This window comes from Chlamydotis macqueenii, chromosome 26, assembly GCF_036417535.1.
Source record: "Chlamydotis macqueenii isolate bChlMac1 chromosome 26, bChlMac1.mat, whole genome shotgun sequence".
In the NCBI taxonomy this organism is placed as follows: domain Eukaryota; kingdom Metazoa; phylum Chordata; class Aves; order Otidiformes; family Otididae; genus Chlamydotis; species Chlamydotis macqueenii.
This window is the reverse complement of record NC_141581.1, coordinates 2,861,166-3,135,018: the sequence shown is the minus strand read 5'-3', so window position 1 is coordinate 3,135,018 and position 273,853 is coordinate 2,861,166. Positions and strand designations below refer to the sequence as shown.

Below are 273,853 nucleotides of genomic sequence, written 5' to 3'. Positions count from 1 at the left end.
TTTGCAGCCCTTAAGTCCCTGCATCAGCAACTCCTCGCGAGCTGCTCTTTCGAGCTGTATCTTATGTTCCATGAGCACCTCCTCTCTCCATCTTCCCACAGACTCAGGACTCTATTACAGGCTCACAAAATACGGGAAGTCCTCAGACTTGTAGCCTATGAGGGACCTGCCAGAAGCTGCAAAGCTTCGAGGGACAACATGGCACACTCTGAGTGGACACACACAGACCCTGCAGTGCACACCGGCAGTCTGGCCAGCACAAAGAGGGATTCTTCCTCACCCAGAGAGGCAGGCTCTCTCTCACCAGCTGTGGGAGGCAGCTGCCGGCCAGATGGCCTTTGGTTTCTTCATCCTTACCTTTCTCTGCCCTCTCCAGCTTCAGCAGCTGCTATCCACAAGGCAGTACGTACTCTGCCCATCCATTTTTGCCCCCACACCGCAAGGACAGTGAGGCCGGGCAGAGACAGCCCACGCAAGCCCACGCAAGTGCAGTCAACAGCATTCCCAGGGAGGAACAGACAGCCACATCCTCGGCATGGCCTCTGGGAGAGAGAAAGAAAGAGCAGCGACCATGTTGTAGTTCAGCCCCGATCACGACCAGACTACGCAGTCTCCCTCTCGCTCCCCTCACCCTCCAAGAGAATAGAGGGAGATGATATAAGAAAAACGGCTCGAGGTTTGAGATAAGGACAGGGAGAGATCCTTAAAGTTACTGTTAAGGCAAAACAGACTCGACTTGGGCAAAAATACTCATTTATTTCTAAAACTAGACAGGGACCAAGATAACCTCCCCCCACCTTAATGTTAAGCCTCTTCCCAAGCTTAACATTATCTCTGCCTCCTTCCCTGCCCCGAGCAGCACAGGGGGCAAGAGGGAATGGGGGTCATGGTCAGTTCATCACGCGTTGTTTTACGTCGCTGCTTCATCATCGGGGGAAGAACTCCTCGCATTCCTCCTCTGCTCCAGCGTGGGGTCCCTCCCACGGGCCACAGTCCTTTGTGAAACTGCTCCGGCGTGGGTCATCTCTTCCACGGGGTGCAGCCCCTCCAGAACGGCTGCCCCAGCGGGGCCTCCACAGGCCACAGCCTCCTTCAGGCCTCCACCTGCCCCGGTACGGGGTCCTTCACGGGCTCCAAGTGGATCTCTGCCCCTCCGTGGACCTCCACGGGCTGCAGGTGGATCTCTGCCCCTCCGTGGACCTCCACGGGCTGCAGGGGGACAACCTGCTCCACCATGGCCATCACCACAGGCTGCAGGGGAACCTCAGCCAGGAGCTGCATTACTGCTCCCCCTCCTTCTGCACTGCCCTTGGCGTCTGCAGACGTTCCTCTCAATAAATTCTTCACACCAGGCTGGCAGACGCCTCTCAGGATCTTTTTTACATCTTATTCACTTCTCATCTCTCCACTTCTCTCAGCCGGGCCGAGTCGGGCCCAGTCACCACCCGGCGGGAGGCCAGAGGGTGAGGGGTGCAAGGCCCACAAGGCTCGCGCCTCCCCGTCTCTGACCCCGCTCACCTGCATCACATCTTCTCTCTTTTTCTTTCGGTTTTCCCCTTCTTAAATACGTTATCGCAGAGGCGTTATCAGGGAACATTCTGCTACCAATCGGCTCGGCCTTGGCCAGCAGCAGGTTCACCCTAGGCCTGGCCGAGTCCCCTGAACAAAGGGGAAACAACTCCCAGCAGTTTCCTACAGAAGCTGCCACCACAGCCCCCCTCGCTAAATAAACCCAGAACATTTCACACCTCGCCTCTGTGAATAATATATTTTAAGTATTATAAGTAAAATACACAGACATCAACAGAAAAAAACAGATAATTCCTCGCACCAAAATCAAAATAATACCCTCAGGACACCAGCAGTGGGCAGACAACTTACGAACAATTCACCACTTACCCCTTCACCACAATCAGAACACAAATTCCCCATAATCATTTTGCTGTTTTATGGAGTTCAATCCCTGTCTGGCCCGTTATGGCTCCCAATTAATATCCATCCTTATCTCAAATTCCTCGGGTCCCACGTTGGGCACCAAAATAACTGTCGTAGTTCAGCCCTCATCGGGACCGGACTATGCAGGCTCATTCTCACTCCCCGCACCCTCCGAGAGAACAGGGAGAGACGGCATAAGGAAAAACGGCTCGAGGTTTGAGACAAGGACCGGGAGGGAAAAATACGGAACTCTTCACGAATTTGCGTGTCATCCTTACACAGGGGCCATGCTGATCTCGCTAAACAACACCAGAACAGACCGTTATTACCACATGCGGTCCCTGGCCAGAGCCTCTCCTGCCGCAGGGGATTCTCGAGATACACTGAGATCCCACCTCGCAGCCTTCAGGGCAGGGCGTGCCGGGGGGGCTGGGCTAGACGGGACAGGCTTCAGGGGAGGCGCCGGAGCTGGGGGCAGCCGCACGGGCCCGGGGGAGGCTCGGGGGCAGCGCTGGCGAGTAGGGGAGGAGCGCGGCGTCTGTGACACGGGGGGGTGTCCCCCTCCTTCCCCTCTCCCCTCCTCTCAGCTCTCGGGTCTCTCCCCGGGGCCGCCCTCGCCCGGCTCGGCTCCAGCACACCGGGAGCCCGCCGCAGCGGGCGGTCCGCAGCTCCCCGTCCCGCTACCAGCGGGCAGGAGGCAGCCCCGCACCCGCCGAAGGAGGTCGCTCACCCCACCGGTGCCCTCGGCACTCACTCGCCGCCGCGGCCGGGACCCGCGCCCCGCACGCCGCCGTCTCGCTCCCGGCCACCGCGCATGCGCGGCCGCGGACGGCGCGCCGGAGGGGCCAGAGCGGGCGCGCGCACGCCGGGCTGCGGTACCGCGCTCCGGCCACGGGGCGGCGGCAGCAGCGAGCACCCGGCGGGCGGCGCGGGCAGCGGGGAGGCACCGGCGCCGCGGTTCCGCGCTCTGCGCGCCGAGAGCTCGCCGGCACCGCGCACCTGGGGCGGCAGCGGCGGGTCCGTGCCCGGAGCCGGCAACGAGCGCGGCGGCGCCGCCCCGCAGCACCGCATTGCTGTCGGCGGCGGACGGCGGCGTGGAGAAAAGGACAGCACTGCGCAGGCGCGAGTCCCGGGCTGCAGCGCCCGCTCTTGGGCACCGGGCGGCAGCAGCGAGCACGGCAGCGTGCGGGCACTGCGCATGCGCGAGTCCCGAGCTGCAGCGCCCGCTCTTGGGCACCGGGCGGCAGCAGCGAGCACGGCAGCGTGCGGGCACTGCGCATGCGCGAGTCCCGGGCTGCAGCGCCCGCTCTTGGGCACCGGGCGGCAGCAGCGAGCACGGCAACGTGCGGGCACTGCGCATGCGCGAGTCCCGGTCTGCAGTTCCCGCTCTTGGGCACCGGGCGGCAGCAGCGAGCACGGCAACGTGCGGGCACTGCGCATGCGCGAGTCCCGAGCTGCAGCGCCCGCTCTTGGGCACCGGGCGGCAGCAGCCCCGTACTGGTCCCGTCCCCGGTGTTCAGCCGGGCGAGCCGCGGCCGATTCCTCAGCCCCGCCCGATTCCTCAGCCCCGCCCGCCCCATCCACAGCCGGTCACCGCTTCCTCGGGGCGCTGGGCTCGCATTGCTCTGCCCTGTTCCCCCTCGCAGCCCGGGCCTCTGTACCATTCGTGGCCTCCGTACCAAAAAGCGTCCCCGTGGCTCGAGTGCCGCGGGACGGCACCTCCCTGCCCTCCCGCGCGCGAAGTGAACTTGAAGCAGGGACAGCACACAGCGCCGGTGCGCCCGGTGGCCTCAGCAGACGACCGCAGAGCCCCGGAGGTTCCATCTGAGCTCCGCACAGGAGCTCTGCGCTCCTTGCCGCTGCTGCCAGCACGCGTGGCAGTGCCGCTGAGCTGCCCGCCGCACACGGGACGGCGGGGGCTGGAGGGGCCGTTCTGCCACCGCACGGCGAGCGGCTCGGGCCCTTCGGCTGAACTGCTGCGGGTTGCGCTGAGGCCGTTTTGTTCTGTGTCCTGGGCAGAGTTACTTCCCCGAGGCAGGGAGGCGGGTAGGTTTGCACGGCGCAAGTACTGCTGCTTACGGAGCAAAAGGTACTGTAAAGCAGGAACGAGGAACAAGGAGGGCTGTCAAGACGTTGAGAAGAACACGGAAAGCCTAAAGCACCAGCCAGGCAGGGCTGGCAACCAACCTCGCGTTGAGGTTTAACCCCAGCCGGCAACCACGCACCACACAGCCGCTCGCTCACTGCCTCTGCCCTTGTGGGATGGGGGAAGAATCAGAAGGGCCGGTGAGAAAACTCTCGTGTTGAGATAAAAACACTTTAATCATTCAAAAGAAACAAGCAACAACCACCACCACTTGTGAGGAAAAGAAGAAAAAAAAATAACAATGAGAGAACAAAAAATCCCCAGAAAGACAAGTGCTAAAAAGAAAAAAAAAAAGAATTGCAAATTACAAATTGAAACAATTGAGGTGGAAGTGGGGTGCAGGGAAGCAGGTGGGGGTGTCACTTTGGGGGTGATAAGCATCACCCCAGGAGTCTGCAGGCAGAGAGGCTATGGGGGAGGGGGTGAGCTCGACTACGGTTGGGCAGAGCAGGGCTGGAGAGGAATTTGAGATAAGGATGGATATTAATTGGGAGCCATAACGGGCCAGACAGGGATTGAACTCCATAAAACAGCAAAATGATTATGGGGAATTTGTGTTCTGATTGTGGTGAAGGGGTAAGTGGTGAATTGTTTGTAAGTTGTCTGCCCACTGCTGGTGTCCTGAGGGTATTATTTTGATTTTGGTGCGAGGAATTATCTGTTTTTTTCTGTTGATGTCTGTGTATTTTACTTACAATACTTAAAATATGTTATTCGCAGAGGCGAGGTGTGAAATGTTCTGGGTTTATTTAGCGAGGGGGGCTAGGGGGCTGTGGTGGCAGCTTCTGTAGGAAACTGTTGGAAGTTGTTTCCCCTGTGTCCAGTGGACTCGGCCGGGCCTAGGGCGGACCTGCTGCTGGCCAAGGCCGAGCCGATTGGTAGCAGAATGTTCCGTGATAACGCCCCTGCGATAACGTATTTAAGAAGGGGAAAACCGAAAGAAAAAGAGAGAAGATGTGATGCAGGTGAGTGGGGGCAGAGAGGGGGAGGCGCGAGCCTTGTGGGCCTTGCACCCCTCACCCTCTGGCCTCCCGCCGGGCGGTGACTGGGCCCGACTCAGCCCGGCCCGGCTGCAAGAAGTGGAGAGGAGATGAGATGTGAAGAGACCCTGAGAGGTGTCTGCCAGCCTGCTGTGAAGGATTTGTTGGGAGAGGAACGGCTGCAGACGCCAAGGGCAGTGCAGAAGGAGGGGGAGCAGTAATGCAGCTCCTGGCTGAGGTTCCCCTGCAGCCCGTGGTGATGGCCATGGTGGAGCAGGTTGTCCCCCTGCAGCCCGTGGAGGACCCCACACTGGGGCAGCTGGTCCAGAGGGACTCCACCCCCGGGCAGTTCACGAACAACTGTAGCCCATGGGAGGGACCCCACGCCGGAGCAGGGGAGGAATGTGAGGAGTTCTTCCCCCGATGATGAAGCAGCGACGTAAAACAACGCGTGATGAACTGACCGCGACCCCCATTCCCTCTTCCCCCCTGTGCTGCTCAGGGGGGGAAAGGAGGCAGAGATAATGTTAGCCCCGGGAAGAGGGAGGGGTGGGGGGAAGTCACCTTGTTCTCTGTCTTGTTATACTGCTTTGTTTTTAATAATAAACAAAATAGTTTTCCCCCAGTTGAGTCTGTTCTGCCCATGACGGTAACTTTAAGGATCTCTCCCTGTCCTTATCTCAGACCTCGAGCTGTTTTTCCTTATATTATCTCTCGCTATCCCCTTGGGGCGGGGGGAGAGGGGAAGTGAAAGAGAGAGACTGTGCAGTCTGGTTCCAAGTGGGGCTGAACTACGACACTACTTTTTTCCTGCAGCTCCATCCTGCTCTCTGTCCTGCTTTGTTCATCTCTGTCCTGGTCCCTCTCTCTCTTTCTGCTGTCTCTTCCTCTCTCCCTGCTGCTTCTCTGCCCATCTCTCTCACACCCCTGTCCCCGTACATCTTTCACCACCATTCCCTGCCCCCTGCTTTCTTGTTACACACCCCCTGTCCTGCTGGCTGCCACTTCTGCTCTTCTCTTCTGTTATCCTGCTCTTCATTTTCGTCATCCTCCACCCAGCAGCACAGCACTCCAGGAGCCAGCAGACTGACTATCCATTCCCCCACCAAACCAACAAGCGTGGCTCCAGGAACGACTGCCAAGGTGTCCCAGGGTCAGAGGCCGGGCCGGAGGCCCTGAGCTCCAGAGCGGACTTGCTCATGGGACTTACTTATGTGCATGACTGAATAAACACGCGCTGTCTCCTTTGCCCTCATGGCTGCTGCATTTGCAGAGTGCAAGGGGCTGTGATGGAGCCTTCAAATATGTAAAAGGGAAAGAATTACTGGGCTTGTTATTACAGGAGAGGAGGGAATTTCATTTTTCCAAACATGTAAACTGAAGTTACGCACAGAAACAGACCACATACAGGGACTCTGAAGTCTCCCTCAATGGCGTTTTTAAAGAGGAGCGGATCCTGCTGTGGGGATTGAGAAGGTGACTTCTTAAATGTCCACTGAACCTCAAGCTCAGGGTAACAGTGATTAGAAAATCAGCTTTCACTGACAGCTGATGCAGCAACAGCTTGCATTACTGTTCTAGGACTGCATGAAATGTTTGGGTAGAAACTGTCTCTTGAGTCCAAGGGAAAATATTCCAGTGTTCCTTCATCAATGCTACCGAGGTACAGAGGATAAGGTATTCACAGGTATTGCCACCAGCTGAAAGTGTAATCAGCTGCCAGAGAGTCCCTGTTGTTCCAGGACTAGCAGAAAATCCAAAAATCACCAAAATGAGTTGTTACCAGCCATGCAAGCAAGCAACAGGCTATCCTGATAGAAAGAAAAGAAAAAAAAAAAAATCAACAACCACAAAAACCCTCTTCCATTTAGCTCTGCAGGTAACTGTAGCTGAAAGCTTTCTGCTCTGCAGCCAAATAACCCTAGACCCAACAGAGGAGCTGATTCCCGACCAGGATCTGCCAGGGGGCAGCCAACCTGCCAGCCCCTGCAGAGCAGCAAAACCTGAGGTTGGTCCAGGAGGCGAGCACGGGAGAAGAGACCAACAGCGGCTGAGCGTAGCAGACTAACAGTGCTGAGGTGGTTGCAGTAACATCTCACACCTTTCACGGTGACAGTGAAGTGGAGCTACCAGCACGGACAGACGCTCAGAAGAGGAAGGCAGGATGCAAGCCTTCCTTTTCCTAGAGGCAGTTCTGAAGCAACATCATTAACCCAGAGCTGAAGGTGCTTTCTGTAGACCCAAAGCCCCGTGAGCTTGGCCACCACTGTGGCCTCTAGTGGAACACCCAGGTTTTGAAGGGGAAGCTTTTCCTCTTCTGTCAGATCATTGTCTTCTAATTAATTTGTTTGTACAGTGTATGTGACATTTGGTTAGCTCATTCTGAAAAAATAATTAACTGTTAGAAAAGAGGCAGTACTAGAATATTAAAAATAAAAAAAGATTACTCATGACACTTGAGCAGTTATTATTTTGAACTTTAACAGAAATTTGCCTAAGAACATAGAAGATATTTCTAATAGAATATTTCTGAAGAGTGCTTGCTGTTGAGGAAGGAGAAATACTAGAAATTAAATCAGTTATATACTAATCCTAGGGTTAATTGGAGACAAAGCTATCATTTGAAACACAAGCAGCTAAACAATCACCAAAGGGCAAGCAAATCCAAAGTCGGTTCATTTCTTGCAGAACCTGTCGTTGGTATTTTTAGTACATTTTTCTCTTTTAAATAATACAATCATAGAATAGTTAGGGTTGGAAAGGACCTTTAAAGGTCATCTAGTGCAACCCCCCTGCAAGGAGCAGGGACATCTCCAACCAGATCAGGTTGCTCAGAGCCTCATCCAGCCTGGCCTGGAACGTTTCCAGGGATGGGGCATCCACCGCCTCTCTGGGCAACCTGGGCCAGTGCTCCACCACCCTCAGCGTAAAAAACTTTTTCCTAATATCTAATCTGAATCTCCCTCCCTCTGTTTTAAAAATATCACCCCTCGTCCTGTCCCAGCAGGCCCTGCTGAAGAGTCTCTCCCCACCTTCCCTGCAGCCCCCTTTGGGCACTGGGAGCCGCTCTCAGCTCTCCCCGGAGCCTCCTCTTCTCCAGGCTGAACAGCCCCAGCTCTCTCAGAAGTATCTTCTAAATCTCATCTCCCATGCACAATGCTATCCCTAGGGCTTTGCTGAAGGTAACTCTCACTAATGAGAACTGCAGACTGAGAACTCAGGGAGACCAGGGTCCTCAGAGGAAAGGGCAACACAGACAGACCCTCAGTTCAAGGCCTTCTGAAGAACTCGCTCAGCCATGGGAGCAGAGGCTCGCCCAACCAGGGGAGCAAGCCAAAACTCTGTCATTTCTAAAGTCGGCAGCAGCGTATTATGCCTATCCAGTCTACAAGTATTAAAGAGGTAACAGCAGAGACTTTAACTGTTTGAGTCCAAGCTTACAATCCTGATGACATGCGAGTACAAGCTAATGTCTACTTTCAAGGCATACTTTCGAGGAAAATGGATCAATATCCCTCTTATAGTCAAACCTACATTCTCAGCATTTCAAGGTACATTGGCTTTCACCTTTTGGGAGTCAGAGAGGAGTTCAGGAGCACTGCTGGAGCAGAGGAGTGGGACAGACTGTGGAAACAGCGCTGTTATCCTAGTACACCGTAAGCTTCTGTACCATCTTATTGGACATAGCAGGGCAGCAAAGTGAGTTTTGCGTGTGAAAATTATATTCCTTGCCCCCTCCGATTAATTATGCTGCTGAAGCAATGCTAAAGCAATTATTCTGTTAAATAAGTAGTTCAAGCATCCTGCACAGGGCCACCTGTGAGGCAGGTTTTACAACAGTTTTCCATAAAAACATCATTCGGAAGCCTTCAGCCCTGAAAGTGACACCCAACCAGCACAGCTACTACAATAAAGATTTTTCCATAAAGAGATTCAAACCTCTCATTACAGCCAAAAATTCTAACAAGGTGAAATTTGGCACTAAACAGAAAGAAAATGGTGATCCTCTCCTCATATGGAGGTAGGTTCATTTGCAAATTCTGGTCTTCGCGGCAAGTGATGAAGTTCCCCCCCTAAGTCTGAGTTGTCTGCTGTGGCTTAGTGGCAGAGATCAGATCAAGAATAATCCTTGTACTTCCTTTTTCTAACAGCTAAAAACTTTTTAACCTAAAGGGCTGTGGCAACGAGTTGTTTCATCACCAATTTATGTTGACAAATATAACTGAAGTACAGATACATATTCTTTTCCTACTCAAAAGCCACATTAAGAATGTAACCAAGCAGCTCTCTAAACCACTGGTTTTCACCCTGGTACACAGAAAGGCTCCCCAGGTTTGCGGACTGCCTACCTGGAGCCCCTAGCTTAAGCCAGAAAAGCTGGCCAGTTTTCAAACAGCACACACTGCCTTAAAAAGGTCTGTGCCCAATCAGACAGTTTAAGGCGTCCACGAATTTATGTTAAAAAGAAAAAAAATCTTGCTTTAAACTAAATGCCAGGAATCTGTGTTACCATGAAACACTGGAATATTGGCTATGAAAAGTTAACTGCATGCAGGAGTCCAGAGTTGCTGCTGATCTAGGAATAATCATTAAAATCAACACATAGCTGAGAATAGTTCAAGAAGTAAAGCAATATTAAGAGTAATGAGTAATAGCTACTCAGGGACAAACAAAAGGCTCATCAAAGCCAGCATCCCGACTGAGAAACCTGCACAGAGGGAGAGGCGAATGCACAGCAGAGCTTCCTTAGGACACACATTCAAACAAGGTGACCCAAAGCAGGAGTCTGGTGTAAAGAAGGTGGACTAAGAAGGTAACACACACAAAAAAACCCAGAAGTATCATTCACTTGGTTTATTTTGTACATCAGGTTTATAAATCACTCCCATTAGAAGAAGATCTGCTGTGAAAGTGATCAGAGGAAGAGCATTAGACAGGCTGGTCAGTGAAGTTAAATTTGTTCACAGCCAAGCAGTCACAACTGTTGAAGGGAGAGAGGGGGACACCACAACCTGTTGCAGAATCTGTATTGGGCATTGCAAGTTCACCTCAAAGCAAGGTCTCAGTGGACGGAAAACTCCAGAACAGTCTATCCAGCAATAAATTTCCTACAATAAACACAAAGCAGTCATTAGGCAGTGCTTCCTGCAAAGTGCTACAGCAGCCAACACTACAGACAGATTTCAAAAGCCTCCACACACCAAGTTTCTGTTACAGAAACTAACAGAGACACAGCAGAACGCAGGCAGGCCTACAGCCTCTTCGGAAGGCATCACGGGCCACCACAGAAACATCCTCTCTGTTCCTGTAGAGGAATATGCTCTTTCCAGATGATTTATGCACAATGACACATCAAAGCTCTTGCTTCAAAACAGGGAACAGAGCATGTGCTCAGGAAGGTAGCCACGTTCCTACCACTGCTAAGACAATTTTTAAGTAAAGAAAGCCCTTCCTAGGCAATTCAGTTGCCTCTACGTGACTCGAGAGCTTTTCCACTGACTTGTCCTAAAACATCTACAGTCACTTGAGACGCTGCAAGCGCACCTGATGTTCATGAAAAGTTTCTCCCACTCTTTGGTTACACCAAGGATCTGCGAGACACATATTTTGAAATCAAACACAGTAAATTGTTTAAACTGCAAGAAGTATCTCTGGACTTACAAAAGTACTAATGATTTTCTCTGTGCCTCCCAGACTCACTGATTTCACTATGAAATACTGTGTAGCTTGAAGGCAAGTATCTTGCTTTCATTTAGAAAGCTGTTATTCTGTCTGGAAGAAACAAAATATTGAGATGTGCATAGTTTCCTTTGGAGCTTTTCCATCAGCATCCTTTAATGCAAGGCAAAAATCGTCCTAACTCCCTTCTATCTGCGGCAAGGAATAAAAGAGTTCTATACCTGCCTACTGCACAAGCGTGCAGATAGATGCCTAACAGAAGGTATCGCCTAACTGCTGCTCTGGCTTTGTGGATACTCAGTCTGATAGAAGATTCAGAACGGCATATATTATATGCAACTAAAGAAGAAAAAAAAAAAAAATCAGAAAGCCAATTTTCCAATGAATTTGCGATACAGAGTAACCAGCTCTGAACACTCAACTAACTTTTAATAACAGTTACAAAGAACAGAAAGGAGTCTGAATTTGCCTAGCAACAAAACTAGTCATGACCTTGAAGCCATTCTACTTAGAATTAGAAGTAAACAGATCTGCCAAAAGGTCCAAATTACCACAGAACACTTGATTTGATTTCTCAAGAACCACATTAGACTGTGAAAAATCCACTCTTTGCAAAATAATAACTTGAAAAATGTATTCTTATTAATATTTCATCCTTCTGGCACTCTGTGAAGCGCTGTAATTAACAAAAAAAAAAAAAATACCCAACCCTGAACAATCCAGCTGAGCAGTTCTGGTTTGGACCAACAATACGATTGTGCACTGCACAAAGAGGACACATCAACGCTTACATCAACACAACACTGCTACTTAAGCTAAGAGATGGACAAACAAAACTTACCATTAGAGGGAAGCTTACTCTTCAGTTTTAAACTTGCCACGGACGTAGGGAACATACTGAAGGACCAGCCTCCAGTCTGTGAACCATATTAAGCCAGTACCGCCTACAGCACCCCACGTAACAAGGGTGGGAATCCTAAAGAAGAGACACACACACGTGCAGGTAAACAACATTAATTCACCACTGTGAAAGGTGTGGCAAACACTCATTGCTAAGCTACCTGGGAAAGTTACTTCGACCAAGAGAAAAAAAAAGCTTGGCAGAAATCTTGAAAGAACCTCACCTACACAGAAAAGTATTCGTCTCCATGGCAGTGGAGATATTTTATAAGAAGGGTTTGATATGCTTTCATTTAAGAGGACATTACCAAGGTAAGACAAGACACACTTATTTGTTTAACCATTCTACTGCTACAGCTCGCATCCCCTGTAGCCTGGCCCACAGGCTGCTTCATGACCTCGCGCAACCCTGCAAAGCGGCACCCGCTGGCACTGCGGCAAACGCTTGTAACTCTGAAATACTTCGGAGGTACATTTATAGCGCCGAAACACTTCGGAAACAGCCGGAGCGATCCGGAGGTCAGACCATGCCAGCCATGCGCCTCCCCGACACTTCCCCCGCCAAATTCGCCCCTCTCAGCTCTTCACACCCAGCTCCAGCGCGGCTCCGCACCCGTGCGGCCGGCCCCAGCGGGGTCAGCCGACCTCAGACGGAACACAGAGCCGCGGAACGCAGCGGAGGGCGACGGGAAGCGCCTGGGGAACCCTTCAGGCTCCTCGAGTGCGCGGTGCGGGCCGCGGCCGGGCCCCAGGTCCACGCCGAGGGGCACTGGAGCAGGCCGCGCACCCTTCACCCACGACCCCGGCAGCGGCAGCGGCGGCACCCAGGGCCCCGCCGTGAAGGAGCCCCCGGGCTGAGCAAGCGGCCCTGGCTCGAACCTCACCAGTTCTGGAAGAGCTGGACGTAACGCGGCCCCACCAGCTTGCTCAGCATCTCGCCGCCAAAGTCACCCCCACTGCGCATGCGCCACCGGGCCGGGCACCACCGAGGTCCCCGCGTGGGCATCTGGCAGGGCTGCCCGTGGCGCTGCCTGAGTCAAGCGGCGTTGTCATGGTAACAGTCACCCCCATTCGGTCGTCGTCCCTCATGGCGCCGTGGTGCTGTTCCTGCCGCAAACCCGCGTCTGGAGAGAGGACACGAGGCCCGAGGGGGTGGGCCTGTCCTCGCACTGAGGTGGGGCGGCTTTTCATCCTCAGGAACATGGTCCCTTTCCAGAGCCGTTTCCCCAGTGCTCGCCAGTGCCTCTGCAAACCCCCTTCCGTCGCTGGCACTCAGCCTCTCCCAACAGGAGAGGGAGTTTCAAGCCTGGTTTTTTTTTCAGCAGAGGGTCCTAAACACACCAACAATTCCATAACGTTCCCCAGGCTCGGCTCCAGGCCAGCTCAGCCCCTTGTGAACCTGCAGAAAGTCCTGGGGGACACTGGAGGCCGGAGCGCTCGTCTGCCCGAGGCCTGCGGCTGGACTGCCAAAGCTGCAGGGCTGCAAACGCTTCCAGTGCTTCCCTGCGGAAGCCTACAGCCGTCTTCCCGACACCCCGCACTCGCTGAGGTGCAGAGCGAAGCCTGTTGCAAAAAAATCTGGCTCCCGTTTTTTTTTCTGCCCAAGACAAAGAACTATTTTATCAGTCCTTTGCCACATTTCATACCGATGGTTCAAGAGTTTCCCCGCCTAGGTGCCAGCAAGATGACGTGGGTTACTGAACCTTGCAGACTTTTGTGGTCATTTCCGTTTCCCCACTGCCCACACACCAGCTGGTGCACGACAAAATAGACAGGAGCTTTGTGGTATGCATTCCCGCAGGAAACCAGTGCCTTTGCCACAGCCACGGCGTTACCAAGGGTATGGCGGGGCAAGCGAGCCTGGTGAGCAGGCTCCGTGCGGGTTTTGCTTTTTCAGTCTGTTTAGCAATGTGGAGTCATGCACATGAAGGAGAGTCTCACTTTGCATTGAAAGTTTCCTAGATGCAAAAAAAAAAAAAAAAAAAAAAAAAAAGGAAAATATTAATAACAAAGGCAAAACAACTCAAAACTCAAAAGGCAATGGAAAACAGCTCAAAGTTTATCTTCAGAAAAGCCTTAGGGTTTTGAAGGCAGTTTGGTGGGCGGTGGTGTATCCTATTGCTTTACCCCAGTCAAAGCAAACAGGGAAAAACCCAGTAATACTACCAATTTCCCTGTTAAAACAAAACAACATCAATACTAGCGACTCATCCTTTCAATATATTTTGCTGTCATCTACACTTCAACCACTGTGCAAAGGGATTTGCGGTCTGCTCTGGACACCATGCTGCAATGCCATGCTTGCTTTTTCCCTGCAGAAACTCCTTTTAGCTGTTGCGAGAATGTTCGCACCACAGCAGGGACAGCTATACCTCCAAAGCATGACTTCTGAAGGTGAGCTGCCACCGAACGTGAGGGTCACTTTCTTCTCTTGATGACTTCTGTGGCACCGGTGTCATTTTTGATTCTGAAGCAGAAAAGAAAGGCCAGTGAGCTTGTTTGTCCAGAGCTGCTTTAGGGACACCACATTCAACCATGCTGTGTTCAACCATGAGGCCAGCCGGTCGAGGGAGGGGATTCTGCCCCTCTCCTCTGCTTTGGTGAGACACGCCCCCCCCCCCCCCCCCCCCCCCGCAGCACTGCCTCCAGCTCTGGAGACCCCAACACAAGAAGGACATGGACCAGCTGGAGAGGGTCCAGAGGAGGCCACGCAGATGCTGAGAGGGCTGGAGCAGCTCTGCTGTGAGGCCAGGCTGAGAGGGTTGGGGCTGTTCAGCCTGGAGAAGAGGAGGCTCCGGGGAGACCTGAGAGCGGCTCCCAGTGCCCAAAGGGGGCTGCAGGGAAGGTGGGGAGAGACTCTTCAGCAGGGCCTGGTGTGACAGGACGAGGGGTAATGGTTTTAAAATAGAGGGAGGTAGATTCAGATCAGATATTAGGAAAAATATTTTTACCCTGAGGGTGGTAGAACAGGTTGCCCAGAGAGGCGGTGGGTGCCCCATCCCTGGAAACGTTCAAGGCCAGGCTGGATGAGGCTCTGAGCAACCTGATCTGGTTGGGGATGTCCCTGCTCCTGGCAGGGGGGTTGGACTAGATGACCTTTGAAGGTCCCTTCCAATCCTAACCATTCTATGAGTCTACGACAACAGGCGATGTGCATCTCTCAGGCCACCAGATGGGGGGATGTCTCTGTTGATCAAGAAAAATCCCTCCCTGTCTAAAACAGTGAGGTGGGGTGTTTTGCTCCGGGAGAGCAGACAGCTCTGCGATAGTTTGTCTTTGCTTTGAGGACAGTTCATGGTCATGTCTGACAGTGCCACCATGACATGGCATTTGCCCACAGGATCTGATAGTCCCAGCCCACCTCTTGACTCATCTCCAGGGAGAAAATACTCCTGAGTATTCACCCAGGAACCTGCAGTTCTGCGTTGGTTGGTGGCCACTGCTTGGCTCTTGGGCAAACCATTTCCTTTCAGCCACTCAGTAGCAACTCCCGTGTGTTTCTCCTTGCTCCTGCCCCTACCTCATCTCCCGGCCCAAGCCTCCTCTGGCTCCAGCACTTGCCAGCTTTACCTTCAGCTTTGTGCATCTCTAAGCATCCATCTTCCAAGCTGCAGCCTGGCTCCCAAGCACACATTTCTCCCTTGCCTGAATCTGGTACAAGCTCGGTTTCTTGGTCTTCCACCCTTTCTTGTCCTGATGGGGCGGATGGTTTCCCTTCTCACTCGGAGAATGTCCCTCACCCCCTGGCCTGCCAGATCACATCTCAAATTTTGCAATAATTAAGGTTTTTGGTGTCTTTAAACAGTTTGGCTTATCTGGGCCTGCCCTGGCTTTGAACCAGCTCAAGGGAGAAGAGCAAATAGGCCCAGCACAGGATCTGGCCACACGGCAGCCCAGCCCTCAAGGCTGACTAGCTCTTCTGCATGACAGCGTGTGGTAAACAAGGCTTGTGAGGAGGGAGTGAAGACAAAGAGGATGAGGCAAGGGACATAAGTCCAGATAAGGTGACATGGAATTAAAAGGACTGTAGTTTGATGCACTTGGTGCATCTCAGGAAGGGCAGCGCATTACCTACTGCTGACAGAAGGGCAGCCAGAGCTCATTGAGATTTAACGAACTACTGGAAGAGCCACTGCTCAGTTTATTCGGACTGGTTTTCCTGCTTTGCCCTACATGGACAAGCCATGAGCTGGAGCAGCAGAGCAGAAACACAGGCAGCAAAACAGAGAAAGGAGGGCTGCTTTCAGGCACCATCCCGTTTTTGGAACAGGCGTCTGGGGGAGGGTCTGTGAGGGCTCTGTGCTCCTGGATGCAGCTGCTGCCGGCTCTGTTTCCACCAAAAGGCAGTTGCTACTGTGCCGAGCGAGCTGCTGGTGGATGATTAACCCAACCGCTGAAACCACAAGGGTTGAAGCTATGACAATTTGGGGAATTACCTGCTGATTGGAGTGGCAACACATGGGGCACCTGCCCAGCAAAGCCGGGAGGGCAGGGAGCGCCTGGCTGGGCAGTGCAGCAGTGGGTTTGAGGATGCTGGGGCTGGGCCCTTGGCAGAAGGTGACGCAGGGAGATCCCATGATTCAGCCTGGCCAGGACATAGCCTCACTCCTCACTTTAGGGGTACCCTCCTGGTATTGGCTTTAGCCCATTCTTGCAGGGTTTAAGCCTTCTTAAACACTGGCACATTGCCTCCTCCATTACCAGCTCCTGGTATGGGCTGGGTGCATTTGACCCGATTTTCAGCTTGCACCCTGCCGGTACCACCCTCACTGGGTGCTCCCCAGGGCAGAGCAAAGGCAAAGAAACAACAGCTATGCCGCGGCATCCCCTCCTTCCAGCTAGGGGCTGCATTGCCAACGCAAATCTTTCCAGCAATAAAAATGAAGATCAGATTCCATGGTGATGGGCAGTGCTGGAAACCTTCACTGGAGGCTGCGTGTGTGTGAGCTCAGGCGGTGCCACAGCGCCGATTTGGGTGGGTTGGACCTGTGCCCGCAGCACAGGAACAGAGAGCGATAGTGGCTGAAAACCTGTCTTGTCTTTTCTTTCTTTTTTTTTTTTTTTTCATTCATAGGTATACAACATCTGAAAAACAGATATGAGGAAAAAATGTAATAGTTATAAAATGTCACATTTATTGCTACATTACTGTTATATACAGGACAGTTCTCAAAATCGACTTTAAAAAAGTTAGGATTATTTAAAAATTCCAAATAATCCAGCCAGCTGTTTTGACACTTGTATAAAATTATTTAAAAAAATGAAAACAATTCATATCTTGAGGCACTCAGAAACACAATTTTATCCCCCAATTGTGATTCATTTCAAAGAACAATGCATTTCCCCACCCTCAAATACTTTTTTTTTTCCTGGGTTAGGCATATATATATATATTTACTATATATATAGTTCAAAACTATAATGTGTATCTGATTTAAGAACAAGGATTTCAGCCACTTAAGTACATCTGGATTTACAGGTAGGCAGCATAAACATCAAAAGCAAGGACCATTTTTTTAAAGGCCAAAAACAACCCAAAACTTTATACGGGGTTAAGAATAAACAACTTCCGCAGGCATTTCTCATCTGCTCTCCCACCCCACCCTACCCCCCAACCTCATCCTACAAAAATATATAGAAAGAGCAACCCAGTAATGCTTCATTTCCCCAACAAGCAGGAGCCCTCCATAGAAACTGGGTAGTTTCCTGCAGACCATGAGGTCCAAGCACGTGGTTGGGGTTATCCCTGCCCTGCTTCACCAGGTGCCTCTTTCTCCTCTCCCCTCTCCCAGCACATGAACCACCGCTGGCAGGAGGGTGCACAGCTTCCCACGGCTCCTTCCCCGCCATGTTACAAGGTTTGCTCAAAAGCTGGTGGGTTTCAGGTGATTTGGGAAGACATGGCACCAGGTAAGAGCAGAGCTCCCCAGGGCACACCCAGGGATGCAGGGCACAGGGCTGCTCTTCGGCAAAAGGGCCTCAGCATGCAGCACACCCCATTTTGAAGCACAAACCCCTTTGCTCTCATGTACTGCTGCCCGCAGCTGCAGGGTGCCAAGATGTAACAGTGCATGAGTCTGCAAGATTTGAGGAGCAAGAAGCGTACAAAAGCAGAGAAACAGAAATGCCAGTGTGGAGACCCATGGCAGGGCTGTTTCTTGCCCCTTGAGGGTGGGATGCAAGATGGACAGAGAGGTTTTGGCAGAAAGGACGCCTGCTGCCTGCACCGCCCTCCTAACCAGAGACCTCCTCCAAGCTCGGCTCACGCAGGAGTCCCGCACGCAAAGGCACTGCAGGTGCCAGCTCTCCAGAAGGGGTGAATTGCCCTGAAGATCAAACCCCTCCACCAGGTCCCCCCACACCTGCCCCAAGGGCAGCAGGGCAGGGAGAGGCAGCTGTGCCATGGGACTGACCTACAGCACCCACCTCCCAAATCCTTCCACCTCTGCCCCAGCTGGTGGCATGGTTCTGCCCCACCGCAAAGAAACCCAGGGTGGCTGCACATGAAGGGAAACAGCTTGGAGGTGCTGGCTGTAGAGACTGGGGAGCGCAGGAGGAAGGAAACACACCTTCAGGCTTGATGCAGTTGAAGGAAGACCAGCTAAGCCAAGCCTGAGGCTCAGTCCATAGAGCTGGGCAGCCAACGAGGTGGGACACAGCTTCTCCATTCAGGGGTACTAGAAGAGATGGTGTGAGGTGAAGGATGCTGGCAGTCAGCTGCCAAGCATTGAGCAGAAGGCACAAGAGGGTGAAGAGTGTATGGAGGAGCCCTAGGACCGGGCCTTGCCCCCTCAAATTCAGCGCTCGGCTCCAGCAGCAAGAGTTGGAAGGGGGATTCCTGTGGTTTCACCCCTTGTCTACCCGCTACCAGCTCCAGGGCACAGGGCTTGAAATGCTTTTGGAGCTGCTAGAAATGAACCTGGACGCCGAGAGCAGCAGGAAGCAGAAACTCAGCAGTCATGGACAAGAGCAGAGAGAATGGGCTAGCAGAGAGCCCTAGGGGAGAGGAGAGGGGGTTGCACAGGATTTAACAGGGTAAAGACCTTGTACCAAAGCTTGTGGTATGGAAAACAGGTCTTGCTATTGCTGGTGTTGAGCAGGAACGGGGGAATCCAGTGGCCACAGCTTGCTCCAGGTTAGCCAGCACTGCACCTCGCGGGCTGATGGCTGGTCCTGGTCCAACTCCAGTTGGACTGGCTTTGCTTCCTTCATCTCCCCATTCTCAGGTCTTTTCTAAATCCAGGGGCTCGCCGAAACTGGAGCTGGCCCAGAGTCACCAGCATGGCCCAGAGCAGAGACCACAGGCTCCACTGGCGCCAAGGCTGACAGCCTCCCCATGGGAGCAAAGCTCAAGGATGCAGGGGATGGGGGTTTCCAGAGCCTCCTGTTCTCAAGGGCCCCGCCACTTGCCGAGAGGGAGGAAGAGCCGAATTGCCCAGCAATGGGCCAGGCCCAAAGGCTTCAGCGGGTACACGCGTGAGACACAAAGGACCTTTGAGAGCAGCTTCTGCACTGAACCCGAAATTGCAGACTCCTGGGGAAATCCCAGCCCGATTCTGTCTTTCCTGTTCAATCACTGCTGGGCAGCGAGTACAAAACCTCTAGGAAACTGGCTCATCGCTGACACACGGGCTAGCGGAAAAAGCCATTCACTGAAGTGACAGCTGGGGAGGTTTCATATCGCACTTCTGCATTTCTCCACTGGGGAGGGCAAAAACCCCAAATGCAAAGCAGCCAGACCCCCGACCCCAGAGTGATGGCACACAGGGAAGGGGCAGCAAGTTCACCCCACAGTGTGGGGCTGGCGTGGACCTGCTCCTGACAGCCAGATGTGGGACCCTGGGGTACCAAGCTAACTCGACTGCCCTGATTCCTGCAAACCATCTCCCCAGGCACTGCTGCACCCCTTGCTTCCAGGCTGAAGCTCAGTGCAGACAGGAGGGGCACAGACTGGGATCCAGATGTCCCTCCCACCACCACACCTCCACAGGATACCAGCGCAAGCTGTAAAAGCAGGGAAGCAGAGAGCCCGAGTAGACGTTGGCAAAGAGCTGGAGCTGAACTCAAGCCAGGCAGTTGCTTGGCTGTGACTAGGTCTGGCTGGAGGGTTACAGGCAGGGGAGTAGTGCCAAACCAGGGGTGAGGTGGAATTTTGCTCCCTGGGGCATGCTGGCAGCGGCTGCAGGGTTGCGAGCAGGAGCAGGCAGACTGCCACCACCCTCCCATCAATGCCGAGCTCTGTCGGTAGGAGACCATAAAGGTGCAGTCTCTGGGAGGCTGCAGCTGTTTTGCTCTGGGGCAAAAACAGGTGAAGAGGGAGAAAGAACAAAAATCTGCAATTTTTACTGTTAATAAACTGGATTCCAGACACTCCCCAGCACCTGGTGGCATGCACAGCTCTCAATCAGGATGTGGAGGGAGGCAGGGGGCTGCTTGAGGGGGAGGAAAGAGGAGGTCACTTGGGCTAGGGACCCAAGGACTGCACCCCAGTGACTGGCCCTGTCACACGACAAGCGTCCCGTGGTAGCTGTGCGCCTGGAACGCCAGTTCTGCTGTTTTAACGGCAATGCAGCTCAGCTACTGCGCTGGGAAAAGAGAAACTAGAAAATGCAGAGGGGAAGGCAGCCTCTCTCCTGATTCCCTGACAAAGGAAGCTTTGTGGGAGCTCTGTGACCCTCAACACTGAGGGGCATGCAGCCCAGGAGAACCCATGCAGGCAAGGCTGAAAGAGGAAGCAGAAGACTAAATGCCGTCCTGCAGCACGTCACCCATCTATGACATCTCTCTGTGCAGGACCACTGGCATGAGGGACACGTAGACAGGCAGAGAAGCAAGTCTGGGGAGGAAAGTGATCTGTAAGATCACACAGTTGAATGCCAGCAGAACCATGGGCTAGGGAAGGTGCAGACCATGGCCTTCCCTAACCATGACACCTAAAGATGAGAGTTTAATTGCAACAGGCTGGTATTTCAGGGATGGCCTAGTGGTATTTTGGGGACAGCACCTGACAGTACTTATTTTTAGAAAAGCCACTTTCCCTGGCAGATTACAGTCACTGCATTCACACTGAGCCAAACACACTGGGAAGCCAAAGTAATTTTTCCTTGCTGCACTCCACACCTTGCTGCCCTAAGCACCTGGAGAGCTGAGACAGCACCGAGGCTGCGCTGGGCTGGCCTAAGCAGCAAACATGATGGCACACAAAGCACCCTGCGCCATCGAGGCAGCCCCCCGGGCACAGCACCACCAGCCCTCGACATTACACTTTCCTGCTGGAGGAACCAAGATCTCCAGACCCTGGCACTGGGGGTTTATGCTCAAGGACCTTCATCCAAGCCTTGACAAGGAAATCAGTTGGTATTGCTGTCAAGAAAATCGCATCTAAACCACTTAAATGCAAATGAAAAGCCCCATCTCTGTTGCAACGTCTGGTGGTTTGGGGGTGATGGGAAAGGCTCTGTCTCATCAGCAGTTTCCCCTGGCCTGCAGAGCATCAGCCAGGACTCAGAAGGGATGAAGGAGTTCAGCAAAATTTTTAACAAATCGTAAATCCTCTGAAATTTCCACTTCTGTTGAGTTTCTGGATTTTTCTTGACTACAATCTCTTTTCTTTAAATCCCGTTGTACATGACTGCCATTTGAAATTCTTGTTGCAAAATCAAAGTGTTTGGGAAGCACTTTTTATTTTTTTTTTGTATGGTTTCAAGCTTGCTAGGGCTGGGACATTGCTGCATCCCTCTTGGTCCTGAGGCAGTAGCACTGAGCCAGCAGAAAACCCTAAGCAGCCCCAACCTTGTTAGCCCTAGCGCCAACAGGGCAGAAATGCTCGTGGAATGAAACAAGCTGCAGAAGGCAGTCGATGCATCCCAAAGTCCTACCCCAGAGCACGAATAGGGCTTGTTTTAGCCTCCAGAACTGGCTGGCGGGCTACAGAAGGGCACTGCCCCCTCCCTGCCTGTTTTACCATCCCCAAACTGAACCTGCTCCAGCATCTGAAGCACAACCCAACCCAGCATGATGCTTCAGGAAGACATGGCTTTTGCTGCCAGAGAGCTGCTCCCACAGGGGCAAAGCTGTCACACATGGGGGAAAATCTCATCCATCTCATGCTGCCTGGTACTTAAGCAGGCAGAAGGACCCCAGGGAGGGAGGAGTGTCATAATCTGTGAGCTAATTAGGCTGAAACATGTCTGTTGACACAGGTGAGAAGAATGCATGTTCCTGGGCTGCAGGAACCACAGCCACTGGCCTTTCTTGAGGACAGAGCTGCAGGCTGCTGTGGTCTCAGATCTCACCACACAGAAAGCAATAGTGGGAGCAGTGGGCTGTGAGCAGGAAAGCCAGGAGCACCCAAAAGCCTCAGAGCTATGGTTGGACCTTGCAGAGCCCTGGGGCAGTGCTAGTGCCAGGGGCAGCTGGGAGAGATGGTCCCATACTGCTCTGGCACTTTTCAGTGGCTCCCCTCTGAGATGCTACAGGGGCTGAACCCATGGTACCCAGGTGTAGGCTGGAGATGAGTAATGTCCTGAGCATTTCCAGCAGGAAATTGTTTCTTCCAGCTCTTTGCTGGAGCACAAAGCATAGCCATGAGCGCAGAGGAGCACCAGGACATTATGCCAAAGCCTAGGATTGCTAGGAAGTGCCACAGGACCTGATCTTTTTCACCAGCACTTCCTTCTCCTGTGCCAAAGCAATACAGCTTTCCCAGGAGCACAGGCCAGAGAAGCAGAGGGGAGAGATGGACCCTGCTGCCAGTGGTCCTACTGCACTCGCTGTCCCCATGTGCCCCCTAGACCAGCACCCATGTCCCGTGACCTGTCCTGCCTAATTGGGCTCTGCCAGGCAGATGTGGGCAGCAGTGGGCCCCAGTCCGAGAGCATTATAGACACTGCTGAGATGGGATTTAACATCCCCCTGAGGAGCTGACCCTGTCTGCCTGCAGAGCTGGGAAGAACCGGACACAAAATGTTTCAGAAAGAAAAGGAGAGGGAAGAAACAAGAATAAGTTCCCGGTGGGGAATGGGGAACAGTTAGCTATTCCATTGCTAACTTCACAACAGCTGCTCCAGCTCAGCACACCACTGAGCACCTCTTCATTTGCTCCTGCACCTCTGAGGCACTCTGCCACGCAGTGGGGCTGCCAGGGATCATCCTCCCACTGAGCACACTGGAGCAGTCTGGAGCGACACTGGGAAGTCCTTGGAGCAAAGGGATCGTTGGCCCAGCTTAGCTGCTGGAGCACCTGGTGCAGGATGGGCACTCGCTGCTCCTTTCCTTTCCAGCATGGAGAGATGAGCCCACGTGCAGGTTACAGCAGCCACCCTGCACCCCCATGGCAAGCTGGGCGGCACGCTGAGCCGAGTTTGCCTCCAAGGATGCTTTAAAGAAACGATGCTTTAAAGAAATGACCCTGGTGAAGCTGGGGTGTGCAACCACACCTCTCGCCAAGCCTGCAGCATTGTGCACTTTTGATGACGGTGGCTTTGGTGTAGGGAGAAGCTGCGCAGAGATAGGGATCCTGCTGCCAGTCACAGCTTGCTGAGGGCTGGAGCAAGCACACATGCTGGGTAGCTGTTCCCCTTCCTGCCACACCTTGTGCTCTGCTGCCTGCTGCCAGCAGGTCTGTCTACTGCCAGGTTGCCAAACACAGTGTCCCACTGCTGCCTTTGCTCCATCCACCTCTGCCTCTTCCCAGTTCTCCAGCTTTGTTCAGTTTATCTTTGTTCAGTGCTGCCCCTGGAAGCACCTCTAACAGTAGGCGTTTGCTCAGACACGTGGACAAGAGATGCTTTCCTGCACCCTGGGCTTTCGTCTTACATCTCCGTCGCTTCTTTGCTTACTTTGAAATCGCCCCAGTCCCTCAGTTCTCTTCCACCCCTCATGGCCTGCTCTCTCCTGACAGCTCGTCTTCCCCATCGCAATGCTCCAGGACCGCTGCAGGGCACCTCCTCTCCCAGGCAGGGCAACAGCCTCTGGGATCCTCCAGGAGTAAAGCAAATCTTGCAGAGACCCTTGATGGAACTCGGTCACCTTCCAAGAAGAGCAGGAGCACTCCTGAGGGATCCTGCTGCAACTTGCTTTGCTGTTTAACTTCCTTTTCCCAAATCAGAAGTGGGCAAAGCAAAGAAATGGTGAATTCAGCTCGAGTTTTGTTTTTTTTTTTTTTTTGTAATGGAAGGTACAAGCCAGGCAAGGAAGAACATCCTCTCGCTGTGGCTACATTCGCTTTTAGTGGCTTTCAGAGCCGAATCTGAGAATTCCTCTCTTTATATCCAGTCTCTCTTAATACAATTTTAATATTCTGGTTGATCCTAATGATGCAACGTTAACTACAGAAACAGCAGCAGAAAAGCGTGGGGTACAAGACTTTTTTTTTTATAAAAAAAAAAAAATTCTTTTTGTTGCTTACAAAACATATGCAAAAGAAGCTAAAAAAAAAACCCAAAAGGCATTGCTATTTCTTCTACATAAAAAATCTCATAACTAATGTTCTTTTTTAAAAAAAAGAATTATCAAGCTTAGGCACAATTTTGCTGCTGGCTGCTTGTGAACAAGCCAAGAGAACACGCCACCCCCTCCTAACTGAGTGATATGTATTGACTGTTCTGCACTTTATACTTAAGGCAATTTTTTTTGTTTTCGTTTTGTTTTTGACAAAGTGTTTTTTCCACCCCTTACGTCATGCCAGGATCCGTCCCTGTGTGTCAGTATTAGCAGTACTAAAGTTTATGGTTCGAGAAGGTTGCAGGTCACACCGAGGGTTTTCTTCCTACAGATCTCTCTATCCAGAGGAACAAAAAGATCTACAAATGAAAAAAAACAAAACAAAACAAAAACCTGAAGTGATAGAAACTCAAATGAGAATAAAACTTGGCTCCTTGTGTGGAGGGGTCCGCAGAGCAGCATGCATTGGCAGTGGGTTGGACCCACAGTGGGGCGCCGAGATCACAGGGCAGGGTATGATACCTTTACATGTGTCCAACAGGGTTGTGACCATCTCCTAGACCAGGATGTGAAGCTGCAAGTGTCATCTGGGGATCTCCCACTACTCCGGACACTTTCTCCTCTTCCCGACGCTTCAAGCAGGCTGCTTTAGGGTTCAGATTGCGCTCTATGCCAAAAACAGCAAGGGAAGGAGGGAAGCAACCTCAGTTTAGGCAACAGCATCGCACACAGCAGCAGCATCCGAAAGAGAGAGCAAGGACAGAGTCCCACAACAGACACACGGGACCATGCGAGGAAACAACCTCAGTGCAATCTGCTCTTTGCCTGCCACTCCTTGCAGTGGCTGCAGTAACTTGGCTGGACTCCCGCTAGAGCAAAACCCCATGTCTCGCTGAAACATCATGCCAATTTAAACATGTGCTTGCTTACAGAAAACCCCAAGTGCCTCGGCCAGCTCTTGGAATTGAGGACTGAGTTCTCCAAAGCTGCTTAATGGGATCCAGGTGCCAAATTCCCATTAAGCATGAGGGGAGATGGACAGAGTGGCCTTGAATCCACCCCAGGCCGGGGCTTTGGAAAGCTCAGCCTGCCGCACGGTGCACCTGAGGATGCTGCCAGCGATGCAAACACACAACCTTGCATAGAAAGCAGGAGTCACAACAGAGATGCACACGCACACAGAATTGTAGGGGGAGAGAAAGGCCCCGAAATGCACCTGCCAGCTGTTACCATACCTCGTACTTGCTGCTCCAGGCCCAGAATGACCTGCACCGCTTGCTGTAGGATGATCAGTTTGGTCTGTGCTTTGTCCGTTTTTAAGTGCATCTGACACATGCGTCCCAGTTCTTTAAAGGCCTCGTTAATGTCCCGCACACGCACCCTTTCCCTGGCGTTATTGGCCATTCTCCTCTCCCGGTCCCTCAGATCTTTGTCCTCCAGTGACAAGGCCTCGTCTGTACTGCTGGGTTCATAGCACCACAGGGATTAGTCAGGGGGGTGGTACCAAGGAAGGGGGCTATACGTTGCCGTGCTGGTAGTGCTTTTGTTGTCCACTGGAAATGGCTCAAACAGCCTCACTTTGCAAAGCCAATTTGACTTGGGTGCTTCCTGGAGTGGCCCAGGATATTTGGGCTGTGCGTCACCTCTGCGAACCACGTGAAGGTGCTGCCAGCACGGGGCCGGGCTCCCATGGGGGTGGAGGGTGCTGCCAGGGGCGAGGGTGGGCAGTGGATGCAGTATCAACACAGACACCTTCTCCCCTCTGCAAAATTTTCCCTTCCTGTTTGTTTTCAGTGGAAAACTAAGAGTTCGTGGGTGGCGGGGGCGGGGAGGGCGGCCCCCCAGCCAAAAACATTGCGTTCATCCCCCAAGGAGAGACTTTCTGGTGGAAATCAAATCCCTCTTTGTAAGATTTCCTTCAAAAAACCCATCTGCAGCAAAATCCTCCCAGTGACGCGTTTCGGGCAGCCATGTTGCAAGCAGTGCGAGGCACCCTGGCCTGGCACCCCGCTTACGGGTGGTGGACAGCACCGGGGGCAGTAGCCAAATGCCCCTGGTTGCTGCTGAGGGTCAGTCGCAGATGCAGACACTGAATCCAGGTCTTCCAACACAGCCAAAATGACTCTGGATTGGGGTGATTTTCTTATTCGGGCACAGTCAGGAGCTCTGGAAGAGCCTCCACCACTGGCAGCACCCTGGGGGGGCCCAAAACAGGCAGGGACAGGGGGGAAGGCGGAGTTGTGCTGGCAGCATCTTAAACTGTGGCCTTGCCCACAGCCCGTCCCTTCCAAACCCCCAATTTACTGTACAGACGACCTTCTACCCCAGAGCAAAAATTCTTGCAGGAAAGACACCTATCTGAGGAGGGTCCTTGGGTGAGACCTGGCAGTGGAACAGACTGCGGCCTTCAGCTCCAGGGGAGCCATATGGGGAGGAGCCTTCACCAAAGAGGGGTCACAGAGTCAGAGCCTTCCTGGGTGCACTGGGGGGTCTGGAGAGCTTCTAGACGGTGCCCAATTGTGAGGAGGGGGAGCAAGGGCTCTCCAGGCAAGTGTTTGCCTGTGTGGGACAGAGGGTTGCCCACTGTCTCTCCCTGCATCCCCTCCTCACTGCCTTGGTGTCCCAGCCAACACCGTCGCCTTCTCTCCAGCACGTCCATGATGGCCAAGGGGAGTGAAGCCACCAGCCGCCCCGGCACTTGAGCCCACTCAGCAGGAACGCAGCTCATTCCTCTGAACACACGTTGGCAGCTGTTATTCCTGGCTGGTGGCTACTCTCAGCAGGGACATGGCTCCAGCAGTGCCTTGAACACCACAGCTGGGCAGGATGGAGCCGTCTGTGCCACTGGTGGTTTGTGTGGCCATGCGGGCTCCTCTGGGTTATAAGGACGTGCGGTGCCTTGGCTATCTTCTCTTTTCCCTGCCCTGTTAGCTGCTGATGGCAGCAGGAGGATCCTGTCAGGGATCCAACAGGTCCATTCCCATGGCAGCCGTGCAGAAGGGGATGCTGGGGTTGGCTTCTCACCTGCAAAGCAGTCCGAAGGCCAAACCCACCAGAGAAGGGACACCCTTGCTGCCTGGGCTAACATCTGCTGACAGCAGCATGTGGGGCTCGGCTTGCTTCCCCGGCTGTGTCCAAGAAGGGTTTAAAAAGGGACAAGCGTGGGAGACCAAAGTGAACACGGTGCCAACTCTGTCTAGCCCCAGCCCCCCACCGCCCCTTGGCTCCTGCCTCGATCTGCAAGCAGCAAGTACAAGGTAGAGAGTGGGACCACCGAGAGGTCACGGCTGGGGACTGTCTGTAGGAGATCGGAAAGAACAGAATCAAAAAATAAAAACTCAAAATAAAAAAGGAAAGGGAAATTAAAAAAGAGACGGGAAAAAATATACATGTTATGAAAGGCAAAAAATTACAAACTGAAGAGAGGCACAAAGGACTCCAACATCCATGCAACAGCAGAGGCCAGCAGAGGAGCACAGCCAGGCACAAACCACCAATGCGTGTTACAACAGCCTCTGTAGAGAGAAAGTGAGTTAACCTGCCGGAGCACCCAGCGCAGCGAGGCTGGGGAGCAGGAGCATGCACTGCAGGATGCAGGAACAAAGCAGCAAAGTCCTCTGGAGCAGGAAGCCAAGCCCTCCACTTCCCCTCCCACTGGGACGCAGCACCCAGGGCAAGCATGGGCGGCAGAGATGGGTGCACATGCACGTGGTAAGGAAGTGAGGGTGCCGTGGTGAGGGGGAGAGCCCGTGTGCACCTGCCTGCAGCTTTGCTAGGAACGCGCAGTGCTCCCAGCTTGCATCAGAGACCAGTTTGTACGGGCAGTGAGGGCTGCCCAACCCTGGGCTCAGCATCTCCATCCTGCTGCACCTCGCACAGCTCCAGCGATCCCCAGGGGTCTGCTGGGTGCCCACAAACCCAGGGGCGCAGTGGTGGGGACAGGAGAGCAGAACCCCGCGCCAGGCAGGCAGGGAGGACAGGGAATCACTCCCTGCTGCTGTGGGCAGAGACTGGCTCTGTGCTTGGAGCAGCCTTCAGAGAGACATCAGATCTGAGCCCCCTCTGGGAGATTTGCTGATTTTGGGTTTTTGGTTTTTTGTGAGTTTTGTTTTGTTTTTTAATTTTTTTTTATTTAATTTTTTTTTTTATTTTGCTGGCCAAGCAGCTGAGCAAAACACCTGGCTGCAGGAAAGCAAGGATGACGCAAGTGTCCCCTTGGGGACTGGCATGCAGCACAGGCAGTCGCAGTGGGGAACACAAGACAGAACAGCAGGGATGCAAAAAAGGAAAAAAAAAAAAAGAGAGAGAGACAGAGAGAGAAAAAAAAAAAAAGGAAAAAAAAAAAAGACATCAACAGCCTTGGGAACCTAAGGCCACAGGGGACAGAGACAGTGCGAGGCACCACAGCACACGTCACAGGAGATAGACAGACAGACAGCCCCGTGCCGATCAGATACGTAAAATATCACCACTCCGGGACCCTCACTGACCTCTAACTTGTTGCTCCAGGTTCAGTATGACTGTTACGGCCTGGTGTAGGATTAGCAGTTTGGTCTGCGGTTTTTCGCTGTTTAGGTGGAGTTGGCACATGCGTCCGAGCTCTTTAAAGGCCTCGTTGATGTCACGGACCCGCAGGCGCTCACGGGCATTATTGGCGACCCTCCTTTCTCTCTCTCTCTCGGCTTTTTGCTCTGGGGGAAGAAGATCGTCCTCCTCATCCTCATCTTGACTAATGATTTAAAATAAGAACGAGACAGGGACATTCCTCGCGTGCACTCTCAGCACTGGTCAACTCACAGAAAAAAAACACACGTGGAGGCACCCAGACGCCAAGCCCCCGGCGTGGTTCCGTATGTCGGGGTGCTGCAACCCACGTGCCCCCGCCGGGACGTGCCAGCCTGGTGCCCCGCGCTTAGACACGGGGACATACAGTGACTTCAGAGAGAAGCAATTAAGGCTCCTCTTCTGCTTCTTTTTTTTTGTTTGCTTGTTTGTTTTGTTAATGAACAATAAAGAAACCACAACAATGCAATTAAGGCCTGAGCTTGTTGCCAGGAGGTTGCAGGGTGGCCTGGAGATGATGTGGGGCGCAATACTGGTGTCCCAAGCTGGCATTTTTGGAAGATGCAGCCCTCTGCCTTCAGAGCAGGAGGTGGCTGCAGTCTGGCAGGAGTAGGGCTGGCGCTGCCCCTCTGGGCAGCATCACCCTGGTGAGGTCTCCGAGCCGATGGCGAGACTGCAGACAAGCCAGCATGCTGGAAGGACTCTACCTGATCTGCTGCCACATATCTGGCTGGACGTGACAGAGGATACAGGAGCTTGAAGCAGACAGCAGAGATGACCTGAAGTAGGGAGTAGGTCAAAACCTTCCCTGCCCCTGGTTGAGGGGAGCTGAGTGCTTGGTCTTTTCCGTGCATGGCCAAAAGCAATGCCCTGAGCAACAACGCAGGCAGCTGCAGCTCGTGTGGACGAGGTGCGAGCCCTCTGCTTTATGAGCATGAGGAAGCCCTGTGACCACGGGGACAGGAGCCAGCAGGAAAGGGTGGCAGGGACCTTTCCCTGGCTTGGCCCAAAGTGGCTGGCCGCGGGAAAGAAGTGGGAGCCCAGGCTGTGCTGCCTCTGTGTGAGGACACACAAGGCTCCTGCGGTGGGGAGGGGCTGGTGGGTCTGTGCTGCAAGATGACCCCGGGCTGAGCTGAGTGCCTGGTGGGTCACTGCAGCCATACTCCAGCCCAAACGTCCCCAGCCTGGTAACAGAATAAGTAAAGGGAGAGACCTGTTCAAAGAGCACCTTGTTCTGTTCCGGGAGGGTTTCAGCTCCTTCTTCTCCTCTTCTGAGTTATCTGCCACCGACGTGTTCTCTTCGTCCTCCTTCTCTTCCCTCTTTATTTCACTGGTTCCCGAGGAGACATTGCTTCGCCCCAGCCCCCCCGACAAGCCTGCTGAAGAAGCAGAGCCACACATGGAGATTGGAGGGGCCTGACCCACACAGAGGGCTGGGGAGTCCCCAGGCCCCGCTCCTGCAGCACCTGCATTGCCAATGTGTGGCATCCCGGACTCATCCTGCATCACTGGTCCATAGTAACAAGAGCTGGCCTTCCAGCTGTGCCAGTTCTGCCCTGCCACCACTCCCCGTTCTTCTCCCCCAGCCTTCCAGGCCCAGAGTCAGAGCCCAATGTCCCCCAGCAGAGCAGGACCTGGAGGCACTGTGCACCCACAGCTAGCAAGAGGGACAGGAACATGTAGGTCAAACCTCTAGAAAAGGCTCAAGGTAGAAACTGCCCTGCAGGTGTTGCAAGGAAGCATTGGCCTTGCAAGAGCACCCATCTCCGCCCAGGCTGCTGCTGCTGCACAGGGCTGGACCTAACGGGTGACCCGAATCACCTCCACTGCAGGTGAGTGTGAAAGCGTGCATGCGTGCAGAGCTGCCTTACCACTGTACGCGTCTTGCTGCCTGTTGAGGTCAGGGAGTGAGCTGGGCTGTGACGGAAGTGTGACATGGTTGTGGAGCATGCTGGGGTTGCTGGACAACCCATCTTCGGGGTGACCTCCTCCCACCTACAGCAGAACAAGCAGAGCAAGCCTTGAGGGGGCGAAGTGTCACGGACAGCGGGCACGGGCATAGCCACCTTGAGCCCAGCTGCGGGGCTCTGCGGCCACGCTGAGGTGCAGCGGCATGCCCTCCTTGTTCACTCCCACCACTGAGAGCATGGGCACACAGGAGGGAAAAGCCAACCTGCTGCAGCAGTAGTTCTCCTCCAGGGACCACGACAAGGGCACTGCACAAAGCAGCTCTGTGCCCTGCACATCAGGTGCACCAAGCAGAAAGCCCCCATTAGCGCTGCCTCCCCTTGCCGTGGAAAAGCCTCTCTCTGCCTTGATGCAAGGCTGGCACACTGGAGAGGACACCCTGCCTGGGCTGCACGTGTCCTGTCTCCATCAAGAACCAACGTTTCTGCCACCTCCCCAGTACCACCAGAGAAAGGGACAGCCCAGCAGCATACTTCGTTCAGAACAGCCTGGACACAACGGGTGAGGGTCAGGGAGCCTTTCTGAGCCCACACACCCTGAGGCTGCTCTACACCGGCCAGGGGCCAGCAGGACAGAACCAGCCCTGCTGCAAACACTCTCATTTCTGCAACTGGCAGCACTTTGCAACAGAACCCACACATACGATTTACCACTTAGTAGCAGAGTATGGGGAGCTTGAAAGGGAAGCATATCTAGATCTCTAGAGAGACTGGAGATGTGTTACTCTTCACCGCAGCAGGCAACTAGCTCTGCCAAAAACATGCTCATGTGGTCACCAGCCTCTGGACAAGGGAGGACCCTGGTGACCCAGCATGTGACCCCGGTATCCATGTGCTCAGGGCACCCGGGACCTGTCGCGCTCCCTGGAGCCTGAATGAGCCATCACACACCAGTGCTCCCCATGTGCACAGAAGAACACCGTGCCTGCCTGTATGGTTCAAAGCAGAGAAGTCCTGGCTACACCTGGCTCTATATACTCGCAGTCCTGCCTTGGACTGGATCCCTCTCCTCCTTCTCCTTGCATCCCCTGAGGACTGCTTGAAGCTGTTTTGAGGGATTTCCATTCACACTGCAGGGAAAGAAGAGTTTTCACTACCTCTGCCTGCCCTAAAAAGGGGCATGAGCCCTCTGCATGCGGGGATTGTGCCTGAGAGCCACCACTGTGCTGAGTGTGGATTTCCTCCCTGCACAAACAAGACAAGCCACTGCACTCCCGTGCAAGTCACCCGTTCAACACTGCCAACAGCTGACCCAAGCTGGACCACACCGAGCTATTCTTACACCAAAGGCAACATTGCAGTGGATGTTAGAGGACCCTGCGACTGAGTCCCCAGCATGTCCCCACCAGCTGCTGTGATGCTTCCACACTTACCAGACTTGGGTGCCTGTTCCCCAGGGACATGACCGAGGCAGGGAAGGCCTGGCCCAGGTTGCCCACGGTGGCACTGTGGGCTGGTGCTGAGCCCAGGAGCCCGTGCATGTCCCCGTGGTTGCTCGGCATGGCGGCTGTCTGGCCCACAGCGTGATTCCTCAGCACGTGGATGGCTTCGTCCAACCTATCTTCCATTTTGTTTTGCTTGAAGGACAGGAGAGAGAAATAGATCTGTGTTAACACATGTACAGCCAGCAGCCTGCTGCAGCTATTTACATTAAAAATGGCTGGCAGCAATCACGCACTCAGCAGATAAGGAGCGAAATAACCCCCCAACCCAGTGAGTGTTGTCCATTAAAGACACAAGGGGTCATACAAGCAGAACTGCTCAGTAAAGAGAGGCAGAAACCAGCCAAAAATCTGTTTGGCTGGGTAAGACGCACAGGGAGGTGCATGGGCTGTAAACAAAGGCAAGGTACAAGGCTGCACCTCTGTCAGCAAGGCGCTGGGCTCAGGGAAGCAGCACTCAGTTCTGCTCAGCTGCTTCCAACCAAACGTCCTTCTATTGACTGATCATCTTCCTTCAGGCCCCTTTACCGCCAGGCGCACAAGGGATGGAAGAGAAAAGGAGAAGGCAGATCTTTTGGTGCCACTTACTAAAGTATGGAGGCTCCCTTCGTAGCTGGGAGATAAGGCACCCTGTCCGCTCGCTCGCGACCACTGGGATGTGCCTGCGAATAAACGAGGAGAGCTGGGGACCGGGCACGGCTGCCGCTAGATGGGGCTCGAAGCTGGGCCACCACGGCACAGCACGGGCCACCACGGCACCGCACGGGCCACCATGGCACAGCATGGGCCACCACGGCACCGCACGGGCCACCACGGCACCGCACGGCACTATGGTCTTGCCTCTGCTCCGCCTGAGGAGGGAACTGAGCTCAGGCGTTCAGACCTTGAGAGGTTTTTTAATTTCTGTCACCTCGGTTAGTGGGCAGCCAGCATACAAGCTGTGCTCGCTCTGACCTCAGAGAAGCAGCAGGCTGGTGCGTGTATGTTGCTCTGCACCCTGGGCAGAAACAGGACCTCTCTCACTAGACAGGAGCAGAGACAGGCTTTGACTGGGTGCTGAAAATGATTTTTAACTAGCTGGCCACTTCCCAGTTCCCACTGCACTCCTCCCACAGGATACAAAACCAGGAGCAAATTCTCCCAGCCTCACCGAGGAAGGACACTCAGGGACAGAGTCTGTCTGAACGGCAGGAGCGGGTCCCCGGGGGTGGCAGCGATGGTTTAACTCAAGCATGCAGCAGTGCTACCATGTGGGCCAGGCTTGCGCCTCCGGCAGAGCCGCCTCCTAAAACTCCTCTGCAGGGACAAAGCCAGGTGCAGGCAGAGCTGTTGTCCTCACGCGTGGAGGATTTGCCACACTCAGGCACTGCTCAGCTCCAAACGAGGGAAAAGCTACAACCGATTAAAGCTGCAACTTCATGCAACTTCACAGCAGACATTGAAAAAGTATCTTCGCTTGTACTTCCTCTTCGTTCCCCGCTTTTAAAAATAAATGGGATTTGGTGAGATTGCCAAAAGTGCCTTTAATTAGGGTTTGGGGCTGATCTGGGAAGTGCACTGCCTTGAACCTCCTGAAAGCAAACCTGACACCTCCCTTTACACAAAGAGCAAAGTTTTTCACCTACCTGCAAGCCCCTGAGGGGAGCCGACCGGTGTAGAGGGGTTTGACGAGAAGTTATTGCTAGAGTGATCAGGGGAATAAATCTGGAGCAAGAGAAGCAGGGCACAGTCAGCAGCGCCCCAGCCCTGCCATAGTGAGGACCACCCAACCGCACCTCCCTTCCCATACCAACACCAGCTACCAGCCAGCATGGCAGGCCAGCCTGCTAGTTCCCTCACAACTCTCCCATTAATGCCGGGGTCCTCCTCTGTCCCCACTGCCACCATCCCTGCAGCTACAGCCTCCGTTGTTGAGGTCTCACCTCGGAGGGAAGCGATAGCCCCAAGAAATGATTGCAAGGTGCAGTCCTGAGCACCCCTCTGCCACCACACAGAAGCAAAGGTCCCGAACAGTACAGAGGCAACCTCAACCTCTGACAGCCCAGTGGGACCAGTGTCCTCCAGCTGGAGTCGGTACATGCAGGGCCAGGACTACTGGGACCTGGAAGTGCTGCTCTAACGGCTGCATAGGGTTGTCCTGCCAGACCACTACCAGGCTGGGCGGCTGCAGGGTTGGCTCATGGACATGAGTCTGTGGGGCTACCATTATGTCCAGTGTCTCGGTTTCCCCATCTGCCAAAAGCTGTGCCAGGACTCATGATGGCAGCACACAGAGGAGGGGGAAACCCTCCCCTCAGAGGCTACTGTGTTTTTCGGGTGCATTCAGCTGAACCATGGTCAATGACCAATGTGACCATCTCCCCTGCTGCCTAGAGGGTCCCTATTATAGAGAGGAGGTCCAGCACTGTGACAGGACAGGGACCAGTCAAGGATCTGCAGAAACTTACTGAAGCTAGTGCCTTCCCGAGCGCGTCTCCTGAGCTCCCAGCTGTGGTTCCTCTGTTAGCTGCCAAGAGAGGACACAGATGTCACTGCCAGGGTGCCAGAAAGCCAGCAGGAGAAGGCACTCGTACAAGACCTTCTCTGAGGTCACCTGCTCCGAGATTGAAATTTCTCACTTTTACTGCTTTGCTTGAGAATTAAGTGGATGTCCTGCTGGGAGCAGCCTGGACGAGGGTATGCATGCCCCGACAGCTTTCACGGGGCTGCAGGAATGTCTTCGTAAGATGCTGGGTCAAAGGTGTCATGCCATAAACAGCAATCAAATGTCTCTGCTGCAGCTCAGGCCATTTTTATGGGCATCTTTATGGGGCATCTTAAACGCCTACAATCCCAAACTTGCTTCCCCTCTTCTAAACAAGAATTTTTCTACAAATCAAGATCAGGATCCTCATTTCCTGGGGAACATGAGCTCACTCCAGTAACAGGTTTTGTAACAGGTTCAGCAGGGTTAGAGATTAAAGCACTCGGGGGTTTAATGTGGTATTCAGAAGCAACACAAACATTCCTATTCTGGATTTAGACAAATGGCTTCACACATACCCCTGCCTTCCCCCAACACAGGTGCAAATCCGTTCCATAGTTCATTTAAGCTACATCACCTCCAAAAGACAATGCCACAGATCCTGGTCTCCTCCCAGATCCACCAAAGTGTTAACCCCCAAGCCAGACCCTGTGCCCCTGCTACAGCACGCCCAGCAGCAATAACCTTGCTGCGCCTCTTCCTCATGCAGTAATTCCATGCACAGGTGACACAGAAGGGATAAATAGCGTCTGGGTACATCGGACACATATCACAGCCTCGATCATCAGAGGTTTGCACAAGACTTATTTTCCAGTTAAGCTTCTGCATGGCGGTGGAGCGAGGTGGGTCATGCTAGGGACCACTGTGTGCCTGGGGGCTGTACGTACCCATCATGCTGTCCGTCCCGCTGATCGGGGGCGTGTGACTGGAGACACCGTACGGTGTGGAGGCAGAGGAAAAGCCAGACACAGAGGGGAGTCCGCTGTTAACCTCTCCTGAATGAAGCTGGTAGTTCTGGCAGATAGGGGGAGAAGGGTGAGAGGTGCCCTCAAAAGGTTGCCGGGCTTTGGCATCCAGGCCAGGACCCAGGCCCTCCCTGTCGGCAGCCACCCCGAGCTGACAGCTATGGAGCAAGGTGACGTGTTGCCACCGGCCAGCCGAGCAGAGCCCCCCAGGCAGCGCGGGGACGCATTACCATGCGTTCGTGCTGATGTAAACTGTTGAAGCTGCTGGACTGTGGGAGCGGGGAGGAGGAGCTGCCCAGCATGGCACCGTAACTCGACTGGCTCATGGCACCCGGTGAACTCCACAGGTCTGGCGAGTTATGGAGCCCATCTGGAAGGAAAACCAGAGCTGAGTGGGACAGAGATGCTGGCATGCATCCCACAGTCCACATGGTGACAAGTCAGCCCTCGCTGAGAGACTGCCTCTGTCCCTATCGCATCCCACCTACGCCAAGCATGACCTCCTGAGCAAACTGGAGCCATTTCAGGGCTGTTTCGTGTCTCATGCACTCCCCCCCCAAGCTCCATCCATCTCACATGCCGTGCAATTCCTCCCACCATCCATAACAGGCCAGGAAGCCCCTGCTCTGACTGGCTTGCAGGATTCTAGGGCTGTTAATAACTCACCTGCCATATAAAAGGCTCCGGGATACACCGTGCTGGGAGGTTTTGAGGGAGTATATCCAGCTGGATCCCTGCTGTAGTCATCACCTGAGTTGGATGGATACACCTGCGGGGCAGGAAAGCAGTTGAATAGAAGTGCTTGGTCACTCCATGGCCGCACATCTTCCCCATGGGTCATCCCACCCTGCACAGCTTTGCTTTTATTCATCTCAAGAGTTGGTTCCACAGCAAAGCCGGAACTGGGGGGAACCAAAGCAGTTCAGTCAAAGTCACGGCAGTGACACCAAACAGTGTAGCTCTGCTGGGGAGTGGTGTAAGGGACAGGGATGTCATGCAGACACGTCCCGTCTGCCTTCCCGTAACAGCGTGGATCCCTGCAGCTGCCTCTTGCAGAAGACACCGGCACCAGCAGAAGTTTCAACGCTCCGCTCTAGTTCCTTTTTCGGTGGTTATAACTTTTTATGGGTAACCACAAAAGCAATCATTTCTGCGTGCTAACCCCGCACCCAAGGGCATAGGCTGGGTGGTGGCAACGAGGACCAGTTGGGGGATCTGCTCACCCTGCGCTGATCCCACCATACGCTGGGCTGCAGCACCATGACGGTAGCAGCTGCTCCTGAGCACGGCCCCTACTCAAACCTTCCACGGAAATCAGCCCGTCAGGAGATACTGAGGCATGGGGGAAGCTGAGGACTGAGCAGTCCCTCAACAGGGACATTATATGGAAGGGAATGGCTCTCAAATATCTTTTGCCCAGATTTCTGCAGCATCATTCAGCTATGTCATTTAACAGTATATTAAGCAAAAGAAAAGGCTTTTTTTTCTCTTCTAAATTAACAAAACTCATCCTAGAAAGTGCTTAGAAAAAATAATCTTGTGCCAGTGCAAAAATATACTTTTCTTTTTTTTTAACCAGAAATTCAACACGAAAAGAAACTGAAATGCCACACAAAATTACGTGAGAACTTTTGTTACAGCTTATTTTCATCCCCATTGATTCATTCTGAAACTGCTAATTTTTTTTTTTTTTAAATACATACGAAAGCAGAGGCAGGTACAGGGGCTGCCAGGCATGCTCAGCCAGCTCTGCCTGGAAGACACAGCTTTCTTTGGAAAGGAAACCTGCCCTCAGTTTCTCTTTCCCCACACCCAGCCAGCTCCCTCTGAGCACTTGTCCTCACCCAGGAAGAAGGGGCAAAATAGTTCTCTATTTCTGTAACTGCTCAGAACACCAAGAATTTATTATTTTTTTGGTTGGGGGGTAATAGAAAATAGGAGTCTTTTTGATTAAAAAAAAGCTCTGAAAAGCACCAGCGATTGCACTTAAATGTATTACTTCATTTTCCCCTGGCAGCCCAGGTTCCTGCTTCTCAGAGCAACTTTCCTCAAAGCTGGGGGGGTTAAGAGTCCTGGGGTAGCCCTGGCCCCCTTCCCATGGATTGGCTCTTGGGCAGTGGGCGGCAACGGGGAGCTGAAAGCAACTTGTGGGCATTGGTGCTACAGATTGAGACTGGGAAACGTGTAAAATAAAGAAAAAAAAAATTAAAATAAAGAGAGGGGGAAGGGAAAAACCTGACAGATGATAGCAGCTGCCCTTTGTCTCATGCTCAAAAAAGAAAATTCATGGCATTTTGCCTTTGTGTGGCATCGCAGGACGGCCCTGAAGTGAAACAGGCACACGGAGTTGTGCGTGGGCAGCACGTGTGGCCAGGGAGAGCTGGGGAATGGAGGAGGCTGCAAAGAACAAGAATCCAGTAAATTGACTTCTCCTATAATTTGATTAAATAGCGGGAGCTGGGACAGGGAATCGAATGAAGCATGTCTAATAGCCCCAGACCATCTGCCAGGGGCTGGCACCTGGCCAGCGCGTGAGGCAGCTGTGTGGCAGCAGAGCGGGCACAGGGGGTGCTGTGGTGAGCTGCAACATCCATTTCATAAATCCAGAGCACAAAGACGAAAAATAAAATAGTAGGGACGAGCCGACCAGGGCTGCAAAGCAGGGAGAAGTTCACCTTGCTGTATACCTGCCCTGCTCTGCCATCTCTGACCCCCTCCATCTCCTGTTGGATCCCTGGGGGCCAGGTTTCTCCCTAGGAGTGGCCCTGGCCCCTCCAAATCTTTCACTTCCCTGCTCAGCACAGGAGAGGCTGTGAAAAGCCAACTCCACTCTTCCCCGCACCAGCCAAGCGAGGAGCATCCCAGTCCTGCGGTGCACGGGGGAGCCAGCCGAGCCTGCGGCTGCCAGCCAAGCATGGCAGGAAATGGTAAATCAGTGCCAGGTTTCTGCTCCCCACGCCGCAGCCCCAGCCCTCGCACCGGCAGCTCCAGTGGCAGCCTTGGGGACCTCCAGGTGAGGTAATTTCCTCCGGTTAAAATTGCCAGCGCAGCAAGAGAGCCACTTGAAAAGCCACAGTGCTGCGATGCGCAGGGCTTTGTGGTGGTGTTTTTTTTTTTCCTTTCTCCGTCCTTGTTTTTCCTGCTTAAATGCATGAACTGGGGTGGGACTTCAGGCAGACTAAAGCTAAACAGAGTGGTGACCAGACTGCAAATTCACAGGCTGAAACAGCTCCCAGTCACCACACTCGCGGCAACAAAATCCTGCAGGAACCAACTTGCACAAAATCCCTCCCCGGCTTTCTCCGGCAAAGCCAGCCAATGCGCGGCAGGGGCTTGGGGGCCTCATCCAGCCCTGAGTCCTGCGCCTGGACACGCCAGCCCACAGGGGAGCCCGGCCACGAGCACTAACTCTGCTTTCTGGCTTCATGTCACAGCGGGGCCCGAAGGGGCTATGTGCCCGAGAGGCAGCCCCAGCACATGCCACTGCCCCAGCCCACCTCCTCTTTCACAAGAACTAACCCCAGAAGGCCACGGGTTACAAGCACAGGTACCTCTTCACCCATTCACAATCAGAGCCACTCAGTCCCTGCCCAGCATCACCTTTCACATCTCTCTAACCACTCACATCACCAGCGACTCTCAGTGCCTCTGGCAGAATCACTCCCCCATCCAGCCATTCTTAACTATTTCAGCCACTGACCTCTCTGAGTTTTCAAAGCAGCTAGGGAATTACAGATTAAAGCATTTTACTTTAATAAGATGCTGATTAACCTATTTATTTTGCGCGGGGTCCAGTGATAACACAGGGCAGGCTGCTGTGCAGGCAAGTCAGACAAGAAAGAGCCTTTGATCAGCTGCCTTTGAGGTCGGCAACTCCTTTTGCTCCATGCTTCTCTTGCCGCCTCGGTGCTGATTTCTCTCTCCAGGTGCGGAAGTTCAAAAACAAACCAAGAAGTCGGAGGTCACAGCAAAGGGCAGTGGAAAGAGGCAGCACTGGCCCATACACCAAAAACTGGAGCTTTGCAGTCAAAGGGCAGCCAAGGCAAAAAGCCTGCGTGCAAGTGTTGGCTCAGACACAGGGAAGGGGCTGAGTTTCGACAAACGTGGAGTGGCTCTTCCTGTGGGAATAGGGGCCCTTTAGGGCACCGTCAACACAAAAGGCAGTGAGCCCCATCACCTTTGAAATCTGAGGCCAACAAAGGGCCATTTGTTGGGAGCGATGTTTTCCCCACATGTCGACCGGGATTTAAAAGCTACGAATTTCACACAGAAACTCGACGCAGCAATTCAGATTCTGCTTTGGGCAGGTTTTCCCTGTCTGTTAAAACACAGACCCTTGGAGCAACTCAGCACTGCTGATGGGAGCCGGTTTCTGCGTGATGCTGGTCTGCAGGAACCCTCCAGCACCCTCTGGCCTGTGAGCCCACACCGGCAAGCCATAGGTGCCTTCCTCTCCCTCCATCCTCCCAACGTTAGGACCTCAAGGTCCATTTCCAAAAGGCAGAGCCTGTGGTGGAGGTTACAGACTGAACTTTGCGCTAGCAGTGAGGAAACGCCACAGCATGAGATTTCTCCCACGAGTGGATGTTACAGGTGCTCCCTGGGGAATGGGGGAGGGGTGCTTGCTTCACATCACATCAGCGTCAGCTTTGTCAGTGAGTGTCACGACACGCTCAGGCAAGGGCACGTCTACAGTGCAACGGCAGGCTGAGCTCCAGCACGGCCCCAGTCTGAGCTCCAGCTTGCCTGCGGGACAGAGCCTGCCTGTCCCCCTGCAAACGTGCAAATGCTCCAGCAAGGAATGCAGCTTCGGCCACCGCACAGCCAGACAGCTCCCGTACTCCTGTAGGAACCCTCCAGCCCGCTCCAGTTAGCTTTCCTGGAGATCCCGTTACTTCTAGTCACAAAGACATTGTTCAGTTTGTTCCCGCCCTGTAACAGCCGCGGGAGCATGGCTAACATATTCCTACAGGCTGCTCAGCTTTCTTATAAAACAGCCCAGGCAGTGCACACACCTGGAGCAGCCCCAGCTGCCTGCCCACATTACAACTGGTTTGGTTTCCCTTCTGGAGTGAAATCTGATCACAATGACTATTACATTTCACTCAGGCACTCACGACATAACGTCAAACAGACAAGAGCTAGCAAGGGCAGGAGTTGGTGGGTTCAGGTTCTGGACGGGGAGATGCCACCACCGGTTGCTTCATGCGGGGAGTGCTGTAGCTCCTTCTCCCTCATTAGTGCCGCAGTATCACAGTCTCACAGCGCTTCCCCATTTCTCCTACGGAGGAAGCTGTAGCTGGGAAAATCCTTTCCTGTCCTGCTGAAGTCCAAGCACTCAATGTTTGGAGTAGCTGGACCTGTTGGGTTGGCACCTCTTGAGGCAGAGGGAGCAGGGACACCCAGGGGATGGAGAAATGGGGAGGGGATACCTGCAGGGAAAACGCTCCTGCCACTTACCGAGGAGGGGAGTCCAGGAGGCACCTTCCGAACCTTTTTGGGCTGTCCATCTGTTTTAAAGAAAAAAAAGAGAGGATCTAACTTTTGAAGGAGGTTAGCAGGAGTGAAAAAACAAGCTACAGCTAAAAGTCTCTGAGGATGAAAGATGCAGGTACAAATAGGGCTGAGATCCCAAATGCCCTGTAGCCAAAGAATTGTCAACAGTAAAAATATCTGAAGATGAACCTCTCCTCCTCGTCTTGTCCGCACCCTTTGACAGCAGGCTTCAATCACAGAGTTCACGGGGCAATCTCTCTCCCAAAACACCATGATAAGAGGTGCTCACCACACAGAGAAGGGCTGCGCTTGCTCTTTGGAAGAGACTGAGTCTGCAAATAACCCTCATTGTTGGCTTTTTTTTTTTTTGAAACAATTTAACTTCAAGTGGGTTTGCAGAGAGAGGATGCAGAAAGAGAACAAATGCAGGGATGGGGCTGTATTTTCAAGTAGTATACTTGGGAAGGCTTAACTACTGCAGGAAGGCAGGGACGCTGCTTGCCCCCAGCTGGTCCCTCCCCAGCCCATCTCTCCAGGTCCAACTCAGGGGGGAGGACGCAGCGTCCTGAAGGAAGGGAGACAATTCAGTCAGGTGGTGGGGGAAATGTCCAGAGTAGTGGCTCAAGGGGAAGCACTGATTAAAAATTTGTGGGTTTTTTTTAGTTCATAACGAAGGAAAGCCCCAGCTGGGGGGGGTGCAGGATGCTAACACAGCAAGTCTGCCAAGCCAAGGACTCTGCCAGGAGGAATTCAGAGAATGATCTGGTGCAAAAGAATAATTTTGCGGGCTGAAAACATAAACCACCAACGTTTTGAAGTGGCAATATCAAAGTGGATGTCTTTTTCTGAAAAGGACTGGAAACAATGCATGTAACACTGGGTCGCTTCTGATTTCGTTTGTTGGGGAAAGCCCAAAATAGCAGCAAGAAAGTGACTTTGGAGGGTGCAGAGGGGAACTACTACAGGAAACACAAGTTCTGGAGAATGGGGGCTTGTCTTCACTCAAAGTTGAATTCACACCTGACCTTAGCTTTTGTTAAAAGCAAAATGACTTATTTCCAGGTAGATCCAGGCATGGGCAACTCCAGCTCTGGAATGCTGAAGCATGCAGGTGGGCAGGGAGAGGCCCAGAGCAAACACTGCCTGTGTCCCAGGGCACAGCTCTCACACCCTGGCAGAGCGCCTGGACCTCATGCTGCTCCTTAACAACTTGTTCCTGACAGTCCTGTTTGCTTGCAGCAGGACAAGGGCTCCAAGGAGGGTCATGGGTCACAGAAACAGCCTTGAAGGTGGCCCAAGGTTTTCCAGGAGCGACTACTGATGTGTAGTATGGCTGGAGGCATTTTTAGAAGAACCTCAAGCCATTTGCTGCTTTCACCTAATCCAACATTTTCCAGAAAGGAGGAAATTCCACATGACTCCGAGCCCAAACCTCCCTTTCCTTAAAATCTGGTGTGTGTGTATGTGTGTGTATAAATATACAGATTTCCCCATCCCCTTAAAAAAAAGCAAATGCTCAATTCACACCTATGTGCACACATGGCAGCATCAGTGCTTTCATTCCTGAAGGCAGATCCAATGCAGGTGCCCACCCAGTCGACAGCCCCTGCAATTCAGAGAATGATCTGGTGCAAAAGAATAATTTTGCAGGCTGAAAACATAAACCACCAACGTTTTGAAATGGCAATGTCAAAGTGGATGTCTTTTTCTGAAAAGGACTGGAAACAATGCATGTAACACTGGGTCGCTTCTGGTTTCGTTTGTTGGGGAAAGCCCAAAATAGCAGCAAGAAAGTGACTTTGGAGGGTGCAGAGCGGTGCAAGCTGTGACCAAGCTGTGGTGCAAACCGGAGCGGTGGCACCCGAGAGTGACACAAAGCGACTTACCTATGTTGCTCTCAGCACCTCTCCTGCGAGGATTGTTGGGGTAAGAAAAATACTGAGACCCCCCTTTCACTCCAGTGGGAGAAAGTGTGCTTGGGCTCGCAATTCCCATTTCGCTGGGCAGGAAACCAGTCTGCGAACAAGGAGACAGAAAAGCCCTTCCATGTAATTACACTGGAAAGCCACCACATTTGCTGGGAGAGAACAGTCCCACCTTCAGCTGCCTTTGCACAAATGAAGACAAGGGGAATGAAAAAAAAGAAAAGAAAAGAAAAAAAAGAAAGAAAAGTGAGCCAAGCCAAGCCAAAGGACCAGAAGGAAAAAACAAACATGTAAATATGAGAGTAGCTATAGGGGAATATATGTGCAATTATATTGTGCATATAATGTGCAAAAATGGTGTTTCAAGCTACGTTTTCTCACTGGATCCCAGCAAGGAAGTTCTCTACAAACCAAGGATGTGAATTGGCAAGTGCCACTGTGGGGAGCATCACAGTCCCACGCTCACCTCACTGCCCACGAGGGCAGGATGAGACCCTGCTGATGGTTTTATCAGCCCAGCCTGCTGAAGGCAATGAGGAGGCAACAGTCAGGCTGAGGGGCTCGTTATGCCTGCCTCATGGACTTAGGACAAAACCCTTCCTGAGGTTTTACGGCAAGGAGTTACAGTTTCTGATGCAACCAGTGCTTCGGTGCCTATAGGAGACGCACCTGATGGGTGCAGCATGTCCACCCATCCTCAAAAGGCACATCCGACTGAATGGCCCCATGCTGCCCCTTGCCCCCGTGACATTGTCAGAGGCCTGGCCAGGGCAGAGAACAGGTACAGCACTCACCCACCGGCAAGCCCAGAAGCCCCAGGCTGTTGCATATCTCCACCATGCCGAAGCCAACCACAACTGGCAGGAGAGGTTACACAGCTGGTGGCACATCTGACCCTGCCAGGCCCCTCTCAGGCTGCAAAAGCCAGCCCAGAGTGCCGACACTGACAGTTTCTCTCCCATCCCCAGTGCTGCACAGCCAGAACCATGGTGGACAATACAACCAAGCTGCAACGCCTCTGCTGGGACTGGTTTTCTCTTTCATTTTATCAGGGAAAATCAAATCTCTCTTCCTAGAAAGAGGACACTCCTCTGTTGTGTTTATCCCAGCTGACCTTGGGCACACTGGGAAGCAGCGCAGAGCTAGAGCCCAGGGTGCTCACTGGCTCCTGGGATGGAGCAAGCGTGCCTTTCCTCCAGGAGCATGCCCGCTTGCACCTCAGAATAAAGTTAAATGTATTTATGTAGAAATTAAGAGGGCTGTCAAAGGGCCTTTAAGTAACAAAAGCTTAGCTTTGACCCATCTTCTGAGGGCAACACATTGAAATAAAGGAAGATTTCAGGCTTTTGAGAAACTGGAAAGAAAAGCCCACTGCTTTAAAAATCTATCTCCTCCAGAAAGGGGTCGGGGAGGGAAAGAGGAGCTCGTGTATTCACAGCTGGCGAAATTCCTGCAATCTGTTCCACTGGTCATATTACCTTTGCACCAAAACCGCTACGCACCACGGAGCAGCGTGGCCAGGAAAAGCAAGCGACACAGCACCCTGGAGGAGATCACTGAGGGATGGGTTGCTGCTGCCCGGCTCCTCCAGCGGGTATCTCTGGAGATGCACCGAGATTCTAAGGCAATTTCCCAGAGAAAGGGATCTTCTTCCCCTTCCCTCTCCCTAGGGATGTCTGCAGAGATGGTTCAGTGTTAAACGACGGGGAAGCCGCAGGGTGTTTTGAGGAGGACCATGCTCCCCATCCAGAGCATCAGACAATTTTCCACCTCTTTTCAAAAAGAAAAAAAACCAAGTCAACTCCCCCTCCCAAAACTGGAGCCAGAAGCAACAACAGTTCTGGGGGCCACAGCGAGCATGCAGACGGCCCTGTTTGCCTCCCATCGCCCCACATAAGAGGGGGTTTGTCTCCTCCTCCACATCAAGCAGGCTCTGTCTCCCACTCTGCCACCCGATCCAGATCTGTGCGCCTGCGCCAGGGCCTCTCCTGGCCTGCAGCACCATTTGCCCACCCCGTTTCTGTTACCTTATATCCCCCCCTCCTCCATGAAAGCCTGGCAAAACCTTAAGATTAAAAAGCAAGGCTTGGCATCTGTCCCATTTTTATTTTAGCAGCTTCAGTGGTAAATTAAATCCACTCTGGCACAGACAGGCAGCACAGCTGTTTCAGCAAAGGACACATCCTCAGTTCAGAGAAGAGGAAATTATGACAAATTTGTGTAAAATTAAGACGTGTAATATGTGTGTGTGTACATGTATAAAATAAAAAGCTGTCCAGTCAAGAGCTGCTCCCTTGAATAAAATGGTGGGACTGTTTCCCCGGGCCATGCTCAGGCACTGACTGGGCAATTGCAGCAACACATCAAAGCGGAGCTGCTCGCTCCTTCCCAAAAAGCTATTTCTGGATGCCAGTGGCAGCAGACTAGATTATCTCAGGGCTGGTCAACTGCCTTCCTGGGCTCTGATTTACACCTGTGGTATTCCCCATGGGAAGCAATTTTTTCCCCCACAGCACAGCCCTGGTCCTGCCATGGGGTGACCCAACAGGGCAGGACTGTTGCTGCAAGACACACCTCTCCTATCCTGCATCCCTCCCGGATTGCGGAGGTGAGCATCGGCTGCAGCTCCTGCATCGACAGAACCACCATAAAACCAAAACATCGCCTGATATCCATCAAAATGATGCTGCAACAGCACAGAAACCATCTCACGGACTCTCCTCCCTCCCCTTAATTGGCAAGCATGCTGGCTGGGGAGAGAGAGCACACGGCACCAGGCACGGTGCCTGCGGGCAGAGTGAGAGCCCAAAGGCAGGCAGCTGCAGGGAGAAGGTGCCTCCCAAAGTGCTCCTCTGCCTGCGGCCACCCAGTCACAGGGAAAGGTGTTGCCTGGATCCGACTCAGTGAAACTCCCTCTGAGGGCACCACTGGCTAGGTCATATCTGATTAAATACAAATCAGCTAGAAGCAGGATTAATAATGATAAAATAAGTGAGCCTGAAGAGGTTTTGAAAATAACTGAGAAGCTGCTACAATCCCATTTTCTAAACTCTGACAATGCTTCTGAGCCAGCAACATGTACACCCATATAAACCCCCGACACTCAACAGGCACTTCTGAGCAGAGCAGAGACTTTCCAGGAGCCCGTGCAGACAGGCGAGATGCAAACCGCCAGGTTCCTTTCCATTCCCAGGCTCTCACTCCTAGCAGCCTAGCCAGTAAATGAAGCAAAAAAATCTCAATGCATTTTATCATTACCTGGTTTAGTCCTGGCATCCCTGTGTCTCTTCCGAACGTGGAGTATGAGGCTCTTTCACTGCTCTTCCCTACAATGGAGAAAAGAAAAGACAAGGTTTTGTGTAAGAGGAGAGGTTTTGTGTGCATCTGCACCTGCCCACCCTCCTGGGGCATCCCACCAAGGTGCAAAGCCTGCTCTCTCATAATGCAGCTTCCTCTGCCCGGCTGCAGAGGTGACTGCCTCCCGTAATAGCTCGTTACTAAAACAGGAGCTCTTTTAAGTTCACGTACAGCAGGGCTCGGGTGGTCCATAAACAGCAAAACCCCAAAACTGCAACGATGCAGGGAAGCGCTTGTGGCCCTGGAAACCGGCAGTGTCAGACCAGAGGCAAAAAAACCCCTCAAGACATTTTAAAAAAAGCCAGCCAAATTTGGCAGAGGCAGTGACAGAGCAAACTGAAAGCCAGGCATGAGTGACCAGACAATGTGGGCACTTTCCATAGAGTAGGAAATACAATTTTAGCACATGCTGAGCAGCACTGCGTGGAACTGAGCTCCTGTTCCTTATGGAGCAGGGATTACCTTCTTCCCCTTTCCTGGTGGAGATTCAACTTTCCAAACCCCATCCAGATCTAAAGAGCAGGTATTCAATAGAAAAGTGTTTCCTTCTTTCCCAAGCACCCTCTGTTAGGTCGGGTTGCACCAGGCAGGCTTGTCCTGGACCGTGGGGCTCCTTGCAGCCGCAGCATCCCTGCTGATCAGGATTCTTTGCAGAAGCAGCCCCATGCGAGCCAAGCCCACGTGCCCCAGCGCTGCCGAGTGAACTTTAGCACTCGGCAACGGCTTTTATCAAACATGCTCAACCTCACCCTGCCCACACGCTGCTGAAAATAGTGTTTTCATAGAGGGGGTGGGGTGGGGAAAGAAACCCAACACGCATGGTTAAATGTTTCCATTCCGAAATGTCCTTGCAGTCTCTTCCCTCATGTTCACTGCCCTGGAGCACATTGTGGCCCCTGGCAAGCAGCAGCCGTGGGTGCCAGGGCTGTGTCGCAGCCCCAAGGAAGGACCCCAGGTCAGAGAGAAAGTGAATAGTTCTACACTGAGCCTGGGGGCAGCCAGAAGCACAATAGTCTGCTTTGGGGTTTTCCCCTCACCCACAGCAAAATTAGACAATTTTCTAGTGGGAAAGAGGCACTTTTCATTAAAAAAAAAAAATCCCAAAAACGACTGAAAATCTATGAAGAATTTTTTCCCTATTGTTAATTAATGATGCCATCTGGGAAAAGGGGGAGGGAAGAGGGAAATGGGAGATGATGACCAAAAGGGCTTTGAATCCAGGGCAGGATGGCCCTGCTTGGGCAGTTGCCTCGCCGACGCAGTGGACTCTCCACAATGCGGCTGGGCGACATGGGGGTCTGCCAGTCTGCTCCCCCTGCAAAAGCCCTTCCCCAAAAAGGGGCGATCGCATCCTGCCTCCAGTCTGGCTTAGTAAACAAAAATTGGGAGGGGGAGGATTTTGCCAATCTGCTTAACCTAAAGACATCACCGAAGCCTGCTAAGATGTGGGTTAATGCACTAGGGTGACGTTTGGGCTGGCAGGCAGCTCCACACCTGCTTAAGAGGTTTTGGGGTGCAGGCAAAGAGGGGAGGGGGAGCAAATTTGCCCAAACCAGCCCCCCTGAAGCAAAAGGCAGAGAGATGGGAAGAGATAGAAGGCTGCTCAGTTTTGCAACATTAGCGTATGGGCCTTTAGCTCAATCCAAAATGTCAGAAGTGGGTTTCCCCATTACAACCCCCAAATCTGAGACCCCTGCTTCCTGACAGTGCAATGGGTCACGGTGCGACACGCCTGCATCCCGCTGCCCCTCACCTCCAACAACAGCCGGACGCTGGGCCCTGCTGCTGCTTCATTTCAGAAGCTTAAACGTTAAGTAAACAAAGGTCAAAATGTCAGAGAACAGATCTCCTAAATGACCTAATTTTTAAAAGAGCTTAGCAACTCTATTTGCCACAGCACTGGCAATGTTACACAAATAACTCCACAGGTTGTGGCATCGGGAGGATCGTAATTACTCCTAAACCGGAGAAAAAACAGGGTAATGTCACGCTAGTTTATCTGGTCAGCGACGACCAGGCTTTCCACGTGATAATATACTGCCGCTTCCACACATGGCTTGAATGGTGAAGCGCAGAGCCAAACGCCTCTGCCATCACCAGATAACCTCAGAGACTAAACCGTAGGGCACTTGGCGCAAACGCAGGAAGATGAAGGACTGCAACCCAGGGCCAACTCTACACCAAGTTACCCCAAAGTCCACTACCTTCACTGGACGGCTGGTCTTTCATGCTTTGTTTGGCTCACGTGGGAAAGCAAGCGTGCCTGGAACCAGCATCTACTGCATACTTGGATCAGCGGGTGTCTCACAGGATGGGGGGTGCCCTCCCTTTCCCAATTTCCCCCTGCCCCCCAGCCAGCCCCAGCACTCTCCTTCATCATCACATATAAAGGAGAAAAAATAGCAAAAACCTCAGCAGTAGAAATTTTACATTTAATTGTCTAGGAAAACAAAGCAAAAGGAGGAACAGCAAACTTTTCTGGATCAGAATTATAAGAGCCTGCAAGCTGGGCAAGTAAAAGCTGAACTGGCCAGCAGAAGGTGCTGTTTGTGCTGCCAGGGAGATGCCAGCTGGCAAACCAGGCTACACTGGGACTCCCAGGAATCACCCCTTCAAAGCCACAGCCCAGGAGAACCAACCAGAAAAAGTGGCAAAACCCCAGGACCATGGCAAGGACTGGGATGGAGGCAAGTCTCAGCAGAAAATGCCAGGAATCTCCCCAAACGCCATCCTGCTCCCAACCAAATTACTGAAATCCTGCAGATGCGTGTTATGAGAGCCTCAGTGGGTCGAGGGGGGAAATCAGAAGATACTGGGAATAAATCCCTTGAGTGGGAAAGGGGCTTCCCTTTGAAATCCTCATCTGTCGGATTTACCTCTGCATATCTTAACACGCAAAGGTGAAGCACAATGGAGGGCACCTTGAGCAAGGTGCATCCAGAAACTGGCTGGGAGCATTTAGTATTTCCAGCTCTTCTTGCTTCCCTGTGAGTCCTGGCATCCCCCTCCTGCATTTAATCCTGCTTCATAAGCGATTTCCCAACCTCTCCCCAGCGTGTTCTCTCTTGCAGGATCCGGCTGCGCTGGCCTCAAACAAAGCCTCCCCCGGGCTTGCCTTCACCCGGGGCTTTTGCAGAGAAAAACCCATGCGCTGTTTGCACTCTCTCCTCCCAAATGCAAATTTGCTCCCAGGCTCAGAGACGAGGTGGCAGAATAAAAACTCCTTTTCCCCCAAGGTTGCCGCCAGCTCTGGCAGCATCAGGGTTTGGCCTCAGCACCCACGACCGAGGCAGCATCTCGCCTCCACCAGAGCAAACAGCGCTTTTAAGTAAAGTTGCCGTTTTGCTGTTTCTTTCCTCAAGACAAGCCCCACTTGCAGATGTATACAAATAAGACAAGAAAAGGCAATTCAGCACTGCCTGTGAGTTTTGCTAACGCCTGCCAGGATGAAGGCAGGTGCTTTGCTGAGGCACAGAGCCCCACAGTCCTGCCAGCCCACAGGAAGTTAACACCACGCACTGCCCCTGCATCACCCTGTCCCCACACTCCGAAACGGAGCCCCGGTGCAGCCCTGGGCACCCACTGCCCAAGCCATGGCACAGTCACCCACTGCGCACCCGCCCCCAGCCCCACGCACCGGTAATTCCATTAGAGTTACGGCCTGGGGAAAAAGGGGAGGAAAAATGCAGCCAGGGATTAAAAGGGGGAAGGGGAAAAAAACAAAACAAAACCAAAAACGTTAAGAACCAGGAGCAGTGACAAACCCCATCAATGGGCAGATTAAACCATTGTCCAGGAAGAACTCAATCCACAACAGCTCACAATACACACAAGATTAGAAACACTCCTCTGAAAATAAGCTAATTACTAGAAATAATTACTAGAAAGAAATCTGTTAGGGCTTATCAGTTTCCTTGCTGTTCAAGCAATCACTCCCCGCCTGGCCCCACTAAAGATGAACGGTCCAAGAGTGGCAGATTTTGGAAAGTGGTGATTTAAAACAAACAGAGCTGCCAGAGATGGTCCCCATCACCTCTCCTCATCCAAGGCTGGGATGCTCAGACCTCACTAGGACGTCACCCGTCCTCAGGGGAGCAGCACCAAGGGCTCAAAGCTTGAAAGCTTGGAGGAGGCAGCAATGGAGCTCACGGGCATTGCTACTGCACCCTGCTCGTCAGATTCATTGATGCCCGTGCCTGGCAGCCCAGGCTGATTTTTATTCCGAGCACCGATGGTATTTTAATTCAGGGACTTTTTTTTTTTTTTTTTTAAACTTAGGTTATCCCATCCAGTGCAACAGAGGCTGGAGCTCATCCCCACAGTTAGCCTTGCAGACAGCTCTAGTTTTCCCCATCACCTTGTGGAGCTGAAGCTGTGGCAAGAGAGGGAACCTGGGCTTTAGAAAGCATCTGACTGAAGATTGCCCTCACATTGTCCCCTTCAAAAAGTGTATGAGTGGTGTCACCCGCAGCTCTTGGGAAGCTGAGGGCAGGGGAAGGCCAGTTCTGAAAGCAGCAAGCACAGGTCTCACCATCAGTGCAGCCCTTCTGCTCTGCGCTCAAGATGCCTCCCAAAGCCAAGCTCCCATTGTATTGGATGCTGTACGCCCATCTAAAGAACTTCTGTAAGCCCCAAATACGCTATCTGTGTATCCCAGCTAATAGAATGGAACTAAATGATCTTTAAGGTCTCTTCCAACCCAAACCAACCACCCTGCCATGGGACACCTTCCAGTAGACTAGGGTGCTCAAAGCCCTGTCCAACCTGGCCTTGAACACTTCCAGGGATGAAGCATCTACAGCGGCTCTGGGCAATCTATGCCAGTGTCTCACCACTCTCACAGTAAAGAATTTCTTCCTTACATCTAATCTAAACCTGCCCTCTTTCAGTTTAAAGTCATTACCCCCTGTCTGGTAGCTACATGCCCTTGTCAAAAGTCCCTCTCCAGCTCCCCCTTTAGGCACTGGAAGGCTGCTATCAGGTATCCCTGGAGCCTTCTCCAGGCTGAACAGCCCCAACCATCTCACGAACAATCCCAAATCGGTACTTTTCCTTTCAAAGCACACTACATGAATTTAAATAGGATTTGGACTAGGCATACACTCCGTAATCTGCAGGGCCATCATCCCAAGGTTGGGTTGGACTGGGGCTGCCCACAGATGAGCAGGCAGGCAACTGTCCCTTCAGTCTCCAGCACCGGTGTCTCCTGCTGCCGGGACTGCTGCCTGCTTACAGGAAACGACAGGCACACTGTCCTTCTGAGATTAAATCTGTCTGGCACTTTGCACTAGAGCTTTGTTCTCCCCCAGCGTGGGCTGTTGAAGCATTTTCCTCCTCCCCAGGAGCTGAGTAGCCCCCTCTACACTGCACTTGGGAGGGGGATGAGGGTGTGGGCTAGGTGATGGCACAAGGGACTTGCTTGGATAGGCAGGCAGGAAAAAGAAGCAGGGATTCAGTCTCGCGGGGGTCTGGGGGATGTGCTGATGCCCCCTGAACTCAGACTCGCTTTCCTTCCCTCCTGGGCCATGCAAATCCCTCCAGCTCTACTCCTCTCCTGGAATTTGCTGCCCTGGCACTGTTCTCCATTTTCCCCCTCCCTAACTAAATATACCTGAAACCAATGCTCTGTGCTGCTTCTGTGCGCGATCGCGGTTGCTCACAAGCCAGACCCACTGCAGCCAGAGCATCCCCGGCCAGCTCTGCAAAGCCAGCTGCCAGTGCAGGGACATGCCAGGAAGAAACTTGGACGAATGAACTTGCATGCTCCACTGCTCCTTTATCCAAAGCGCCACTACACCCTGTAGTTCCCAAATCTCTCTCCTCACATCCCTGCTCACATCAGATCAGTTTAAGAGTGGGAAAGTAGCTCATGCAGAAAGGGGAGCACCCGGTTGCACCCCTGCTCCTCCTCCTGTGCACCACAGCCCCAAAATGCCCTCAGCCTTCAGGGACGGCTGACGTCTCCTCAAAAGGATGCAAGCACTGTTTCAAAGCTCAGGCTGGCAGGAGTTCCCCAGCCCACCAAAGGCTGGTGAAAGTGGAGTCTCCTGTTTGCCGGACGCATGTGTAAAATAGAGCCAAAAAAGCCACAGTTTAGCTCCCTTTCTCCAACAAGTGCTGCCTAGCCAGCAGCATCCCTTCACTGCGGGAAAGCTGCTCATTGTCCCTAACGCACACTGTTAAGAGGATGGCTGGCTGCAGCCTGCCTCTGGGACGCTGCACTGACTCAAGAAACACAAAAGCTGGAGGACACAGGTTCCTGGAGGAGGCCAGTACCACCCCAACCAAGCAGCAGCTGGCAGAGAGCTGCGCTCAGAGCCTGCACCAACGGAACATGCCAACATGCATGTTTTCTCTGGGGGGCCCTTTCAGCTCAGCCATCCTCTCTAGCTGGCCAAGCCCACCATTTCTAAAACAGATCATGTTCCTCTTGAAATGTTTCTTCCAGCAGTTTCTGATCCTCCTTGAAGATACAGAGGTCAAGTGGGAAACAGATATAAATTCTCACTTTGGGGAAGGGCTTAGACAATAGTCTCACACACCTTTTGTCCACCCAGTAGCACTGGATGTGTCCATCCTAATCTGCTCCTTCCGTCTCCTCATGTTTTAAAATTCATCGGTTCTACTCAATTGCCACATTAACATGAGCTTGCCCAGCGCACGGCACCAGGAGGGGACCTTGCTGGAAACCAGGGACTTGCAGCTGAAGTGACATCTCCAAAACTCACCTTTCCCTCCCACTTTGCCACTGTCTTTACACTATCACATACAAAAGCATTATTTTTTATTTTGCCACTTGAAAAGTTTTCAGAAGCAGCTTGGTAAAGAGGAAGAGAAAACCCCACCCGTGGCCTTCCTCTGGTCCATCCTCCTCAGCACACGAGCTCAGAGGCAAAACAAAACTTATTTATGTATTTTGGAACCTGCTCCAGGAATTTATGTTTTCTACTTCAACCACATCCAATTTTAGGAACAGAAGTGACTTTGAAATGTGAGGAGCCCCCTGCTCCTCCTGGCCACTCTCTCCTTGTCTACCCAGCTCCTGTTTTGGTGGTGGAGCTCCTGGTGCTGCACCTGACCGCCCAGGTCAGTGGCCCATGTGCCGGCGCAGGGAGCCACAGCCTCGGCAGGCGCTTGAGCCTCGACCACGGTGTGGCTGCTGTCTTGCCCACCAGGACAGGTCACAGCTCACCCTCCACTGTGGAGATAGCTGGTGAAAATCACCCACCGGGGCAGAAGAGGCTCCAGCTCCATGTGCTGGGCTCGTAGTCTTGCTGGAGAGTGCTGTGGTGCTTGCCAAAGACGAGGAGCCCTGTCTCTGAGAGGAAGCCAAATGCATCCTCCCTGCACACATCAAAGGGGAAACCTCCGTGTTCCTCCCCAGGCAGCTTCTTCTTGCCTGTAAACTCTGAAGGCTGCCTTGGCCTCAGGCGTAGGATGGGTTAGTATAGGTTCCCCCCCATGCACACTCCCAAGAAACCCTGCTGAACTGCATCAAGGCTCCCCCGTCTTATTAAGAAACATCTCTTCTGCTTTGCTTACAACCTCCTGGGGCATAAAATGAGAAGGAACAAACACCCTTGCAAAGGGACGGGGTAGCGGGGGCCCTGCTTGGAAATGCTCTTCCATACCTGCACAGGACTCCTGAGGGGCAATCAAACATTGTTCCCCTGACAGCAAGAGGGGCGAAAGCACGTCAAAAGGCTCATCCCAGACCTGAGACAGGAGGGGCAAATGCGTGGCTGCTTGCTTCCCAGCATGACCCCGCTCTTCTCTTCCCCTTTCCTGCCAGCTCTGCAGAAGGAACCTATCGTGGTGGGGATTTTCCGTTTCAAACGCAATTCCCTCTTCTAACCCCACACTTCAAACCAGGAGTAAATGCCACTAGCTGCAAGGCCCTGCCCAAACACCGCTCCTTCCACACTCACTGGAGGGTTTTAACCACCACTGCGCAGGCAAAGGTGGGGAGGACTAACCCCAATTCCTGACCTAACGTCATTACAGCTCTCTAAGCCCTTCAGGATGGATATTTTCTGCTCTTAATCTCTCCTCCCACTCCCAAGCTGGGAGAGGTAACTGGCTAAACTGTCGCACGCATCTGGTCACGCATGATCACTGTCTCTGGCACAGCAGGTGAGGGCTGCACGGCACTCGCCAGTCCCCGTGAGCTCCTCATGCTGCCTGGTTGCAGCAGGGGATGGAGGAGTCGGACAGGGCTGCTGGAGCCTTGCAGGACAAAAGAAGGCGGCCTTCAAACCACACTGCAGCAAGGGGGAGCACCTCCAGCTCTCTGCAGAGATTGCACTGCCCCAGGGCTGCGAGGCTGGAAAGCAAAGCAGCCATGAGCCTGTTGAAAGATCTTAATGATGAGCTGTGTCTTTTCTCCCCCTCTATTCCTGGTGCTTTTCCACCTTTGATTACCAGCTCCCAAGAGCAAACTCAGCCCATCCTGTGCCAGGATGGCGGGCATCAATCTCCGCTATTGTCTCTGGGTGCTACTATAAAGCAAGGGAAAATAACAATGCACATAAAATAGTGCTGCCATGCATGTCAGGCACTGATGAGACCCTCTGGACAGCAGTTCCTTTAACCACAGCTTTGAGAACACCTTCAAAAGTAGGTCTGACACGGGGAACAGCAACATCAGCCAGTGCAAATGCTCCCACCACCACGTGCCATTCTGCATTAGATTTCCCCTGCTTTGACCACACATGCGCCAGGCAGCTGAAAGGCACTTACCCACTAGTCCGGCTCCCAGGAATGGCGCTGAAGATATGCTGTTGTGAGAGGGCAGGTCTCTGTGCTCACCGTAGTGCGGGCCTTCGCCATAGCTCTGCTGAAGCAACAGAGGAGAGTTACCACCCGGCACGTGACGATGGCAAGTCAAATGCCAAAACGCAAGGCTGTCGGAGCTCAGTCTCTCCTACGGCAGGAAGAGTCCAAGTAAAAGGCTCCTTGTAAAAAGGGCACGGAAATGATCTTATGCTCACGGCAGGGGAGAGCAGGGTAGTGTAGCCGTGAGGCCGTGGCACCGGGAAGAGTTATGGCACCAAAGCACGGACATACGACAGGGTCTGCCCCATGCTGGCAGCTCTCAGGCTGTTTCTGCCTTCACCCAGTGGCTGGCACCCACCAGGTAAGGGCCAGGCAGTCCCCTCCCCAAGGCGGGGGGGCAAAGGGGTGAGGAGAAAGCCTATAAAAATGAGAAATGACACCACAGCGCCTGCTTGACTACTGAACTAAGGGAAGGGAAAGGTCCCATTTAAAAAAATGAATCGCACAAACCCATTAAAACACGAACATCTGCCAAAGTAAGACCATTTCAGTTAAGTTAATTTTACTCTTCCCCTCCTCAAGCCCCAGTTAAGCACTGTTGCAGCCTTGACTCCTTCCCTGCAAAACCCTCCCTGGGGTCTCCATCCCTGTCGATGGTGCCTTGGCTGGCCGCTGTGGTCAATTCATCCCAAAGTAAGCCCCAGTTGGCCCCTTGGGCCCCCAAAGCTGTGCACTCTGGTTCCCAGCAAGTTTTGCTGAAGGCACAGCCCATCAGGTGAGATCCCTCAACCACTTGGCCGTGACTCCATTTGGGGACCTGTCCCACCCTGCAGCCAGGAGCCCCCCTTTTCCCAGGCCAAATACAAGCACAGGGAGGGGAGAGGCGTGAGCAGCCGCAGGGAGTCCACACAGGTCTGGGGGAGCTTTTTGGAAGAGAAGCCTTCTCCAGGGGGACCTCAAGGCAGCAAAGCCTGGGGAGATAGGGATGGGAGCACCCCTCTCCCCACGACAGCTCCTGCAGGGTTAACAGAACCCATATCCAAAATGGAGCAAGAAAAGTTGGTCCAAGGTTATATCCGATCTGGGCACAAATGCACGCGCTGAGAAGCCATGCTAAAGTCCCCGTTTATTTTCGTTGGAGCTTGGTATTTGTGCTTCATCCTTACCCTTCCTTGGTCAAATGTGGAGCTGTTTTGATCTCCTGTTCCCCAGGAACCTGATCCTGGTCTTTCATCCAAACCTACCGAAAAACAGGAAGAACAAAGGTTACTCTTGCTTTATCAGCAAAGTCTCAAAGGTGTTCTCACAAAATTAACTCTTCCTTCTACAAACAAAATAATATTTTCATTAATAAACCACTTTCTCTTGCCATGACTAATCCTCCCCTCTCCCTCCTCATCCTCCCACTCCAGCTGGGAGTTTATTCCACAAACTTCAAAGCAAATTCCACCACAACCTGGAAACGCTTCAAAACATGGGACAGTGGGAAGAGGAGAAACAACTATTTTAACTTGCTTTATTCCAGAGAGCGCCCGTGAACCTCTTCTTCCCAGAAACTGATGGTGAAAAGGAGTATGAATTAAAAACTCATTACACCCATCCTGATTTTTGCCCATGATGCTGCCAAGTAATGGACCAAACTCTGTTCCTTATTGCTTCTGAGCAAATTAAAAGAGTGCCCAGACCTGAAAGCCTCAGATGGGAATTGCTGGGGGTACAATGTTACCTGTGGCTTAGTCACACTCACTATTTAAGCCCCCTGTGATCCCACAGAGCAAGGTGCACTGTCAACACGGGGCCAATCAGAGCACACTCCCGTCCATCTCATTTTTAGCCCTCCCAATCGCATCCCTGGCAAAGGAGATTTGACCCAAAAGGGCAAGGGACCAAACAGGAGGGTTTTGTAACACGCCTTGCACACAGACTGAGGTAGGAAATCTCCTTTCGTTGTCTGCCAGGTCCACCCAGGCTGCATCTCTTGGCCTACCAGCACGAGGCAGCCAGAGAAGATGGCAAACGTCCACCAGGACAAAAAAAAAAAAAAAAAAAAAAGCCCAGGGATTCACATCAGGAAAGCTCTCACAGTTCAAGCTGCCACCACAACTGCACAAAAGAAACCTTTCCGGCAAATGAGCTTCAACTCAACGGCAGGACTTCTGGTCCTTCTCCTCCTCTCCCGTGGGTGACCGTGGGTTGGGAGCAGCAGTCAGCATCTCCCCATTCAAAGGCTTGTGGGGTAAGACTGGGATTTGAGAGGGTGTCGGGCAGGGTGGGGGCATCGTTCTGCCCTGCGGCCAGGCTTTGGAGATGCTATGCGGATACGGTGAGCTCAGTTGCGGCAGACGGGGAGAAATATCAGACCTGCAGGAGGCAGATGGATGGCATTGGCTAGAGCCATCTCTCTGCCTTGTCCTATGGAAACCCCAATTCCACTGCGGAGGGTATAATGCCACACGTGTCACGGGGTGGCACAGGAAACCTCTTGCAGCGGCTCACAGTAGCATTCAGTATCACCCTGTGCTGGCCTCAGGGGCTCTCTGGGGATCCCTCCACTCACACTGGCTCATCCAACAATAGCGAAGCGCCAACTGCTGAGCTGCCAGCAGGGCCTTACAGGAGATTTTTTTTTTTTTTTTTAGCAGAGACACGCTGGCAGCAGAGCAGTGGCAGGGCCGGGGTGCAGGCGGGAGCAAGGACACGGAGAGGGGCAGGGCTGCAGGGTACACTCCAATTTCGTCTCAGCAAAGCTGATTATTATGGCAAACACACTGTGTATTTGTCTCCTCCACTCCTCTTACTGTTCATTTAACTAGAAACTTCTTTCAAATTATATCCTTCTATTTCTGTGCCTTTGTGTTAATAATTTCCCCAGAGAACTGGTGTTTAATTGTTGTCTAATTTGCATAATTATGCATATTAATCTCAACACCTAATGAATATTCATAATTCTCATTTAGATTTTGTTTTCTAATCAAAAATTTCCAATGTGATTACTGTGCAGAGCAGGGATAAGCGTCTAATAATACCTTGGATACTAGGGAGAATTACTGCCAATTCTCCTACCTCCTACTTGCTAGAATAAACTTTTGCTTTGCTAATGTGTTTTTCTAAAGCAATTTATCTGCACACCCTGCAAAGACCATCACAGATGAGGAGTCAGAAATGCTCCTTCTGTTCTTTCTGCCTTCACGGGTATTTTTAAAGCTCCCCAACGGTCAGAGCAAAGACGTGAGCCGCAGCCATCCTTGGCAAATTCACCTCTTTGCGCTGGAAGGATCAGCACCGTGGCCCCAACCAGGCTTTGGCTGTGGCTGGTGCCCTCACGAGGTGTCTCAGAAGCCCCAGAGCCAGAGGGAAAGCTGAGGCATGGGGATCCTGATCCCCACGGCCACCTCCTACACCGTGAAGGATGGGCATTCGTGTGTCCTGGATCACCCTGCCGTCCCACAGAGCCACCCAGACCTGTCTCTAACCCAACTCAACGGCAGAGGATCCTCAGGCCCTTCCAAAAACAACACTGCCAGGCCTCCCCAAGGAAAGGGGGAAGAGGAGATGGTGGCCGGTACAGGTGACAAAAACTGAGGCCAAGAGGCTCACACGTGCCCTAGACACAGAGAAACCCTCTGAACGAGCTAATTCCACACTGCGGTGCCACCAGTGTGCCTCAAGGAGGGGTCAAAACCACACTGGGTTCTCTGATAGCATGCACGCACTGCAGCAGGCTGTGGAAGACAACTTGCTCTCCCCCTACACTGTTCTTGAGGAGACAGAATCATAGAATCATAGAATGGTTAGGGTTGAAACGGACCTTCAAAGGTCATCTAGTCCAACCCCCCTGCAAGGAGCAGGGACATCTTCAACCAGATCAGGTTGCTCAGAGCCTCATCCAGCCTGGCCTTGAACATTTCCAGGGATGGGGCGTCCACCACCTCTCTGGGCAACCTGTTCCCAGTGTTCTATAACCCTCATTGTAAAAAATTTTTTCCTAATATCCAATCTAAATCTACCCCCCTCTATTTTAAAACCATTACTCCTTGTCCTATCGCAACAGGCCCTACTAAACAGCCTCTCCCCATCTTTCTTGTAGGCCCCCTTGAGGTACTGGAAGACCACTCTACGGTCTCCCCAGAGCCTTCTCTTGTCCAGGCTGAACAGCCCCAACTCTCTCAGCCTGGCCTCGTAAGAGAGGCAGCCCTCCTATCATCTTCGTGGCCCTCCTCTGGACCTTCTCCAACTGGTCCATGTCCTTCTTGTGTTGGGGGCTCCAGAGCTGGATGCAGTGCTGCAGGTGGGGTCTCACCAGGGCAGAGCAGAGGGCAGAATCACCTCCCTCGACCTGCTGGCCACGCTCCTCTTGATGCAGCCCAGGATGCGGTTGGCTTTCTGGGCCGCAAGGGCGCATTGCCGGCTCATGTTGAGCTTCTCATCCACCATCACTCCCAAGTCCTCAGGGCTGCTCTCAATCCATTCCCCGCCCAGCCTGGATTTGTGCCTGGGATTGCCATGACCCAGGTGCAGGACCTTGCACTTGGCCTGGTTGAACTCCATGAGGTTGGCACGGGCCCACCTCTCCAGCCTGTCAAGGTCCCTCTGGATGGCATCCCTCCCTTCCAGCGTGTCGACGGCACCACACAGCTTGGTGTCATCGGTGAACTTGCTGAGGGTGCACTCTATCCCACTGTCCATGTCGCCGACAAAGATGTTGAACAGGGCCGGGCCCAACAGGGACCCCGAGGGTCGTCACTTGTGACCGGTCTCCACATGGACACTGAGCCGTTGACCACCACTCTCTGAGTGCGGCCATCCAGCCAACTCCTTATCCACCCAGTGGTCCGTCCATCAAACCCATGCCTCTCTAGTTTAGAGAGAAGGATGTCGTGCGGGACAGTGTCAAAAGCTTTGCACAAGTCCAGGTAGATGATGTCAGTTGCTCGTCCCTTGTCCACCGATGCCGTCACCCCGTCATAGAAGGCCACCACATTGGTCAGGCACGACCTGTCCTTGGTGAAGCCATGTTGGCTGTCACCAACCACCTCCTTGCTCTCCATGTGCCTTAGCATGGTTTCCAGGAGGATCCGCTCCATGACCTTGCCAGGCACAGAGGTGAGGCTGACCGGCCTGTAGTTGCCCGGGTCTTCCTTACTCCCCTTTTTAAAAATTGGGGTTATGTTCCCTCTCTTCCAGTCATCGGGGACCTCATCAGACCGCCACGACTTCTCAAATACGATAGCCAGTCCGCCAGTTCCCTCAGGATCTGCGGGTGGATCTCATCAGGTCCCATGGACTTGTGCACCTTTAGGTTCCTCAGATGGTCCCGAACCTGCTCTTCGAGTACAATGGGTGGTTCTTCATCCTCGCAGTCCCTGCTTGCGCCTTCTACAGCTTGGGTGGTGGGACAAGAGCTCTTATCGGTGAAGACTGAGGCAAAAAAGTCATTGAGATCCTCAGCCTTCTCCATGTTCTGGGTAACCAGGACACCAGTTCCCTTCCGGAGGGGGCCTACATTTTCCCTGGACTTTCTTTTGTCCCCTGCATACCTACAGAAGCTCTTCTTGTTCCATTTTATATCCCTGGCCAGATTCAGTTCTGTCAGGGCTTTGGCCTTCCTTACCTTACCCCTGGCCACTCGTGCAGCCTCTTTGTAGACCTCCCAGGCTACCTGTCTCCGTTTTCACCCTCTATAGGCCTCCTTCTTTACTTTCAGTTGGTCCAGGAGTTCCTTGCTCATCCACGCGGCCCTCCTGGCCTTTTTGCCCGACTTGTTCTTCGTCAGGATGCACCTCTGCATCCCGATGCAGAGTTGAGGGCAAGCAGCCCCCACCACCCTGCCTGCACCAGCTGAGCGGGAGCCAGGAGGAAAACCCTGACCTCCTGATGGCATCAGCTCTGCAGCACACGAGGCTGCAGGTGCAGCAGTGGCCAGGTCCTGCAATAGCAAACCAACCCCCAGAAAAACCCAAAAAGTCATCTTTTCTCTCCAGGCACCGGTGTTCATGTGGTCACACAGCCAACCAAGGTGAAGTGAGGCTATCGCTCTCCACCCAAGCAGCAATGAAAGCGGCACAAGGCTCTGGAAGCGGCCCCAAAGGCTCAGCCACCTCTGAATGTGCCCATGTCGGCATGCCACTGCAAGGCCAGCCTGCTGTTTGATGCCTGCTGGAAAAAAAGTCCTAATGCTTTCCCCAAGCTGCAGTCACCAGCATAAAAGGTGTCAGCAAAAATCTCCCATTTTCAGCCTGCAGGTGTTTAAAGGATTTAGGGATTTCTGGGATGAAGCCAGGAAAAACAGACTGCCCACTTTTGACTTCTGGCATCTGTCCTACATTCAATGCCAACCTGCTCTTCCCTCCCTTTGTATTGGAGTAAGGATCTAAAATGTGGTACCAAATGCCCTCTGCCTATCCTGTGAACACTCAAGTTTGGCCAAAGGCAGGTGCTTCCAGAAAAGCCCCCAAAAACGAGCAAGTTTTTGCACCATAAAACCCCCAAAGACAGTGCCACCACCAAACGCGGTCACATTTTCCTCAGCCCGTGGCGCTCACTGGCAGTGCCCTTGAGCTCAGCCTGTCAGGCATCGCCTGGCACCGAGCGGGCTTGACCTGAATGGAGGAAGAGAAAGGAACAGAAGACGGGGAAAAGCCTGGAGTGAGAAGGACACGACTCAGGCAGCCCCATGCTGGTGTCCCTGGGGCTCTCCCCAAAAGCTCACCCAAGGGCACTCGAGTATCCCATCCGGACCCTTTAGTCCCGGCCGCTCAGGAGGCGAGGCCATGCGCCTAGGGGATGGTGAGAAGCACCTTGGGACACCTGGCGATGTGTTTCCTGCCTACGGGCATTGCCGAGGTGCTGCCAGGCTCCCTGAGTGGGACAGAGATCCCACACGCATCATCCCCCAACTCTGCCTCGTCCCCAGGCACAGATTTCCTGCATTAAAGCACACACAGTCCTGGACAAAAAGCATAAATCCAAGTCACCAACTGAGATCATGTCAAAACTCACGTGGCACAGAGCTGAACTATGTTTGCACAAGTGAGTTTAATCCTGGCATATCCCAGCTTTTCAGTGCCTGGCTTTGCAACACTTAGAACGCTCTTCCAGTGCAGGGAGTGTGTGCAGTTTTAGAGATGCTCACGTGCGCACGCAGCTGTCGGGAGCCAACTTCATTTTAAAATAAACCTATTTGCCAGCTAACCAAGTTAAGGCACACTTTCCAATTCAGAAAAGACAAAAATAGAACTACCTCCTCTCTCCATTAATACAGTTATTAAAAAGCATACAGATTAATTGTGCATTTTAATAACTCTGATCATGAATATTCATAACATTTCTTGCTCACGTTCTAATTAGAACATACTAACAGAATAAGATGTAGCTGTCAGACAGTAATTTTTTTTCCCCTTAAAATTTCTGTGCCGCAGCTAAGAAGAGCTGATAGACAAGAGCCATCCTGAGCTCTCAACATGGATAAAAATAATTTGTTCACATTTAATCTCAGCAAAAAAGCCCCTTTGCCTGATAACGAGCCATAGCAAAGGCTACACACAAGTGATGGGCGACACAAGGCACCAGGAGCCATTCTCCACCCAGGAGGAAAAAAAAAAAATCACTTTAAATACACAACCCTTAAACAAGAAAGAGCATTAAGGTAGGTGCAGGGTTTTCTGCCCCATCCTCACATCCCAGCAGCCACTTACAGTCTCTCCTGCTCAGTTCCTGCTCTGTGGCTTCCAGCCCCCACCCATGGGGTCCCCAGAGCCAAAACTGTCACACCAAGAGATGCTGCTCTGGTTTCAATAACCCGAGTCATGAAAGGTACCTGGGCACATATACTGGCCCTTGAGCCAGCTGTGAGCCCCGAGGTGTTCTGTCGCTCTGAAAACCCCTCATACAGGCACAGCACAGAGACACAGCTTAGGAGGGAGCAGGGCTTTGCTGCCAGTCCCTGCTCTGCACACCCTGAGGTGGCCAAGAAGGACACCCCAATGTACGGCCTTTGCATTCAGGCCAAGGTCTTTCAAAACAAGCTCAATCCCTAACGACTCCTTGATGAGGAAAGCTCAAGGGGTGGGCAGCTGTCCCTCTAGACCCAGAGGTCATGCAGGGATGCAGAGTAGGACACTTAGCTCCTAAGGTCTCTCATTTGTGCACCAAGATCCAGAGTTTTTGCTCTCAAATCCTGCACCAATGGCCACCTGGAAGAGAATACACACTGCTGCAAAGCTGTGGTTCAGCAGGCTCAAACGACTCAAAGGCGCCTAGTTTTCAGTGTCAGGAGGAAGATGAAAGGGGACTGTCAGGGCAGCCCCACAGGTGACAGTGGTGGACACAGCCATGGATGACGCGCTGCTCAAGCTGCGGCTGAGCGCTTCCCTCCCCGAGGCCGTCCCTGCCTCTGCAATCTGCCAGCATCGAAGTACCCTCCCTAATCTGATTCCCATCAAAATGACTAGGCTAAGCTTTTTTTTAGGCCAAGCCCCTCATGTGGCTGGACAAGGCTCAGGAGCAGCCGCAGCTGCCACAAAGATTGCATCTTCCATCTTCAAGGATCTACTGACCAAGGCTTTGAAAGCCAGGCAGCAAATTCTGCTCCCGCCCACACTGCCCACAGGCCGGGGCAGGACAGGGATGTGGTGGCAGCTAGGAATAAAAACTCTGCAGTCAGCAGCTCATCGTGCTTATGTTAAGAATACACTTAACCTCGTCTAGCCCCTAAGCTACCCCAGGAGAAGCGCAAGGGACCCCACTCCCCCTCTGCCTCCGTCGGAGGTGGGATGGCATGAGCCACCACAGATAGAGTTACCCGTGCCACTGTAATTTGATTTGAAACAGAGGTGACAGAAGGCTGCTTGATAAACACTTCCAAATTAAGCTGCTTTGTGTACTAATCGCTCTGGCGATCAGCCTCACAGCGAAATCTCTGCTAAAAGGGATTTGAAATCAATAAAATTAGTCGACTAGTAATTAGCTTTAGTCCCAGTCGAACTAGCAAAGTTGTTTTTCCCGGCAAGAATCGGTTCTCAGACCCACGCACCACTGCTCAGCGAGGGAAAACCCACTGACCCATCTCGGCACCCAGGCATCCTTCGGGAAAGGGCCCTGGGTGCAGGCAGAGCCCCTGCAATGGGAAAAGTGGACACTTGGAGCGGCCACCAGCTCTGCCTGTTTATTTACCAGCCTTACCCACCCCCAAATAGGAAAAAACAGCTGTGAATAGAAGGCAGCCGGTAGCTGTTTACAGGACGTCAATTGTGGATGGGACTATACAATTTGTTCACTTCCTTTTCCCAGTGCATGACAAAGTAATTAAAAAAAAAAAAAAAAAAAGCCAAAGAAAATCCCCAAAAGCAAGCAGTGTCCAACACCTGGAGGGCAGCACAGGGTCCACAGCAATGCCACCTTGGTGATCCCCGCTCATGGGGCAGACTGGGAGTCCTCACTGCAGGTAGGGTAGCTCCACTTCATCCTCTCCACTGCCTTGAAATTTGAGGTTGGACCAAAGCTGGTTGGCCGAGACAGCAAGGCTCAGCTTTTCCGCTGCCTGAGGAGAAAGAGTGTTGCTGGATCTCACGTGAGAGTGGGCCCATGCTGCCCTGCAGGGAGCTGCAGCCCATCAGGTCCTGGGGGAAGGATGCAGCATGGCTGGATACAGGATGGGATGGCTCCAACGAAGACAGTCGCTTGTCAGGATGTGGTCCCCCAAGCCCACAATTTAAGGGGTGTGGGGGTTATCCTTGAGGATGAGCACCACTGCTTAACTGGCCCCCAGAAAGCAAGGTGCCAGCCCTGACTAGAGGGATCTGAAGTTACTGCCTCATGCCCCAAAGAAGGGGATGGAGCCCCACTGCTCAAGAAGCTAACAGCTCCCCACGACCCAGCTCAGTCCTGCCCTCTTCCCTCCGTGCTGCCAGCTTCCTGACCCATCCAGGAAGAGCAAGTGTGCCAGGAGGCACAAGCGGATGCTCCGGACCACGATAATCTGGTGAAGCGGAGGGGAGCAATACCATTCTCCAGATCAGGCACCCGAAGCAGGGACACATACAACTGTTCAGACACATTAAACCAACAGCTCATCTCAGAGCCCATGGGGCAGACTCTGCCCATTTATCTTTGTGATGATGAAGGTACCAAGAACTCAAAGCCAAGACACACACATCCGCCCCACACAGGCTATTGTGTCCCTATCTCCAGGGAAGCACCCGCTGCTGCCTTCCCCTCCCCAAAAGTGCACTCAGGGATAATTTCTTACTTAAAAAAAGCTGATGCCTCCACTTCAGTGATCACTAATTCCTCCACTTAGCATCTGCTCTGGCATCTCCCGTATCGTATTCTGGTTCAGCAGTTTCTGCATGGTCCACAATGTGAGCTGTGTTTTAGGAAATATTTGGGGCTGGGGAAAGACGGAAGCGGTACCAGGCAGAGAGCGGGGAAAAATTAAGCATTCCCCATTGGCTTTGAATGAGGGGTGAGTATGAAGAGAAGTTAAATCTACAGCCAACACCAAAACAAGCCAGAAAGAGAGGAAAAAGAGCAAAAGGAGTACTTTAGTCATTCCTGGTCTTTTGCAAGACGGTCTGGGAGATGATGCACGTGGCATTTCAAAATGAAGCTGCATTCACCGCTTCTGCTGTGGGTCAGGACACTGCTTCACTCAACTGTCACAGTCCACAGGTGGCTGCAACTGCTCTCTGGTTTTGGAGGTGCTAGGGTGACACCCCAGAAATGCCCCAGAAGAAAAAAAAAAAAATAAAGCATACAAAACAGTGCTCAGAACAGGGCAAGTGTTATTTGCAGACCCTACAGGAAGGTCCCCACTGTGTTTTGGGGGGTGGCTTTTCGGTAAGAAAAATGAGACTTTGCCCGCTTAAAGTCATTATTAAGGAAATAAGTCTCCCCAACCACTCCAAACCTCATCAAGGCCCTGCAAAACAACTGCATCCAGTGCCAGTGGCGGGACAACACTGCACTGTGGCACTGCCACCACCACCGGTGTCTGCAGCGTGGCCAAGGACTCGACCTTGAGTCCTGTGGCTCATATCAGCGCCAAATTGCTGGGCTAACCTCTCCCTGAAGGATAGGCCAAACTGGACAGAATTTATTAAACTAAAAAAAAGCTAGCAAGATCAAGTGAAGGCAGCAAGGTCATCAGGTCTCCTGAGCGCAGGGAAGAAGCCCACTCCCTCCAGCAGAAAGGCATGGAGAGTAGAGACTGTCCTACCTCCCAGCGCCTAGGAAAGCCAGCAAGATGCCACAGGGAGAAAGAAAACAACCCTGTGATGACAACCAGAGGGAAGACAATAAACTTTAAAGCTCAAAACACTTCCCCCAGCTGTAAAAACAAAGGCACAGCAATGACCAAACAAGAGCACAAAGGAGCAGCATGAAAAGGGGATGGAAGATAATATCGGGCTCTACCAGTCAGGTGCTCTGAAAAGGTAGGCAGCCTGAGGGACGAGCCCATGGCATTCCTTGTCCTCAGCCTCTCTGTGATGAGCCTATCAATGTCCCTCATCCTCAGCTTCCATCCAAGCCCAACAGACCATCCACGCTCTGCAAGAAGCAGGATATCAAGGAGAGTTTAAGGGACAAAAGTGCAGGGAAATGGGCCAAGAATAACATTGGTCTGAGTCAGACCAGTAACAGGTGTCAGAGAATTCGCTTTTTCTTTGCTAGCACCTTGGATCGACATGTATTTCGGAGGAGCAGCTCCGCTACCCTCCTTGCGAATTGAAACAGACTCAACATGAGGCAACGCAGGAACCCCACGGCCACTGGACAAATGGCCCCTGCGGTCCTACTGCACCATGACACCGCAAAGCAGGGCTGCAGGGACCACAGAGGGTGGAAGAAGCACGAGGGGCCGCTCCAAGCCCTGGGGATGAGCCCACGCCTGGAGACAAGCCACCCACAGCTGCCGGCAGCAGCTCACAATAAAACCAACCCTGCAGAAGAGCAAGGAGGTAGCTCAGACCTGACCCCACAGGATGCCCTTACCAGGAGCGTGACACAAAGCAACCCAGCCCTCCCCAAATGGCTTTTTTGACGGGAGGCTGGGGAACACACCCACGCATCAAAAGCGGGCTCCGACGCAGGGCTGCTAAGTCTCAGCGCAGAGAAATGCAGCACTGGACACCAGCAGTGCCACCCCACCACCTCTCCAGCAATCATTCAACCCAAGCTTACTGAACGCTGCCAACACACTGCTCCGTGCTATTTCCAGGCATGCAACTTGAAAAAAATGTTTAATTCTGTTCACTAAATATTAAAACAAGGAGTTACATCCCTGACCTGAACACCAGACTCATGCTAGTCAGGAGCCCCGAGTTTGACACGGGAACCTCTGAGTGCTCCGGGGAACGGCAACGCTGCGAGCAAACTGGAAACGCAAAGACAGCCCTGTAGAGAACTTTTACTTGCGTTCTGCATTGCATGCATTCAACAACATCAACATGTTCGCTAACACAAAACACTTTAAATCCAGTAGATACAGGCTTATTCACAAAGGGTTATATTCCATTAAACAGAAAGCTTTGGGGAGAAGAGCGAGAGTAAATCCACATCCTGTTTTTTCCAGCTCATTTATTTTACCACAAAGTTGCACACTTATGAAAGATGCAGACACTTGACACTAATGCAAGTATTGTTGTCCAAAGAAAGAATTCATTTTGCACAGCAGCCCAGTGCCAGCAAGGAATGAAATACGACAGCTGCGAGTCTCCTGGGACCCTAGGTATTGACCGTTCATATTTCGCAGGCAATTGTGTATTTTGTACATATGCACAGAATACACGCATACACCCCCACTCCTTTCCTTAGAAGCATATACCTCTATTTCTGCTCTGATTTGCATCTTTCCAAGCATTGTTTAATTTGCAACCTAAAATAAAATTACAGTATCAGAGATGCAACCAGAACACCGTCCTTCTGCTGGAGAATAGAAATCTTTTCCTACTTGGTTTCCACGACTCATCAAGCAAGAAAATAGGGTACAAAAGCCTGTTTACTTATACCAGACCAAAAAAAAAAAAACAAACCAAAAAAACACCGGAAGTTTGCAAAAGAGATGTTTCAGATCAAACAAAAAGTCTTCCCTTGGCGGTGTCCCCAGGCTGCGTCCAGAGAGCAGTGCCAGCCACGCAAACGTGAGCCCTCCCAGCCCACCGTCACTGCCACGCTCCGACACCAGCACGCAGGGAGGCCAGAGACAGTTAAAAATTAGACAAATTAAAGACTGTTTCCAAATAATGTGGAAATTACATGGAGAAACGGCCAAACACACACGCAGTCGCAGTGGCCTTGGTAGTTTATTTGTGAGTATTCCCTTACCAGAGGGATCTTGGTTAATGATGCGTATGCTTCATTGCTAACAAGCCAGCATTTACCCTGCAAACTTCCCTGGAGCAAAGGGGAAAAACAGATCCCAAAGGGGAGAGGAAGGCTGAAGCAAACACACACGCAGAAGTGTTTATTGTAATCCAAAACACAATCCTGCGGGGCGCTGGGCAGCCCGGCACCCTCCGGTTCCGCTGGCAGCACAGGATGCTTTGGACCGCACAGGATGCGGCCGCAGGCCTGTCTAGGACAGCTAACGTGTTCCCCGAGATGATGATTCAGCCCACAGGAAGGATCATCTAAGAAGAATTGTTCGACACAATGAGACAAACTTTCCCAAACAAAGTGTTCTCAACACCACCTGCCTGTCTGCCTCCCTCTACGAGGCTGGGGCAAGCCCTCAGCTCCAGGTTTTTTTTGCAAATAGCTTCAAGACTACGGTCACCTCAAGAAAGGTTTGTCTTTTTGCCTTCTCCTTTCCCAATGGAAGCATCGCCAAGCGTGTGGCGGGCTCACGGCCGCCGTCCTGTCCCGTGAGAACAAGCTGGTGGGCAACTCGGAAGCCACCAACACGTGTCTGATGCCGAAACCCCTCGCCAGGCCCAGTTACGGTGCTGTAACTGCAGGACTGCAAACTTCAGTAGCTGAATATGCCCAAAATACACAAGCTAGGCTTAGTACAGCATCCCTAAAGCAAAACCAAACGCCAGTAGTATACATGGCACAGTGCTGGGGATAACTGCATGTACAGCCAAGGGGTTTTCCCTCCCAAGCACCAGTTCTTACAGAATTTGGTCAATGCAACACAGCATGGTGAGATATCTACCTTAAGAACAGTTTAAGGACAGATGTGACCTATTCAAAATGCTACCAAATATTTCTGTAATTGAATATCTCATAAATTATTTAAATTGCATTAAAAAGGGTTGTATTTGATCTACTTGCTACTAAGAAGCACCATTTCCAAGAACCATGACTCTTTTTTTCTCCTTTTTAAACACTTCAAGATGTTGTCCCTTCCCCTGCAAAGAATCCACGTCTTTGCATAACCATACTCCATGCCCCACATTCCCCTTGTACCCCTAAAGCCAAAAGGACAAGTCATAGGAACAGCTTACCTTCACCCCCACGCAAAAAAACCAAAACCAAACCAAAAACAACCAAAACAACTCAGAAAATCACCAGCTTTGTTTTAAGGTCTACAGAGGCCTGTGGTGCAGATGGCACGGAGTCTGTCGGGCAAGGTCTCAACCAGCCTCTTGACCTCAGTAGAAATCACCGATGTGCTGCACCATGGGTTTAGGCTGTCAACCAGCCTCTGAGACCCTGTTTCTAATCACACATCAGCCAAGGAACACCAAAAAGTTGCTCCTTGTGCCCTGGTTCCCTTTGTCCATAAAACCAGATCACAACACCCTCTCCAAGCAGCACATTAGCCCTAGCGCTAGTAAAAAGACTAAGGGATTGAGCTGGTGGTGGTAGGTTGGTTTTTAAAAAAAAAATCTAGATCTGTCACCTGGTCTGGTTCAGCACCTAGACAAATATCTGCAGCCAGCTTAAAGGAAAGGACAGGAATGGAGGGTGGCATGGCTTCTTCCAACAGCAGCATGGATGCATCCCATGTTCAGTCAGTCATGGAGGTATGGTACGAAGCGTCCAGCTCAGCCTGCGATGTATCAGCCTCAGCAGATATCTGCTTCTGGGCTCCTCCTGCACTTGGCGGGACCACAACTTGCTTGGACAACGAGGACATCGCTGAACGAGCGGAGGGGAAGCCCATCTTTACCATCCCTTCATCAACAGGCTGGGCACACCGAGCCCTCCCTCTGTAGGCCCCACAGCAGGTCCCACGCTGCTGACCTTTGACAGCTCTCCCTCTCCCTGGGCACATGTCAATACCATGGACAAGGTGCCAGTAGATGGCACTCAATGTGTAGCACGGCTCCTCTGTTTCCTAGGACTAATTAACACTTTCTTCCTGAGTGTGCATTTCAAACTATGGCCTTGGTGCAACTTCAGCATCACTTAACAACGGCCAGCAGGAGCTGGTCCTCCTTAATCTGACCCCTCATGCTGAGCAACAAAAAAAAAAAAAGCCCTGAGAAAAATCCACTGCACAGTTCCTAGGAAGCCCATGAAGATCTCATGAAAGTGGGTTTTATTCTTCTGACTATTACAACACTAAGGAGCAACATTTCACCTAATTTACATCTTTCATATTACCCGGGGTACACAGCGACCCATCACGAGGGTTGCAGATGGGTGATGCAGCACGGCCGGGAAGGGTGGGAGTCCGTTTTCTCCCCCTGCTCTGCAACCAGCGTGGTGAACCGCACAAGCATCCAGCCTGGCTTCATACACTGCACTCAAGCCCTTTAAATGTTCTTCACATCAGTGCTGCATGCTATTCAGCAGAACAAGCTGGAGACAAAGAGAGACCTATTAGATTATCTTGTCTATCTCTCCTCTACATGACGTTTTGTTTTCTAGTGCTTTTGTCTAGACAAACAGTAACACTTCTTATCAGGAACATCACTATAACTGTCTAGTAAAATTGACTATTAAGAAGTTTCTCTGATATTTTGCCTAAAGCTTGCTTTCTACAAGAAGCTCAGAGGAATTTTTTCCTCTCTGAACAAAAAGAGCTGCATCAGTGCCCAACCCGTAAGTGCAGAAGCTCTGGTTGTCTGAAGGGGGTTACAAACCTTGGGCTCCACAGTTTGTCGGGTTGGTGAGAGTCGAGTTACGTGGCTCCCGGCAGGCTGGGGTGAAACGCCACTGTGTGCTCAGGATGAGAAGCTGCTGTCCTGCAGAACAGTGACTGCATTTTCAAATGCAACTTTGGAAATAATATATATGTAGAAAAATTAGGAGGGAAAAATAAAGCGCCACTGCAAGCAAAGCGTGAAGGACCAAAGGGCCGGACTGCCTCCAGCACGCAAGCTTTGCTGGCAGCTTCCACCTCCGCTCCTGGGGAGACCCTGGGCCACCCTGGCTGCGGACCAAGCTCCCTCTGGTTCCTCATTGCAACAGTTTCATGAGGTGATTTCAAGGCACTGCAGCATTTGCTGCTCTGGAAGGAAAGGGCCCTTCTCGCCCTGCATTTATCTTGAGCAAGTTCTGGGGGTCACCGGACTTTCCAGGGGCTGCTGAACATGTAAGACAGCAGGAAACCCAACGAAAATCAGTTCCCCATTTGGAGCACAAAGTGCACCAGAAGCCCCCAAGACGGGGCAGGCCAGGACAGACGGGAAGAGGAAGATCTCAGCCAGCAGCAAGCAACTGTCAGCTCAGCTGTTTGCAAAACCACAGCTCCACACCTCTCGCCTTTCAGGCGACGTGAGAGTCCCATTTGTTTCTGCCACCGCAGCAGAGGGAACAGGTCAGAGGCTGGAGGCAACAACTACCTTTGTGCAAGCTGCCTCAGCTGCCCACCGGACCCCCTTCAACTCCAGGTAGAATCGAGGGGCAAACAAGCCGGTTGTAAACCTCCCTGGTGTCCAGGATCCATCGCACTTCAAAGGTTTGGCTGTCCAGCTCCTGGCCACACTGCTCTGATCAGGACAAGGAGCACACATCTACCTCCAGTGATCCCAGGCATAGAGGTTTAACTCTCTTGTGGGAAGATAATTCTAGGCTTGCACAGTTTTGTCCATCCTACCTGTTCCCCCTTGTCTCAGAAGCATCCCAAAGCCTCAGCTTCTCCCTGGCAGCTCGGGGGGAACCCTGTCCGCTATGAAGCACACAGCACACTTCCTCATTTCAACACAAGCTCACGTTTATTTAAGACTAAGAGGTGTAGGTTTCCCAGCCCGAGCAAGAGCCCGTGAAGCACACTTCATTTCAAAGCGGGTACCATTTGTAGCGATTCAGGTAAAGGCGTTTCTCTCAAGTTAAAACTAGGTACTCATGAGCCACTCAAATTAAAGCAAGATCATCTCCAGACAGCTAGGCATCAGTTTGATTTGTTTCTAAAACCATATTAAATGAAAACCATCACACAAGCCCCTTGCAGGAGAAGGAAATGCTGTATTCAGGTCATGTTACCGCCCAGCTACAGCAGTTACCCATGCCAACTACCGGCTCGCAGCATGGGGACCAGGGGTCACCACCTCACTCAAGAAACCCTCGGCTAGCAACTAACTTTGTCGTGTGCTGGAGCCAGCCTCCAGCTACTTATCCTTCTCCTTGTCTTGCCATGCCACCTGTCACAGCTTGCTTCGATCGGTTTTAAGAGACTTACATATATGTTATGCGGGAAAGCAGGGAAGCAACAGAAAAAGATGAGCTATTCTTGCAGAGTTACGCATCTTGCTCCCAAAGCAAGATCATGTGTACTCAAGCAGCATTAACACACGCCGCTCCTGCTCAAAAGCGGAACAGTACTGAAAAGCAGGTACTCAAGAGCGTGGGAGAGAGGAGAGAAGGACCCCTGAAGACTTGGAGCCTGACACTCCAGCCCACCTGCCTCCAAAACCCTCGAGAGCAGAACTCCCAACTGAACCATGAAAAAAATCATTCCTTTGCACTCCATCCTCCCACCCTCTGCCAAAAAATCCCAGTGTCACCAGATGTCTGGCAGGAAGACCTACCCCAAATCAGCTTGTCCTGGGATGCCATGTCTATTGAGTAGCTGGCAGTTGAAGAGCCCAGCACCCCTGTGCTGAGCGGTCTCAGCGCCAGCACGCTCCTCTCACCCGTCCGGGAGTGCTGGGGAGGAGCGCGGCTCCCGGTCCCTCCATCCCTGCCCGCTCATGTCTGCCTTTGTTTGCGGGACTGTAAAGGAGTTCACTCTAAGGACAGGCAAAGGCAGTTAAAAGAAAGTTAATGAGGTTTATGGAGTAGATTAAGTTTACCAGGGGATTTTATGATGCACTGCCCACAGAGCAAAGAGCAACTCGGCAGCAGCTCTTCCAGACCAGGTACGCTCCCAGGGATCCCTGGGACAGCCTGAGAGCACCCTGGGCAACGTGAAGCACTGGGAAAAACTCACCTACATGGCTCAATCATGCTCTTATCCACTGACGATACCTCCTTAAGGCGAGCCCTTTTAGAGAACAGGGTCGGGGCTTAGCTGTACCACTCCTGCTAGCACAGCTCCCAGCTGAGTCTGCAGCAGTGGCTTCTGGAGCAGTTGTTTGCCCTCTAACAAAAGCCATCTCCACCCAATCCTGCGTGGCTCTGTTGTGGCGATACAGGGTATTTCTCTGGCACAGCCTTGGTCACCATTTATTGTCTTCCTTTCCTTTATCTGCAGATCTCAAAGCATTTTATAAATGTTAAACCTCAAAGCCTCTCTAGGGAACAAAACTGTTTCTAGCTATTGTACACATGGAGAGACTTGCCCAAAAATTAGGGCAGAGCTGGAAATGCAGTAGCAGAGACCAGATTTGAGACAGCTTCTCTTGGCACAACAGAAAGCGACATAGATTATCCTTTAAATACCTGTGTGGACAGACATTATCTCCAGCTATTAACCCACATGTCAAGCCGCGCCTTGGAACGAGTACTTGTGCTCACCAGGTCAGAAAGCCCCTCATGCCGGAGCGCGCAAGATTCTTTACAATTGGCAATCCAAACCACAACATCTCACTTATCTTTCAGTTTTCTTCTTTGGGTAAAAAAGCACCAGTCCTACAGTTTCAACTCTTTAGAAAATCATTTAAAGAAAACAGAACAAAAAACCACAATGCTTTTAAAAATACAAAGCAAGCTAGGGGAGAAATGCTGTTCTCTGTCTTTGAGCTGACCCAGAAGGGCTGGAAGAGGCAGAATATTGTAGTAGACGCTCATGTCTGTCTCTCCTTGCCCTGTGGCACATGTCCTGCTTGTCAGAGGTCTTAAGCTGCCATCGTTTCACAGTGTGGAGCATGAGTCGCAGCTCCCCATCTTTTTACTCTGCTTTATTTCCCGCGCACTTCAGTTGAAAGGAACCTGCGGAGCGGCAGGAAGCAGGAATTCAGTGCCATCCAAGCTTGGCTTTTCCCATCACTCCAGGGACGTGCTGCGGCGAGTTAGACGGTACAGGAATCATACCAGTGCTTTACTTGGGAGATCACTGCGTGTAGACTCCAGACAGGGGAGAAAACCAAAATAACCAAGCATCTGGGATGGGAAGGAGGTAGCACATGGGTGCCCTAGCTAGGGGAACAGCAGCTTGAAAACCTTATAGGAATGAGAACAAGCAGCAGCGATAGGCAGTCTAGCAGCCAGCACAAGCATCCTCTTGTATGCACGAGCTCCTGTGTAACCTGAAACTTCTCTGCCTGGTCTATAAAGGCTTCAGGACCAGCTATTACAAGAAGCGAGCTCAGTGTCCAGCCCAAAGCACCTCCAATTCTGACTGCAACAAGCAATCTAGAGGAGCCCATAAGCCTGCTGTGAGCTCATGGCTCCAGACATCAGCCCTCTGAGATGCCTCAACTCCCAGGCCCTTCTTGGAGCATCATCTCTCCCCCAAGCCCAGGAACTCAGGTGACCCATACATAGCACTCTACAACACAAGAAACCTGGAAAAGCAAAACCGAGTATGAAGAGTATGTAAAAAAAACCCACAAGACAGAATTCAAGACTCACATTCCACTCCGAGCTGCTGACATCTGAGTGGCATTTCCAGCACTGCAGAGCTCCATTTGGATCAACTTCATGCTTCCCTGTGGAGCTGGGCAGTTCCTGGAAAGTCAGTGCAGGGAGAGCAACACATCTGTGCTACTAGCCCTGAAAAGGGGGAGAACTGGAGATAGATAAGGCAAACACCAACCCCTTTCCACTGCTTCCCTGTAGCCCCGCTTGGGAAGGGTCCAGAGCCAGAGGGGGCTACAAGGCAGCTTTTACCAATGGGGAGAGGACAAGCAAGGGCTTGCAGACACCTCAGGTAGAAACAGCAGCTTAAAAATAAACGAGCCCTAAGTTTTGAGTTCTCAAGTAATAGAAACCGAGAGGACTTCTGCAGGACCTCTGCTGACCACAAGGCAGCAAGAGACTTCTTCCTCTTCAGCTGTTTCATCCCCAGGTTGCTTTTGTAGGTTGTGGCTGCAGCCGCTGTAACCTCAGGGGCTGCTCATTACATCATGGCTGAGAAGAAGCTAACGAAGGAAACGCAGCCGGGGCAGGCACCACTGACGTTCAGCCTCAGAACATGCCACTTGGCCAGAAGGAGAATTCAACTAAACCAAACCAAAAGCGGGAGTCTTATGCCTCAATTTCAAGCAAGAAGGTCCAAAGTGGACCTGGGCTATTCGGGCAAGGAACAGTTGCAGCCAGCAGCCATTGAGGCCCTGGGTGTTGCCCCCCAAGGAAGCTCAACCTGCAGGTCCCTCCCAAAGGTTCAGATAGGCTGAGTTCACCAAATCACCCACCCTCTCCCTTCTCTCCATTTTGCACACCTTTCGTACTCACTAATTTCCAGGGAAGGGCTTAACTAAAACCGTGATGACTGGTGGGTCTTGCAGTATCGACAGTGCGTTAACTGCAGGCAGATGGATAAAGAGGAGTAGGACAAGAACCAGGAGAGCTCCAGGATTTAGGGCAAGCACTGCTCAGATGGGACCAATGCGAGTGGCCACACACACAAGGACAGGAGCTCAGGACCTGCTTCTTCCATGCTTACCACTGCCATGTCCCCAAGGCTGGATGCACTGCTTTAGCCAGCATGGAAAATGGCTTTCGCCCCGTGCAGTCCCAGGCTCAGGTGAGACCTTTGGATTGTCCCCATTAACACCTTCAGAGCAGCAGCGACAAAAGAAGCTGAACTGGAGCACAAAGGTGCAATCCTGTGCTGGTGGCCTGGACTGGACCAACCCTGCACCTGGGGCGCACAGCATCCTGAGGCGCACAGCATCCTGAGGCGTCCGTCCACGGCACAAGGCAACTCCTGCAAGTGCCCTGGCCCTCACCCACCTGTTAACCACACTGCTGAAGCCTCGTGGCTTGGTCCTCAGCACCTGTGAGGATGGCTCCGGGTCCAATGCTGCTTGTGCCATTCGAAGGTGCCCCAGCCCTCCCCGGGCAGAGACCCTGGCTTTTCCTGGGAGAGTTTTGGAGTTAAAGTAACACCGGTAGTGGGATTGTCAGCAGCACAAATGCACAATCAGGAGGGGAAGATATGGGGGGAAAGCATCCAACTGGCAAATATAATACTTGGAAGGAAAAGCAGACTTAAAAAAAAATAAAAAAAATGAGGGGGTGGTAAAAAAAAAATCTCAGGAAGTCATCTAGTCATTCCTGCTCTTTGCTGAAACAATAGACTCGGGATGCTGGCTAAGTTATAAATAATCCTGCTGGCTACACAACACAAATACAAGACAGGAGCAGGGTAACTATCAGCTCAGTGGAAAAGTGACTCACGACCTTCTTACAACTATACCCAAAGAAGGGCAAACGCTGCGCTCCCACTCCCGCTCAGCAAGGCTGTGCTGCTGCAGGGGCTCCACTGGCTGGTACCCCCCATCCTGGGAGGGGAGAAGCAGCTCGGTGCTCTGAGAAGCCAAAGCTCACATGGCTCTGAGACACGGGCACCTTACGCCACGACGTGCTTTTGCAGTGGTGAGGCTGTTTCCAAACCAAAGCAGACCGCACAGCCTGACACTGGGGAATTGATGTCAAGAAAGTGCTCAAATTGGGGAAAATAATGGGAAGCCACTAACTCCGCAACATCCTTCTCTTTTTAGAAAGGAAGTTGCCATTGCGAGACGATATGGCTGAGCTGTTTTCCAGATTGCTCCTCCGAAATCTGAAAGTACGCACAGAGACAGGCAAAGCCAACGCACCTTGAGATGCTGGTGAAACTGCCCCAGAGAAGGGCATGCATGCAACGTTCTCTGCCCCAAATGCAGCACTCGGGGGGGCAAACATGAGCCCTTCAGCCTGGCATGTCTCATGAGGAAGGGAAGACCCATCTTTTTGGGCACGCAGGGTGCAACCATGGTTGCCCCGGGTCTGTGGCCAACCACAGCACAAAGTGCAGCAGCCCTTACACCAGGACCAGGGTGCTGCGCACATGGCCATGGTAGCAAGGAGCCCCTGTGCCAAGAGTAACTGAGAAAGGGGAAGATCTTCCCGACTGCACACTTGGATAATTTGGAAGGGACATAAATTCCTTTTTTTTTTTTTAAAAAAAAAAAAAAAAAGGGAAAAAGTGCTTCCTGACTTATTACTCCATTACCCAAATCTGGAAATGTAATCATATTAGTTCAGCTGCATTAACACAACAAAAAAAAAAACAACAAAAAATGTCTTAAAGATTGAACTGATCTCCAAGAGGCCAAGAGAAAGGAGAACAAAAGTCAGAAACCTGTGGCAACCAGCTCCCTCTGCGAACACCATGGCCAGCCCGGCATCCAAGAGATTCTCCAAAGACAGATCCGCAGAGGCAGAGGACGTGAAATAATCAGGATATGAAGTAATTTTTAAGGTTGGTTTTTTTTTTGCCAGGTAAGTGAGGTAAAAGGTCACTAAAAGATGTGTGAGCCCACCCAGCTCAGCAACATAAAGCTGACCTCATCACAGAGCTTAACTCAGTTTAAGCATACCTCAAATGAGGAGAAAAATCCAGCCTCCAGCCAAGAGGAAAGTCCAGGCAGCTGTAAGTGACCGTGGGGATGCACTGCCATGGACTCAGCTACTGTACAGCTCCTAAAACATTCTTCCAGCAGTCCAAGCAGCAGCAAGATGCCACCACTTCTGTTTTGCAGTGGCCAGTGAACGCTGCCCTGTGCTGCCGGAGAAGTGACATCCACAGAGAAACCATGGCCCCATCTGGGAATGGGCTTGGAGCTGCCACCACTCCAACAAACTTAAAAATAAAAAGCCAAAAGCTTCAGCCCCCAGCCGGAAAGCTGGAGCTGGTGCACTTTTAGCAAAGCCCTACATGCCAGGAGACAAGTTGAGGTGCATGTGCACAAACCTCATCCAACAGCAGGGTGGGAAAATGAATCCTCACCACGCTCCTGCTGTGGGGGCAAAGGCACAGCCAGGCCATTGATTCACTTTTTGAAAGAAAAGGCACCTGTCGATATCAGTGTCTTTTTTTAAGTCAGCAAAGGATATTACAAACCTACGAGGATGGAGTAGCCGCAGCTGAAACCCGGAATTGTGGGGAGGCTCAGCAGCAGGCTCATCTCCTTGGCCATGAGCGGACTGGCCACTGAAAACACATTGCTTAAGAGTAAATCTAATCCTTCTCCTTCGGGGGTCTGGAGCCTCTGTACCTCAGAGAATGCAGGAATGACCACCCAGCAAAATAAGGTCACTTAAAGCTTTAGAGGAAAGGTGTGAACAGTTTGAACCATGGTACAAGAAATGAAGGAACCTTGCTTTAAAATTTTTTCTTTAAAAAGGAAAAAAAGAAAACCAAACCCAACCACATGCAATAGGGAGGCACATCCACCTTCCCACAGCCTCTCAGGCCATTCATCATTTGGATAAAATCCAGTTTCACATTGAAATTCAGCTGGACTTTCAAATGCAAATATGATGAGAAGAGCAACATATGGTAGAGGTTAGTACGTATTTTTCCTAATTAAGTGGTATACTGCTGTTTTGTATAACAATGTTAACGGGGCATTAAGAAGCCTTTGGAAGAGAGACCACCTCACTTTGAAAAAGTAAAAATGCCTCAGAAAGCAGAAGGCGCCCAGGACCTCCCCATACTCAGTGGAGTGGTCATGCGTGCACCACCACAGGACAAGTTTTGTCACTTGTCACAACCATGCCACCCGTCCCCCCTGGGGTTGTGCAGGACGAGGTGGAAAGGTAAGAGAGGTGATTGGCAACACATGTCCTCCAAGGCTTGTCCTGCAGGAGTTTGGCAGGGTCTCCTCCCAGGTCAGGGGCCCAACAGGTTGTCCCTGGGGCACTCCTGGATACCACCACATCTGTGATCAAAGAACACCATGACAAACTCAGAAGGGCTTTCGGAGGGAGAAAAACCTTGCTGATTTCTCATCCCCGGGGGTCAGGGATGAAGGATGGGCAGAAGATGCTTCAAAACTCTTTGAGAAGGAGAGGAACAGCTCTGCATGGAGTGGTAGTCAGTGAGGTTCCAACAGCGGCCACCAAACCTGTTGTCCACTGGTTCCCCAGAGAGGCGAGTGCTGTCACTGAAGGAGACCTCATGGCTCACTGGCGGTCCTCAGTGCCTCACAGACAGGACACTGGGAGTGTCACCTGCTTTTCTGGAAGGTTCCTTCCATTTAGGATGGAACAAGGTTTTGTAGATGACCGTCCTTTGCCCTGCTTAGCATGGAAAAAAAAAAAAAACGTACCAGGGTTCTGGAGTCTGCCCTTCCTCTCAGTCTCGTCCACAGATGCTCTGAAATGAGGCTCATTTATTTATTTTTGGTCCCTGACTAACCATGAAGACTGCCCTGCTAGGAAAAGCTTATGCCACATTAACTTCACCTCCCGCTTGCTCATGACGCCATCTCCAGTTTAAATTTAGAGGGAGATGTTGCCTTAGGTCACTTTGGAGGTGGGGATGTGCTCCTCAGGGTGAACAGGCAGATGGACAGTATTTTTAAAATTTTTTCTCCGTGCTGGCTTCGGAGTTGGGCTACCTAGAGAGTTAACTGAAAAATTAAAGATTAAAAAAAAGGAGGCAGATATTCTGGACTGCCTCTTTCTCTCCTTTAGTGGGGGGGCAAAGCGCTGTGAAGACATCCTCCCTCCAGAAACCTTAATCACAGCAATGAGAAGAGCATCAAAACAGCCATTACAAAAATTCTCAAAAGCTGAATAAAAAAAATCTTCACTCACTGTTCAGCTTTTTCCTCTTCTGGTATTTCTTCATATGTATTTCCATGCTGCAAGACCATCCAGGATAGACAAACCCAGAACCTCTCTAACCAGACAGCAAAATGCCTCATCCTAACCCAAACCCAGGTCTAATCAGTTTCAAGACAGCGAAGATGCAAAGGCCGTTGTAGCTGCTCCTGCTGCATTCCGGAGAGGACAGACCCCGGGGAGCTGCAGGCACAAGTCATGTCTGGCTGTTTGGCTCCACGGTTGAATCTTCCAGAAAAAAAACCCAGTGACAAACCCTTAGGTGTGACAGCACCTTCGGACCTCGCTTCCACTTTGAGTGGGGAGGTTGGCCAGGTCCTAACTCCCCCAGGGAGCACTGCTCTGGCACGTGTCTCCCGGAATCAGCTCACTGCTGCCAGCTGAAAGCCCAGCTACGCCGCCGTTGCCAGATGCGCACGTTTCGGTGCCAAGAGAGCTTGGTGCCCCAGCTTGCCTGATGTGATCCCCTATCCTCAGCGCTCACTGTGCTCCCAGTCCCCCATACAATTACGCATTCAACGTCACAATATATTTCACACTGTATTTCATGCCTCATTTGGCAACAAAATTAATTAAACTTTAAGTCAACACTGAAGGAATGCAGTACCTTTCTTCCCTTTGTGGCATACATAACTCAATTTGTTTAAGCTAATGCGCTAATCAAGACTTGCAAAGTACTTGGGAACCTTCTGGCAGAAGGGCCTCTGAAGCGTGCAGCAAGACACTGCGCTGGCTGCTTTCCGATTGGAGGTCCAGCAGAAGCACAGGCGTCGTCTGACTGACTATAGGCTGTCTGCAACCATGCTGTGGAAAAATCTCACTTCCTTAAAACGCAGCCGGCGCCTGCATTCAGGCCAGTACATCATCTTAGGGTTTTTTGCAGTCTCCAAGCTGCCTGCAAGCTGGGAAGCATGACATCAAGCCTGTCACTGCCCATCCTCACCTCCCAAGTTGATCAAGTTTTGATCAGGGTAATGGTTTTAAATTAGAAGGAGGCAGATGTAGATTAGACACAAGGAAAAAAATTTCTACAATGAGGGTGGTGAAATACAGGCCCAGGTTGCCCAGAGAGGTGGTGGATGCCCCATCCCTGGAAACGTTCCAGGCCAGGTTGGCCGGGGCTCTGAGCAACCTGATCTGGTTGGAGATGTCCCTGCTCCTTGCAGGGGGGTTGGACTGGATGGGCTTTAAAGGTCCCTTCCCACCTAAACCATTCTACGACTCTATGGGTCAGGCAACTGCACGTATCCAGTCTAGGATGCACTGGGGAAACCCCAGCACCCAATCCTGACACTGCCCAGGTCCCTTGTCCTTGCTACATAGGGACAGGCAAGCAAGCCAGTGCTCCTCCCCGCCACTCCTTTGCTGTGCTCCCGGGATTTCTCGTCTATTTGGAGGCACTGGGAGAGGGCAGGATAATCCAAATCCATGTGGCTGGGAATCCGAGAGGCAGATGTGGGCAGACTTTTTGGCATAACTGAGACAGCTGCATCGGCTGCACGTCCACCACTGGCCCACTGCTCAGCAGCCCTGCACGCAACGGAGAGGGCACTGGGCAGCCACCAGCACGCGGGCAAACCACCATGCTCATGAGCCTGGAGCAAGTAAAACAGGCTGAGCAAAAGCAGAGAGGAGCCTCGCTGGGGAGCGAGCACCAAGACAAAAGAGAAACAACAGCCAGCAATCCGTGACCTGGGTTTTACCTGCACCAGGATCCCTGCATCATGGGGGAGAGGTACCAAATGCACTCTGGAGCACAGCGTGTTTTTCAGGCATGGCCTGTCTCACGCTGCTCCCGGGGCAGGTTTCCAGCTGATGCAGCCAGATCACCCTGCTCCCCAGTTAGCTAATAGTGCCACACTGCTGCCAATGAGCAGATCAGCCCAGTTTAGACAATCATCTCGCATCAGCCTCCTCTCTGAGGGGACATGGCGTTTCCTGAAAGGGCTTCACCTGACTGTCAAGTGTAGTAAACTGTCTCTTCTTACGCTTTCAGGTCTGCAGCTCAAAGCTCTCAGGAAACAGAGACACTCATGACTTCACTCTGATGACCACAGGGAAGCTTGTGTCAACATTTCCTTCTTCCAGCTAAAGTGGTAAATCACCATCATCTTTCTATTTATGAAAATGTTGCTTGCAAGTAACATCGTTATCCAGTTGGGTTCAGAGGATGCTCTTGTGTTAGAAGAGCATTGAAAATATCACCTTTACCAGTGATTTTGGGCGGTAGTGAGCAGAGAAAATGCATTTATAGCATCCTTCAGCTGTGTTAACACCAGAGAATGGAGTGCCAGGTTAGAGATGAGGCCATCCAGAGTAACAAAATAGCACTATGCATTAAATCCATCCCCTTAAGACATTTGCTGTCTCAAAGTAAAAAAAAAAAAAAAGAAAAATTAAAAAAAAAAATTCCTATTTGAGTTTCACTCCATATAAATATTAACAACGGAGATGCAATAGGCAGAGTGACTGGTCACACACGGCACATGTGCTGGAGCAGGGCACCCTACAGACCATGCAGAATTTGAAATTAGCAGCAGTAAGGTCCAGCAGAAATGCTTGCCAGACCTGCTGGGCCCCTTCCAAAGCCATCTCTCCCCTTTGGAAAGGGCACAAGCGTGCAAGGCCTCAAGCCGGGATGCTGAGCCAAAGGCAAACAATTCAAATCTCAGCTCTACACCAACACGTGCCACTTGGACAGTCCCGTGTGAGCAGGATTTGAGATAGGCTGAGGCAGAGCTGTTGCATCCCAGTGCCAAACCCCAAGCATGCTGCCCTCCAGAAGATCATTTATAAAAAAAGACCCTGACCCTTATGATTGAGAAGACAGAGTGTTAACAAAGCAATGACATTAGCCATACAATTGATACGCAACCAGCTCCTCTTATTAGAGGGAAAGCAGGTGTTTGAGCTTGTACACGGATCTTTTGAAACATAGAAGGTTCACTCCTAGCCCAGCTTCACATCAGCCTTAATCCAGGGAAGGCATGTGATTTTTATGTAAGATACACTCGTCTTGTCATAACCTCTCAAGCAGACACAGTTACACTAGTACTGAATTGCCTCATCTAGGGAAGGAAAAAAGCTCTGCCAAGAGGAGATAGCTGTACTGCTTTAGTGCTTCTGGCAAAGTTAAAACTGTGTGCTTAAACAAGGTCTGTGTCAAATCTGCAGTTTCTAAACAAAAGCTGTCACTTATCTCAGTAGAGCTTCAGCTCTCTGGCATCCTCAACATTCACCATGCTCTTCCCTAGTTCAAAACCTCAAATCCAGACAGGAGGACTCTTCCCTGAGTGGGAGAAGAAGAGGAGGAAAAAAACCCAAAAGGCAAAAACCCCCTCCCCTGAAAATACGCACCCTGAAGTTAAACACACACCAAGACAGGTATCAGGTTATATTTGCCTCTCCCCAACTGCTGGAGAAACACCAAGCTGCTGTCAGAGCATCTCCACTGCCCCGACAGCACGGTCGCCCTTTTCCTGCTCTTCCCAGGCTCACTCCTCACGTGCCCATTAGAAACCAGCTGTGCCTCTGGCAGGACACCCTCGGTGTCAGCCTTGCCTGAAAATTCAAGGGAAAAAAAATAAAATTGAAGAGAGGTAACAGAGAGAGTGGGGGAGGAAGGCCTTCATGTCTCAGCCTCACTGCAAAGGCACATGAGAAACAGCTGTCCAAGTGGAGAAGCCCTAGGAGCAGGAACATGCACCCCAGGACACGAGGATCAGAGATGCAGCTGGGGTGTGACATTGGATTAAGGGAGACAGGTGTGAAGATCTTCCCCTGACATTTGTTCCCCACTCTTGCTATTTCCTCCCAAACCATGCTCCCTGCCCTCCAGGTTTTGGGCCCTCCAAGTCTTTTCTTCCAAACTTTGCTTCTTCAATCCTGGTTAACAGGACCCACCCCACAGAGAAAAAAACAGAGAGCAGAAAGGGAAGAGGCAGGAGAACAGGAGCTTCCTGAAGACAGAGACAAAAACAAAGCAGAAAGTCGTTTAACATACCTGACTAGCACGTGGGAGATGAACTTCACTGAAAGTCCTCCAGGCTTTGTTACTGGAAAGGCTGGGACTGCACACCCTGGGTGTTTCCCTACAATACCCTCAGCATGCTGGCAGCATCCTCCTACACTCCAGGAGTGTCAGGAATGGAAATGCTCCAGAGGTGCAGAGAGCAGCAGAGGGCTGCAGGGGTTGTTTCTTTCCAGGCTAACAAGACCTTATAGCTTTGCAAGGCTGACTTGTCCAAGACAAGGCTTTTTTAACCTTTGATAATGGCTAAAAAAGTAATTTTTATCTCAAAAAAAATGGTCATGCCAGTAGGCAGGCAAGTCAATTTTTCGGCTCTGACTTTTTTGTTGTGCTGGCTTTGTTTAGTGACAGTTTTGCAAGCCTGCTGTATGGGCACGGACACAACTGCAACACAAACAAGCAGCCCGAAGTACGTACTTTAATGGAAAGTGCCAGTTTTAAATATCAAGTCACATATTGCGCACCTCATGTCTGCCTTTCATCATCTATCAAAATAGCAAGCGAAGCCCATCACTCCCACTTCAGCACAAGCAAAACACGTGGGAACTAGAGGCAGTTAGTAGGAAAACAGGATACGTCCTTACTAATAAAAGCTCCTGTTTTCCTCACTATGGTAAATAGTTGCGAATGCTATTCTGCATCCTGAAACTCAATTGCTGACAGCATGGCAACAGAAACGCTGTGCTTAGCTCTTCGTAACTCTCTAATTTAGATGCTTTTACTGCAAACTCCCCAGTCGGCTGCTCCGCAAGCGCATTTGCACAGCTGCCAGGGCAGGCACCACGCCACCAGCCAGTGCACCAGACCCTCCCCTGCCCACCTTGGAGCTTCCTGATACAGGGCTGCGTGCACGCACAAAATAATCAAATCTTCAAACAGCTCACCCATAGCACCAATTAAAGAGACAACCTCACCTTTCATAGAATTTATTACTGTCAGTACTGTTGCCACAGGTATCCAAGTTTCAATGTCCTTTAAAGCAGGCTTTCAAAGGGGATACAGACTCACCTGCCTCCAGGGAAAATGTATTTACTTTGTTCAGTAGACTATAACTTAAAATCTGTTACATGCACCAGCTTGTAACTCTTTGAAAAACTCCCCAGTTAGCCAGCTTCAAACATATTTTATGAACTTGCCCCGATCAAAGCAACTCCTTCAACAATGAGCCTCATCTCGCCATCTCACTAGCAAAAAAAGCACCAAACAAATTTTGGGAGTGGAAATCACAGCACGGACCAGGAGGAGACTCTCCCTTCCAAACCCACCTAAGAGATTCCAAGCACAGGAGCTCCCTTCAGCACAAAGCAAGAAGGAAAAGACATTTATTAGTTAATTCACTTACTCAAAAGGAAAGTTTAAAAAAAAAAAAACCCACAACTTTTATTTTTATTTTATTTTTTTTAGCAAAGCTTTTGCAAGCAGAATAACCTGTCAGCAGGAGACTACCCTAGGCTCCTGTTTCAATGCCAGGACACAAACCTGGTATTGCATTCCATTTCCGATGCAAAGGGGAGATGGTTGCACACTCTACTTATTAACTACGGACGCTAAGCGCTGCTCTGGGAGATGCGTTACCTCACACAACCATTTGCCTTGATTTCCCTGCTCTGTAGAGCCCCAGCTCATTTGCTGAAGCAAAGGAGCAGCTAGCACGCACTGATCTTGCTGAAAACTCAACAGCCGCAAAGCGACAGCCCCACGCCACAATGACAATGCCATGGCCCAGGCTGGGAACAGACAATTAAACTTCTTTGCCTCCCGCTACTCCTACTTTCTTAATATCAATTAAAAATTGTTATTTCCATGTGAAATTTAGTACGAGCGGTTTCCTGCTAGAGGCACGGTTTAATTAAGTGTGCTTGGAGGGAGCTCGTTTCTGATCAGATTAGTCATTTATGAACTATGACATAGGGGGGAGGCAGAGGACACAGTTTTAAATATTTTGCTACTACAAATAATAAACAAACAGTTTGGCAAGGGGATGACAAAACTGCAGCCTTCTAGGACAAGGACAACAGGCGTACACTGAGCGTCCCAGCTAAAATAAAATACCCGCAGCAAATGACACAGCTTGTGCTGGATACACTAGTTGCAGCTCAAAGTCCCAGGAAGACCAACTTCCCCGTGGTGACCTATATGTGCTATAAATGCTGCAGACACAGTCTGCATGACATCAGCTCCATTCTAGTGGCAATTGTTGGCTTTCGCCCTGCCAAGAAAATGCAAAGTGGAGGTGCTGAATTGTCCATGCGGCGGGGTAGCTAAACCAGTTTCTCCCTGGTGCATTTAAGGACAGAAATGAGGGAAACAGTGGCAGAGCTTAAAATAAAACCAGGAGACAAATATAAAAGCAAAGCAATCTCAAAGCTGGAGGGCTTGCATTAACACTTCAAATTTTCCTGGCCTGGGAGAGGAGAAATAGGTTCCTCTTCATGAAGGGGCCACCCGCACAAGCACCAGCAGCTTAGCCAGGGCAATTACTAATTGGGATTTGAAAAGGATTTGAATTTGGGGCAATTTTATCACTGTGATTTTCTAGCAGCACCGTTTCAAATGACTGTGCTACCTTATTTACCAGCTGGACTTTGGAAGTAAGAACCTCATCTTGGCAAGTCATTTTGGCCAGGAGTCAGAGTCAGCCTTACTCCCTTCACTCCTAATTTCCCCTGAGGAGGAAATAGACTGAGGAGTTAATAGCTCCTCTGAAGGGGAAAAAAATAAAAGCCACATACTGCCCTAGAAGTTCTGCAAGGAAGCGGGAGATAAAAAGTTAGGCGGCCACGAATTCACACATCCATGGGTGGGCAGAAGCATGAAACACCAATTTCTCTGTCACATAAGACGGCATCAGTTTATTATCTTGGAGTTACTACAATAAACCCAATCAATAAGATCCTGGCACTTTGTTGCATGCTACCAAGCTAAGACTTCAGCAAATCAGAGTTTGCTTCTCCCTTCCTGGCAGAGGGATGGCAACAGAGGGGAAACGCTCTGCTATCTTTATCAGGGGTATGGGATACTGATTGAACAGGAGCGTTTGAAAAACATCAGGCACATTAAAGATGAAGCCTAGGCCTTCCTGCAAGGCAAGAAGATTTAGGGAGCTGATCTCCTGGTCCAGATTACGGTGTGGCTGCAAGGTGCTCTGCTCCCTCAGCAAGTCCAGGTCCCAGATCCAAGGACCATCTGCTCTTCACCCTCTGACCACATCAAGGCTGGTGACGATTTGACTTCAAATCAAAATTTGAGCGGGATGGCTGGCTATGCCTTTGGGGATGAACCAGTATCTGATTGTACCTTGCTGTCATTTAGTGAATTAAGCTAAATCAACATCAACAAACAATGAAAACAACCACTTGCCACTATTTAGGACCTAGTTTAGACACCTTGGATCCTTCTAACAGATACAGTGCACCCCTGTGCAAGGCTCATCTCATTAATATCTTACTGCAGTCATTCACCCCACCAGTAAAAATCAATCATCGAACATACAGGACCAGAGAGAAGTCACGAAGCCAACACACAAATGACACATGCTCCCCACTCTCCAAAGGTGAGGTCAAGCATGAGTGGCCAAAGGATGACTCGGCTACTGGAGTAAAAGGTTTCCCCTAAATCCTAAGCTGTGTTTCAAACCTGGGATGTCCATGGCAGAACCAAAATGCTGTCCCAGAGCCCCGAGACCTGGACAGCAGCGATTGTGCAACTGCCTCCAGTGTGGCTGTATGACACCAGTTCTCTGTTTTCATGAACTGCTCATAGCCAGACTCACAAAGCAGCAGCCCAGAGGAAGGGTGGTGTCAACGTTACCTTTCACTCACCCAAAAGAAAAGAAGCAAGGGCGGATGGGGAATAAAAGATTTTGTGTCATTTCAGCTGCTGCGCAGCCAAGTTGAGGGGAGTCCGGTTGCTGTGCCGGCTGTACCACAGAGCCCCGCTCGCAGAATCTCCTTACTGGTCAGTACTATAAACCCAGCAGCCAAGCCAGTCTGAGCAGGAAGTGAACTAATGCGAGCTTGCTCCATTACTATTCTCTCACTAGCGTGTGGATTATTTTAACAGCAAAATTAACACACAACACTTGCCGGAGAAATCATCTTCCATCTGGGTTAACCCAGGAGTTTTCTCCCCTCAAGTTTCCTCCAGCACCCACCCAACAGCTTCCCTGTCTGTAAAAATGTTTATTCAAAACCCTCTCGATGTGCAGATGAACAGTTCAATCTGAAAGCATCAAATTTCCCTGCCCAAAAATGGCAGGAGCATGGCAAGGCAGAGAACACCACTCCCATCCTGCTTCTGTAGGTTTTCCCAAGAGCTGCCGCACAGCGTGCTGCAGCATCAAAACCGCTACCCAGAAATCCCACCCTAGTCTCTGGGATGCCACCCGATGTTGGGGCACAAACATTCCACATGGCCAGGAGTTTCCCTGGACAGCTCAAGTTGGCCTAGGGTAGAGAAGGTCAAGTTTTAACCATCCACAAAGCAACAGCATGTTCCAGCAAGAAGGACAAATTCACTGAACTATCTGAACACCAGGGGCCACAGGGAGTCCTGCACACAGGACGCTTCCACAAGCATCAAAAGTCTGGCCCAGCACTGTGCCATCCCCCCGGCAGGAGAATTCTCTGCTTCAGCCTCAAATGAACCAGCACCACATTTCCCAATTAGACATCTGAAGCTACACATGCTTCACAGTCTCCTATTGCAGCTGGATCGCCAGCCCACTCCTCCTTACAGACACCCAGCTCCTAAAGCCCTTTGATGTTGGCACCCCTGGCCCCTCCTCGGCAGCCGAGCTGGCGTGGATGAGCCCACTCAGCAGTTCTGGGGAGCTGGGCAAGTTGCTTGCTTCAGGGGCACTGCAAAAAGGCGGGACAGGTGAGGTTCCGGTCAACAGTGCCCCAAAACCACAGCGGCGTCGAGCTCAGAGGCTCCAGCCACCCTTGCTGCCCGCTTCCCCGGGCTATGTGTGCTGCCTGAGGCATCCGGCCAGGAGGGCTTTGCAAAGGTCCCTTTGGGAACGCCGAGATCACACCCAACAACAGGGAGCTGCTGGAGGGGCTGAATGGAGAAGACACCCAAACTGCACCAGTCTCTCCCTTTGGGCAGCTGAGCCCCAGGAATTAATCACCACCACCGTGTCTTCTTGGTGACGTACAGCAAAAGTCTTTTAGGCCATGCATCCGCAGACACAAAGCAGCTTCAGAGAACAGCATTGATTGTCTCCTCTCAGGCTGCTTCAATCGGAGCAGAGAGACAGCAACCTTCAGCTCAGGTAGTGACTTCTTAATTGGAGACAGATTGGCAAGAGCAGCTTTGCCCTCCCAGAGATATAAGAAAACCATCCAGAGAAATAGTAGCAGACTATCACCAGAAAAATCCGTAACACAAAACTACAGAAACCTCTCCTTTTGGGTCTCTGGAAGTAAATAAAATTATTGCAAGAAACATTACGGCGTTAAGAAAAAAAAAAAAATTTAAGATGACAGTACCTGATCCTCCAAACTGAGTGCTCGCTAGGGTTGTGGGTCTGTTTTTTCCATTAGCCACTGGCAGGGGAAACATCTAGAAAAACAAGAACATGAGAGAGAAGGGAAAAGAGATTTCAGTATGTTAGTTTTACTGTGCCGCTCCAAAAGGGGTCAGATTGGGCAGGCTGGGGGGAGGAAAGGGGGAAGAGAAGCACTTCATTGATGCAAAAAAAACCTTTCCTCTCCTTTTGCCCCTGCTACATAGATCAGCTGCAGGAGGGACAGGAGAGCAGTGCAGCTGTGCGCCGATACACACACACATTCCTACGTGCATAAACTTCTTCTGTGTACACAGCGTGTCTGGTTCCTTAGGTGTAACTGAAAACCATCCAAGAAGCATCATTGCTGTGGTCAAAACCAAGCTTCTTCCCTAACTTTTTCACCAAGGCCCAGACCTAGAGAGTGTCCTTGGGGCCATGGAGAAAGGCTGACTCAATTTATAAAAAGCTAACTGGAAAATGACAGCACCCCACCAAGACCGCAGCAACCAGCAAAGCTCATTTTACCCCTCAAAACCCCAGCACCCACAGTGGTTGGGGTCTCATCCCACGTCTGCCAGGCTCCCAGGCCCACCTCTGCAACACGTGCTGCCTTGGGAGGACGCAGGCTGCCCGCGGGCTCTGGCTGACATGGGCAGAGATGACTAAGCCACATGCTTGAGCGATGCTGGATGGAGCACAGGAAGCCTCATGCCAGCTCTCAGAGGGAAGAGCCCTCCAGCCTCGTGGAGCAGCTCCCATCCCTGGCCCTTCATGGGCACCGTGAACTAACACAGCCCTGGGATCCGGAGGGAGAAGCTGCACCAAGGGCAAAGGTTTTTAGCTCATGATCAGAAAGATCAACATCTTGTACTGTAATGGTCATTCTGGCTACTTGTTTGCTATACTGCTGCAGCTTCAGTATCACAGCTGATCTTCTCATGCCAGGGAGCTTCCTCAAAAATACTCCATACTTTGTCAGCTAACCTGCATAAATATAAGTTGGGAGGGTTTCAGAAGCTGTTACTTAAAAATGTATATGCACCTGCGTGCAGCAGCAAAGAAAACTAATTCTTCTCCACACAAATGGAACTCCAGCCAATAAAATAACTGGTTGGAAAACATTTAGCAAATTGACATTTTAATATCCTTTTACTACTCAACTCATGATACTTTCACCACCAACTCATTTGAATTTTTATTATTTTTAGCTTTGCAATGTCTGAGTAACTCAAAAGTTTAATGCTTTGAAGATTAAACAATGTAATGGCACAAAAGCCTGCAGAAATGCAGCATTTCATGCCCTGACATAGCTGATGTTTGGCTGTGGTCAGAAACATTCCTTTGTACAAGACTGCCCAGCTTTGTTTTCACAAATGCTGGGGAGGAAAAAAAAAAAAAAAACAACCCAACAGTTAAATGAGGTAGAGATGCAAAGAGAGCAGCTAAGAAACCAACTACCATTCAGAAAAAAAAAAAAAGAACACAAATTTGGGATCATATATATGTATGTACACACGCACATCATGTATGTGTTATATATATGTATATAAATAAAGGCATACAGTGTTTAAGTACGTAGCCCACATGGGGACAACCCCTCCTGCCAGCAGCCAGTCTGCAGACACCTGCCTTCCTTCAGCTTCACCTCCGACTGTAACCCTGCTCTCCCTACACCCTCCTACGCACAGCCTCGCAGCGAGAGCTGCTGGACATGCACTGCTGAGGGGGCTTCTGCTGCAGCCCCCCCAGGCAGCTGCTGCCCACCCCGACTGGGCTGGCAGCCTCACCATCGAATATACCTTGTTTCCTCAGGAAGTCAGGCTAGAAAACAAAAACCCTAACACCAAAGACTTGCAGCCTACCTTCCTATGCAATGCTACATGTTTTTTCTGCCCCCTCTTCCCACAGGGCAGCGTTGTTTTCTGCAAAGATCTCCAAAATTACTAAAAATGGAATTTACATGTCTGATCCCACCCAGTCTGTGCTCACTCACTCCTCTTAAGGTAGGGAAGAGGATTAAGTGAAGTTAGAAAGCCCCTTCCCAAATGGCAAGAGGCAGTTCTGCATGTGAGGGCACGGGATGCATGAAAATAATGGTACCGAGCAGCAAAAAGCAACAAACACAATAATAAAAGCAGCACTGCTGGCTCTTTTTCATGAGCATTTCTGCTTAATACTTGCTGATACTGAAAAACCCAAGCAGCAAACATAAGTGGAGAAAATGAACAGCCTTGTTCCATTGTGCAACAAGTGCTTTCTACTTCTGCAAAAGAGGTGATCCCCCCCGCCACCGCACTCGGCAATCCCCAGTGCACCCCCGCACCCAGTCCCGCGGGGGGATGCTCTCCCCACCTCTCCCCTTCACCCGCCTCCACCTGGCCTCCGCCTGCTTCGAGAGATATTTCAAGACTGACGCAACACCTTCCTACTCTCTCTCCACAAGGGATTAAGTTGCAGACCCCTTTCCATGCCGAGGTGAGTGAGGATGCTAAAGCGGGGTGATGCCACAAAGGCGGAAACCCTGGGTTACCCCTCACCTCAATACAAGCTTCAAACACACTTATTGCTTGCCGACTCCAGGAAGTATTTTCAGTTGTTTGGTTTTTTTTTTTTCTTGCTGCCAGCTTGTTTTTCCATTGTGGTGCAGGCTGAAGCCAACCAGGTACACTGCCTCAAGGAGCCCGGTGCAAGTCATACATGAAGTGCCAGCTGCCTTCACTGGTGTACATCACTCACAGGCAAAGTTCACCCACCCACTGCAAATTTCCTTTCTGCTTTTAAAATGATGCTTTAAAAATAAACAGGGGGAGGGAGGAGACAAACCGGAGCTGGCACTTAGTGGAGGGACCCAGGCATGAGGGTCTGAGGAGCCATAATTGGGTCACTACTTGGCCTTTGTTGGATTTGAATAATGTAGATTTAAATGTTGTATTTGGTTTGTCAAGTCCTATCTCCAGCCTCCCTGACAGCTGATGATGACTTCTGCATAGCTCAATTTCCACCCCTCTCAAAGAATTTCTTTTCCCTCCATTTCTCCCGAGTTATAAGATGCAAATCCAGCACACAAGAAGATCCAAATGCCCGCAGCTGTCACCAGGGAGGTTACAGCTAAGAGATCTCACACTTTCAACAGCAAACTTGTAAGCAAGAAAGGAAATTTGCCAGACACAAGCAACAATATTGAGCACCATTTCATTTATTGTGTAATTCTACCAGTGCATCAATGTTTTCAAATTAAATAGCTGTTTTCACTTCCTGTGCTCTTCCACTTTATGAACTCCAGGCTGAACCAACCTCAGGCCTGAACTCAAAACCTGAAATCTGTTTTGCAGGGTGGAAAGTATCCAGTTGTTAATTCAGAGAGAAGAGGGAATTTGACTCAATAAACATTGCCAGCACGATGTTTTATACATGTTCATTTAACACAGACCTTCCTGCCTACAGCCCCAAACATCCACTGCAGCATAAAGTCAAACTTTATGACTGCTTCACTCTAAACAAAAGTGAGAGTTTTTATCATGGAAGTACAGGTGCTATGCCTCGGATCGAGCGCAGAGCATGGCTTCAGCATTCTCCGGCACATCAGAAGCAGCAGCAGCAAGGGCAGAAGGAGCTTGCTTGAGCCCTGCTTGCTGGTAATGGTTTGGCTTTCACCCTCAGTCTGATGGCTGGAGCCATGAGGGCTGGCACACAGCGAGAGCAGTCACTTGTGGAGAAATCAGACAGCAGGTCCTATGTGACTGCTCAAGCCGCTGCCCACCCTGCAACACCTCACCAAGCTAGAAAACCACCCTGACAACTAGCATCCCCACAGCATATGGTTAATACTCTGCTAATAATCATGGCTGTTAACAGCATTTCACTTCTGCCAGAGACCTAGGCTGGCACACAGCCGCCTGGCTCTATCCAGCTTGGCAGGCATGCTCTGCATCACGGACAGGCCCCCAGCCCCGTCCACACGCCCGCCCAAGCTGCTCCGTTCTGGCTCTCCTCGTGCCGTGGGGTGCCCCTGCCCTCCAAGCGTCCCAGCCCAGCTTGGATACCTGTCCCCATCTTCCCACAACGCATCAACTCCAGCAGCACAGCATGGCCAAGACACTGCCTGGGATAACCATGGTGAGTCCTTGTAGCCGAGTATCTCCCAACAGCGCAGAGCGAGGGCAGCTTCTGCTCTATTCAGCCTGTGCCCATCAGGCCGAACTGCAAAGCCTGGCAACCACAGGCCAAATGGTAACGCACCAAAATCCAAGCCTAATAAATAGATTAGGCTGGCAACTCGAATCTATAGGCAGGATGCTTTCTCGAAAGCTCTCCTCCAGATTTGCAAGCCCATCCTGGACTAGTGCCAGGGAGCAGTGGTGAAGGAAAGCTTACAGATTACACGTACTTTGGGGCAATTACAAAAAGACAATTTGTTCAGAGGTAGAGGTATGCACGCTGCCGTGCACACCCCAAAGCAGTGATCAGACTCCACAGCCGGGTGTTTGGCTCTGGCTCACTCAGATACATGCTACATATTCCTTTGATTTTCACCCTTATTGGCAAATTACACTGGCAAAAAGCTTTGGGCTCAATAACTACACAATGTGTTTATTTATTAAAGAAGGCACAAATCTTTCTATTCAGGACCATAGGCCCAGTTTATAGGGCACACAACTTACTGACCCCACAAACTCCCATCTCACTATGCAACCCCATTCAGGCCAGACCTTAAAACTGACTCACTGCACAACAAAACACAGAACAGCGCCGGACCACAGACTGCTGGGGTCAAACGTATTTTCCTAGAAAAATAAAATCAATCTGAAGCAAATGGTCCCAGCTGCTCTGAATCTCTCTTCCTAGTGCTCCCTCCCATCTACTCTCCTGGAGAGGATTAGCAGACTGATGCTCCACTCCTGCTTATTCAAAGAAAAATATAAATATACTTGAAATAGCAAGCTTTGTGGTGAAAACATCTGCATCCCAACAACACAGGGAGAGCAAACCATTGAGCAGCCTCTTCCACGGACCCACAATGTGCACAAGCTCACAATGCCAGGGTGAAGACAGTTGACTAGCTAGGAAGCTTTCCATCCTTCAGGAGAGACGTTAATATTTGCTTTATGCAAACTCAGGAGAATAGTGTATGGAGATAAGGGTTTGTGAAACAGATCTGGCTCCAATCCAGACTGCGTTGGAGCCAATCGGCCAACTCATCCTGGAGGGGATGTCTTAGAATAATTTGCTGGCAAATGACATTTGCAGGTCCTGATCCCACAATCAGCCACCCCTGGTGCCGCTGCTGAACACAGGAGACTCACACAAACACAGAACAAGTTCTGGTTGTTCCCAGGTTTACACCACCATAAGAGCATTGGAATGGAACCCAAATTCAATTGTTAGGTGTAGATTAATTTCCAAGGACAGAAACATTTGTGTAGAGAGGGAACAGGTCCGGATCCCTCCAGGGAATACAGCTCTGAGCATGCAAATGAGGATGGTTCGTTAAATTTGAAAATAAGGTCTTGGTTTTTTTTTATTTTTTTTAAAGCTCTAAACAGTGAGTGGGATTTGATTTTTTTTTTTTCCAAGGGAGAAGAAAAAGCAAAGCAGGAAGCACTGCAGCCCCAGCCAGGGAACAGATTATAGGTTTTGGACCCAGACTGCAGTTCAAAACCTGGCACACTCCGGTGCAGGAGACCGAAAGCTCCAGGGCTCCTGCCAACCTGCAGGACCTCTGAGATGAGAGAGGGACAAATAACCACACGCTGCTCCCAACCGAGCCCTGAACATATTCCTGTTTTCAAACGCACACCGTCACTGCAGCCCCGCTACCAAGTGTAAAACTACTGTGAAAATACATTGCTGGCAATTTAATGAAACCAGCCTCCCAACAGAAGCATGAAACTGGGAGAACCGGGCCCCTCCTCCTGGAGGACTGCTCTTTGTGGGGACTGAGAGCACCACTGATCCCTGCTCCAGTGCAGAGCCCTGCCAGGACAGGTACAAGCCCCAGCTGAACAAAAAGTTTTATTTCCCATTGCTAAACCTCAACGCACGGGTGCAGAAAAGCGGATGAGCCTCAGCACTTCCCACAGGCATACCAGGTACCACGACAGCAGGTGCCCTTAGCTCTGCCACTGCTTTTCCCTCCTTTATTCCCTTTTTCTCCAAGAGGCAAGAAAATAAGGGCAGCGGAGCTGTGGGCTGGGTGACCCAGGACCACCCAGAGCCACAGCAGTGACACTCGCGGTTATTCCTCCTCACAGAGTTGTTTTTTCTATCTTCGCAGCACATTTGCTTATCTAAAAGGCAAGGCGCACGCTGCGAGTGCCATGAGAGTGCAGCACACAACAGAAGAACCCAACAGAAAGCAATTTTCTTTTGAACGCAAGCTCTCCTCTCCACAAGTCACCTGCCAACGACCGCCAGCACCAGTGCGGCCAGTGCACAGCGTACACTGTGTGGCACATTGCCGACCCCAGACAGATGGACACGCTGAGGTCTAACCCTCACGCTGCTATGACTAGAAGGGATTTCTCCCTCCGAGCTGCGCACACTCTTCAGGGGAAACTTTTAGGTCCTGTTTTTTTGAAAATAAACAGCTCCTAAATGCAACTAAAGTTTTCCAGGATACAGAAGAGCAGAGCATGGCAAAAAACAAGTGTCCAACTCCTGCAAAAATAATGCGCTGAAGAGCTTGGACACATTTCAAACTGTGACAAAATAACCTGTGGGAGCAAAAGTTTAATAGTCTGGATCTGAAGAGAGGAAAAAAGCCTGCTTAATCAGCTACTGAAGTTACATCTTTGCACAGCTTCAGAAATAGTTACCCAGCCCACTTCGCAGTGAGCACTTAAACAGAGAACACATAACTCTCTTACATTTCCCCAGAATTTCCCATCCAAAAAAAACCCCAACCCACCTCTCCGTGTTCCCTGCGAGGAAACAATAAACGTTTGAGGAGAAGCAGGGGAGAGAGGAGAGGAGGGGCAGAGGCTTTGCTTTAACTTGAAAATAAACAAGTTGCAGCACATGTGCACACACACAAACACGGCACATCTGAAATCCATCATGTCCAATTTACAGGCTTCCTCCCTTCTGCAGCTCCAAAACACTGCACACAAGCAAAGCCCCGTGCCTTTAAAGCCCCCCAGCCGCGCTCGCTTACCATACTGAAGTCCAGCAGGTCACTGAGCTCTTTGTCTGTCCCAACTGCAGCCATTCTCTGCTGCTGCTGATTCATACTCCCACAGGCTCACCAGTGGCAGTCCTAGGGAAAGCGAGGGGGAGGGGAAAGAGATATTTTAATGACTAGAACAAACTACCCACCCCACTGATGAATATTTTAAAAAGACAGAGCGAGAGATAAAGGCGTAAGAAAAGGAAAATCATTTGCATGTCTCCAGCATCCAACTCCTCTGCCGAGAGCACAGTCAGAGTCCTCACATAGCACCCAGAGGCAGGAACAAGCATTCTATTGACCAGACACACTCGTATGTTAGTTTTTTGCTGCCAATTCCACTACTTCAGGCCAGTTCTGTTCCTGGCATGTGGCAAATGAAAGGGGGGGGGAGGAGGGGGGGGGAAGTCAACTCATTTATCAAAGAGTTCAGGCAAGTTATCACTCAGGCTCTTGTCTGGCTCAGCTCACCCCCTCTTCTTCCCACACACTCGCTCCCGGCAGGAGGCTCTCTCTTGTCCTTGCCTAGTTTTGTTTTGGTTGGGTTTTTTTTGGTTTTGGTTTTTTTATTTTGGTTCTTTTTTTTTTTTTAAGAGGTCTGATCTTACACCTCTTTCCTTCAGGTTGCCGAACAACTGCAGCTGCTCTCTCAGGGGCTGAGTTTGGGGATGCCCAGCCAGGCTATATTGAATGAGACCTGAACCTCTCCACTCCGAAAAGGGATTAGAAAAAAAATAAAATAAAATAAAATAAATTCTGGTTTCGGAGGGTTTTGCAAAAATAAAGCCCTCCAGGCAACCTTGCAAGACAGGTAAATAGTATTCTTCCTTTAAAGGGAGATTGATCGTTTTGGCCAGCTCACTATGATAGAAAAATATTTCTTTGGGAAGGAGGAAGAGAAGCCTGAGATAAAAGATTCTCTTTTTTTGGGGCCCTTTTTTTTTTTTTTTTTTAGGAACTCATTCATGGTTACAAAGGGCAGCTGGTCAATAAATTTAACTCATTAATTAAAAAAAAGAAAACTCCATGCAATCCAAAGTGCTTGTAGGCTGTGCCTCCTCGGCCACCACATTTCAATTAAGTTTTTCAGAAAAAAAAAAAAAAAACAAACACGCTGAAATCAGCCCAGCATGTAAAAACTCTTTGCCACTATAAAAAACAGCCAGGGGATTTTTATTTTCTTTAAAAAGCCTTTTCTTTAAGTACCATCAATGAAGCTGGTCAGTAGTTTTAAAGCAACTTTACCAACTTATTGCCCCAGTGCCTCGACCGCTTCAGCGGGGTCGGGGGGCAGATGAGACCCCGGGGAAACCCCCACAGCCCCGGGGAAAGGGAGCGGGCAGATGCGTTCACCTCCGCAGCCCCTCCTCAAACCCCACATCGCCCGAGGGCATCTGCAGCCCTCGCCAAGACCCCAGACAACAATACGCGTTTACCACCGCAAAACTCAGTTCGGGTTTTTATTCTTACACACACGCACGCACCCACCCACCCCTCTCCTTCTAATTTTAACTAACTCCAGCGCCCTGCCCGGCCCCGGGAAGGGCTTTACCCGTCCCAGAACCATAAAGGCTCCAGCAAAACCTGGTCCCCACGGGAACGAGGGGCAGCAGGGCCGGGCTAACGCCCCCCGGGCGCCCGTCCCAGCCCCCTGCCCAGCGGCACCTTCTCTCGCCTGGGACAAAGGCTGGGCAGCCCCGAGCTGATCCCTTCTCCCTCTTCCTCAAGTCCCGGCGCGGCCTGTGCAGCCCGGCTACTTCGGGACACGCGTGGGGCCCAGCCAGGCAGGACAGGGCCTCGCTGTCCCCTTCCCCACCCAGGGGTCCCGCCGTGGAGAGGGAGGGGCGGGGTAAGCGGGCAGCCCCCCCCCCCGCACATACACAGTGCGGAGAGGAGGGCGAAGTAAGTCACTACCCCTACTCGTGTCTGCCCCGTGCCGTGGGGAGGGGGTCACGGCCACCCCGGAGCGGAGGGAGGAGACCGAAGCGGGCTCCCCCCCCCCCCCCCCCCGCCTCCCACCCTGCCGCGAGTGGAAGCGGTCTGCCCCCCACGGCACCCCCACATCGGGTCCCCTTAACTTTCGCAGCGCCTCGACCCGGAGCTGTGTGTCCCCTCCACCCGGGACGGGGGACAGGGAGCGCCCGAGGGCGGTGAAGGAGGGCCGGGGGCGGCCCGGCTGAAGTTCGCGGCAAGACCGGGGACCAGTCCCCACTCTCCGACGGCGGGGAAGGGGGAACCCCTCCCTTCAAGGCTCCCTCTCCCCACGCGTGGGTTCCCCATGCTGCCCCCCCCCCCATTCCCCCGGCAAAACTTTCCCGAGAGCCGGCGGCGCGGACAATGGAGCCGAGACCAGTCCGTCTCGGCGCCCCCAGTCCCTCAGCGGCTCCGGGCGCGGGGACGCTGCGGAGGGACCTCCAAAAGCACCGGTGGAAACGCCTCCGTATTTTCTTATTTTATTTTAATTTCTGTAATTTAAAAAAAAAAAAAAAAAAATTAGTTTTACCTGTTCCGGGGCAGGCGCGCGCACACCGGGTGCGTGCGCGGGGGAGGTGAAGCGCATGAAGGCCCCGCGGGCGCAGCGGGCGGGCGGCAGCCGCAGCGCCCAAGGCCGGCGGGCGGCGGCGGCGGCTCCTATTGTTCTGGCCCCGCCGGCGGATACAATGTAAGACCCAAACGGCGCGATCGGGCCCGCACCGGGCGGCGCGTGCGCCCCGTGCCCGGCCCAGCCCCACGCCGCGCCTCCTCCGCCCCGCCCCGGGTCCTAACGCTGCGGTTGCTGTCGGGGCCGCTCCGCCTCCTGCCGCTGCGCCTGCAGGCCCCGCAGCCTCCGCATGATCCCCCCCCCCCCCCCCCCCCCGCGGTGGCAGCAAAGCCAGACGCAGCGCCTCCCCCGCCCCTACCCCGCACACGCACCGCCTCTCCCCACCACCTCCCTGCCTCACGCCCCGCCCTCCCCCGCGCCGTATCCCTCCGCCGTCTGCACGGGCAGTAAGGTGAGGCGGAGAAGCGCTGCTTCCCCACGCGCGCTCTGCCGCGGGGCGGTTGCGGTGGGGCACGCTCTTCCCGCTCCGCGCCGCGCCCCCCACCTCCCCTAGATGTGGAACTATGTTTCCTGGCGGAGGGGGACGGGACGGGTAGGGAGAGCCGTGACCACACGGGAGCTTTGCGAGATGGACTGATGAAGCCGCGGGGCGCCCTCCAACGGGAGGGTCCTGCCGCTCCGAGTGGCAGGCGGCGCGGCGAACCAGGACGCGGCACGCTGCCTCGGACCCCGCCCACCGAGGGTGGGAGGCGGAGCGGGGGCGCGGAGGCGGGGCCTGGTTCACGTAGCAGGTCGCAGCTGCTTCCTTGTTTCTTCGGTGGGGGCCTCCGCGGAGGTCTGGCGGGTAGGGTCGCGCAGGCCGCGGGTCCGCCCTGGGGTGGGGGTCCCGCCGCGGGCTCGGCGGCGCTCCGGGAGCCCGTGCCCGGCAGCAGCTGCCTCCCAGCTGGATGCCCACTCGGTGCCCCGCTGCGGGGCAGCCTCCCCCGGGGCATCCCCGCGGGACACACCCTGGCGCTTGCACGGGGGCTGCGGCCTGGCCCTGGGCACCCTCCGCGGTGCTGGAGTCGCCGCCCTCCCCCGCCACAGGACCGCCCCTGGGCTGGGCCCACGAACGCGAGCTCCCCCCCCGGGCCGGCGCGGCCCTGCCCGCACTCCTGCCCGCCAGCAGCTGCCTCAGCTGGTCCTTCGCAGGTGTTGCGATGTAAATCCGTATTTTAGGTATCCACATTTACATCTTTCCACACGGTTTAACTCTGGGGCTGGGTGCCAGCACTTAGAAGCCGGTCGGTGGGTGCTTTGTATCAAAAGTGCCGACCATCCAGCCTTGGCGCCGCGTATCCTCCTGGTTCATCGGGAACGAGGGAGGCTGCCGCTTGGCGGGGCCTCTCCCTGGCTCCCTGGGAGCCACTTCACCCACGAGGGCTGCTTGCTCGTTGGGTGGCTTTTTGAAATGGCACTGGGGGGAAGAAGGGAGCCGGGTTTGGGGAGGAGTGGGAGCTCTCCTCAGCCCGACATCGTTTCCCTGCTCTGGGTCACGCTGCAGTGGAGAGTCAGCGCTTTGCCCACTGGTTCCATTCGTTATCTTGGGCAGGTGCAAAAGCAGAAGCACGTGGGTGTGGGGAGAGAGTTCCCTCCTCTCATCTGGGCCACACCGGCATCCAGTAGAGGGAACGAGCAGGAGCTGGGCTGCTGCCTGCCTGGGAGCAGGCGCTCTCCCTGGTGAAGGCCTGCTGCTCCTGTCCTGCCTGCTTGGCTTCAAAGCCATCGGTCAGCAAAGCTGCTTTCGTTTTCACGCTGCCTGACTGCCTCTGTAGCTGGCGTCCTGGGCCAGCTGTCACCTGGACTTTTGGACCATTTGGCTTTTGAAAAATATTTTTTTTTTTAAAGCAGAAAGAAATGCCTGCATTTAAATGGGGTTGATGACCAAAGTCATCTCCTGTCGTCAGGGATGGATCTTCCTAGGTGTCCAAGTGGCCCCCACTCTGACTCAGTGAAGATGGGGATGTGTCTGGGCTGGCAGCGGTGGTTGCGGTGATGGTCCGAGACGTGTGAAGAGGGAACCGCTAGCAGCCACGCTCATACACAGCTGTCAGCACCCCTCCAAGAGGAGCGTACTCCCCACAGAGCAGTGGGATCCAGTCGCCCTGGGCACATGCCGCATCAATCCCACTGGGCATCGCCCTCGGCCCTGCCATTTCCCCACAGGCAGCCAGCCCTGGGCTAAGAGCCTGGCTGGGGCAAACACTGCCTGGGCTCGGAGTGGAAAGGCATGTGGGGCGCAGATGGGGCCAGCTGTTGTGTCACTGCTTTTGGGAATCAGTGTGGAGCTGAGCCCTGGGCTAATGGGCTGGCAGAGATGCGGCCCCCCTCCCCCTGCTCCCAAAAGAAGGAGAGCGCTACTTTGAGTGCTGCCGATCTGTGAAAGGAGCCCATTCACCTTTTTCTCCTGCATTTTCCCCATGCCTGGTGGCTCCTTGGATGGCTGTCAGCCCACAGCACCCGAGCCCGACTGCTCGCCCCCACTGCGAGGCGCAGGGCCAGCATCTCCTGCCAGCATCACCCCTCTTCCTCCACTCCCCCTCTGCCTTCCGTTCCTAAGGATGACAAGGAGAAGATGAAACATCTCCCTAACACAATTATATTCTAATTTTGCCCATGTGGCCATAATTTCCCTGTCAACAATTGTAATTAAACCTTAGACCCTAGCTGTCCTGCCACTGGTGGCTGTGCAAAGCCACGTGATGGAGAGCCGAGGTAGGCAGCAGTCAGCATGATTCTTGCTGGCTTTCCCCAGCCATCCGCTGCTGGGCAATAAGAGGTGAAAGCGGTGGGGAGATTTTCCTGCTCTGAGCTGTTTTGGTCACTGTGCATCTTTGCGTATGTTGAAAACAGAATTTGCCTTTGAAGGCTCCTCCTTCCTGGTGGCAGCATCATGGCAAGAAGCGTGTCCCCAGGCCTGCCCATGGGGAACTGGGGAGGCTTAAAACTCCTCCAGTATCATGTTTTTTTCCTTGAAGCTGAGAAGTTTCCCCTTCCAGTTCACAGCGCGGCCCCCTCACTTTCCTATTTTGGGCTATTTCGGCGTAGGACAGGAGGAAGCAGAAGGGATGGTGGGATATGGAGAGGGGTACATTTCTGTCAGACCCCTCCACCCAGGGCAGTGGAGAGGCTCTGGTGACATTCCCTGCCTGGAGATGTGCTGGAGCCTGCAGGCTCAGGAGCAACCTCGACATCCCTTGAACACTTTGTGGTGGGAGATACAGGCCAAGCCCAGCACAATGGCATAAAACACGGCAGTGTTGCATGGGCAACATCTCAAGTTCTGCTTGTTTCCATCCCCTGAACCTTTGGGATGGGGGTAGAAATTTTAATCACCTTCACAACTGTTAGCGTTAGTAATGTACAGCCAATAAGTAAGTAAATAGAGCTGAGATTGTATCTTAGTCCTATGACACCAAGAGCCGTGTCTTAAATAACACACAGCTTCACAATGACTCTTGTAATACTCAGAGCTGGCGATGCTACGGGAAAAAACCACTGCATGGCAAAGGCTCCAGGCTGAAGGAGGGCACAGCCCTCAGGCAAGGGGCTGAAGGAGGGCGCAGAGACCTTCCCCTGCAGGCGGCTGAGCTCCCAGCTGAGCCTTGCTGGAAGGGGAAGAGCCTATCCATGCAATGCTCCCTCTTTGGGAGAACAGCAGCCATTGTTTCAAAAGCATTTGGTACCTAAGAGAAGGGCTTTGCAGCCCTGGAAGCCAGAGGTGAACCTGGCAGCATTACCAGCCCAGTCCAGGCATCCAGCATGGACCCGCAACAAAGAGCCTCCGGCTCTACCCATGCTGGGTTTGCCATCGTGCTGCTGACTCCCGTGGAAATGAGTCCCTTGGTTTGCTGCATGTAGTACAGCCAACATCCTTCAGCTTTGCTCCCAGGGCTGCTTACTGTCTCCTTCCCAGCATCCCTTCCCAGCTCCTGGCGCCTGAGCTCCAGCAGCTCCAGCAGAGCAGGGCATCGACAGCCCTGGAAAGTGCAGGTGAGTTAATAATTCTGCAGGAATCAAACAAATCCCACTGGAGCCAAATGCAGGTTCATCATTTGTGTCCCCCCCCCCCACCAACGCAATGCCCTGTTTGCAGCGCTGCATCGGGAGAAACAAAAAGCGAGAAAATCTCAATAAGCAACAGTGCTGCTGGCAGCCGGAGTGGTGGTGCCCTCGCTAGCCTGCACAGCAGTAGCTTTTCTGCTTCCCACTCCAGGGATTCCCCTGCACTACAAATTTTACCGAGGAATAACATCGCTTTATAGCCCTTGACTGAGGTCCAGGGGTTCCAGCCAGCTCTGAGCTCCAGCCATGATGAACTCCCTGCCCTGGGTCTTGCTTCCCATGTGCAAAGCAGAGCCATTGCGGCGACCGGCTGTAGGTGTGCAGCTCCTGGTGCAGCCGCCTCCTCCTCGCTGCTGAGGCCTGGGCAGGCTGTTACATGCCATAAGGCAGAAGTCAGCAGAGAGAAGCCACAAGCTCCGACAGCCGGCAGAGCCGCACATTGTTTCCATAGGAAGATGAGTAGTTACTCTGTTCAGGTCTTTATCTGTGGCCCTGGTCCCTGTGCCTCAGTTTCCCCTCCATGAGGTTACATCAGGGCTGAACCCTGCTGGTGTGAAACCCTTGGAGACCTTTGCAGGTGCTGTTGGGGGCACAGCAGTGGTGTGTCACCATCCCCGTGTCACATCCTGGCAGTTCGAGAGGGTCTGGGAAAGGGCCGCTGTGGTCCTTGGCCAGGAGAGCTTGTGAGTGCTAGGCTGGTCCAGACCATGGATTGTGGCAGTGTCCAGGGGAGGCTGCGGCCCCAGCAGGGGCTGTGGGATGCTGGCCGCTGCTGCTTTCCTCAGAGCCTCCTGCTCCCCTCATTAAAAAAAAACCTGAAAATGAATTAAAATTTGGGTCAGTAATGGGCAACAAAACAGGCTTAGAAAAAAAAAAAAAAGATGCTGGAGCAAAATCCCCATTTCCCTGGAATTTCCTTAAAGCGAAGCTGTTTTTTCCAGGACGTGATGTGATTCCCTGGGTACGGCTGACTACAGCGCTGCTTGCTAAGACCTGCCCTGCATTTGAGACCCAGAATATAGCCCCATCTGTTAAAGACTGGGGACACTGCATGACAGCCACCCGCACTGCCAGGGACCTGACCTCCGGTGCAGAGGAGGCGGATGGCCTGGGACCACCCAGTGAGGCCGGCGGCTGCGCAAAGTCCCTGCGCAAGCCCCCCTGCCCCTAAAAATCAAGGTGGCCCAAAGAGGTCCCCTCGGCATGGGGGACAGTGAAGGGTAGGACCAGGTGAGCATCTCCCACCCAGAGCCAAGGTCTGGGGGTACCATCCTGCCCACCCAGCTTCCCCTTCGTTCCAGTTTCAGGGAGGTAAAACAAGGTGTGGAGGTGCGGAGCATCGCTTGTCGATGTCACTGTGGAGGATGCTCCCGGAGATGCCTGTCACCAGAGCCACGGAGATGTTGGCCAGCGTGTGGCTGGGCTTGGGCCACCATGCCGGGAGTCCCGGGGCAAGGGGTGCAGTGGGAGTTCAGGACTTTGCACTGGATCCTGACGACTTTAAGGAGCAAGTTTGAGTTCATATTTGCATTTAGTCACAGTGTGAGTCAGACATTCCAGCCTCGGCTGCCGAAATGCCTCAGCTCTGACTTCTGATTTCCCACTGCAACCTCGGGGTTTTTTTTCTTTTCTCCCCCCCCGCCCCGCCCCCCCGCCTTCTCTTTCCCTTTCTCCTCTTTTTCTTCCCTTTCTTGCCTGTCCTTTCTGGCCAGCCCCATTTCAATGGCAGGTCAGGCTGCCATGGGAGCACGTTCGGCACTGGGCACGGGGCAGCCGAGATGCTATGGGGGGGACAAGGCAGAAGGACGATCGTGGGTGTCCCGGAGAGTTTATTTTTCCCTGCAGCAATGGGGACCTGAGGGGGCGTTAAACCCCACCAGAGTCCAGCCATGGAGGGGGTTGAGCCAGGGACTCCCTACATTCCTCCAACAACACTGGGGGGGGAGTTGTGGGTGGCAGGAGCCACCAGCAGCTTTTGGCTACCCCAGCCATCACAGCAAGGCCCCAGAGCAGGGCAAATCTAGGGGGAAGAGGGGGAGGAAATAGGGGAACCCCCCCAGGAAAAGCCCACCAGACCCTCCACTCTGCATCAGGATACGTGCCAAGCTTGTGCAGGTTTATTTGGCCTCAACAAAGCACCAATACTTGAGTTGTAATGTTTTTAATTTAAAAAGACCTGGAGCTCAGCTGGCACAGACCAGGGAGCTGCCTCCCCGCTGTGCCCCCCCTGGAGCCAGGACCCACAGGGGCATCGGGGATGCCCAGCCCAGACCTGGGGGCTGCTGGGCCCCCCTGAGCCAGGGGCTGGAGGAAGGAGATAGGTCGAGTATTTAGACAAGAAAGGCAGTTTTGTTTTCGGTTTCCCGAATGATGCATTCCACATGGCATTGCATCACGCACAGCTGTTACATCACTTTAGCCAGGAAATTTAAAACAAGTGGCCTCGGCTGGAAATGGTGGTTTAATTATTATTTATGGACAACAACAACAACGGAGAGAGAAAAAAGGCCTCAAAACCCTTTTTAATTTTTTTTTTAACCCACCCATCCCTCACACTATAACAACTTTGTCGCCAGCTCCCTCCCAGCCTGTGTGATGGTGCAGCAGCCGGGCTGCCAAGGGGATGGGCTCTTGGCGAGGGCAGGCTTCCATCAATCCAAGCAGCTCAGACAGTCCTTACAGACCCTTTGGCCACACTGTCCACCTCTCCTCCAAGGATGCCCCCTCTTTCCTGGCTGCCCCTGTGGCATCCACAGCAGAGCAGGGCACCCGCTGGCTCCCGGCCACCCCGCAGGGATGCTGCTCATCCCCGTGCATGGATGCTTCCTCCACCAAAGCATGAGCGCATGCCACCAGCAGCTCCCCCAAAAACATCGTTGACTTCGCTCACCATCCTCCCTTTGGGTGCCGTTTGTTGGCCCTGGAAGCCCCGCAACACGTGCTGCTGTTATAATTCTAACAACAGCTGCGTTATGACAGTGAATATCTTCAGCGGGACAGCCTGGAGTCGCACGATAGATCTGAGTTCATCCTTGCCTGCTACGGCTGCCCATCAGCATGGGATGGCTGCATGTACCATGGGGACCAGCCCTTGGCACAGCCGCGGGGGACATGGGTGGCAGTGACAGGTCCCCTTCTCCGACCTATTTTGCTCCTTTTCTTCCAGCGATGGGGACATAAGTGAAGTCAAGAGCATCATCGTCCTCCCTGCCTTTGCATGGAGGCATCAGGGACCCTCTTCCTCTCCTCCTTCGCCCTCTCTTTCAGGCATAGCATGGAGCAAGGATGTTAGTGGCCCTGGTTACCCCACTTCCAGCACCCCAGGGATCCCCATCACTGGCCAGGGACACATGGACGGGCAGAGGGTGGCCCTGGCATGAACTGTCCAGCTGCTCCTCCAGACCCTCGCCCAGGAGTTTCGCACAGTCCCCAGTCCCCTTTGCAGCTGAGGAAACTGAGGCAAAGGGAAGGGCAACGACTTTTCTGCCGGAGCACAGACTTCAACAGCATAGAGTGTCTCCACAGTCACCTGCCGAGCAGGGCCACGTCCTCCAGCAGGATGGAGGGGAGGCAGCAAGGGGAACGGGGCATGGCCCACCCCTTGCTCAGGACCTGCCGGAGAGCCGGGTGCTGACAGGGCCAGCCGGATCCAGCCCTGCGGAGGATGCATGGCCGCAGCACCTGCCTCTGCTTGCCTCCTAGCCCAGGCAGAGCCAGTGTGGAAACTTCTCGACCATGCATTGAAAAGCTTCATGGCAGCTTGCTGGAAAATTCAGTGGGGAATTCTGCGTGCAAAACCCCTCGCTTTGTGCAAGGGTTGAAAAATGCATAAACGCTCCATCAAAATGCTGCCCCGGTGCATCGGTGGAAACAAACACTCTGGCCACCACCTTACCACTTCTCTCTCCGATTACTCCTCGAATAATGTTTTCCAGCCCATTGTCCACAGACTACTGGGTGCTGATGGGACCTCTGGGAAACACGAGGTTGTACCACGATGGGGTGCACCCCAGCCCCGTGGGCTGTCCTGGGGCTCAGGAGAAAGTGATTCCCGAATTGTAACGTTTAGACGACATGGTTGTAAAAAAATCCCACCTGGGTGCCCCAGGTCCCTGCGGCACAGCAGAGCCTGGAGATGCTCATATCTGCCTGAGGGGGTTTGAAAAAGCTGCTTTAAAATCAACAAGAAATGAAGTGAGGTCATGAAACAGCCCTCAACATGGTGTGTTGGAGGAGTCAACACGGCGTGCCTGGTCCCAAGATGGAGTCCCTTGCCTCATCACTGCATCCGCCTATGAACAGGAAACCTCCGTGTGTGTTTACCAGGCGGGCCCCAGCATGGGCCAGGGGGCCCAGGGAATCTCCTCTGAATGGAGAGGAAAGGCACTCCCACACCCAAGAGACAGTCTCAGCGCCTCTTCCGAGGAGGGCAGTGGAGGGAGATGTCCAGGGGTGCCCATGCTGGGATGCCCTGGGAGGGGCTGGTGGGGATGCTCTTTCCTGTGAGGATACAGGAGTGAAGGTTGCCGCTGGCTGAGACAGCTGGTGGGTGGGAGAAGGTTAATGGGGGGAGAGAGAGAAAGGCTGGGGAGAGGCGGAGAGGAAGAGAGAGATGGAGGGAAGGAAATAGCTGTTGCGGGAGTTGGGTGCAGAGCAGGGGACCGGGACAGGAGTCTTGCCTGTGGGTACTGGCCAGGATGAGAAATGCCTCCTCCAGCACCCCTTCAGGATGAAAGCAGCAGGAGCTGAGCCTTCAAACCTGAGGGTAAATATTCCCCATGGGCAAGGAGCATGAGCAGCATCCATCTAAAGGACTATCAATGCACCCTCTGGCACCGGGAAATGTCCCCTCCACCCACCCCAAAAGCCCCGGCGGGGAAGGGGCAGGGGGAGATGACAGGTGTTTGCCTGGGCTTGAGTGCCACTGGGATGTAAATGCATCACTCACGGGATGCCTTTCCAGCTTCTTCAAGCTAAGCAGCTAAATAAATACATCAGCACAGTGGTTCAATTTGCAAACATGCCCCAAAGTGGAGCTGCTCTGAGCACTGGGATGCTGGGGACCACGGTGGCCTCGTGCCTTTGCTGTGAGGGAAGGAGAGGCCACGAGCAGTGCCTCTTTGAAACTGGCCAGGGGATTTCCCTTCCCTACCCAGATTTCTTCCCTTAGAGGGTTTCACGATATAATGTCAAGTTTCAGCATCATTTGAGGAGTAATGGTGACCAGTAACCACCGTGGTGAGATGAGTCCCTGCTCCAGGCTCCTTCCCCCTCGCCATGGGGCACGGACATAGGAAAGAATGACCAGATCCCGACAACAACTCTCCCTGTGGCAGGATCGGGCTCAAGCCTCCTCTGCAACAAAGTGAGTGTTTGCGGTGGGTCCCGTCTCAGCCCCATTTTCCATCCTCCCTCCTCATGGTCTCAGCCCAGGGGGTGATTTGGGGACCACCTGTCCCCTCTGGCCGCCTGCCCGCTGCCAGATCCAGCCCCACCAGCATGGGGAAGATCCAGTCTGGCTCTGTCCTCTTCTACATTGCCCCAGTCCCTGGACTCTGTGTCTGCGCTGTGACCTCATCCCACCACACGTGGCTCTGGCACAGGTCAAAGATGCTGAAAACTCTCTCAAAACTTGAGCTTGGGCACAGGAGCGAAGACCAACACCGCCGGCTTTTGCCCATCCTTCACTGCAGCTGCAGGTGCATCTTCACTGTTTTGTCCCACCCGGCCTGGCCCGTGGCACCACTTCTCTTTCGCTTCCCTGAGGCCAATGCGGCGCGTAGGTGGGGGACCCAACCGCACCGGCGCAGTGGTATAATTAGATGCTGGCAACCCTGGGAGCTCACGTCACTTCGGCTGAGAGGAAGGAGAAGCAGAAACTCCTGGCAGGGCTGAGCCACCAGCCGGGGGCTGTGGAGGGGTGCTGCACTTCAGTGGCCTGGGGACACGGCAAAGGGTAACTGAGGGGACCAGAGCATCATTCCCCACATGTATGGCCGGGGCAGAGGCTGCTGCTGTGGGGGGAATCAGTGGGTCCCTGCATGAGGAGCAGCCAAAAATCCTGCAGTCTGGTTCTGCAGCTGAAGCTGTTGGACCCCTCCCTGGCATTTTGCAGGGTGCTCCCCCCACCTACATCCACAGCTTTGGGGAACAGGAGGGCGCGGAGGGGAGAGGGGATGAAACCAAAAGGCAGGTTAAGGGAGATCGGATGAGGAGGAGAAGGCTGAAGAGATGCTCAGTCCTGGGCATGTGAAAGGACATGGCAGTGTCGTAGTTCAGCCAAACCCATGTCCTCTTGGCCATGGCCAGCAGACTGCAGAGGGGTTTGCCAGCAGGAGGGGGGACCAGAGGGGATGTGGGTACCCCGAGGCTGCGTTTTGGGCTGTGCCCGAGTGATGGGACGTTTAAGTCAGAGCAGGGTTCTGTGGCTCTGGCGGTGGGCCGGTGGGCTCCCAGCAGCCCCAACAAGGGTTGGGGACACCTGATGACCCCCCGCTTGCGCCATGGCCCCTACCCCATGTCTGGAGCCCGGGTGCAGCCCCAAGCCAGGAGGGGATGGGCTGGGGTGGGGGGCAGGGCACAGGAAGTCAGATTAACAGCAGCCACTCATGAAATCTAGGGCAGACTCGTCTGTCAGGCATCTCCCATTCCAATTTGTCTGCGATGCCTTCTCCCCATCTCCCGTATCCCCTCTCCACCCTGTTCCCTGCAAACTCACATCTAGGGGGTGCTGTGGGGAGCATCCTTGGGTGGGGAGAGAGAAGGCCTTGGGGTGGCAAAGGGGCTTTTTACCCTTATTAAACCCTGGGTGTTCCTTTTGGTCCCATGGACAGCCTCTGGCCTGGGCTCTTGGCTCTCCTCCGATCCAATTTTCAGACTCTCAGGAGCTTTCTTTTCTTTTGAGGCCTCTGGAAAACTCCGGGTCAGGGTGTCGGGGGGGCAGGGAGGTCGTGATAGTTTTATTTAAAATCAGGAGCTTAAGAGGGAAAAAAACCCCCACATTTGGAGAGGGAAGGGCAGAAAGGTGACTCTGGCTGCGTCAAAGGCTCTGATCCACCCCTGTGTGCGGCCGAGCCCTGGTTCTGCGGTTCCTGGACAGCCTGTCTTTTGAAGCTGCTTTCAAAGCTTTCCGTCACTGGCAGCGTCGAAGCCCCCCTGGGAGCTGCTGGGGAGGGGGCGCAGGGTGCCAGCTCCACCAGCCCCTGGAGGTGGCAGGGGTGCCACCAGCCGGACCAAGGGGGAATCAGGGCAGCAAGAGGAGGTTGGGAGCTGGCGGTGTCGTGCCCCACACCGGCCCTGTCTTCACACCAGGAGGGGAAACCCCTGACACCTTGCTTGAACTCTGAAACAGAAAAAAAAACAGTCTGCCCAAGAAGCCGCCCCTCTGCCGCAGAGCATCCTGCTCAGATTTTGAGCAAAACCGGGCAAAAAATGGCTTGGAAGCCCCCAGCTCTGCCATCAGCTCTGCTCAGTGCTTGGTGCTGTGTGAAACAGTGCCTTTTTATGAAAGCAGGCAGGAGAGCCGGGTGGAAGGACACAAATCTGCCTGAAATTAAAATAGACATCTGGAGGTGTGTGTATGTAACCTGGGACTGTGGGGGCATGTTCACCCACCTGGGTTTGCAGTGACCTCAGTTTAACTTGGCAGCCATCAGACGCTTTATCTTATCTCTGCATCGCGCTGTGCGCTCACGCTGTACACTTGCAGCTAAACGAGTGCCAAGCGCCTCGGCTTCCCCTGCTCCTGCCTGCATGGGACACCCGCATCGCGCTGGCACAGCACCCGTTTCCTCATCACTGGGGGAAGCTGCTGCTCCCCACATGACATTCGGAGCCAGCACTGCAGCTTTCCCCCTGGGGTTTAATTTGGGGGAACAGAGAGTGCTCCCATCCCTGCATCCCTCCTCCATTCCCCAGCATCCCAGGAAGGGGAGGTTGAGGTGACAGATATCATCCCTGTCTCTATTTTCACCAGTGGTAAAGCTAAAACCGGCTGTGGTCATGGTGCAGAGGTGCCCAGGGTACGTGGGTGCCATAGCATGGACAGACGGATGCTCATGGCTGGGCGATGTGGCTGCAGGGCAGAGCCCAGGGTTTATCTCTAATCTTGCCTCCGTGCACGCACTCCCAAAATAAAGCACTGATGCAAAATGTTTCACCTGCTCCAACCTACTGCTCGGTAGGAGGATGCCACCCTGATTTATAGCTCACTATTTTCCTTTCCTGGTAGCTTATAAATCCAAATATTGGCATTTTTTTTTTCCCCAGAACACGGGAAGGAGACAGGGATGGGGAGCTCAGGAAAGGAACCTGTGAGCTCCTTGCCCCATAAGCCGTGTGAGGAGGATGAGAGGGGCAGTCATTGGACTTTACTCATCTCTGGTGTAGATAGTTGCCATTTTTTGGGTGCAACAGGAGCTGGACAGGGAGCTGCCCCCCCCTCCACTGCCTCTGCGGTTTCCCTATGTGCTCCAGAGGCCCCCCGGGCTGGGGTGACAGCGAGATGCAGAAGGCAGGATGTCACCTCAAACCTCAAGAGGAGCTGCTGCCAAGGGGGAGGGCAGCTGGGACGCTGAGGCGCGGGACGGGGGGAGATTTGCAAGTCACCCCATGTAAACACAACTGTCCTCTTCCACAGCCTCCCAGCCTCACCGGGGGCCGTGGGGCTCTTGTGTCCCATCGGGGATGGGGAATGGCCTCAGTGCACCATGAGACCCCAGGGCGGGGTGGGGACACAACGCTTTGCAGGCACCCTGATGATGACTGAAGAAAATGCCCTGATGCCCTCAGGGGTCCTTTTTGGGGACATGGCATGAGGGTGTCCCCTTCTCTGGGGGTCAGTGTAGCACCCCAACCCCCCAGCCCCTGTCCCATGCTGTGAGATGGATTTGGTAGCTTTGGGGCAATGGTTGGGGACCTGTGACCCTCTAAGCTCATGGGGGAAGAGGGGAATCTCTCTTCAGGGCTGGGGGGGGGGGGGTAAAGTTGGGATTCTGCCCTCAGCCCGCTCCGTTTCTGGGGTCCTCAAGAGCCGGTTTGATTTCAGTTTGTGAACCATCACCAAAACCTTTTTTGCTCATCCATCACCCACATAACCCTTCAAATACCCCTGCAGCATGCATAGGACACAAGCCACCTGAAAGCTGGAAAGCTTGGGACCCCCGACCAGATCAAGCTGTGCAACCCTGGGCGTGGGGTTGGGATACAGCAAAGAGGGTGCTGCATGTCGTTCCTACAGCACCCTGTGTTGCCCAGAGCCCTGCCAGCACCCACTGGTCATAACGGGGCACAGAAGGATGCTGAGGACAGGGACGCTCAGGTATGACAGCGCCCAGCATGGCTCCTCAATGCCAATGCTGCTTGGTGGAGGCGTCACACGGGGAGAGCACCCACCTGAGCATGCACCCAGAGGGAGCCCAACGCACCCGCGTGTGCAGGCACCCACGAGGTGCCTCAGCTCCCCAGGGAGGGGAACAGAGGCAGTCCTCCACCTGCGCCTTCTCCCCACCCCCCCGGCAGCCCAGCTCTGGGCTCCACCAAGAAGATGAAGATTTCCGGCTTTGCAGGTGCACGTTGGGGTTGAGCATGGCAGCGGGGAGGATGGGGGGCCGCAGTGGGTGGGGGCGATGGGGGAAACGCTGGGTTGTGTCTCAGTCTGGCTGCCACGCACCTGTGTACCACCCTGGGCATGGGTACCCAGCCCTCGGCTGTGCTGAGGATAAAGATGGTCCTGCTGGGGACGGTGGGTCCCTTTCCACACACCCGACGTCCCCTGCCGGCTTCCAACCCCATTGTCCCCTGGGCAGGGAGGACCTTTCCCTCTGAGTGAGCCAAGGGGATGTCCTGGCATGGGGACAAACTCAGCTCCGGCTCCCCAGGCCCTCGGATGGCAAGTGTGGCTTTGACTGCTGGCCACCAGCAGTCTGGCCAGCATGGCGTGGGGCAGGAGGTGGCTCCCAAGCCTGTGAGCAAGAACTTGTGTGGCTTTAAAAGAAAGAAAAAAGTCCTGCATCTCTGGGGAGCAGCTGCTCCTGTTTGCCCATCTCTTTTCCTCCTTTTTTTTTAAATATCTTTTTTTTTTTTTTTTTTTAATCTTCTTCTCTTGCCTCGACCACAGTGACACTAAGATGGAGCCGGTTCCCTCTCATCTAACCCGTAACTCCCTCCGCCTCCTCCAACCTACCACCTCCACCACAAAGATGACAATGACAGCTGCAGGGGGTTGCGGGTGTCCCTTCCCCCTCTTCCGTACCCCTTCCTGTCCTCGTCCTCCTCAGCCCCCCTCCTGCCCCTGTCAGCCAGGCTGCCTGACTGCCCCACAGCCTTTCGCCTTGACATTTGAAAAATGCCAGGCTGAGCTGGGAGATGGCAGCTGCAGAGTGGCACCCAGCCAATTATTCCGTTTTGGGTGGGTTTCAGTTTGTTTTCCACAGCAGACACCGCTGGCGGGAATGAAAGGGGAAGGCTGCACCCAGGCTCTCAGCCTCCAGTTTGGGGGCTGCCAGGAGGACGTGGCACCCACAGGCAGGTGGGTGGCGGGGTTTGACCTGGCAGATGGGATTGACCCCACGCCCAAGGACTGGTGGCCCTTTGGCTGGAGTGTCACTCACACGGCTCAGCGGTTCGGCTGCCCCTGCCACCCCAAACCCTGGGGTTATGTCACCCCCTCTGCTTTGGGGTCCTTGTCATCCCAGTGGCTGGGATGCGCAGGCCTTGGCTGGGTCCTGGTCACCAGTGCACTCCCAAGGTAGGAAGATACAGCCAGAAAAAGTGTTATTGAGCATCCAGCTCTCCTGGGAGTTTGGCCGGGAGTGGGACGAGAGGATCCCAATGGGTTCAGACACCGGTCCCTGCAGTGCCGCTGGAGGAGCCTGATCATGCAGGACCGTGCAGGGAAGAGCCACTCCCTTGGCCTGAGTGTCCCTCTTTGGCCCCTGGAGAGGTGGAGAGCCCTGGCGCCACAGGAGATGCCACAAAAGTGTGACACTGGTGTCACACCTCTCCCTGTGACACCTCTACCAGTGCCGGTTGGTTGGAGGTTTGCCAGGGACGTGGCACAGAAGGAGGGGGACAGGAGAGGCTATTTTTTCACCATGATGCAGGTACTCAAGTCCCCTGGCTACTGCCTTGCCTTGGCTGTGGGGCTGGCGCAGGGGACAGGGACATTGTGCCTCCTGACCTCCTCTGTCTGGGGCAGGGGACTGCAGCAGGCAGCAAGGTCAACTCTTTGATACTCATATTTTATACTCATGTAAGCAACATAAATCCACCTGGATTCCCTGACAATAGAATTCATTATGATGGAAATATCCTCCGGAGGACTGCAGCTTAATTACATCCTGATTTGCATTTTTGCATATTAATGACTGCAGAGCTGCTAATTTTGTTGCATTATTTTAAAGGCAAAGCACCCCACTCCTGTTGTCTCGCCTGCCTTTTTCTTTTCCTCTCGTTTTCTCTCCGTTAGGACCAGAGCTCATCGGGTGCCTCTGGCCATGACTCCAGTGCGACACCCCGCTCTATCCTGGTGCCACCCTCCGAAATGTCAGGCCTTCTTCACAAGCACAGTGGCCTCATCAGCCGCTTGGTCCACCCAGGGCTGTGGGACGCCCCAGGCTGGGTGCCCTTGCAAGGTGTCCTGGGAACGCACCCAGTCCCTTGGTGACTGTTGAGGGCAGCGTGGCCACCTGCATCCTCCACGCTTCCGGCTATTCTTCTCGCGGCGGCTTTTTGAGCAATGTCCTGGTTTTGGCAGGGATGGAGTTAATTTTTCTCTCAGTAGCCGGTGTGTTTTGGATTTCATATATGAAGAATGTTGACAAAACACCCTGATGACAGGAGTTGTTGTTAATGAGACCAGGGACACCGTCCTGCTTTCCAAATCTCGCTGATGTGCAGATGCAGGAAGCTGGGAGAAGGACAGACAGAATCATTGACCCAAACTGGCCAAAGAGAGTGTTCCACGCCATAAACGTCATGCTCAGTACATAAGTGGGGGTTGCCTGCAAGAAAGGGCGTCCATTTTTCCATCTTGTCTCTTTCTCTCCGTTACTGGCATCGCTCCCTCTCCCTTGCTGGCTCGCTTTCACTCCTTTGCTTGCTGCTCCGTTCTGTTTCCATGATCGCTGCTCGGGATGGGCTGTATCGGTCATTCGGACATCAGATGGCGAAAAATCGTGCATTGTTCATTTTGTATATCTTAATATACAATTTATATATTTTAATAGACTTCTATTTTGTTATTACTGTAGTTTTCCTTTGCTATTCTAGTAAACTGTGTTCATTTCAACCCACGAGTTTTCCTTTCTTCCCATTTCTCTCCCCCATCCCACTGGGGGAAGCGTGAGTGACCAACTGCGTGGTGACCAGGGCTCAACCACCGCAGCGGGCCCGCACGGCGCGGAGCAGCGAGAGCGGGAACTGCAGCTCGGGACTCGCGCATGCGCAGTGCCCGCACGCTGCCGTGCTCGCTGCTGCCGCCCGGTGCCCAAGAGCGGGAACTGCAGCTCGGGACTCGCGCATGCGCAGTGCCCGCACGTTGCCGTGCTCGCTGCTGCCGCCCGGTGCCCAAGAGCGGGCGCTGCAGCTCGGGACTCGCGCCTGCGCAGTGCCCGCACGCTGCCGTGCTCGCTGCTGCCGCCCGGTGCCCAAGAGCGGGAACTGCAGCCCGGGACTCGCGCCTGCGCAGTGCTGTCCTTTTCTCCACGCCGCCGTCCGCCGCCGACAGCAATGCGGTGCTGCGGGGCGGCGCCGCCGCGCTCGTTGCCGGCTCCTGGCACGGACCCGCCGCTGCCGCCCCAGGTGCGCGGTGCCGCCGAGCTCTCGGCGCGCAGAGCGCGGAACTGCGGCGCCGGTGCCTCCCCGCTGCCCGCGCCGCCCGCCGGGTGCTCGCTGCTGCCGCCGCCCCGTGGCCGGAGCGCGGTACCGCAGCCCGGCGTGCGCGCGCCCGCTCTGGCCCCTCCGGCGCGCCGTCCGCGGCCGCGCATGCGCGGTGGCCGGGAGCAACATGGCGGCGTGCGGGGAGCGGGTGCATGCGGAAATGGCGGCGGGTGATGGCCGAGAGCACCAGTGAGACAAATGAGCCCCTTCTCAGGATGCAGGGATGTGTACTGCCCGCTGGTAGCGGGACGGGGAGCTGCGGACCGCCCGCTGCGGCGGGCTCCCGGTGTGCTGGAGCCGAGCCGGGCGAGGGCGGCCCCGGGGAGATACCCGAGAGCTGAGAGGAGGGGAGAGGGGGACATCCTCCCACGCCCAGACGCCGGGCACCTCCACAACTCTCCAGAGCTCTCCACTAGGCTTTCTGGCTTCCGCTGGCCCCGTGCAGCTGCCCCCGGCTCCAGCGCCTTCCCTGAAGCCTGTCCCGTAGCCCCAGGCTGCCCTCAAGCCCTGTCGTGCAGGCCAGAAGCTGGCCTTCGATGTGCCACAGGCCCCTGTGGAAGGAGGGACTGGCCAAGGGCGAGCTACCTTAATAATGGTCGCTGCTTCGTTCCCTCTCTCAGAGACCATGCTGAAGATCCAATTGTCCATTCCTGCCCTGGGGATGCTGTTGACTGCACCTGCCTCAGAGTGGCATAGGTTGTTTCTGCTTTGCCTCGTTCTCCTTGTGGCATGGGGGAGAAAAGGGCAGAGCACTGGCTGTGGTCGGTGGACAGGAGCTGCTGAGGCTGAAGCTGGAGAGGTCGGAGAACAGTAAAGAAGAGGAGATTGAAGGCCATCTGACCTGCAGCTGCCTCCCACTGCAGGCAAGAGAGAACCTGCCTCTCTGGGTGAGGAAGGATCCCGCTTCAAAGGCTGCAGCAGGCCCGATCGCCAGAGCACACCGCAGGGTCTGTATGCGTTATCTGAATCGCAGTGCGGCCAAGTAGTGTGTCAGCGAGGTCTCATAAGACCTGTAACGTGTCCTCCTGTTCTCTGAGGAGGGGGACAGCCAAGCAACTGGAGTTACAGAGGAGGAACGGAAGACAGGAGGAGAAAGAAGCATCTGAACTGCAAACTCTCCCTGGAGTACTGAGAGCGAGAGCTGTGGTGAGTCCCCGGGGCCCCTCCCCTAGCCCTCTCTCTTTTCCTTTTTTGTTCTCATGCTGCTGTGATTTTTCTTTGCTTCCCTGTATCTTTCCTTCTGGTTTTCTACTTTTCTGTCCTGCTCCCTCTTCCTCTTCTCTTTTTTCTCTCTTCTTGTACTACTCTCTTTTCCTTTTCTATCGACACTTTTGTCCTCCTCGCTCTCCTTCCTTTTTCATCCTCTGTCGTTGTCCTGCAGCCCACTGCTGTTTTTTTTTCCTGTTCTATCCATTTGTCCTGGTCTGCATCCATCTCTTTTTTTTTTTTTTCCCCCACGATTTCTCTGGTCTGTTCTCTGGCATTCTCCTCTTCTCTGTGCCTGTATGTGCTGCATCGAGTCCATGCCTTCCTGTCTCTCTCCTTCCTTCCTTCCTTCCCTTTATCTCTTTATCTCTTTGTCTTGCTTGCTGTTGCTGATTTTTCTTCCATTCTGTATCTCACTGTCCTTTTCATCTCTTACTGTCTCTGAGCCTTCATGCTGTTCCCTGGCCCTTTTTATTAAGTCGACATGTCTTTGTAGGCCTCTTAATATCTATCTTTATTTCCCCAGCTCCTGTGCTTCTCGCAATCTTAGTCTTTCTCTCTCTCTTGATGTTTTTTTGCTTTGTCTGTCAGTCTGTCTTGCTTCCTGTCCTGTCGTTTCTCACTATATCCCTTTGTCCCAATCCCTGCTCATACTCAAATTCCTCTCTGTCCTGCTGACCATCCCAGGTTTTTTTTCCCATCTCCATCCTGCTGCTGCTCTTTTGGTTTTGGTTTGGTTTTTTTTTTTTTCCTCTACCCTCTTTCTGTCTCTTTTCGTTGATCAGTGCTATTTTTTTCTCCGTCTCTGACCAGATCCCACTCCCTCTTTTTTCTCTTTTTGTCCTTCTGCCTTGCTTCCTCTCACGTTCTTTTCTGTCTTTCTCTCTCTGTCCCGTTTCCTCTCCCATTCATTCTAACTGTATTCCCCTGTTCAGCTGGCTATCCCTTCTTTCCCTTCTCTCTTCCTCACTGTTTTTATTTTTTTTAATTTCTTGATATCTTTCTCCCACTGACCGTCACAGTTGGTTTTTCCTCTAGAGCTGTCCTGCTCTCTGTCCCTTTTTTTTCTCTCTCTGTCATTCTGTGATGCTCCCCATGGGTTTTTTCGATTTCTCCATCTTGGTCCTGCAGCCCATCACTATTTTTGTTTTCTCTTGCATTCCCGTGTCCTGCTTCCTGTCCTTGTTTCTCTTTCCCTTTGTTTTCCCTCCTGTCATTTTTTCCTTTCTTGTTCCATCTCTCCGTCCTGCTCCCTGTCTGTCTTGTTGTCTCAAATCTGGGTTTGTTTACTTGGTGTGCAGTATGTCAGTCTTATGCACAGAGCAGAGATATTTATTTCTTTCATTTCTCTGCAGAGATTGGTGGTAGGGGCTAAATCCACAAAGTTAGCACACCTGGTTGCAGTAGTATTACATATTTATACAGTTCAGAATAACGGTTCCACCTCTTGGTCACACCTACATAAGTACAGTCGGTTAGTTTTTTTACTTAGGTTAGTTTAAACATAAGATAATTATAAAATTTATTACATGTGCTTGGTAAGTAGGTGTCTTTATCTGAAGAGAGATTGATTTTAGCACTAGAAGTGTGATTTTCTTCTTATAATGAGAGAGTTCACTTTGAGGACGCTAATTAGTGGACTTTTGTTGACCATTCGCGGCCTTTATCGACGTTACGCACCCACAAGGATATACATTCCCGTAGTTTTATAAATGTTTTCATGCTCTGGATCCCTCGTTATCCATTTGGGCTTCTTCCGCAGGTTTGCTCTTGAGCTTATCTTGGTGTTTCTTTGTTCCTGCAGATTAACAGCATCATCCTGCTCTTTGAGGGCTACAGCTGCCATGGTGCTCTTTGCTTATCTCATTTCTCCCTTTCCCGTGCAGATCCTGGCTTACTTCCTGCTCCTTTGACTATCGTCCAGCTTTCAGCACCATCTGAGACAAGATGTTTCTTCTTATCAGTTTCTTAGTTTCTCTTCAAGGGTGTAATCATTGGTGGGGTATGTGTTGTTTATACACAGTAACTTGGCTTGCTCGTGTAAGATTCTTTTTCACAAAATATTCATTGGCCTTGCCTACTGGAAAATTTCATAAAACCTCATTCATGTAAATGTCATAAAAATGTCATTCATGGCTATCACTCTCACTCGCTTTGATTCTCTGTCCTTTTTCTTGTCTTTTCCCAATTTGTCTGCCCTATTCCCTCTTTTTTTTAAATTTTATGTCTCTCTCTCCTGCTCCCTGTCACTGTTTTTTCTTGCTCCATCTCTGTCCTGCGGCCCAGTGCTGGTTTTTTTTCTTCTTCATTCGTCTGTCCTGCTACCTAGCTATCCTAGGCTTTTTCTGCTCCATTTCTGTGATGCTCCGTCTCTTGTTTTTGCCTGTCTTTCACCTTGTCCGACCTTCTTGTCCCTTTTTTCTGTCTTTGTATCACCTCGTCTTGCTCCCTGTCTTTCTCTACCAATCTGTGCCCTGCTCTTTGTCCTTCTTCCCCTCTGTCCTCTATGTCCCCTCATTCTTTCTGTCTCTTTTTTTCTCTTCCTGTCCTTCTGCCTCAATTTCCATCTCTGTCCTCCTCCCTGCCCCTTGTTTCTTCTGGCTGTCCCTATGTCCTGCTTCCTGTCCCATCTTTTCAGTCTTTATTTTTCTGTCCCGCTGCCTCTCTAGTCATTTCTTGGTATACCTCCTTGCCTAGTTGGCTCTCCCTTCTTCCCTTTCCTCTCGTTCCTGCTCCCTGGCCCTTTTTTCTCTTTCTCTGTCTTTGTCCTCTAGCCTGTTGCTGTTTGTTCAATTTTCCTTCTTGCTCTCTCTGTACAGATCTGACCCTTTCTTTATTTCTTATTTTTGTCTTTTAGTCCTTTGTCCTGCTCCCCATCACTGTATTTTCTTTCTCCACTTTTCTGCTCCACTCCCCATCTCTCTCTTTCTTTCTCCATCCCGCAGTTCTGCTCCATGTATCTCCCCACTCCCCTTAATCCTTGTGTCCCTCGTTGTCTCTCCACCCCTTTGTCCTGCTCCCCATCCCTAATCTTCCTTTACCGTTTCTCTGTCCTGCTTTTGGTCTCTGTCCTCTAGCTCCATCTCCCTGTCATTCTCTCTGCTGTTCTTGCTGCTCTCGCTTGCGCTCTATCCCGATGTCCGACTCCTCGGCCCTCTCTTTTTCTTGCTCCCTGTTCCTCCCTTGATTTCTGTGTGCACTGCTCCCTCCTGTCCTTCCTTCCCCCTCCCTGCTCTCTCTGGCCTGTTGCTCATCACTGGTTTTTCTTTCTCCTGCTGCCAGTCTGATATCCGTCGCTGTCTTTGTCTTATCTGCGTCTGTTGTTCCCTCCCCTGCCCTATCCTCCTCCTAACCTGTATTCTCCTCTCTCTATGCCTCTGTGTCTTTAATACTTCTTTCTCTGTCTCTCAGTCCTGCTCTCTGTCCCTTTTTTTCTCTTGCTGTCTGTCTGTCTTGCTTTCTCTCTCTGGTTATTTTGTCTTTATTCCTGTGTCCCACTGCCTGTGTCGTTGTTTCTAGTTATATCCCTGTGTCTAGCCAGCTGTCCCTTTTTTCCTTTCTTTTTTCCCTTGTCTGGCCCTACTTTTTCTTAGAATAACAGAATCACAGAATCTTTATGGTTGGAAAAGACCTCTGAGATTATCAAGTCCAACCGTCAACCCAACACCACCATGCTTACTAAACCATGTCCTGGAGCGCCACGACTACACGTTCTTTGAACACCTCCAGGGATGGTGACTCCACCACTTCTGTGGGCAGCCTGTTCCAGTGCCTGATCACTTCGGTAAATAAATGTTTCCTAATATCCAACCTAAACCTGCCCTGCCGCAACTTGAGGCCATTTCTTCTTGTCCTGTCACAAGTTTTTTTGGGAGAAGAGACCAACACTTGCTTCCCTACAGCCTCCTTTCAGGCAGTTGTAGAGAGTGATGAGGTGTCCCCTCAGCCTTCTCTTCTCCAGACTGAACAATCCCAGCTCCCTCAGCCGCTCCTCATCAGACCCCTCACCAGCTTTGCTGAGTTTCTGTGGATGCACTCCAGCTACTCCAGGGGCGCACAACTGAGCACTGAAGGTACCCCATCCCAAGGGACCGTGCCCCTGTCTGGGGGGGGGCCGTGTTGATGTCCCAGGGCTGTGTGTCTGACGGCAGCCCCTCTGCGCCCCAGGCTGTGGCAGGCTCTGCCCTGGGCTCACCCTGCGCAGCCCAGAGTCCCCAAGGACACCGGTACCAGCATCCCCTTGGTGGTGGCCACAATCCTCTGCGCGTTGCTAGGCTCTGTGATGTGCTGTACGGCATGGAGCGGGTGCTGGGTGCATCCCAGCCCTGCCCCTGGGCAAGATGCAGGCGAGCAAGAGACCCCAGAATGCTGCTGGAGGCCAGGACCCCCAGCATCCCCTCTCTAGGCCCGCTTCCACTGCAGTGGATGGGGCTGTGCAGGGGCCATCTTCTTGAACTTGATGCCATTTCCGGTGACACCAGGAGCTGAGCCATGGCCTTGGTGCAGAAGTGGATGAATGCCCAGCTCCAGCACATCCTGCACAAGGTGAGAGCCGCCAGTTTGCAGTGCTGGGGCAGGGGTGGGTCTCCACTGTGCCCGGGACCCCTGTACCCATGGTCCAATTCCTCCTGCAGGTGGAGGCCGTGCAGCAAAGCTTGGTGAAGCCGCTCCGCACCAACCAGGAGATGTTGACGTGCAGGAACCAGATGCAGGGACCCCCCTGCCTCCGTGCTGCCTGTCTTAGCACCCAGGCACAGCAGGCCAAGGGGTGCGAGACCCCCACGATGCTGCCAGGACAGGTACTGGCTGGAGGACAGATGGTGGTGTGGCGGTTGCAGGATACCTTTGTCCAGCCGCAGGCTCAGGTCGGGCAGCTGCTCTATGGTGCCTTCGGCTGAGCCAGGTCCCTGTGGGAGCTGCTGGGGACAGTGGCGGTCTGAGGACAGGGTGTGGTGGCCCAGGTCCGGGAGGCGCTGGTGGTGTTCTTGCTCCAGCATCCAAGAGTGCCAAGGCTGGAGGCTGCCAGCAGGGCGGCAGCACCCATCATCCCGCCGCACCCCCAAACTTAGGGTTCCCCTCTCCCCAAACCCCCAGTTCAACCAGCCACGGCCACCATCTCTGCGCCCTGCGAGGGTCTGAAACCCTGCTGCATCCTCCGTGGCACCAACGTGGCTCTGCTGACGTGCACGTCCGTATCTTGGCGTTATTCTGTCTCCCACTGTGACGATGGGGGCAATTGGGGGCAGGGTTTGGTGGGGAGATGGACGGACAGACCTCCTATCTGCCTTTAGATCCACCCCCCTGACCCTGGGTGATGTCCCAAGCAGGGGTCATACGTGCCCCTTGCTGGGACAGTGCAGGGCTCAAACAGCCGCTCTGGTCCACGTGTCCATGTCCACATTCCCCGCTGTCAGGGTCCAGGTTGCACCCATGTCTCCCCAGCCCGAGGACGGGCCTGAGCCCCTGGCCCCACGCCGGGCAGCAGCATCCATGTCACCCCAGCTCCTTCCCCCTTCCCCACAGCTGGGCAAGAGGCACACTGGGCTCTTCTTTTTTTGGAGGGGAGTTTATTTGGGTTTTGTTTACAGAGGACTGGAGCATGAAAGCAGCTTTGGGGGGAAAAAAAAAAAAAAAAAACCACACAAACAAACACCAAACACAAAAAATCCCCACCAACAACCCTCTCCCCAGGGCAGAGTTACAGCGACAGCAGCCTCGGAGCGGGGTCAGAGCATCCTCCCTCTGCCCTAGCAGAAACAGGACTCGAGGATGCAGCGTCCAGTTGAGCCGGGAACATCTTTATTTTACATGTACAAAAGCTTCAGATCTTTGCAAAAGAACAGACAGGCAGACAGACAAAGATACTGCCCAGCACGAGGCAGGATGCTGCCATGGTTCAGTCCCTCCCTGGCCGAGACAGGAGAGAGAATACACAATTTTTACTGTGTTCTTAACCCGAAAGCTGGTGCCCAGCCATGCTGCCTCCCCTGGAACAGAGGGCCCCAGCTCTGGCAGCTGCCTCCCGCCAGAAAGAAGATAATAGTGGGGAACAGGGCTCAGAGAAGCCACCATGCCCAAGAGAGACCCCTGGGTGCCTGGTCCTGGCTCATAGGGAAGGGGCAGGACCCATGCCCCAGGCAGGGGTGTGCTTCTGCCCTCCTCTCATCACAGTCGGCAATCTCTCAAGAAACAGACACTAGGGCTCCTTGTGTTTTCATTAAAAAACCCTTTATAGTCATTTCATGTCACTGGAAATCACAAGAAATTAAGTGGGAGGGGAAAAAAAAGAAAAAACAAAAACAGAAACAAAAAAAAAAGAAGGGACAAATACAGACAACCAGCAACAGCCCCCTTGGCGGTCAGTGCTTCTGTGGGGCTGGGGGCACAGGACAAGACCTAGGACATCAGCTACTGCGTGAAGTAACTCAAGCAGGGGATGAGGCAGAGGCTGGTCTCCCTTCACAGTCCCTCTACCTCCTCCTCTGGGCAGGAGCCGCTTCCTCAGCTCTCCTCCACGTCATCCACAGCCTCTGACTCCCCATGAGCCCTCTCCCGCTCTGGCCCAGCTCGCTCGGCCTTGGGATAGTCCTGCATGCTGCTGGGGAAGAGCACAGGCATCTCAGTGAGCCTCTCCCCTGCCCATCTGCCTTCCCCTGTCCACGGCAGCCCCTCTCCTGCACCCCAGGCTCCTTCCCAAGCTGGGAAATGCCTGACGCAACCCACGAGAGCCCCCCCCTCCCCCACCAAATCATCCATGTACGAGAGCCCTGCTTGGACAAGTATCTAATCCAGGGGAGCTCCCGAACCCCCCAGCTTGGCCCCTCGCATATGCTCACTTGTGGGTCTCCTCAGTGGACACCTCCACCTCTCCGGCTCCTGGCCCTTGGCTTTTGTCCTTCTCCTCTGTGCCCTCTGCTTTTTGGGACAGGGATTCACCATTCACAGGACCCAACAAATCTAAAGGGAAGAGAGAGGCTCATTCGGGTCCCCACAACGGACCTTGTCCATCGCGACCCATGAGGGGCTGTATAAGCCAAGGACCCACAGCCACAGATTGTCCCTGTCCAGGTAGGGGACACCCAGCTGAGACCAAGGGGACCCCAGGCCTAGCCTGACTCCGATAATTTTAAGAAGGGCCTGAAGGACTCCATCCCTGAGCCAGAGACAGGCCTCAGAGTGGATTTTCCCCATCAGCTTGCAGCACCACCAGACTGTCCCCAGGCAGGGACCTGGCCACGAGGGTGGAAGATCCCAGTCACCAGCTGCCTATGCAAGAGCCAGAGCTGGCGTCCAAGGGTGTCTCCACATTCCTCCCTCTCCCCTGTGCCTCAGCCCAGCCCTCAAGCTGGCATCGAGGAGCAGTCCTAGCCCCAAAATCAGCTCAGAGGCACGCAAAGCCAGAGTGTGGGCAGTGAGGTTTGCCCTCTGCTCTCACTGCCGTGAGTGTGCAATACTCGGTCCCTTCCCACTCCTGGCCCTCCAGCGAACAAGGGACTGGAGATGCCATGCATGGCTGCTGATCCCCTCCACCACCGAGGCCAAGAGCCACCCCTGTTCATGTCCCACGTCTGCAGCAGGACATGCTGGGTCCTTGTTCGTGTCCCCAGTCCCCAGCGGGATGTGTCATGCTCTGAGAAGGGCCCCAGGATTGCTAAGTACTCAGACAGAGCAGGGAACTGCCCCGAGAGGTGCAGGAAGCGTTACCAGCATTTGTCTCCTCTTCCCGTGTCTCCCCTCCTGGTAGCTTCTCCTGGCCCTTCTCCACCTCCCCCTTGTCCTTCTCAGGCCCAGCTTTGTTGGCTTTCTGGATCGCCTCCATCTTTGGTCCCAGGACACGTGATTTCAACCGGGTGTACACTTCGGCAGCTTTCTCCATCACGTCCTTGTTTGCTTTATAGCGACGGATCTGCACCAGAAAGAGGGAGGAGGGACACTTTTAGAGCAGAGGTGGCCAAAGCAGGCTCCTCACTCCCTCCAGGCAGGGACTCAGCCCTCTCTCTGCCCTACCTTTTTCAGTGTCGCCACCACATCGGTGTGCTTCTGGAGAATGTGAGAGGTGACCTGGAGCGTGCCCAGTTCCTCTAGCGCGTTCAGACACCGCTTGATGTCCTGCAAGGGTGGCACCAAGATCAGAAGCTGCCTGGAAGTCTCCCTTGGAGCACGTAAGGCAGCGCTGTGTGGAGCACAGTCCCCCAGTGCCACCCAGCAACCAGAAAAGGAAGAGGAAGCTCAGCCAGGCTGAGCACTCCTGGGTACTGCAGTGGGGCAAGGCTCAGATGGTGGCTGAGAACATGATGAGCAGGGACCTCCGAGGCCAGACCAACACTCTCACAGACACTCACCGGGTTATCCACCTTCAGGGCAAACTTGATCTCGCTGTGAAGTTTCTGAAGTTTCTCTTCAACTGTGGGCTCTGGAGCAGCAAGAGAGACAGCCAAGGCATCAGGGCCTCCGGAGGAGGGCACGGCACTGCCCAGGGCCCGAGACCTCTCCCCCACCAAGGGTTTGGTTTCCTCCTGCATCTCCAAGGTCAAACAGCTCCAGGTGCCTCTCTGAAGATGATGAGTTGGAGCGTGCCAAGATTGGGAGCGGATGCATATAGGGAAGCTCACTGTCTCTGCACACCCTGTAAATACTTTCCAGCACAACGCCGAGACCACAACAGTCCTGGGAAGGGCCCCGTGGGAAAGATCTCTCCCCTTTCTAGGGATGGGAGGACCATCCCTAGAAACCCTGGATCCCTTCTCTCTCTCTCCTCCCCTCTGGGACAGCAAGCAATGGCTCCCTCACCCTTTTTCTTCTCCATCCTCCTTTCAGGGATCAAGTCAGATTTCTTCCGGCCTCGTTCCACTTTCAAAGGTCTGTGGGAGGAGAAGGAAAGGGGTAAGATCATTTAGGTGAAATCCCTTGCTTGCTGCTGGGCTAACAAGAAGGGTGACAACACACGTCAGCCCATCCCCTCCGCCTGCCCGACAGCACAAGCCAGCCAGCAGAGCCCTGGCACACTCCGCCCATGCTTCCACATGCATCTCCCAGCTCAAAGGCAGGAGCCCTGAGACAGCAGCCCCGCTATGCCCCAGCTTCCTGGGACTGCGGAAAGGCAAAGCCCTAAAGCAATACCCCAAGGATCTTCCCCTGCAAGATGGAAAACACCAGGGAAGCTCAGCCTAGGGCTCCCTGATACTTCCTCCAGCCCCTTCAGCTCTAGGAGACGTGGGGAACCAACATTCACGGGCACTGCTGGTGCACCCTCCCCACCCTGGGGTGTCAGCCAGGGAGGGCTGAGCAGCAGCAGAATAACGGCCCTGTCCCCAGAATAAAGTGCCAATGCGAGGAGGGGAGATGCTGACTTGTTCCGTGGTTTCTCTTCTCCTCTGCCCCTCTTCTCCTTCTGATTCAGTTTCCTTGACAACTCCGATGGTTGCTTCTTCACTGGCTTCTTTACCTTGGAGGAGAGAACAATGCAGGCAAGAGCAGCAGAGCCCTCCCTGCTGCAGGAGGCAGACAGAGCCACAGCCCCGGCTGGACACGATCCAGCAGCCACCACACCACTGCAGTCAGTCAGTATGGGTGCAGGGGCATCTCCCACATGGGATAAAAAAGGACTCAGGTTGCAGCGCAGTGGTGTGCTGCTCCAAAAGTAAATATTCTGGTACCTAAAGCAGCCCACCCAGCCTGCAGTACCCGCATGGCAGACCTTCCAGACCTCAAGATCTTCGTGCTGCTTTCCCAAACCCCTACACAGGGAGAGACTCACCAGGCTAAAGGGCAACCTTGCCTCTGACTGCGGGCAGTGTGGTTCCTAAAAGCCCTCTGCAACCCTTCCCGGCGCTTCAGCCAAATCCAGCTGATGCTCCCCCAGGCTCCAGGAAGGACAGTGGAGCAAATCCAGCGACTGTGGTGGGAGTGAGAGCATCACAGAGGTGAGACCCACAGCTGGTTGAAGCGTCCTGGGCCAGGGGAAGAGCTCCCATTTATGAAGCACAGATGTGCCTATGGAAACAATCCTTCCCAGTGCTGCATGGGCCATCCCAGGGTAATGCCAGGACCAAGACAGCAGGTCCCTGCCACTCTTGGAGGTCCTGCTGGCCTGACAGGGAGATGATGGCCTGTCTATCTGTCCCCAGCTCCCCACAGCTCTGCACTCACCTCTTTCTCCAGCTCCAGTTCAGAGTCTGACGAGGATGGGGCTTTGGCCCGACCTTTCCGGCCCTTTTTGGCTACTTCATCCTCTGCACTGCTGTCTGAGTCCAAGTGCATCTCCTCCCCCTTCTCCACTTTCTCCCTCCTCTTCTCTTTCTCCTCCTTCTCCTGCTCCCGGAGTCGACGTATCTCTTCCTCTTGCTCCCTCTTCCTCTTCTCCTCCAGCTCCCGCCGTCGTTCTTCATCCCGTCTCTTCCACTCGCTGATGCGGTCCACATCGCTATCACTATCACTGCAAAGGATAGAGCATGCTTGGACCCCTTGTGCAGAGGGGAGGTGGGTGACCCTCCAACTCAGCCCCAGCGTCGCAGCTGATCTCACCTGTCACTGCTGGAGCTGGTCGGGACACGCTCGGGCTTTGGTTTCCTGCCACGGGGCTTGGGAGGGGCTTTCTCTGCTGCAAGACAACAGGGAGATGTTCAGCAGGAGCCCTGGTTGTCCCTCTGTTAAAACAGCCCCAAATCAGGGGGGGCTGAGGGCTGTTCAGGTATGGGCTGGAAGATGTCCATAACAGGAGACCCCAGGACCTCAGAAGCCCCCATCCTCACATGCTCTCCAGTCCCCTGAGGAAGCCAGCAGTGGCCCAGCGGCGGTAGAAGAAGTTTCCTTGGTGTTACCTGGCTTCCTGCCCCGTGGAGCCTTCTTCACAGACACATCTGAATCTGAATTGGAGTTGGAGTCCGACTTGGTCATGTCCACAGTTGCGTTTCCCATTTCCGAATCTGAGTCTGCTTTGGAGTCTGAGTCAGAGCCGGACTCCACTTTCTGCAGGCACAGAGTGAGGTTGGACCAGGGAGGTGACAGCAGTTCAGCAGAGTGCCCCAAAACACAGCAGCACAGGGCCCAACTGGGTCCTGAGGCATCAACGAGGCCCCTCCTAGCACTGAACCTACACCCAGCCCATGGCAGAGCCCTGCCACTCCCCAAGTCTTTTACCTTCTTCTTCCTCCCTGCTGCTGGCGTCCTCCGGGGAGCCCTGGCCACTGACTTCTTCTCGGGAGTGAAGTCCTGGAGGAAAACACAGATAGGAAGAAATCAGGAACAGTCTCATGATAGTTTCAGAAGCCAGTCAGGTCCCCCAAGCCACTTCCCCCTGAGATGGTGACGCTATTCCTCCAGCCCTTTCCCCACCACCCCGCCAGCCTCCATGCAAGTGTATCCCAAACCCCCCTCACCTGATCACTATTTTTTTCTGACTCAGAAGACGTTTCTGAGTTCTCCTCTTCTGTCAGGAAGGGGCTGCCCTGATCCAGGTCACTGGAGGATTTCCGAGGCCGTTTTGCCACTGGCATCTGACATGTGAGAAGTGAGAACGTGAGAGAAGCCCACTGTCCCTCCACCCACAACAGAAAGCCAGCGCTTGCTTGGAAGGGGCTTTGCCCAACTCTTCCCAACTGGCCCTGCCAGAGCAGCCACATGCACTCAGAAGAGCTGTGCAGCTCCTGGCTGCAAACCACATCAGGACTCAGCCATCCCACCACCTCAAGGACCACGAGACAGCTGCAAGACCCCAAAACATGCACTGAACCCCATTTCCCACCAGAGGGAGTTGGTTTCTTCACCACCGCCTGCCATAGCGGATTTGACATGCTGCATGGTGGATGAAAGCTGCAGCTCAGCAGTGGACCCAAGGACCACAGCAGTGACCTGCTGATGAAGGCACCTTCCCGTCCCTGCTGTGTGGAACTGCCTCAGCGCACACTCACTTTCATAGCCAGTGATTTTCGCTTGAGGCCACTGTGGTCGCTGCCTCGATCTGAGTCCTCATCGCTTTCCATTTTCTCTGTGGCGACTGCAGCCACGGCAGCGTCTTCCTCATCGTCACCTGCATCACTTCCCCCCATCGGGTCATTCTCAGGAACGTCACTGTCCGAGGAGCTCACCGGCTAAGGACAGTGGAGATGAGAGTTGCATTATTGCCCCGAGGGGCCTGTGGCGCATCAGGGGGGAGAGAGGAAGGGGCACAAAAGGGTGACAAGCGATGGACAGCAGCGCTGAGCAGAGGTGTGCGTGCAGAGGAGCATGGGGCAGCCTCCCCTCCCAGCACAGAACCCTTAAGCACGGCTCTGGGGCAAGGGGACAACCAGCCCTTCAATGAGGACACTCAGTCAACTCCCTTCTAATTCCCCTAGACCCCCTTCCCAAGGCCCCTCACACACCGCCCTGAGACCACCAGCGACAGTTCCCTCTGAATCCCCCAGCTTGGCTCCCACCCACGGCTGCTGCCTCACTTGCCTCTCACCATCATCCTCACACTCTGCCAAAGACCCCCAGAGAAGCCTAGACCTGACAGCCCCTCCTGGGTGAGTGGACCCCAAGCCTCCTCTGCCCTAACAGTGCCAGACAAACGGGGCTGGCTGCCTCAGTTCAGCCTCTCCTCCAGCATCGGGGAGCAGCCGTTCTCCTCCGGTGGGCTGGCCACCAGCCCTCGGCTCAGGTCAGGCCTCTTCCTTCTCACGTGGCTTCACCCCACAATACATCACACGCCTTCCCCACAGGAAAGGTCCACATGAGGTCCAGTGTGGCGGCCACCACTCATCCCAGGTGGAATGTCCTGCTTCCTCACTCCCACGTAGGGAAGGTCTCCTGGCTTGTCACTAGCCCGTTATGAGGTTCCTCATGCAAGGACATCACATCCAAGGGGTTTCCTAGAGCTGAGATTCTTCCAGTGCTGCAGCCTTCCTGCTGGAAAGCCTCTCCTCGTCCTTGATTGTTCCTGGCACCTCCTTCATTTTGATCTCAAAAACAAAAGACCTCTACTTCAGTCTCTTCTGGTCCTCCAGGCATGGTGGCCACAAAATACAGTTTGTGTTGGTGAACCCCCAACCTTGCTGGGGCTGTTGGCGTCCCCTTGGTCCCTCACGCACAGCAGGCCCTTCACCAACAGGTTCCTTGCCTCTGTTGGGAGTTCACGGTGGAGTCCCTGGACAAAGCGGGCACTGCATCTCTCCCCATCACTGACCGCCTGCCCAACAAGCTGAAGCTGTTCTTCAGGTTTTCAAGCATCTCTGTGGTCTCACCTTACCCTACATCTCCAGTCCTGGGTCCAACCATCTCCCACAGCTACTCAAACCACATCCTCTCTCCTGCACTGGCAGCAGCACAGCCGAGGGGTCTCATTCCCTGAGCCTACCTACCTCTAGACCACCTTGTCCTTACAGCTCACCTTAAAAACCTTCCTCTGCCTCTTCAGACCAACTGCCTAGGAAGCTGCTTTGGATGCCTTCTTTGAAGATCACTATACAATAAATTGTAACCCACAATACGGTTACAAAATGCCCACACAAGCAACTGATAGCAAAGAGCTGTCTCCCTGCCTGCTCTGAAGCCTGCCGAAGGAGCAGCCCGGCCTAGCTCAGGACCTCAGAAATGGATGAAGACAGGGACTGCGCAACAGTCCATGCACAGGTCTGGGAGCCGGGGATGAGCAAGCCTCAAGTTCTTGCTCTGACAATGAAATCCTCCGTGGTTTTGGGCAAGCAGCACGAAGCACATTCCCGCAAGGGCATCTTTCTCCTCCTCCTCCGGAGGAGGGCTGACTCCCTCAGGAAGGGAGAGGGCACGGAAGGGAAGGTACTTCAACCTCAAGAAAGCCAATCTGCAAGCTGGAAGCACGTAGGCACTGTAGCAATGAGAAGCAGATAAAGGAGGAGAGCGACTCAGAGGAAAGGAGAGATGGAGGGGCTGGAAGCCCACGTCCTCGCTGCCCCCCGCCGCACAAGGCCCACACTCACCGGAGGGGCACTGTAACTGGCGTGAGGGTTGTTCTGGATTTCCCACAATCCCTCGTTGAAGCCTTTTCTCTTGTTTGGTTTCCCATATTTGTCTTTATATTTTTCATAAGGGAAGAGATCTTTAGGGCCCAAGAATGCGCTGGAGAGAAACAAAGCAGAGGTGAGCCCTGAGCAGAGGCAGCAGGGCGAAGCCCAGAGAGAGAAGCAAGGCAGCGCTTACGTCTCGTGGGTGCCGAAGAAGAAGATGGGGTACTTGTTCGGTGGGGGTTTCACAGCACCGTCCGCGATGTCATCGATCTGAAAGGAAACCCAAAGCACGAGGTGGTCAGAGAGACTGGCTTGAGCATTTCCTCTGCGAGGCACGTCAGCCCCGGCTAGCAGCGTTGGCCTCTGGCACCCGCACCTGCTTGGAGGCAAGCGCGGCAAGAAAGCACCCGGATGGGGACCTTGCTACACACAAGAGTCCCACTGCGGCGTCAGGGCCCAGCAGGATCTCTAGAAGAGTAACAGAAGGGATCTGGCACGGATGCTCTACAGTTAGAGCTTGGCACAAGGTCGTTCTCTCCACTGCTGGGCTCAGTGCCCAGGGAAACGCGGGCCTTGTGCTACTCCCCAGAGATCCATCGCATGAGCTGCCTTGGGGGCGGACACCCAAGGAAGAACCCTCCAGCAAGGAGTGGAGGGGCGATTGCTCCAACGGGGCAGCCTGAGGGTCCTTCCTGGCTGGAGACCGGCCGCAGGAAAAGCCCCACTGGCAGCGGGACATGTGGGCCACCCCATCTTCTTCCTACGTGCTGGCTCCAGCGCCCATCTGCCTGCTCCACGTGGTCTGGGTTGTGGGCAGAGCCACAGGCGGGCACCTCGGGGTGCACAAGGACTGCCCTGCGTGCTGGGGAAGTCTTCGGGATGGTGGGGAGCCTCCCCCAAAAGAGCAAGCAAGCTAAAGCAGGAGGGGCTGCAGACGCCAGCAGCGTGAGGGCTCTCCTGGAGGGATAGAGTCCTCTTGGCACCAGGTCAGCCACAACAGCGCCAAGGACAGCATCCTAGATCTCACAGTATGGTGCGGCCAAGCATTGTCGTCTCTGGCACCCTCGAGCCTCCTTGGTACCTGCCAGCCCCGATCTCATACGGTTTCCGCCTACCGGTCTCTTCCCATTGGATGCCTTCAGCAGATGAACCTATCTCACTCTCAGCTGATCCCCACCCGAGCCCCGCAGCCACCTCGCGCTCCCCCAGTGAGCACGTCGAACACCAGCCCTGCTCTGCCTGCTCCTCTGGGTCTCCTCCAGGCACCACCACGGCACAACACTGTGACCCGGCCGGCGGGACCAGTTGTCCCCCGCCACGTGTGCTCCATCGTGCCATCCGTACCCCCAAAACTGCACCAGAGCCCTCCAATCCTGCACCTTGCGAGTGCTCAGCCACAGTCCCCGGCACATGTCACATCCAGTCCCCAACAAGGGACACAGCCCCAGACCTCAGCTCTGTCCCCTACTCCTCCCCAAACTCCTGCTGCTGTCCCCAGTGGAGGACAGAGGGTGGGTGACATCCAGGGTGGGAAGGGGAATGGTGGCGGGGGATGAGGAGGGGTTCTCTGCAGGGGCAGGGCTCTGCTAGGTGGTGGGAAAATGAGGATGAGGAGGGAGAGCAAAGGGCAGGACTTCTCTGGGGTGCTGGGGAAGGGGGTGGGCTGTGAGGGACAACCCCATGGGGTTGTGGTGCCTGGAGCACCAGGGGACGTGGTCTGTGGTCCATCAGCAAGACCCGGCCAGGGGTCCTGGTTGGTGAAACAGGGCTGAGGTCCTGTGTGATTACCCTGAGGGGGTCAGGGTCTCCCCTGGGTGCAGCTCAAAAGGGCTCATGGTGCCATTGGGGCAGGAGGGGGGTCCCAGGGTCCCCTGCATGGGGTTGTCAAACACCCTCCTAGTGAGGGATCCTCCAGGTCTCGCCCATCCCGTGCCAGGCAGAGACACCACTGTGAGACCCTTCCTCTCCCATGGTGCAGGTGCCAGCACAGGACCGCCAGCCTAACGCCAGATCCCCTCCCAGTACAGATGCCAGCATAGGACCCCAGTTCCAGTCCCGGACCCCCATCCCAGTCTGGATTTCTCCATCCTGGACAGGTGCCAACACAGCACCCCCTCACCGGAATCAAACCCCAGTTCCAGTATGGGTGCTGGCATGGGACCCTCCTTCATCCTGGTACTGGGCTCCCATCCTGGCATAGGTGTCCATACTCTGTGCCAGTACCAAGCCCTCATCCCAGTACAGCTGCCAACATGGGATCCCCCATTCTGGTACAGGATGCCCCATTCCCGTACCAGGTCTCCATACCAGTACAAGTGCTGGAATGGGACCTCCCATCCCCATAGATGACACCCCGTCTTGGTACCAGGTCCCCATCCCAGTACAGGTGCCAGTACGAGCTCCCATCCCGGTACAGGGCGTCCCAACCCAATACGGATGCTGGGATGGGACTCCCCATCCCAGTATGGACACGGGTACAGGTCCCTCATGCCGGTACCAGGTCCGTGTTCCGGGATAGATACTGGTACAGGTCCGCCATCCCAGTATGGAACGCTTCATGCCAGTACCGGGTCCCATCCTGGAATGGGACCTCCCATCCCAGTACAGGATGCTTCATGCCGATACCGGGTCCCCATCCCAGAACGGGTGCCGTTACGGGATCTCCATCCCATTATGGGTGCTAGTACAAGTCCCTCGTGCCGGTACCCGTCCCTATCCCGGTACAGGACACTCTACGCCGGTACCGGGTCCCCATCCCGCTACGGGTACCGTTATGACATCTCCATCCTGGTACGGGCCCCCTACCCCGGGACAGGAGCCGGTACGTGTCCCCATTCACGTACCGCCCCCCCCCCCCCATTCCGGTACGGGGTCTCTGGCCCGGCCTGGGCCCCCTCCCGCCCCGCCGCGACCCCCCGCCAGCGCGGCCCTAGGGTCTCACCCGGGCCGGCCAGTGCGGGTACCCCTTCATCTTGGCGAAGACGAGGTCTCCGGGCTTGAAGCTGTGCGGCATGGCGGCCGCGGAGCGGAACGGCGGCGGCGGAGGCCCAGACCGCGGGCAGCACCGGGCAGCGGGGCAGAGACGACCCGGCCCGCAGGATGTCCCGCCCCCGCCCGCGGCGCCCTGTTCCCGTTGGCTCGGAGTCGCGTCGTTCTGCAGTTTTACCCAATGAGAGCGAAGCGACGGCCCGGCGGGGTAACGGGATTGGGCCGCGCAGCCAGAGGCGCCGAGGCGGGGGGCGCTGAGGGGCGTGGCCAGAGAGGGAGGGGGCCGGGGCCGGGGCCGGGGCCGGGGCCGGGGCCGGGGCCGGGGCCGGGGCCGGGGGGGTGTGCTTGGGGTGAGGGGCCCGGGGGGGACACGCGTCTGGGGGGTCACAGGGGCTGTGGGGAGTGAGGCAGAGCTGTAGGGTGTGGGTCAGGGCTATAGGCCCCTGCCCCCCCCCCCGCAGCCTAGGGTCGCAGCTCCGTCAGCCCCGCAGCCGTGGGCTCCTTCCCCGAGGGCCGAGGGGTCGTCCCGGTGGGACCGGGCCCCACGGGTTTGGAGTGGGTGGGAAACGTCCCCGGGACGAGGTCTGGGCCCCCTGCGAGAGCTGCCTGGGGCGAGGCAGTGGGGAACGGGGTCAGACCTGCTTCACCCGCCTGTGCTTTTAAAACCGGAACTAAAGCCGGCTGAGCCGGAGCAAAACAGTGTGAGGAGTCTGCCTGGAAGCTTGCCTGTGTTTTAAACCCGGTTTTAACCCAACCTGGTTTCTCTGCGAGGTCATGGAAATGCAAACGTTTCGCTGCCTGGACTGGGCTCACCGCCCGACGCGGAAGCAGCTGCGTGCGATGGGGCAGCAGACGAGCTTCCAACACGCAGCAAGAGCCAGGCAGCGTAAAGCACAAACCACGCTTGGGGCGGAAATCATTGACGGGGTGACTGCGGTCTTGGGGGAAGGCAAGCAGGGACAAGCTCAATGGTCTTAAAGGTTTTTTTTCCAACCTAAGCGATTCTGTGAACCACGGGCAGCACCCGGCATGCGGCTGCAGTGCGACGGGGATAAGCACGACGAGGGGAAATTCCTTTGGGCTTTGCAGGAAGGAATTAGTGGAGCATTGGGGAGCGAGAAAGTCCTGGGGGTGTTCACGTTTCTCCACGTTCACGTTTCTCCGTTCTGGGCTCCACGTCGCCTTGCTCACGGTGCCAGGAGCAGGAGCAGATCCTGCAGCGTGTGACTGGCACGGGGACGGCAAAAGGGTCCCTGTGCAGGTCTTTGGGGAATGCCCGCTCCCCGCGGCATCTCCCGTGCTGCGGCACGGGGGCCCAGCGTGTGACCGCCTGCTGCCGCCGTCTTGGCGGCCCGGGGGCCTGCAGACAAGGGAGAGCCACACTGTGGGCCCAGGCAGAAAGAACAGAAAAATCCTCTGGTGTTTCAGGCTCCCTCAGCCTCAGCTGCGGAGGGTGAGCTTTGCTCTGGAGCTGCACAGGGCCTGTTTCAGGCTGGGGCTGCCAGTTCCTCCCGGGGACACCGGAGAGGCCGAAGAGCAGGGCCTGCGGGCTGTGGATGCAGGCCTGGGGGTTGGGGGGGGCCACGGGTGCCGGGACCGTGGGGGTCCGTGGGTAGCAGCCGTGGGGTGCCTGGGCCCGCCCTCACACGCAGCTCTCCCCGTCCCCTCAGCCCCGGAGGACAGCGGACGCCATAGAGTGACGGAAGGCTGGAGCGGCACTAGGGCCCATGTGACGGACCCGCCCCGCCTCCGGGAGCGGTGGCGTAGGCCGGGCGGGGGCGCGGGCGGGGGCGCGGGCGGGGCGGGGCGGGGGGCGCCGGTTCGCTCCGGTGCCGTCGCGATGCGCAAGTTCTTCCAGGAGATCAAGGCTGACCTGAAGTTCAAGACTGCGGGGCCCGGACAGAAGCTCTCGGAGCCGTCTCGGTACGGGGTAGGGGGAACCCTCCGGTGAGGGCGGGCCCGGCGCGGGGAGGACGCCGTTCCTGGGCGCTGCCGGCAGAGAGCGGGGCTGACCGGGCGGGAGTCGGCCCGGCTCCGTCCAGCTACCGGTAACCACGGGCCCCGCGGCTGCCCTGGGCCCGGTACCACCCAGCACCGGCGGAGGGGGTGCCGCGCCTGAGGGACGCCGGGCTGGGACCGACATCGCCGGCTGCAGGGCCCGGCGGCCGACGCTCACCGCGGTGCCCCAGCCGCCCGTCCCGCGGGCGCCGGCGCTCGTCGGGCGGCAGTGCTGCCATGCCAGCCTGCCGGTTCCTCGGCCGCCTCCCCGGGGCGGCAGTAGCCGTTAATTACTGTTCCGTGTCCGTGGCCAGTGCGGTTGTGGAGCTGTCATTGTCTCGGTGCGGTGGTGTGGACAGGAGCGGGGTGGCGAAGCCCATCTCCTCCCGAGTTCTGCTGGTCCCTCCTGCCCAGGGTCCCCAAGGAAAAGCCGAAAGCTGAAGCGGCGCCGAAGCCTCGTCAGGGACCGACCGATGAAGTGCAGATGGCGGCAGCTGCAGCCCTGGCCCGGATGGAGTTGAAGGCCAAGGCCAAGCTGCCCTCCTCCCAGGAGGCCATCAAGAACCAGGGTAGGAGGACGTGGAGCTGCTGTGCCACTGCAGGGCGGGAGGGTTGGGGGGACAGATGGTGGGGCTGGCTGGGACAGTTGTAACTCTGAGATGAGCCCTGAGAGAGAAATCCCAGGTACATCTCGAGGATATTTTGGGGCACAGCTGGCTTCTGCAGCTGTTTGAGTGCCATACAAATGGGGGTCACGCCCTCCTGTGGACTCTGAGGCCAGGGAGAGAGCACCCAGGTAGGCATTCACTTCCCTGCGCAGTCTGAAGTCCTCTGAACCTCTGCCCTGTCTGCTGCTGTAATTTGGGTGTGTCTCTCATAGTGAGAAAAGAGCTGATGGCTGAGGCAGCTGTGAGCGAGAAAGGCTTCTCTGTGGAGGAAAAGGTATGAGAGCTGCTACTGTTCCCTGTCCTGTGCAGATATGCCAGGGTATTTAAAAACAGAAAAACCGACAAAACCTTCCTGCGTTCAGCCCAGTGCCTGGTTTTGTCTCCTTTAGGACCTCGCCTCCCCAGACAGGGAAGGGGCAGCTGCCCTCTCTGTTTCAGGGGTTTACTTCATTTGCCCGTTGACTGATGCAGTTGTAAGAAAAGACAAGAAGGAAAAGCACCTCAGAGAAGCCATCCAGTCAGTAAGTGCCGTGGCTGCCAGCCGTATGGCTTCCTTTCCTCCTCCTTTAACTCATTTTGTGATGTGTCTCCCAAAGGGCAACTCCTTTCTGCTGTAGCTGTACAAATGCCTGTCTGAGCACTCTCCCTTCTGCTTGCTGGAAACGCTGGGAGTGGAAGCTCTAGCCTGTACTGGGTTTGGTGGGGACACTTTCTGGGATGGTGCTGTGTTTTGGATTTGTGATGAAAGCAGGATTGATTACACCCTGGAAACGGCTAAACTGGGTAGTAATTAATAAATCCCTCTGCTTTGCTTGCGTGCACAGCTTTTGCTTTACTTACTAAACTTGTATTTAGCCAAACCCATTTTTTGCACTTTTTTTACCCTTCCAATTCTCTCCCTCATCCCACTGTGGGGAAGCGAGTGAGCAGCTGCACGGTACTGAGCTGCTGGTCAGTGTTGCACCACAACAGACCCACAAATCCCTTTGTGCAGAGTAGTGTCAGCTGCCCCTGACAGTCTTATCTCTTCCCCCCCCCAGTATTTCTCCATAGACCCAGTGGCTGCCTCGATCATGGAGATTCACACCTTCAATAAGGACCGGGAGAAAGTGCGAGTGGGTGTGGAGACCATGGCCAAGTAAGTGGACTGTGCTAGTAGGACGGAGTGCACAGGTAGCTTCTCCCTTCTCTGGAAGGTGGATTTTCTTGCTATGCTCTAGGCAAAGTCTAAAGAAAACCAAAGCCAAACACTTGAACTGTCTTAACTGTTAGTTAAAAATAAGGTCAGCATCTCAGCTGTTCAAGAGGTTTGGGAGCTGCTGGTTGAGATCAACCACCTCCATCTTGTGCCTGGCTTGGCATGGAACACTGATGTATTTCATTTTCCTCAGGTTTTCAGCTCTTTTATCTGTGATAAATACTGTGAGGTTCTGTGTCTCTTCTTACACCTTGGGGTAGCACGTCCTGATCCACACAGTGCATTCCTCTTTCTGCAGATACTTGGATAATATCTGTCTCCATCCAGAGGAGGAGAAGTACTGGAAAATCAAACTGCAGAACAAGGTGTTTCAGGTGAGATCAAGACTCCTGCAGGTGCTCTGCCTAGGAAAGTCCTTGCCTGGAGCAGACGACATCTGAATTCTTTCCTTGTCTTCCAGGAAAAGATAAGCTGCCTGGAAGGGACACACAGATTTTTCCAGGCTATTGGATTTGAGACAAAAACACTGCCTGTTCCAGGACAAGGCAAGAAATCTTAAGTGTATTAAACTGGAGTCAACAGTTTGGGGGGTGGTGGGACAGCCCAGGGGAGGCTAGCAAGGCATCTTTGGTTGCTGAGAGCACTCCACAGGCTGTAACAAAGGCTGTTGCTCCAAGGCTGTAACAGAAACAGCCTCTCACCCTGCAGTTTCCCTGTCAAGTCATTGTATTTTCTGGAGATCCTTTGCCCTTATATTTCATACATTACTTTTGTAAAGAACAAGAGACTTAATTCCTGTCCTTTTGGTTGTAGAGGCCACAGAAGAGTACTACGTACTGAAGAAAGAAATGTTGACTAAATTGGAAGACCTCAAGCACTACAAAGAGCAGCTTTTAAGCTCTGAGCCTGTGAGAGCCCGGCTGGACCGCCAGCTGTCTGTATTTAAACCATCACCTGAAGCTGCTCGGTTTGAGCTGCCAAGTGACTTTTACAACCTCACTGCAGAAGACATCAAACGAGAGCAACGGCTCCGGTGAGTAGGCTCAGAAGGACAGCCCTGACTGCCCGGGGGACGCACAATGCCAGCTAGGAGTCCTGTGCCTCTCCTTCATGCTATAAATTGCTTTCTCCCTGAAGGACAGAAGCAGTGGAGAAAGCTTCGATGCTGAGGACAAGAGCCATGCGAGAGAAAGAAGAACAAAGGGAAATGCGAAAGTACAACTACACCCTGGTGCGAGTCCGGTTTCCCGATGGATACATCCTCCAAGGTGAGAAGACTTCTTCCCTTTTCTTTGGACACCTCCAAAAGCTTCTGAGAATACTTATTGTGCAAGAGCTTGAATAATAAGCAGGCTTGAGCCATATGCTGAACACAGCTGGTAGAATAAAGCAAAAAAAAAAAACCAAAACCCAGAGCAGGGTAATGTTTTCTCTAGGAACTCTTCCCATCTCGGAGCCCTCCACCTGCACAGGGTTGGGACTGTAAGCCAGGGTTGCGTGGAAAGGGAAGAATCTAAAGGTGCTGTTAATTAAAGGATGCTCTTCTCAGGCTACTGAGAGCAAGCTGGACTAATTAAATCAGTTTGTTATAGTTACCAGCATGAGGTTACCTGTGTGGTGTCAGGCTATACAACAGCCAAAATCCTCTTCAAATCTTGTAGAACTTGGAAATCATTTCAGGCTTTCACAACTCTTTGTTACAGGCTGGCAGGGGCTTGCAACAACTGAAATAGTATTTTTTTTTTCTTTGGGGATTCTGCTTTTATGCTTCTCAGTTGAATCAAGCTGTTTCTGTGTCACTGAAGTAGTTCATGAAGTTAGCATCAGTACATGAGCCCCATGAAACCTACCACAAAGGTTAGACTTGGTAAATGCCAGACTCTCTCTCAACATCTCACCTTCTTTTCTCATGGCAGGGACTTTTTATGCACGAGAACCGGTGTCTGTGCTCTACAGTTTTGTGAGAGAAGCACTCAGAGATGACTGGCTGCCCTTTGAGCTGTTGGGACCTGGAGGTCTCAAGCTGACTGATGAGAACTTGGCCTTCAATGAATGTGGGTTGGTGAGTGAAAAAGAGATGCTAGCACCTTCCACAGGGATCTTCAGGTTGTCAGAGTTATCTTCTCGTAACTCAGGGAGAAGTTTGTGTCTTTTGCTCTCAGTGCCATAAGTTGCCCTCTGGCCCCTTCTTTTTAAGCTCAAGCAAGCAAATAACTGCGTGAAGGCTTCTGGCTCCAGGCTAGGAACTCTGTCTGGAAGGAACTGCAAGAACCTACCTCCTGTAGCCAATGCAGGCTGCAGTAGTTGGCAGCAGCTCTGTCAGATGCTTTGCATCCACACTGGGGGAAAAAAGGGAAGGCAGCAATTGTGAGGCAAGTGCAGCTCTAGCACAAGGCTTCCAACAGAAAGCCTATAGCAGGGTTCCCTAGGAGGTTCTTGTAGAAATCCACACTTGTCCTTCTTAGTTAAAACACTCTTGCTAAGTTTTTCCAGGTCTGTGAACATACAGAGCATATATTATGAGGTCAAAGTGTAACATTGCTATAGTTTAATAACTCTGCCTTTTCTGTCCCAGGTGCCCTCAGCCCTCCTGACTTTTGCCTGGGATGCAGCAGTCATGGGAGACATTCAGGCGTCAGGACAGGAGCAGCCAGCAAGCCCCCTGAAACCAGAACTTCTCTCCAGAGTCCAGACACTGTCATGAAATAAAAGGGAGTGGATTCAGTGTGGGTGGCTTCAGACTGTTCCCTAACTTTTCCTGTATGGACTGTTGGGGCTTGCAGCTATGTGACCTCAGAAATGACTTTGTTTTAGCTCTGCAGAACGGAGAGTCTAGAGTCACACCAACCTTGCAGTCACCTCCACAACTCCAGTAGCCAGACACCAAGGCAGTCTTGCCCAGTAAGACACACACAACACTGCTCTGAATGGCTTTAAAAAACAAGTTCTAGCAGTGACTACTTGAGAGTTTCCAGGACTATGATGAAGCACCACTCTTCTCCCTTGGAGGAGGGATTAGGTCCTAGTACTAGGCTGGATTACCAATTGATTGAGCCTGGTTATCAGGCTGAGCTTAACACTCAGCTTTTCCTTTTGCTTCTGTGTGCACTGTAACTCCTATTGGAGAGAATATATTTAGATAAAGTTATGCTTAGTTTGATTAAATGGAATATTTAAAGACTCAGTTCTGTTCAAAGCCACTTGAATTGCATTGCTCTTACAGGTTTGAAATGCAGACAAGCTGCAGTCAGTGCTGGGGTTGGCACTGGTGTTACTGGTGCAGCTGTGACATTTGTTACCCACCTTTTCACTTCATGATACCTTCAGACAGAACAGAGGACAGGCAAGGAGACTGATGACAGGCAACAGCTACTTATGCTACCCACTGGTGAGAGGTTAAATCTCAAACTACAACCAGTATTTTAGGGAACTAACTCATCAACTCGCAAGCCATAAAGTTAAAAACCCCAGCAAGTTTGTTACATACAAGCTTGATGCTAGTTCAGTCTCTAAGTTTTTCTGTGGGGTAGAGACCAGCTTTTACGTATACGGCTTCTATTGCAGCGATGTACAGTGTATAGGAGATTGATAATCTCTTGCTAGCCTGATGTGTATTTAATAGCAGCCTATCCCAAAATAGGAGAAACAAGTTGCAGGTTGTTTTTTCTTTTCCACGGGGTGAAGCCCTGCTGTTGTTCTCTGTAGCAAGTAAAACCACAAACAGGATGATACAGATAGCATAAATTCAAATATAATTGTACATAATTTATACCCAAGGCCATGCTATACAACATTATGAACAGAGTAATTCCCCCAGTGGCATCACAATAAGCTTATTTCAAATTCCTCCACTAGTTTTAGAGATAACTTAAGATAGCTTCCATTGCAAAGAAGTATTAAAATTTCAATAATGCTTTATTAAGGACAGATTAATATGCAGTATTTTTAAGCTAAAATCTAGAACTAAAAATTTAAGCTTCCATCTGGTCTGAAGCAGAACAAAGTGCTGTCTTCTCTTTACAAGAAATATGGAATACTTTCAAGTAACTTGTTCAAAGATACACAAGGTTTAACATTTTCTAATTCATTCTACATACATACAGAGAAGTTAGTAGGCATTTAAGTCTCAAACTGTATTAGGTGGGCTGACCACGCTGGTGTCCTGCTGAGCACCATCTGTGCCACTGGATTCTGACACTGTTTCAGTAACTCCCAATGTAGAATCTGCAAAGTAGAAAATGCTAGTTTTGCCTTTTTTTTTTTAAATATCCTTATTAATCCAGTAGAATTTGACTACTATGTGCTTTATCAGTCTTAGCTTGTCTACACGTATCTGTTGCAAGTTTCCATTTCAATACTATTTAAAAACTGGGTTTGATACTGGGTAAACATTGATCCAGAATAAACATTACTTCAACCATAAAAAAAGATCTTCATAATCTTTCCAGTGCTTTAGACACAGGGAGACTTAAACAAATACAGCTGCATGTGTGTCAACAAAGCCCAGGGAAGGCAAGCTACTGAATAGCATCACCATCTGCAGAACAAGAGGTTACAAACCTGAAGCAAGGCTTTCATCTCACTGCAGTCTTGTAATAAGCAAAAGCAGCTTAAGATTAAATACAAAGCTTCTTGTCAAACAGCTGTTGTGGAAGGCAAGAGGAGGAATGCGGCACCAGCTGAGATAGAAAGGAGAACCCAGATACGTCTAGAATGGGTCAAACATTCAACAGAATTTAAGGCTTCAGGAATATGCCCAACACAAAAACCCCACTTTCCTTAATTCAGGTTGTGCCAGTAGCATTGTGAAAGGGCTCTATTTTGAGAGTGGTAAGAAAGGGCTCGGAGGTTTTGAAAGTGGTTTAGAGGAGCTGAATGCACCTCATGCAGTCGGTGTTAAGTCATTGATCTGTATGATCAAGTACGTATAGTTAAAACCTCACTGAGATTAAAGAAGCCACTCTGCATCCTCATTCCACTGTTTCTGAATCTGCAGCCTGAAAGGACATGCTATAGCAGTGGAGCTTTGAAAGCCTTTTTCCAAGGGATAACTGGGACACAAATAGAAGCAACTGCTTAGATTCTACAGCAAAGCTGCAGTGTGTTGATCAGAGCCCTCACCTGTCAAACATCCAAGAGCTTGGTTATTATGTGATGTTATTTCCCTCAGAAATAGATAATTCAGCCTGCACCTAAGACTTCAAAAAGGCAGCAGAGGGAAGTTACGCTCCAGACCTTGTCAGTCCTGGGAGGGCTCTGAACATAAGCATGTATGCCCCAGAGACCAGCCCTGCTCAGCAACATTTACCAATAGTTCGTGGATGCGATACTGACTCCAGTGTTCGCTTTTCTTATCAGGGAAAAAAAAAAACAAACAAAAAACACCTCAGGGAACACTGGCAGAGAAGTGTTAGCCACAAGGGAGGAGGGAAGAAAGGGCAAGAGCAGGTTAGAGAAGACTATAAATACCAAAGAAAGATCTAGAATAAAATGTAAAAAGCAGAGAAGTACCTAGAATAAAACATCCACAGAGATGAGCACAAGGCTTGATGAAAGACTGGCAGAAAAACTGCAACAGGTTTAGCCACACACCGTTCCCACTGTTGTACTCTCCCTTGTGGGAGCAAACATCTGCCAAGAAACTGCTATTGATTTATTTTCCCACCTTTGCCTGGCTGAATATCCACAATCATGCAGTCATCATCTTCCTCATCTTCCTCAGTGTCTGCCTGAAATCCATCCACCTCCACACCTTCAGCCTTAAGGGGAAAAAAACAAAAAAAAAAAGGAACCAGCTGTGTCACAGCAAGCTGACAGTACTAACATGTGAGACCAAGCACAGCCAGTGCTGTGAAGGACTACAGTGGGCACTCTTCACAGGTAGGACTCGCAGCACGGTCTGATCAGTTGGGCGTGTTTGTAGGGGAAGGAAAACAAGCAACCCCTGGCTTCAACCGACTGACTTTTGATAAAAGGCCTCATCTGCAATGGCACATACAGCAGGATGCAGGCCAAGCTTCTGCTCAAGATATTTCACTATTGCACAACGCAATGAACAGTCTACACACCGAAAAAATCAGTTCAAACCTTAACTGGAAACTGACTCAGTGTTGTTGGGTTTTTGGAAGGGAAATCTCCCCCCCGCCGCTGATTATTTTGGATGCTACCTTCCTTCTGAAGATGGAAACTGACTTTTGCTTGTCAAGTTTGAAGCGTATTCTCCTCCTGACTCCTCCTCATCTTTGCCAATTACCTTTTATTAAAGGAGGGGCGACAGTTCTTCCCTTGGTGACTCTATTTGCTGCCATGGGAGCAGCACAAACTACTCATTTTGAATTGAGAAAATGAATACAAGGAGCAATACAAACTGCAGTTGCCCAGCATTGAACAGCTGCAAGTAGTTTTTGGGTTGCTCCCCTCAACTGGAACTGTAGAGTGAAAATTTCAGACCTAGAACCTGGTCCCCATCCCCTAACAAGCTGTTCCAAGAGAAAAAAACCTAAATTTACATCTTTCATTAAGGTCTCAGTTTAAGTGTTCCCCTCCTAGAAGCGTGCAGGTACTGCCTACTTCAATGCAGAGTTCTTCTCTCTCCAGTTTATGTAACAGCACCTTTACTAACACGAGTTTTGGTGTGAGCTTCATGGCAGAGTAACACGTGCCAAGGGTAGAGAAGCTGGCAGCCTTGACCTACCAGTTGTTCCTAGGCTCTCCCCAAGCTCCGGCCTTGCCTGACAGGAAGGATGAGATCTCAATACCCGAGCAGCACTGTTTTAGATGTCAGGCATGAAAGGCTTTCAGGACTCTGACACCTTCACTCTGAGCTGCACAGCACCACACCTCACAAGGGCAGCTTTAAGATGCTTTTGAGAGCTCTGACGAATTCAGGCTCACAGTGTAACTCTACTGCCTTTGTTTTGCAACTTCTCAAGTAGTCAGTTATACTTCCAGTGGGTGCCAAGCAGAGATTTTTCTCTCTGCCTTTATTTAGCATAAACTCCATTTAGCAGATGGAGTTTTGGAGCTGAACAGCTTCTCACAAGTCTCTGATCCCTATCAATACTTGAATACAGAGCATTTGCAGTAGAAAAGCAAAAGAAAGGAAGAAGAAAATGGAAAGGCAAAGCATGAAAAGTCTTGTCTGTGGCTTCTTTCCTCACCCCCTCATCCACAGGTGATGAGGAATAAATCCACTGACAGTGCAAACTCTGTCCTACCTGTAAGTTTGGAGGCAAACAGTTGCTAGCACCAAGCTTCAGGACCTAAAACCTCACTGTCTTAAATGAATGACACAGCATCATACAGCAAAAGCACCAACCACATACTTTTCAGTGTTCCTTTTGGATGATTAAGCTCTTAATACTACCTGTGGTTACCCTGAAAAGCAAAAGCATACAACAGGAAGACCACAACAGAGCTTAGAGCTGGAGCAGCAACTACACCAAATCCATCTCATTTCGTTCCTATTAATTATTACTATTTAAACCAGCTCTTGAAATTCAGCTTCACGTATGATAGTCCAAGCTGAAGACTTTACAGACTATTAAGGGCTGAGTTGCAGCATTTATGAACCACATTTCATCAGTACACATACAACCGATGCGAGGCACCAGCCTAGGCTATACATCTGGCAGCCATACACATACATAAAAACCTGCATACAAGTTATATACAGCTGTAAAACCAAGGCCAAGCAGACACTCAGAAACTCTTCACAGCTTGGATGCAATCACTGGCAAACAGCAGAAAATGAAAGAACAGCAGGAGAGCAACATTTCAAATGGAACAGAAAGTCCAAGCTGGAGACACACTATAGAAACTCATCTCTTTAGAATCACATAATTTCACTCCTTTCCCCACAAAAAGGGCCTTTTTGTATGAAGATCTGTAGCTTAATATTTAGAGTCTGCTCATGGCAGATCTAGGCCAACCTGGGAGGCATGCCAGGACCCCTGCCTACTGAAGAGGCACAGCTAGATTGCCATCATTCTTTATTGGGGAAGAGCATCCTGACAGGAACTCACCTGTTCAGTATCTCGAGGCCTTTTCATGAATTTAGTGATGGACATGCTTCCAGTGGACTTCCTTTTTACTGACATGGGGGTGGTCTGCAGGACTGCCACGCCTGGCACGCTGCCACCCTCCTCCTTCCCTGAAGAAGGGACTTGGGTGATGTAGTTCCATTGACAGGGGACAGGGAGATGCTCTTGATTAAAACTCTTCAGCACCTCCGAGTGGACATACCAGCACATTCTATATTCAGGTCTCTTCTCGTACACAGAGTTCTCCGAAATTATTCGCTTTAGCCTGGCTTTGGAAGGGACACCGCTGTCCTCGCCAACAGGCGTCTGTGGCCGGGAGGTGTGGGGGCTCGCAGGGCTTGTGTCGCTACCGTCAACAGCTGCAGTCACATCACTGAACAGTCCTTGACGGCAGCACTCCTGGAATTCCTGGATGATCACTTTGCTCCCGTTCACATTACCATGCAGCAGTGGCAGAAGCTGGCCAAGGACTGCAGAAAAGAAAGGTTGCACAAAGGTTATGGGGAAGAACTACTTAAAGGTAGAGAAAAGCCAAGCTGGCATAACCTATCAGTGCACACACTCCCGAAAGACGACAAATAGGTTGAGATTAATTTTAAATTTAGGATTGTAACGGGAACTAAATTTGACGTAGAAAAGTCACCCCCAATAATAACGACCCCCTGAAGTGAAAGCTTCAACCTCTACTCTAGCCTTTATGTGCATTATTCTCATCTTTATGCACAGGAGATACTCAGTACTGAAACCTGTCACACAAACTAAATCCTCCCCTGCAAACAATAAACAGGTGAATGGGCTTGAGCACTTCCAGTAAGCAGTCCTAAATCTGAGTCTACTGAAGTCTTGTTGACTTTATTTCCTAGATTATCTACAGCAAGAGCTTTTGGAGAGCGTAACTAAGGGCATATCGGACACAATGCCGGGAAAACTCCTTTCCAAGAACTCTCATAGAAATTCTTTGGATTTCAGACTTATAACCAGGTCATTCTGAATTTGACACTCAATACAAAAATCTGTTCTCTCCAAAGCGGAGTTCAACAGTGTGCAAGTACAACTATTTAGCCATTCAGGTCTTACTTTGCTGATCTTTCGCTCTTTTTTTACTACATTTCTGTATCTGCTGTTCTTCATCTGCAATAGGTGAATCCAGGATACATGCTGTGAACTGCTGGAGAACCTTTAGGTCCGCATTTGCGCTGCTGTCATTTTCCACACTTTCCCAGACGCAGCCAATTTTCACAGGCTGTAGAACATGGAACCTCTTCCCCATGGCCATCAGTTCATCCCACTCCTTTGCTTTCAGCTTTTGACGAACCTTCTTATTCTCTGGATCGCACTCCTAAAGCCACAGGTGAGAAAGAACTCAATACATCCATCCCAATAAAAACAAAAGCTTTTTAAATACAGCTTTTTAACACGTTCCCTGAGCTAAAGAAGTCTGCTCCTGAACCGTGCAGATCTGAGTTACATCACTGCCAAGACAACACGCTTCCTTCCTCTGCCAATATTTATTACCCTATTCATTGGAAACAGAGATGGAAATCCAGTGACATTCAGTTCACTTACTTCTGTCACTCCTTCATCTTCAGATAGGTACCCATGGGGTACAAAAAACCCATCATCATCATCTTCATCCTCTCCTTCCTCTTCATCATCCTAAAAATAAACTCTGATTATTAAAAATTACACTGACAAATGCAATTGGTTCAGAAAGCTTTTTTCAGCATGCGGAATCCTTACCCCTTCACTATGGGAGAGACTTTCTCCAGGTTCCTCCTCTTCCCATTCTTCATCACTATCTACTTCATAGTCCAGTAGTTTCTAGAAGAAATGCCAACATGCCATTTCTGTAAATAATCTGGAAGCACGATGCCAGATCACATTCGGGGTTTCAAAACTCAGTAGCAAGAAGGAACATGCAAGCAGATCAGAAATCACAGAGAATAAGTAAAATTGGCCAACCATATATTCACTTCAAGAGCATAAAGAAATAAAGGAATCCAGCTACACTGCTTGTGAGGTGCTTACACTGTCCTTTGACCAGGGATTCCTGGGATGGATCATAGTCGTTTTCTTGTTCCATGTGCCCCAGTAGGCAGGACGGTGATTCTCACAAAACTGCAGAAGTTTCATTCTACCAAACTTCCCCCTTTCAGGAACAGCATCTGTTTTGCAGTTATTCACTACCACCACATCACTGTCAAAAGAAGACAATCTTCACTACTTACAGAACACTCTCCTGATGCTCAGGAAAACATCTTACAAGAAGCTTCAGTTTAGCCGCAACACCATCCCAGAGCCTGAGTTCATTAGAACAGGCTCTCCCAGTTTGCCTGCAAGACTATGTGTTCCAGACAAGCCACTTTCCTCCTTAACTACAACCCCCCATGCAACTCTTAGGTACAGTATGTTTACTTTTTAAAACTATCAAAGATGAACACCACTAAGGGCCAGTAGTGTCCAGTGCTGAAGGCAGCTGCCAGAAATGCAAAATTTCCTGCAGGGAAGGGTTTGAGAAGCATCGTATAGAATGAAGGAAATCTATACCATCACATACTGCTGCCTGTGGAAACAATTCTCATACAAAATGAGTATTTAAAGAAAAGCTCCATCTTTCCACCATCTCCAATATCAGAATAAGATTATAATAGAATCACATTCTGCAGTGCATTATTTAAAAAAAAAACAAATGGCAGCAAGGGCCAGCAACAGCTTTCAGTGCTGGCACTTTTAGTGTAGGAGAAATCACTGGATGTTTTCAATTTTGGAGCTGGGCTCTGATGAGAGTGAGAGAAAGTGCTGGGACTGATAACTGCCTAGGAAAGCGCAGAGCCCCAGTGTTGGTGGAGCTACGAAAGTGCTGCCAAGGGAAGGTGAGGGCCAGCAACAGCTTTCAGCGCTGGCACTTCTTGTGTGGGAGCAATCCAAAAGAAAACCCCTAAAACACAGACTAACCTGTTTACTGTGTCGGCACTGTTATTGACAAAAGTAGGTCCAGTTTTACGTGGTTTACGACACTTTAGATCTCTCAGGAAAGAAACTTCACTATTCTGTGCATGCAGGAGCTTATCCAGCTGTTCTACGAAGTCTGGGTCCAGGGGAATACGACAGAGGGGAGCTAAGACCATGTTCTCCTTAATTTCAAAAGGAGCAAACTTTCCACAAGAGCCAGCAAGAATCTGAAATATTAAGTGAGGATTGTTAGGGTCTGAACACCTGAGAAACCGCAGCACCAACACATTCAAGATACACAACAAACCTCAATAGAAGGTGCTGATGTCTGAGTGAAGATTTAAGTTAAGCCCTTCCTATCCGAGACTCCAGCAGATCTTCTCAACGGAATCTAAGCCTTTACAGCCAGCACAGCAGAAGATAGAGCTGAGATTTTTACTGAATCAACTACAAACTTATTTTGTAGTCTCTGCTTTGGTCATAGACTTTTTTTTTTTAAGTGCTTTACATGTTTAAAATCAGGAAGTAAGAAATACTAAGGAGGTCCAAAGGACAGATCAGAAGGAAATCAGTGTCTTCATTAGAGGATAACTAATAAAAGACCAACAAAACACAGGAATAGCAGTATCTCACCTTTGGGGCTTGTGGAGTCTTTGGTTTCTGGAAGAATCTCGTAATTTCTGCTTTCTGTGCATTAATACGCTGAAATCAGAATGAAAATAGAAATTATAAATGCAGAGGGAGCACAAGTCCTTATAATTTAAAGTAAGCTTGTGCATGACCCAACTTCAAATCTAGTGAGGTATAAAGCAAAGGTCAGTTATCTACTAGCTCCTGAAACTCAGCAAAAAAGTAATTGTTGTCTTTAACACACCTACATGGATTCCAAATGTCATTGCTATAACAAAGGACAGAGCTCATTTATAGGCATTGAAAAAACAAACACAGAAAAGACTAACAGGTAAAAGCAAAGACACCAACACATATGAAAGTAGCAGACAAAAAAAATCTGCATAATATAACTGGTGGAGCAGCACACCACATCAGATTGGACAGTCTGCATCCCAAATAGACAAGCTCATTCCCAAGTGCCACCAAAGCAGGGTACGCTGCCTGAAGAACTGCAATAGCTAGGGCAGCCGTCCAGGGTGCCAGGGAGCCCATTAACATAATTTCACTGAAGCAGAAGAATTCAGAGACAAGCTAGAGAAAGCATTTACCTTTTCCTCCTCTCTTAACCGTTTCTCCTCTTCTTTCTTTCTTTTCTCCTCAAGTCTTGCCCTTTAAATAAAGTTCATTTTAATTGTCACGAGTCATGAAGTGTTTATTTGCACTGAAGAAGAGGCGAGAAGCCCCAGATCTTGACTAAGACCCCATCATGCTAGGCAAGAAGATAATCTATCAATTCAGTCAAGGACCACACTTGGTTAAAGCATAACAGAAGATTCTCTTCATTCATCGCTGCATAAAAATTTTACCTGTTTAGCCACAAAGTAGCTAGACTGCTTCAAGTTTCCCTCAATACCAGGAAAGGTTATTTATTGTATTATGAAGTTACAAGCAACTTCCTCAACAGACAGGGGACCAGTGCTAGCAAATTGCAAGAGTACAAGCAAGACTGGTCATGAAGGGAAAACTCAGTGGAGCACGATAGCTCTTTTCTCCAATTTCAAATGAGAAGCCCAGATCAGCCTGCAAGCAAAAAGTACTGCTGAGACTAGGGTCTGCTATACAGTCTTTCAAGAGTTTAAACTATATCCTGTGACAAAGAGGCACGTGCTGTTTGACCAGTATATCCTCTAGAAGGGATAGTTCAGGTGGGTATAGAAAGGTGCTCGTATCATTACACATTATTGCCCAGGACCTGCAGAAAGCAAACCACTTACTCTAAAGCTTCCTGCCTCTCCTTGCGTTTCTCTTCCTTCACTCTCAGCTTCTCAGCTTTCTCCTTTTCTTCTTTTTCTTTTTTTTCTCTCCTTTCTTTCTCTTTCAACTCTTTCTCTTCTTCTTTCTTCTTCTTTGCCTCCTCCTTGGCTCGCTCTTTTGCAGCTTTTGCTTCTTCTTTCAGCCTTCCCTTTTCCTCCCTTTCTGCTTGCAACTTCTGCAGTTTGTCTGCACGCTCCTGATCCTGCGTCAGAAACAAGCTATTAAAAGCAAGTTGGTTTTTTTTGTGCACAGCAATAGCTGCTGGCACAAAAACTTGAGTAAAATAAGGACTTCATTTCTTCAGCTGAGATCTAAGAGTAAATCCCTGCACCCGCCCAATGCTTGACCTGCAGCGCTGTTTCTAGGTATCACAGGACGCAAGGTTATTCACTGCCGCTACCTGTAGCCTCAGCCAGCTGCGCTACCTCGTACTGGATCTCTGAAGGTATTAATTGTCCTTTTTTCCTAACAAATGGAGGCATTTCCATTTTCCAAGCATCAAGGAAAGCTTCTACTGACTTTATATTTGAATAATCTTCATCACCATCACAGCGTTATAGAAAATTATATGGGAACTTATTTTACACTGTTTTAAAATTGTATTTTATTTTTTAAAATATTTCAGGTTATTTTCAAAATCCTTTATTTGCAAGTACATACCTCATGAGCTAAGTTTTCTTTTTTTTTTTTTTTAATCAATGTAGGGCTACCATGGTATAAATTTGAAAAGTGAATTTCATTTAATTTTGCATTATAAACCCATAAGGATTTAAGGGGCACTATGGGAACGATGGAGGGAAGATTAGGTTGAAAGCATTGCCCTTCACAGTGCTTCCTCAGCAAGCAACTGAAATTCTCATTGTGGGTCTACTGACACAAAGGAGAGTGCAGCACGCTTACTAAAAAATGTCAAATTAAAGAAAGATAGTTTCCCTGTGTTGTAGGCATTGGTGACTTCACCAGGAAACTAGGGTATGTCTGTGCTCAGACATACAAATACCCTCCATGCATTTTCAGCTTTGTTTTATTTATTTCACATCTCTTCTTGGCAATGTTAAGATTTACTGAACAGTGTCACAACGTACAAATAACTGAAAAAGGCAACCAACATGCAAAACAGGGCCAGTGGTAAAAACAAACAACATTGTCAACTGAGTCATGGTAACCAGTGAAAATCTACGGGGCAGTCCGGGAAACGGTGTGAAGTTAACTGTTGTGGTTTTGTTTAGTAAGGGGGGGCCCCCCTCACTAAACAAAACCACAACATTAACAGTGCGACTGGAAGGTCTATTTAATTTTTAGCGTAATAAAGCTTCCATTCTCATCTCTCCCTCACATTACTGCTATTTTTGACACACATACAGAATGGAAGAAAAAAACCAGACTGGAGTTCTAAATGGGGCAGTGTAAAAAGCAAGCATCTTGTGAGCACGCCCAACCACGTACAGCCTGGATAAAACACACAACAGTCCCCTACAACTTGATAAAGTAGTCACTAAGAAACACAATGAATTCATAAGCATAGGCCTTCCCCAAGTGCAGTTAAAATAACACCCAGTTTTCCAGTAGGCAAAGCCCACTCATACAGCACTGACTGTTCAAGAACTCCATACGATCCATCAGTCTCCTTTATATTTAGCATTTTATGACTGAAAGCAGAAAGAACAGCAAAATTATTACTCTGCTGCTTTGTTACGAAACACAGTTTGCTGACTAGCTGCATTCAAGCAAACACAGACCAGAGCTTGAGCGTTTCCAGCAGTGACATCCAACAGTTTCTTCAGCAAGCCATAAACACAGCGGCCCGTTTGCCTCACTTATTAATGAAAAACAGACTCTACATTTTGTGGCTTAAAAGGGGGAAGAGTGAGAACGATGAAGCAGGAACCTGCCCTAAATAGGCGGCTCCTATCTGTCCACTTAGCAGGCTGCACCTACCCTCTAAGCAAGCATTTGAAATAAATTCTCAAAAGCGTTTTGACAAGCAGTCAGCAACATTTACCAGTTCTTAATCTCTTACCAAAGTAAGAGATTAAGAAATGGTAAGTGCAGGTCACCCACACTTCATTACATATGCATTAAGATTTGGAATAAGCCAAGCACTTTAACTGCATGCGTTAAGATTCTTCCATATTCATCAGTGAGGAAAACCAGGAAAAGAGGTGTTCTAAGCGGACCGAGATGAAACACAAAGGGCTTTGTTTATTATTTAATACAAAAGCACAGCAGATTAACTTTCTGTGTCAGTGAAAATGCCTTACTCTTTGCAATTTCAGCTTCTCCTTCTCTGCCGAACTTTTGTGGAATTTCTGAGATACCTGGAATTACAAAATGCAAGTTTTAGAGATCCACATCATTGCCTTTCCACGAAGCACTAGAATCCTTACTAAAAGAACAGCAAGCCTGATCCGAATTAGATTAACATTGTTCTAGTAGATTAGTATATTCAGCAACTTTAGTATTCCTTCAGTATAGGATATAAGAATACAGTTCAAGCATATCTAATCTCCCTGGATTTCCATTTAAGCAGGAATGCTTCAGTATACATTAAGTCCTCAAGTTACTAAGTTTTGCATAAACAAATCCCTCTGGTCTGCTGTGTTCTAAAGTATCATTTGCAAGGGAATATCATGTGCAGGAAAACAGAAGCTAGAACTGCTCCAAATCACAAGAGCACAAGAGGCGACATTTAATTATAGCAAAGTCAGTTCCTTTGAATTAAACTTGGTTTGTTTGGGTTTTTTTTTTTTGTGTTTCTTTTTTTTTTTTGGTTTTTTTTTTTTTTAAATCTTACCACTTACTCTTGCTATGATATTTAGATATAATTTCCTGAATACAAGGACTATTATCTGTGTTTTAACGCTGTTTCTTCCTGTAATCACAGCCCTCTTGCTCTTCCACTAGTACCACCGCATCAACCCCGTTTCTCATTTCCGTTAAAGCTGTTATTTATTGGGGGGGAAGGGAGTATTTTATGTCCAAAAGCATTGTTCACAGCCTAGTCAATATTTCAGCATACTATGGCTTGCTTTCTTGTATTCCACTCTTCCTTCTCCTGCCATTTGCAGTATAAGGTTCCCTGTGATTAACAGACTAATACAGACCAACTGCTTTATTTTCTGTAGTCACAGACTACAGAAGTAGTTTACACAGTACAGATCTGTATCAGGAGATTCTGTATTTATCTGACATAAAAATATAAGAGTTCTTTCAACTAGGAGCTTTAGTTTATCAGAGCTGTTTCCACCTAGGAAAACAAACATGCCAGGACAGACAACCATACAGGTCAAGGTGCAGACTTCCCATTTTGGCAAGCAGCACCTGGGCTGTTCCTACCTTACTTCATGCCACGGGAAACAAATAACTTGTTTGTGTTACTGTATTACGTCAGGAGTCAAGTGCTTTTTTTTGTTTGCTCTGCTACACTGCAAATACTTCATGCCTGTCATTTTAGACACGAAAGATTGCAAGTTTTAACCACATAAAAACTGACGATTTTCCTTCATGAGCACACAGTAGAAGAAACAGAAGACCTGTCACATCGTGAGTTCCAAGCCCCAGCTAAATAATCCATATGCCCTCCAAGCTAGTGAAGTTTTTCCTCACCTGCGAGACAGTCTTTCCTTAAACCCCAGGGCATAGTTGCCAAAAATCTTTCTTAAAGGGCTCAAAATGGCATAAGGAGGAAGACCACTGGCTGCTTCACCTCGTTTATCTGAGCCACAGACTCAACCCTCCACCTTTGGCAACACAACATCAGCCCCCTCCTCAACACCTTCCTCAGTTTGTCTTCTCATAATGCAGCTGAGCAAAATAAATGCACCAGTCAGATAGTCCAGCCTAACTGTAGGTGAGGGCTTAGCTACAGCACCCAAGCACATTCACTAGGACTGTTCTGCTTCACAGGTTTCACCATGGGTGACTGTGCCCCTCCAAGAGAAACTCCTGCTTTACACCTCCACTTATCTGTTCCCCAAGACAGCAGTGAACAGGCATTTGAGCCACACACGAAAGTTCCAGTCAGCTGCGGAGACACTGTTGTCCCTAGAAGCTCCCCTTTCAACACAGCACCAAAATCACAGTGGTTTAGGGTCTCTCGCTGGAACAGAGTTATTAAACTAGAACCAAGATCACAACAAAACAGCTCACACAGAGCTAATCTTGAGGTGTTCCTTCCTGTGCTCCAGCCCTCACTGCCCAACAGCATTGCACTTCCCCAGGAGTGCTGTACACGCAGCGACTTTCACCCAAAGAAGCTCCCCATGCTCGGCAATGCACAAGAGAGCACAAGCTCAGTTCAGAGAGACAGAGGCTCATCCGTTTCGTCCCCCATCCTCACAGATAGATCTGCAGTTCCACTGATGCACTGTAGTTTCAACTTAAAAAGTGTTTTCTATGCCAGAGTGGCAGAAATTCAGAGCTTGGAAAGTATCTGCACTGACTGGTACTGGGGCAACGTCCTCTCGCAGTAATTACAGCAGCTTCATCGAGGACAGAATAGAGACTGTTAGTTATGTTATTAATAAATCAACACCACCTTTTACACACTTCTCATATCTTTGTGAATATCCTATTTGTCCTTCTCACCATAAGTGCAAAAAACCATACAACTTATCCGCAATGCAAGAGCTTTTAAAAAAGAAATCCCAAGAAAATAGACCAACCTTCCTAAGAGGCGTTGAGGCAGCTAAAGGACTAGTATTTCTCTTCGTTTCTGCAGCAGGCTGCACCTCAGGGGAGCTCACAGAGTGAGAGCTCAGTGAGGAACTGGTAAGTCCAGAGTCTCCTTCATGAGATGATTCCATGGTCTCATTTTCTGATGTGACACTTCCATCCAGAGAACAGACTTGGGGAGATTTTGCAGTCAAAATATCCTCCAGGAGCACTACAGGCATCTTCCCCTCAAAGACGACATCCTTCAGTTCCCTCTGGTTTATCTTCATGTTCTGCACGTTGTTACACTCTGTTAACCCGGAACGTGATGGGACGCAATCCACTAAATCTTCACACGGCGCATCAGTCTCCATTGAATCATCTTCTTGGCTACTCTGACTGGAATTTAGGCAACTCAACTGGTTTCTCTCTTTCCCTAACGTGCTGTTAGTTATAGCTACACATGAAGATGCTTTTGAATCAAAATTAACATGGTCTACGTCATCACTTAGTCTATGGCTAGAGCCCTTTGTCAGGTCAATAACAATTAGAGTTTTGTTTGTATTATCTTTTGTGTTTTTCTGTATAAAATGGTCTAACGGGCCCTTTCCGTTAGCAAGTTTTGGAGCAAAATTCACATCCGAATCCAACTGGCAGTCATTCTCCACGTTGTCCAGGGACGTATGGGATGCATCTAGGGAGAAATCCTTATTCGGACCAAAACCACTCTGTGAGCTCTTTACTTTTGAATCTGCATTGTATTTTTCCTTCGGTACAGGATTCAAGCGTTTGAACGGCAACCGAGCTGAAACAACATTTTATTATTTTAGTCACATCATACAGTGAGAGGGGTGGGGGGAATCAAACAGCGGGATATTTAATTACTTCTTAAACACAAGAACTGAAACACATTAGTCAGTTAGGGCAGCTTTATTACTGCAAAGCCAACGTATTTCACGAAAGTCAGGTCTGACACCTTCAGAGCACGCTAAAGCCACCCACATTGGGTGACAGGCGCTCCTTCCACAGCCTCACCTTGTACGAGCTTCCGCGGAGGTACAGCCGCTTTGTCTCTGCACTCCATGGCTGTGAGGGAAAAATACAATATATAACCACCCGTCAGATGTTCCCGGTGAGCTACCTGCTTCCCCGAGAACAGCCGCCCCGCGGCTGGGCCCTACGGCTCTCCCCAGGGCGGAACGCGGGCACGGACAAAGGGGCCAGGGCGAGCCCCGCCGCCGCCCCGCAGCCTGAGGGAATTTTCGCACCCACAAGGTCCCTGGACACCGGGCCTCATTCCCCTGCGCGAGGGTCGGGCCAAGGGGAGGAAAGGCCGAGCAGGAAAGAGGAGGCGGCGGGGCGGACCCGGGCCCGGTTCCGGGGCGCAGCGGCAGCTGCGGAGCCTCCTTTGTTACGCCGTGGAAGGCCCTGCGCACCCCGCGGCCCAACCACCGAAGGAAACACACTGCTCCCCGGCCCCACCGCACCCCTCGGCTCGGCCCTACCTGCCATAGCGGCGGCGACAGCCGCCGCAGCTCCCGCCGCTCCTCCGGCGGCGGCGGCGGCCCGGCCAACGCGACCAGTCCCGGCCCGTCCGGTCCGGCCCCAGGGGCTCCCGCTCGTATTTGGCGGGAGCGGGGGCGACCCCTCGCCTCGCCGCGCTGATAGGCGGAGCGCGCCCCACGTGATCCGCTCTTCCGCCCGCTCCGCCCCCTTCCCGCCCGGAGTCTCGCGAGGCGGGTGGGAAGGCGGGAGGGAGGCTCGGCACCCGGCCTCGCCGCTGCCTTCCGATTGGCTACTGCGACAGCCCTCGCTGACTGGCGGCGGCGGCTGTCAGTCTGGCCCGCTGAAGGCGCTGATTGGATATGTGCATGCCGCTGGGTCCTTACGCCTGGGTTCGAGACGTGCCTGCTCACCGGGCAGGAGTCGGGGCAGTGGCGGTGCGGCCACGGGGCCGGCTCCGGAGAGGTCGGGGCAGCCTTTCCCCGGCACTGGGCAGAGGGGCGGAGCCACCTACCCGCGCTGCGCCACGGAGGAGACACAGCCAGGGCGCGAAATGGCGGCGGCGGCGGCGGCCAATAAGCGACCGCCACTGCAGGCGCGCAGGCGCAGACGGCTGCTGCGAGGGATTCTGGGAGTTGTAGTTCGAAAATGGCAGCGCGGCGCCCGCGACTGGTGGTCGTCCTCGCTTCCTCCGCGGTGTTGTGTCGCTCCCCGAGCCAGCCTGCAGGAGAACGATGCGGCTGTGGTAGAGGGACTGGCAGGACCGGTCGCACCCGCTGTTACGACAGAGCAGCAGCCCCCTCCCCTCCCTCGCGGCTCAGTCGCAACGTGAGCGGGCAAGGCGGCGCTCCGCCGGGCCGGCAGGGGGCGGGGCGGGCGCTTCCTGGCGGTGGCGGCGGCGGCGGAAGCGGCGGCGGCCGGGCTGGGCTGGGCTGGGCCGGGCCGGGCTCGGCTCTTGTGTCCCGAGGTGTCCCGCCGCCCCCAGGCCTCCCTCGGCGGCCGGCAGCATGTCGGTGGCGGGGCTGAAGAAGCAGTTCTACAAAGCGAGCCAGGTGAGGCACCGGCGACCCGCCACCCTCCCGCCGCGGCCCGGGGATGACCGGTCTTCCCTTCCCATCGCCGGCCGCTCTGCTTAGGGGACCTCTCCCTCCCCCCTTCCCGGTGCCGCCTGCCTGGTGGTTCCCTGATACCCGCTGTTAGCCCCTTCCCGGTATCTTGGCCCGTGTCTGCCGGGCATCGCCCCCCGGTACCACTGCCCGGTGACCCCTCGCTAATGCCTGGTGTTCCAGCTCGGCACTCCCCGGTCACACGCTTTCCTGCCAGTACCCAGTTCTCCAGGTGACCCCAGCACCCCCGGTTTTCCCCTCCCGGTGCCATCCCCGGGCCTGGTGTCCCGTGTCCCGTCCCCCCCCCCGCCCCCATCCCGAGTTGTGAGTGAGGCAGGGTGCCGCAGCCTCCACAGTGTTGGCCGCTCGGATGCTCCCAAAACGAAAAAAAAAAAAGGATTTTGGGGATCTGGGGCTGATCCCGTGCCCCGTGGACCGGGGCTGTTGGATGGACCTCGGCAGAGAATCGTGTCTGCTGCAGACCGGAGAGTCCTGGGGTTTGGGTGCCGGCTCTCCCTGAGATCCAGGTGGGTGTCGTGGTGGGGATGTGCTGCCCACCGTCCCCAAAACCATGTGTGCGACACAACGGAGGGACGGGTCCGGCCCACTCAGCCCCAGACCTGCGCTGGCTCTGTGGGCGGTTGTGGTGAAGCATTTCAACAGCTGAGATGCCCTTGGATTTTCTAAAAAAGAGCAGGATTTTAGGAGAAAAGCCTTGGAAGGTAGTGGCCTTGTGAAGTTCGAGGTCGTAGCTTGGAGTCACTGGCCCTGCTAACCTCGAATGGTAGCTGTGGCCTAAGCTCAGGAAACTCCCGCTTCCTGGAGAGCAGCTGGCAGCAGGACTGGGAAAAGATTTTGGGGTTGGTGAGGGAGCCTGGGGCCCCAGCTTGCATGGGAAATAGCTGGAAAAAACTTGTCAGATGTGTGATTTTTAGCTAAAAATTGATCCCGTAATTGATTGCTCCGGCAGTAAACAGTGAGTTTATGTCATCCTAAAGCGAAGATTATTAAGTATGGCTCCTCACAGCTTGGGAGGTTGCAGCTTTTCCCCCCAGACAAAGGAATCTGCTTCTAACAGGGTTCATAAACACCTTCTCCCTCACCCTGTGTGTGAAGGGTGGCCATTCCCGATCCCCCTGAGCAGAGTTATGCTTCGTCTGGCTTCTGAAAGCCACTGCAATCAACAGTTGTGATTTTTTAAAATGTATTTTTAGAATGATTCTGGAATTGCAAATACTGCTCTGTTCTTGCTGCTTTTCTTCCCCTGTTTTAAATTTAAGATTAATTTTGCACAGGTCTACCAACAGACTGTGTTTTCCAGGCACAAAGTTTAAACCCCTTTAAGCTCAGCCCAAGCATGTTTTCTACATGTGTCGCCTCCTTTCTTGGCCAGGTTTCCGAGAAAGCATTTTGCTTAAACAGCAAAGCAAAATAACAAATTCCTTAAGTCATTCCCCCACCCTCTTTCTTGCAAACCTCTATGTCGAGGGTTTTGTTTGGTTTTTTTTTTTGTTTGGTTTTTTTTTTTACGACTTCCATGGGAGAAGGTTGTGCTGAAAACTCAGTGTAGGAGGATTTTGCTGGCATGGATGTGCTGTGGTGATGTCGTGGGGCAATTAGAGGTGAAAGCTCATTGATGAGTCAGGAGAGGAGTGTTTTTAAGGTCTAAAACTGTCATTTTAAAACACCTGATGAAACCCTTCTTGGAGGGATTTATTGAAAAGTGAAATCATGTATGGTCTTTGGTGGGTTTTTTTTTTTCTGTTACAGATGTCTTTTTTTCTTAAAAGGAACCATTTTGGCTGCTTGTGGAAATATTAGACCTGGCACAGATGTCCAGGGAGAAGTAACTTGCTCAGTGTGCAGACTTGGTGGCCTGCCTGCCTTGTGCACGTACCTCACTTGGGCACTTAGGCTGTGTTCGGTGGCATGTTAAATTGGGACATAAGGTGCATTTACAACTGCATCGTGAGTTCTTTCATGGCTCTTGTTGCCACGAGAGTTTTGGGAACTGATTTAATCCAAAGAAGCTGGCTTTGATGTGAGGTTTTTTGCAGCAATATTGGTGAAGTGACTCTCTCTGCAGGGACAAGAGGGATGCAGTCCTCTTTTGGAGGCTGCCACTCCCTTTGCAGTGCCCTGGTGATGGGGACACAGGTATCTACACTTTAGAGATGCTTTAACTGCGAGTGACTGATTCCAATTTGGCCATTTTGCTTCTTCCTTCCTTCTCCCTTCCCTTTCCACCCTACTTCCCTCTCCCTCCATCAGTCCCACTCCTCGGCCACCCCTTGGCTGAAGGAGAGGAGGATTAGTTATTTTTTGGCTCCTTTAAAGCTATCAGATGCTGCCAAAACCAAACATGTGGAAGATCTTTCCTGAAATGTTATGTTTCATTCCACGTCTGTTGTTAATTGAAGGAAAAATGGAGCTGGAACCAGGGTCTGAAAGGCCCTCGGCAATGCTGGAGTGGCAGGTTTGGGATCCCACCTACCTCCCCACGCAACAAGGGGGCCAGTTCAGCCTCCTTGGTAGCCGGAGGGAGCAGAGCTTGGCTCGTGGGCTTCTGCCATCCGATTCCTGCAAGCCCACATCTTCCCTGGGTGAGGCAGCTGGGCACCCGCACACAGGAAAGAGCCAAGCTAGCATCCTGCAAAAAAAAAGAAAAGTCACACTGGCAAATGCTGCAGATGATGAGCAGTTCTGTGTGCATCCAGAACAGGTTTTGCTAGTTCATAGCAAAATGTTCTTTTAAAAAAAAAAAAACATTCTTGCCAAAGGAAGGAGGAGAAACAACAGCAGCAGCTTCGAGCTGCAGGGTGGTGAGCTGGGAGCAGGGTGGGAAGTCCCTGCCTGCAAGGTGTGAGACTTTCCAGTCCTGGGCTCCATCCAGCCTTGGTCCGTCAGCATCCACTCAGGAATTTGCTGGAGCAAATTCTGGTGTAGAAATGGCTTCATTTGCACCGCTTGCTTTTTATACAGACTGGTGTAAGTCCTAAAAGCCTGCAAAACTTTCCATTAACCGCTGTGTAGGACAGGCTGCATAAGCAGGTCAGCTGGCTGCGCCGTTCCTGGGGGAATCTGGTGCTTACTGAGTGTGAGTGGGTTTGTCTCTACTTGCACATAGTGCAGCAGCCCTGCCTGCACCAGCAGGTTTATCAGCCACCAGTTTGAAGGGACAAGCCCTAGGGTGGAGGCGGTGCTGTTGTGATACGGTGGTAGTAAACATGTCCCCTCCCTCTGTGACAGCAGGACTGTTATACGCCACAGCCCTCTTGCTCTGGGGACAGGTCTAATCTGGGGAGTGATGTGTGGTGTCCTTAGCTGTGGCTGTAGCCCGCATTGGTGTGGTATTGTCGTGGTGCGGCTGCTTTGGGAGCTGCCCCATGGATGTGGGGAGCCGGTGCAGGGAGCATCTCTCTACTGGACAAGGCAGACAGGCTGCTCTGCTGTGGGTAGTTGTGGCTCAGCGAGTGACCGAGGCACAGCAAGAATGAGCTTGCCAAATGCTGTCATTTCAGGTAAAATGGAGCCCTTCTGGGAACACAAGACCTTTTTTTGTTTTGTACACTGGTGATTTGCCTTGGGAAGCAGACTCAGTCCAGGCAAGGGAAGAGTGTCATGTTTTTAAACTGGGCTGGTATTCAGCCTTGGGCACTGCTGTCATCTCGAACAGGATTAATGTGCTCCCAAAGCTAGTGTGGTCCAAGTCTAAACCCTGCTAGGCCTGCCTGGGCTTAGAAACCAGGGTAGCAAGTGGTGGCTCATGCCCTGCTGTGCCTGACGAGTACTGGCCCGAGATGCAGATCGGCAACCTCCTCCTCCCCATGCAAAGTACAAAAGCCATTTTCCGAGAGGAGGAGAGGTGTGTGCTAATTAAAGCTAGCAAGCCCTTGACATGCCGGCTTTTTCCTGAGTTTGATGACTGCTCTCAAGGCTTCTGAAGATATTTTTGAACATGAATAGCTAGCGCTTGCTTTCTGCCTGGCCCAAGAGCCTGGGATATGCTCTGTAGCCTCCAACAGCCATTTCAGCCCAGGAGGACCACGCAATTCCCAAGCTCCGTACATCGCCAATGTACACTTTCTGGCCAGTTGTTAATGAGCCCTAAGAGCTTCCCCGCAGCTTGGCGCCCAGGTGGTGTGATGTGATGGCATCCGATCAGAAGGCTGAGGCAGAGGAGTCTGCTCCTAGAGACACTGGATGGGGACTGTGATGAGGGACACGGCACAGCTGGCAAGCAGGGATGGCAATTCTCCCTTTTTTTTTGGGCGGGGGGGGGCTTGGCTGTGCTGGATTGGGATTTCCTCTGTTTCTCTTTGCATGAAGTTCTTTCTGAGGTGGCTTTGTGCTGTGCTTTCAAATGTGGGGCTTTTTCTCCCTTTCCCAGATGATACCTTTTAACAGCTACCTTTTATTTTTTAAAGAATGTCAGTCCTCCTAGCATCTGGCTCTGTGGAGCTTTCTCTCTTGTAGCCATAACGTGCCTTTTGGCTTGCTGCCTTTGCTCTGTGCACAGGTGGGTGGTGGGTTTATCTGGACATCACAGATGTGCTGTGCAGCACAGGATTTCCTGCTGGAAGAGAAATGGGAAGTGCAGCATGCAGGGTAACCTTCCACGTGGAAAACAAAACCCACAAGACCCTCTCCCAGGCCAGAGCTTGTCTGTTGGTGCCCTGTCTTGCTGCAGATGGTTTTGATTGTGGCTGCCCTCCAGCTCTAGCTTGTTCCTGCTCTGGTAGAAGCTGACAAATCCTGAGTTTGCCTGCACATTTTCACTCAAACTCGCCACTGCTGGAATTTAAACCTTGAATGGTGTCAGGCTGGAGAGGAACTGTGGAGCCAGGAGAGCAGAAGGTCATTATTGCAGTTACAACTGCAGGGCAGTTATCGCAGCAACAAAGAGATTATAGAATCACGGAATGATTTGGGTTGGAACAGACCTTTAAAGCCCATCTAGTCCAACCCCCCTGCCAGGAGCAGGGACATCTCCAACCAGATCAGGTTGCTCAGACCCCTGTCCAACCTGGCCTTGAATGTTTCCAGGGATGGGACATCCACAAATTCTCTGGGCAACCTGTGCCAGCGTTCCACTACCCTCAGTGTGAAAAATTTCTTCCTTATATCTAGGATCTTCTAAATCTACTAGATCTTCAGCTGTTGCAGCTTTTTGGCCAGTGGATGCGAGTTAAAGCTCTTAGGACAATGCCGGTGCCCAGAGACATTAAAGGGGGGCACAGCTCCCCGGGACGGGACGGTCTCTGCTCTGCAGTGGCATCAGAACTTCATACTGACTTGTCTTGAATGCTCCAGCAAAGCCAAGAGTGGACCCAAGATGCTCTGTGCGGTGGCTTTTCTCCTTTCGCAGACTGCTGAGGTGAGAGGTGAAAACGTGTGCAGGCAGCGGTTGGGCAGGGCAGTGGGGCTGATGCCCCGTCCATGGCTGAAATCCTAGGGGAGCCCTAGCTGGTGCATTGGGGCTGAGACTTTACCCAGGAGAGCACCCAGAGCTTCCAGTGGAGGATCCAGGCACCCGAGGTGGGGTTGAGGTGCTATTTTGGGCTCACATGTTCTTTTTGAGCTGTTCTGGTGAATTTTGCACACCCACGCTGTCCCACCAGCAAGCGAGTTGGCCTCAGCGGCAGGGTCCGAGGAGCGGGAGTTGATGCTGGGACCAGGTCGCTCCTTGGCTTTTCGGCTGCAGCAGTGACAGTGCTTTGATGATGAGGGCAGAATGAGGACTGAGTGGCGTGATGGCACAATGAGCAGGTAATTCTGGAGGAGGTAGTTGGCAGTATCAGACTCTAAGTTCCTTGTCTGCTATAAATGGGAATTTGAACTGGAGAGTCAAGGGATTTTGCTGATTTTCGCCAGCCTGACCTTCACTCCCACAGCACCTGGTGTTTGCTGTATTAATATTAACCTGGGTTGGAGTCCTCTGCAGCCTCCCTACATTGTCTTTCAATATTAATCTGCTCCTGAGGCTGGAGGAAAGCCAGATTACTCGGGCGCGGTGCGATGTCCCACTTGCTCAGCTTGCCAGCCAGGTTAGGCAGTCAGCCTGAGCATCCTGGCCTGACACCCTGAAGCCCCGAGCGGTTTGCTATCCCTGGAGATGGCTGTTATAGTGATGTGTTTGTTTACAGATCCATGTATGGCAGGTGAAAAATTAGAGGAGGACACGTGCACTCTGCTTTCAGCAAACCTCTGAGTGAAGGGGACTAGACCTTCTTCTAGCATATTCATCTTGTAGCCTAAGTGATGATGACTGAGTACTTGCAGAGATGCCTGCTCTCATGTCTAGCTGAAATGACTGCACCTAGAATATTTTGATATTAACTCCCTCTCCTTTTCTTGCATGATTTGTCGTCAATGAAATGCCTGGCATGGCAGTGTTATTTGGCTGGTTAATCATTGTCGGAGTTGAGCTGAGCAGCAGCGTAACGGAGCAGTTTTCAGCTTTTCTAAGTATTGTTCAGCCTGTCCGGAGTCTCAGGCAGGAGATGACTCGTGTCTCTGCATCAGTTACTTTAACGTGGCTTTTTTATTTCCTTTTAAGATTGCTTTCACAACCATTGGGCTCTAATAGTAACAAGAAGTAAGATTCTTGGAAGGCAAAGACAGAACACAGAGGTGGAAAACTCCAGCTCTCTGTACCCTGCTCCGTTTGCTGCCCTCCTTGTTTCTAATGTCAAACAGGGAAAGTGCTGCCCTGTGTTTGCAGATGGGGAAATCTGGGACATGGGAAGGATATGCGACTCGGGGGGAATTGTGCGGTATTAGCAGTGCTGGTTCCTTGTCGTCATCTCGCTCTGCGTGGTGGTGCCTGCCCGCCTGCCTCAGGGCTTTCTGTCTAAAATTATCTTTTTATCTGACCGTCTGTTTTCACAGGTTATGGGTGAACTATTGAAAGTGAACGGTGCCGAGGGGGATGATTTTTGGATGCGGTGGAAGGAAATCCTTCCTCCCCCTTCTCCCTGCCAATACTTTCCTCCTGGGAAAGAGCGAAATAGGAATGAGATCAGGCAGGCTGGTTTGTAAAAGCTGATTCATTTCTTTAGCATTTTTTTTTTGTTCCTTCTCTCCCCCATCCCTACGTATGCCAGCACCTTTTGCCAGGGCTCACAACCCCATCCAAGCCCCAGGTGGTAAAACCAGAGGGATGGCAGCCCGTGCTGTGAGCAGGGTAGCTCCTCCTGCCAGAGACAGCAGAAATACCGATGTAAAAATCAAAACTGCAGGCTGCCTTGGTGGGCTTGGTGCCCCTTGGGGAGGGAATTTGTGTGCAGTGGGGTGTGAGGGATTATTACAAGACCAGAGCCTGAAAGCCTGAAGCATGGATGTTGCTATCCCTTCTGGAGAATGCTGCTGGCTTGCACCATTCCCAAGCCAAACTACCAGAAAGACTAGAAATAAAGTAAATCCCTAATCCAGAAGGTCTTGGGTTTGTAATGGCAGCTGAACTCATTCACATGGAAACTCAGTGATGCATCTAGGCACTGATGCTGTTTCATAAGACTCCCGTGTTGCAGAGGCATGTGCTTGTGGTCCTCTCCATCTTTTTAATTGCACTAATTAAATCATTAGCCTGAACTGTGAAGTCAAGGGCCTGGAGATGGAGCATGCGTGAGGTTGCTCCCGTCAATGGGGGTGACTTTTTCTGCAGATCTGCTCCCTCCTAGGTGGTGTCTGTGTTTCCCCACCATATTCGTGTCTCGGCCTTCCCCCACGGAGCAGATGAGTCTCTGTGCAGAGCTGAAATGGATGGGGAAAGATCCAGGCTCGTTGGGTTGGGAAAACTCCACAGCATTGCTTGGCTTCTCTTTTCATAAGCTGCTGTATCGTGACTTAGGGGAAGGTTCAGCCCCTCTTGGCCTCTCCCTGTGATTATAAAAGTGATAATTAATTTTTTTTTTTAAAAAGTTTCTTCTTCACCTTGCCCTTCCATGCCTTTAGTCAGTGATCCCATGGCTTTCAGGAACAGGTTCCTGTTGGCAGGAAAGGGCCATGTTTGGCCCAAGCTAGGGGGAGAAATCTTGGGATCCCCTCCAGCTGCCGCATGGTTTAATTGCTGGATGTGGTTTGACAGTTGTTCCTGGGAGTGCTGGTCATCAAGAGAGAGTCTGGGCTGCTCTTGCTTCCAAGAAAAGCCCTCTAGCCCATGGCATGTGTAATTAGCTTCGTTGCTGATACCTCATTAATAGAAATAGTCTTTTTTTCTTTTGAAGCCACTGGGAATTTTAGAATCTTCCTATCTCGTATTAACTGGCTATTAATAAAGTTCATGATACTGTCACTAATTAGATTGCTTTTCTGCTCAAAAAAAACCCCAACTTAAACTCATCTTCATAATGAAATTCTGTCTTTCAGACAGAAGATAAAATTTGCATGACTAAAGCTTTAAAGGGCTTTTTCTAATAGAGAAAATGCTTCATAATTCATCCTAGAGTTTGAAAACCAGGCTGTATCTTCCTGTTGGCCCAGACTTTATTAATCAATGATTATTTATTAACCACTTTCTTGACCAAATCTGTTTTGGCTTTACAGGACTAGCTCTAGTTAAGCTGAATCTTATCACCTTTGTGATGAAAAATGCAGAAGAACGGTGACCTGTGTACAAAGAAAATCCAGTGTGTAAGAAGGCGCTGTTCTTGCCAAAAGGGTTTTGTTTTTTTTGTTTTTTTGTTTTTTTGTCCCCCGGTCTTCTTCACTGTAAGCTCCGTAATGGAGCATTTAGAAAACATCTTGGTCATTGCTGGCGCGTGTCTGTGCACATGTTTTTAGGTAGATTGAGGGGGCATTGGGCAGGCATAAATCTAGAGCGCCAGATGTTGGTGTAGTTATTCTCATAGGAAAGATCCTCCTAATTGTATTGGGTGAATTTTAAAGACCAAAGGAATCTACACTTTTGTGCTTGACAGAGATTACATAATCTGAATGTTATCTACTGGAATTTCTGGTGCACTTACTGCTCGGTCTGCAGGGCAGAAAGGCAATAGCAATGCATCTGCAGAGTAAAAGCAAACTGCGAAGTGCTGGGAAGAATTTTTTTCACACTTAAACCATTCTGAAATTAGTATTAGCAAGTGTTAATGAAAAGAAAAAGCAGCAAGAAAAAAAAAAAAAGGGTTCATTTTACTTGGGCTGGAAGCATGACAGAGTACCTGGATGCGGGGAAGGCCTCCGTACAGAGCTCCTGGAGGAACTGTGATGCAGGAGCAGGAGTTTGATCTGGTCCAGTACACTGTTGCTGTATTGCTCCTGGCAGTCTTATGGACGTCTGTTTGCTCATTCCCACTCTCCTTTTCCTTAGGATGCTGTGCTCTGGTCTGATAGCCACTAAGCTTTTCCTAGTATTCAAATTAATAAGGAAAACACGTGTTTATAGTGTTCTCAATAATTTCTCTCCCTCTTTGATGTTTGTGTATGCTGAGATATCGCTAGGTCCATGCTGGAGTTTTCACTTGGCCAACGCTGTCTGTGTTAAATGTGCTCTGCATGGGGCTCTCTCTGCTCTCTCCAAGTCAGGAAGAGGGCTTTTTGCCTTTCCTCTGATGGAGTTGAGCTCCTGCCTGAGCTCAGTGTCTTCTTTGATCTCCGTTCTGTCTGTAAACCTGCCTAGAAACTCACTTTGACTCTTCCCTGAACTCATTAACGCTGTCTGACACCCAAAACTGAATGCAGCTGTGACTAAACTTTTTGGGTAATTGCTCTACGTGTCCCATCAGCCTGGTTTGGTCTCATCATGCTGCAAATCTGGAGTTTCTTCTGTCTCCTTCCAAGTTCCTTGATAGTCTTCGGGTTCTTTTGCTGTTTGAGATTTTTTTTCTGGGTGATGCCAGTTAGCGTTGTGCACTCTGGGGAGGTGTTTTTTCGTCTGTCTTGGTTTCCACAGGAGCAGAAATCCCATCTGCTGCTTCTTTGCAAGCTGTCCTGCACCTTTGGCATTTTCACCAGGGACGTACAGGTGTCCTAACTCCTCCTGTTCCATTTTTTTCCCTTGCTTTTTGTGAAATCCTTAGGAATGGCATGCAGGCAGACTGTTGTGGCTGATCCTCCATATGCTGACCAAAGGACAGAGCTGCTGGGTGCTCTGCCTCAGTTTGTCATTGAAGCTTTGCAAAAAAGGAAACGGAGGATTGCAATTACTGAGGCACTTCTAGTGCTTTCTACTTTTGTTTCACATCTAATGAGCAGCCACAAGTCCCAAATGCAAGCAGCCGCTCATCTTTTTCCCCTGGGTCTGCAAAGGTCGGGTGGAGTTGCTGAGGAATGATGGCTCAGCAGCTTTGCAAAAGTCAGACTGTGATTCACTAAGGCTCTTCGGAGATTGGATGTAGGGAGGTTGGGCAGGAAATATGAATGCAAGGCAAATACTCCGCATTTCTCCTCGGCTTATTGGACTTCCTCTGAATTGCTGTAGTCACTACAAGTGGCTGAGGAGAAGAGCATTGCTGGGGAAGAGAGGAAAGCTGCGGCTTTTTTCCATACGTATTTTTGTTTTCCCTATTAACTTGACCCTTTTTTTTTTTTTTTTCCAATTGAATAGAAATTATGTCTTATTTGGTATAGAGCATGCGAGAAGTAACTAATAATAGGAAAAAATATTTGTGATGCAAATGGCTGTTGCTGACAGCTGTTGGGAGGTGCCCCGTTCCCTGCAGCAAGAACATTTCACGTGTCTCTCTGCAGTAAGAGCTGAAACCTTTCTCCTCTGGGGCGAGTCCGGTTTTAAGGCAGCGTTGTGCCCTTCAGCAGGCTGGCGTGTCCCTGGCTCGCCGTTAGCCAGGGCAAGCTGAGCTGTTGGCTTCTGCTTGGGGAGGGAAGGAGGCACCATCTTTCTCCTGCTGGAGGAATTAGCTTGGAGAGCACCAAGATGAGCACGGAGCCTCGTAAACAGGGATCACAACCAGGATTTTAAATACTATCGTGCTACAGACAAGGAAAGGATGTATCCCCCGAGCAAACAGCCAGCAGCTGCGTTGCGGTTTATATGTCTGCCCTTCTCTGGCCCGAGCTCTGCGAGAGTGACCTGCTGGCAGCTGCTTAAGTTATTATTATTTTTTTTTTTTAATTCATGCTGCCCTCATTCCTCTGAGCCCTTCTGGTGGATGGAGATGAGTCATTCGATAGCGCTTTGAGTAGGTGATTTGACAGGTGGCTCCCTAGAAAGCTGTCTTTGCATGCAGCAGCTCTTTCTTTGTGGTTTCTATATGATAAGATTACAACCTGAGGTCACTTTGAAGGCTTTCTGCCTTGTTGACAGGGAAGGGAAGGAGCTCTTAATTGTTCTGGGCTGACCTTCCTGCTGAAAATCAAGGCAATTCCTCCGGTACTGGGTGGAGAGCAGCTAGATCCCCACCTCAGATGGTGAGGGGGTGGAAAGCTTAGTTTGTTTTTAGGCACGTTTTCCTGGTGCACGTGTCTGGAGGGAGCAGAGCACCTCTACATGCCTCTGCACGAGTACATCACTGGTGCTTGGGTGACGAGTCTTAGATGGGATTGGCCCTCCTCATGAAGGATGGGAACAGGAAAAAAAAAAAAAAGGCAAGAAAGTTCAGGAGAACATTGAGGGCTGGAAAACAGAGTAAAAATGCTCCTGTGAGCTATTCAGCAGGGAGACCAGACAACTTAGGTGGCTGGTGGGGAGGTCAGGTGCCCCACGACAGGTTAGGTTAATGGCAGGGCTGATGTTGGAGACCAGCAGCAGGGTCTTGCTCGGAGGGACAGGAGGGCAAAAGCTTCGGCTGCTGTTTGTCTTCCTCTGGTTTGCCCCACAGCCCAACAGGGATGTGACAAATGGTGAGACGGTGTCTGCCGAGTCACATCCACCTTCTGTTTTTAGCTCTGCTGATAACCTGCTCTTGATAATAGGCAAATCGCTTCCTTTTGTACTCTTTCCTCTTCTAGCACTTGTCGCTCTTCTCTCCTTAAAGTGGCAGCTTTTGGGGTGAGAAAGTCCAGCGGGTGCAACAGTCCTCAGCCTTGCGAGGACCACGGAGCTGCTGGGTGCCTCCAATCCCCCAGGTATTTGGAGCATGGAGATCTGCTTGGAAACATGCCTTCCTCTTTGTTACAAGGCTAGTGGTAATTGTTTATCCCCTTTTCCGCACAATAAACACTTAGATCTGTTTTCTTCTCCTTAAAGTAGGTCAGAAGTTGCTCAGATTAGCATGTGCTTTGCTGTGGGTGTGCCGATCTCTCCTTAAACTGGAGTGTCTGCTGCCTCTCAGCAGCATCCTTCCTTAAAAGAGGATACCTTCCATTTTTGAAAAACCCAAAACTTAAAAGCCTCTAAGTAGGCATAGTACAGTCAGATCGACAAAGCTAATGTGAGCAGACAGAACTGCAGGCTGGCCGGAGAGAAAAGGGGTGTGCACAGCATTAAAGCTCTCAGTAGGTTTGCATCAACTGCTGCTCCTCCACGGGAACTGGTCAGTCCTCTCTTCCCAGTTCCCAGCCCCGTGTGCTCGCAGCGTTTGTGGCTGGGAGCTGGAGATATCCCCAAAATGGCAACGCCTTGACACAATGTATGCATGCTCTGGATCTCAACTGGTGTCTGCTGTCAGACCAGCACCTTCCAGTCTTGCCTCGTTTTTAAGGATTACACCAGGAAGGTGACAGTTAACTTTTAATGAGACACTGTGTGTTGGCGCGGCCAAGCAGGACATCAGAGCTCAGACATTTGTGGAGGATTGCCGTTGGCTGTCAGCTGTGAGACGCCTTCCAGTACGAGCTGGTTCTGCAAGGAACCTCTGGTGGCAGAGACGTGCGGGGCGCTCAGGGAGGACCCACGGGTGTTTTCCAGGCCCTGCAGCTGGACTGTGGCACTGCTGAGCTCCTGCCTCTCCTGGACACGCTGTTAGAAATTGAATATGTTTCAAGGAGGCTTTTTTTGGGGTTCTGCTGCCCTGTCTTTGCCAAACCTCACTGACTGCAGCTGAGTGACTAAACCCATTTACTACCCATCTATTTTAAAGCTTAAATACACACGCAGCGATGGGAATAAATTGTCATGTTGGCTCCATGGAGCTGCGACAGCCCAGCTGCCTCTTACACTGTGATGATAAAGGTCCCACTGAAGATGACTGAGAATTAATGCCAGGGACACCTTGCTGAGCTGGAGCAGTGGCGATGGCTTTATTTAGCTTTTACAGAGCATCTCACAGATCTGTACCACTGGGTATGATTGAAACTGGGCACTAGCAATCCCAGTTAGCCCTGGTTTTCCTTAACTGCTTCTTCTACGTGTCTCTACCAGGTTGTCGTGTTGCACTCAAGCCCTCTTCATCTGGGGTTCAAAGCATTTACAGCACCTCTTAAAATTATTTTGCGGACTGGCTTTTTTCACTAGGCTTGCTCTTTCCTGATGAAGGGAGCCAGGGTAGAGCTGCTTGTCTGTTTGCTCTTCTTTGGTTTTTTTTATTTCTTGAAGGGAAGGCAGAGGGCGGCAGAGAGGAAAAGGAAGGCTTTGATATGCCAGCATCTGGAGGGATAAGGTTCTATTGCAGGCAACTGTTTTGAATGCAAGGATGGCATATGTTTGATGTGTTATAAATAGGGCTGACTGTTTGCTATGGAAAAAGAAAGCCATTTTCCCTTGGTGTGTTTTTCTTGTTTGAGGCTGAGGTAGTGAGGGGTAATTTACCGTTTTAAAGTACCTAAAGGCTAAAGAGCTGAATATCAAAATCGGGTTCTAAAGTCCCATGAGAAAGCTGCTTATTAGCAGAAAATGACACCGAGTTACGGCTCCTGTATCCACGTGTTGGGCAGATGAGGACCTTCAGGGTGGGTTGTGCTGCAAACCTGCCCTCCTCTGGGTTTCTAGGTGCCTTGCAAGCATGCCTCAGCTGGGGGAATTCTGGCTGATGGCATCTTCCCTCTTGGTTTCTCATTAATTTTGCTGATGATACTGTACTGTACAAAAATCTCATTTTTTTCTCTTTTTTTTGCACCTCTGCCAACAGCAGCCCCCAGGAGTGACACAGCAAGGCCACGGTTCAGAACAGCCCGTCCCATTGCTCTGAGCTGGGACTGCCTGTCTCCTCTCAGGGAGCAGCCTCATCTATCCCTCACAAAACCTCTTCCAATCTTCTGTGCTTCTAAAGATATCCAGGCACATCCTGGCCAAACACACTTGCCACATGGCGAAACATGCTGGGCACGGCCTTGCGTTCCTGGCTGCTGGCAGGAATGTTAATGGGGGTGATGCTGCAGCCAGCAATGAAGGAAATGTGGCTTTGGGGTGGGAGCGGGTGTGTCAGGGTCCTTCTCCAGGCCTCTGGGATCTGTTTAGGTTTCGGTGATGGTGTGGGCAGCACCCAATGACTGATATGTGTCTGTCTGATCCATCTGGTTCGTGTGAGGATGTCCAGTGCAGTATAGCAAGGGGTGGACACTCGGGTTTCTCTACTTACTGCCAGCTTGTCCTGGAGCTGAGCAGCAGGTGAGCAGATGAGATGAAGGAATGGTGAGTTTTGAGGAGAGGCGTGTGGATTTTGTGTTGTAAGTTGGGAGCGGCTGCGCAGCCCTCCCTTGTTTCTCTCCCACTCCCAGCTGTAAAAGAGAAGCCCTCTTCATTGTGCCTTTCTTCCCCCTCTGTGTACACATACCGTTCCTGCCTCTCCCTGTAGCCAACCTCCTGCCACAGTAGTTAGTTTAAACAATAGGTCTTTAATTTCCGAAGATCTTCCACCGTGCACAGGCCTTGGGTGGATTTTAAACAGCAAGGGGAAGTCATGATTGTTCATGTTCCCACACCCCAGCCAAGGAAAGTGATGGAAACCCCCACGAGTTGATACTCTTGAAAATGAAGCTGCAGAAACTGCAAAGCATGGTCTGGAGCAGCCCATTGGTAGCAAGAAGTGGACGTATCTCATTCCTCTGGATTAGTTTTCCTGCAGATGAAGCAGGCTGGATGCCGTGGTCCTGGTGATGCTCGCTGGGCTGAGAGCTGCTGCACCCTGGCACAGAGCAGGAGCCTTGCACCAGTGCCTCCCTACTCTGATCTCAGGTCAGAGTTATCTAGGGCATATTTTAACTGCCAGTATCCTTTTAATTAAACATGGATGGGAAGCGAGGGATTGATTCCTGGCTTCTGTTTTGGAGTTTGCGTGCCCCGTCTGCTTCTGCCCTCTTCCCTGGCCCTGCAGCGTGGTTTGGTTGGGATGCCAGGTAAACAGCCATCCTGTTTTGAAGCAGTTTTGACTCACTGGGCTGTGACAGCCAGTGTATCACCTTGTGCTAATATTTGCTCTTGGAAGCATTTGGCTTTGGCTGCTGTTCCAGTGCAGCTGAGGTCTTCTGCTCTCTCGCTACACCCTTCTCCTCCCTCTGAGCTGTGGCAGGGCTTGCTCCAGGGTTAACTTTTTAGTATGTCTCCTAAGCTGGCAGGGCTGGGAGATTAAAGAAACCAGAAAGCATAGACTTGTTCTCATCTTTCACACTGAGCCAGTTGATGTGCTTCAGCATAAGCCTTCAAGAGAGTATTTGGGCCACTGAATTAACAATTTGCATGTCTTGCCTTGCACTGTCCCTTCCCTGGATTCATATCTATCTTGATTGCAGCGTTTGTGGGAGGTTAGATTCCCAACCAGAGGAAGACCAATGTGTCCCAAGTCTTATCCTGGCTGTTCAAGAAATGAAAGTGCAGAAGAATTGTCACCACATCCTCAAAAAAGCCCCCAAACTGCTCCCTGCAGGAAGCTGTGCTGGGGATGTGCACCAGCAGCATTTCACCAACCGCCTTACAGTTCGCTTAAGCCAAGCTGGCCTCTACAAGCAACTTGTGGATGCTTCCTTCCTCTCCCATCCTGCAAGCAAAGGGCGAGCTTCCTGGCAAACTTAATGCTCCCCTGAGAAAGTCAGGGGAGCCTGACTGCCAGCCTTTGCTCTTTGCAGGCAGCGTGATGAGATGCATAATGTGGCACTTGGAAACTTGGCTCCCAGTCACGTCATGAAGCTCTAGATTAAACAAGGAATTGGCAAGGTCTTCTGCTGGCTCACGTCTCGGATAGCGCTGTAGGGGAATCTGCGTTAGCTTGTCTCCCTGCCTGACAGATTTGGGAGCGTGAGGATAGGGATGGAGCCACTGCGGATGGCACACAGTCCTTCCTCTGGTGATGAAGCCTCCCAGTTTAATTAGAGCCAGCAGTGAGAGAACCTCAATCTTATTCCTTCACAGCAGGGCACCAGTAGCATTTCTTGGACGTCAAAAGGAGGATTAAATTAGTCTGCAAGTGAGGATTTTTTTTTTCCCCTCCTTCACATCTCTCTGCTCTTTGGAAGGGTCTTAAGCCTCCAAAATCACTGTGGTGATCAATGCCTTTGATATGGCATGCAGTCCCTGATTGCAACAGAGCTGCCTGCCAGAGAGGTTATTTGCAGCTTTCTGGGCTGCAAATCTGTGGGTGGGTGGATGTAGAAAAGTGGGAATGGAATTGCTTGGGATAATTGTACCCTTCCCAGGTGTACCAGTGAATAAAGGAGGCTTCCAGGGGTGCAACCTTTGCAAAAGTGATCCATGCCCCTTTCTGACTGCAGACGTTGCAGGATTTTTGGCAAGGGACAGGTGATGGCAGCTAGAAGCAAGCTTTGCTCTGCTGAGCATGCCCTGGCAGGCAGAGCAGAGCGAATGCTTCGTGTGTTGGTTTGTTGTTTTTTTTTTTCTAGACTCAGTGTGTCTAGAAAGGACCGTGCACCTCCCCAGCTCAGAGCTGGCTTGCTGAGATGTATGCTGGCACCCCAGGCATGGAGTAAACATCCAAAAAAAGGCAAGAAATCAAGTTCAGCTCAGTTGCCCATCTGCAGGCAGCTGTAGGGTGATAATATCCCTTTTGGGCCTCTTCCTTATGCTTGCCGGACACAGTATGGCAGGGCGCAGGGCTCGGCTATCTTGCCACACTCTCGCTAGGACCTGTGAAAACTTTATTTGCGGGTTAAGGAGGAGAATTAAATCCAGAGCTGAGCTGGATGAACCAGGAGAGCAGCAACCCTTTCCTTTCCCCCAGAAGGAAATGCCAAGGGCGAGCTACAGCAATCCCTCTTTGTCTGTTGTCTCAGGTCCTCTGCTGAACTGTGCTTCCTCCAAAAGAGGGAAAAAAGGCTTCCCCTGGTGCAGCGAGGCCCCGAGAGGCTTTTGCCTCGTTTGTCAACCTCGTTGAAGTGTCATTTTGGCCTTGCAGTGATTGATGCTGCACGACTACCTGCTGAGCGATCGGTTAGGAGAGCACTCCGTGCTCCCAGGCCTCTTCTCCACAATGTCTGCGCTGCCGCAGCGGCGTTGGATGGTTGTAGATGTCTCCTCACTGAGGTGCAAGAAGGTTATCAGCCGTTGCTGCGCTCTGAGCCATGATGTTTGTGCTCAGCACTAGGGCTGGGCGCTTGGCATACTGAGAGTCTTTGAATATGCTTTTTTTTTTTTTTTCTTATCCTTATTTTGGTGTCTGGAAACAAGATTTTGCTGAAAAGCTGAAGATCTTGTTCTTCTTTGTAATAATAAGCATTTATTCTGTATGTCCAGCTTGGTAACTTGATTTTTGGGGGCTAAGCACAGCACGTACGTGCAAGCAGACAGGGCAGAGTGACTAGTGTGGTGTCTCAAAGTGCTTTTGAAACTGCGTGATTACTTAAAGGCTTTTTTTACCCTCCCTCTTCCTCAAAAAATTAAGGAACGGTTTTGAATCCCTGTGGGAGCTGGAAGCTTCCCAAGGAAGAAAGACTTGATAAAATCAAGTATTTGACGTTGAAGTAAACAAACCTGTATTGTTCGTCCAGAACTGGAGTTTTGACTACAAACAGGAGAGATCCTGGCAATGCCCTGCAGCAGGCTTCAAGTGCTTGGAAGTCAGCGCCTGTTTCCTAGACCACTTTTAATGCCTGTACAGGTAATTTGGTGTCCATTTTGACCAGTTTGGAGCAAGATAATCACTAATTTTGGCCAATCGCTATGTCCTGTATAGAATCACAGAATAGTTTGGGTGGGAAGGGACCTTCAAAGCCCACCCAGCCCAACCCCCCTGCAAGGAGCAGGGACATCTCCAACCAGAGCAGGTTGCTCAGAGCCTCATCCAACCTGGTCTTGAACGTTTCCAGGGATGGGGCATCTTCAGGGGCTGCCACTTGCTTTGTCTCACCAGCATGGGTCTGGGGAAGGAAATTTTCCTCTCTGTTTGCTGCAGGGAAGGACACTTGCAGGTGGATTTAGTAAGGCGTTTATTGTCTTTCAGCTTGGGCAGTTGCATGGTGAGGTTTAGGGAGCCGGATTTTTTTCTTAGACCAGGCGATATTTAGAAGGAAGCTGATAAGCCCTTCACACAAATAGCAGAAAATATTGAACTTTGACAAGTCTTTGCAGGTTGTCAAACATCTCACCTTTTGACTAGTTTTAGAACAGGTGTCAGAGATGCTTTGATAAATGGATTTGAAAATTTTACTGTAGCTTCTGCAGATCTCTGTATCCTCCACTTACAAAGAATTCAAACCCCCGTGCCCCAGATCCTGGGTTCCTCCAGCATTTTCCCTAGGAGTGATGGTTTAGGGCTTTGAGAGGTGTCTGCTTTCTCCAGATTCTGTTCTTCTGCTGGCTGCTGTGAGCAGAGTGTGTTCATTCCCTATTTACTTGCATTTTGCTGTGTGTGAAACTGAAGCCTTGGCTCAAAATGGAGTTGAGAGACAACTCTGCTGCTTACTTTTTCCAGCAAGCATTGGAGTTGGAGCTGTGTGGTGTGATTTAAGGAGCTGTGTACATTCTGTTGGGTGAAGAGTATCCTGTCTCGGCCGTGCTTTGGGAGGGTGGGAGATACTTGGGTTTTTAGTGGGGCAGTGTTAGCAAAGAGCCACGTCTCTTTTATGTGCTTTGGGCTGTCTCTGCCACCTCCTTTCTCTTGCAGATGCTGTCTGGACCGCACCTCTTCCCTTTCTTTCCCGGGGACTTACTGCGTGAGGTATAAGGAGTTTTAAGGAGTTACTGCCATGCCTGATTCCTCCTCCCTTGTTCTTTTTCTGCAGCTAGTCAGTGAGAAGGTTGGAGGGGCTGAAGGGACCAAGCTAGACGATGACTTCAAGGAAATGGAAAAGGTGAGTAGGGAACAAAAGAAATCTCTAAAATTGCCCCTATAACTCCTTCTGCCTTGCCAAAGCCGTAAGCTGAACTTCACTGCTGTTGGGTCATCTTGTCTTTCTCACAGAAAGTGGACCTGACCAGCAAGGCAGTTACAGAAGTATTGACCAGAACAATAGAGTACCTCCAGCCAAACCCAGGTGAGTGCCTGGACCTCTCCTGCCCCGCAGTTTTCTAGGGAAAGAGGCAGAAAGGGCAGAGAAACATCAGAGAGAAACTTTTTGGCCCTGAGATACTGGTTACCAGCCCCCATTTGACGTCAGGCAGCTCAGGTGAAGGTCCACATACCCCTCCTGCCCTGTGCTGTGTTTCTGGGATCTAAGATGCTGCTGTTGCTCTTGAACAGTGAAAGAATAGACACATCTTTAGCCTTGAACCTAGAGAGGCTTCAAAGCAGGCCTGCTTTTCCTGAAATATCCAGAAAAAGTGACGTCTCTGGGCTGGGAAGGGGTGGCTGGCTTTGTATACGTCAGCTCTGGAGCCTGCTGTCCTGTGTGCTTCCAGCCAGCTGGTGCAGAGGGCACTCCAGGGACTATGGGAAGGCTGGGGAAACTCCTTTGACCTTCACTGGTGAGCTGTGGGGAACTATTTTTGCTTGCGGTCTTGGAAAAGAAACTTCTCCTTTTGTAGCAAATTATATTTCTGGTAGATGAAGACAATAGGGCTTCTTGGCTTTGGGTGTAGCTTGGAAAAAAAAATGTTGGCAGTGACCAACAGCTGCTGGCAAGTCCAAGTAATTGCAAACACGGCTGTGGCTGTTTCTGTGCCAGCTTCCAGGGCCAAGCTAACCATGCTCAACACGATGTCAAAGATCCGCGGGCAAGTGAAGAACCCTGGCTACCCGCAGTCAGAAGGGTTGCTGGGGGAGAGCATGATCCGATACGGCAAGGAGCTGGGCGAGGACTCCAACTTCGGTGAGTATCCCATCAGGCCAGCTCCCTCCGGGAGCTTGCGGGTGAGATGGTGAAGGTTGCTGCCAGATTTCCAAGCTGTTACTCTAAATCCTGCAAGGGCTGTGTGACCCTTTGCATCGCCCTAACAGTACTGGGGGCTCTTAAGAGGTTTGAAGGCTTCCACCTGGGGTGGCAGGGAAGGGGTGAGCAGAGTCTAAGTGTCCTAGAGCCCAATTTGTGGCACTGTGTGCAAAACCACCTCTTAATGCTTTCTTATTAAACACTGAGATAAATGTGCACGTAGGAAAAAAATGCTTCCTTGCTTCTGAACTGAGCGACAGTGATGTGGAAGCCAGATTGAGTGAGATGCAGAGTTTTACAGTGCAGTTTCCAGCTAGAGCTCTGCTATAGGGAGGCTGTAGCCAAGAAAGCTTTCTGCGTAGCAATCTCTCATAACCATGTGTGACTTGCAGGGAGGAGGCGGGTGAAGCCTTTCGGTGACATCAATTTTAATCCACTAAAATATCAGCCTGCGCACATGACAGACCTGGAACAGTATGCAGCTGTCCGATGGCTTCCAGTGCAGGGAGGAGCTTTCTTGCCTCAGGAAAATTAAAAAGCTCTGGCTACTTTGTGGGAATGACGAAGATGTCTTGAGAGTGTCTCTGGCCGGCTCAGAGCCCTGCGTCTCCCTTGACTTGCAGGAACCGGAGTTATTACAGAGAGCAAGGGGAAGGAAGTTTTTAGAAGAACACACCAAACCTGATTTTCTTTAATAGCCTCTCTTTAAAGGAACACTTAACTTGATAAATTTCTGTATTAGTACTGCATCCCTCCCTAGGATGAGTTATCTAGAGCTATCACAGTTGAAATAACTCTTCTGGTATATTTTTTTTTTCCAAGTGGACAGTAAAGTGGTGTTTTCACTTTACCTTGTATTTCACTTGTGTATTTCGCTGTGCTTATGTAGTGCTGGAACAGTTGGTTTGCCAAAGCTATACAGGAATAATTTAATCTATAAATGGTTTCCACTGGAATAAAAAGCCAAGACTAAAAATGCTTTGCTGCAAGTCCGTCTGGCTTAGCTGTCATTGTGGCAGGAGCCTTAGAAAAGCATGAAACTAAATAGGTTTCAATAAGCGACTTTGAGCTCTAATTCAGAGAGGAGGAGAAGGGATAAGGTGGGCCTGGTAGAGGTTGTTGTCTAAAATTAATAAAAGGCTTTTACTGCCAGTATCTGGGGAAACCTGAAAAGTTGGTCAGAGCACTCTGGGCTTGAAATTGTTTGAACAAAAGGATAGCCAGGCTGGATCAGACCAAACACGCCTCTGCCCTGGGCTTCTCTTGCCAGCACTGGTCAAGGAGTAGAGCAAGGTTAAAGCACTGCATGACCACTTAGCAGTGCAGCAACTCTCCGAGCTAGTGGGGAGCTTAAAAAAAAAATTAATCTTTTCCTTCTTCTGTGTGGTTGGTAGAAATTGTTCCTGTTTTTCAGAGGAAAGAACTAAAGCGTATTACTGAAGTGTCTTGCCAACAGGCAATTGCGTGCTCTCATGCTGGGCACCGCTCGCTCTGTGCCGGGCTTGGAGATTTGCTCCAGATAGAAATGTGGGGATGCTGGACGGGGGAGCTTGCACACACTGGGTGTCTTGTCAGAATGGCTCTACATGCAGCCACCATAGACTTTGGCTCTGTTTAACTGGCTGGCCCCTTCTCCCTTTCTCTTCCCTTCCCTTCCTTTTCTTACTTGAAGGCGATGCGCTTCTTGATGCTGGTGAATCTATGAAGCGGTTGGCTGAAGTGAAAGACTCACTGGATATTGAAGTCAAACAAAATTTTATTGATCCCCTCCAGAACCTGTGTGACAAAGACTTGAAAGAGATACAGGTAAACACCACGATGTTTTCCCCTCCTCTAGTTTCTGGCCTCCCCTGGCTATTAGTGCATGCAACTGCTTCCTCTGTCATGGTAGGAACAAAGTAATAGCGGAGACCAGTACAAACCAGTACAAACTCCTAGAAGCTGATGTGAGTGCATAGGTATTGGGTCTGTCCCCCTGTGCTCTGTGTGCTTTCTCTCCCCACATTCACTAGTGCTTCCTCCCTGCTCAGCACTGCTGCTGCTCCTGCTCCTGAGCAGCTCATGAGGCTGGATGCAGGTTTGAATGGTTGCTCATTTACTGTATTCTATGGAGGATGCTGTGGGAGTGTGTCCCAGCATGAGTTCTGAGCTTGCTGAAGTTGGTTCTTTGTGCCGTGAGCTCCCAGCCGTGTTACATTTGGGCTGGCTGGCATTAAACTTCACAGTGTTCTTTGCAGCTGTTGACTCTGTTCTGTTAGTAGCCTGGATCCTATAGCATAACTTTCAAGCTATGAGCAAGCTTCCCACTAGGTCTCTTATACCACATCTCAAGAAGACCCTTTGGTGTCTTGCAGGGGAGGCATGGAGCTTGGTGTCTTCCGCATGCTACTGCAGAGACAAGTCTGTGCAAAGCATGACCAGGCTTTGTAACCCGATCCATCTCTGTTCAGTAATTGACAAGACAGCTCACTTGAATGAATTTTCACTTACAGTGGTGTCCCAGATAAAATAACTGCCAACTACTGTTTCAGTACTTACCTGTGCTCCGATTCTGCAGGCTGCCATAGAACTAATTTAAACAGTCCTGCCCTAAGCAGTCAGGGGATGCAGTGCCCAGAACCTGCATCTCGATTCCTGATCTCGAGATCCGTGTTGCTCCTGGGGAGCTGAAAGTAGCAGGCCAACTCTTCATCTTCCTGAAAGGCTTGCATAGGGAACAGACCCAGGCTGCTCCCTGCAGTGTTTTCCTCCTGCTCTTGGCTGAAAGGGGGTGAAATCATATTGCCATTTCAATTTGTTGATGGTTGTTTTTTAGTAAAAAGCCCCCATAGCCACAGCAGAATCCTCTGCCAAACTGAGTCTGAACAGTCCACTCCTCCCTGTCACCTTATGGCAGCCCTGTCTTGCAGCTCTCATGTCCTGGAGCCTCTCTGGTGTCTGAACAAAGGTGGGAGCCACAGAAGCATGTGCTCTGAGATGAGGTTTCTGAGACGAATGAACTTGACCTGTAACTAGAGCTACCTTTTCAGCAGGAGAGCTTGGCTGGTCCCAGTCTCTGGCCTTTCCTTCTTTTCCTTTACTGTTCGTAACCATCCTCTTCCCAGCACCATCTCAAGAAGCTGGAAGGCAGACGCTTGGACTTTGACTACAAGAAGAAACGACAGGGCAAAATCCCTGATGAGGAACTTCGACAGGCCATGGAGAAATTTGAAGAGTCCAAGGAAGTAGCTGAAACCAGTATGCACAACCTCCTAGAAACTGATGTGAGTGCATAGGGGAGTGCCTGCTGTGTTTCTGTGTACACAAGGGTGGGATCTCTCGAGGGACACAGAAGTTAGACACTGATTTCCACTCTCATTTTTGCAAGCGTGCTTTTGTGCACTGAATACCCAGATTTGAGTGCCGACCACAAGGCTTGGCAGGTCTCTTATCCTTTCTGCAGCCCCTCTTCCTGATCCAGCTCTTGGCCAGAGGAGAGGCTGTGGCTTGTATCAAAATAAGTTTCCTTCTCAGTGTGCTGGTGGGTGTAAGTTTGGGCAGGTAATGCAGCTTACTTGGGAAGGATTTGAACAGCTAGTGGTAGGAGGTGTCCTCTGTCCTTCTGAGTCTTGCCCAGTGCCTGATCTCTGGTGTCTGAAATCCCAAACCACCTCCTCATCTCCCCGGGGAAGGTGCCCTTCATACACGTTCCCCAGTATGGTCTCAGCCCCCATGTATGATGCAGGAGTCTCCTATGAGCTGGGGAGGGGCATTCATCCCTTCTTGGTGTGATTCTTGCAGATTGAGCAGGTGAGCCAACTCTCAGCCTTGGTGGATGCCCAGCTGGACTACCACAGGCAGGCAGTGCAGATCCTGGATGAGCTTGCAGAAAAACTCAAACGCAGGTGGGTCTCAGGGTGCTGTAGGCACTCAGTTTTCACAGCCACAAGCTCTCCCTGTGGTATTTGTCTGTAAATACCTGACCATCCCTCTAAATCTATCTCCTGGTGTTAAAGCTGCTTCTTGCAATCGCTAAAGCTTCAGTGAAGACCTTCTTCAGGCTGGAGGGAGCAATTCCAGCTGCACAGTTTGCTTTCAGTGATGACACCTGAATTTCAATTCTGACACCTGAAACAAAACCTCTGTACTTGCACCATGGGCAGCTGGTCTCTAGTGGGCAGAGCCCTGCCTTAATTGGGGTGTGCTGTTCCCAGGGAGGCTGGAGTGGAATTTGGTGAGGTAAGGGGTGGATCAGGAGGGTGAAATCCCCTTCATGCCAGTGCCTGCAGCTCCTTGCACTGTGGCATTGAGCATGGGAGCATCTTCCAAGAAGTGCCTTTTTGCCAGACCCAGGATCGAGTCAGAAATTGCATCATGTTGTTGGAGCAGGTGACTCAGATGTCACGAGCTGGACATGGACCAGCTGAAGAAGGTCCAGAGAAGGGCCATGAAGATAAGAGGGCTGGAGTACCTTTCCTATGAAGACGGGCTGAGAGAGCTGGGACTGTTCAGCCTGGAGAAGAGGAGGCTCCGGGGAGACCTTAGAGCGGTCTTCAGTACCTCAAGGGGGCCTACAAGAAAGATGGGGAGAGGCTGTTCAGTAGGGCCTGTTGTGACAGGACGAGGGGTGATGGTTTTAAAATAGAGGAAGGGAGATTCAGATCAGATATTAGGAAAAAATTTTTTACACTGAGGGTTTTAGAACACTGGCACAGGTTGCCCAGAGAGGTGGTGGAGGCCCCATCCCTGGAAATGTTCAAGGCCAGGCTGGATGAGGCTCTGAGCAACCTGATCTAGTCAAGGATGTCCCTGCTCCTTGCAGGGAGGTTGGACTAGATGACCTTTGAAGGTCCCTTCCAACCCTAACCATTCTATGATTCTATGCTTGTCACCTGGAACTGCCTAGCTTAGAGTCTTTGTGCTGTTAGCTTCAGTTGCAGTTAAGAAGGGCACCATCGGCCATGGCTGTGGTCCAGAAAGGTCAGTGTCAAGGGCTCCCAGTTGCTGTGAAGAGCAGAAGGTGAATACAGCGTGGTAGGGCTGATGTGGTGGCCACAGGCTGGTGGAAGAGCACTTAGATCTCCTCCTTAAAGGAAAGCCCCTGCCAGACCTCTCATTTTCCAGCTCTCCTGTCTGTCTACATGACCGTCTCCTGGTAGAGTCTGCTGCAGATGTGGTGCTGCCATGCGTGCTCTGGAGTTCTGAGCCACATGAGTTGGTGGAAGGCAGATGGATGTCTGGCACACAGGAGCAGGGAGAGCCGTGGAGCTGCCTGGTCTTGCTGCTCTCCCAGCCCCACCTCCAGTGCCTGACCTCTGCAGCAGCCCTGGGGAATGTGTGGTTGCTGCCAAGGTGCCAAGAAATGCAGAGGTGCCATTGAAACATTTAGCGAGCTGGTTCACATGACTGCACGGTTGTTCTCACTGCTGCTCTATCTCACCTGAGCAAGCATCTCCCCAAATCACGGCCAAGGAAGGATAGTTGGCTTCGTTGCACCTGGGGCTTCCCTGTGGAGTGGGGAAGGTGCATTTCTCAGCCTGGTGCAGGCGAGCTTGGACAGAGCCAGGGCAGTGTCTCTGCCTCTTGGGACAGTTTGACCATGCTACCCTGCTGCTCTGTCCTCGTAGAAGAAACTGCTGAGTGGATGCTGTGTCTGGTTTGGATCCTGCTGGAGGATCCTGACAAGTGTGAGCTTTTGAACTGCAGCACGAGTGTCCTCTGCTGGCCTGAATTGCCCGAGACACCGCTGTAGCAAAGCCCGGGGAATGTGCCGCTCTCTAAGGACGAGGTCCCAAACCCGGGGCAAAGAACCGTTTTCAAAAAGCCGCAGCACAGAGGGTTGTGCAGATTCTTGTCTACAAACCAATCTGCTGCCCTGTATAGCCACCAAGGAGAATAAATATAATGTTGATCTCGTCATACTCTGTTTCATATTTCAATTTATCCACATTTATTTTCCTTCTTCCAGAATGAGGGAGGCCTCCTCACGTCCCAAGCGGGAATACAAGCCCAAACCCAGAGAGACATATGACTTCAGAGACACTGACCAATCTAATGGGGGCTTCTCTTGCAATCCTACCCCCAAAGTCTCAGGTAAAGTTGTCTCGTGTGTGCACACACAGGTGCCTCTGGAGCAGCCTCCTTAGGATGAAGGGGAACTACTCTGCCTGGAAGTTATGTTTCTGGTGTGCTGGATGTGCCTGCGTGATCTGGTGACTGTGAAAAAATGTCAGAAATGCCTCTAGACTTGGGCTGTTTTGTCTTGGGGCCCAGCAGCCTTTGTACTGGTTTTAGGGACGTTGTAGCAGAGTCTCCAGCCCAGGCCGCTCACCTATAGTGCCCAGTCAGTGCCAGACTGGAAAAATGAAGCAACTCTCACTCCCTCCCCATCTTCCATCATGCTGCGTCTGTCCCTCCCTGGTTCTGGTGAGGCAGACGGGTTTCTAACACAGCATGTGGGCTGCCATGTTTCTCCTAACAGATCCTCCATTTAGGTCCTGCCTTTCCCTGTCTCCAGTTCACATTGTTTTAAGCATGTCTCTTTTTGTTTGGAAGCAGCTTCCTCCTCTTTCCGATCCGACAAGCCGTCCCGGGCCTCCGTCAGGAGTATCCGTGAGTTTCCTCCCTCTGCACTGCATGATGTGTGACCATCTCTCCCCATCCCTCCTTGCTCCTGCTTATGTGACACTGCCACTTGGAGCCACTAATACCTCTGTGCTGAGCCTGGCCAGCAGAACAGCTGAACTACAGCTGAGCTGAGTCTCGAGCTAAGTCCCAAATTAAAACAGCCACGCTATATTGGTATTTACCACCCCAAAGCTGGGGCCTTTGCTCACTCGGTGCAGCTATTGTCACGCAGGCATGTCCTGTGTGAGGCCACAGGGATCTGATGCTCTTCCACGAGGTATCAGGCATCTCAAGAATTACTCTGTTCTCGTTACAAGCACCCAGCCTGGATCTCTCCCACTCCTGCTCGTGCTGCGCCTCTGTCCGACACTGGTGAAGGCTGGAGGGGAGTGGGCAGAGCCTCAACATGCTGAGTGGGTTTTGTGGTGTGTGGTCTCAGCTGGGCAGCGAGGAGCCTCAAATGGGTTGTGGGGTAGCATGGGTCTGTGGGTCAGCGTTCCTGCTGAAGGGACCTGTTGGGGTCCCGTTGGGGTCCCAAGGCCAAGTTGGGACTGTGGCTCAGAAGAAGCACTGCGGTGGGGAAAGCTCATGGTGGTGCAGCAAGGGAGCAGGAGGACTTGAGGAGCCTGGTGTAGGGGAAGTGCCGTGGTGGTGGGACCAGCCTGGTATTTTGGGAAGCTGTCTCAAAAATGTCAGTTTGCTTGGCTGATACTTTTTGTGTATTGAGAGTTCTCTTTTAGTGCTGGGTCCTTTCTTGCTGTGGATGTTCAGCAGAGCAGATGTGCTGTCTCCTGTCTGTGCTGTTCCCCCTGCCCTGGTTGGAAGAGCTCTAGCACAGAGGGAGGGGTATGAGAGCCCTGCAGACCCCAGTGATCTATATTAGCTCAGTCCCTTTGCAATAGGATCCCTACAGCTGCAAAGCTGAGTGCCTGCCCATCCCAAAACACAGAGCAAGCAGCAGCTTTCCGTGCTACCAAAAATCCCTTTTGCAGTCAGAAGGTCTGATGCTTAAATCATGGAGCTGAGATTGGGGAAGGAGACTTTGGTTTTCTTCCCATTTTTGGAGGAGCCTTGCATACATCAGCTGCTAATTGATTTGAAGCCCTCTGCCCAGGGAGTCGCACTCCTCTCCCTCCCGTCACCCTCAGAATTGGGGTGACCTCTCTAAAGGAGAGGGACCCCTGGAGTCCTCCTCCATCATGTACTGATGTCTGACCTTGTCATCGTCTAACTGCATCGACGAACTGCACAGCAGGTTGTCTCATCTCTGGAGAAATAATGTGGCTTTTCAGCACCTGGTTTCCAGTGTGGTGGTCCCATTTAGGTTGGAGTTTAGCTTAGCGCGGGGGAATTCCAGGCAGGGACAGGCAGCACAGGGTGGTCTGCAGGGGTCTGCTTTGGGAGAAACTCCTCTGCAAAAAAGCAGAGGAACTGGTGAGCTAATAGCCAGTGAGGAGTTTAAACTGAATTAATGCTTTACCATTTTGGAGTAGAGCTGGGTTGTGAAACCACTTCTGCAAGCCCTGGCTCTGACAGAGCCGACAATCCCATGCTGTGTCCAGATCTGGCATTGACGGAGACAGGCGTTTGAGGAAGGGGATGTGGGATGTGCAGGGGGTCTGGCTCACCTCTCCTCCTCCCCGCCTCTCCCTGCAGCCCCCCTGGACCAGCCCTGCTGCAAGGCTCTCTACGACTTTGAACCCGAAAACGATGGCGAGCTGGGCTTCAAGGAAGGCGACATCATCACCCTGACTAACCAGATCGATGAAAACTGGTACGAGGGCATGATCAACGGCCAGTCAGGCTTCTTCCCCCTCAACTACGTGGAAGTGCTGGTTCCGCTACCTCAGTGAAACGGCATCGCTCCCGTCCCTGCTCCGCTGGTGCGAGGCCGAGCCTCCGTTCCACCTCCATCCTGACACTGGCCCTCTCCAGCAGTGGGGCCGTGTTATCTCTGCGTCACCTTGGGGTGAGATTGCCACCAGGGAACAAGCCAAGAAGGGTCAAATGGGCCCCTTCACCCCCCGTGAATTTGGTTATTTTCATTTTCTTTTTTTTTTTTTTTTTTGTCCTTCTGGTGCTTGAACTTCGGTACTTCGCGCACCCTGCCAGGTTCCCCCCAGCTGTATGATTGCTGCAGGCCTCTCCCTGTCCACTTCTTTTATTTCCTTTGGGTCAAGCATCCAGATGAGCCAGGTTGGGAGAGCTGGGATGCATCCTTCATGCTGAGCATCAGTGTGGGGAGATCCACGGCCCAGTGGTAGGGGGCAGAGCAGCCCGCAGGGGGCAAGCCCTTTGTTCCCCGCCCTGTTGAACACTACCCCTCTCCCCATAGATGCCCAGCCTCCCTGCAGCCCAGCACCGACGCAGGACCCAGGCTCTCCCCACTCCTGGGGGCTCGGGAGAGATGCTGTGGCACAGCAACACTACACCACCCATCAAACACTAAGCCGGCCCTGCGGTGCAGGCGCTGAGCCCTGCATGGGGTGCTGAGCCGTTGCTGGGGCTCTGTGCTGTCCCTCCCCACCCTGGAGAGACAGAGTAGGGATGTCCCCTGCCTGCTGTAAACCCTCTGCCCCGCTCCCTGCAGAGCTCAACTCCAAATGGGGTGGCCTGCTCCCGTCTGCCCTTGATTTTAAGTATTTTAAGCCAGGTTGCTTCTGGACCCTGGGCTTTTCCTACTACAAACTCTTACCGAGTCTGTCCGAGCTGGGGGATAATTTGAGGGGGGGCGGGGCGGGGAATTGGGCCACAGTCTGGGGTCTACCCACCGCGCGGCAGAGCAGGTCCCAGCTCCTCTCCCCCGAAGGCTCTGCACTTACTCTTCCCGGGGAGCCATCGGCACCCTGTGCTGCAGGACTGGGGCTCACGGCTGTGGGGCCAGAGCTCCCCTGATCCTCATGTGCCTTTCCTGAGTGCCCCCACTTCTACCCCACAGTGATTCTCCTTGGGGGGCGAGCAATGTGCCCCTCTGCCACTGGGTTTGGTGGGAGAAGGTGGTGCACATCTCAGCACCGCTTCTGCTGTTCCTTAGCCCTGAGCCTCCCCACCCTCCCTTGTTGCAGGGGTCAGGATGGGGCCCAGCAGTGCTCACCCAATCTCTCACTTGACTCCGTGGTTTTCCTTGCTCACAAGTGGTCTCATTCCCCCAGTTCCTGGGCCTTGGCCGGGCTCCAGCACCTCCCGCCCTGGGCTAGCCGGGGGCCGAGCCCTAGCTCCACACTGGGTCCCGTGCTGCCACACGTCCCTGTCCCTGCTACTCCTAGCTTCTGTTACAGTTACGCAGCCCCTTTTATTGATTTTAACCATGCATGTCAATGTATGTCTGATCCCCTGCTGCGCTTCGAGCAGGCTGACCAGTGACCCAGGTCCCAGAACGTGAGGGGCAGGGGGCAGCTCCCCCTCGCTCCCAGCAGTGCACGGAGCCAGAGGGACCAGTGTCCTCAGGGCTGTCCCTCTGTCCCCTTCCCCAGTGGGGACTGGGGTCACATCCTGGGCTCCTGCTCAAGTGGACAGAAATGAATTTTGTCAGCTTTGAAAACTTGCTAGATATTTTTTTTTTTAATGGTTTCTCCTGGTTTTTAGGGGAAAAGACAACCCACAAATCTCAACTTGTATCTCTGACTGAAAGTATTAAATGTTTTCTTCTTTCTAATGGCTGAGTCCTCTCTGTGATGCAAGACTGGGCTCTGGGGGCTGTGGTGGGATGGAGGAGCAGCCCTCGGTGAACGCCCCCTGGGTTCAACCACCCCAAAACAGGCAGTTGGATGGTGCCTCCAGCCCACGAGGCCACTGGCACCATCCCTCACGGCAGCGCCGGCAAGATGTCCCCAAGCCAGTGGAGGCGCATGCTGACCACCTCTCAGGAACTGCTCTTTAATCAACTACCACTTCCACAAACGACAGCCGAGACTCCCACCACCACCACCACCACCACCCTCCTCTCCGCCACTGCCCTGGGGCCGGCACAGCCACCGGACACCTGGGTGGCTGTTCCAGGGCAGGAGCCGGTGGGTCCCGAGACCCCTCGGGCAAGCTCCCGGGAGCAGCAGGCAATGCAGTGTCCTCGTGGCACTGCCCTGCGCTGGGTCTGCATGAGTCCCTTGGGCCTGGGGGGGGGCGCTGCCCTGGCTGCTGGGAAGGCACCTGGTCCGAGTCGAAGTGGGGGGCTTGTGGCCCCTCAGCTGCTGAGCCTGAGGAGGCTGTAGATCTGCTCCAGGATGTGGGTGAAGCTCTGGTCTTCGGGGGTGCGGGAGGCCAGGGAGCCCTGAGATGCAGACACAGCCTGGTTAATTAAAACAGTGGAGTGGGTGGTGCTGAGGCCCCGGCTAAAGCCCCCTCCCTGCCCAGCTCAGCGGAGGAAGCCCCCTGCTCACCTTCAGTTTGTCCAGGTAGGTCTGATCCTGACTCCACAGCTCCTGAAACTTCACCAGGTCCGGGGCTCCCTTGTAAAACTCCACCAGCAGTGTCTGGGATGAGGGGAGAGACGAGCTGCAGGCACGGGGGCTGGGCACGTGTCGCCCCCCCTCCCCACCGAGACCTTGGCAGCACGGTGGGGACGGAGAAGCAATTGTCACTGGGGCTAACGGCAGGATGGGGACAGGTGGTGGAGGTCCAGGAGTTGGCCTTGCTGGGGTGGGCAGGTTTTTTGGGGCTCACCATCTCCTGCAGGACATCGTTGGTAAGGAAGCCATCCTGGATGTAGGCCACCTCCACGTCCATGGGGATGCCATAGTCGTTGGGCCGTTGCTGGAGGATGGGAGAGCAGGGTCATGACGGGGGTCACCTCACGACGCTGGAGCCACCTCCATCCCAAATATCCTCCCGCGGGGCTGGCGACCACTTACCTCTGGCGGCGGCATCACCCAGAAGGGTGCAATTTTGGACTCCACACCGGGGTTGCCATGATAGTAGGGTCCTGGATGGAGACACGGGGCTGACAGGGGGTGGGTGACAGCAGCCTCAGCACCCCTGGGACTGCAGGGACTGGGCTCTTACCGCAGATGAGGGCCAGGCAGGGCTGAAAGCCGTTGCCGCTACCCTGCAGCTTGAGCTGATAATCCATCTGCGCATCGATGTCGTGCAGTGAGGGTAGCGCGGGGCCAAAGGGGTGGCTGTGGTACCAGCCCACCAGCGACAGCCCACGCAGGAACAGGCTCTGGCAGATCTGTGACAAGCAGACGCTGTGGATCTGAGTCCTTCAGGAATCTCCCTCACCCAACCCCAGGGGCTGCTTCACCTCCTCTTCCACGGCACCGGCGGCCTCGGCATCACCCAGACGGGTCCGGCATGGGAAGGCTCGCAGCACTGTCAGCACTGGGGGATGCAACAGGAGTGGATGGCTCTGCTGTGGGCTGGGTGGGCCACCCACCCATCCCAATACGTACACTGCGTGTTGGTGTCCCACCGCCCACCCAGGTAGCCCACCACTTCGCTCCGTGTCAGGTGGCTGTGAAAATCCTAAAGGAAAAAGTAAAAAATCAATAGTTTGGTGCCAAAATGATGCTGGGGACACCAGCGCCACCCCAGACATCCCAACCTATCCTCTCCCCGGGGAGGGGACATACCAGGAGCAGGAGGACGTTGCTGGAAATGGCCACATTGAAGGGCTGGAACTTGTTGATGGTGGCAAAGGACATCAACTCCACCAGTGTTTGGGGGTTCCTGGAAGAGCCACAGCCCCACTGCCGCAGCCACCCCCAGCCCCTCCTGCACCCATGGGGCCGGCGGTGGCACCCACAGGGCTCGGGTCCCCGTGCCCATCGCACCCTACCTGGCTGAGTCACGGGTGCCCAGCATGCAGTAGCGGACGGGCACCCGGGGTTTGCTCTCCAGCCTTTTTCCCGGGGGGTTGTGATCTGCAAAGCACAACGCCTTGTCCCCGCTGCCAGGCTGCCCAGGGTCCCCCCAGGGCTCCTGGGACTCCTTACCCATCCCCGCCGGCTCTGCCAAGCTCTTGCACTGCTGCTTCTTGCTCTTCTCCTCTGTTTTTTTGGTAGCCGCCAGCTCCGGCACGGGCGCCCGAACCTCCCTTGTCGCCTCTTCCTCTTCCTCCTCTGGCATCTCCTCTTCTTCACCCTCGCTGGCCAGGCTCTGCAGGCAGCATAGGGCTGGCACCCCTCCCACCCCCCCCCAACCCAAACTGGGGGGCACCTGAGGGTCCCGGAGGAAGGGGGTCCCAACCCACCTCTTCAGTGGGTGGTGCATTGGGCTGGTACTTGCGTAGCCAAGCGGCTTTGTACTGGTCCAGCTTCTGGCCCTTGTAGCGGACAGACGCCCACCCGCACCCTGACTTTTTGGCAGGGTTCACCAGGCGCTTGCAGTGGGTGGCCCAGGCACTGGGCGAGTTGAAGACCTGTCCCGTCTCCTGCCAGGTGATGGTCCCGTCTGCCCCCAGGTCCCCCACGAATTTCTTGCCCTGGGGAGCATGGGGTGAATGGGGAGGCAGTCGTTGGCCCCCTTTCCCCCATCCCTGTCCCCACGGTGTGTCCCTGCACCAGCCAGCCTCACCAGGTAGTAGATGGAGAGGACGCCACGGGCCGGCTCAAGAAGCCCATCGCGGAGCAGGACGCGGAGGGTGATGCTGCGGCGGGTGAGCATGGTTCCCCGGCTTCCCCCTGGTACCTTCGCTCCGCTCCCGGCCTCCGGCTCGGCCTCCACCTCGTCCAGCCCTGGCTCCAGCTCGTCCTCGTCCTCCTCCAGGCATTCATCCCCACCAGGGGAGGCAGCTGCCAGCGCTGCGGGGTGGGACATGTCGTGTGGGGTCACCCCCAAGATCACTCTCGGGTCCCCCCGTTGGTGTCTGCCTGCGAACAGGGACACTGAGACAGGGATGCACAGGGTCACGGGAACAGGAAGACACAGACATGGGGACACAGGAAGAGAAGACACGAGGACATGGTGGGGATGGGCACAGGGACAGGGGGATGCGGGAGAGGGGACCCAGCACCAGGAGAGTGGGGGACACTGATGGGGGCATGAGGGCGGATGTGGGGTTGTGAGGAGACAGGGATGTAAGGTGGAGGACATGGGGACGCGGCAAGGGGACACAGGGTTGCAGGGACACGGCTGGGGAACATGAGGACAGGGATATGGGGACATGGCTGGGGGACACGGGGCCATGGGGACACAGGGACATGGCTGGAGGACACGGGGACACAGGGACACGGGAACACGGGCAGGAGGCTCCCCTGGCCAGGCAGGTCCCCAGAGCCTGGTCCGAACCCGGAGGGGTGCGGGGGGGGGGGGGGGGGTGGGACAGGGCACGTGGGGGAGCACAGTCCCGGCCCTGCTCTGCTCCCGCCCCACGGGTGTCCCTGTCTGTCCCCACCCCCGCCCCGTGGGCTCCGGCAGGTACCCGCGCGTGTGTACGGTTGGGAGGGAGGAAGTGGGGGTGCACGCAGGTGCATGCGCGCGCGTGTGCGTGCGGCCCAGGGCGCGCGCGTCCCCCCGGCCGGTGCGCGCGCCTGGTGCGTGCCTGGTGCGCCCGCGCGGACGTGCCCGGTGCGCTTGCGGGCGCGCGCCCGCCGGTACCTGCCATGCTGCGCTCCCGCCGCTCGCGCCGCTCCCGCCGCTCCCGGTGCGCGCGGCGGCGGCCCCACGTGACCGGGCGGCTCCGCGCGCCCCGCCCCGCCCGGGAGAGTGGAGGCGGCGGGGACGGGGACACCGGGACCGGGAGGGGGGGGGGCAGCCCCCCCACCTGCCGCACCGAGGGGGCACGGGGACGCAGACCCGCCCCGGGGCCCTGACCTCGCCCCCGCCGCCCCAGTCCGCGCCACCCCCCATTCGCGCCCCCGCTGCCCTTCGGCCCGGCCCGGCCCGGGGCGCGGCTGTCCGGTGCCCGCAGCCCGGGAAGGGCCGGGCCGGCAGCACCTGCGGTTCGTGCCGCGACGGCCGGCGGAAATGGCTCGGCCTGTACCGCCGCCCCGGCGGGACTGGCTCTGCCCCCCCCCCCCCCCGACACAGCTGCGAGGGCTTCGTGGAGAAACGGGGGCCGCGAGACCAGGTGGGCTGGCACCCCCCGGGTCCGACCCCCGGGACCGATCCCCAGCACCGAGTGCCCGCACCCCGGGACCGACCCCTGGGACCCCCGGCCTGAGCCCCGAGACCTCCCGGGGCTTTCTCGGGACCGACCCCCAGCACCCTCTGGCACTGACCCTCCGGTCCCGCCCCCCCCGCTGCCCGCTCCCCTCTGCTGCCCGGGGTCCGGTCCCGGTTCCCCTCGCAGCACCCGGTGCCAGAGCTCGGTCCCGTCCTGCCCCCCGGGGCTACCAGAAGGTCTGGGCCGGGCTGCGGGGGCTCACGCTCACCTTCTATGGGGGGCCCCAGGACTGCGAGGTATGTGGAGTAGGGGGGCTCCGGGCAGGACCTCTGGGACTGGGACCCCTGGCTGAGCTGCCCTTGCCAGGACCCTTGAGACTCCCCGGGGCTGGGACCCCCTCAGAGTGGGCACTCCTGGGTGAGTCCCCCAACTATGGGGCACCTCTCAGGCTGAGACCCACAGAGTGAGACTCCTGGGACTCTCTAGGGCTGGGACCCTGGGAGTGGGACCCCAGAGACACCCGTGGGTCAGGAGCCCCTCAGGATGGTCTCCTTCAGAATGAGACCCCCCCCAGGACGGGACTCCCAGGACAAGAAGCCTGGGGATGTGTTCCCCCAGGCTGGGACCCCTGAGGGGGGTCCTCTGGGCCAGGACCCCCTCAGAGTGGGCACCCCTGGGCTGGGACCGTTGGGTGTCACTGAGGAGTCCCCCAGGCTGTGACCCCCATGGAGGTGAGGGTGGGAGCCCAGCCTGGGGTGGAGGGGTGGCTCAGAGTGGGGCTGAGGCCTGGCACACTCATGGTGGTGGTGATGGTGGGCAAGGGGGCCCACACTCAGGTGCCCCCTGCCCCTGGAGGTGCTGGACCTGGGCAAGCTGGTGGCAGTGAGGGCCGAGGGCAGGGGTCTCGTCCTTAGGCGGAGGGGACGGGAGGTGATGCTGAAGGAGCACCCCATGGCGGGGGAGCACCAGGGCGCTGGAGGTACTGGGGGGTGTTGGGTGCACAGGGTAGTGGAGGGACACGGAAGGCACCTAGGCAGGGTTGGGGGGACGGTCTAGGGGGCGACTCAGTGTCCTTGGTGGGAGTTGGGGGACAGAAGGGGCTGAGCGGACTGGGGACATGGCAGGGGCACAGGTGGGGGAGCAGAGGGGATGGGGTTTGGGGGCTCAGAGGGACACAGGGGCATGGTGCGGGGGAATGACACAACAGCCAGGGCAGGGTGGGATGGGGTGGTGTGCGCGTGTGTCCATCCCCTGTGACTGTGACCCCCCCACACAGCTGAAGGTGCCTACTGATCTGATGCTGCTGCCCGGCCACATCTTCCACCTTTTGGAGGCCCTGCGCGAGGAGCAGGATCGCAGGGTCACCCAGGGGTCCCCCGTCACCCCCCAGCCCCCCTGAGCCACCACTGTCCCTGTGAGTCGAGTGGGTGGGGGGCCATGAGGAGGGGGTCCCCATCCCCACTGGGATGCACTAGGGACCAGTATGGCTTGGGTGGCTCAGGATGGTCTCACAGGGCGGGGGGTGACAGGGGTCAGTCTTGGGTTGTCCCCAGCTGCTTCTTCAAGGTGACGCAACCGGAGGCTGAGTGGCTGCTGGAACAGAGCACAGGTGGGGGGACCGTGGTGCCACGGCCTGGGGAGCACGGCCAGGGCCTCTCAGTCACCACGCGCCAGGAGTGAGTGGGGCGGAGGGGGGGACATGGATCGGGGGACGAGGATGGGAGCACAGGTCGCTGTGCAAGTGGCATCCCCTTGGGCACGGGCCATCGTGCGAGGGGTGGCATTGGGGTGCGGGTCCCCATGTGAGGGATGTCCTCCTCCAGGGTGAGGCTCCCTTTGGGGTGGGGGTGCCAAGGGGTGAGGGTCCCCACGCGAGGGCTGGCAGCAGCCCCTGCAGCAGCACGGTGCTACGGAAGCACTACGGGGTGAACCGTGTAGGCCAGGGCTACATCATCAATGTGGGTGAGTGACATGGGACAGAGGCGAGCTGGCCCTGGGAATGGGGAACCCCTCTCCAGGCACCCACCTGAGCCCCCCTGGGATGGGCCCCACAAGGACTTGGACTCCTCGGCTGGGATTTGAGGAACTGGGATCCCCGGCAGCTAGGCCACTTGGGACCTAGGACCCCCAAGGGCTGGCACCCAAGGAAAAGGAACTGGCACCCATGGGGTCTTGACAACCCCAAGGATGAGCACCTCCAGGGCCTGAGACACCCTCCCCCCGCCCCAATGCAAGGAACCCTGGGAACTGGGACCCCCAAAGAGCTGACACTCAAAAGACTGGGACCCTCAAGGTGCTGGAACCCCCAAAGGGCTGACACTCAAGGTGCTGAGACCCCCAAAGGGCTGACACCCCAGGGACTGGGACCCCCAAGGTGCTGAGACTCCCCTCAAAGGGCTGACACCCAAGGTGCTGACACCCCCAAAGGGCTGACACCCAAGGGGCCAGGACCCTGGGCATGGAATGGGGGACTAACAGGGTGGGCACACAGACCCATGGCGAGGGTCCCCCCCGGGTGACAGTGCTCCCCCCCACCAGCATCCCTGCTCCTCGCTGGCCGAGGTGGTGCAGGACTTCGTGGAGAGCAGCAAGGGCAGCCTGCAGCCCCTGCAGCAGAAGTACAGCCTGCGGCTTGGTGGGCATGGGGGGCTTGGGGGGCTCAGTGGGGTCCGGGGGGAGGGTGTCTCACAAGACAGCATTGGGATCAGTTATGGGTGGTGGAGGGGGTCCAGGGGGGGCAGGTCTTTGGGGTGCATTGCTAGAGCTGCATGAGTGTCAGGGTGACTTGGGGTGCTGCAGGATGGAGGAGGGCAGAGCTGCTGAGGTGTCACAGGCTGTCACAGGAGGTTTGGGGGAGGGTCAGGGGGAGGCAGAGGACCCGTGACACGCCCCCTGCCCCCCAACCTCACTCTGCTCCAGAGTTTGTGGAAATGGCCAGTGAGAATGGGGAGGAGCCCCTGGGGGTGTGTGAGCCCCCCAGCCTCATGCACTGAAGCTGCCCCTGGGCCCCCATCACCCTGCACTACAGCCCCCCGCGGGGCCTGGAGGAGCCCCCCCACCTGGGGCCATCTTGGAGGGGCAGACCTATGTGAATGAGCAGGGTGAGGCCAGCCGGGCTTGGGGAAACTGAGGCAGGGTGGGGGGGAGGGTGACACTACCATGCTGAGACCCTGCCCTTCTCCATAGATGAGCAAGACCCCCCAGAGCTCCACACTCCATCCTGTCCCCCACCATGCCCTGCTGCCACCCCATGACCATGGTGGGGGGGGGGTCTGGATGCCTTGGGCCCCACTGCTGGGGTGGGGCGGAGGGGGTGGTGCCAGGATTTGGATGCCTGGGTGCTGTCACCAGCTCTGTGGGGCAACGGGGACGAGTGGTGACTCTGGGGTGAGTGGCTGGGGGGGGTCCTCTGCCAGGTGGTGAATCCCACCCCATGGCGCAGGCATGGCAGAGGAGCTCGCCAAGAAGCTGCAGCTGTGCCGAGCTCTCACCAGGGACTGACGGGTGCCAGTGCGAGGGGGGATGCTGTTTCCCCCCCTCTTTGTGCCAGGCACCAGCTGGGACAGTGGTGCCCCCCCCAACCCAGGAGAAAGCTGTCCCCAGTGCTCCCCTGTCTGGGCACCCGCCTAGGGCTAGGGTGGCACTGGGGAGGGCAGTGTGCAGGCAGCACAGCCCGGAGTGGGGGCCAGCAATGGAACCCCAACTCACATATTTGGGAGGGCATTGCACTGGGTGCCATCCCAAATACCGGCACTGCCTCGCTCAGCCCCATCCAGGATCCTCATGCTATGGGGGTGGCACTGGGGACACTCCTCCCCCCCACCCCACCCCCCACCCCACCCCCCCGCAAAAAAAAAACCTCTTCTCCACTTTGGGCTGGTGCCACCCGGTGCCCCATGCCCCAGCCACGGCCTCATCACACCTACATCCCAATTTATTCTTCAGGCCAGAAGCAGCTCTCGATGGCGAGGGGTGACGTGCCCAGCCCGGTGCCAGCAATGGAGGGGGCAGCACAGAGTTGGGAGGGGAGTGGGTGTCAGCTGGCGGGGCTGTGGGTGCTGGTGCACCCATGGGGGCTGGCACAGCCCTGCCAGTGCAGCGTGGAGGTGGTGGGTTTGGATAGGGAGGTAGGGGTACATTCAGTGCTCTTGCCTGGGGATGCCTGCAGCGGGGGCGGGCACGGCTCTAGGGCAGACTGGTGTTGGAGCTGCTGGCCGTGCTGTTGCGTTTCTGCAGGCATTTCACTGCACTGGGCACCTGCAAGCCTGAGGAGACGTGGAAGCTGCCGCACCAGACCTGCAGACATAGGAGTGTGAGTGGGATGGGTGGAGTTGGGCGCTGGCATGGGGATGGCGGCACCAAACCCCACCGCCGGCAGCCCCGGAGGAGCTGCCCAGCCCTGCCAGCCCCTTACCGTGAAGGCAGGCAGCACCGGCTGCGTGAACTTGGCCTTGAAGGTGTGGAGCAACTGCTTGGTCCTGGCGTTGTAGAAGGACAGGAACCCTGCGGGCACAGGGAGGGGGTCACAGGTGGGCACAGAGCTTGCAGACCCCCAACACAGTGCCCAGAGTGGTGGCAGTGCCCACGGTGGACATGCTGGTGCCCATGATGGTGACAATGCCCATGGTGGACATAGTGTCCATGGTGGTGGCAGCCCCTGCGCCCATCCCTGGCACTGCCTCGTCCTCACCCCACCCCATACCCACCTTCGTGGAAGTTGCAGTAGACGCCAATGCAGTCGGGCACAGGCACGTCCAGCACCTTGGCCTTGTTGGCGTGCTTGGCACTGAAGCTGACCTGCAGCCAGTTGTTGAGATGGAGGCACCAGGAGGCCGAGGTCTTGCCCAGCTGGTCGAATTTGCCCAGGCTGCGATATGCCACCCCTACTCCAAAAGCTTTGCTGTCCCGGTCGTACCGCACCTCCCAGTAATGGTCGTCGCCATCGATCAGCGTGTCACCTGCAAGGACAGGGCATGGCTCTGCCCGGTGCACCTGTCCCACTCCCCATCACCTCTGGGTGCCCCATGCCCACCTACATCACCCTCTGCTCCCTCAGGGCTACCCTCTCCCCTCCGTGGCCCCACCTGGGCGCCCGCAAGGTCCCCACCAGCACTGCCTGGGCTCCCCCGCCTCTCACCCAGAACCGTGTAGGACTCAGCAGTGAAGCGATCTCTGCCCCCACGTCCTGAGGGCATCCTCTTGGGAGACTGCACCACCCTAGGGCAGATGGACGCGGGCGAGAAGGGCTGGGTGGGTGTTACTGGGGTGGGGGGAGGGGGGCAATGCTGAGGTGACAAGGAGGGGATGACATTACCTGGCAGGCGAGTTGGCAGGTGATGCCGTCCTGCCCTTGCCGTCCTTCTCACGTGCCTTGACGTCCTGCACCTTGCCTCCCGTGGCATCCCACTCCACACTGAGCTCCTCCACTCGCAGGTTCTGGTGGCACGTGCTGGCGTCCAGCCGAAACATGAATGCTGGGGACAACACTGTCAGCACGTCCCCCACCCCTTGCCTGGTCATGGACCCCAGGCACGCTTGGGAAGGGGTAGTGTGGGGTGGCACAGGGAGGGGGGTGACTTGTGCCTTGCCACGCCCCCCCCCAGTACACACCTCTCGTTTCCAAAGTGACAGGCTCGGAGAATTCACCTGCCACTGCCTTGTTACACGCCCGTACCCGAAAATTCATGTACTTCATGTCGAACTTCAGCCCTGCAGGCACAGCAGGGTCACAAAGCAGGGCACGAGGTAGGGCAGCATGACCCCCATGTCCCCTACAAAGCCTGGCACTGCCACCCAGCCCCCTGGGACAGCCCCAGCCCCCTGCCACCCGTGGTGCCCACTCCCAGCCTGGCAGACTCAGACTCTTGTCCCCGTGCCCTCACCGGAGAGGGTGTACTCGGTGCCCTTGATGCCCTCAACCACCATCCAGGGCTGGTCCTCCTTGGCACGGGGTGGCCCCTCGAAGTTGGTCTTGCGGTACTCCAGCACGTAGTGGTCGATCTTGCTGTCCTCATCGGGCATCCTCCAGGCCAGCGTCACACAGTTATCGGCCACCAGTGACTCCGCCAGGTCGATCTCGGGGGTGCTGGGCACTGCCCGCAGGAGCAGCCGTGCCAGTGTCCCCCTCCCACTGCAGCCCTGCTGCCAGCCAGGGTGTCCCCAGCACCCCCCAGGCACCCCCTGGAGCACCCCAAGATCTCATGGGCTTGGCACCTCCGAGACCCTGGGTATGGCACCCGCGGGACCCATGGGCACAGCACCCTTGGGACCCCAATCCCCCTCTCCGTCCCTGGCACCTTATCGCCCCTCTGGATAGGGTACCACAGGGTGTGCCAGGCCTGGCACTGTGCCCCCCAACCCTGCAGCTACTCACTCCATCCCCTGGCACCCAGCAGACCCCTTAAACCCGGGACTCCCATACTTGCGCTGTCCCCTTGCCAGCCTGGTGCTGCTGCCCTTCCCTTGCACTGGGAGAAACCCACCTGCTGTGCCCTGTCCCCACCCCCATTTCCCCCCAGGCGATACCTGGCAGGAAGGCGAGGGCCTGGAGCAGGCGGCGTTCCTGGGCAAAATCCACCATCAAGTGGCTCATGTTGTCGCTCACCTTGGCCTTGAGCGAGAGGCGGAAAGCGGGTGCCATTGTCACGCTGCATGGTGGACATGGGGACGAGGGTCAGCAGGGCCGGCAGCCAGGCACCCACCCAGCCCTGGCTGCTCACCCCCTGCCCTGCGTGGCCATGGGGAGGTGGGGAGGATGGGCAGAGCCACCCCCAGCACCCACGGGGCCACCTGCTGCGGGGTCATGACTGGGAGGAGGGTGGGGGTTAGTGGGACTGGGGGGCATGGGGGTGCCGTACCTATCCTTGATCTGTTTGGCAGCCTTGAGAGCACGGAGGAAAAGAGGAGGAAAAAAAGAAGCAGGTAAGACAGCAATGCCAGGAGTCAGTGCGGTGCAGTGAGCCCGGACCCCCGCTCCCGTGCCAGCGTGGCAGAGCATGCCCGTGTCCCCGCTGCAGCACCTCACGGCACAGTATCCCACATGCCTGCCAGTGTCCCCCGCGTCCCTGTCACAGTGTCCCTTTGTCTTGGGAGAAAAGGGGGCACCAGGCAGCTCTGGGCAGGTCAGGGATCACTGCGGAGAGAGTCTCTGTGCTCCCACCCAGCCCCGCAGCGGGCACAGCAAGCCCAGCATTGACCCAGCACAGAAAGAAAGGAGGGTGCTCGCCCATGCTGGCATCGACTGGCCAGCAAGGAGGGGGTCAGGACACCCCCAGCGTGGGGGTCAGCCGGATGGAGACGTTACCCCTCGTGCCGGTGGGGACGCACCTGGGGGAAGTCGTGGTGGTTGGCCATCCCCAGGGCCTGGTTGGCCGATTCCAGCAGCTCCTCTGAGCTCTCCAGGGCCTTGGCACACGCTGCCAGCTGGGCCTGGCGAGGGGACGGGACAGGGGCAGCGGTGGGTGACGGTGCCAGTGCGGGCGGGGGGCCACGCAGGGCAGGCGCTGACCTGCAGCTCGTAGGTGCGGCTGGCGCGGTCCTGCTTGATCTTCATCAGCATCTCATCCTTCAGCTCATCCAGCAGCGCGTACAGCGACTGGAACTCGCCCTCCAGGTCCTCCTGCGCCCGTGATGAGTTGGCCTAGTCACACAATGCCCTGGAGTGTCAGCAGGTGCTACCCCACGGGACCCCGGAGTGCCGAGGTGGGGATGGGGGGGTCCCCGGAGGCAGGGCAGGGTCCCTGGTACCTCTACATTCTGCATCATCTGCTTGAGGCAGTAGATGAAGTTCTGGATCTCCTCATTTTTCACGGCCAGGGTGGTGATGATCTTCCGCAGAGCCTCCTGCCCGGCGCCCCCCGCCCGAGGTCAGCATCCCCCGGCCCCCACCTGCCCCCCGGCCCCGCTGCGGCGAGCGTCCCCAGGGCTCTGCCGGCATGGCGGGAGTGGGATGACTTGGCAAGTGTGCGTGTGAGCGAGAGCGGAGTGAGGGCAGCAAGGGGGGACAGCCCTGCACCCCTCCCAGACCCCTCCATCCCTCCCTCCCGCACCCCTCCCTCCCGCACCCCTCCTTTGCCACCCTTAACCCCTGCACCCCTTCTTCCTCCACACCTCCGTCCCTCCTTCCTCCTGACCTTCATCCCCTCCAACTCCTCTTCCTCCATCCCTCCTTCCTCTCTCCCTGCTTCCTCCATCCCTCCATCCCCTCTTCCTCCATCCCTCCCTCCTTTCTCCACTCCTCCATCCCTTCTTTCTCCCGCCCTCCACCTCCTCTTCCTCCATCCCTCCCCTCTTCCTCCATCTCCTCTTTCCTCCATCCCCTCTCCCTCTCCCTCTCCCTGTCCCTCTCTCCCTCCCCTGCTCCTGCTCCTGCTCCTGCTCCCGCTCCCGCTCCCGCTCCCGCCACGCCACCCCACCTCACCCTACCCCGGCCCCACCTGGTCGCCCATACCGGGCCGACTCCGCCGCCGCTCGGCCCCGCCGCCACCAACAAAGGGGGAGCGGCACCCCCCACCCCGCCCGGCCGCGGGGCACGACGGGAAGCGTAGTCCGGTAGCAGAGGGAGAGGCCTCGGGCCCTCCCCGCGGCATGCTGGGAGATGTAGTCCGGAGCGGGACCCCCACCCTCCCCGTGAGGCCGCGCTGGGCCCCCCAGGCTGAAGCCCCCCCAGGACCAGTTGGCCGGGGGAGGGCGGGGCCAAGACCGTGCCTTCCCTGCTCTTGCTCTGGATGGTGTCCCCCATCCCCATCCTTGTCCTCATCCCCATCTCTTTCCCCCTGCTGGTTCCCATCCCTGTCCCCGTCCCCATCTCTGTCTCCATCCCCATCCCTGTCCCCATCCCTGTCCCCCATCCCTGTCTCTTGTTCCTGTCCCCATGCTGGTCCTCATGCCCATCCCCACCCCATTCCTATGCCCATCCCTGTCCCACATCCCTGTCCCCCATCACCATCCTCATCCCCATGCTGGTCCCCATCCCAGACCGCCTGCTCATCCCCCTCCCCTGGGCCACACAGCACAGTGGCAGGAAGCATCTCAGCGACAGCCAGCCTGGGTGACAAGGGGCCAGGAGACCGCGAGGACACTGGCTCCCAGTCCCTGGAGTGCCCCAGCACCCTCAGCCCCACAGGTGGCCCTGGGGACCACCAGGCTGGTGGTTGACAGCCCCTCTGTCACCCCGACGCTGTTCTCGGCAGTGGGTACCCCGCAGGTGAGCCGGGATCCGCGTGAGGTGTGGGTGACGGTGGGTGCTGAGGTGGCCCTGGGGTGCCAGGTGCTGGTGGCTGAGCCCTGGGACCTGCTGCAGCTGGAGTGGGTGGAGCAGGCAAGACATAGGATGCTGTGTGCCACCCACCTGTGCCCACTGCCCTCAGCCCCCCAGACGCCAGCACCCCTCACCTCTGCCTGGCCTGGCACTGCCCCCCATGCCACCCTTAGCCTTTGCAGGTGCGGGGGGAAGATGCCAGGCACTGCCTCTGCCAGGTCACCCTCGAGGTCCCCCACCACAGCACGGCCACTGGCAACGGCACCCTGCTCGGCATCACCGCGGGTACCTGGGGATTGGGGGGTCCATGCTCAGCCAGGGTCCTGAGTGGGAGGCGTTGGGGGTTGATGGGGTCCCTGGGAGGTGGCATCACCTTGGGGGTTGATGCCTGGGGGGTTTGGCTGGCCACGGTGCAGGATGGACAGGGACTGGGATGGGGATGGCAATAGGGATGACGATGAGGCAGAGATGTGGACAGAGACAGGGGTGGGGACGGGCACAGGGATGGGGACGAGGATGTCCCTGACTGCTTTCCCATCGCTGGCAGCAGCTGATGGAGGATATCGGGCAGGTAAGTGTGTCCCTGCTGGCCCAGCACCTGTGTGCCCAGGTGCCAGCGGTGCTGGGTGTCCTTGCAGGGCTGGTGTGGGGGCTGGCAGGGGCCCTGGGGGGCACGGTTGTCCTTGGCAGGCACAACTGTCCTCCTGGGGCTGGCCCTCCTCGGCCACCGGTGCTGAAACTCAGGTAACCCTGTCCCCAAATATCCTGTCCTCAAATACCCCGTCCCCAAGTCCCCCCACGCCTCTCTGCCCCGTGCCCGTCCTGCCCCATGCCCAAATACCCCCAAGCCCCTTTCCGCCACTCCAATACTCCCTACCCACCTATCCTTGTATCCTGCCCCATGCCCACTGGCCCTTTGTACCCCTGTGCCCAAACACCCCCGTGCCCATGCCCCCCCCCCCCCCACCATACCCTGCCTGCTCGTTGGGGCTCACTCCAGGCACCTCCTGCATCTGGGGGCACCCAGTGGGTCCCCTGAGGGTCCCGTGGCTGTGCCTTGGGGGCCACGGCTGATTGATAGTGCCCGGCCCTGTGCCCCGCCCCCCCAACACCCAGTGCCCCCTGCCACACATGGGCATCTGCCTGAACGTGCCTGCCTTGGCATGGGACCCCAAGAAGCTGTTGCCACCCGCCACGGTGACAGAGAACAGCGTGCACTTGGGGGGCTGCAGCGGACACGGGGCCCCCCTGTCACCCCCTGGCCCTGAGAGGATCGATGCCCCAGTGTGCTGCTGATGCCAGGCTAGGGGGATAACCCCCTCCCCCAGCTCTGCCTTTCTCCAGGAAAACCCCCCAAAAAGCTGTTTTGCAGCATCCTGCCACCCCACTCGCTGTTGTCTGTGTGGTGCCTGCGCCACTCATCCCATGGCATCTGGTGCCCCCCTGGTGCACCCAGCCTGGCCCACCGAGCGTGGGCTGCTGTGCGGGGCGGGGGGCGGTGCCTGGCCAGGAGGCAGCAGGCTCTTGGGGTGCTGCATGTTTCAGGGAAGCTCTGTGGTCCCCTGGCCTCGTTTCGTGCCAGCACTCGGCACGCCAAATCTGCGCTGACCGCGCGGGAAGCGCCTGCTGCCCCCGGCACGGGGCCAATGCCATTGTGGTCCACCCGCAACGTGGGTGAACTTGTGTGTGGTCAACAGCAGGGCGGTAGGAGCGGGCGCAAGGGCAGGAGCCCCATGGTGTGACTAAGATGGGCCCAGCCTCCCAGGAGGTACCAGAGTGTCTTGTGCCACAGAGCACACAGTGGGTAAGGGCTGCGTATCAGCTTTTAATGGGGGTTGCTGTGGGGCTGGGGTGGAGGAGCACAGCTGGGGGGGGTCTCTGGCAGCGCCGGGCTCACAGGGGCTGCACAGCCACAGGGTAGAGCAGGGAGACATGGCGGGCACCACGGACGGGCAGCGCCCGCGCCGTGTAGTGTCGCACGGCCTCCGGCACCGAGGGGAAGGCGGCCCCAGCGCGGCCCAGCACGAAATGCTGCTCCCGCGTCCGTGTGAGCTTCACGTGCACGAAGCCATGGCTGCTCCTGCAGGTGGAGAGGGGAAACTGAGGCACGCAGCTCATGGCATGGCCACCCTTGCACATGCACGTGCACATCAGCATGGATCACGGGGAAACACACAGACACACACCAGCACATGGAGGCAAGCACCACGCACACAGCCCAGCCCCTCCACCCAGGCACCTGCCTCCGTGATCCCCCCATGGTTGTTCCCAGGGCCATCCCCATGTCCCCCCAGCCGGCCCCACACTCACCTGAGTGAAAGGGAGTAGTCATCAGGGCTGGTCTCGCAGTCCCGCACCAGGAAGCTGCCTTCGCGGCACAGCGCCAGCAGTGTCTCGGCACCCGCCCGCCCAATGGGGCCATGGTACCACCTGCGCGGCAGCACGCATCACCCCTGCGCGGCAGCACGCATCACCCCGGCACACGGCACCCTGGCATGCATCACCCTGGCATGTGGCACCCCACCATGGGGACCCCAGAAGCCATCTGCACCATGGGACACCCTCCACACCCTCCAGGGGCACCCTCCACACCCTCTGGGACCTGTCTGTGCCATGGGGCACCTTCAACAGTGACTATGGCATGGGGCACCCAACCACGTCACAGGGACCAACCATGCCATGGGGCATCCTCCACGCTATGGGGACCCATGCAGTCCATGGGGCACCCAACCACGTCACAGGGACCAACCATGCCATGGGGCACCCTCCACGCTATGGGGACCCATGCATTCCATGGGGCACCCAACCATGTCACAGGGACCAAACCATGCCATGGGGCACCCTCCACCCCATGAGGACCCATCTGCGGGGGACCCTCCACCCCAGAGAACTGCCTCCATGCCACGATGTGTGACTGGGGTGTTGATGCCACTCCATGGAGAAGAGACTACCCCCAGACTCACGCCTGCTTCTCCAGCGGCAGCGACGTGTCCACGTGCCTGGGGCTGGGGGGGCAGCCCGGCCTGGCGCCTGCGGGGAGCCGGGGAGACGGCGGCAGCTGCCGGGTCAGGCTGGGGGAGTGCTCAGGGCTCTCAAACTGCACTGTGGGGGCAAGAGGGGGATGTCACCCCACTGCAGGGTCCCAGCACCCCTGCCTGCTGCTGAGGGGCACCTGGTCACTGGGCCACCAGTGCTGGAGCATGAAGGAACATTCCAGATGTCCCCATCACGGCTCTGCCTCACCCTGGGGCCCATTGCACTCCTGGGGTGGGACCCATGGGTGCTGGGGGACGCTGGGGCCAGGAGTGGTCTGATACCCACGGGTGCCCCAGGACACTGGGGTCCCAGGGTGCTATCCCTAGGTGACAGGGGATACTGGGCAGCCAGGGATGAGACCCATGGGTGCTGAGGGATGCTGGGGAGTGATACCCACGGGTACTGGGGAATGTGGGACTGGGGGACATGGGAGGAAGGAGTGGTATGCACGGGTGCTAGGGGATGCCAGAGAGTGGCACTCATGGGTGCAGGTGGATATGGGGCTGGGGGACTCCAGGTGCTGCCCATGGGTACTAGGGGATGCTGGGGCTGGAGGTGGGTGGGGGACAGGAGTGGAACCCATGGGTGCTGGGGGACATGGGGCTGGGGGACCTCAGGGTGGCACCCAGTGCCCTGAGATGCTGTCACCTGCGAAGGCCCGCGAGATGTGATCCTTCTTCCACTCCCAGGGCTGATCGTACTCGTCAGCTGGGCGCTCATCGTCACGGGGCAGGCGGCTCTCCCGGATGGTGGGCACCCCAGGACCCTCCCTCGCCGTCTCCCACTCCTCGTAGGGGGTGTCGTAGAGTTGGGGTCCCTGCCGTGGCCTCGCTCGCTGGCCCTTGCCCTGCCGTGGGCACCCTGGAGACAGGCAGGGCTGGGAGCCGTGGGACGGGTGGAAGGCACCCTGGCTGTGGGATCTCCCGTGGGGTGGGTGCTGGGTGCCCAGGGTGTCACCCACCTGCAGCATCGCTGGGTTCCTCGCAGCCCTCGGGCGCTGGGTCCTGCTCCCCCTCAAAGGGCTCAGAGTACTCACTCTCGCCGGGGCCCTGCGGTTGGGTGCCCTGGGTGGGACGGGATCCCCACTGCCCGCCCCCGCCCTAAGGTCCCCAGGCCCTGGGTTCCCTCCCCGGGATCCTGCAGGCTCCTCGAGGCCCCCCGATACCGGTGTCCTCAGCCCTTTCCCCACTCCCCCCAACCCGATCCCTTTGTCCCCCGACCCCTCTTCCCAGAGACCCTCTCCCTTACTCCCCAGTTCCCTCTCCCAGTGACCCCAGCTCCTCTCCTGGTCGTCCTCCCCCCAGCCCCCCGCGGTACCCTCGCCCTTTCTCCCCAACCCCTCTCGGTGGCCCCCCCATCCCCTCTGTGCCCCCAGGTCCTTGCTCTCCAGCCCTCCCCCCGGCTCTCTCCGGTCCTACCCCGGTGCTCCCCGCTCCTACCTGCTCCAACCGGCGGGGGCCTCCCCCCGGCCCCGCGCCCCCCACCCTCACCAACCGGTGCCGGGGGGAGGCAGCGGGGCCGCGAAGGGCAGCGCCGGAGGGAGCCCCGCTCCCGGTACCGGTCCCGCTCCCGGTGGGGCGGCGCTCGCCGCCGCTGTAGTCGGGCTGTGGCGGGCGGGGGGGCGAGCGTCGGGTCCCCCGGCCCAGATACTCGCGGAGCCACTTGGCCATGGCGGGGCCGCCCGGCACCGGGACCGCGGGACGCCGGGACCCCCCCGCTGCTGTCGCCGGGAGCCGCTTTGTGTCGCCGCCGCGCGAGGCGCGGACCGGAGCCCCCGGCTCCCCCCCCCCCCCCCCCCCGCCCCGAGCCCGCCTCGCGGTGGGATGGAGGGGCATTGGCACGGGGAGGGGGGCGGGAGGAGGAGGTGGCACCGGCACCCCGTGGGGGACAATGCGGAGGGGAGGCTGCCCCCCCCCCCCCGCGGTGATGGGGTTCACCAGACCCCCGAGTGACACGAGGACGGCCCCCTTCGTCTGACAGTGGGGGGAGTGGGTCACCGGCACCCCCGGACACTGGTTATAGGACCCCCGCCCTCGACGCCTTCCCGGGGCACAAGGGAGCTGAGCTTGGGGGCTTCGGAGGTCTGGGGGGAACATGGAGCCCTCCCCCCCAGCTGCAGGGTCACCCGCACCCCCCCAGGGAGCTCGACACCCGGGGGCCTCAGGGGCCACACAGGGGGGCTGGGGAGGCGGGGACCCCGCAACCATGCCCCGACGTGGCTCCTCCTTCTTCCCAGAACAAAGGTCCCTCCTAGGGCGGGGGTGGGGGGGGGAGTGGGGGGCACAGGGAGCTGGGCGGGGCACACGTGGGGGACTAGGACACAGCTGGGGGGACAGGGTGGCCAAGGGCCCCCCGGTTTTGCTGGCCCCACAGAGCAGCTCCTCACAGACCCCATCCAACACAAACCCCAGGGCCGAGCCCGGTATCTGACATTCATATTTGATGAGGCTTAATTACAACACACGTGTGAGGAATGCTAATTGGGATTTTAGGGGGGGCAGGCTACTTTTTCCCCCGGCTCTCAGAAATGCCCCACGAGCCCCTGGCCTGCACCCCATGCCAGAGTGCCCTTAGCGAGCCTCTGAGAGTGGGTTAATTAGCTAGAAGCTGCTAGTGGGTGCCTGGAAGGTGGGTGCCTTGATAAGGAAGAATTTAAGAGACAGAGACGAGAAGAGGAAAAGCCTCAGGAGGACACCTCAGGGTGGGTCAGCTCTTCTGATGGGTATGTGGACCCATATCATCAGGGTGGGGGTCCTTGGGGCTGCCCCTGCCAGACCCATGTGAACAGGACCGGCTGCCCAAATCACCGGTCTGTAAGATGAAGAGGCAACTGACTCTGACACACCCAATTTATTATCAAGTTGTGGCTGACAGCGAGCTGAGCAAACCCAACTGCTCTGAACAGCGGGGAGGGGTTTGTCACCAGGCTGCCAGGGGTGCAGGAGGATTTGGGCAGGGGAAGGAGGGTAGTGCCAGGACAGCCCCGTCCCTGCAGCGTGGGGCTGGACAAGCCCCCCGTGTCCTTGCTGTGGAACATGTCACCTCTAATAGGAAAATGAGGGGAGACTCAGGCTCACCCCACAAAGGCGGGATCTGAGCCCCACAGCGGGGTCAGGAGGCACCTAGGGCCAGAGAAATGGTGGCGACGATGGTTCCTCCTGCAGCAAAAGTGGAGTGCCGAGCTCCTGCCTTCTCCCCACAGGGACACAGGGCAGGAGGGAAGGCAGGCCCTGAGGTCCCTTCATTGCTGTGGGAAGGTTGGTCAGTCATGTACTCAGACCCTGGCACGACCAGAGTGGGGGTGAGGGCAGTGGGCACCACCAGAGCTGAAAAACTACGCAGTCCTGGATGGCCCCAGTGATTCTGAACACATTATAAGTGCAGGGTTGGGACACAGTGCGCCAGGGCTGGCTGGAAGCTGGGTTTAGGGACAGCCAGCCTGGGACAGCATCAGGGTTTTCCAATGGCTGCAACACAACAGTGATACCCTCCTCTGAGGAAGCCATCTTCTCAAGCGGCTCATCCGTGGTTGGTCTGCTGGTAGTGTTAGCCAGCGAAGGTGGCTGCGGCCTTGGAGGATGGACGCATGCCCCAGATCCAAGCAGGTGAAGATGCTGGGACTCCAGATGGTCTGGAAACCCCACCGGCTGCAATGCCAGCTCTGTGCTCTGGAGAGCAGCTGCTGTCAGCTGGGAGGTGGGGATAGCCCTGCAATTCCTGCTCTGGGCTGGCTCAGTCACTCATCAGTCACTGGTGCTGTCCTCGCTGTCTGAATACGCCCCCAACAAGCCAAGAGAGGATGTGGCGCCAGTTCCTGCGGGAAATGAGCCTGGAAGCCGAGCAAGAGAGCAGACACCATCAGGTAGGGCCCTTCCCTCTGCTGGCAAACCCTCAGCACAACCAGCCACGCGGAAACACAAGCCTGCCCGGCTGCTCACAGCTGGAGCCGAGGCAGCCGGAGCCAGAGTCCAAGCAGGACCTCGTCCCCCTGCGGGCCTGAATCTCGATGAGGACAGCGAGGTTAAATTGGGTGGACAAGGAGATACCTCGTCTCCTTGGCTGGAGCCTCCTGATTCCGCCTTGCGGCAATGGGAGGAAGGAGCAAGGTTGGCCCAAGGTCTGCAAAACCCCCTTCTCCCTCTGCAACCCCCTGGGAGAATTCAGCCACTGGAAAGGAAGAAAGGAGCCAGCTCTCGGCTCCGACCATGCTAGCTGCAAGCACAAGCAGTGTCAGGGGCAGAGAGCCCTGTGTCCTTGAAAAACAGGCAGCTGCTCCAGCATAATTTGGCTGAACAGACCCTGCCAGCAGTCAGGAGCAGGTGGCTGGGGAAAGCGCACCAAAAATGGGGCGACTACAAGAGCTGTCCTTCCCCAGGGATCCCCTGAGGGCAGAGAGACTTACTAAGCCAAAAGCTTAGGACCAACCAGCCCAGAACCAATCGATTGGTTGGCTCCCTCCGCAAACCCATGGGTCCTCTGGATTCCTGGGGCAGTGAGTGAGGAGGTGCTGGAAAGCCTTTCTGCTTGTTTTCACCATTTCTTTAAAGGTTCCAAATTCCAACAGTTTGGCGTGATTTATAATCAGGCTCCAAACCAAAGCAATTTTCTTGTTTTTCCATTCATATCTTGCTGTTGTGACGGTTTCCAGCACCGTATCTGTGCACTGAGACACTGTTTTGAAGCTTCTGGCCCCGACAGTCTGTCTCCAAGGCCTTGGCTTACCGCCAAGGGCCAGGAAGGAACCTCTCCTCCATCAGGACATCTCCCGGAAAGAGGGGCAAACCCCTACTCTTACACCACCACGGCCCCATCCGTCCCACAACAAGGAGTTGACCTGAGAGTGTCCAAGCTCTGAAGACAGAGCTAAATGCCACTTGACAGACCCCTCCCTGATGGACCGAGTTCAGGCCACCCCATCCCCATGTGGGCAGTTACCGGTGTTGGCCATGGTGCCTTGGTTCTCTGTCCCGTTAATCGGGGTAGGAGCTGGCTTCTGCTTCCTCACTGTGACCAGCCCAGCCAGCTGGGGCTTGGTGTTCAATTTGCCCACACTTCGCTCCCAGCTCTCAGTCTTCAGCTTCTTACTCTGGGGCTGAGTGTCCTACAGAGTAGAGCAGGAGTGTTAGGGTGCTCTGGCCTTGGAGGGGAGGCAGAGGAATGCGGGAGAAGGAGGAGTAGTAAAAACAGCAGCACAAAGAGCGAGAGATGTAAGGATAACTGCTCGGAACAGCCAAGGGGGTATTCTCCCCCCACAACAGGGATATGGATCTAAACGGCTGCAAAACAGTGCTTGGAGAAAAATGTCCTGCTGCCTGCGACAGCTAAACTCAGCCTTGCATGGCCACGGGCTAGCCCTGGGATGCTGAGGAGCCAGATGCATGCCACAGGGCTGCAGAACCTCTGCCAGCCGAGACCGCGTGCCTGCAAGTGGTCCAGCCACTGAATCAAACTCCCCCAGGCACAAGGATTAGTGCCAGGCCAGGGAACATGGCTCAGATTAACCCCAGCTCAGCTTAGAGACATGGCAGCTTTGATTCATCCAACCACACAGAGGTCCCCGCAGACACGGATCGACATCCGTCGAGAGCAGCAGTGCAGAGGCCTGACTGTGGGGATAATCCCTCCCTTGCAAGCCGGGCACTGAAAGCTCTTTTGTTCTGCACGTCTCCAACACGGACAAAACAGAACCAAAGGAGAGGCTGTCCCAGGCAGTCGTTTCGTTGCTGTATTTTTCAGAGTGCTGAAATCACGCCTGAAGCACGACCAAGGCATAGGCGAGCCTGGCATTTTCAAGCTGAAAGGGAAGCCACATCCTGAGTGAGGACAGGGACAGCTCCCTCCCAGCCTTTGTCAGCAGACGCAGTCTAAAATCACCGACTGATCCCTGTCTCCTTTCAGCCCAGTGAACACCGACACACAGGCTTTTTAAGCTGCTCATGCGTGACAGACATTAGGGCTCCAGCATCACACAGAGTAGGGACAAAACAGGCAACGCGCAGCCTGGGCCAGCAGATCTGTTCTAGGGGAAGATGCGTGGTGAATGGAAGAGCCTCTGCCCCCACTCACCTCCTGCAAGATGTCTGTAGGTTTAACTTTTGCCACAGGCTTTGTGCGTGTTTTTGCAGGCTCTTCGTCAGAGTCTGAGTCTACCAGCAGACGCTGGTTCTGGGCCTGCTCCAGCATAGCTCTGCAAGGAAAGAGGCCGCGTGCAGAGGGTTAGAGCTGGCTCCGTTCCACCGCCACGCTGAGCGGTGCCAGCCGTGCACCATGCTCGTGCTGTTTGCTGTAAGGGGAGCTGAAATCCAGCAGTAGTGCAATGGGATACAGCTTCTCAGGTGCTTTTTAAGAAGTCATGTTCAAGCAGTGCCCGAGGGTTGATAGCACTGAGAACTGCAGCCTCATCTAGATGCAAAAACTATTCTCTCCATGCAAGGACACTTCTCAGATGGAGTCAGGTCCTCACAGCTGCTCAGATCTCCCCACTAGTCAGGCCGTGATAACAACCCCCCTTAAACACTTTGCCATAACAAAACTGCCCCCAGACTCCTTACAACTCGCTCAGGACTACATCCCACCCACACAACGCCCTCTTAAGTGCTCTTGGGGTGCTGAGGAAAGGGCGAGATGCAGCCCTGCCTGGCCAGGGCCAGCATGGCCAGTTTCACACACCCGTTAATGCTTTCAGCCCACTCACTTAATCTCTTGCTCATCCTCCTCTTGCTCCTTGCGCTTCTGCTCCTCCTCGTACTCTTTGTACTGCTTCAGCATAGCCTCAAAGTCCACGTTTGCCTGGCGCTGGTTGAGTTCCTTCAGCTCCTGCAGGTTCTCCAGAACCTCCATCTCCAGCTTGGAGTCCTTGGTTCGGTTCTCCAGGACCTGGGTAACCAGAGGGAAGTCGGGCTTATGTGAGGTAGCAGGGCCTGCCAGCAACCTCCAACACCACCTCCCCACACAGTACGGGGCAGGAAGCACTAAGAGGATCATTATTATCCTAATTTTTGCGTCTTAACAGGACAGAAAAAACTGGGTCAAGATGCACAGCATGAAACCTCCTCAGAGCAGAGAGTTTTTTCCTGCCCATCCAGAGCACAGCAATACCTCGGGAGCCTGAAAAACTAAGCTAATGGCTAAGAAGTCACCTGCTTTGCTGGGGAAAGCCAGCCAGGGCAGGGGAGAGAGAGAGGTTTGCCTTCTGCAGAGAAGGGCACATTCTCACACCTTCATGGGATTGTTGAGTTCTTCCTCTTCCCTCTCCTTCTGCATTCTTTTCTCCTCTTCCTCCAAAAGCTTCTCAGCTTGGAAGTTGCGAGTGGCGCCATGTTCCATGGTGTAGTCTGTGTTCTCAGGATCTGTCTAAGGAAGAAACAAGACAGCAAAATCATTGTACTAGGGCAACTCTGCTCCAGCCATCCTGTGGCCACTTTCAGAGCTGCATGCAAACGTTTCCCAGTTTCATTCACATTTCGGAGCAGACAATTTTGTTCTGCTGCAGCACGTGGGCAAGACACTTTAAAACTACAAACAGCCATGAAAACGGAAGACAGACCAAGCAGCACACGCTCAGACTCGGTTTTTGCTGGGACATCCCTTCCCCACGGAGTCAGTCCTCAGTTACGTTCAGAGATTGCACAGCCGCCCCATAAAGCAAAAGCACAGAAAAACCAGAACGTATTTCACCTTGAAGGTGATCTCTGCCAGGCAACGCGTACACTTGATATAGAAGCGAAAGATGGGAAGTCCCAGGTACACCTCATTCTGAACAGTCTCCTTACGGGCATTAAACTTCTTCCCTTTATAGATGTATTCACCACATGTCTTGCATCTAGAAAAGGGGAAAGAGAAGTCCATAACACATCAAACAAAGGGAACAAACAGGCAAAAAAAGTCCAAGAGATTTTCAGGCTGTGTCAGCCCAGGTTCTGAACAATGGTTATTTTCTCCTTTGGAAATTCAGTACCTACTCTTCAAACAACCCCAAAATCACCCACAGCTCTTCCCTCTACCTCACTCCTTCTGTTCTGGTCTGTGTGACCTCTAACAGCTGCTGGCAACAACTCCCCTGCAGCGTATGGAGGCGAAACAATTCCTAAGCAAACTCAAATCTTCTACAGCTGCAGAAGGGAGCAGCCTCTTACCGCATGTTGAATGGGGCCATGAGCCGCACCACATACTGTCGGTCCTTTGGGAGTTTGAGCTTTGGGATCTTAGCAGGATCGAAGTCCGGGGGGTAGTATTTCTACAGAGACAGAACAGAGATGTATGGATGCTGGGCGTGGCAGGCAGGCTCCCAGATGCTGTATCAGCTTAAGGAATTAGCTCCACACAGCAGGACCCAGCGTGCCCCCAGTAACCAGGCATGGTCTCAGGTGCCAAATGCCCTATCCGCTACTCCTTCACAGAGCCAGGCGCTGGTGTTTGTCTGTCTGTCCTCAGGCCCAACCTACCCAGTCCTTGCACGATTTTAGGGCCTAACCCTCTTGCCCCTGCCAGCCCCCCTCCAGCCGCTGCCAGGAGCTCCCAGCCTGGATATCCCCACCCCAGCCGCCCCCCTCCCAGCCTGAGAGTCCCCTCAGGGACCCCTTTCGGCCTCAGGACCCTCCAACCGATCAGGGAATTCCACAGGGCCCTCGGCCTGACGACCAACCTCAGCGATCAGGGAACCCTCTCCAGGGCCAGCAATGCCTGGGGACCCTCATTCCGATCACAGACACCCCCCCCCATAACACCCCCCAGCCGTGCAATCCGCGCCCTCAACTCACGTTCAACACTTTGCGCTCCGACATAGCGGCGGCCTCCCTCGCTCACCGGTACCACCCAGCAACTGCCCCCCCGCACCGCTCGCCACTTCCGAGTAGTAGCCCCGCCTCCCTCCGCCGGTCATTGGTGCGACGGGCCACAGCTCAGCGAGTTCTCACCTGTTACTGGTTGTTTCTGCTGCCCGTCAGCGAGCTGCGTGCACAGACAAAGAGTCCGCCGGAGCGCCGCGGTACGCGAAGAGGTTCCGCCGGCTCTGTCCGGGGCCGTCGCGGGTGTCAGGGGCTGGGGGGCGAATGTGCCCCGGCGGGGGGTGCGAGCTGTGGGCAGCCGGGGCTCGGGCTCGGCTTCCTCAGAGCAATGCGGGGTGTGGGCCCCGGGCAGGGCCTGTGCTTCAGCTACAGGTGTTCATCATGTGGGTAACTGGCTAAAAAAAAAAAGAAGTCTGTTTTATGTAAGAAATATTCCCCCAGCTGCTTAAAACCGAGGCTTCATAGCTGACGGTTTCTTACTCAGCGGTCATCGTTCATTACTGAATTTGAAAAAAAAATGAGCCATGAGCTAGGAAAATCTTCTGCAGGGCTCTATTTTGGAGGTTGAGAAGAAGTATAGATGGGTGAAATTGTCATTTTTCCTCTGAAATACCAGCGCTGAATCCTATCCCTGAAGGAAAAAGCAGGGGAGGGAGGCTGGCAGCTCCTTAATTTATTGCCACATCATGAGCAGGAGCTGACCCCTCCCTACGGCTGATCTGGCCGTGGCTCCTCATGTGACATGAGGTGTACATGGCACTGAGCAGGGTGATAGACTTGCTCCTGAGCGCTGTGTGTATGCATTACTTAATAAACAATTATTCTTATTCTTTCAACTCGTGTCCCTGTCCCTTTGCGCTTGCCTGGACAGGGTGCCCTAGGGAGGGGTTACCCATTGCAGGGCTCCCAGAGCACCCCAAGGTTCCTCCACCTGCCAGGGCGGCCCCCTAGCGCTGTTCGCAGGGGCCCTGCTCTCTCACACTCCTTCCCAAGGCCTCTGCTGCTTCTCTGAGCCCCTTTCCCCCCCTGCTGGCCCTCTCAGGGCCTCTCATTGCAAAGCCTGCTGAGATCCCTCTCGTGCCCCATCACACTCTGACACGTCCCGGGGCCCCTCTGGTTCCCTCACAACGCTGCTCCATCCTTCTTTGCATCCCCAAGCAGACTTTTTCACCTCTACCCCACCACAGATGTCTCCGAGTCCGTCTGTACTCTTCTCCCAGCGTCCAAAAACCTCCTCGTGCCGCTCTGGCATCCTTCGAGGCCCCTCACAATCTGGTCTCTGCCCTGCCTGGGATCCCTGTTCTGGCCTTTGGGCCACCCTCAGGATCACTGTGCTGCTGCCTGGGGGCACAAAGTCGAGTTTGGGACGGCAGAACAGTAGACTGCCGGTTCTGAAGACAGGAAGAGGCCCTCTGAGGCTCCGATCTCGGTGCAAGGTGACACTCAGCGAGAACTGGAAATCGCTGCTGAAACTTACGGGGGGAAAAGAAAGGAGGAAAGATGGGGAGAGGCTGTTTAGTAGGGCCTGTTGCGATAGGACGAGAGGTAATGGTTTTAAAATAGAGGGGGGTAGATTTAGATTAGAAATTAGGAAAAAATTTTTTACGATGCGAGTTATAGAACACTGGAACAGGTTGCCCAGAGAGGTGGTGGATGCCCCATCCCTGGAAACGTTCAAGGCCAGGCTGGATGAGGCTCTGAGCAACCTGATCTGGTTGGGGATGTCCCTGCTCCTTGCAGGGGGGTTGGACTGGATGGGCTTTGAAGGTCCCTTCCAACCCTAACCATTCTATGAAAACGCCAGAGAACCAGACGCGCCCGCCGCAGGCCGAGAGCCCGCCGCCGCCCCAGGCGCTCGAGCAGAAGCGGGCGGCGGTAGACGCGCATGCGTACCTGCCCCCGCCGTCCCGGCGTGCCCCGCGCGCAGCCGGGAGGGGGCGGGCTCTCCTCACACAAAGGCGCAGCGCTGGGAAAATGGCGGCGGCGACGGCGGTAGCGGCGGCGACGGAAAACGCCGGCGGCAAAATGGAGGAGCCGGCGGCGGCCGCGGCGGCGACGGTGGCGGCTCCGCCACCACCACCTAACGGGGCAGGCAGTGCTGGGGATGCGCCACCTAAGAGGTAGGGTGGTCGCTGCGTGGGCTGCGCTACCGCCCGGGCCTGCCGCGCCGCACGCGGCCTTCCCGCGCCGCGGGCCCGGCCTGAGCCGGGACTGGGGCTCCCGCTACGGGGAACTGGGGCCGCTCTTCGCCCCCAGGCTCGTCTCAGCAACCCGGGCGAGGCCTCCCCGCTGCGGCGCGAAGGCTGGCGGGCGAGGAGCCACCCCAGAAAGGCGCATCCGGGAGCTCCCGCCGTCGGGAGTGGCAGGGAAGGAGCCGATCCCTCGTCCTGGCGCAGGCCCCGGTGTACGGCGGCCAGCGAAATCCTGGAGATTTTTACCTCTCCCGTTTAGGAAATGTTTCTGCTGGGCCTTAATGGATAACTTAAAGTCTTTCTTAGAGATATAGGCCGTGTCAGTGGGATGAGTGTTGATGTTCTAAGTTAATTACTTTTTATTCTATCAATAGCAGGTTATAACAGCTAAACTGCTTTCGGGCAGTCAGCTCTCGTACTGCTGTTGTAGCTTAGAGTACAGTGTGCTCTGTTTCACAATTTACATGTGGAGTGGATTAGGAACAAGAGAGACGAATGCCTCGGGAGTGAGAGCTCGAGGGTGATGGCTGGCACTAAGTAAGGGTTGTGTGTCAACAGAATGTTACAGAAATTAAAAAAAAAATCTGCAGGGGTTACACTTCTAGGTCTGTAAATGTGGGCATGATAAACAGAAAAAGTTTGAACTGCTTGTCACTTATATTAATGCTAACCTAATTTTGGAAAATGTTGTAGTTGGCAAAGCTTTTTTTAATACCAAATCCATGGAATAGAGAACACATTTTCTTCAGTTGATTTTTGGCCCCAGGTCTTAAATGCTGTGGAAATAAGCGTCAGCATTTTGAACCTTGTGTTCTGTGAGTAATGTTTCAGGCTGGAGGTCAGGTTTGTCTATCTGCTGTTCCTGAGGTATATTACGTAGTTTTGTGTCAGTCAGGCTGCCGGTTCCTGCAGGCGTGTTGCATATCTGTAGTCTGACCCAGAGCTGACGGATCTGAATAAGACGCCAGCTTGGTGGTCTGCAGTTAATTGGAGATAATACAGGTATGGTGAGGTGATGGCCATGTATCTCAATCTGAAAAACTGCTCTCATCTGTCTCTACTGCCTGCCTTTGTGGATTGCGTTTCACCAGGAAGGTAGTCAGCTTTCCAAGTGTCATTTTTGGAGGGAAAAAAAATGTCTATATATGTTATTTTACAACAAAAAATAGTTAAACTATGCTTATGGCAACTGAAAAAATACTGACATACGCAACGCGCTCTGTCTTCTTGCTGCCAGGCAGAAGTAGGCGTGCCTGTTCAGAAGCAAAGGCAGTCCTGATCCCAGAGATACACTGACATGTGGCATGGTAGCCAGGGCTAGGGAAGGATCTTCTCTTCATCTCCTCCCTTCCTCATGTTGGGTAGTTGGTACGTGGAGGACGTTCATGTCTTAGATTCTGTTTACCCTCAAAGCTTGCTCTTGGCGACCGTAGCACAGCCTGCAACTCTAGGTAATGTGTAATCAGTAATTTTATCTTTATATGAGGAGAGTTTTTATTCCTGGAAGTATCAGTAAAGATGTGTACTCTGCTCTGTCCTTGAGGAGGGGCAAAGGAGGATCTGGCTGTACTGGATTTTGATTCTTGTTAGGCGTAGTGATTTCTGGTACACTTGTTGGGTGTAGGTGGCATGTTTAAGAACTCTGGCGGAGCAATGTGCATAACAGTCCGTTTCTTTGGAGGAAAGGAGAGCTTCTCTTTCAGTTCCTCCTTTTATGCACATCACAAACAGGATTTTTCTTTGGTCCTGATAAAGCATTTCAGTTCTGTAACCCAAGGAAAAGAATCAGAGTAGATGAAATGCCTTCTGAAAATAACTACTTAAATGCGTTATTTTCCGTAGATCTTGTGTTAGCTGTGATGTAAATGGTACTTATTGGGATGGGCAAAGCTGTTGTGGGAATTTCATCTCACCTGCCCTTCCAACTTGGGGATACTCACAAGCATGGTGTATTTTGGAGGTGATGTAGGGCTCATTCCTTCCTGCTGCTTGTTAAAAGAAGCCCTAAATGCTCAGTTGTTTTCGTACTTGTTAACCACATCTTTTAGGAGATCTCTGTGGACCTGTGCCTGCCTATGCTTGTCCTGTTGGTGTCTGAAATCCTGGGGAAAACAAACAAACAAACAAAAAAAACCTAAAAAACCCAATCAACCAAAAAAAAAAAACCCCACCAGAAAAACTTTGCAACTGAAGTAGTTTCCTTGACATTTCCTTTGACCTGACTGGATTTTGTTTTGCTGAATATGATAGGATTATGTTCTAAGTTAATGTTAACGGCAGATACTGTGACCTGTCTGAATTCTTTACAGATATATCAAAGCTGGAGGTGTTTTTAAGCTGACTTGGAAGCCTTAAATGCAGGATTGCAAAAAAAATGTCTGCCTCATACCTCAGTACTTCGAAGCATGTTATACGGCAGTTCAGCCCAGGGGGAACGTAAATAGTTCCAGTTTGAGAAATAACCATAAAAAACTGGGTGTAGCTTTTAACACGAGCACTAAATTTTGTGTTACTTCTAACACCTTAACTTCTGTTCAGCTGAAGAAGGATTGTCCTATTTTGAATCTATTTTTGGGTTTTTAATTACTTCATTACTCAAGAAGCTTTAAAAAAGTTCAGTGAGGAAAAATCTAAAAGTGTCACTTTCTGGTGAAATAAATATTGTACATAACTAAACCCACTTACTTTTATGGATGTCTTTTTCAGCGTGTTACATGCAGAACCTATGTTTCTTTTGACCTGAAGTGATACATGGTGGCCATACTTAGAGCCAAATTAAGTTTGCAGTTATGACTGTATCCATAAAATACAATACTTTTTTTGTGCTTGCTTGTAACATATCCTTGTGGCTGAAAAACTGTAGGCTGCTGTGCAATAAAAATGGGGAACCCACTCGAATATAAAACTTCATAGACATCTGCGTACTTGTTTTATTTTTTTATATTTTTTTTCCCCTCCCTGCAAACTGTTCTGTCTGTTCAGTGATTGAAATGGTTCTAAAGGAATGGACAGTGTTGGTGCAGAACTGTGTTCACATCAGAGCCAGAATTTCTGACCTGGCTTGGACTTTGCAGAGCTACACAGGTCTTAAGTTGAGCAAAAGCTCAGTGTATGGACAGATAAGTTTCAGAAACTTTGTCAGCTTTCCTGACTAATATGTTCTCATTAATTCTTTCTAAAGAGTTGTTTCTGCAGCTTCTCAACCAGGACAAAGTGAACAAGGAGATTACTTCCTTAATTAATCCAATTAATGTCATGTTGAGGCTGAAGTATTTAATTCTCTTTTTTAAAATACTGTTATTCAGTGGCATTTGTGTCCTTTTAAGACCTGATGGTCATCTAGGTTGGTTGAGAAATAGTCTTTGTTTCTGATATTTTAATTTTTGACCTATTAGAGCTGGTGTTCTGAAATAATTAAAAGAACTGTCCAATACCTTTGGTGGAATGCACAGAGGGTTTGAATTTGTGTTGTCCAAAACCTATATTAATTGCAGGAGAAAAAAAAAGGGGTTTTAGGTAAGACTTGTGGACCTGAGTGTTTAGTTAGATACAGGATTATTTTGTTAAAATTCTTCTAGTGTAAGACTACACATATATGGTGGATATTATTTGACTTAAAGATGCTTAAATAGTATAGTGTGCTAAGGAGAAAATAAATAGGGTGGAAAATAAATAGGTCTGGAGCACCACGAGGAGATGGGGCTGGGTCGACTTTAAATAGATCCAGCTTGTGAAATCAGAAACTTTTTGGTTACATTGGATAAAAGTGGGAGAAAATGGTGGGTCTTCATGATGTGAGTTATGTGCTATTAGGAAACTTCTGTTACAATACACTACGTGGCACTGGTACTGTGGTTGAAAGGTGTACAGTTTTGCAAATAAGGTAACTGGATGAAACTTTGCAAATTTTGATTTATTTTTAAAATTGTAACAAGTTATGTTCCGAGAAGTGGTATGACATCGATCAAATGCTAGAGTAGTTAATGTGTGTGATTATCTTTCTTTGTTTGCAGCGAAGGTGAACGACCAAGCCAAAATGAAAAAAGAAAAGAGAAAAGTGTCAAAAGAGGAGGAAATCGCTTTGAGCCATATGCTAATCCTGCTAAAAGATACCGAGCTTTTATTACAAATATTCCATTTGATGTGAAATGGCAGTCTCTGAAAGACCTGGTCAAAGAGAAAGGTAATGTACAATTCAGGTGGCCAAGTGATGTCTGTCATCTTACTTGTGGCTGACTTTGTAAACTTAAGAGTTGAAGTTCTAAGCGGACGTAGTGATGTGAGATTTGTAAAAGGTCTTCTTGAAGGAAGCCTTTTTGGGTGTTGCACAACGCCTGCTCCCTGGCAGCCTTCCAGATGAATAGTTCCTTTGTAGGCATGTTGGCATGTAGCTAATAGTGCTTCATCGGAGACTTATATTTTTCATAAGAGGGAAAAATTAGGCTTTTATCAGATTTTAGCCTTGACATGCAACAAAACTTTCTGAAGCATTTTTCTGTCTTTTGGGTAATAAAGGTAGTTATTTACTGCTGATCTGGTGTATGTGTATGTAGCTGTGTCCCCAGACTTTGTAGTGAGTTGTGCTTAGATAAAGAGCCATACTGCCATTTGATAGCAGTAAAATGTATTTAAGGGTGACCTGCAAAAAACAGAAAAATCAGGTTTGTGCTCTGACACGTGCTGCAACACAGGGCTCTGGAAATCATGGTCATGGTGTTTCCCCCTTCCCCACTTCTGTTTAACTGTCCCATGTGAATGGGAGCTGCCTTAGTTTGTTGACCTTGGCACCTTCATCTCTTGGCGAAGATGGAGAAATTGAGTTGACTACTCTCAGGTGGTGACAAGTCTACATGTAGTGTTATTTCTTTAAGCTGATGCCAAACTTCCTAGTTTTCAAGACACCTTGGAGATGCAGCGGAGTGGCAGGAAAATACTTGGCTTCTCCATCATTAAAATGTCTCAAAACATGTTACTCTTAACTAATGCAACCATTCTTCTTGTGGGTCACTTCTAAAATACATCGCATCCGTCATAAATGTCTTGCAAAATAGTGATCAGTGTTCAGTTGTGTTTCACCTAGGTAAGGAGCGATAGTTAATGTGTTCACAAGGTGTGGCCTAAAGAATGGGAAAACAAAGTTCCACAGGGCTTTAAAATGTTTGTCTTTGGAGGCAAAACAGAACTGAGTCAACGTAACAATCTTCAGGACTATAAGCCATGGGAAACTTCCATAATTAGAGGCTGTGAAATGTTCATGCTTGAGATTCAGCAGTGGTTTTCTGTAATATGAAGAATCACAGTCTGAAAGACTGCTTTAACAGGCCCTAATTATAAATGGTCCCTTGCCTTAAGTGGTGCTTTCACTTTGCTATACAAGGTACATTGGTTAATAGGAGTATCTGTATGTGTAGATGTCTTATTTTAAGTACTATGTTGAATTCCGTTCCAAGTGTCTTGTGGTTTCTCTCCAGTTCACGTGGATGGAAAAGTCCGGTGTGAGATTGTTTCCTGCCTTGCTGTTCAGCTGCTCATTCCAGCAGATACTCCTAGGGGAACATTGAAACTCTTCATTCTGTCTGCAGGGCTTGTTACGCTAAACATTGAGAGGCATTGTTCTTGGTTTTTGGGACTGCTTGTAAAATACAACAGTTTAGATTTGCTGCGTAGTTGCAATTCATTCTAATTAGTCACTGACTTCTACCAAATTGGTGCTCTTGTGCTGTGCTTGAACTTGCTCAATCTGTACTTCTTGATACAAGGTATAGTAGTTCCAAGAACCAGGAATGTGACCGTGGAAAAACCTAAATGTTAGAATTCTTGGTTTGTAAGTGTAAGAAATACAGGCCAAATGTTCAAGGTTTTGGGAGCATGTGAAACAGATCCGTACACAAAGGGTAAACATAGGTGTTTCATGACTGCTCTGTCGCTTGGCAGTTGTGAAGACTTAAGCTGTTAGCAGCGATGGCATAGCAGGTTGCTGAACGTAGGAGGAGTTCACCTCAATTGGCTGTTTTGCGTCAGTAAGTATGGTTTAGGAGACATGAGTTTTGAGGTCTGCTCATATTTCTGCAACCTGGTTTCTTCAGATGTGTACATCTGAAGTCTTCTAAAGGTGACATCTCTCTCAAGCGTAATGCCTTGGTTCAGTCATTTCAGTGTATTTGTTGGTGAAACTCAATTACAGGTATGCAGTATGACATAGTTATTAATAAAATTTAAAAATGTTCTTGTTTGAAACTCCCTTGTTTTGGCTGACAAACACAAGGTTCTACTAAACGGATGTAATCAGCATTGGTAACTGGCAATTGGTGAATGGCTTCAGGAGAAGAATGAGGCAGCAGTTCTTCAGCATGTAAGTGGAGTCTAACTGTAAACATGATTGAATGCTAAATAGCTGTCTTAATCTGTTCCATGACAAATGGCTCTGTCTTAGGGAGAAAAATGGTAGTGCTTCATGGCAGCTGGCATAAGTGAGGTGATACCATATGATAAAAAAAACTTGTATTTGAATTTGGGATATTTATTGATTCCTTTAGGAAATACAGAATTTTGTATTTTAACCCTTTTTCCTGACCGGAGTAGCAAGATGGCATACAATACAAGTAGAAAGATTAACTGTAAAGTGAGGCAGTGGCTGTGTTCTGCTCTGTTGCAAAGCGGCTGCAGTCAAAGTCACGCTCCTGTCATGTTAGAAGGTTTCAGGACACCCCAGACACTATATTAGCATATAGTTGTACCCTTGTTTACATAAAGCAGAAAAGATGTGTGGAAAAGAAGCAACAAAACGGTCCTAGCTTAAACTTTCTGTGAAGAAGAGCAGCTGCTAAACTTCATGTGCTGCCTTCTTTCTTGCTCTATCTCCAGAAATTTTTAGAACCTTTGTGGCCTATTATACTCAGTCCCAGATGTTAGCTGAGCACTTTTTTCACTTCAGTACTAACAGCTGTTACTGCGGTACCTGAAGGCAGCTGTTGTTGAGAGTCCACTGGGTTTTGGTGCCCAAGATTCTGTCACAGTGCTTGCAGCTGAAGTTTTAGGTGGGCAAAGAGAAAAAGATGAATAAGCAGCGTGGAAGTGCTCTTCCACATCTGACTTGTTCCCCCTTACTTTCAGTAGATGCGCTAATGAGTTGCTCTATTTTTGTTAGCCTTAACCATCTCCTCAAGGAGGCACTGTCCTTCGTCAGTGGATATGAGGTTTTTCACTTCATCTTTCCTGCCTGGGCTGTTAGTCAAAATTCCCCGTTTTTTTTCCTGGCTTCTTTCATGCAAAAGTGAGATTTCCCTTTCCCTACTGTAAAAGAACAGATTGCAAACTCTTTGCTGTCTCTACTTTGGGAAGAATGTCTTTCTTCTCCCCTTTTAACTAAAGCTTTGTATGTGTATAAAGTATATTTCTCTTCTTTTTGCCTATGCCCTCCACGTAACTTTTTAGGGATTGCCTGTCATAGGCTCTAAACTGTTAATGAAGGAGAAGCTGTGACCAGTGCTGAAATGCCTCATATTGAAAATACTAGGCTTTTGATGGCAGGACCCTCTCGAATTGGTCACATTGCTTGTAGTTCTTCAGAAGATTATGGGACATCCATATAATTTTGATGTCTTGAGAGTCTTCATTCTCTATTTAGTATTTGCTTTTGACCCTCTAGGCCAAAGAAATAATTGTGATATAAAGCATTTACCCCCTTTTCGGTTTCTGTGCTTGTCCTCTTGCTGAGACTTGCCTCTCTGCACCTTTCACGCCTTTCAGTGCTTCTTGGTTTGTCGCTAACTATTGAAATCATATTACTCAACTTCAGAGTTGTAAAAGTTGACACCCACTTCTGAGTTTTTGTTATCCCAGTTACTTCCCAGATATGTCTTTAGGGCTAAGTGAATCCATCTGAGCCATGGCTCACGTCACCATATGAATGTATTTATCTGAGCTTCCTGAACAGCCGTTGGAGAATATCTGAATTCTGACAGGTTAACCTGGCTCAAACATCTTAATTTTCCTTGCAGTTAAACTTCTTTGGGAAGTGGATATAAAGTTTGAGGGGGAAAAACCTGATGGCTGTAATGATAAGTAACACTGCAGATTCCTTTGGTCTGTATTTCTAGTTATTGCAATGATTTCTGCCTTAATCTCTTGTTTTAAGAAACAGCAAGTTTCTGAACTTAAAGTGTGAGGTTTAAAAAAATAAATCAATCTGCTCTAAGTTAAGTCTTAAAGACACCATGGGGAAACATGTTTCTTAATTATATTTGCATTGACTTAGAGCTAGTATTTTCTGCAAGCTTTATCTCCCTTTGGAGGCTAGTCCAGTAATAAACTTCAGTTCTTTAAGTCAGTCTCTTGTACTTGAATGAAGTTTCTTCACTTGTGGATAACGGGTATGTTTCCTGATACAAGGCAACTGTTACCTAGCAGAAAGAAAATCCGCCTGGATCGCTGTGTGTTTCTTTCGCTCTCTGATGCAGGTTTAGTACATGGAGATCTGCTGTTGGTACTTTTCCATGACTTAATTGCCTATGCTCTGTTGTAGGCCACCCTTGTCTGCTATTGTGGCTTTATCCCCAGTGTCCGATCTTCTGATATACTGTGGTTTGGGATCTAGAAAAAAGCCAAATAAAATGTGACACAGCACAGGTTGTTTTCCTTTGCCAGCCTCAAACAATAGTCTCCTGGAAGAAGTGTAATGTGGAATTGTTTTACATGTCTTTCAGGTGAAGAAAATGCATTTTAATTGCAGTTGTTCTGTACTCTGGACTGGTGTCTTGGATACTGAGTGGTTGCACTATTTTTGTTGTTCCCCTCCCTTTCCTTTTTTTTTTAATTTGGCTATTCAGGAAGTTCAGATGTCCTTTGAAAGAAAACAGCTGCTTCAAGGTGTATATTTGGGTTTTATTTTAGGTGTCTGTAAGGCTTGAATGTGAAGCACTGAACAAAATTGGCACATTCTAGGTTTTTACAAGTGCCGAACAGTTGCTACTGTGATAGACTCCTGGAAATCTTGTGGTTCAGAGGTCAGAGATGTGTTAAAAGAGTAAACGTTAAATCATATTTAATATGTTATGTTCAAGCTTGGCAAACTTCTTCGGAAGTGTTTGTGTGAATCTGAAGTAAGAACTGTAGCTGAATTTGATCAGTGGTTGGGAGAAAAGAGCCTTCAGTCCAGGTGCTCAGTAATGGTATTAGGAGCAAAGTCACAGACTTCTAAACTCTGTGAAATGGAGTGGTTTTGTATTGTAGGTAATCTGGGAATTTGTTGTCTTACTGCATAAATTGTTGAATCACATTTGCATTCTTGATCAGAGTTTGGTTGGAGTCTGGCTGCTGCTGTTGAGATGGGTGGCTTCAGAATGTCTTGATAACGCAGAATATTTGGACTGGGTGCACAGCCGCTGCGTACCACCAAGGACTGGTCCAGGAGGGCTCTTTACAGTGCAGTCCCTTTCACTACACAGACTGTGGAAACCATTCCATGTATACTATGTGATCTCCTACTGTTCAGATTATATGATGGAATTCATTTTGTTCCGTTATATTGCAAGAAGTATTGTTTAGATAGTGAAGCTATGAATAGTAATTGAAAACTATTTGAAAACTCCAGTCTGCCCTGTCCCTTTCAAAGGGACTTGCTCATTAACCTCTACCAGTCTCAAACACTCTCTTCATAAAAAGATGAATGAATCAGACCTTGTTTATTCTGTCTAGCTAACTGTTCTTTGACTGGAATGCTGATATTGCTAGTTTATTTTTATTAAATAACAAATGGAGATTAAAAAATTAGCGATTTCATTAAGCATTCCTTTTCTTTTAGCTTCAAGAAAGACCTTTCAGGATGTTAATTTTGCATAATGACACTAGGTGTCCTATAAATGACTGGTCCCATGGGAGGTGAGGCTGAATGCCTCTTCCTCTCTGTCCCTTGCTAAGGGGTAGATGCTTGAATATGAGACTCCCGTTCCATCCTCAAAGTATGCTATCAGTATTCAGACTGGGTCTTGGTTTTCCACAAAGAGTGCTTTCCACCATTCAGATAATGCAACCTGGAGTCCTCTTACCTGAAACATAAAAACTAGGATTTTTAAAACCAGAAAGAAAAAGTAAAAAATGTTTTATTTGGAGATTCTTCTGTATGCCAGCCACTTCAAAGGCAGCAGCCATTTTGGTAGTTGTATTCTGGAGGTACATGATATGGTTATGTGGTCATAAAAGGCAATCCTAATCTCGTGAGGAAAGGTGCAGATGTAGTTTTCCAGTGCATTTTGCCTATTGCTGTAGATGGTTTTGTCTTGAGGACAAATACGGCAGACTGTTTAATACTACTTATTGAAGCTAAAAAACATGGATTTTATTGTGGCTTAACAAAGGGCTAAAATCTGCTGAAACAAATAGTAGGCAGTCAGCGATCTCTTGGTTCAATCTGACTCCCTTTTTGGAAGTTCGCCTTTAAATCCAGAGAAAAGCAAGTAACTTGAAGTTCTGGACTATGCAGACAAGATTGCACATTATGCAAACTGAAGGAAACTTGTTCTTGCAGACTTTCACATGGATTTGGATTGCCTCAAGTAATGAGTGGGTACTAAAGATCAAGGAAACTGATATTGTGGAAATAGCTGGCTTTTGAAGTGGAGGAAAATCAAGAACATGTTTAACTATTTTAGAATTTACTGCATACCTGTAATTGTCCAGTTTTGTGGTCTGGAGAACATGGAGTGTTTCTGGGCTTTCTTATAAGGCAGAGGCTCCATACACGGTTGTTGATTGTTCTAAATTCCCATTGTTTTCTTGGCTTTTCTCCCTTGGTATATGTGTCGTCTGGAATCTGATTTGTAGTTGGTGAGGTAACATACGTGGAGCTCTTAATGGACGCTGAAGGAAAGTCAAGGGTAAGTGTTTGAGAGATTTCTTCTGTGGATTTTCTACATGACAAATGTAACTGTACGGTGGCGTGGAACGAAACGAAGTCAGGAAGGTAGAGAGTGTCTATGCTTAGTGGCAATAACATAGGATTGCTTTAAAGCTTCTTTTGGGGTGGGGAGGAGGTGGGATGGGGCCTTGTAAACAGCGTTAGGGTGGTCTTCCACTGTGTTCAGTTCGCGTTGGCTGTTTGAATGACCCATGGACCTTAGTAGTATGTATAGTGGTACGGAATATTAATGTAATACTTGTGTTTTGGAAATTGTCACTGTAGTGGTTTGCTGAATTCGTAAGGCCAGTGTGCAAAAGCAGGTTCTGTAAACTATACTTCCTGTGCCAGTAAACAATTAAATTCCTAAATGTAAATGTATATTGCTTTCATAGGTACTTAAGTCCTTTAATTCAGTGACAGTATCTTACAGGAAAAAAATTGTAGGAGCACACTTAACTGCACTGAAGGATATGGATTTAGGGTGAGAGAATATGGCAAGGGTTTTGCTGTATGACAGAAGAACAGGTCACATGAAGCGTGTGGTATTTTTCTTGGAGAATCGGACTTATTTCTGTTTGTTACAACTTCAGAAACTACAGTTTAATCCTGTTAACATGTAAGAATTTAGATCTTATGGAATTCGAATATTAAAGGCTTTATTGGGTAAGATTACATTTATTTTTGCTATTAGGGCTAACTAATGTGCTTTGACTTTTTTTTTAAGTGGCTCTGTGTGTTTTGTGCTTTTACTTATTTTGTTTCTTCTTTCTTCTCCTCTCTCCTTGCTGTTAACTCACCTGTGAAATCGTCTCATCAGGGATGCGCGTAAGTTCACTTATGAATTTATAGCAAGAAATTAGGAAACTTAAAAAATAAGCGATGTTCTTAGATGTCTTGTATCCCCACAGTGTTGTTGAATTCAAGATGGAAGAAAGCATGAAAAAGGCTGCAGAGGTTTTGAACAAGCATAGTCTTGGTGGAAGACCATTGAAAGTGAAAGAAGTAAGACGTGCATCTGTTCTTTCAGTATGTTGAATCTGAAGGTGAAGGGGTAGTTCTTAGTCAAGATTTATGGCTGACTCATTTGCAGTTAAGAATAATTGGCAAAAGGCAGGACTCCTCAAACAGGATTAAAAAAAAAAAAGACAGTCAACTTTTTTTACCATCAGCATATACTGCTGAACTTGACTTTGAACATGATTATCAAGACTAAACTCTCTTTAAAGAATAGGTGCTGATGGTGGCAATGCAGAACTCAGGCAAAACAAGAGTTTGGCTTTAACTGCAGATATGCTTCTTCAAATTGCTAAACAAGAAGCCTGCATAAGTATTGTTAGTTCTTGATTGCCTTCCCTTTTAATTCTGCATCATAATTATTGTATTCTACAAACAATTCTGTAGAATGAGCTAGTTTCTGAAATTGCCATTTTAATGGCTTTGCTGTTGTCAACCAGTATGACATGCTCAACTGTACCATGAGTTAATTCTTAACCATTGACAAGTTTGAAGTTTTATTTGAGCAGTTTGGAACCTGTAGCTGCATTGAAGTTTCAATGAAACGAAAATAAAAAGGGTCTTCAGTGTTAGCGTTGACTCTTGGCTTTAGGGTATGTGAGCTATGTTCTTGGGTAAGCAGGCTTCATGTTCTGCCGTGCCCTGCCCACTTAATGGAGTGGGGTGCAAGACATCTGCATGAGTATAAGATAGAGAATATGTGCAGAAGGTCTGCCCTTAGCAACCCGCTTCTTGCTGTAGTCTGAGGAGCGCTTAAGAGGGGTGGGGACAGCAAGCGGCAGCACTTCTGAGATCTGGCAGATTTCCTAAGGAGAGTAATGAATTCTGGGGGCAGCAGCTTGTTTCTGGGCGCAAGCTGTCTTCTGGCACTGCTGACCTCTTGATACTCTTTAAAGGGAGGAAGAGGTGAAATGGGAGGTTAGGAAAACAGCTGCTTCTGGAAGTCCTCAGGCACTGACTTCGCTAAGGGGACCTTGGAAGAAAAAACTGTTCAGTGGGCCTCATCTGGGTCAGTTTCCCTGTTAATGATACACCATTAGTACTGGAAGTCATGTTGCCCTTTGGTATCAGTGCTTGAGAAGAGGTGTTTGGAAGTTGCCCAGCTCTTCATGAAACTGTTGTCATACTTCAATATTTCTGTTTGTATGACACAGACAGAAATGATATGTGGAATTAGTGAAGAAGCATTTTTTCAGTATTAGAGACTTCAGCAACACTTGCCCCAGTCTGACTGTGTGGAATGAGTTATTTTGGGTGACCATTAGCATAGACTTTACCAACTGATACATACCCCTCGTTGTTGGCTGCCTCACTGCTGAGGAGCATGAAGGCCTTCAAGTGTCATACTAAAAATTTCTGGCAGAACAGATGAAGCTCTTTGCCTGATCACAAGACTCTAGTTTGTATGACAGCTGCTCCTGGCTTTCTATTGCAGCTGATCCGGTTTTAAGCAATACCTTGTTGTAACAGTGAAATGGGAAATTTAAATTGAGAAGTGACTTGTGTTCACTTTAATGTGTTCTCCCCTTCAAACTATTTCAGCTACAGGAAATCATAGTAATCATGTGAAAGCTCTCCTTTCTCTAGTTTTCAAAATGTGCTATTGTTTAGTCTTAATTCAGATCAATATTCAAATTAACTCAAATAGCTTTTATTTTTAAAGCATCTGTATTTTTTACTAATTAATTCTATTTGACGTTTCACTTTCTTCAGCAGTCTTGCAGTGCTGGTGCACTTTGCTCACTGAATACAGTGTGACATTTCCAACCGAAGTAACATAAGTTCACCTTGTATTGTGAAGGGGCTTACATTCACTTTCAGTATGAAGTGACAATAATTAATCTTATTTCCTCCCTTGAATTCTTCATCCTATACTTCATGTTCTTTAGCATATCCTAAAATTGTGAGATTATGTAGTAATAAGGGGTACATTAAAAGGTTTATTTGGGGTTAGAAAACCAGTGTGCGGGGAAAAAGAAGCTTTGCGCCCAAACCAGTCGTCTTGAAATTTTACACACTGTATCTTGTCATATAAAGAAGTCCAAGAGCAAGGTAAATGAGTTGCTGCATTGTTTTGAAGGTGCCGAAAGTTAGTTGGCATTTGCCTTCCAAAAACTCTCCAATGCCATTCTGGGTTTATCAGTCTGTAGAACAGATGTAACTGAGGTTTACTGTTGGTATTGAATAATAAACAAACATTTTCAGAATCAAGGGAAATGCGTGAGTAGGAATAACTCCGTAACTTGAAGTGTGCTGGCATATTGGTTAAATTAAATTAGTGGATGGCAATGATATGTGATATTGTTGGTTGGAAATCTATGGGGAGCACATAGCCCTGTATAATGGGAAACCCTGTCTTTTTCACTGTTTTAATTATGCCACTAAATCCCTACATGTTTAGTGGAATATAGAGGGGAACTGAGTATGTTGTTTCTGTTTTTGCAGGATCCTGATGGTGAGCATGCCAGGAGAGCAATGCAGAAGGTCATGGCAGCAGCTAGTGGAATGGGTATTGGTCCAGGCCCAGGTGGCCCTGGCATGATCAATATCCCACCTAGTATACTCAACAATCCCAACATACCCAATGAGATAATTCATGCCTTGCAGGCAGGGAGACTTGGAAGCACTGTCTTTGTTGCAAATGTGAGTGCCATGTAATCTGTGAACAGATTGTCTGAGTCTCAACTGAGTTAAATCTAATGAATTATAAGAAAAGCCTTAGACTTTGAGCTATGTTCCAGTAAAACTGAGTAGTAACTTACTCTGTGGGGAGTCTTGTTGATCCTCTGTGCTAGTGAAGTTGTAAATGGAGATGTATTCTATATATTATGGTGGTTTTTAGCTTTTATGTTTGAATGGAGCCAAGAATTTTGCATTAAGCTTTCCAGTATTCTTTATGCTATTTACATTTTCTCCTATCTCTGTAACGACTCGTTTCTTAAGATTGCTGGTATTGGGAAAGGAAATGTAAGAACACTAATGTTTTTCTGATGTAAATCTTTCTCATACTTCAATATCGCCTGTCTTCCAGTTGGATTACAAGGTTGGTTGGAAGAAACTGAAAGAAGTATTCAGCATGGCTGGTGTTGTGGTTCGGGCAGACATACTGGAAGATAAAGATGGCAAAAGTCGTGGGATCGGCACTGTCACTTTTGAGCAAGCTATAGAGGCTGTTCAGGCTATATGTATCCTTGAAGAGTAATGATGGTAAATAATAGGGAAATAACTTAGTAAACAGAGCAGAATGAAGATATAAATTGTAGTATTACAAGAGAGGATGTCACAGAAAGTCACGCCATTGCAGTGGATGGAAAATGTAGGGAAAACTTAGAAAAAAGGCCATCTTGAAAGAATTGTTGCTGTTTGTTCAGAATCATTAACAAAGTGGATTCTCTTTCCCATGTGGATATACGTGTTTCTAGCCCAAATAGTAAATTTCTATCTCTAGGTTGTATCTAGTGTTAAAATGCAATTTGTAAGAAAATATTTGTTTTAAATTCCTGTGATGGAGGTAAAGGAGGAATGCAGCAGATCCATTTGCCGTATAAGACGGCTTGACTTAGTGTGTTCCTCTATTCCCTGTGTCCCTGTAAGCAATGGCTTGCTACATAGCAATCTACAAAAATCAAACCAAAAAACAACAAAATGCAGGTACTACTGTGTGCATGATCTCTCACCTTGTGGCTGTGGTATGGAAAGGAGGAACGTATTTCCCTTTTCCTCCCAGAATTTCTCTTGCTATTTGACTGTGTGGTGCCATTGACACGCTGGAAGGGAGGGATGCCATCCAGAGGGACCTGGACAGGCTGGAGAGGTGGGCCCGTGCAAACCTCATGAAGTTCAACCAGGCCAAGTGCAAGGTCCTGCCTGTGGGTTGTGGCAATCCCAGGCACAAATCCAGGCTGGGCAGAGAATGGATTGAGAGCAGCCCTGAGGAGAAGGACTTGGGAGTGCTGGTGGACGAGAGGTTCAACATGAGCAGGCAATGTGCTCTTGCGGCCCAGAAAGCCAACCGCATCCTGGGCTGCATCAAGAGGAGCGTGGCCAGCAGGTCAAGGGAGGGGATTCTCCCCCTCTGCTCTGCCCTGGTGAGACCCCACCTGCAGAACTGTGTCCAGCTCTGGAGCCCCCAACACAAGAAGGACATGGACCAGTTGGAGAAGGTCCAGAGGAGGCCACAAAGACGATGAGAGGGCTGGAGCAGCTCTGCTGTGAGGCCAGGCTGAGAGAGCTGGGGCTGTTCAGCCTGAAGAAGAGGAGGCTCCAGGGAGACCTGATAGCGGCTCCCAGTGCCCAAAGGGGGCTGCAGGAAAGGTGGGGAGAGGCTGTTCAGTAGGGCCTGTTGCGATAGGACGAGGGGTAATGGTTTCAAAACATTGGGAGGGAGATTCAGATTAGATATTAGGAAAAAATTTTTTACACTGAGGGTGGTGGAGCACTGGCACAGGTTGCCCAAGACAGGTGGTGGATGCCCCAGTGTTCAAGGCCGAGTTGGATGAGGCTCTGAACAACCTGATCTGGTTGGGGATGTCCCTGCTCCTTGCAGGGGGGTTGGACTAGATTCTATGATTCTATGACTGTTAACTCCATTCTGTGTCTGCATCTAAAAAGTTAAGCCTTGTATGAGCCAGACATATAGAAATTTCATGGGATTCGCTAGAGTGGCATAGTTCAAAATTTGTGTACTTGTTGATTTGGAATTTTTGAGAGCTTTTGCATGTTTTCTTCTTTTTTAAATAGCTAAAATTACTGATGAAATACTTAAGCACCTAGGCTGCTTTGGAGTCACATGTTGAGTGATGTCTTAATGAACTTGATCTTAACCAGAGGAGTGTTTTTAACTCATGTTTTAATTTTAAAAAGCCATCCTTTTGAGTATTCAATTATTTGGACTTCAAGCCTTTTTAGTTTTGGAGAAAGCAGAAGGATTTTCTGATAGGCTGTGAACAGTAGCTTAAGAAGTGACCTGGAGAGATGTGGTTTTCTGAGTAAGTATTTGTACTCCGTATCAGATAGCACTTAAAGCTTTTAGACTTTATATGATTCTAGCCTTTGAACAATGATCCTTAATGAAATGATAGCGATGTTTAATGGGCAGCTGCTGTTTGACAGACCGATGCATGTGAAAATGGTAAGTACGTTCAAACTTAGTGCCTTTTGAACTGGTAGTTGTGCCTCTGATTTTGGATGATGTGTCGTTTCAAGGTTAGGTTGAAATATTGGGTGGAAACGTGTGGCTTGCTGAACTCATAGTGATGTCAACTCATACCATCAGGGAAGGTTAATTCTGATTATTTTACTAAAAGACAATCATAAATACAGTGAAGATTGCTTTAGCTTTAAGTTTCTGTGTTTTAATTTAAAAAAAAAAGGCAAGAAGTAATTTTTTTACTTTTCTCACAACTGTTAATGTATTGAATTGTGTTTAGGATGAACGAGCCTTTCCTAAAGGAGACTTCTTTCCTCCAGAGCGACCCCAGCAACTTCCTCGTAAGTCTCTCCTGCATGACTGAACATCTTAAGGTTTTATTTTGCTGTTTGGCAACTGGGGCCTGATCCCAGCCCCAGTAAGGCTCTGGTTCAAACTTTGGAAACCTGGGATCCAAATGGTCTGAATAATATCAAAGGGGGAAATAATAAAGAAGAGCTGCTCAGTCTTGTCTTTTTTTTTTTTATACTTCTTTCAGCTTATACCTAGAAGCTTGTTTTAAAAACAGTATCCCATTCATGTTCCCAAGGCTTCCAAATCTCTAAATTGCAATTCAAAGACTCCAGTGCATTGTAAAACCACTGGTAGTAGTGGGATTTAATGGAAACATTAAATGTTTTTCCTTCAATTGAAAGAGCTGAATGGAGAGCCTGAGAATCTTCCAGGTCTTCAGGTTTCTAAAGGGGATCTTATTAATAAATATAAATACGTGAAAGGAGAGTATAAAGACGAGGGAGCTGGGCTCTTTTCAGTGGTGCCCAGTGGCAGGGCAAGAGGCAGTAAGCATAAACTGAAATGCGGGAGACTCCATCTGAGTATAAGGAAACATACTGTCAGGGTGACTGGATACTGGAACAACAAGTTGCCCGGAGAGACTGTGGAGCCTCCATCCTTGGAGGCTTCAGAAGCCTTCTGGACATGGTCCTGGACAACCAGCTCTGCGTGGCTTTGCTTGAGCCAGTGGGGTTGAGCTCCAGAGATCCCTTCCAACCACAGCCTGCTGTGTAATAAGATACTGAAAGTATTCAACAGGAAGAGTCTGGGTTGGAAGGGAGGAGCTAGAGGCGGGAGAACACAGCCTTAAATTGTTTAAATATAGCAAAAACGTAAAGTGTGGTTGTTAATGTAATTCTGTTAATTCAGCCAGTTGCTGTTTTCTTAGGCATGGGATCCAAACCTGTTGTGTGCTGCTTTCTTGCACAGTTTTACTGATCATCAATCCATCCCTTAAGTAGTTCAGTTTTCTGTGTATCCGTCAAAGCCTTATTTAGCAGCGGTGTCATTCATGGTTTTTATTGCTGCCTTGACTTTCTATAATGGTATGCCTCTTTTTCAAGAGAAAGTCATTGGGTTCCAATTTAACTGTCTTTCTATAAAACTCAACAAATACCAATGGAAGCCTGTTTCTTGGCCTTTATTGGGGCAGGGAAGGGATATCTTGTGTTTTTTTAAAACAAGATTCAATACTTTGTATGTTTATTATGCTGGGCTGTATATGAGGAAGTCCTCTTCTCATAGGCATAGAATTCCATTAAATTGTTGTTTGATGCAAGTGCAAGCAGAGAACTCTTTCTTCCTGGTTAACTGTAAGGAAAATATGAGGGCTTTTTCTTCTTTCTTTGGACTGGGGAATCCTTAATTCATTTGGGTACAGGAAGATTCAAAATTTTGCCTGGGAATGATATACTTTGTTTGCTCAGAGAAGAGGCTGGCTGTGTGCTCTGAATTCTATAGGTGGCTATCATAATGATAGGTTGAACTTTGTGGTTAAATTCTTGCCTACAAGGAAAGAACCTTGGCAAAAGTGGAAATAAGCCATTTGTCAATTAAGGGTAATATTGTGGAAAGGTTAGAAGATCTTTATACTAAATTGCCCACTCTATTCTCCTTAGACTGAGGAGTTGCACAAAATAAGCAGTGTTCTAGCCAGTTATTTTTCAGGAGTCAGCTTAAAACCAACCAAACGAGCAAATTTTCTCAGCAGTAAGATGGAAAATGGATTATGAGAAAAAATATTTGAGATAGCTTTTAGTCTATTTCAAGACACATCTACTCTGAATGCTTTAAGTACACGCCCCAAAGTGGGAACACAGCAAGCTTTTTGGAGAATTGAAAGCAATTACTTAAAAATAAAACTTGCTGTTTTGTCAAACTATGGAAAGAAGGCTTTTTTGATATCTGAATATTTTCTTCAGATGGTCTTGGTGGTATTGGCATGGGATTAGGACCTGGAGGTCAACCTATTGATGCAAATCATTTAAACAAAGGCATGGGAATGGGCAACATGGGACCTGGAGGTAAGAAGATTACTCCTATGCTTTTGTTTCATGAGAGCTATGTAGAAGGTAGATAGCTTTGTTTTGCCTACACAAAAAGTTGAAGTGTATTAGGAGTGCTAAAGCCAAATGAGTTTTTGTTGAGCTAAGTAATGAGCTTGATAATGGAAACCTGAACTTAACCAACTGCGCCATTTTTTTTTTTCCACTATGGTCAAGGCACAGCTCTCATTTTCTGACTCTTGAGCATGAGCAGCAGACACTGCAAATATACATTAAACTTTTAAAACCATCTGTCACTTTTAACACTTATTAGTGGGCTTGCAAATCTTTGTTTAGGATATGTTTAAATAGCACAAGTTTTGAAGAGCCACCTAAAAAGTAGCACACATTCAGCTTTCGATTTAAAAATGCCTATGGGTTTTTTTACCTTTGCTGCTTTATTTTCTGAGAAGCAATGTTGCAATCTACTCAGTTATCACATGCAAGGTCTTCAGTCCAAACAGTGGACATGTTGTATGGTCTCTGTTTTCTACAGCCAGTCTAATGGCTGAACTTCTGTAGAAATACATCTACTATATAAAGCTTTCTCTTTTATTTTGAGGAATGGGAATGGAAGGCATGGGCTTTGGAATGAATAAAATGGGAGGTAAGCTGTGTTTTTTGACATGTATATAGCTTGGGCTTTCTGAAAGTCATGTAAACGTAGATATTTATGTCTAGGCGGTATTTGTGTTCTTTGAAGTTGTCAACAATTTAGTAATAATGTGTTCCTTTTTGAGTATTAATAAAACTGCTGTAGGTGTATGGGGAAGGGTTAATAGTTCAGATAAAAGATGACCAATGTTTTTTTGTCTTTTGACTTCCGAAAACTGCCCTTGGCTTAGGAGATATGGTGTGACCAAATTTGGACCAAATTTTGGTTTGTGACTCTGTGATACAGAGTTGTCTTGGTGCCTGTAGAAATGTAATGTGAAAGCAGTTTATGTGGGTGAAGTGTAGTGTTAAGTTAAAATGCATTGCTAAACAATCCCTAAAAAAAATATTTTCTTTTAGGAATGGAAGGTCCTTTTGGTGGCATGGAGAACATTGGTCGTTTCCCAGCTGGAATGAACATGGGCAGAATGAGTGGTATGCATTAGTTTTTTTTTTTTTTGTAAATCCAACTCCTAAGTTGTGTTCTCTGAAAGTGTTGCGCTGGAGAGACTATTTAGACTGGTCATTTTCCTCTTCTCAGCTTTTACTGGAAGAATGTAGAGCTTAGAGCTGACATGGTGTCCACAAGTTGCTCGTGGCCTCAGAGCTGCAGAAAGCAAGTGATTTGTTGAGGTTGTCTTGAAGGACTAGCTTAGTATGAGAAACTGTTCTAGCTATATTCACCAGAAAGACTTCTCCAGAGCAAAGTGGCTGCCTCAAATGTGTTTGTCCATATTGAGATGAGTCTTGCTTTTTGTTGGGGTTTTTTTTTTTTTTTTGGTCTCAAGAAGACATGACAAAATGATCTGAAGAATGTGATTAAAAAAACTTGCCTTGCTGTTAATCTTTAAAAATTACGTCTGTACTAAAATATTCTCTCAGAAGTTACTTGGACACCCTGAAGAACATATCAAACTTAATCTTTTCAGAAATGGATCGTGCCATGGGTGGAGGATTTGAAAGAGAATTTGGAAGAAATGAAATGGGAATGTCTCGTGGTTTTGGAGAGACTTTGGAGAGAGGAATAGGTAAGTATGCTAAGCTAAGTAATTTTTACTACCTACTTTTCATACCGAACCGCAGATAAAAACTGTGCGTGTTTTGTCATAACAAAACAGACTATGTACTTGCTGTAATAGTTTGCTTTTGATCAAACTCCTGAGAGCTGTACAGAAGGCAGATGTATACACTAGTTTGGGGGCTATGTAATGGAATTTCACGTGGGACAGGAAACTTTCTTGACAGTCTTAGTGCACTGCCTTGTGTCTTGAAACTTCATGCTAAACTTCCATGTATGTGCGTGGCAAAGAGGAAGGTTCTGAATTATGTGAGACCCCATCCTGCCACTAAAACATAGTCTGGCCTAGACAGTAGGGAGGAAAAATATGGTGTAACTTTAACTTCTGTTCCTTCCTCCCAGACATTTTAGGAATGTGGTATAGACTCGCACATCAGATGACAAGGATAATGCCTTACTGTGCAACTCATGCAGCACTAAAATTGGTGTTCTTTTGGCCTTTCCTTTTGAAACCCCAGTGGGAAAAGGAAGACTTACGACTATAGCAAATAACTTGGTGTAAAATATTACTTGAACTGAGGAAGGATAGTGCAGTGCTCTTCTATCTGTAGCAGCTTTGAGATGGCAAAAGGTATTAATCATGCTTCTTGGAAAGATTCAGAACTTGAACATTTTTAATGTCTTCTGTGAGCTTCTGTTCTGTGTGTGTACAGCTTGATTCAGCCAGTTTCTGAGATTGCTCTGTTAATTTGATATAACTTAAATTCATTTTAAAGAAAGTGAAATGCAGTCCACTTTCTTCATTTAAAAAAAAAAAGCCAGCTTGCTTGCACAAGTACAAATGTCATATAACCCAAAACCATTCTGTGTTGTTTAAGGTAGTGCTGAGGCTCAAAATACTGATGAAGCAGGATGAGTGCTGCTCTTAAATGTGGTTGTACAGGCTCACCTTAGGGTTGCCTATCTTGTTTTCTTTCATTAAATATATGTAGATAACTTCAGTACACGCTTGCTTCAAGGCTTTTTCCCCTCAAATGGGAATCAAGCTCAACATATTTCTTCATGGTGTTTTTTTGGGGTTTGTTTTTTTTGGGGGGGTGGGGTTTGTGGTGTTTTTGGTGGGTGGTTTTTTTTTTTTTTTTTTTTTTTTTTTTTTAGTGCTGCAGTGCTAAACTTCATTTGATAAATAAGCTAGGATCCTTCATACAACAACAAAATGGGATAAACTACAGGGGAGTAATCCTTCTACTGCAGGAACTCGAAGATAGCAGAGTCAGGACAAGTCAGCCAAGGGATTTTATGAAGCAAATATAGAAACCCTATTGCTTGTGTTTTATGGCACAGGCAACCTTTTAATATTTCTTTCCACATTAAAGGGCCAAGCATGCTTTGTTAGTTGAACCACAGCAGAATGTCCAGTATCTTGTGTGGGATTTGCTTTATTTTTCTTGGAGCTCTGGTGATAAGAGGACTCTTAGGTTAGGCAAGTTTTTCTTGTAAAAGTCTCTCCCTGGCTTGGCAGTAGCAATCTGAGTTGCGTGGCAAGGATGATGTGACTTTGTTCCTCTTGCAAGCAATCTGTATTTGATCTGTAATTTCAGTTACTAAATTTCTACCCTTGTTGTGCAATCTGCAGTGTACTGCACTGGACAGCTAGCAGCTAAGATTACATTTAAAATACTGCTTTTGCCACATGATCTTCTCATAGGTTTGCATATGCCTTCAAAATTTTCATCTTTTTTTTTTTTTTCTTCTTTTTCTGGGAGGGCTTTCTCTGTGCATACAGACATTAAGCTTCTTAGTGAAGAAATAAACTTTTCTCCATCCCAACTGTAGTATGTGATCTGATGAGATGACTGCTCCCCTGAATAATGTGTTGTAGTCATGATGGTCTGCCTAATCAACAACAGTACTCTTCTTACCATCTGAAATAAAGCTTTGCTTCATATTCTGCAGCAAAAGAGCACACAGTGTGCAGTCAGTTTTCTGAAGGATGGTAAAGCTTAAAGCATTTCAGTAGTGTAAGTGTGCATTAGGGGTTTTTTATTTTTTTTATTTTTTTTGGTCCCTGTATGATTACTGATAATATGTGTGTTGTATTCCAGGTGGTGGAAATGCCAGCATTCCTGGGATTGAGAGGATGGCACCTGGCATTGATCGTATGGGCTCGGGAATAGAAAGAATACCTTCTGGGATGGGGCATGGGATGGAGAGAGTAGGGTCAGAAATAGACAGGATGGGTCTTGTTTTGGATCGCATGAGCTCCAATGTGGAGCGAATGGGTTCAGGAATTGACCGAATGGGCCCTCTGGGCATAGATCACATTGCTCCTAACATCGAGAGGATGGGCCCAGCTATTGAGAGAATGGGTTCTGGCATAGAAAGAATGGGTTCTGGAATAGGCTTTGGTATTGAGAGAATGGGTGCTGCTATTGACCGTGTTGGCACCACTATGGACAGAATGGGATCAGGTGTAGAACGTATGGGTTCTGGCATGGATAGAATGGGTATAGGTATGGAGCGTATGGTCCCTGCTGGAATGGGAACCGGAATGGGTCAGGTGATAGAGAGAATGCCAGCTGGTTTGGAACGCATAGGTGCCACTCCAATTGAAAGAATAGGAATAGATCGTATGGGTGCTGCTGGCATGGAGAGAATGGGCTTGGAGCGCATTGGAGCCACTAATATGGAAAGAATGGGTCCTGCTATGGGGCAGGGCATGGGAGCAGGCATAGATCGAATGGGACTTGCAATGGGAAGCAATTTTGAAAGAACAATGGACATGGAACGTGGAAACTTTGCAGGCAATTTTGCAGGCTCCCTTGGAGGAACTGGAGGACCTGCAGCTGGGGTGGCCAGAAAAGCCTGTCAGATATTTGTGAGAAATGTGAGTAGCCTTCTTCCTGCCTCTCCTCCTTGCTCCTGAAATTAATTGGTACTGACATGTTGGTCTCATCTGTGCTCGGTTGACTTCAGTCAGAATAATATCTGATACTGGTTGCTGCCAGAGGTGGAGCTAGGTTGGGCTTTTGTGAGTTGAAGCCATTTCTTTAACAGGAGGAGAGCTCTCTGCATGTGCAAATTAAGATGCTGAGTAATGACTGCCCCAGGGTGGAAAACGTGTTTTGAAGAGTTGGCAGTGCTTGCAAGTTGTTCAGCAGATCCTCAGTAATGGTCTGTTCTTCTCTTTTCACAGCTGCCTTTTGATTTTACTTGGAAAATGCTGAAAGATAAATTTAATGAATGTGGTAAGTTACTTTATCACTGGTAATTACTCTGAGAATTGAACAGGAATTAAACAGTAACTCCTGGCTCTGTATGTCCCTGACATGAGGGACTTAACTAAAATTTCACTCAGATTTGATGAAATACTAGATCTGGTGTGAGGATGTTTACCATCCCTGCTATACCAGCAAGAGTTCTACAGTGTTGGAAAGAAGTAAATGCCTGGCCAGTTGGTAACCCAGTTAACACATGCTTTTTCTAAGCGTTTGTTCCCTTCTCCATCTCAGGGACTGGATTTATCATGTGGATAGCAACTTTGTAGTGCAGAAGGAAATAGGAGTAGCAGTATGGAATTCCTGAAAAGCACCTGCACAGATTCTTTATATCTAAATGAACATAGTTGTCTGGGAGAAGTATCCTTAAAAATAATTGGAAAAGTTCTAAATTCAGCTACTGACTCTTGAGGTGTGCTGTTCAGCTTCAGGGAGTTTTTTTTTCATGGCAGTGGTTGCTGTGCCTGCACCTTGCTCCCCAGTACCTTGTGCTGCTTGTTTGAGGGCAAAACCAAGTCCCGGTCTCCTCAGTTACGATGTGAAGTGTGCGTTGACAAGTTGGACAGGGCTCGTTTGCTTGTGCTTTGCTCCACTCATCTACTTCTGGTGCTGCTGCTTGAGTTGAGAGAACTAGTTGGAATTAATTAATCTTTTAAACTGAGAACACTTCGTTAAAACAATGACTTGGTAAAGTTGTCCTGGAGATTTAAGTTTCAAAGTCATGGTAGCTTCTGAAGGTGCACTTCCTGTGGCTGAAGGTGGAGAACTGTGACTTGATAAAGGGTTATACGGTACCTGCTAGGTTAAATGAGACCCTTTCTTTTCTTTTTAAGGTCATGTGCTGTATGCTGATATCAAGATGGAGAACGGGAAGTCTAAAGGATGTGGTGTGGTTAGATTTGAGTCCCCAGAAGTAGCTGAGCGAGCCTGCCGTATGATGAATGGGATACAGCTTCGTGGGAGGGAGATTGATGTGCGAATTGATAGAAATGCTTAAGTAGTTGCTTTTTTAACACGGATACCAGATTTTTGAATTTGTATTTTTTCTTGTTAACCATTTTAATTTGACTGGATGTAAAGGTGTTAAAACAATTCAGTTGCTTTCTGGAGTAATTTTAATTACTTTTTTAACAAATGGATTTCCATTTTACTGTTTTTTGCATTGAAACTGCAATGTGCACAATCTTTTTTTGTAGTTGTGGCATCTTGTTGACATTACGATGTAAACAGTATGACTTTGATAATAAATGCAAGTTAAAGATTTCAGTCACAGCATCCGTTACTGGCAGCACATCCTATGCTTGCAAAAAAAAATCTGTAAACCAAGCATAGTAAACTAGAATTTGTATTCTCTTGTGAAGCGTCAAGAAAGAATGTTCATTTTGGTTACCAGTTGATGACAGTATGAATTCATCTTTAAAATTATGTATTTGCATTAGCGTTTGAATGTCTTCGGAGTGCAGAGGACTTCCCTTTCCTGTATTCAGACCTAATCAATGGCCACTCTTAGCAAAAGGCTGGTAGCTTAACTTTTTTCCAGTGGCAATGCTGACTTTAAAAATAATAAAACAAACAAAATAGCCTCTACTTTCTGCTGTGTCAGTGCCGTTCTGAAGGCCTGAACTGAAAATGGATTTAAAAACTTTTTTTTTTTCTTTTTCTTCTCCTTCCTAATGTGGAGCATTTCAGTGGGGGCCATGCACACAGGTTTATCAGTTCCGGTTAGGGGTGATGTGAAAGACGGGTGTGAGTTAGTTCACCTTCTGCAACAAATACAGTTTTAATAACACAAATTGAAAGTGATTATTTTTGAGTGGGAATTGTTGTGGCAGGAGAGCTGAAGCTTGATGCCAAAGACAGGATTTTTTTTTTTTGCCCTTACCTCAGTCTGAGAGCTGCTTGGTCTCCCCAATTAAATTCTTACAGAAGTGAAAAGACATTGGTGCTGTCAGTAGGACTTTGCTGGCTCGGTGATACTGAGCAAGTGGAGAATGAGGACCAGTGCTCACCAACAGACTATTGCACAAAGAAAGGATCAGAAAGCCACTTGGAGTGTTATCAACTGTAATTATTGGCTTTTGGTGACAGGTCACCTGATGGTGTCTGCACTCTTGCAGCACAGTTCAGTAATATTGTAAAGCAGAGCCAGAGTGGTGACAGAAATTGTAAATGTGGAAGAAAACAGCTCCAAATAGGTCTAAATTGTTGGAATACTAGTATGTAGGAAAAAAAAAGTCACAACTTTATTTTGGTCTCTTAACCCTTTCTCCCCTCCAGCCTCTTGCTTCAAGACCACCTACTCTCATGAATGCCTTCTGCATGCTTCAAACCGTTGAGTTTTGGTTTCACATCTTCTTATTTAGTGAAGAAAATCTTGTATAAGAGGTTCCTGCCCTTTCCAGCAGCCCCTTCTCTTGCCCTTTACCTCTTGGTTACACCAGTGGAGGTACTTCTGCCATGAAACTGCTGCATTAAACACAGTTGTAGTCTGATATTTTTTTTTTTAATATATATTGCCGTTAGTAAAGAAGTTTGCTGTTGTGCAGCTGTGCTGATGGAAGGTAACCTGAAGCAGGGAAGCGTAGGAACCTCGTACCGGCATTGTTGTTGTGGAAAACGTGATGCTGACCTGCGTGTGCGTGGGTGCGCTCGCTGCAGCGGGAGCTGGAAAGCCCTGGTGCGGAGAGGGGGGCTGCTGCTGCTGGAGGAGCTGATGCTTTACTCGGTATTTTGTACTTTGGAGGGGAAAGAAGAGAAAAAAAAAAAAAAAAAACCAACCACCAAACCCCCATCCTGCTGCATTTTGTTTCACAATAAAACCGTTTCGTGAAGCGCGGTTGGGGTTTCCTTGTGGCGGGCCGGGGCCGGTGGAGCGCGCGCGCGGCCCCGCCCCCTAGGCCTGCAACCGGCCGGGGCTCCGCGGGCTCCCCCGCCACGTGGCGCGCGGAAGTGACGTCGGCGCACGGCGCCGCGCGAAGGTCATACGCTGGGGTTGGGAAGATGGCGGCGGCTGGAGGCTGCCGGGTGAGCAAGGGGACGGAGGCGGCTGGGGGGAGCCGCTGCCTTCGCCAGGGGCCGGGCCGGCTCCGCGGGCCGCAGATACGCTGTGGGGAGAAGGGAGGCGGCGTCGGGCCGCCCCCCCCCCTCGCCCCGTGAGGCGCAGCCCGTGGGTGGGGGCGCTGGGGCTGAGCGCCTCGGCGGTGCCGGGCCGGCACGGAGAGCGGCCGGTGCCCTGGGCCCGGAGAGGCGGCCCAATGCCGGCTCCCTTCGGTCCTCTCCCTTTTACCCGGGCGCACCGGAGGTGCTGAGACACGGGTATTTCCCGGATATTTCGCGGGCTGCCAGGCCCTGAGTGGGAGCACCGCGGGCAGGCGGAACCGGGCACCCGCTCCTGTCCCGGCTCCAGCTGCCATCGAGCTCAGCGAGGGACAGCCCAGGCCCCTTTGGCCTGGAGAGGCTCTACAGAGCTGCTGAGGATGCAGAGGATGCTGAGCTCCTCCACCAATAGCATCTTGCGAGGTTCAATATTAAACATGAGGTTTTTTTCCTCTATGTCCAGCAGGTGAATGGATGTGTGAACTGAATGCAAAGGTTCTGGCTTTAAAAGTCACCTTGTAGTATGACGTGCTCTGAAGGTGATTGATGTTTTGTGCCCAAAGATAAATATGGGATTAAGCATTTCTGCTTAGTAGTGTGGAAGAAATATGCCTTTTGGTTAACTGCAGTCAGTTAAAGCCAATAGGTAGTCTGCCCCAAGTTTTAATGCTGTTCTTACATAATAATTCTAATATAGATACTTAAGTTGTGCGAATAATATCTAGTTTGTTCTTACTTGCTTCAAAGCCTAGCCTAAGTGGTGACTTGGGCGGCAAGGTTCAAGGGCAGGCTATGGTAGCGTTTCCTTCCTTGATTTAAATTTGATACTTTAAGCTAGTGGGCCTTAGCTGTAACTGTAGAGGCAGTAAATAAAAGGGAGCTGAATTTATAAGATGTGAGTTAGTAGAAGTGTGGAAAGCAGTGAGTTGATATAACGCATGGGTTTTTTTGGCCACTGGGATATGTGGGCCAATTACACAGTTGATTCTTCTCAGAAGTCTGGATTTAGCTTGTGATGTTTGGTGGGGCCGTGACTGAAGCCACGGGACCAGACAGTGCGGCTCTTTACAAAACCTTTTCAACATCTAGGAGCGTGATGAAGCGGTGGATGCATTATTGTTAGCTTGGACACAGAATTAAACATTCTCAGCTTACAAATCATTTTTCAAAGTCTTAATGATAAAACCATTTGATTTGTCCATGTTTTGTTTTGTGGATTTTTTTTTTTATTATTTTTTAAGGTGAGGAGTTTGGTCTGGTAGAGAAAAAGCTTGTGTTGCACGATTTGGTAACACAGGCCCATCAAGAACAGGAGGTTAATTTGAGGTAAAAGGTACAGCTTTGGCCTGACTGGAGGCCAAGGATAGGCTGAATAGATTTTCCTAGAGTGTGTGAAAGAGGAGCTAGGTCAGTGCGGAAGGACCATTTTAAGGGAGTAAAGACAAGAGTCTGTGAGCTATGCGTAGTCTGCCTTCAGGATGGGATGATGGATTGGTGGTTTAGCCATGTGATGCAAGAATGCAGCTTGTGATATCAGCAAGGTGCAGCAGAATTTCTCAGTGATCATTCTGTGATCTGGTGTATCTTCTCTATTCCGTGACTTGAGGCAAAAGGTGTTTGTCTCTGACTTCAGGCCGCACAGGTATATTCAGGGGGTCCTGGGTTTCCTCCACAGCTGGGAGGAGTCAGTTTTCCCAGAAAAAATGGTACGCTTCTCATCACTAACAGAGCTTTCAACTCAAGGATTGATTTACTTGTGCATCACTGTTCTCATAAAATCTGGGTTCTGTGAAGCACATACATTTTCTCAAGTGATTGTGAAAGGTGTATTGCCCCGTTTTGGACTGCAAGTTTGGTTTTATCAAAATGAACTTGTAAGCGGATGTAGTGCCGCTCAAACACATAGCCGAGTTCTTATGGATGACTCTTACCAAACCAGCCTCTAGTGCTTCTTGGCAGCACTTCAGGTGTGTTCCCAGAAAACAGGTCGTTATTGTTTGTGGTATTCTTTCCGTTCTTCCTTGGCTCTTCAAGAGTGCTGTCATCTAGTATTGTGCACTAACCTGATCTTATGTTTTAATTGCAGAAATGCCTCATCAGTGGCATGTGGCTTATATCCAGAAGATACCCTGTACCTGCTGTCCACAGAGGTACAGCATATAGAATGAGCAGGCTTGTTTCAGAGATCCATCAGGTTGGTTAACATCTGAACTTTTTAAAATTCAGGCCACAAGTAGTTTCCTATTAGAGTACTGATCTGCTAGGTGTGATTATGTTTCTGAGAAGCACCAGTTCTATGTTGAAAGTTTCCACTTTTTAAGATATATCTGATGAACTCAAGGAATTTTGTAGTAGCTGAGTCCAAGTGGCAAAATTCAGGAATGGTGCTGTGGTAACTCCATCTACTAAATTGTTTAAGCCTGAACTTAACTCTGGAGTTAAACTTCTTCTGGAGAAGCATCTTTTTTAATGGCCCTGTACTTCTCAGGGTGTTAGAAATGTGTTGGACATCTTGGCTGTTTTGAGGGTAAGCTGCTTCTTTTTCAAGGTAGCTGTGTGTTTTCCACAACATCGAATACTTTAGAAACGATGCAGTGCTTGGCTTGAGTAAGCCAAGCCTGCTGGCTTTTATATTTAATCTAATATCTCTTTGGATTCTACAACATGTAATGATTTTCTTTAGTCTAGATGCTACTCTTCTGGAGGAAGGAAGGGTTTTATATCAGGTTTTGTGGAGAACATCAAACAGGAATTAGCGAAAAACAAGGAGATGAAAGAAAGTATTAAAAAATTCCGAGATGAAGCTAAAAAGCTAGAAGAATCTGATGCGCTTCGAGAAGCAAGGAGGAAATACGTGAGTCTTCTTTTGATGTTTTCATTGCCCAGTCACTGACCTATTTCTGCTCGGAATGTAAACTCGAATCTTTCTGCAAATTGACTGTTTAGTTCAGCATACCTGTTTTTGTGAGAAGTTCTGCATGGCTGGAAATACTGACTGGTAAATGGATGCCTTAGGGTGGGGTTTTTGTTTGGTTTTTTTTTTTTTAAGTGGAAAATGTTTCCAGCAGACCCTTCACTGGATTGCGCAAATAACGAGCAGATAGACGTTAAATGGAATGTTGGCAGTATTTAAATACTTCTCTTCTTCTTTGAATAACTATAAACAGCATTACTTGTAAAAATGAAATGCTGGTTACCCAGGTATTGTGCTTCCTGAGATGTAGCTCTTTGTGCCCTCAATTACAGTGTTAATGGGGTGTGCTGTGTGCTAAGCTGTTAATGATTATTTTCTGTCCTCATAGTTACACACAACATTTTTTTTTCCACAGAAAACCATTGAATCTGAAACAGTGAAGACCTCAGAAGTGATTAAAAAGAAACTTGAAGAAATAACTGGTACAGTTAAAGAGGTAAAACGCTTCTATGGATGAACCTTTCCATAAAGCAGTTCCACTCTAAGGTTATGTGCTTTGTGTGCCTTTGAATTACCATCCTTTCTTTTTTTTCTTGTTGAAGGGTGGTTGCTATTCCAAAAGCGATAATTGTTCTGAATCCTAGAATAGTTAGGGTTGGACTAGGTGACCTTTAAAGGTCCCTTCCAACCCTCCTGGAAGGACCAGGGACATCTCCAGCCAGGTGAGGTTGCTCAGAGTCCCGTTCAACCTGGCCTTGAACGTTTCCAGGGATGGGGCATCCACCGCCTCGCTGGGCAAACTGGGACAGTGCTCCACAACCCTCAGTGTAAAAAAATTTTTCCTGGTGTCTAATCTGAATCTACCTCCCTCTGTTTTAAAACCATTACCCCTCGTCCTGTCGCAACAGGCCCTGCTGAAGAGTTTCTCTCCATCTTTCCTGTAGGCCCCCTTGAAGTACAGGAAGGCCGCTCTAGGGTCTCCCCAGAGCCTCCTCTTCTCCAGGCTGAGCAGCCCCAGCTCTCTCAGCCTGGCCTCATAGGAGAGGTGCTCCAGCCCTCTCATCATCTTCATGGCCTTCTCTGGACCCCCTCTTCCGCAGCTCCACGTCCTGATGTTGGGGGCTCCAGAGCTGGACGCAGTGCTGCAAGTGGGGTCTCACCAGAGCAGAGTAGAGGGGCAGAATCACCTCCCTCGACCTGCTGGCCACGTTTCTCTTGATGCAGCCCAGGATGCGGTTGGCTTTCTGGGCTGCAAGTGTGCATTGTCGGGTCATGTCCACCAGCACTCCCAAGTCCTTCTCCTCAGGGCTGCTCTCAATCCATTCCCCACCCAGCCTGGATTTGTGCCTGGGATTGCCATGACCCAGGTGCAGGACCTTGCACTTGGCCTGGTTGAACTTCATGAGGTTGGCACAGGCCCACCTCTCCAGCCTGTCCAGGTCCCTCTGGATGCCATCCCTCCCTTCCAGTGTGTCGACGGCACCACACAGCTTGGTGTCATCGGCGAACTTGCTGAGGGTGCACTCTATCCCACTGTCCATGTCGCCGACAAAGATGTTGAACAGGGCCGGGCTCAATACCGACTCCACTGAATCTTTAATGTCAGAGTCATTACAGAATTGCAGCAATGATAGATTTCTTATTCAGTTAGTGTATGGTCAGAGGACTGGCACTGTGCAGCGATTCCTCTCAGATTTTGAGACTGGAGATGGTCCTGATGGTTCTGTCATCGTCTATTGGTAAAAAATGCCTCAAGGTTGTTACGCCAGTGGAGGGCAGTTAGAGCAGTGCTGGAAGATCACCCTGGAAAGTTGTTTAGGAGATGTAATGCTCTTCACACTGATGCTTTTTGCTATGAATGTGTCGTAGTTCAGCCCCGATGGGGACCAGACCACCCAGTCTCTCTCTCGCTCCCCCCACCCTCTGAGAGAACAGGGAGAGATGATATAAGAAAAACGGCTCGAGGTTTGAGATAAGGACAGGCAGAGATCTTTAAAGTTACCATCATGGCCAAAACAGACTCGACTTGGGGAAAACTGTTCATTTATTTCTAAAATCAAAGCAGGAGAATGAGACAGAGAACGAGATAACCTCCCCCACCCCTCCCTCTTCCCGGGCTTAACATTATCTCTGCCTCCTTCCCCCCCCGAGCGGCACAGGGGGGAAGAGGGAATGGGGGTCGCGGTCAGTTCATCATGCGTTGTTTTACATCGCTGCTTCATCATCGGGGGAAGAACTCCTCACATTCCTCCCCTGCTCCGGTGTGGGGTCCCTCCCACGGGCCACAGTCCTTCCTGAAACTGCTCCGGCGTGGGTCATCTCTTCCACGGGGTGCAGCCCCTCCAGAACGGCTGCCACGGCAGGGCCTCCACGGGCCACAGCCTCCTTCAGGCCTCCACCTGCCCGGGCATGGGGTCCTTCACAGGCTGCAGGGGGATCTCTGCTCTTCCGTGGGCCTCCACGAGCTGCAGGGGGACAACGTGCTCCACCATGGTCGTCACCACGGGCTTCAGGGGAATTCTGGCCCAGGGACGCATTACTGCTCCCCCTCCTTCTTCACTGCTCCTGGCATCTGCAGCCGTTCCTCTCACAATAAATTCTTCACAAGCGGCAGGCAGACGCCTCTCAGGGTCTCTTCACTTCTCATCTCCTCTCCACTTCTCTCAGCCAGGCCGGGCTGAGTCGGGCCCAGTCGCCGCCCGGCGGGAGGCCAGAGGGTGAGGGGTGCAAGGCCCACAAGGCTTGCGCCTCCTCCTCTCTGCCCCCACTCAGCGTCTTCACGTCTTCTCTCCTATTTTTTTCTGTTTTCCCCTTCTTAAATACGTTATTGCAGAGGCGTTATCAGGGAACATTCTGTCACCAGTTGGCTCGGCCCTGGCCAGCAGCGGGTCAGCCCTAGGCCCGGCCGAGTCCACTGGACAAAGGGGAAACAACTCCCAGCAGTTTCTTACAGAAGCTGCCACCACAGCCCCACCTCACTAAACAAAACCAGAACAGAATGTGATATGGTTTTGGGCTTCTTACCACATGTTGCCAAAGTCTTGCAACATCAGAGGCTTCAGGTTTTGTAAGTAGAAGTGCTGGTGTGTAGTTGCTGAAGTGCTCTCCTGTAAATAAACATCCTGCTCACTCCTATTTGGCAAAAGTGCCTGCTAGTCGCCTGGCTCTAAGACCTGCTGCTGGGTTTATCGTTAGCCTTCCTTCTGCTCTAGACCCGTCATTACCCAGGAGGTGGCACTGAGCTAGAAGAGTTGGAGAAGGGCTGTTGCAGTGTTTGCCACCCTGACAGTTACTCCCAGGTGCCCAAGTCTTGTTTTTCCCTTCTACTGGTTGGAGCAATTAAATCAGCAGTGACTGAAAACTCATTGCTCTTTCTCTAAAGGGAGTACAAGAATTTCTGCAGTAAGTTACAGCTGAGATGTACTTCAGGAGGCTATTCCTTATGCGTCGGTTGAAGTGCATGGACTTCATGCTCATAGCTAGGCTGCTTCAGAGCAGACTGAACTGAGCAGTTTTCAGCAGTGGTTTAAGATCAAAGCCTTTGTGATTGTTCCCAACACTTGCAGTCAGGTGCAGGATCTCTGCTGAGAAACAGCCAACCAAGCACTGGACTTAAACTGTGTGTAAGATGAAGTTAGTGTGGACCTGGTCCCCGTTCTCTGCTGTGCTCCTTCACTGTCATTCTGTCTAAACGTGCTTTGGTGTAGCTCGACTGTATATAACTATACAGTTATAAGCTGGATGTAAAGCTCTTTGCTGATGTGGACATAACTGTTATCTTCTCAGTACTGTTGGGGGTGCTGTAAGCATCTTTATTAGACAAATCTCATTGAAAAACAGGGAAAACCATTTGGTACTGTTATCCTGTAATTTCTTTTCCTCTGAGGCTGTGGCTTATGACTCATCCAGGATTTGTTGCCTGCTGCCAGTGAGATTTCTGAGATCCTCGAGGATCTGATGTGTGCTGGCGCAGAACAGAAGGGTTGTGGCAATGTATTTGGAAGAAAATGGACACGTGGACTATCAAAATTCACTCTTGCTTTAGCAGCTTGACATGACTAAAGGCTTTGCCTGCTCAGCAGGGCTGCAGGGTTATAGGGAGGACACTGAGAACAAAGAAAAGAGGATCTCTGGCAGTTGAGCAAGCAGAAAAACAGGGACTAGGTTGAGAACTGATAATCGCAAGAATGTCAACAACTCCAAATACAGGACTGAGTGCTTATATGCTTTTATCCAATCAGTAGCTGTACAAGGGCGTGTGCGTAGCACGTGAACAATATATGTAACCAATAGAATTAAGGCATGATGCATGTACGGATATGAAAATTGTATATAAATTTAGAGTAAACTTAAATAAAGGGTCTTCAACTAGGATCATATTGATATGTCATTGAGTCCATTATTTCACTCCTGCAAAGGGTGACCAGCTAGTGGCAGAGTCCATGTAACCTCTTGCTTATGAGATCCTGGCTCTGTACATACAGCCGTGAAGATGCGGGGTTGAGAAAAGCGTTTACTAATTTTCCAGGAGGAGTTGCTTAGCAGAGAGCTTTCTCAGCCACTTCTATACCTTCTCTTAAGAAGCAAGAAGTACCTGATTGTTCCAAAGGAGAAGGCTGTGGTATTTTAGCTCTTGCATTATTGGTCCTTCTCTTTGATGTCAACAGAAATACATATTTTTAAAATGTATCGGTAGCAGCTATTACAAATAGAATCATAGAATAATTATAGTTGGAAGGGACCTTTAAATGCGTATGGTCCCATGAGTAGCTGAAATTGTTGTTCTGCAAGAAGAGTTGACTATGCTGCAGTGCCAAGCCACTGGTAAGTCTCTCCTGTGACATGTAACTGTGTGTTCATCTTAGATTTGGTGTCTTTTGTGTGCATTAGGAGATCTTTATCATTCACAAAGAAGACTAAGTTTTCACTTTAAATGACCTTTTTCTTTCCTGTTTTGTTTTGTTGCAGAGTTTGGATGAAGTAAGTAAGAGTGATATTGGCCGAAAGATAAAGGAAGGTGTGGAAGAAGCAGCAAAAACAGCAAAGCAGTCTGCGGAGTCAATGACAAAAGGAGGGGAGAAATTAGGCAAGACAGCAGCCTTCAAAGCTATTTCTCAGGTACGTAAGTCCCATGCCTCTCTAGGACCCAGCGCTGTGGACACAGCTCATTAACATGGAAGTTATGTGTGAGTTTGTGCTGAGTATAAAATTAAATGCAAAACTCTTACAGCAAAACCTCGTGAGCCATTGGAATAAGCTGATAAATTCAGGAGATGTATTTTGCAGGTCTAGCATTCGCTCTACGACCCTAGAAAAGTGTAAGTTTCAAGTAGCTGAGCTTCTGCTAAAATGTGTTGCTGGAAAAATTGGTTGCTGTGCTTGTGGGTAGCAAATGTCTTCTGTAAACAGATACTAGTCGTACTCTTGGGAACAAACTGACATGCTTAAAGCTCTCCTTTTCTAGAAAATGTATAAGTGCTCATACATTTTGATGTCACCTGATCAGCTGGCAATCAGCCTGAGAAGTGGTGTTTCCCTTGACTGGGTTCTCATGCTTCCTCTGAATGTAAGAGGAGGTACCAGGCCAGGCGGAGTATCAGTCTCACCAGTCAAGTCAGTTCCCCTCTTTCTGCATTTCTAAAAAGACACAATCTGCTAAAGGTCCCTTCTATCCATAGCTGCAGATCCCATTATACACTATTTTTTTTTTCTTTTTCTGTTGTGAAACCTGTTACCTTACTCCAGCAGGCTCCTAATCTAAGAACTGTTTGTTCCTTCTATGAAGCAGGCTGCTAGGCCAGACCTTATAAGTAAGCAATGATTTTGTAGGACCTTATAGTAAATTTTTTGAGGCTTAAAGATTTGTTTTCCCTGTCAACGGATAAACCTTTTGACTCATTGTCAGAGTTAGCTGATTGAAAGAGCTTCTATAGGCTGTGAGCAGTTCTTGTAGCTTTGCTATATTTTCTAATATATATGTAGAATTTAGAATATTCAGTCTACTGCTTCAGAAAACCACATACTCTTAGAAATTGTAGTAGCAGTCTAATTATGAGATCCCCATTGCTTCCTTATTTAGGAGATATTTTATTTGTATAGTCTGGAGCTAGATGGCATCCACGGGGGCTTGTGTGTTGTTCTCTTCTCTGCCAGGTCCCTCAGATGGTCTTTTATAGTCAGTAGGAATAGACTGAGATTTGGAGTTTATTTGCTTATCCTTGATGCTTAAAGTCACTTAAACTCCAGTTTCTGCTTTGTATCAGATCTCTGGCATCTATTCCCTCTAGGCCCTGAGTGCTGTTGTAACTTTCTTCAGGAAGGAGTCACACTGACTTTCAGCAGGGGAGGACGACGTGTGCTGGCAAAGCTGTGTGGGACATTTTGTGTTCTCCAGAACGTTCCTGCATGAAATAAAGTTGTAAAATAACAGCCTTCATAAGGCCATGTGGTGCTTCGGGCTATATAACTTACATGCTCTAAATAAAAATGCAAAATGGGAAAAAACTATGTATAGAGCGTATATAAAATCCCTTTCTGCCTGCATGTGTCTAGTTGTAATAGGAAAATGTACTTACTGTGCAACAGATTTTTGTAGGTATAGTCATTAGAGAAAGTACTGCTTGGAAGTTCAGTGATGAAAGTAGAACAGCCAAGATAAAGGAAAAACACTAAAAATTATTTGTAGTCCGAGTTTCTGTTGAAGTGTAGGGCAAAAATTCCCTACAATGATTGTGGCAGGATGCAGCTCCCTCTTGGCAAAATCTGAACGGAGGATGTAGCTGTTCACTGATGAAATGTCTATCAGTCCAGATTTGTTAAGTCCTTCAGTATAAGCTGCGCTACTGTGATTTTTTTTTTTCTCACATCTTTTGTTTGGCAAAAAAGTTTGCTTCAAAGCTATTTTCTCAGCTAGAAGGTGTGTAGAATTCTATGAAAAGTGAGGCTTCTTTTTGTTTGGGGGAAAGCAATACTTCTATTTGTTTAAGCTTGGACCTAGAACCTGAATTTTATTGACCTTTCAGGTGGCTTTGCAGTTAGTTGTTGATGTTCTGAAGTCTTTCATCTCCCCTACTTTTGGATACTAGGAATCATTTTTCCTTTTACCTGTGGCATGTCATTCTATCAGCAACTGCTGGCTGCTGTTAGGGGCTGATACGCCTGCCTTCCTCTGACTTGATTTATTCCAACTTAAACTCTGTAGAGGTTACCCCTTATCAGCCATCAGGTTTGACTGTGTCCATAGCTTCTACTATATTGTTTTTTTTCTTCAGGTTGATCCAATATGACCATCCATTTGCTGTCCTAGACTGTTAAATTCTTAAGCAGAAGACCTTGGTACTGGTGTGTTTCTCAACAGACATCAGCAAAGAAGCATTTGCTGAGTAAGGGAGAGAAGAATAATGTGTTACTCTTATCTTGTTGGTTTTTCTTTTATTTCTTTTTTTTTTTTCTTCCCTCCAATAGAAGTGATTTTCAGTTTCTGGGAAAGGGCGGGGAGCAGTAAATCAATCTAATAGGGATGTTTTCTTTTCAGGGAGTAGAAACTGTTAAGAAGGAAATAGATGAAAGTGTTTTAGGGCAGACTGGTCCTTACAAACGTCCGGAGCGACTACGAAAAAGAACAGAATTCTCAGGCGAGAGGATTAAAGAGGAACGAATATTTGAAGCTAATGAGTACGTATTGGATGTAATTTAGGGTGAATATTTCTGTGTATAATTTGATAAAAACTTTAAAACTTAACTACAGCTCAGGGATGATTAAAATCCAACTACTGAAATGAGTCTGTGGGGTGAGGCGTAGCCTAGCAGAGCAGGTAAGTCTGAGAGCAGATTTCCAGCAGAAGTTGATGCTACTGAATCTTCTGATAGTGAAACTGAGCACTTAAAATTATAAAGTGGATACATAATGTTCTGACGTGAAATTTTTACTTGCGCATGTGTTATGTTTTCTCAGTTGCTGTTGAATTATGTTTGGCATGACTAAGTGCTTTCTCTACTGCCTTGCTCTACTAAGTTGTTTGTCATTTATGTAGTGTATCAGCCTCAGGGATACTGCATGCTGCAGTGATATTTGTCGGGATGTCCTCCTTTTTATTCTCACTCAGTTGTAAGTTACTTGTTCACAAGTACCCATGTCTTCTGCACTTTCTAGGGAGGCCATGGGTGTGGTGCTGCATAAAGACTCAAAATGGTATCAGCAGTGGAAAGATTTCAAGGACAACAATGTGGTCTTCAATAGTAAGTGTTCCAAAGACGAAAGAGTAGCACATTATTTCCCTGTTCTGATTCTTGCTGTGCTGGATCTGATGCCATCTGTGCAACTAGTCTCAACATAATGCAAATCATTGCCTTTTTTTTTTCATTGTAGCTGTTGCTACAGTGGTGGTGTGAATGGGAGGTAGGCGTAGTTGACAACACTGCAGCTTTTCCAAGCTGCTCCATCTGTGTTTGGACCCTTCCCTCAGTCAGGCATTGTTTTTGATCAGTCCCTGTTCCCTGTAGGTACCAAAACCTGCTTTTGCCATTGCTTAAGGAGAACTGAACTCTATTTTTTTTTTTCTATTTTTTTTTTATAGTCAGATCCACTCTGGCACTGGGAAGAGGCCAGGGCATGCATGCATGTGTGTCACCAGGGAAAGGGCAGGCAGATCTCTTCATCCTGACCTTGGGATTATAACGAGGAAAAATCTTGTCTTCAGTGAGCTGGTTTTTGTTGTCATCTGCTTAGAACTCTTGAATGTGTGGGACTTTGCCTCCTTTCTGTTTTTGTTGCAAAACCTAAAAATACTGAATATCTGTACTGCAGTGGGCAATAACTTTTAATAGCTATCTAGACATTTAATGTTTCTGAAAGGCATAAAGAAGCCGGAGACCAGAATCCTTCAACAAATCAAAATAATTGCTGCTAGTGTACTGCAGGGTAAATTACTTGTTAAGGAAAAAACAATTGTGTGAAAGTGCAACTTATAATTAACTTTGAATTGTGTTTCTTCCTAACTTCTTTTAAAGCAGAGCTCCTTGGGAGGTATCCAAGAGTGGATTTTTATGTCCTATTTGTTAGCCTTTTCAAGGAGATGCTCATAGCTCTTAAAACTCCCCATGTCGCATCCTCCACTCCTGTGCCATCTGCATGAGCTCTGCATTCTCTAGGTTTTATGCCTATTTCCAAGACTGTGGTTTTCCAATCCAGGCAATATTGCAGATGTGGCTGCAGCAGACTCCTATTATGTGTGCTCTCCCTTTATGTACCACCTGTACCAAGAACACTGTGTGGTTTTTGGAAGGAGCATAAGCTTTGGGGCAGGATTCCAGTTGTTAATTGATGTGGTGGGAAGAAGCTTCCCACCAGTTGCAGTTCCCACTGCAACTACCTTCTGCAGTTCTGGTCCATCTGATGATGTCTAGAGACAGATAATGGGTTGTTGAGCCCTTAGTTTGTTGCAACAATGCCTCCTTGCTTAAGTGGCTTTCTTTTTTTTCCTTCACATCCTGCCCTTCTTTCTGCCTTTGAGGTTTTGCTTTGCAAGAGTTCTCCTTCCCCATCAGTGACTTCTGTAGTTTTGTGACATGCTTGGCTTGCTTTCTTATCAAGGTTGAGAAGTATATCAAGCTGCTTAAGAACTGCATCCTTACTGATGTCTTGCTATTCTATTAAAAATTGGCAATATTTAAGGTTGATTCTTGCTTTCTCTCCCCTGAGTTAAACCTTCTGGCGTTGATTTCACATCCTGCCACCCCTTTGTAGTAGCCTGAATCAAGGGGCGTAAGCAGACTGTTGCTGATGTAAGGAAGTCTAGTGTATTTTCTGTGTGAAGAGCTGCATAGAAGATCCAGAGTTTCTGGCAGCTGAAGTCAGAGAAACCATCATTCTCTTAGCGGCAGTTATTGATAGTTACAAACATTGCAGAAAGATGAGGAGGAAAGTAATTGTTGAAATAGAAACTTGTTAATCAACAAAGATTTAGAAAAGAACTATCAGGTTTGATCTGTGACCCGTTGCATGTTGTTTCCTAATTCAGAAGTGTAGTGGAAAGACACTGCTGCTCATGTCTCCTCTCCTTTCAGGGTTCTTTGAAATGAAAATGAAGTATGATGAAAGTGATAATGCATTCATTCGAGCTTCCAGAGCTGTCACAGACAAAGTCACTGACTTAATAGGTAATGTTCCTTCATTGCTGTGAAAGTGCGTTTCTATCCCTTTAGCTCTGTTCCTAGTGAATGTTAGTGCTGTCGTCCTCCGTGTGTTACCGACCTTTGGGACAGATTCTGGAGCTTTATAATATTTTGCATGGATCATTATCCAGTATCATGCAGTGTAGCAACCTGCTACTGGATCGAAAGGGAAGTGTGATGACAAGTGCTTGTATGGGATAAATCTCAAGCTTAACTTAAAGTCTGCAGTTGTTCCCAGGTGACTCTTCCTTCCCTCTGTAACCTAAAGTCTTTCTCGTTTCCTGGCGACAGTTGTCATGCCACCAGTCTCACTGAATTGTTTTATTAGGTGGCTTATTCTCAAAGACGGAGATGTCCGAGGTTTTGACAGAGATACTCAAAGTGGATCCATCTTTTGACAAAGATCGGTTTTTAAAGCAATGCGAGTATGATATAATCCCCAATATTTTGGAGGTAAGGTGGGGCAGAGTACGGTGTATTTGTTTTATTTTTTTTCTTTGCTGTAACATGAAAGATTTTTCTTTCAGTTTTCTGGTGCTAAAAGTAAAAGTTGGGACAGTATTTGCTTCTGAAGCATGCAGCTTTGCACAGAACATGAGATAACCTTGAGAAAAGGTTGGATCCCACATAGCAATTTAGTTAAAAACCATATTTCATAATTTACTCGACTAGCAAATTTTTTTCTAGCCTCAAAAACAACTAACCATCTTCTCCCATGAGAAATTATATGGGCATCAGATGGATCAAACGGAAGTAGATGAGTGAACAGTACTGGACAGATGGTGATATCCAATATTGATAAAGGAAAGAATTTGGTGCGTATGTACTACTGGATTCTAAATGATCTGTGACTGCTTAGGAAGAAGACCAGATCATGATAAATGGTTCAGTGAAAATATTTCTGCACTAGTCAAGGAAGTATGTAGGACTTAATATTTTTAAAGACTAAAGTATAAAACCACTCAGAGGACAGCACTGATGAAGGGTATGATTTCAAGTATAAATGGATATAGTTCCTCTCACTGTTACAATATGTCAGAAAATATACAGTGAAAGCATGGAATTTGAAGAAGTACAGGAGAAATTATTTTGAGAAATTTGTTTGAGACTGGAAAAACTGAGACTTGAAGAGATGAGCAGATGCTAAGAGAGTGTGAAGTGTTGTTTTCTCATCCTACAATACAGTGCAGTGAGTGATCATATCTCAAATTGATACATGCTAATATACATGTAGAAATACTTATGCTACTCCTAGTCATGAGGTAGCATTAGAGGATGAATAAAAAATAAATAATTTGATGCTTAGATACAGACATTCAAACTGATGCATAGTTAGGTTTTGTCACTGCTGTCTTTGTAGTGACTGACTTGTGTATTGGATGTGTGACTGGAACTGCAATGTCGACGTTTCATTGCAGTGAAATACGATAGACCTGTCATAGTGAATCTGCTTTTCCTAACGGTGCCATGTCACTAAAGCAAGCTGCAAAAAAATGGGCTCTTGACTCTTGAAGAATAAATTTTTCAAAGGAGAGGTTTTTTCAGACTGTAGGCAGCCAGCTTACAGATGCCATCAAGTATGAAGATTTATAGGCATTACATTGAAAAACACCCTGCCACATATAACTAACTTTATTTTGAAATCTGCTAAATTCCCAGCATCTGTTTTGTTATGAATTCCAGGTGTTTATTACACAGTGTTTTAAAGATAAACTTTTTCATGAGTCGCAGCATGATTCTTCTGTTCATTTTGTGGCCTGAATTTTTCCACATTCTTGAAAACTGTAGATCTACTTTGGGTTTGTACTCCTGCTTCTGCTAGTTCCCATCTCCCAGGATTTCTGGGTAGTGTGCATTCTACTGAGTTTTTGGATAGGAAGGTTTAAGATAGCTTTTGTCTTAATTATTGAAAGATTTATGTACATCTGACTGGGTATATGTGTCTTTATAGAAGTTCTTATTGCTGTTCCTCTTTGAAGCTCCTATCCTTCTTCAGGGTTTCAACAGATATAGGATTTAAAGGAGTTTGCTGCTGAAAGTGCTGATAATTTCAGCTCTCTGATATAGGAGATGTTTTAAATTGTTCATATTTTATTTGATTTTCATCTCTTAGGCTATGATGTCTGGAGAGCTTGATATCCTCAAAGATTGGTGCTACGAAGCAGTAAGTAGAGCTACTAAAAATGTCTGAAAAGGTTATGGTTCCCCCTTGTAAGTAGGTGTGTTGTGCTTGCTTTGCTTGCCAGCTGTCCAACTGTTGTATCTATGATGTTGCTTCCTTGCTTTGTCCAGCTGTCTCTGCATGTAATGTGTTCATACTATAAAACACTAATGCAGTGAAGTGTACATGCTGGACTTCTGAAATTCTCTGGATATGAGAGAAGAGCTTCTTTAGAGACAGATAGTGAATTGAGAGCTAGGCTTAAACTAGTTTAACTAGCTCCAGTTCTTCAATGCCCTTCTTTAATTGGATGGGCTTTAGGAGCCTGTATCCCAGATACTGCGTGAGAAGGTGCAGAGACATTTGAGCTGACTCAAAAATGTGATGCTTTTCTGCTTACAGAGCAGAAAAGTCCAGTCCCTGGAGCTGCTACACAAACACAGCTCCACTGCAGTATCCTAGCAAATAATCCTGGCAGGCTGTATTTTTTTCTGGAATTGCAGCATAGATGATCTGCAGTCTGGATAATCTCACTGCAGAAAACTGAATTTTGGTTTGTTTTACAGAAACTGGTTTTGGTTTTGTACTGGGATAGATTTTCGATATTGGATCCACTTCTTGAAACAGTGAATTGATTATGATTCAGTGATTGTATTATTGTCCACTTAATTTCATGAAAGCAGATTTCCTTTCCTGACAACACAGATGGCCGTTTGTTCTGGTCTTCACACTGCTCCAAAATAATTGTGTTGTAGGCAACGCAGACCCATGCTTGTTCTGTTTCTAAATAGTTTAACTGCTTGAAGTGAATGTTCTCCTTACTGATCACCACCACCAGAGGGCTGGAAATGCACGCACTGGAAGAGGCAAATTTTGAATTTGATTTTGTTGTTGTTGTTAGTTGTGATTAACATCTTTGTAACAATATTGCAGTATGTAAGAGTCTGATATTTAAAGCAGTCTGAAAGTAAAGAAAGTTCTTTATTGGTTCAAGTAACCTTTGAAATGACACCGTTTTCTCTCAAATCTCTTGAGGGAAGTAGCGTATTTGCTGCAGTTTATAAGACAAAAAGCAAACCTTTCTAAGCTAGTTGCAGTTGTAAGTTAAGCTCATAAGTCAAGAATCATCTGTAAAATAAGCCAAGGGAGGAAACGGGAGTCCTGTTAACGAGAATCTGGGAGATAAATAAAGGCTCTTGAATAGAATCATACCACAAGTGCTAAGTGTGTGATATTGATCGCTGAAGTGTTGGAATACAAACCAACAAAGCAAAAGCTTATTTAAGTGCCAGGTATACCAACTGAGCTGCAGGTTGCTGTCAGCTCACTGGCTTAGGTATAGTCTGTGGTTCATAGAGCTGTCTGCCTCCTGTCCTCAGAATCCCAGATCTGTAACTCCAGCATCACTCCAGAGATTTGCCAGTAACTTCTGTAGGGTATTTGCATTTAAGTGCTTGTGATGAAGGTTAGAAGATTCATGGTGGGGAGGTAGGTGGGGACTGCCTCCTGTTTGTTTGATACCTGCCAAGAATATGATGATAATGCTCAAAGCAAGTAGAAATTCACTATCCCAAGCAGCAGTTCTTGATACATAAATAATAAAGCATATGGGCATGTGCCTAAAAGGAGCCAGGAAATGCTGGTCTGCCTCCAGAGTCTGTCTGAGTATTAGGAAAATAGCTTGATTCCCAGACTGTTTCTCCTTGTCTGCTGTCAAATCAGAACCGTAAATGTCTTGGCTATCAGGTGCACTCTGTGTAATGTCCTCTGTTGTGAATGATGGATCTCCTGTCTGGCCAGGGGAGGTGGGATTTTTAGTGAGAATTTGCTTATGTGAAGCCCAGAGTGTTTGTTATATCTGCTTGATACCTTGCAAGACATATGTGTTCAGCATATTTGCAAAAAACGGACTTTTATTGTTATGTTTTTTGGTGGTTCTCTCTAAGCAGAAGATGCCTTTTTCTTTGCGACAGAACAAATTCAAACGTGTAACATAAGTTTGTTGCTTCATTTAGACTTACAGTCAGCTTGCTCATCCAATCCAGCAAGCCAAAGCCATGGGTCTCCAGTTCCACTCCAGGATTCTTGACATTGACAACATTGATGTGAGTGTCCTTTTCTGTATTTCACCTTGTGGGATGGATTAGAAACTCATGACCCTAGGAGGCGTTTTCTTCTTTGCTCTGACTACGGCTTTTTTTACCTCATGCTACTCTGGAATTTACCATTTGTGCTAACAGAGGAACAGATCACCACTGGTGAAAGGGAGAGCTCATGGGACAGATTGGCTACCGTGTAATCAAGCATTGTGGTTTGTCTTCTCTCCATCAGGGCGCCTTAGTCTTAATCACTAGCGTGATTAAAAGAAAGGCTAATAATAAAGGCAGATAGCACTGACCCAGTGCTTTCATGAAGCGCTGGGTGATAATGTGCAGTACTCAAGGTTGTGCAGTGCAGGAAAGGCTGTTAGAGAGACTTAACTGCTGTTCTAGGTGGCTTTTCATGGGCGGCGAAGTAATAGCTGTAAGTAGAGCCATTGCCTCCTTAGGAGCCTTGCTGGTAGTTAGGGACTGGCCAAATGTCTGCACAGTCCTAACGCTCTCTGCATTCCCCTTTACTGAGGAGCAAGAGGTGTTATTGTTCTACTTAGCTGTAAGTCTACAGTAGTATTTTCATTTAATTAAGTCTTTAGTGTCATCTCTCACTGGCCCCCAAGTTTTCTTTCAGATCTTTTTTTCCTGCAATAGCAAAGATATCTCAAAGAAATTGCCACCTTTATTCAGACCTTTCATATCCCAGAACCAGCTCTGCCTCAAAGGAAATGTGCAAGGTGGAAGAACAGGGCAGCTGTATGCTAATGCTTTAAAACACATGTGGAAATAGCCTGAAGTCAGATCAGCTGTTTGCCTTTGTCATCAAAGGTGCTGACTCAAACGCAGCGACATTCAGTACATGTTTCATTAGGATCAACTATTATGGTATTCTTGTCCAATATATTGCAGCTGTGCAGTATTATCCTCAATAAAATTATAAGCTGGATCCATTCAGACAATTACCATAAAGCCAACTGGAGGGTCGTTCCTGTAGGAAGAGAGAACAGTTAGAGCTGTTTAATAGGAGTCTAAACCCAGCAGTGATCTGGTCCAAGGTAAGGAAGTGGAGGACTGGAAGCATTCAGACAGTGGTGGAAATGGAGCATGGTGATAAAAGGAGGCTGTTCAGAAAGTGGGATGTTCCAGATGTTGTTGGGTGTATTGGCTGGCCAGATGTTTCTTACTAACAGTCTCACCCCTGAAAGACAAGAAGTCGGGAAGAATTCAGCAACCATCATGGAAAATGGAGAGAGCAAAGTCTGATGCTGTTGGTGGTTTGCTGAAAGGAGCACTACTGATGGTGATTTTTCTCTGTCTGCAGCCCTGTGCAGGAGTCTCTCTCTTTGTGCCCGCATCATTAAATAACTGTACTGAATGTGGGAGAGCTCCAGAAACCTCTGAGCAAATACCTTACAGCAAAAGACTTAGTTTGACCTGTAGCCCTACAAAAGAACAGTGGGAGCTGACTTGATTAATGACCACGTATCTTCACAGGGAGTGTTGTGGTTTTGTTTAGTGAGGGGGGGCTGTGGTGGCAGCTTCTGTAGGAAACTGCTGGAAGTTTTTTCCCCTTTGTTCAGTGGACTCGGCCGGGCCTAGGGCGGACCTGCTGCTGGCCAAGGCCGAGCCGATTGGTAGCAGAATGTTCCCTGATAACGCCTCTGCGATAACATATTTAAGAAGGGGAAAACAGAAAAAAAAAGAGAGAAGAGAAGATGTGAAGAAGCTGAGCGGGGGCAGAGGCGCAGAGCGGGAGGCGCAGGCCTCATGGGCCTTGCAGGCCTCACCCTCTGGCCTCTCGCCACATGGCCGACTGGGCCCGACTCGGCCCGGCCCGGCTGCAAGAGGTGGCGAGATGAGAAGTGAATAAGATGTAAAAAGATCCTGAGAGGCATCTGCCAGCCTGTTGTGAGGAACGGCTGCAGACGCCAAGGGCAGTGCAGAAGGAGGGGGAGCAGTAATGCAGCTCCTGGCTGAGGTTCCCCTGCAGCCCGCGGTGATGGCCATGGTGGAGCAGGTTGTCGCCCTGCAGCCCGTGGAGGCCCACGGAGGAGCAGAGATCCACCTGCAGCCCATGAAGGACCCCGTACTGGGGGAGGTGGATGCCTGAAGGTGGCTGTGGCCTGTGAAGGGCCCGCTGGGACAGCCGTTCTGGAGAGACTGCACCCCGTGGAAGAGATGACCCACGCCGGAGCAGTTCCACGAAGGAGTGTGGCGTAGGGGTGGGACCCCACGCTGGAGCAGGGGAGGAATGTGAGGAGTTCTTCCCCCAACCATGAAGCAGTGGCGTGAAACAACGCGTGGTGAACTGACTGCAACCCCCATTCCCTCTTCCCCCCTGTGCCTCTCAGGAGGGGAAGGTGGTAGAGATAATGTTAAGTTTGGGAAGAGGGAGGGGTGGGGGGAGGTTATCTTGTTCTCTGTCTCATTATCCTTCTGTTTGTAGTAATAAATGAATAGTTTTCCCCAAGTCGAGTCTGTTTTGCCCGTAAGGGTAACTTTAAGGATCTCTCCCTGTCCTTATCTCAAACTTCGAGCCGTTTTTCCTTATATTATCTCTCCCTATTCTCTCGGAGGGTGGGGGCAGTGAGAGAGAGTAGTCTGGTCCCGATCGGGGCTGAACTACGACAGGGAGCAAGAATATAATCTATAGGGCGTCTCCTAACACAAAAGGCTAATGTCTAGTCCTCTGCCTAGGACTGTTTTGCCTTTTTGTTTTGTAAGCTTCTCATTTTCTTTCATCCCTCTGGGTTCAGAGGAAGCCATTCCTACCTCTTCGGTAACTCTGGATATTGACTGCAAGCATGTACCAGATGAGCAGGAAAATTTCTGGGGCATCTGCAATTCTCTTTATTATCTTCAGCAATAAATAATGTGTTCTAACACAATTAAAGCTGTGGAAGTAATAAACATGATCACTTTTTTTTCTAAGCATCTTATTTAAAGGTTTTTCTGTGTTGTTAGTGTCTAGGAGACTTCATTGTATGCTAAATAACTTTTTTCCTCTGAAGGTTCTAATTAGTATAGAGCTGTGCACAGATTCTGAGTGCTGTCTGGAAAGACATTTCGTTATTAACTTGCTTTAGGTGCCTGCATTTTCGCATGAAGTTTCTCAAGAAAATTGCATCATCTTAGCTGGAAAATTATTGATATGGAACATAAATGACTACAGTTCTTGTTATGCTGTCTGTATTGCAAGAAAATGGGATAAAGGGTGTTGTGTGTTTAAATTTTTAAATGCATTTCCCTAAGTAAGATTTATGGGAGTATGTTGAGTGATCTCATCCAGAAAAGCAGTTCAATGAGTTTGTGAAAAAAAACCCAAAACATTTAGAAGACTTAAGAAAATTCACACGCTGCAAGTTGACAGCATTAAAAGTAAAATGAAGTCTTTCAAACATGAACATCTGAAGTCATGTTCCAGGTACTTAAGCACTCTCTGGTTCACTAGCAACTACTGCTTTTAAATTTAATGGAATTTTGGATCTTTAATATTTCTTAAAACTATTTATTTGGCTGCATAATGTAGTTTTAAGTATGTGACTTGAGAAACTGTGTTTCTGAACTTGGTGTGCAAAGAGTGATATAAATACTGTCTTGGTTATGAAGGTTTTTTGGGATCATAGTACTAGAAAATAAAGCAATACCAGTACGGAAGTCTCAGTGCCTATAAGGGATACAGCCTAGTCAGTGATACAGTCCTCCTCCTCCTTGAAACCCACATGCAAATATATGTTGTTAAATTATCAATGGCAAGTGGTGTCATCTAAAATGTCTGTCATGCAAATTGGTCTGACGAAGAACGGTGAGATCTGTTTTTTGATACTTGGATGGAAGGCATTGTGCATTGCTTGAATGAGTCAGGCCAGTTCCAGAAATGCAGTGTGGACTGGAAGGATGCGAGTTGCTGCAGAGCTGGGGAACTGATTCCCTCAGATTAAGCAAAGGAGCATTGCAGTAGCGCTGAATTTTCCTCAGGGGAGAGTAAAATATATGAAAAAAAATATATGTATGCCTTTTGTGAATTACGGCATGGCCTTGTAACTGTCTCTTGTGATACAGTCTTTATTATGGGATAAAGTGAAATGTTTTTGAAACAGTATCACTCATATACAAAAGAGTATAATTGCGCTACCTTAAGATTGACGTAGTGTGATTACCTTTTTGGGTAACATAGCCAGTAACTTCCGAGCTACTGAAGAGCAAGATATTCTGTAGCATACTGTATTCCCATAAAAGAGGCAGAAAGAGGATTTCATTTTTTAAGAGCACAGCTTTGGGAAACAGAACTTCTCCATTCCTCTTTGCACTTCAGTTAATAAGTTCTTTAAATATTTCATAGAGTGACCTTAGAATAGAAAAAAAAAAATCCTGTCAATCAAAAGGTTCTCACCTTGAAGTCTTTCTGTTGCTTAGTTCGTTTTATCTAGTTCAGTACAATTTCATGTTGAAGAGTCATTTAAAAGCAAGAGGAAAAAAAATCAGTTGATGTACTTCCTTCAGAAAATGTAATTTTTTTTAAGAGCAGGATTTCTTTTATTTTTGGCTTTTAGTTTGGACATAATGGAACAGAGCTTGTTCATGTTTCCCAGATTTTTGGACTTGGAAAAACTATTAAAACTTTCAGAACAATTTTGGGAGAGCTTTTAAGTACAGGGAAAGTTTTGGGGAAAATGCTTTGTAATAATGACTACAGCATCTGTATTAACAGAGCAGGTATAATCTGATTAAAATGACTAGATTCAGCTCGAGGAGAAGATGGGATTGTTAGCTATGTCAAGCCATAGCACTTGTGTTAAATGCTTTTACATTAACATACAGAAATTGTTTTTTTTTCTCATGGAATTTTCTTTCATTGCAGCTGGCTATGGGGAAGATGATGGAGCAGGGACCAGTATTAATCATCACTTTTCAGGCTCAGGTGGTGATGGTAATTAAGAACCAGAAAGGAGAAGTAGTGGAAGGTGATCCGGTAAGTGATGCTTCTCAGCTATACATGTTTTCCCTGGGCCCCCGCGAGGCATCTCAGTGGTGAATTCATCTGGATGCATCTAGGGCAGTGGGTGTCCATACATGCTGCATTGACTGGTATGAATAATACTGTGTCTTGTAGGTGAGGTCTTTGATTTAGCTCAGTGTGGGCTATTTACTCCTGTTAGACTCTTGAAGTGTTATGTCCCATTAATTGAGAATTATTGTATATGAGGAGAGTCTGCAAACATTTAGAAGGGACACAGATATTTTAAATTCACAGTGAGGAGAGGAGCTGGAGTTGTGACCACCAGCATTGCTTTCCCTGCCAGTTGCTGCTGTGCCTGGCCAGCACACCCTGCCTGCAGTTACCCCCTGTGAGTTCTGCTCCTTTGGCACCCTCTGGGACAGAACTGAACTATCCTGCTGTAAATTAAAGCTCCGTCACACAGCTTCCACCTGATCCTGTTCTTTATTTTCCTCCCTTTTGCTTTCCTAAAAGGCGCTGTAAGAACAGAGCACAAAGATGTTTGGTAAACAGGGTGGGAGCTGGAGTTAGAGTATTGAATGGTTAGGGTTGGAAGGGACCTTCAAAGCCCATCTAGTCCAACCCCCCTGCAAGGAGCAGGGACATCTTCAACCAGATCAGGTTGCTCAGAGCCTCATCCAACTCAGCCTTGAACACTGGGGCATCCACCACCTCTCTTGGGCAACCTGTGCCAGTGCTCCACCACCCTCAGTGTAAAACATTTTTTCCTAATATCTAATCTGAATCTCTCTCCCTCTGTTTTGAAACCATTACCCCTCGTCCTATCGCAACAGGCCCTACTGAACAGCCTCTCCCCATCTTTCCTGCAGCCCCCTTGAGGTACTGGAAGGCCGCTATCAGGTCTCCCTGGAGCCTCCTCTTCTCCAGGCTGAACAGCCCCAGCTCTCTCAGCCTGGCCTCACAGCAGAGCTGCTCCAGCCCTCTCATCCTCTTTGTGGCCTCTTCTGGACCCTCTCTAACTGGTCCACGTCCTTCTGATGTTGGGGGCTCCAGAGCTGGACACAGTTCTGCAGGTGGGGTCTCACCAGGGCAGAGCAGAGGGCAGAATCCCCTCCCTCGCCCTGCTGGCCACGCTCCTCTTGATGCAGCCCAGGATGCAGTTGGCCTTCTGGGCCACAAGGGCGCATTGCCTGCTCATGGTGAGCTTCTCGTCTACCAAGTTATTTAAGTCATTTGCAAGAGATTTGGAAGATTGCTGTAAACAACTGGAAGTAGCAGTTCATGTTCTTGCCTGCTGCCTCTACACTCTAGTACGAAATATCTTATAGCGCTGCAAGCTGTTACTTCCACGAAACTTTCCCATATCCTGTTGTGTTAAATGCTGTACATGGTAGAGGCTTCTGATGGGAACCTCTGACACAGGGTGATTTGTGCAGCCAGTGTCTGACATATCTGTGAATTGTATTTCACTGTGGTTTGGCTTTTAACACTATGAGTCCAACCTGCCTGTTCTGTTGTGAGTGATGCTGAAATGACACTCTCAGACATAACCACAGAATTGCTTGTTACCAGAGTTAATGATGCAGCAGGCTCAAGGAGCCCATGCCTTTTCTGGAATACTTTTGTTCTCAAGTGGCTGGCTATTCGGACAACTCTAGCTTGGATTGTGTCTGTTTAAGTAACATTTAAGCAACGTTTAAGTAGCTTAATGATATATAATGGGGGACATTGTGAGATGTCTGGAGCTGGCAGTTTCTAGCAGACTTCCATTAAAAATAATACATGCATTTAATAAATATTCCAGTACCTAAAGGGGGCCTACAGGAAGGACAGGGAAAAACTCTTCAATAGAGCCTGTTGCAATACAACGAGGGGCAATGGTTTTAAAACAGAGGGAGGTAGATTCAGATCAGATATTAGGAAAAAGTTTTTTACGCTGAGGGTGGTGGAACACTGTCCCAGGTTGCCCAGAGAGGCGGTGGGTGCCCAATCCCTGGAAACGTTCAAGGCCAGGTTGGATGAGGCTCTGAGCAACCTGGTCTGGTTGGAGATGTCCCTGCTCCTTGCAGGGGGGCTGGACTAGATGACCTTTGAATGTCCCTTCCAACCCTAACTATACTATGATTCTAACTATTCTATTGGCTTTTTGCAACCACTCTTTAGTCCAGGCTGTAAGTTTACAAAAAAAAGGGACTAATTTTAATGATGAGGCCCATCTGGACTGATTTATAACCTGTCACATCAACTGCAGGGGAGGAACAGCTGATAGAGTGATTTCTTGCATTAAATTACTGCATTCCTAGAAGATAGATATGTATGTGATAATTATTGAACAGGATATCAAAGTCCGTTTGCTGTCTGATTTCTCTGGAGCAGCAATAAATCAAGGAGATGCATTAAAATTCTCCATTGGAAACAAAACTTCAGCTTTAATCAAATGTCAGATGCAGGCTGGCTGGTAACTATGATTTGGTGTTAACTGCTGAGCTGCTCCTGTGGAGTATTGAACAGATGACCTTCTAGGGAAAAGGAGCTACAAATTGTAAACTCTCTCAGTAGAAATCATATGCTTGTGTTTGCTGGGGTATTTTATGCAGTTGTTCAAGTTCTCCCTGCTGTGCTGCAAGCTCACCCCCAGTGAGATGTGGGGACACCAGGCAGCCTGCAATAGAGTTGGACCAGGTGTTGTGGTATTTAATGCAGGGGATCCCCATGGAGCACCGGAAACTCAGTCTGGGAAAATGAGGCCTTAGACAACTCATTGAGCAGTGCCGTGAAGTCAAGGGAATCTTGTTAAAATTAGGTCCTAAAGGACTGTGAGACAGGATGCTGTTTGCCATAGCAAACAGTGGGATTAAAGGACAAATTTCGCCTTGCATGCATGGCCATGATAAAATCTGCCTTTGGGATTCCACACATATTTACTGTCCCACTTTCTATGAATATATGCAACAGCATGCGCTGTACATTGAGAATTAAGATGTGCCCTATTAATAAAAGCATCAGATCAGAAACCCAGAAATATCTCAGCTTTGGAAGTGCATAATTTTTATGTTTCATCACGTCTCATTTCCAGGAAGAAAGCTGTGCTACTTGTTCAGTACTGCATGCTGCGAGATCACCAGCAACAGCTTATCTGCTGTTCATCCCTTCAGAAATCCTATGTTCAAGAACATAAACTTTTCCAGATGTAGCAGAGCTTTGATGCTGAAATGTATGATTAAATTGCCTTTCATACACAATCTTAGAAAATGGGCTTTGAAAATCACAAGTCACAAGAAACCATCCAAATGAAGGTTCCACTGGCAGTGTTAAATCAGTTACGTTACCCACTTCATCTTGAGCTTTATACCTAGTGTTTTCTAGTCAGGCAAGGTCTGTTAGCGTTGCTGTGGCTAGTACATCAATGTACAGCCTGTCTTGAGCAGGCAAAAGGTGTTGTTTTTCTTCTCTTGTCCCCTCTACTCTTCCTTCTGACGTATCCCAAACACCTGCATGACTCACGTTTTCAATCGCTTTTAACATTCTAAGCAGATCTGAAGCAAGTTAATCTTCTGAAACACTGAGTAAGAGAAAAAAAAAGACTTTATGCTATATGATATTTCTAAAGCGTTAGCTTTCTAATGACTGTTCTGGTACAGAAGTCTCCCCCCTCACATTTATGTACCTAAATTACAACCTATAAGGATTCACACATTCAATCAAAAATGTAGTAGTTAAGTACACGTCTGGGAGCTGAGCCAATGCACAGTCTGATCCTTCAGTGATACTTCCATATCTGGGGGAAATGCTCTCCGTGATTAATGGTTACATGATAAAATCAAAATAACCTTTGATTTGCCGAATGGATTTGTGACACCAAGACAGATTTGGCCGCCTGACAGCCCAGTCTCTGATAGGTGGTGTCACCTCACTCCTGGGGGAGACAGAGACTTTGCTACAGGTAGTTGCAGTGACTCTTCAGGGAGTTGTTTTCATAAGACCATGATTGATGGACTCAGGATATGCTGAGATATGGCTCTCCTCCTTATTCACTTACTACGAACAAAACTGCTGGCATTCTCATTACACATAGCAAGGATGGAAAAACTTACAGGTTTTTTTTCAGTCTGTAACCCCATGTGAAGGCGTGGCTTGCACAGCAAAGATTTGACTGCAGAATTAGTGTGGGTCTGTGGCTAACACTGTGCTTGGACTCTGTGTGATATGATTTTCATTGCTAAATGTTGTTTTTTTTTGCTCTCTGTCTCTCCTCAGACCTGGTGATGATAATTACTGGTTAATCTGAGCTGCTCAAATGGAAGTACGAGAGCCAATGATAGAGCTGTGGGGATGGGATGCAGCTCACAGACTGATATGGGAGAGGCAGAGTTATAGCTGCAGGAAAGAGCCTGAACTTGATTGATGGTCACAGAGGGCAGTACAGCCTGGCGGCTGAACCAATTTGAAACTAGAAATGTATATTTAAAAATAAGGTCAAATATTATCAAACTCGGCAGTGGTGCCAGTTAATGTATATCAGCGAGAGATATTTGGAAACTCTAATTCTGTCTTTGGAAATCAAAAGTTTATCTGTTCCTGACTGATAAGTTTCTGACCACAATCTAGTTGATGTTGCTGGAGCTATCTTTATTTGGGACCTTCCGGGTTAGAACGAGAGAGCAAAATCACAAGAACGGTTTCTGGAGCAAGTGTGGAGCGTGTCCCCATCAGCTCTGAGCTAGGAGGTCTGTGACCATCATGCATGCTCTAATTACGGGATTTTCCTTCCAGGACAAGGTTCTGCGGATGCTGTACGTGTGGGCACTCTGCAGAGACCAGGATGAACTCAACCCATACGCTGCATGGAGGTTATTGGACATTTCCTCATCAAGCACGGAGCAGGTTCTCTGAGAAGAATTGCATCTAAGGGCTTCCTGTACCTCTCTTGAAGCAATGCCATCTCTGAACTTGCTCCCAGCTGCTGTGTGGTGCACTGTGGGGGGAAGAGGCTAGACTGGTTACTTTTTGGAAGAACAGGCTGTTTGGTGTGCCCTCATTATACCAATCCCTATAATGAACTGGACAAGTCCGACATATCTGCCTTACGCTTTGCTGTGTAGTATTGCACTGTACGGATGTATGGTAGATTTCAACCTGAATGGTCTAAGACACTAGCAGCTGCTGTTGGCTCCTTTTTTAATTGTGACTGAAGGAGGCTGGTTTGGGTCCTGTATGTTTCCCAGTGCTTCCAGTGATGGACAGAGGTGGGTATCGGAGAGTGGGATGTGACAGGTCTAGTTCCCATCTGCCGTCATCCTCTGTTGGCCTCACAGCATCCCTGAAAAGATCTTAGAGGTGCTTTTAAGGCCTGTTGGTCTTAGCTAACGTATGTCTCTTGTACAAAGTTGCACCAGTAAGCTTTCTGTTGCTGCAGTGTCTTGCACTTTACCAAACAAATACTATCAGGACTTTGCACATGGCTCTTTGTTGGGGTGGAGCAGAGTCAGGATGGAGGTGTTGGCATGATCAGGCAGGTTCTTGAGGCCGATTGCAGGGGTAGAGTTTGCTGCCAGTGATAATACTTATATATCCACAGCTTTGCAGGGGGAACATGATTATTTTACTGTGTTCTGTTAATTGTGTTAGCTGGTACCACTAAAGGACGTACAACTGCATTTCTCTGTTGGTTAATCTGAAGGTGTGGAGGAGGCTGTAACTGGCTACAGGGAAGCAGGCAGAGTGGTAGAGCAGAGGTCAGGAGTCGGGATGGGCAGACTTAGCAACAAACGGGTAAATAAAATGCAATAACAGGTAGAACATCTGGTAGCTCAGAAATTTATTGTGTGAGATGAGAAAAGTGGGTGCAGTTCACACACGTAAAGTGCTTTATGGGTATGACTTTCTTCACCAAATGGACTTGTGCTTCAAGGGGGTGGTACAGGTTGGCACACCTGGCCTTGCGGGGTCCTGGGTAGCAGTTGGAGGACGTTGGAGGTTGAGCTGCTGGCACACTTATATGGGCTCTAGGTTTTGAGCTTCTACTGGAGGCTCAGTTCGGGAGCTGTGATGTGGGTCGAATTGTCAGCTGCCTCCTCTTAATGGAAAGTGAGGTTGGGAGGAAAAAAAATTGATTGTGGAATAGGAAAACAAAGGACTGATCTGCTGCTGTGTTCTGCCTATGCACAAAACAGAGCGATGCAGGACAGCACTTCTTGACATTGTGATTAAAGAGGATAATTGCCAGTTCTTCCTCCTTTTCTGAGTGTCCGGATCAGTTCCTTTGAATGTAAAGGGTATTATCTCACAGCCCTTGGGTGAGACATTTAACTCTAGCGGCTTTCTTAGAGTGAGAGGCAATGAGTGTGGCAAATTCAATGGCAGAGTCTGCCCTGTACCCTTAGAAGATGCCCAGACCTGCTGTCTGTCTGTCACGCTAGGTATTTCTGCCACTCAGGGCAGGCTGCGAGTGGGACGTGATCCTTGTTGCCTCCCTCATCCCACAGTTTTCTCGCTGGTGCTTTTACCAGTGAAATAATTTGAGATTTTTACTCAAATATCTTAAGCACTAGTACACATACTAAAGATCTGAACAGAATAAATTCCAAAATGCAGGAATCGGCTATGAAATAGGGCATCCCTGTATCTGTCTGCCTTCAGAAATGGGAGATGAATGTTTGATGTGGGCCTCATTCAGTGAGGCTCTTTCTGGGGCAGATCCCATCTAACATCTCTGCACATAGGCTGTATCGTGTTATTTGAACATATAGACCACTGAGTGCAAATGCAGTGTTGCTCGTGAATATCTTTGAGATGCTTCTTGAACCTCATCAGGGATGGGGAAGTCTCATTGCCAAGACTGTGCAAAAGTTGAGTCAGTGCCCTCCGTAAACAAAGACCAGTCGTCTCCTGCCCTGCTTCCTCAGTAGCTGGATGCAGGCAGTCACTGATCAGACAGAAGTCTACAACAGCCTGGGTATGTATGTGCAACCTGTTGCCCAAGTCTTTTTGGGATGCTTCTGTGAAGCATGTGCAAAGCTTCTTTTACTCAGTGTGCTTTTCACTTTTTTAAACTGATGTTGGGGAAGAAAAGATCTGATTTAAGAGTGTAAAAGTAATTACTCTGCTCAGGGCAGCTGCAGTAACCCAGCCATGGTCTGGTCTGCAGCGTGGATTTGTTGGTCACTTCAGGTTTCAAGGTGACTCTGCCCTAAATCCGTCTCTTGGTTTTTCAGCAGAATTGGTGCATGATACGGGACCTGGAAGGCTGGGGGCTGCTTTTTCACATGAGCAAGCTGGTGAGCTGCTGTCCTGGCTGGGTCAGAGAGCCCCAGGACCCAAGAGGGAGCTTCAAAAAGCAGCAGCACACAACTGCTAAACTGAGCCATCTGTAAGCTCTGCTCAACTCAAAAGAGACCCATAGTGGTGTGG

At 51.1% G+C, this 273,853-nt stretch overlaps 14 protein-coding genes, 1 long non-coding RNA gene and 1 pseudogene across 41 annotated transcripts in view; 6 read left to right on the top strand and 10 right to left on the bottom strand.

The window, feature by feature from the left end:
• USHBP1 (USH1 protein network component harmonin binding protein 1) overlaps nucleotides 1–216 on the bottom strand; it is an 11,236-nt gene extending 11,020 nt beyond the window's left edge. For all 4 annotated transcript variants that reach the window (XM_086767622.1, XM_086767623.1, XM_086767627.1 and 1 more), the window contains exon 1: nucleotides 1–216. This exon is cut by the window's left edge and continues 2,049 nt beyond it. The gene's annotated coding sequence lies outside the window, so the exon portion shown is untranslated.
• A 1,956-nt stretch (nucleotides 217–2,172) lies between these two features.
• Nucleotides 2,173–2,233, bottom strand: LOC147597526 (U6 spliceosomal RNA; annotated as a pseudogene).
• Nucleotides 2,234–9,900: 7,667 nt separating this feature from the next.
• Nucleotides 9,901–12,653, bottom strand: UQCR11 (ubiquinol-cytochrome c reductase, complex III subunit XI). The gene is made up of 3 exons (XM_086767324.1): nucleotides 12,525–12,653; nucleotides 11,582–11,716; nucleotides 9,901–10,169 (listed from the first exon to the last, which is right to left on the bottom strand). Exons 1-2 carry the CDS (start codon nucleotides 12,644–12,646, stop codon nucleotides 11,596–11,598), a joined length of 243 nt encoding a protein of 80 aa, XP_086623450.1. The 5' UTR covers nucleotides 12,647–12,653; the 3' UTR covers nucleotides 9,901–10,169; nucleotides 11,582–11,595.
• A 4,099-nt stretch (nucleotides 12,654–16,752) lies between these two features.
• Nucleotides 16,753–99,718, bottom strand: TCF3 (transcription factor 3). 8 transcript variants are annotated; one of them, XM_086767503.1, is made up of 20 exons: nucleotides 99,419–99,718; nucleotides 96,904–97,005; nucleotides 89,731–89,803; nucleotides 56,265–56,338; nucleotides 55,063–55,159; nucleotides 46,225–46,292; nucleotides 42,928–43,057; nucleotides 41,006–41,055; nucleotides 36,212–36,314; nucleotides 35,776–35,915; nucleotides 35,468–35,594; nucleotides 34,504–34,562; nucleotides 33,682–33,760; nucleotides 32,645–32,718; nucleotides 31,988–32,191; nucleotides 30,519–30,642; nucleotides 29,876–30,023; nucleotides 28,575–28,813; nucleotides 24,607–24,751; nucleotides 16,753–24,443 (listed from the first exon to the last, which is right to left on the bottom strand). In XM_086767503.1, exons 2-19 carry the CDS (start codon nucleotides 96,976–96,978, stop codon nucleotides 24,609–24,611), a joined length of 2,007 nt encoding a protein of 668 aa, XP_086623629.1. In that variant the 5' UTR covers nucleotides 96,979–97,005; nucleotides 99,419–99,718; the 3' UTR covers nucleotides 16,753–24,443; nucleotides 24,607–24,608. The 8 variants fall into 8 exon arrangements, with proteins under 8 accessions (XP_086623629.1, XP_086623627.1, XP_086623633.1 ...); XM_086767501.1 differs by having other exon boundaries at nucleotides 29,876–30,026; nucleotides 99,419–99,716; XM_086767507.1 differs by lacking the exon at nucleotides 28,575–28,813 and adding an exon at nucleotides 25,320–25,546 and having other exon boundaries at nucleotides 99,419–99,716.
• A 16,822-nt stretch (nucleotides 99,719–116,540) lies between these two features.
• Nucleotides 116,541–121,462, top strand: LOC147597525 (uncharacterized). Of its 2 annotated transcripts, XR_015261174.1 has the most exons (4): nucleotides 116,541–116,629; nucleotides 117,061–117,586; nucleotides 119,533–119,648; nucleotides 119,985–121,462. It is a non-coding gene; the product is annotated as an uncharacterized LOC147597525 (long non-coding RNA). The 2 variants fall into 2 exon arrangements; XR_015261175.1 differs by lacking the exon at nucleotides 119,533–119,648 and having other exon boundaries at nucleotides 120,504–121,462.
• Nucleotides 121,463–123,425: 1,963 nt separating this feature from the next.
• On the bottom strand, nucleotides 123,426–134,688 carry HDGFL2 (HDGF like 2). 4 transcript variants are annotated; one of them, XM_086767394.1, is made up of 16 exons: nucleotides 134,552–134,688; nucleotides 131,804–131,880; nucleotides 131,584–131,722; nucleotides 129,556–129,735; nucleotides 129,025–129,141; nucleotides 128,786–128,857; nucleotides 128,467–128,614; nucleotides 128,171–128,246; nucleotides 127,796–128,081; nucleotides 126,997–127,091; nucleotides 126,437–126,507; nucleotides 125,989–126,059; nucleotides 125,654–125,755; nucleotides 125,351–125,552; nucleotides 124,483–124,603; nucleotides 123,426–124,244 (listed from the first exon to the last, which is right to left on the bottom strand). In XM_086767394.1, the coding sequence occupies exons 1-16, from the start codon at nucleotides 134,621–134,623 to the stop codon at nucleotides 124,148–124,150; spliced, it is 1,926 nt and encodes a 641-aa protein (XP_086623520.1). In that variant the 5' UTR covers nucleotides 134,624–134,688; the 3' UTR covers nucleotides 123,426–124,147. The 4 variants fall into 4 exon arrangements, with proteins under 4 accessions (XP_086623520.1, XP_086623521.1, XP_086623522.1 ...); XM_086767395.1 differs by having other exon boundaries at nucleotides 123,426–124,241; XM_086767396.1 differs by having other exon boundaries at nucleotides 126,997–127,085.
• Nucleotides 134,689–136,399: 1,711 nt separating this feature from the next.
• Nucleotides 136,400–141,646, top strand: UBXN6 (UBX domain protein 6). The gene is made up of 11 exons (XM_086767230.1): nucleotides 136,400–136,521; nucleotides 137,011–137,165; nucleotides 137,477–137,538; nucleotides 137,654–137,785; nucleotides 138,305–138,402; nucleotides 138,761–138,836; nucleotides 138,923–139,007; nucleotides 139,276–139,495; nucleotides 139,600–139,730; nucleotides 140,379–140,524; nucleotides 141,038–141,646. Exons 1-11 carry the CDS (start codon nucleotides 136,439–136,441, stop codon nucleotides 141,164–141,166), a joined length of 1,317 nt encoding a protein of 438 aa, XP_086623356.1. The 5' UTR covers nucleotides 136,400–136,438; the 3' UTR covers nucleotides 141,167–141,646.
• Nucleotides 141,647–142,191: 545 nt separating this feature from the next.
• On the bottom strand, nucleotides 142,192–158,136 carry CHAF1A (chromatin assembly factor 1 subunit A). Of its 4 annotated transcripts, none has more exons than XM_086767228.1 (15): nucleotides 158,053–158,136; nucleotides 157,071–157,121; nucleotides 156,047–156,840; nucleotides 153,644–153,700; nucleotides 151,343–151,584; nucleotides 150,677–150,737; nucleotides 150,090–150,158; nucleotides 149,460–149,683; nucleotides 148,533–148,701; nucleotides 148,245–148,325; nucleotides 148,071–148,160; nucleotides 147,582–147,843; nucleotides 146,487–146,974; nucleotides 144,128–144,221; nucleotides 142,192–142,686 (listed from the first exon to the last, which is right to left on the bottom strand). In XM_086767228.1, exons 2-15 carry the CDS (start codon nucleotides 157,117–157,119, stop codon nucleotides 142,589–142,591), a joined length of 2,778 nt encoding a protein of 925 aa, XP_086623354.1. In that variant the 5' UTR covers nucleotides 157,120–157,121; nucleotides 158,053–158,136; the 3' UTR covers nucleotides 142,192–142,588. The 4 variants fall into 4 exon arrangements, with proteins under 4 accessions (XP_086623354.1, XP_086623353.1, XP_086623355.1 ...); XM_086767227.1 differs by lacking the exon at nucleotides 158,053–158,136 and adding an exon at nucleotides 157,925–158,041; XM_086767229.1 differs by lacking the exon at nucleotides 158,053–158,136 and adding an exon at nucleotides 157,952–158,006.
• A 321-nt stretch (nucleotides 158,137–158,457) lies between these two features.
• On the top strand, nucleotides 158,458–188,999 carry SH3GL1 (SH3 domain containing GRB2 like 1, endophilin A2). Of its 2 annotated transcripts, XM_086767102.1 has the most exons (10): nucleotides 158,458–158,590; nucleotides 177,653–177,721; nucleotides 177,832–177,904; nucleotides 178,535–178,678; nucleotides 180,411–180,544; nucleotides 181,843–182,001; nucleotides 182,519–182,622; nucleotides 184,686–184,810; nucleotides 185,276–185,329; nucleotides 187,001–188,999. In XM_086767102.1, the coding sequence occupies exons 1-10, from the start codon at nucleotides 158,546–158,548 to the stop codon at nucleotides 187,195–187,197; spliced, it is 1,104 nt and encodes a 367-aa protein (XP_086623228.1). In that variant the 5' UTR covers nucleotides 158,458–158,545; the 3' UTR covers nucleotides 187,198–188,999. The 2 variants fall into 2 exon arrangements, with proteins under 2 accessions (XP_086623228.1, XP_086623229.1); XM_086767103.1 differs by lacking the exon at nucleotides 185,276–185,329.
• MPND (MPN domain containing) lies at nucleotides 187,381–192,926 on the bottom strand. 3 transcript variants are annotated; one of them, XM_086767101.1, is made up of 13 exons: nucleotides 192,878–192,926; nucleotides 191,855–192,150; nucleotides 191,532–191,762; nucleotides 191,275–191,437; nucleotides 191,118–191,202; nucleotides 190,912–191,008; nucleotides 190,732–190,804; nucleotides 190,584–190,660; nucleotides 190,343–190,511; nucleotides 190,192–190,262; nucleotides 190,004–190,093; nucleotides 189,721–189,813; nucleotides 187,381–189,611 (listed from the first exon to the last, which is right to left on the bottom strand). In XM_086767101.1, the coding sequence occupies exons 1-13, from the start codon at nucleotides 192,882–192,884 to the stop codon at nucleotides 189,525–189,527; spliced, it is 1,539 nt and encodes a 512-aa protein (XP_086623227.1). In that variant the 5' UTR covers nucleotides 192,885–192,926; the 3' UTR covers nucleotides 187,381–189,524. The 3 variants fall into 3 exon arrangements, with proteins under 3 accessions (XP_086623227.1, XP_086623225.1, XP_086623226.1); XM_086767099.1 differs by having other exon boundaries at nucleotides 191,118–191,437; XM_086767100.1 differs by having other exon boundaries at nucleotides 191,118–191,437; nucleotides 191,855–192,081; nucleotides 192,878–192,918.
• A 4,375-nt stretch (nucleotides 192,927–197,301) lies between these two features.
• Nucleotides 197,302–201,900, bottom strand: FSD1 (fibronectin type III and SPRY domain containing 1). Of its 4 annotated transcripts, XM_086767492.1 has the most exons (13): nucleotides 201,821–201,875; nucleotides 201,132–201,227; nucleotides 200,893–201,024; nucleotides 200,712–200,813; nucleotides 200,243–200,265; nucleotides 199,911–200,032; nucleotides 199,268–199,477; nucleotides 198,996–199,094; nucleotides 198,700–198,859; nucleotides 198,523–198,602; nucleotides 198,092–198,343; nucleotides 197,800–197,888; nucleotides 197,302–197,681 (listed from the first exon to the last, which is right to left on the bottom strand). In XM_086767492.1, exons 1-13 carry the CDS (start codon nucleotides 201,830–201,832, stop codon nucleotides 197,571–197,573), a joined length of 1,488 nt encoding a protein of 495 aa, XP_086623618.1. In that variant the 5' UTR covers nucleotides 201,833–201,875; the 3' UTR covers nucleotides 197,302–197,570. The 4 variants fall into 4 exon arrangements, with proteins under 4 accessions (XP_086623618.1, XP_086623617.1, XP_086623615.1 ...); XM_086767491.1 differs by lacking the exon at nucleotides 199,268–199,477 and having other exon boundaries at nucleotides 201,821–201,900; XM_086767489.1 differs by lacking the exon at nucleotides 200,243–200,265 and having other exon boundaries at nucleotides 199,268–199,407; nucleotides 201,821–201,900.
• A 2,549-nt stretch (nucleotides 201,901–204,449) lies between these two features.
• Nucleotides 204,450–207,365, bottom strand: SHD (Src homology 2 domain containing transforming protein D). Its single transcript, XM_086767409.1, has 6 exons — nucleotides 207,120–207,365; nucleotides 206,642–206,729; nucleotides 206,329–206,541; nucleotides 205,608–205,746; nucleotides 204,955–205,074; nucleotides 204,450–204,724 (listed from the first exon to the last, which is right to left on the bottom strand). Exons 1-6 carry the CDS (start codon nucleotides 207,348–207,350, stop codon nucleotides 204,538–204,540), a joined length of 978 nt encoding a protein of 325 aa, XP_086623535.1. The 5' UTR covers nucleotides 207,351–207,365; the 3' UTR covers nucleotides 204,450–204,537.
• A 1,346-nt stretch (nucleotides 207,366–208,711) lies between these two features.
• Nucleotides 208,712–214,501, bottom strand: YJU2 (YJU2 splicing factor homolog). Its single transcript, XM_086767572.1, has 8 exons — nucleotides 214,440–214,501; nucleotides 213,816–213,916; nucleotides 213,358–213,502; nucleotides 212,899–213,033; nucleotides 212,375–212,556; nucleotides 211,747–211,867; nucleotides 210,616–210,781; nucleotides 208,712–209,509 (listed from the first exon to the last, which is right to left on the bottom strand). Exons 1-8 carry the CDS (start codon nucleotides 214,461–214,463, stop codon nucleotides 209,424–209,426), a joined length of 960 nt encoding a protein of 319 aa, XP_086623698.1. The 5' UTR covers nucleotides 214,464–214,501; the 3' UTR covers nucleotides 208,712–209,423.
• A 1,905-nt stretch (nucleotides 214,502–216,406) lies between these two features.
• On the top strand, nucleotides 216,407–227,635 carry LOC147597523 (heterogeneous nuclear ribonucleoprotein M-like). Its single transcript, XM_086767539.1, has 3 exons — nucleotides 216,407–216,586; nucleotides 220,672–220,841; nucleotides 227,480–227,635. The coding sequence occupies exons 1-3, from the start codon at nucleotides 216,441–216,443 to the stop codon at nucleotides 227,542–227,544; spliced, it is 381 nt and encodes a 126-aa protein (XP_086623665.1). The 5' UTR covers nucleotides 216,407–216,440; the 3' UTR covers nucleotides 227,545–227,635.
• Nucleotides 227,636–227,753: 118 nt separating this feature from the next.
• Nucleotides 227,754–242,312, top strand: HNRNPM (heterogeneous nuclear ribonucleoprotein M). 3 transcript variants are annotated; one of them, XM_086767530.1, is made up of 13 exons: nucleotides 227,754–228,380; nucleotides 228,464–228,557; nucleotides 231,015–231,212; nucleotides 231,601–231,754; nucleotides 233,651–233,700; nucleotides 233,999–234,059; nucleotides 235,974–236,075; nucleotides 236,659–236,703; nucleotides 237,111–237,185; nucleotides 237,680–237,778; nucleotides 239,874–240,655; nucleotides 240,965–241,016; nucleotides 241,880–242,312. In XM_086767530.1, exons 1-13 carry the CDS (start codon nucleotides 228,256–228,258, stop codon nucleotides 242,041–242,043), a joined length of 2,001 nt encoding a protein of 666 aa, XP_086623656.1. In that variant the 5' UTR covers nucleotides 227,754–228,255; the 3' UTR covers nucleotides 242,044–242,312. The 3 variants fall into 3 exon arrangements, with proteins under 3 accessions (XP_086623656.1, XP_086623655.1, XP_086623657.1); XM_086767529.1 differs by having other exon boundaries at nucleotides 228,464–228,581; XM_086767531.1 differs by lacking the exon at nucleotides 235,974–236,075 and having other exon boundaries at nucleotides 228,464–228,581.
• A 1,711-nt stretch (nucleotides 242,313–244,023) lies between these two features.
• On the top strand, nucleotides 244,024–272,683 carry TIMM44 (translocase of inner mitochondrial membrane 44). Of its 2 annotated transcripts, none has more exons than XM_086767316.1 (13): nucleotides 244,024–244,070; nucleotides 246,229–246,336; nucleotides 246,826–246,996; nucleotides 247,472–247,552; nucleotides 252,025–252,174; nucleotides 254,591–254,730; nucleotides 255,209–255,294; nucleotides 257,122–257,214; nucleotides 257,558–257,682; nucleotides 259,343–259,393; nucleotides 261,406–261,495; nucleotides 266,345–266,455; nucleotides 271,217–272,683. In XM_086767316.1, the coding sequence occupies exons 1-13, from the start codon at nucleotides 244,047–244,049 to the stop codon at nucleotides 271,334–271,336; spliced, it is 1,350 nt and encodes a 449-aa protein (XP_086623442.1). In that variant the 5' UTR covers nucleotides 244,024–244,046; the 3' UTR covers nucleotides 271,337–272,683. The 2 variants fall into 2 exon arrangements, with proteins under 2 accessions (XP_086623442.1, XP_086623443.1); XM_086767317.1 differs by lacking the exon at nucleotides 271,217–272,683 and adding an exon at nucleotides 266,597–266,887.
• Nucleotides 272,684–273,853: the final 1,170 nt, after the last annotated feature.

Bases quoted from the DNA above. Each gene is read 5' to 3' on its own strand.
- UQCR11 (XM_086767324.1), bottom strand. From the start codon at position 12,646: ATGCCCACGCGGGGACCTCGGTGGTGCCCGGCCCGGTGGCGCATGCGC. The intron at 11,717-12,524 runs GTGAGGTTCGAG...TCTCTTCTTTAG, and splicing joins GTCCAGCTCTTCCAGAACTG to GATTCCCACCCTTGTTACGT.
- TCF3 (XM_086767501.1), bottom strand. From the start codon at position 96,978: ATGAATCAGCAGCAGCAGAGAATGGCTGCAGTTGGGACAGACAAAGAG. The intron at 89,804-96,903 runs GTAAGCGAGCGC...TTGTTTTTCTAG, and splicing joins ACCTGCTGGACTTCAGTATG to ATGTTTCCCCTGCCAGTGGC. The intron at 35,916-36,211 runs GTGAGTTATTAA...TTTTCCTTCCAG, and splicing joins CGGAGCCTTTTATATGGCAG to ATGGGCTCCATAACTCGCCA.
- HDGFL2 (XM_086767394.1), bottom strand. From the start codon at position 134,623: ATGCCGCACAGCTTCAAGCCCGGAGACCTCGTCTTCGCCAAGATGAAG. The intron at 131,881-134,551 runs GTGAGACCCTAG...GTTTCCTTTCAG, and splicing joins ACCCGCACTGGCCGGCCCGG to ATCGATGACATCGCGGACGG. The intron at 125,756-125,988 runs GTGAGTGTCTGT...CCACCCTTGCAG, and splicing joins CCCTGAAGGTGGATAACCCG to GACATCAAGCGGTGTCTGAA.
- UBXN6 (XM_086767230.1), top strand. From the start codon at position 136,439: ATGCGCAAGTTCTTCCAGGAGATCAAGGCTGACCTGAAGTTCAAGACT. The intron at 137,166-137,476 runs GTAGGAGGACGT...TGTCTCTCATAG, and splicing joins GGAGGCCATCAAGAACCAGG to TGAGAAAAGAGCTGATGGCT. The intron at 138,837-138,922 runs GTGAGATCAAGA...CTTGTCTTCCAG, and splicing joins TGCAGAACAAGGTGTTTCAG to GAAAAGATAAGCTGCCTGGA.
- CHAF1A (XM_086767226.1), bottom strand. The intron at 150,738-151,342 runs GTAAGTGGTTTG...CTTTATTTAAAG, and splicing joins GAGAGGCAGGAAGCTTTAGA to GGCAAGACTTGAGGAGAAAA. The intron at 142,687-144,127 runs GTGGGAAAATAA...TCTACTTTGCAG, and splicing joins GGATATTCAGCCAGGCAAAG to ATTCTACATTGGGAGTTACT.
- SH3GL1 (XM_086767102.1), top strand. From the start codon at position 158,546: ATGTCGGTGGCGGGGCTGAAGAAGCAGTTCTACAAAGCGAGCCAG. The intron at 177,905-178,534 runs GTGAGTGCCTGG...TTTCTGTGCCAG, and splicing joins GTACCTCCAGCCAAACCCAG to CTTCCAGGGCCAAGCTAACC. The intron at 184,811-185,275 runs GTAAAGTTGTCT...GTTTGGAAGCAG, and splicing joins TCCTACCCCCAAAGTCTCAG to CTTCCTCCTCTTTCCGATCC.
- MPND (XM_086767099.1), bottom strand. The intron at 190,661-190,731 runs GTACGTATTGGG...TGCATCCCCCAG, and splicing joins GTGGGACACCAACACGCAGT to TGCTGACAGTGCTGCGAGCC. The intron at 190,263-190,342 runs GTAAGAGCCCAG...GTCTCCATCCAG, and splicing joins CTGCCTGGCCCTCATCTGCG to GACCCTACTATCATGGCAAC.
- FSD1 (XM_086767492.1), bottom strand. The intron at 200,814-200,892 runs GTCAGCGCCTGC...TCCCCTCGCCAG, and splicing joins GCCGCACCTACGAGCTGCAG to GCCCAGCTGGCAGCGTGTGC. The intron at 199,095-199,267 runs GTGAGGGCACGG...CTGTGCCTGCAG, and splicing joins CACCGAGTACACCCTCTCCG to GGCTGAAGTTCGACATGAAG.
- SHD (XM_086767409.1), bottom strand. From the start codon at position 207,350: ATGGCCAAGTGGCTCCGCGAGTATCTGGGCCGGGGGACCCGACGCTCG. The intron at 206,542-206,641 runs GTGGGTGACACC...GCCTGTCTCCAG, and splicing joins GGAACCCAGCGATGCTGCAG to GGTGCCCACGGCAGGGCAAG. The intron at 205,747-206,328 runs GTGACAGCATCT...TTGCCCCCACAG, and splicing joins CATCTCGCGGGCCTTCGCAG to TGCAGTTTGAGAGCCCTGAG.
- YJU2 (XM_086767572.1), bottom strand. From the start codon at position 214,463: ATGTCGGAGCGCAAAGTGTTGAAC. The intron at 213,917-214,439 runs GTGAGTTGAGGG...CTGTCTCTGTAG, and splicing joins CGGAGCGCAAAGTGTTGAAC to AAATACTACCCCCCGGACTT. The intron at 209,510-210,615 runs GTAACTGCCCAC...CTCGGCTTCCAG, and splicing joins AGGCACCATGGCCAACACCG to GCTCATTTCCCGCAGGAACT.
- LOC147597523 (XM_086767539.1), top strand. From the start codon at position 216,441: ATGGCGGCGGCGACGGCGGTAGCGGCGGCGACGGAAAACGCCGGCGGC. The intron at 216,587-220,671 runs GTAGGGTGGTCG...CTTTGTTTGCAG, and splicing joins GGGGATGCGCCACCTAAGAG to CGAAGGTGAACGACCAAGCC. The intron at 220,842-227,479 runs GTAATGTACAAT...TCTGATTTGTAG, and splicing joins AGACCTGGTCAAAGAGAAAG to TTGGTGAGGTAACATACGTG.
- HNRNPM (XM_086767529.1), top strand. From the start codon at position 228,256: ATGTGCTTTGACTTTTTTTTTAAGTGGCTCTGTGTGTTTTGTGCTTTT. The intron at 228,381-228,463 runs GTAAGTTCACTT...GTATCCCCACAG, and splicing joins TCGTCTCATCAGGGATGCGC to TGTTGTTGAATTCAAGATGG. The intron at 236,076-236,658 runs GTAAGAAGATTA...TTTTATTTTGAG, and splicing joins GGGCAACATGGGACCTGGAG to GAATGGGAATGGAAGGCATG.
- TIMM44 (XM_086767316.1), top strand. From the start codon at position 244,047: ATGGCGGCGGCTGGAGGCTGCCGG. The intron at 259,394-261,405 runs GTAAGTAGAGCT...TGCTTCATTTAG, and splicing joins AAGATTGGTGCTACGAAGCA to ACTTACAGTCAGCTTGCTCA. The intron at 261,496-266,344 runs GTGAGTGTCCTT...CTTTCATTGCAG, and splicing joins TTGACATTGACAACATTGAT to CTGGCTATGGGGAAGATGAT.